Raw genomic sequence first — 288,358 nt, forward strand, 5'->3', positions numbered from 1 at the left:
TCTTCCACTTGTATTTATTGTAAAATCTTCCTTAATAAAGACATTAAAAAAATTAGTATCAATAAATGTTCATTTCCTTCTTCCCCTTCTTATAAACTAAAAGTTTAATATGACAGCCTGGGCTAAAAGAGAAAAGCCATTAACTGCGTAACTTTTTAAAAAGAGCAATTGATATCTTTGGTAGCCTACAGCGTATAGAACAATGAATGAAATCACTTGCTGCTTTTTCTTAAATTTAAATCTTGATTCTCTTTGTCTAAAAGATATGAAACAAAGAGAATGAAACAGATTAAAGAAAGGAGAAAGAATATAAGGAAGGAAAGAGGGAAGAGAGTGCACAGGTCAGCATAAGAAGAGAATAATATAGACTAGTATCTGAATTTAAATAGGCCACTTGAAAATAATCAAGTAAGGCCATAGGATTGTGTTGATAATGAAATTATGGTATTGATGATTGAATAAGCAACTGATTTTCAGTCAGTTCATAAGCACTACAAATTTCAGGCCTAATGACTTAATTTCTCTGAGCCTCAGTTTCCTCAACTGCAAAAGGAAGAAGAATCATGCCTACCTTACAGAGTTCATGTAGAGATGAGACAAGGTATATGAAAAGCCTGGCCCACAGTGGGCCCTGACTAAATAATAGGGCCCTGCCTCTTAGTCTAGTGAGGCCAAAGGCCAAAAAGACCAAAGATGTCCAGTGAGGGATTACTTGGCCTACGGACAGTAGGGAGTCCTACTGTCCACTCACGGTTCTGTGGCTTGTCTAAAACGATGCCACTCATCCATGAGACCCACAGCCCAAATGTCCATTCATCTACTGTAAGACTATAGGGTGAAGAGTAGGCCAAGTTCATGAGCAAACACAGAAGGATTCTACAGGCTAAACTAACAAGCATGTGGGCTGGGAATAAGTGCCCTATATAACCTCAAACATTTGGGCTAGAATTTTGGCATCCTGAGAACATTCATCAGCAACAAATATTTGGCTAAAACGTTTCCTTTCCGTGATGAAGTCAGTTTCACTTTGGCTGATGAAACCTCACACCCACACGCGTATGCCAGTACCTTGCCAGTGTATTCATTTGACTCAATGTGGGCAGGGGACTGGAATGAACATGGACACCAAGTTCCAACGTACTTAGGCCCAAAGGCTATGGCTTTCTAAGGGAATTTCTGGGTACTTCTATCATTTGTCTTTTCACAACCACATCACAAGTTTTGTTCATTTTGTTAAATTGGTGCCAAATGCCAAGCACAAAAGTGGGAGGCTCCAACAGCACCACATAATCTGTTTCCTTTCTTAAATTATATTGTTATCATTATTATTACCAAAGTAATGCATTCTCTGTATCTTAAAATTCAGATAAACAAAATGAAGAAAATTCAATTCCCTGCTTTCCTACCCCCTACAGCTAACTAATGCTAACATTTTAAGAAGCTATGCATTATTCCATGATATGGATATATTACAATTTATCTAACAAACCCCTATATTGGCTACTAGGATGCTTCCATTTTTTCACTAATGTAATCTGATTTCTTAAAATAATAAAAAATATTAGTGAGAGTTTTAGAAATTTCTGCTTTAGTAGTTCCAGACCTAAACTTGTTAACCAAGTAGGCTAAATGTAACCAAGAAAGCCTCGATCTAAAGTTCAAAACCTCTTTGAACTCTGGCGATTCCATTCATGTACCTCAGAAAACCTGCACCTGTGCCACCACCTCCCCACCTCAGCCAGAATTCCCAAGGTGAATGATGTCACGCAACGGAGCAGGCAGCTTTGTTTCTCTGGAATCCTGTGGGAGCGTTCATCTTGGGGTTCAAGCAATGTCATGTTTGCAAAGCCTGAGTCAGAACCTCCACCACCCACTAAATGAAAAGCACTTTTACTCTAGCTTTGTTTCAAGTTTTGCCACAAAAATAAAATGAATGTAGGGGAGGGTAAGAGAAACTACCAAACTTCAGGCATCTTTTCATTTCCAGTTGGGTGGCTAATGCTACATCTTCTGCTTCTGGGGTTGTCAGCCATTGGAACTGCTTTGACTCTCACGCAATCCTTGACATTCAATGTTATACTCTAGGTGGTTTCGTCCAAAAGGAAATGTCTCTTGAACAAAAGCAGCAAACCAGGAAGCAACTGTAAAAGTAAGTCAGATCTTGTGGGGGTAGAAAGTCGTTCCCAGAATGCTGGCTTGTCCCAGTGTTGATTTTTCTGTACAAACAATGTAAAGTACAAAAGCTGGCAGCAAGGATTCATTGTAAGGAAGGAATAAAAATACATCTGTGTGCATAAATATATACCCATTTCTTTATAAATATTTTGGAAACATGAAGCCCAAAGGAATAGCTAGTGTTTTGTGGAGGAGAAAGAGAATGAGAGAGACCTAGGGGTAGAGAGGTAAAGCGAGCAAGGCACACAGGACAATTATTAAGGCAAGGGAGAAAAAGACTTAGAGAATTCTCTGCTAAACCTGGATTATCACGCTGCTTTTGAGTGTTTGCAATAAATACTATTTTTTCCTCCAAGCAAATTAGTTACCGGAAAAATATCCTGCCTCCCAGCCCCTTGCTCTGCCTGACAGTACCTGTCAAAAAGATAAGATCATTCAATGAATTAAAGAAGGTGAAAGGCCAGTCCCTTCTAGGCATCTCATTGTGATTTACATCAGTATAATTATATCTTCTATTGCTGTGGGAAATTGACTACGGGGAAATGCTACTAATATATAGGAAGTTCCTTTGTTAATTACTACAGAATAATACAGACCCAGAACTTTATTTCTAGACCAGTCTCATATTGTGCTTCGGTGGGGGGAGTATGGTCTGTAAACAGGGAGATATTTTTTTCTTTAAATAAAAACCTCAAGGTAGGATTGGGTTAGTATTAAAGAGAAAAGGAAACCAAAGGATTAATATTAATTCTGGTAATTCTTTCACTGTAAATGTGCATGTGCACGAGTGTGCACTTGCACACTCTGGGAGGAGGGTGTGTCTTTAATCCCACAAATCTTTCTATATGTTTTATTTCCTTACACAAGATTGCTTACCAAACAAATTATACCCTTGCAGTTGTTCTTTAAATCACATTTAATTTGAGCTTTCAATGAGTATCATCATCCATTTGAGGTTTTGCTTCTTTGTATCATGTTCACTTTTCTATTTTATGTACCTTAGAATGTTATTATTATGTTTGCATCACATACACGTACATAAACAAATATGTGGATGTGTACACACACAAATACATATATGTATGTAAAATATCTTTACTTAGCCAAAATCATGTCTCTCTTCTTCACCTTTTATTGAAGGAGTGGGGCCGATTTTAATTAACTGTTTCTTCCCAATTTAAACATTAGTCTTGCGTGATGTGTTAATCTGGAAACATAGGTTCATGCTGCTTACTATCTGGGATAAAGTGAGTATTAAAAATAATAACAATAAAGACTGTAAATACAGTTAATACTAATTCAGCTGCCTCTCTTTTCTCACAAATGATTTGATTTTATCACACAGGAATGATCCTTAGAATCTAATTTTAGAGCATAGCTAACTGAGTTAGTTTAAGAAGTAAACTGATATGATTTGTAACTATCTAAGCTAATTTAAATTAGCAATTTAAACATTGATATATATATATATGTATATATATGTGTATATATATATATATATATATATACACACACACACATATATATATGTGTGTATATAAACACACACACACACATACACCATGTTTCCCCGAAAATACTAAGACCTAGCCAGACAATCAGCTGTAATGCGTCTTTTGGAGCAAAAATTAATATAAGACCCAGTCTTATTTTACTATAATATAAGACCGGGTATAATATAACGTAATATAATATAATATAATACCAGGTCTTATATTACTTTTTGCTCCAAAAGACACATTAGAGCTGGTTGTCCAGCTAGGTCTTATTTTCAGGGAAACACCGTATATATGTATATTCCAGATTATCGCCATGACATCACTTGATGGACGTTTCATGGATTTCTCAAAAAATCCAGTAAATCTGAGTCTTAGACTTGGGAATTTTCTGAAAGTGAATTCCAAATCTATCTCAATTACTAATATATCATTGTGACACTGGATTCGCCCCAATGCCTTGCCGTCAAACATCATTCAATCAATATGGTATTTAGACAAGATCACAAACTGTCTCAGGTTAATACAAAAAGATAGTAATCTGGAATACATGGGCTAAATGTGATTGGGTGTTATATGTGTTTAGAACTAGAGGTCACCTTGTTCAACCTCCTTATTTACAGGTGAGAAAACTGAGGCTTAAAGATGTCACATAATATGCTCAATTTCAAAGGGTAACACAGTTAACTGGGACCATAACTCAAACCTTCCAAATCTCCAACCAATTTCCACACATCTTCTCTGATGAAATGCTTTATACATCAAGCTTCCTATAGGTTGTCTAGAGTGTCACTCTACTTTTAGCAACAGGTTTCTCATAGATAGGGTTTCCAGGTGGGAATTCCCGCCTGTTCTCAGGACTTATTTTCACTTTTTCATTCCCGAAGGCCGAGAAATATTGGTCAGGAAATCGAAGAAATCAGCTCCTTGAACCCAGGTGGTTGGTAGTATCGGCTGTCACTTTGTGGAAATGATTCATTGTGGAGAACAGAAAAGAGTTTGTATCTCGGGATTCGGGAATGGGAAAGCGAAAAAAAATTCCTGAGAACAGGGCAGGAATTCCCACCTGGAAACCCTACTCATAGAGATTTCAGCGTCTCTTTATGGGAGATATATTCTGGCAGACTGTATTTTCCAAAGATGGCTGTAACACTATCTCCCATCGCACATGCTCTCGTTACAATGTATTGACATTCCTCCCATCAAGAAATGGGGTTTATGTTCCATTCCCTTAAATCTAGGCTTTTGTTTATTGCAGAAGTGATGCTATGTGACTTCTGACACTAAAAAGGTGATACAGCTTCCCCCTGGGTCTTTTAGAATAGTCACCCTGGGACCTCGCTACCATGCTGTAAGGAAGTCCGAGCAGCCAGCCAAAGAGGTCCCATGGCGGATGTTCTGGCCCATAGACATAGCTGAGTTCTCAGCCAACAGATATGTGAGTGAATGAGCTTCCACAATTGATTCCTGCAGCCTGCCATCATCACCTCCATCTCTGGATTCATTGACAGATGTTGCTGCTCACAGGGTGTTAGGCAAGGGATTGGGAACAGTCCAGAGCCTAGGATAAGGACAGTCCAACCTTTTTCCTACTCCTTCCTCAACCAGTCCTGTGCTACGGAGGGAAGGCTCAAGCTCAACAGAAGCTCACTTCGGTCCCCCTCCTTTTCCTCTCTCCAACCATTTGCTTAAGATTTTTCTTCCACTGCTACCTCTTCTCTCGTTAAAGACACAGTTCAGGGCTGCCCTGGTGGCTCAGGTGGTTGGAGCTCCATGCTCCTAACACCAAAGGCTGCCAGTTTGATTCCCACATGGGCCAGCGGGCTCCCAACCAGAAGGTTTCCAGTTTGATTCCTCGACTCCTGCAAGGGATGGTGGGCTGTGCCCCCTGCGACTAACAACGGCAACTGGACATAGAGCTGAGCTGTGCCCTCCACAACTAAGATTGAAAAGACAACAACTTGACTTGAAAAAAGTCCTGGAAGTACACACTGTTCCCCAATAAAGTTCTGTTCTCCTTCCCCAATACAATTTTTAAAAATAAAATAAAATAAAGACACAGTTCAGATGACCTCTCCTTTCAAAGAGCCTCCCCTGAGCCCTCCACCTGGAATATCACTCAGATGAACCAGTTAATGTTATACCAGCTATAAGTCACAGACAATGCCCAAGGATAGACCATATTTTATACACTGCAAAGTCAGTGGGATTACTACTCTGGAAAATGTGCATGTTAGTTCTATAAATGCTATTTTAGCCAGAGTAGCTTTATTTGCTTCTATCATTGGCACATATTGAGTCAACTTAAACCCCAACATCTTTTTTCTATGAATTGTTATCCATCTAGACAGTCCCTAACGTGGACTTCTGCCTAAGACTTGTATCTAAATTCAGAAATTTCCCTATGAGCTTCTTGACAGCAGGGATGTATCCATTGATCTGTTTTGAGTATATACTGAAGGGATGGGGTAGGTACTTGATATTGTAGGTGCTCCAGAAATCTTTGTCTTGGGAGATTATTTTCCCCCTGTCCAATATTGCAACTGATAAAATTATTTTGAATGTTGAATCAATCATGCTTATACTAGCTGTTTACATTTTATATTCTGCAAATTTCCCAAGCATGCTTGCTATGATTTCACACAAATCATTTCTTTTTTAAGTGCTTACTAGCATAAGGTCAGAGGCAGAAACTTTGGTACAATAATCTTTGATTTCAGTATATGTTAATATACCTAGCAATGTCATCATTTGGCTTATGTGGCTCAATTTCACTACTATCAATCAAAATCGTATTCTAGTAGACATGTTCATAAATCTGAAATTTTTTCTTGAATTAGTTTATTTACTTATTCATTCACTTAATTGTTCATAAACACTCGTTGGACACGTATACATGTCAGGCACTGTACTAAGCACTAGAAACAGAGAAATAAGTAGAACTGAGTATTTGAGAAATGCTGGACAAAAGGATGTCGCCAAAGATTACAGCTTTTTTACATTAACAAACAGATTGGAAACAACCTAAATGCCAGCAATATAGAAATAATTAAATAAGTTGTGATACAGCCACAGTGTACTGTGCGGCAGTAAAGAAAAAAATGAAATACATTTATAATTCTATGATATAAGATTCTCCAAGACATTATACAGTTGTTGTTTAAAAAAAAACAACAACAAGTTGCCAATTAACAGATATGGTATAAAGCTATTTACATAAACAAATTTTTCTTAAAAATTACATGTTGATATATTTGTAAGCGCATAGAAAGAAAAAGGTCTAAAGGGACACACACCAAAGCAAAGACAAAAGGTCTATCTTAGCTGAAAGTTGTGTTTCAGGAGCCTTTATCATTATCTGTAGTGTTTGAACATTTTAAAGAGAATTCTTTCATATATTACTGGTGTTATTTCAATAAATGTTTACAATTAATAAGTTTTAAAAAGTAATTTCAATATAGAATAACTGCTAAAATAGAGATAGGAATAAGGTACTATGTGGGCCAAAGAAGGCAAAAATAATCTGTAAAGTTTCCCATGCACTAAATATACATTTATTCTTTTTTTCCCCCAGAAATAAAGTATATAGCTCAAGTGTTCAGAACATAGACATCCAGAGACTTACAGTAAAAAAAACACTAATTTGGTCATTTAGGACACCTTCAGAATCCTGGTTAATTAGTTAGAACCAAGATTATAATTAGTTAGAACCAAGATTATAAAGCACTCAGTCTGATTAGTTATTCCTGCTGGCAGCTCTCTGTGGTGTCAACACTGTGAGCTTCATCCAACAGGTGAGGAAACAAAATGGTGGAGAGAGAAAATGAGTGCCTTGTTCAGAAGAGCTCAATAGTCAGTGACGGGAAGAATTTCACATTCAAAGGACCCACTGGGACTGATCCTGTGTTCAAATGAAAAGTCAGATGACAGTAAGTGATGGTTTAGAGGCGTCTCCTATTTTCAAGAAACATAAGAAAATATGGCTGATCCCACCCATTAGATTTCTTTACAAGGCAGGACTGCTTGGTCTTTCATCCACACTACACCACAGAAAAAGGCCCATCTCCAGGAATATCCTGAGCCCAAGTCTCCAAGCTCCCTCTTCTGCTTCACATCAAACGTAAACACAGATACCATGCCACGTGAACCACTCTACCTGAGAGGAATCCCTTTATGTAACAATTCGGCTGTCCTTATCTCAAGCTAGAAGATCCAGTGATTTGAATAAATCTCTTGGCATTTCTTCCATGATAAAGACAAACGTTCATTTTATTCCCCACTTAGCTTCACAAGTAAAAAGCACCCAGAAATGTTTGTGTGTGTGATATGTAAATTCATGAATAAAGCTGAAGCTCCTGTCACTCTCATTTATTCCCAACAGGTGAGTCAAGAGTGCATGCTGGCAAGACGTGCTGCTGAGTAACTTGGCTCTTTTTTTTTTTCGCTCCCTGATTTAACTGAGACCTGTAATGTTATTTGATGCAGTTTTCTGTATTTAATTAATTTAACATTCCAGATTTTTAATTTGCATTTAATTTAACATTTCAGGTTTTTAATTTACCAGATATTGTTTATCAAATATTCATTTCAGACACTTTCACCGTATATACAGTGCATACCCCTCTTTAATTAGTGTGTGGTAAATTAATTTTTCTATCCCTGCTCCTTCATCAGATATTGGATTAAGGAAGTTGCACTGTTTCAACACAGCACATAAACTCATTTATTAAACCAAGATGGTAAAATTCCCCATGTATGTGCATTGCTAGTCTGCTTTCATGCTTAACCTGATAAAAATTGTTGTGGTTTAAACCAGGAATCTGTTATTATTTAAAATCTGCTGCTTGGTTTGACAATGGGAGTGTTAAATGTTATATTCTATCCAGTTTTGTTCTTTTCTTGCTCCTGGATCTGTAACTCTGCCACCTCCCTCCCTTCGCTTCTTCTTCTGTCTCCCCTCATCCGTGTTATCATCCTTTCCCTCCCTTGTTAAAATGAGATTACACTCGGCAAAGCTCTCTGTTAACTTTTCTCTAGGACCCAGACTATCCCAAGTTACAAACTTAACTTTCTCATCCCTAAGTTTTACACCTTACTCCCCTCTTACCTTCTCCCAATCTCCCAGCAAATAATAACTAGTTCCAAATGTGATACTATATTTAAATTCTGTTGGTAGGGACCATTGTGAAGGGATGGGTGTTATCTCTCCTATTATATTGTAAGCTATGTGAGCACACATTTTCTTCAACTCTGCATCTCAAACAGGGCCTAGCATACTGCATTGCACAAATAGGCAAACAGTAAATGGTTTGTTGGATATCTGGATAGATGGTTGGCTAGGTGGGTGGATGGATGGATGGATGGATGGATGGATGGATGCACAGATAGCAAAATATCTATTGTGTGCCTGGCACCACACTAGTTTTTTAAACTGTGTTTTCTCATTTTAGTATTTCTCATAATGGGGGACGTATCCCCATTTAACTGACGAGGACACTTGAAGCTTAGAGATTTAAGTCAAGATTCACTCATGATCTCACTGCTAGCAAAGAGCTGAGTTCAAATTTGAACCCCAACCTGTCTGATTTTTCTGAACTTATTGCACATGAATGAGACTAGCTACACAATTAGTGGGGCTCTTATGCTCTGGATGTGTGTCCCCTCTCAAATTCATAGGTTGAAATCCTAATATGACAGTATTAGGAAGTAGAAATTTTGGTGGGTGATTAGGTCATGAGGGCAGCACCCTCATGAATGGGATTAGTGCCCTTAGAAAAGAGGCCCTAGGGAGCTCCCTCGCCCTTTCCACCACATGTGGTGGCAGGTAGGGACTCGGGAAATAGAAGCATTTGCTCTGCAATGCTTCACTGACCAATCAAGTAAAACAAAATCACATAGAATAGGTACACTGCCCTTGCTACTCTAAGGAAACAGATTAAACACATAGGCTGGTAAGGAAGAGTCAGGTGTTAGACAAGAACCATAGGAATGAAGTGGTAACAGTCCAACGTTTGAACCTGAGAGTCAAAGCTCAGAGTGGTGACCCATAAAAAATTCTCCTCTTTGAACTTCCATGAGCCAATATCAGGGTCAGTTTGGTGTGAGCCAAATCTAAGGAGTCCTAGTGTGAAACTCAACACTTTATATGGCCACCAGCTAAATGCCTGCCCCTCCCCGATCCTACGGCCTTCTCACCCTGGCTACTATTCTTTTCAAAGGAACGATAATGACATGTTGATGGGTTTTTAAAGAAGTCCTTAAGACATCAATTTCAGAGGTGGTGGCTATCAATAAAATATCACAAAACACAGACAAGGAAGACGTTGAAATCTTGTGGTATGACACAAGGTGTCTGGTACTGGCAGCTCTTCCTATGACCCAGAAGAGTGTGTTAAAAACCAACAAATAATAAAACCAGCACTGAGGTCATTCAAGATGAGACTCATGCACCAAGTTAGGGGCAAACACTTCCCCTTTAAGTATTGAAAGACAGGTTTTGATGTCCTTAAGGGCAGAGCTCACGTCTGTCTGGTTCCTGGAAACATCCTCAGGATCTAACTTAGTCACTCAATAAATGTGGAAGGACAGAGGAAAGGAAGACGTTCCAAGGGGAAAGGGGAGACTTAAGTTTAGAAGCGACAACTAACTACAAGTGCCATTCCTTTGCCATTTCTATTTATTTCCAAAAATAGATGATGGCATTTGTATAAATTCTTTGTTGAGTTTGTGCTGTATACCACGTTTAACTTCACCTCTTAGGAAGTTTGGTGCCATGGCTGTCACTAAAGCCCAGAATTGAAGTGTGAGCATTTGATGTCCCTTTATCATCTACTTCTGACCACCTGAACTGCCACAGTGTTCCTGGCAGTGCCCTCTGCTTGATGACAGCACCAGTGCTGGGGGGTTGTAGGCACGAGGTCCTGACTGTCATTTGCTATGGCGCGTTCTTTTATAAACTTCATTTCAGATTGATTTTAGATTTACTGAAAAATGACTAAGATGATACATATACTCTTCACCTCTTTTCCCATAATATTAACATCTATGTATAACCATGGTACAGTTGTCAAAACTAAGAAATTAACATTGGTATATTACTATTAACTAGAATCCAGACTTAATGTATATCGGTTTTTCCACTTACGTACTTTAAAAAAAAAAAGAAATTAATAGACTATTTTGGGGGTAAGGCTTTAAATTTACAGAAAAATTCAGCAGGTAGTACACGTCTTACATACTCATCCCATCCCTGCCCTTCCACCCCTAACATACAGCTTCCTCTGTTATTAACATCTTGCAGTAGTGAGGTACATTTGTTAAAATAATGAGCCTATAATGATACATTATTATTAACTAAAGCTCATAGTTTACATTAAAGTTCACTCTTTATGTTGTATAGTTCTATGGGTTTTAACAGACGCCTAGTGACATCATTTATCCATCATTACAGTATCAGAGTATGTTCACTGCCCTAAAGATACCCTGTGCTTCACATATTCATCCCCCACGCCCCCAGTCTCCCCCGGAATCCCTGACAACTACTGATCTTTTTACTGTCTCTTTAGCTTTGCCTTTTCCGAAATCTCATTTAGTTGGAATCATACATTCCATAGTTTTTTCAGATTGGCTTCTTTCACTTAGATATGCACTTAAGATTCTCCCATGTCTTCATGGCTTGACTAATAAATGTTCTTTTTCTGTTCCAGGATCCAATCCAGGGAACCATGTTTAATACGGAGGATTTTTAACACTCCTTTTTCTATGGTCAGGATTATTTTCAAAGCAAGAGATTCAGTTTAGTGTCCTTCGGTGATGTTTTTCCCCACACTAAATATTATATTTATTTCTTAAACGTATATTAATTGAGCTCTTATTATGTACCAGCCATGGTCTTAAGCAAAAAAATTACACAGATTTTGAACAAGCTATAAAGGATCCTTGCTCCCATAGAGTTTAAAAACCATTCTTAAAATTACTATTAATGGCTACATACTATTCCATTTTGTTAATTTATTGTGGAACAGATCATCTCCAAATTTTCCCAATTTTTAATAACACTGATGAATACAAATCTTTGGCCATAATTCATTATGACTTAAGAAAGAGTGTTTAAAAATAAAAAAGATAGTCATTTTTTTGAGGTATTTGCTATATGATGCCATATTCCTGATCAGAAAGAACATAGCCATCGACACTCCGGCCTGCCGTACAAGTTTTTATCTTAACCACGACTGCTGTCTTCCCTCTTACATCCTCCCCTTTTCTCTGTGGTTGTTCTGTTTCTTTGCCCTCTTCTAATGCAAGCAATCTAAGCACTCAGCCTCCCAGTCCCAAGCTGGACTCCTGGCTCTAGGTTGACTCATGCAATCTACATCCCATCAAAATTCGTTTCTCTGTGTGTGTGCCTGACATGCATGTCTCATTTCAGCATATTTCATTCCATCAGGGACTGCACTTAACTTCTTTAAGCCCAGGTTAACTCCTTTAAGCACTGTAAAACTGGCACACTCTGATGATGACAATTAAACTCTATGTAGGGTTTGCATGTTAATAACCATTAATTGCTCCCAGGTGACCAAGCTGTAGTTCCATGACCCCAGGAGGTGACGCTATACTATGAAAAGTATGTAAACTGACGGCAATTTCTTATGATTTATTTCAAAACCCATTCTAACTTCTTAATATTTCACCTTGTTCTTGTAAGCGCATGCCTAAGATATAGCCCCTCATTCTGAAAAGCTCATTGTTTTTATCCTAATGAACACGGTTATATGTCCTGGAAATAATACGGTCTTTGGAAGTGGACAGACCTAAATATAAAAATCAACCATTTGCTAATTGTGTGACTTTGAACAAGTGGCATGACCTCTTCAAGCCCAGATTCATATATAACCTCTAAAATTGGGGCACTAAAATAGCTAATTTTTGGATAGAATTCCCCATGAGCCAGACACTGTTGATTTGATTCTCATTATAACCTAACGAGGCAAGTTCAATAACTTACCATTCCCATTTTACAGAGAAGCAGTCTAAGGCAGAGACAGGTAAGTGACCTGCCCAAGATTATGCAGCTAGTAAGGAGCAAAGCTGGGATTCAAACCTGAGGAAAGAGGTTCCAGAATCTACATTCTTGACCTTCACATACACGTCCTCTCATTGATGTTGCACGAGATAATGAAGATTAAATAAGACGACCGATATGAAGGATCTATTACATAGTGTACATGGTACATAATAAATGTATACTTCCTTTTATCCATTGTAACATTGTTATCTTCCTGCTCCTGGCTATTCAAATCTCAGCCAAATAGGTATAGAACAACCAGACCATTCTGTGAATAGAGCAGACACAGTACATAGGGTTTTAGAGCAGTTTGGCCGTCCTAGAGGGAGGCATGAGTGGAGAGAGGTGAGACTGTTTTGATGGTTGGGAGTGAGGTCCTGGAGGGGCTTGAGTGTCCATGGGGAGGCAGTATAATGTAGGGTAAAGAATATGGGCTTTGGGGGCGGCCCGGTGGCTCAGGCAGTTGGAGCACTGTGTTCCTGACACCGAAGGCCGCCAGTTCAATTCCCACATGGGCCAGTGAGCTGCACCCTTTACAACTAAGACTGTGAACAATGGCTTTCCCTGGAACTAGGTCGCTGTGAACAGTAGGAGCTCGGTGTGAGCTGCTATGTGCTGCCACGGACTGCCATGGGCTGCTATGCTACCGTGAGCAGCCGGTGGCCACACTGACCAGCAGCCAGCATTAGTGGCCAGCAGCTGTGAGTGGCTGGCAACCATTGTGAGTGGCCGGAAGCCAACGAGAGAGCTGCTGTGAGCTGCTGTAAGTGGCCAACAAATGACCGGACACCAACTGCCTCAGTTGGGTGGAACGCAAGGCTCATAATACCAGCCTGGTCCAGGGAGCTGTGCCCTACAACTAGACTGAGAAACAATGGCTTCAATGAGGGGAGAGGGGCAAAAAAAAAAAGAATATGGGCTTTGGAATCAGCAGGGTTCGAATCTCAGCTTGTCTACCTCATAAGGTAGGTAGTCAGAAGGATTAAATGAGATATGGTGAAAACGACACTCACCACACCTTCTCTTCTTAAATTTATTCATACTCACACCATTGGTCACTATTCAGCAGTCCAGATGGAAATAAAACTAAACTCAGAGTGAACAATTTTAAAAATCAATAGTTACTTGTTAGATTTAGTCAGCAAATAGATTGCATCTGACTCAGTTGAAGTTAAGCTTCCAGGAAGGTCTGCTGGGGTCTGAGAACAAGGTAGGCTTTGGGGGGTGGGGGAGAAGGATGGTGGTAAGTGTGGTAAGTGATGGTATGTTAACCCTAAAGCAGTGTGTTTGTTTAGGCTTCACCAAAACCTGGATGAAATAATCCTCATGATTCTCAACCATTTACTGCTCAGATTCTACATTCACGTTCTGATTAACACCTAGATCCCCAAAAGAGTTTCCATGTAGAGTGCACAGAAATATTCCTGGCCCCAGAACAAAAGACCTCCCTTATAAATATAGAGAAATCCATCTTATATGAACTAGGAGCTATTGCTGTCCATAAGGTAAAATAATCCTTATTCACTTAACCTCCCTTTGATTCTATCATCAAGAAAATTTTGGAAACCCCACCTGGAATCTCTGACTGCCTGAGCACCTACTAAGTGCCAGGCATGAGCTTGGCACAGTGAGGAATTCAACGCTGAAATGACGCAGTGCCTGCTGAAACAACCTGAAATCTAGTAGAGATAATACAGCAAATACACCAAAAACTAAAATAAGGTACAAGTCAGACAAAATGCTATCTCATTATCACCTTGAAAACCCCCCAAGGCTAAGTCTAGGCCTCCTAGTTCTACTCAACCTAAGGAGGTGATAATTAGGAGAAAACGTTCTTGCCCATTAAATGAGTTCTTAAGTGTAGAGTGAGACTAGCTGCTAAATGGTGGAATTTTACCTTTCAAGTTACATAAGTAATACATGTTATCTTTTATGATATATATGCTTTACAAAGACTATTTCCATGAAAGGAGAAAAAAGCGAAATGCATACATAGGGGAATAGAAGCATAATGAACTGATAGATAAAGAAAGGGCAAGAGGAGCCGATGACAAAGGCCATTCGTCCTCACAGTGATAAATGAGTGAAATCAACATGCACAACTCAGGCTGGCTGCCAAACCAAGCCAGTGCTGCTGCGGCTGATGACAAAGAGGCCTGCACTCGCCCCTAGCCCAGCCTCACACATGGGCCATACTCCTCTGATGCACACACTCCACATCTTTTTCTATAACATCCCACCCTGCCTTCTCAGCCCAGACTCCAATGGTGTTTCTGCATTAAGCTTTTCCCACCCTCAGCTAATAGAAGGTATCCCTTCCTCCTCTAAATTCTCACATGTGTTGACTCGAAGGCTTGAACGGCATTCCTCACAGTTTGTCCTGCAGGTAACTGGGAGGCAGCAAAGAGAATATCAGAAATGGATTCCAAAAACCTGGGTTCAAATCCAAATCTTGCTGCCAATGAACTAGAGAACTGTGGGGATCGCTTCTCGGCCTTTCGGCTAAGATCAAGTGTAGTATTTGTTCTTATCAGTTTAATATCTGATATGTCCTCTATTTTTCGCAAGCAGCTAGGTGATTCTTACCACCATCATCACAAAGCCAAGGCTCAGAGAGACCCCCCGAATCAACACATTCTTGGAATAAATAAAGCAGTCACCGGAAAATGTACTTTAACCTGTACGCAGCTAGGAAGACACTGCGATTCATGGCTTACAATTTCATCTTCAAGCCGAGATGTTAAACATACCAATGAATGTGCATTCCTCAGCTCAGTATCACCCATAATGGTTTTCTTCTTCAAGTCTTAAGGGAATGCCATATGCCCAGAGTTCCTGGCAGCAGAAACCAAAATATTAACAGAACAAATTACTGCAAATTAGACGTGTGCTGCTGAACTCTCCTAAGGTATTTGGAATATTAACAAACTGGGGTCTGGCAAAGGATCATTAATAGCGTTGTCCTCTGAGCATATTTTCTGAATAAAAACCTTCCGAGTTTGCTTTCAACTGCCCTAGTCTTAGCATCTTCATCATCCTGCAAAGAAAGCAAGGGGTTGGTTTTGCCAGTTCTTCAAAGCTGTCTCTATGATGCCTGCAGTCAGAAACAGCTCACCTTGGGGACGGTGCCAGAACCCGTGGCTGCTTCCTCCCCTTGCCTGCCAGAGTAGGTAGTGCCAGTTCCAGCATGAACCAGACAGTTAAAGAATGCAAGGAAGACATAGGAGGGTCCTGTCTCTGCCTGGAGTGAGGAAAAGACTCACTTCCTCCTCTCCAGGGATGCCCTCCAAATAAGAAGAGCTGCCAAGACCCAAGGTCAAGCCTGTCACACACATTAATGGTGGAAAGAATCCTAGAATTATGAATAAAATATAAACCTGTGAGAAAGTGCCTCCTTACTCTCAGGTACTGGTCTCTCTCCCATGCTATTAATATGTCCTGGCTCTGTTTCCTGAATGCAAGTATAATTCTTTATTGCTGTTTTATTTTTTTTTAAGAAGATAATACATTGACATGTTCAAAGCAAACAATATACAAGGTGAAAAGTCTTGTTTCTACCCTTGTTTTCCATCTGCCTATTTCCCTTCTTTCTGCCCAAACATTGCCACTGTATTTAGTTTTTTGTGTTTTCTTCCAGAATTTATGCAAAAACAAGCAAATGTAAATACATAGTCACACTTTCTCATCTTTTACACACAAAAATAACACTGGAGGCTTATTATTTTGTACTTTGACTTTTGTCATCCAACAAATGTACCTTAAAACTCTTTCTATATTGGTACAAAGAGAACTTCTTCGTTCTTTGTTTATAGCTGCATAATATTCCATTATAGGATGAATCAATTTGTAGTGAAACTATTAAGTTTCAGTCTGTTTTCCTGACAGTGAAATAAATGGTTTTGTCTCAGATACCTGAACGTTAAGCCAGCCCAGAAAGACCAAGAAGGTCAGTGAAGTTGTACATGTAGGATTTCTGGAGATTCTCAGAAAGATGTGATTTAAGAAATATATTCTGTCCCACATAATTACAAAACATTATTTAATGTATCATGTTATACAATAAGAGCAACTAGAACGCAACTGAGAGAAATTAGAAAAGAATTTGAACCCAAATCTCTGTTAATTAAGGTAAGGAAAGGAAAAACAAGAGAGAGAGAAGACCAGCTTTGTTTTTGTAACTCCCTTTCAGCGTCATCAAACTCCTCCCAGTTCTTGGAGAGAACAAGACCTGTTTGAAAAACCTCCTTGAGAATAAGGACTCAAGTGGTCTCATTAGGAGGGGAAGAGAATAGGTTGGGTAAAGGGAAGGCCAAAAGGAAGACAAGGAGAGCCAGGAGAGCAAATTTTTATTCTACAACGCTAACCTGTTTCCTAAGTAGGGTTTTTCATGATAGTATTTTCTCCAAGTTGTGATTTTACAAAAGGAAAGCTTTTAACTTATAACTCAATGTCTTTGGCCACAATAGTATTTAAAGGTATGTCCCTTCGTTATGTACTAAGCTCTGAACTGTTAAGTCATACAGATATTTGTGATATTCCCTTTCTAGTATTTTCCCCTCAGGATAAGGTAAAACAAAAGTGTTTCATCTTTGGCTAAAAATTGACAAATACATTAATAAGTACATTTCAAAGTCATTTTAAACTTCAAAGCAAAGAAGATTCAAATATTTCTAAAAAGTTGAAATATCTTTAATGTGATTCTCACTTTTGCACTCTAGCTGGTATTCAGTGACCTGGGATATTAGCAACATTTAACCAAAATTAAATGACCATACTCATACACAAATGATAAGAATATAAACTGGTACCACATTTCTGGAGGGCAATTTGGCACTATATAGATAAACCTTTAAAAAGTATTCACATTCTTAGTCTCAGAAGTTGCATTTCTAAGAATCTACACTAGGGAAATGCTCTACTTTCACTACAGGATTGAAAAATTATAGGAAACTGGATTTAGCAGGTATTCTCAAATATTGTGGTCTAGTACCTCTTTACACTCTTAGACATTATTGAGTACTCCACAGAACTTTTGTTTACATAAGTTATATCTATTAATATTTGCTATATTAGAAATTTGAACTGAGAAATTTAACTAGAAACTCAAACAATCGCTCAAGGGCTTTTCCTCCAGATGTTCAGCGTTCAGTATGCCCTCAACTAGTTCAGTATGCCCCAGAAGTGCTTTATGAGTACTTCTCATTTCATCACACAGAATATTAACAGAACATGCACTCAAGGGTTGAAACAAAATAAAATTAATATCTATTAATTAAACAGTTAGTTGAATGATTATGTAAATAAATTACTGTTCAACTATTCTTTTCATCTCTAGTTATTGTTTAGTTATTAATTATTATTCAATTGCTAAGTATTATTTCTCACAGCAATATGCAAAGTCAGGCAATAAAATGTACAAGACTTACGGGAAAATGGGTTTGGGGCACAACACTCAAAAACTTTTTGTCAGAGACACCTTAAAAAAAAAATAGAAACTTAATAAAAAACAACAGCACAGTTTTACACAAGTTAAATGAGCATTTTACATATATGACACTTTACCTTGAAAGACACCTGCAGTTTGTTATGGAAGCCAGGTTCCCACGTCCATCACCTTGTGTGGGAGAGGCAAGAAACAACAAAGAGAAAAAAATGAGAGAAAGGTGAGATAAAAAGAGGAAAATGACAGAAGAGAGGAATAATACAAAAAACACTGAGAGGGAAGAGGGAAAAAATTAAAGATAGAGAGGACACTAGGTGGGCCAGGGTGCCAGTGAGGGAAGAGTTGCAGGTTACCAGTTATGGTGAAATAGTGGAAGGAAGGTTATCTGAAATGGGTCAAAAAGTTTAACACCTGATGTCAGTGGCTGTGGTCCATTGTCTTTGTGAAGGAGTGTGTGTAGTGTATGTGTGTGTGTGTATGTGTATGTGAGCACACATATGTGTTCCTATGAGGCACACTTCAGCTGCGTTCAGTGTTCTGTGTTCACCTAGCATTTCTCCCAGAAGAAAGTGTGCATATATACACAAACCCACTCAAATTGCTCCATAATATGAATTGTGTTAGAACAAATTTACATTTTCAAAACAAATGTTATTCCAGAACTGACTATAATTAGATGATCTTTATAAATCTGGAAACATGTACACGGTGTTGACATTTGTTTTACCTCAGTGTAGGATTATAAGTGTCTTATAGTTTCTTCTTTCTGTTAATTTGTGTTTGCTAAATTTCCTTCAAGCAACATTGATTTATAATGAGAAATTGGAAAAATATGTTTTTTAAGTTTAAAAATCCAGCCAAAAATTGTGATCTGGTTCTAAAACTCAACTAGAAAACTGATTCTCTCCCTAAGCTATCCAAAAATGTCAGTCACCAGTGATCTGTGAGGATCATATTGGAGCTCTGTTTTACATACTCCAGGTCAAAAAATTAAGAGGTGAAACTACCAAGCATCTGAGGACTTGTCTTATCCAGCCTCCTCATTTTCCAAATAAGGAAATAAAGGCCCTATGACGTGAAAAGACCTGCCCAAGGTCATTTCAATATAACTTGTTGGTGACGAGGCTGTAACAAAATCACAAAGTCTCCTGGCTTTCCGGTTAACTATCCGTTTCACTATTTTTTTTTCCCTAACAGTCACAGAGGTATTGGGATTGATTTACACAATACCAAATCAACAAATCATTTCAATCCAAAGAAATCTAACAAAACAAAAGAAAACAAAACTGTCAACTAGGTGAAAAATAAAAATCATGCCAACTTCTTGTTTCACACTATAGAGACAAAACTGCCAGTCATTATGTGGATATTTCCTTTTTCAACTGGTTACTTTGGCCTTAGGTTCTCATTGCCTCTCGGTTAGAAAAACCAAACATGAGGGTGGTGGGAGGGAGTGGAAAGGAAATGTTATTTTCTAAAGGCCAATTCAGCTTCTTAAAACCCTACTACTCATATTCATAACTGAACGTGGACATTAAATTTAACTGTGCTTGCAAATAACATGCAATACTCTAGACTACATAAGAAAACAGACCCATTGAGCAGTTACATCTGCTTACTATAGACACTAGGTACTCACGACTTCCATGGACTTAAGGATCTTCAATCCATGATCTAATGAAAATGAAATAGGAAACATGGAACACTTTTATGCAACTTTTCAGCCAAGAATAAACTGAATTGTATCTCAGTGAAACCAAGATGGTTTCATTTACCTGCCTTCAATCATTATCTATTATCAACTATAGAAAATTTCTATTTGTTTTTAATATCCAGCTGATTCTATATACAACTCAGCAAGATAAATAAAACCTCAGTAATATATCTATCACAAAAGAAATATATACCTTTGAACTAGAAAGGATGGAAAACCTGGCTAGGCAGAATCCTGGCGGCTCTCAAGATCCTGATGGGAACTAATGAAAGAGGCTGGTTTCCGGCCTTCATCAATGAAGTAATCAGCTGCCTTTGGTTACCCTAACAACTCACACAGACAAGGAGATTACCAGGCAAACAGGCTGCAACAATTCAGGATCCAGAGCCAACTGGAGTGCTGAAATGACACATACTCCCGGGCAGTCACTACCTTCTTGTTTAAAAAAGAAGGCAGTGGAATTACTTTTGAAAGTCCAGTACTTGGCAGATATTTGCTGAGGTACACTCCTACCATAATACATGTTTGGAAAAAACAGCCCAACCAGGCAGTTGTGGTTAGAAGGTTCAGGCTTCCCAACTTTACCGGAAATCAGTCTGTCTAATGACTAAGGGCCCTGCTTTTCCCTTAAATTATATTTACTGACAGTTTTATTTTTGTTTTGTTTTATTTGCTGATTAGAATGGTCATGCTCAGAAAAGTTAATTCTGGAAAATACAAAATAATAATAAAAATAATAATGAAGAAAATTGAGTTCACAACAGAATCACACCACTTGTCAAAACATCATTTTGTATACCTTAAATACATATGTATTTTTATTTGTTGAGTATACCGCAATAAAGCTAGAAAAAAATGAACAAATGGATAAATAAATAAAATATCACCACCCAGAGATAACATTTATATATATATATATATATATATATATATATATATATATATATATACCCCAAATCTGTTTGCTATGAATATGTGTATATCTTTACATAATAGGGATCAAACTACAATTGTATAGCCTGCTTTTTTTTTCACTTTGCATCATATGCTTATAATTTATGCACAACTTTTTAAACTTCTTTGGAAACTGTTTTAAATGGTTACATAACATTTCATTATATACATAGCATAACCCCAGTTTATTTTCTCATTTTTCCAGGATTAGACATTGAATTTGGCTTCAAATTTTCACTTAGAAAGATATCTGGGGGGAAAAATCACTTTAAGTGCATAGACACAGATAGGTTAAAAGTAAAACTATGGAAAAAGATACAAAGCATAAGGATGAGGAAATGTGAGAAAAAGTGAAGAAACAATATGGAGTCACCATAGCCAAGCTAACAAAAACCACGTAAATCAGAATGGGCTGAAACATGAGAAATAGATTTTACTTTAACTATCCTGAGACTTAAACTGTTGAACTTTTTAGTTGTACATCAATGCCTGGAGATATATATAAATCCTATAGATTGCCCCCTGAAGAATTTAGGAAAGAATGTTCATGTTTCCAGACCACTGGACATATTTGGAACCAACCCAGAAGCTGAGAATGCAAGACCGATTCTTCTCAAGGGAAGTACTTTTTACTATAAGGACTCTCAATTTTTCTCTTTTCTTCTGAATACTCTGGGTGTTACCTTGTAGTGTTTTCCAATTTGCAAATCTTCAGACCCTTGAATAAAATTTTGTCATTTAATTCTAGCCAAGCCTCCTCATTTATTTTCACTTGGTCAACAAATGTCTATATTAACATCAGACAGATTAATTTCAGAATAAGGAGTATTATCAGAGATAAAGAGGGACATAACATAATAGTCTAAGATCAATTCATCAAGAAAGCAAAACAATATTGAATATACAATGCATGCAATAGTAAAGTTTCAAAGTTAATCAGGCAAAAACTTACAGAAGTGAAAGGAAAAACTAATGCACATATTTGGCAATTTCAACATTCTTCACATAGTAGTTCATACAACAAGTAGACAGAAATCAGACAGGCTGTAGAAGACTTGAATAACACTACCAACCAACTAGATCTTATTAACATTTATAGAACATTCTATCCAGCAATAGCAAATGACTTTTTAGGCATTTTTAATGTTTTCATGGAGGATGAAAACAATTGCATATTAAAATATCTCAGCAGGAAAGACTACAGACCTGAAATATAAAGCAAACAAACAAACAAAAACACATAAGTATCTGGGATGAAGACAGTGGTTCTCAAACTTGGCTGTACAGTAAAGTCATTATCAATTGGGCAAAATGACTCAACCTCTGTCAGCCTCAGTTTCCTCATCTGTAAAATGGGGATAATAACACTATCACATTTATAAGGTTGTTAAAACAAACTTAAATGAGTTAATATAAATAAAACTTGTGGAATAATGCCTGGTACAATGTTGGCTAGTTTCATTGTGATTGCTTGTCTGTGGCTTCTCAGAAAAATATGATGAAAAAGACTAAGGCAGTTTCCAAGTGGCCATAAGTTACTTACAGGGGTTTGTCATGGCATAGGAGAGCACAGGTACACATGACTACCAAACATTTGTGTTCTATACAACGACTGCAACTGTAAAAGGATTTGTGCAAATTGACAAATACCAGAAGAGAACAGCTGAGATATTAAAGGTAATCTAATTATGGTTGATTTTTTTTCCCTTTTTAAAAAATTTTTCAATGCTGTTACAACGTTGTAACTAAAGATTACAATAGAGTAAAACAAAGCCAACTCTTCTTTTGGATTATAATTTCCATCCATAATATCCATGAGGTCCTCTTGTGCCATATAAAAATCAACCTAATATCCTCTCTGCTATGGTCTGAATATTTGAGTTCCCCCAGAATTCATATGTTGACATCCTAACCCCCAAAGATGCTGATATTGTAGGTGTGATCTTTGGGAGGTGCTGAAATCATGAGGATGAAGCCCTTGTCAAAGGAATTAGTGCCCCTTCTAAAAGAAGCTCCAGAGAGATTCCTAGCCCCTCCTACCCTGTGAGGATACAAGGAGAAATCTGTGACTCAAAAGAGGGCCCTTACCCAACCATGCTGGCACCATGACCCTGGACTTCCCAGCCCCCAGAACTCTGGGAAAGAAATTTCTGTTGTTTCTAAGCCAACTGGTCTGTGGTATTTGGTAATAGCTGCCTGAACGGACTAAGACACTCTTCCTTGCTCAGAACACTTTGCATCTGTTAATTCTCCTTTGTTCCTGCCATTTGGAGGAGAGTTTTCCAGGCAAAAGCCTCCTGCTTTTATCTTTCTAACGTAATTTATTAATATAAAAAATACCATATGACTAATTATTTTTCAAATAAAATTTCACAGCTTCATACTGCATACTACATCACGATTTACTTCTGAACCCCTATTATTGAACATTTAATTTACTTTCACTTTTCACTCATAAATAAAATGCCAAAGAACATCTTTGTTGATAGATTTGTGGGTTCATTTCTGATTATTTCTTCAACATACTAGGCCACATGTCTGTTATGCCATGTTGTTAATACCCGGGAGGACATCAGCATTTGGGCGGCAGCCCAAACACACTGCTTATTCATACTGAGATCTGGGTCACCCAAAAGAGCACTCGTTTTCACACTTGTTGCTGTTTAACCACATCTCCTCTACGCAGAGCCCAAAACAGTTTGTTTGTAACCCATCATTCCAAGCCTATCAACATTATTTTTTTTTTTAAGTTTTTATACCTTGGTTTCCAAAGTAGTACAAGTTCCATATAGGAAATGAAAGACAGGCTCACAGAGGCAAATAAAAAGTATTTGCTAACCCACAAGTCAAAGAATGATTTTTGTTTTGTAGAATTAAGACCACACAGCTTTTAAACTTGCCTGGAACCCCCATCTTATAGAAAGAGCTTTCTGGATTGAGCTCCCCTCCCCCATATGCACGTGGTCTCCTGTCTCACAGAGTTAGACTCACTTCAGAAGTCTGGGCTGGATCAGCTTGCTTACTCTAAAACTTCCTGGCTTTCTCCCAGCTCAAAAGGTTCACAGCCTTTTGGAGATGTCTTAAATGTCACCACCCTAAGTCCATCCCCAATGCATCTTTCAAGGAGCTCAGAGTTCAGTGGGTCTGTATCAAATGGGAAGATGGAGTAGAAACATCCCTCAGGGAGTAATTCGCAAATTGTCTACAAAGCAAAGTATTAAGCTTTTCAAGCTAATGAACATAAGAGAACAGCTTCATCTCATCCTTCTTGGCTGAGCTGATCACACCCTCATTGGTAATGGAGTATACTCTGTCAGTACCTCTGGCAGAGCACTTCTTTTACCTTTGGACTTGTTTTGGAACCGTGGAACTCAGTACCCCACTCCTTGCTGCACGCCCAGGACCAGTGCAGTTCCTGAACAAAGCAGGCACTCAGCAAGTACTCACCACTCCACAAATGCTTAAATCTGCATGTAATCGCCACAGGGAAAACAACTTGTGAAATAACAAATACCTACCACCTTAAAACCTGCCACTTACTCTTTTGAAATAGCTAGTTAAGGACAGCAGGGAGGAGGGAAAAAATTATTTTAAAATGTCATCTTCACTGTTGTACCACTTTGCCACCACCTTATGGATTTCCTGGCAAAGCATTTATATCTGGGCAGTGAAACCCATGGAAGTAGAATGTAAATGCCAAGGAATCTGGGTGGCAAATTCACATCAGATTTCAGAAGAGAGAAAATAAAAGCCCACAAATGCTTATCTAACTTCAACTGACAAAATAAAGACAAACTAATATAAGCTCTCTGGGAAGTCTAGAGCTGAGTAAGCTATAGTGCTTGAAAAAAATAGGTAAACAGTCCCTACTTCTGGTCATTATCTTCTGAAGTGCACGAGACATTAAATAAACAGTCATATTATGTTCAAAATACTTCTAAGATGAAAAAGACTGTCAGCCAAGCATTTGCAAAAGATAATGGCAAAGAAAAGACAACATCATAGAAGTAAGACATCCGGAAAATAAAATCATTTAGCAGGCTTTCAGAACTGACAGGTTCTGAAGGAGGCAGATTTCTTCCTACCTAAATTTTAAAAAAAAAAAGAAGAAAAAAAAAAAAAAAGGAGAAAAGCTTTTGAAAATAATTTTTTGTTATTTATTTATTTTGGTGCTTTAAGGGCTAGAGAGGATTTTGGACATGTTTAAGCCCTATTCTCCTTTTTTCCCTACTGATACATGAAGAAACGGAGGCCCCAAGGACTTTTAAAAGTTAAGAGCAGGGGTCGCAGTGTAGAACCCCTGGTCTAGTGCCACAGATCACAAGCCCATGCTCATTTTCTGAACTTGATTCAAGGGGCCATGCTCAAAGGGTTCAGGGAAAACTCCAGGGGCTTTTAAAAAACACGACAGGTAAATGCATTAAACTAGATCCTGTGTTGGGAACAAATTCTATATAGGACATAATTGGAGTATTTTTTGAAATTTGAATATCAGTAATAGTGTTTAATAAATGTTAAATTTCCTGAATTTGATAACTACTGTGATTATGTAAGAAACTGTTTCTGTTCTTAGAAGATACACACTGAAGTATTTAGGGGTGAAGAGGCTGGAACCTGTGCTGGAATAGTTCAGAAGAAACACATCATTTTTTAAGAGAAAGAAATAAAACAAATTTGGCAAAATATTAACAATTGGTAAATCTGGGTGAAGGGTACACAGGGATTGTATGATTCTTGCAACTCTTCTGTCAATTGACATTATTTGAAAATAAAAAATTTAAAAATATTTTTTAAACTGCATATTTTAGATATTTTTATTCTGGCCCACAGAACAAAAATACTTCCATGACCCCATCTTAACTAGGCCTACTCTGAAGGAAAAGGTGACAAGTACCTACTTTGCGGTTTGTAGGACATAGAAATCTCCACCAGACAGAATGTGAGCCATCGTACATAGTCCGCTGAGCCCTCCATTCCAGTCAGGACCAACTGAAAACAGCAGAGGCAGAGTCCAGAGATAGTTGAGTTAGCTTAGGGCATAAGCTTTGGGACCCAACAAATTTACAGTCCTAGCTTTGCCCCTCACTGGCTTTCTGACTGAGAGCAAGTAGTTTAACTTCTCTGCATCTCAGCATCCCCATTAAATGGTGCTAACAACACCTACTTCACAAAGAGATGGTATGGATTAAATTACATAATACATACAAACCTCTAAACCTGGTCTAAAATATGTTTTCAAGATGGACGTTGTTGTTATGATTAATAGGTCTGAGTTTAAATGTCTAGGCTGCTAGAAAATACTTTATTCACTCACTCCTTCATGTGTCCCTTCACTCAAATCCACAAACTTGTATTGAGACAAGAATCATCCAGGCACAGGGTGTTCAGCAATGAGCATGTGGATTTCCACCCTCAAAGGGCTGACGTTCTGCGTGTAATGGGGGAGTTGACAGTGAGTGGTCATTTGCACTAAGAGTGTGACCAGGGATGTGAGGGGCCAGCATGAAGATGTTCGGCACGAGGTAGGAACACTAGGACAAGGCACCCAAGCCAACCCGAGGAGGCCACGGAGGATGTGGCCCTTTGGCAGAGACCTAGAGGATCGGTGGGAGTTAGGGAGGCAAAGCCGGGTCAGAGAGAAGGACAGTCCAGTCAGTGGGAAGAGAAAATACAGAGAGGAGTTGTGGTGCCTTTTAGGGAACAACAGCACAGATATATCTCACACCCGTAGAGGCGCCAATGGAGCTGCAGATAGGGGTAGAGTGAGAAATGTTTCCTGTGGATGAGGCTTCACGGTAGGTTAGAGCCAAAGAGAGTAGGTCCTGAGAACTTTAAGGAGCTTGGGTGTGTCCTGAAAAAAACCTCTGAAAGGTTTTATTCATCCAGAAAATGGATAAAACAGATTAGATTTTTAGAAAAACTATTCTGGCTGTAACCAGCTCCTCCAAGACCAAGGCCTTGGATGGATCTCTAACTGGAGATGATGGTGATAGGAGCTAGGCTAGATTCCAGATTAATCTGGAGGAGAATAAAAGGATTTGGTACTAGCCCGAGGGTAGTTTAAAAGAGGGAGGAGTCTAAGAAAACCTAGGTTTCTAGGTCATGAGGGCTATTTCTTTGACTGGGTGGTGGCTCCATTAACTGAAACAGAAAATATCACAAAGAGGGTGGTGATGCTCATCTGCTGCAAGAAATTGCTTGATTTATCAGTCACGTGGTGTGGGTAGGGTGCATCTGGATAGAATGGGAGGGATAGAAAGAAGGCGGGGCAGAAGAGTGTAATTCTAAAGTGGTGGAAAGTGCTGTAAAGACAAATTTGCACCAAGGGCCAGGTTGACAAATTAAACATTTTGAGAACTTGTAATCCTCCCACTAAGAACTATGTGAACAGATAGTTGAGAACTGAAAAACTTTTTAAATGCATACGTTCTATGAGCCAGCAATTCCACTTCTAGGAGCCTGTCCTACAACTATATTGACATTTGTGAGCACAAGATGACCACACAAAGTCTACCAATGGAAAATTAATAAATCAACTATGATACAATCTTACTATGGAAAACATATAGTTATTAAAAGAATAAGGTAGTAGGAGTAAATCTACATGGGGAATGGAAAAATCTCTGAAATATATTGAATGAAAAAGCAGACAAGGAATAGAACACCACCTACAATATTACCCATTTCTGTTCACAAAAGCACTCCTTGTGGGTTTGGGAATGGGGGCTGTATTGCATATGCATGCCTGTGTGTGTGAAGTATAAAGAAATGGCAAGATACACATTAGACTGTTAATATCCCAGGCATGAGAGTAGAATTGGAGAGAGAAGGTTAGGGGTAACATAAACCTATATTTGCATTCAAATATTCTGTTTTGTTTGAATTTCTTTTATAATAAACATGTCTTTTCATTAAATGTGTATATTTTTTAAAAAACATTTAAAAGTTCGGGGAGGACTTTGGAAGATGCAAAGAGAGCTCATTCGTTAAATATTTATTCACGTTCTGCTCAGCATCAAGCATTAATTAGACACTAATATAACATAGTGAACAATAGCCAGGGTGTTTCCCTCATAGAGTTTATAGTCTAGCAATGAACACAAACCATTAAACATGTGATTATAATAAAGAATGACAACACTTTGGCCAAAAGTAAGCATTAGGTCCTAATAGGACACGTAGGAGGCTTAGGAGAAGTCAAGAATAGCTTTCTGGAAGGGGTACCATCTAAATTGAGACCTGGAAGATTAGAAGGAGTTAGGAGAGAGTTTCCAGAGGAGGACACTGCTGGATGGGGGCTGAAGAGATCATTGGTGGGCGGATGGGTACAGTTGGGGCATGGTGGGGGAGGCAGAGAGTGAGATATAAAGCTAGAGGTTTAAGCAGGTCTAGGTTTTGAAAGGGCCTGTGTGTGCCATGCCATAGGATTTGGATTTTATCTTCACTGTGAGAACCATTGACAAGTTTTAAGTAAGGTGATGAAATCTTCAGATTTGCCTTTCAGAAAGATCACTCTGTCAGCAGCTGTTCTCAGTTGTGTACTCAGACACAGAGATGGGATCAACTGGAAAGAAAAGGGTAGAAGGGAAGATTCCGGATCCCTGGTTTGGAAAAAGAGACTGTAGAAGAGCAAGTCTGGCTACACTAGACCACTTTATTTAATACAGGCAAGACATCAAGTATCAGAGGTGGGAATAAGCAGCTGACAATGTGGTAGAGAAGGGAAACAGATAACCAGTATGTACAAATAATCATATCAAATATTCAGGTGGGGTGAGGCAAATGTTCAAAGTGAAGTTCAAACACTAACCCTGCAGCATGGAGGAAGGAGTAGCTGATCCCAACTGGGAGAACCAAAAAGGTTCTGGAGGAGATGGTAATTGAAATGAGGAAAAAGATTCATTTGATGTGAACCCCAAGAAGGAATTCAGCTGCCAAGATGGACTCCCCATAGTGAACCTAGGGCCCAAATTTTATAAATAATAAGAGCCTAGCAGCCATTTGCCTGCAGGGGCTCCTCATGTACTCTGTGTACCGGGAAGATCCTCAGACTGAACTCTCAGCTTCCCGCACTCTGCCTCGCTTGTGCATGCCGTCAGTCAACCACTGCAAGGAAACCCTGGTTTCATCTTTCTACCAACCGACTGAGACCTGCCCTGTCCAATCAGAACTGCACAATTTGGATACCGTATTTACATAAAATGGACCTAATTGAGAACCTGAGTGGGACCTTTCTCTATAAAAGGCAGCCTCTCCTTTGTCTTTACAATTCCTGAATCTGTGTCTCCTGGGCTGGAGCTCCTTTTTGTTCAAATAAATGCTTTATTACAGTCTAAAATTAATTTTGATTTACAATAAGCTGAAGGATGCATAGGACCTTCGAAAGGCAAATAAGCACAGTAGTAAACATTGTTAGAGGGAACTGTGTGGGCATAGGCATAAAGACAGAAAAGTCCAGAAACAAGTTCAGTAGAGCTGGAGGACATGATTCTTGTGACTATGTCATGGAAAACCAAGATGGAAAAATGAGTTAGGATCAGATACTGATTATAACAATGGGTACCAAGAATGACACATGTGCCAAGCTCTGTCTTTCATAACACTTGGCATAATATGATGTGCTTCCTTGTCTATTGTCTGAATCCCCTTACAGTAAAAGTTCCATGATGGCAGGACCTCATTAGTCCCATTGACCACTATCCCCAAAAGTATGCTGTCAGTGCCTGGCTTCTAGTAAGTACTCAGCAAACGTTTGTTGAATGATTAAGTGAATGAGTGATTAATAAATGAAAATGTAAAGCACTTAATATAGTGGATGGCACAAACTACGTATTTAAGAGATGTAACTATTATTCTTAATAATAGTCGTATCATCATCATGTACTGGGAAGAACTGAAAGAAAAATATCTGATGGGTTGGAGAGGTTGGCCAATTATCTAAAGTGTCCTGTTTAAAATATATCATTACTCTTCAAAGTTCATTGACTATACCATAAACTCAAAATCTTTATTTAGCAAGTATTCAAAGTCCTTCATTCTTTAATTCCAACCTAACTTTTAAAAAGTACAAGGTTCATTTGCTGTAGGCTATTCTTCCCCTATCCCTACCCCCATAGCCAACAGTTCCTCCTAGTTCATTGCTGGCAAATTCAAATACCTTGGGGGAGGGAGAGGGCAAATAATTAACATAAAGGCATTAAATAAATAATAATAACAATATCCAGCATTTAGCCCAAGCCCCAGAACTATGCTAAGCAAATTACCCCCTAACAACCTACAGGTATTCTTATTCCCATTTCCCAGAGTGAGTAATTTAAGCAAGGCCAGAGTTCCCAGTTAGGGAGCCAGAGGCCATGTGATTTACCCTTTTCCTGGTTAGCACTGTAGAGCTTCAAGGAAAGACACTGCATCCAGAATCTGAATTTTATTCTGAAGGCAATGATGAGTCAGGCTCTAGCTTAGAGGGAGGATCTGGACTATATTTAGGGATTGGCTCACAGTCACATTTCTCTGGAGGCAAGATAAAACTGGGAAGTTCATTGGAACCTGATATCAGGAAATTGGCCCTATTCCAGGAAAACAGTGTCCCAGGTACTTGGCAATATAATAATTGTATATGTCCTGCCTTCAGTGTGTTTATTGTCTAGTGAAAGAGGTAAAGCACACACGCATTTTAGACATGAAGTGAGGAGAACCTGACAAAAGCCAAATCTTCCCAACAGAAAAGTATCAAGTGCACACTAGTAGGCTTGCAGGTGATGGGCCTGGAAGCCAGGAACTGAAGGGTAAGTATCAAGACTAATTGAAAAAAATGCTTTTGTCACCTCCTCACCGGAAATCTTCCCATTCTTATTAACTTCTTCCTGGAACCAGAAATCTCTGGTTGGAAATATTCCCCTCAAACCAATCTAGCCATTCGCATTAAATTAACCCTGCTAACCTCAGGGTGACTTAATCTGTTTCTGACTTCCCCCAGATTCCTGCTGCTCTAAAGTAACTGTCATCTGCAAAAGGTTGAAAGAAAGATAAAACCTCAGGGGCGTTGCCTGGGTGTAAAGCCTGAGCTGGAGGAATGGTTTTTAAAAGCTATAGATAGTATATATATGTGTGTGTGTGTATATATATATATATATATATATATATATATATATATATACATATATAATATATATATGTATATATATATTATATATATGTAGGTATATATATAATATACATATATAATCACTCTTTGAGAAAACCCTCTACCTAACTAGTTTTTTAAATCTGATTACAAAAGTTATAATGCAATGAATAAATGTAAACAGAATACTCCAGAGAATAAATCCTCCGTAACCCCACCCACATTAGAAATGTGGAATCACTTCTGATTTCTGACTAATTTTAGACTGCTAGATTAGAGATAAAGAGAGATAAATAACATTAATCCACATATACATAAACAAATAAGCACTACATGCTGTTTTGAATCTTTATCACCAAGCAATGTAGCTCTTACTCATTTTTAATGCTATATAGTATTCTAGTATATACAAACCCTACTTTTCTTATCAAATCCCACATTTATAGGTAATTGTTTCCCTCAATTGTTTATCTATTTATGCATTTACTTATTTATTTATTGCTGTTACAAAAATGCTGTGTTCAACATCCTTGTACATATGTTTGCACAACTGTGCTATAATACTATGATTTAGTTTCTTAAAAGAACTGCTCCAAGAATCCATTTTTATTTGAACCAATATTCAAACCACTCAGAGTGGATGAAAATGCCTCCTTCTCCACACGTCAGGTATTATCATTCTGTTTGCTGAGGAATCACCTTTAAGTGAGAACAGCCAACTCAGAGGAGGAGCCCACAGTGGGTATTTCAGGAATATTCTTATTGCTGTGGCCCCAGGAAGCCAAAAATTTTATAAGAGCATCTATGTATTTTCACAAGACAAGAAAGCACGTCAGGACTTACCCCTTTTGTCCCCCAGGCAAAATCGAAACAGAAATAGCGTTAATAAATATCATCTTGCAGCTGTATCGTTTATAGTGCACAGATTCAGACTGTGGGGCTATTAGTCAGAATCCAGGCATCAGACTCAGAATGAACCAGGGAAAACTGAGGAAGGCCTTTAGTTTTAGGCAGGAGACTAAAGAAGCAAACGATCTTGATGGATAGAGAAATGCTTTTCAATAGGAGAGGATAACGTCCTAATTTGGAAATATTCATTTGGAAATTCTCTAGTGTTCAGCTGGAAATTTTACAGTGCTTTAAAAGCTTATCTTGGGGGCTACTACATAGAATACATAGAATACATTGTTATCAGACAAAATAAGTACTTTTGTGGTTAGGTAAGGCAGTGCTAGAAACTCTGAAGGACAGCTTTTCTCTGGGAAATCACACTTGCTTCTAACACAAGAGCTGGTGGCTGTGTGCCACCAACACTCAACAGTCACACGAACACTCCTGCACCTACAGGCCCCAAAAGGGCAAAAAGGATAGTGCAATGCATTGATTAATCAGCCAGAGGCCTATGTTTGGGTGATGGCTCAGACACTGGCTGCCTGTGCAACCCTGGACAAGCCATTTAACGTAACTATACCTCTCTCTCCTTTCTTGTAAAATGAAGACATCCACAAGATGCTTTCCAAAGTATTTCTCAGCTCTGAAAAATGTCAGGTTGTAAGTAAACCAGAAGTTACTAATTCTCAGTGTTGGTGTGTATTAGATTAACCTGGAGAACTAATGAAGAACACGGGGGATAGGACCTGGCCCTGGTAAGTTTATTAAGTTCCGTGGGGATTCTGATGCTAACCAAAGTTTGGGAATCACTAAATTATGAAAAGTATAAGAGAGCAGTGTTTTGAAAACATATAGCTATTGTGAGAATTAGTGGGATGATACAGTAAATCGTTAAGTGCCACTAAAATGTCATCATTTTTATCATAGGGCCTTATTTATTCAACAACTTTATTTCTGGGAAGGATAAATTCTGAATCGTGGTCATGTCTTTACCCAATGGTAAAAAAATGTTTCCAGCATTGGGAAAACCCACCCCAGTAAACAGTCTAACTGCCTGGCCCTTAAGCTCTTAGATACTATTATCTCATTTTCTCAGATGTGTTGCAGGTCTCTCCACTGCTAAGACCACTAATACCGACTCTTCCATCAGGTATCTCACTTACAAGCATTCAAAGCACTTGCAGATTAATTTCATTTGATTTCACACTCATCCAATGGGACAGCAGGACAAGTATCACTATCCATTTGAGGATACTAATTTCCCAGGAATCCCAAATGCCCTCTTAGAGACACTGAACCATAAACCCATTGAGGATAGGGGATGATGTTTTGTTCACTGTTGTGTACTAATCACCTGAAATAGGATTAAGTATGTATACTAATTTTGCTACTCATATTTCCTAAAGATGTTGTATTTTGATCTCAGCAAGGACTGTCTCTTATTCATCTCCACCAGAACTTAAACTCCAAGAAAGCAGAAATTTTTGTCTGGTTTGGTGATCACTGTATCCTAAATGCCTAGAACACTGTCTGGCATTTATCAGATACTCAGTAAATTTTTAAAATAAACAAATATGTTTTTATCCTTAATTCTTAACCTAGTACCTGGACCAAAAATATGCTTACTAAGTGTGTGATGAATGAAATACTATAAGGGAAAAACAGAGTGGGGGGAACCTTAAATATTAAAGATAAAATCAAATTCTCTCTCTATAATGGATTAATTATTAAATAAATATACACCAAACCATCAACAAAATTACTATGTGCTATTTGATTTTTAAGCATATTTCTTATCTTTGATAAGAAAGAAAATTTAAAATATATATATGTATATACTTTTTCACAAGATAAGTGAAAAAGCAGCTTTTCAATATAATTAGAACTAAGTAAAGTAAAATACGTGAAGGTAAAAAAGACTAGGAAGCTTGATTATGTCATGATAAACGTGTTAAGGGCCAATTTTTAGGTTCTTTTTTTCTTATCCATATTTTCTGAATTTTCTACACTACAATACATTGTTTTTGTAATAAGGAAAAAAAGAGAAAACAAAAGAAAAATGGAAGAAAATACATTCAAATTCTGATAATTGTTTTATGTGGTGAGAATATGCGTTGTATTTTTTAAATTATTTTCTCTTTCTTGAAATGTTTTTGAATTATCTGCATTACTTATCCAATGAAAACAAAATTATTATCAGAAACTTGCAAGAATCTAATTTGCTATGCAGTCTGAGATACACTCTGTTAAGTCAAATATTTGCCAGTAACTGGAAGCACACACCAAGTGTCAAAATTTGAAAAAAAGAAACTTTTACAGGTTATCAGTAAAAACTATAGTTGTGACTTCCCAGAAAATCCCAGGAACTTTTAGCCACAGGCACCAAAATATGCCCTAGAGTGCTACTGGGGGGAAGGGGGGCAGGGGCTGAGCGGGGGAGCCGCTGTGGAATCCTTAATATTCCCATAGAACTTCTATGGCAGGAATGATTGATGGATGATATATAATTAATTTCACTTGACAAGCATAAAGGAAAATTTTCCCTGAGCCACTGTAACCTGAGCTAATGAAACCCTATTTAACTAAGGGTGTGTATTTAGACTGGATCTTACCTTAGTGACTTAGCCATTAGTAGGAATTCATTGTTTACCTTTAGGATTCTTATCAGTACTTAGACTCTGTTTGCATGTGATTTTCTCCTGATTGCTCAACATGCTCAGCGTTATATGATTTGGGAATAAATGAAAACACTGCAAGATCACAAAAAGCTAATCTTAACTATCTAATCTACTTAGAACTTTATGATTTTCTCTTCTCTTTCAGGATGCATTATGGCTTGCTCTGGAAAGATCCTGTGAACAAACAAGACACCTATTTCACATCTTGTAAAATATCAAATCCTTCTATTTAAGACTTTCGGAGATTCAAGTCATGTCATCACACTTAAACATCCCCCCCGATTAGTTCTCCAATCTCGCTGGGGCAACACCTTGGAAAATCATCCCCCAGAATCCGCTGCCCATGAGACTCCCTCTATAGAAAGTTCTAGGAAAAGAGATGAGCTCTAAGAATTCCTAAGAAACTTTCTATGGGCCTGCCACTGGTTAACTCGGGACAAGGAGCCAGATCTGGATTCTGGTTGTACTTTGCCCTGTCCAGATGACCTTGGACGAGTCACTCAACTTTTAGGGACCTCCATTTCCTCATTTGTACGAAGACAGAATTGAATAGATGACCTTTAAAGTCTGTTCTAGTTCTAAAATGCTCTGACTCAGAAGAAATGCCTTATGAAGGTCAGTGACAGGAGGGCCCAGCGTGGGCTGATGGGCTCTTCCTTCACAGTAGGAGATACGGGAACTTTTCTCTTAAGTCTCAGGGGAAATGTGAACTATTTCCATTCAGCCTTCCTCTTGGAAAACTTAGAAGTGAAAGTATAGATTCAACAGTACTTAAATACTCTTCGATATAAAAAGCCTGAAAGCATCAGGTGAGTTGGCATTTGTCTTCTCCTGGATGGTTGGAGCTGTGTTTTTATTTCCATGGCAAAGAAACAAGCTTATAGGTGTGCCATGCGGAAGTGTTCATAATTAGTGGGCAGCGACAGCTGAACACCAAAAGGGTTGGTTCTGTGAACCCTCAGATTTTGGCAGCCTTGAGAATCTTCCAAATAGAGACTCTGGGGCTGTGGTGTCACCTGTGATGTCACCCAGGGCCTGGGGCGGGCTACAAGCCCCAGCATTGCCTTCACTTATTCCCACCCAAAAGTCCCTGTCCTCTGCCAGGTGTGCTCATAAGGGGTGGCACAGATCTGTGGTGGGGGAGCCAGCCTGCTTTGGTCTCGATGCTGAAGAGGGTTTTTTGATGTCTACTTAGCCCTCATCTCTGCACATCCTACCTTTAGCAGGAGCCTGCCTCCCTTCCTCCGCCAGGCTTCCTTGGGAGCCCTGGCTTTCTGACTTTCTGCCCTCTGTCACCATCTCAAGTACCTCAGAATTCAGAGGGAAGCACTAGAATCAGGCCCTATTTCACCTTTCCTCCTCCTCCCTGAATCTAGTCCCACCTCCACCTCAATACTGGGTCAGTCTTCCCAAAGCATTACTCCATGTCACTTACCAGTGTCACCCTATTTCCTAGTAAATTAAACCCAAATTTCTTAGCCCAACCTTCAGCATTCTTCATTATCAGCCTTACCTCCAAGTTCAACCCCCTAACATATGCCAGGCCCTTCTACTGAGATGGAAAGCCGCCCCAAAGCAGCGCAGACTCACCCATCTGCACATTTCGCTTACTTTATACACGCGCGCACACACACGCACTCCACCTTTGCAGAGCTACTCATCTTGCAAATTCCAGCGTTAAATGATTCTTCTCTTGGGAAGCCTACCTAGCACCTCTCAGCCTAAAGTCTTCAGAACTCCTTTAACTTTCTGATTCACACCTGTTTGGGGGACATTGAGCACTTTCTAGCTAAAATCAGAGGATTCATTTAAGGAACAAAGAATTACTAACAATTACATCGGTTTTATCTTTGTGTATCTGTGGCTTAATACATGCTACATAGCAAGTTCTCAATGAATGCTCAATGAACCAAGAGTAGAGGTCAACCAGATACTGCAGACTGACTATTACACACCTCTGGGTTGCTAAGGTTAAAAGCGGATGTGAATACCAGAAATTGGAATCCACAAGTTGGCAATACAGGCTTCTTCCTTTCAAAGGACAAACTTCTTGCCAATGAGGAGAAACTGTTCTTCACAAATCAAGATGCTATGTCTGGGCCACTTTTTTCTCTCACAGACTCTGAGGAGAAACTAGGGAAACATAATGGACCTTCTTCCCATAAAAATATGTTCATGTAAACTTTTAAACAAATATTTATGTATAATTTTGTAACTTCTTATCTGGTAATAATTTCAAACTTACAAAAAGTTGAAAAAATAGGATCGGCCCGGTGGCTCAGGCGGTTAGAGCTCCATGCTCCTCCGAAGGCTACCGGTTCGATTCCCACATGGGTCAGTGGGCTCTCAACCACAAGATTGCCAGTTCAATTCCTCGAGTCCCGCAAGGGATGGTGGGCAGCGCCCCTGAAACTAAGATTGAACACGCACGGCACCTTGAGCTGAGCTGCCGCTAAGCTCCCAAATGTCTCAGTTGGTTGGAGCGCATCCTCTCAACCAAAAGGTTGTCGGTTTGACTCCCGCAAGGGATGGTGGGCTGTGCCCCCTGCAACTAGCAACGGCAACTAGACCTGGAGCTGAGCTGTGCCCTCCACAGCTAAGACTGAAAGGACAACAACTTGACTTGGAAGAAAGGCCTGGAAGTACACACTGTTCCCCAATAAAGTCCTGTTCCCCTTCCCCAATAAAATCTTTAAAAAAAAAAAAGTTGAAAAAATAAAAATAGTATAAGAAACATCTATATACCTTTTACCCAAATTCACCTAGTAATACCAGTTGTTTTATCATTTGATGCCCCTAGCTCATTCATTCTCATTCTGTATGTGTATGTGTATTTTTGAAATTTTATATATATAATATTTTCCTGAACAATTTGAGGGTTAGTTGCATAATCAAAACCATTTACTCCTAAATACTTCAGTGTATATTTCCTAAGAATAAGGACATTCTCTTACATAATCACAGAACAGTTATCAACTCCATAAATTTGTATAGTTTTATCTAATCCATCATCCCTATTCCAATTTCATCAACTGATCTAATATTATCTTTTATAGCATTTTTTTTCCCTCCAGTACAGTATCCGGTCTAGTCAGGTGTTGCATTTGTCATGTCTCTTAACGTCCTTTAATCTGAAACATTTCCACAGACTTTCATTGTGTTATTTTGATTTTGACATTTAAAAAAAATAAAGATCCCTCATCTTTTTTTTTTTAATTAAATATGGGGTATACCATTCTTCATTTTGTGTTTGTCTAAGGTTTCTCTGTGATTAGATTAAGGCTTTGCATTTGGAGCTGGCAAACTGCCTAAGGGATGCTGTGTCCTTCACAGGCTATGTCCATCTGTTCCTCAAGGGTGAAGTTCATTTTGATCATCCAGTAAAGGTGTTGACCAGTATCTCCTCGGTATTATCTTCTGTGCTTTGCTCTCTCTTGCAACCATAACTGTCCGAGCGCAGATACGTTAGGACCATGCAAAGATCCTGCTCCCCCTCATATGTACTTTGGCACTATTTGAAGTCATTCACACACCTCCGAAGGCCATCGGCGCACTGTGAGTTAAGAACAGGCGTTGCGTGTTTGCCGGTTTTCTCTAGCAGCAGCGGTGAGTTTGCGTTAGATCAATCGCGCACGTTTTCCCAGCACTAGGCGGACATTGGAATCAGAAAAACACCTCTCGCCGGCTCTGCAACTTTTCACCTAGGTTGCTGTGAGGGTTAAATAAGGTCATGAGTAGAAAGTCTCTGGCATATGGCCTGTATTTCATCAATATTAGTCCCCTTTCCCTCCTTATGAATCATTTAATGCTGCGGGGGGGGGGGGGGGAACCCTCTGTGCCCAAGGACCCAAAGGAAAGTAATGCCTGTGGGGGCACCCATCCCCAGAGAATGGTTCATGTGATCTTGGGCAAACGTCTTAACCTCTCTGTGCATCAGGATCTGCATCTGTAAACAGGGACTATAATACCACCTGACTCGTAGCGTTGTGAGGATTGAATGAATTAATACATGTAAAGCACTTAGAAAAGTGCCCAGCACATAGTAGGCACTACGTAAATGTTAGCACTTACAGATGGAATATAAGCTCCATTAGGGCAAGGTTTTGCTCCTTGAGGTATCCCTGCTACCTAGAAGAGTGTCTGCACAGAGTAAGCACTGATACCCCAAGAAATGAGTTAGAAATGCTAAGAAATCAGAAAGGGCCTCAAATTCTCCAGCTGATGTACAACTTCCTACTTGACCTGACGTTTTCTACAGCTGGCTGAGAAAACGTCTCAGCCTCTGATGAGGACAGAACTCTTTGAGGAATACTTTGCTCCCACCCACTCCCAGCAGGCAGTTCTTCAGTTGAAAGCTTTGTTCTCTTATCACAGGACAGGAACATGAAGGCCAGAAGCAGGTGCAGCCAAACAGGGCAAGCTGAACATTCTGGTTGGGAGACCACCTCCCCCACCAAGTTCTCACCTCCAGCAGAAAGAGGGAAATAATCATACTGTGGCCCTACCCAGCATGCAGCCTCCTTCTAGAACAGTCCGGCCTCTGGTTTAACTAATACTTTAATTACAAAGGATTCCCAGGCAGTAGATTGCTTCAGGAGCCTGTGGGTTAGTAAATGCATATTGAAAACAAGCATGGTCTGCAGGCTGAATAAAAAGCGGGTCTCCTTCAGAAATGAGCCACATCCTCAGCAGGCTTGAGGATGGAGACAAGGAGTTGTGAAAGTACAGTTTCCTGTCCCTGTCAGAATTGCTGAACATGCAGATTCCAGGGCCTCCCTTTAGAATAGCCAAATCAGCATTGGTGGGGGGGGAGGGGTAAGGATAGTGGAATGGGAATGGGGTAGAAAGGTGGAGGGTTGGGATGGTGAAGTGGAACAGAGCAGAAAGCTGCTTTGTTTTTTAATTAATGAATTTTATTTTTTAAACGAGTTTTAAGTTCACAGCAAAATTGAACAGAGTTCCCAAATACCACCTGCCCCCACACACTCGCAACCTCCCCCACTGTCAACATCCTCCACCACAGAGGTCCATTTGTTAACATGGATGAACCTACAACATTATCACCCGAAGTCCATAGTTTGCATATGGTTTCACTCTTGGTGTTATATACATTCTATGGGTTTGGACAAATGTATAATGGCACGTATCCACCCTTGTAGTCTCATACAGAATAGTTTCACTGCCCTAAAAATCCTCTGTGCTCTGCCTATGCATCCTCTCTCTCCTCTAACCTCTGGTAACCACTGATCTTTTTACTGGTTCCATAGTTTTGTCTTTTCCAGAATGCCATATAGTTGGTATCATATATTATATATATATATTTTTAGATAGGCTTCTTTCACTTAATAACACATAGTTAAAATTCCGCCATGTTTTTTCATGGCTTCATAGCTCATTTCTCTTTAGTGCTAAATAATATTCCATTGTATGGATGTACCGCAGTGTGTGTATCCATTTACCTACTGAAGGACGCCTTGGCTGTTTCCAGGTTTTGGCAATTATATATAAAGCTGCTCTAAACAGCCACATGTAGGTTTTTGTGTGAACATTAAGTTTTCAACTCATTTGGGTAAATACCAAAAAGCATAATTGCTGAATTGTATGGTGAGAATATGTTTAGTTTTGTAAGAAACTGCCAAAGTGTTGTACTATTTTGCATTCCTATCAGCAATGAATCAGAGTTCCTGTTGCTACCCATCCTTGCCAGCATTTGGTGTTGTTACTGTTTTGGATTTTTTTTAAGAGGTATATTGTTTTAATTTGTAATTTCCTAATGGCATATGATAATGAACATCTTTTCATAGTTATTTACCATCTGTTTATTTTCTTTGGTGAGGTTTCCATCCCGGTTTTTGGCCCAGTTTTTTAATTGGGTGTTGTTGTCTTTTTAATTGTTGAGTTTTAAGAGTTCTTTGTATATTTTGGATAACAGTCCTCTATAAGATGTGTCTTTTACAAATATTTTCTCCCAGTCTGTGGCTTGTCTTCTCATTCTCTTGAGGAATCTGCCTTTGTAACCAGCTCATTCATGCATGCAATAAAGTTTGAGGGTCACTGGCGTCTGAGGGGTGAGGAAATCTTTTCTCCAGCCATCAAAGCCTAACAGTGCACTTAAATTTTGCTTATAAATGCAATCCTATAAATAACAAAAGTTACAGATTTATAATGAAAATAATTAAAATTTACATTTGTGAATACCACAAAAATATCTTTAATAGTTCTTGTCCAGTTTTATGAAAATGGTTAGAGCATTAGAAAAATTTGGGAGACCGGGATCTAATGGGAATTCTGCTATTATCTAGCTAAGTGACCATGGATAAATGGCTAAGTGACCAAGGATAAATCTCTTTTTATCGCTAGACCCCAGTTTCCTCAGGTATAAGATGAAGAAGATGAATTAAATGAACTCCAAATTTCCCTCTGGTGCTGTGGTCCCATCTTTTCTATCAAAGCCAAGGCAAAGAGCATATTTCCATCAATGAAACTTCTGAGTAAACATGGGTGGGTACATATTAATAAGAAATGTCTTTGATTTGGCATCCCCTAGACCTTAGGTAACAATCATCAGAGTCAGGATTTAATGCAGATTTGCTAATGCATAGATTAAACAAGGTTATTGTTCCCACCAAACTGCTACTGTGGTCGGTAAAACAAACCCAGATTGCTAATGGCTAAATTTAAATGAGAAAGTGTGTGTACATATACACAATTACATATAGGGCAGAACATAGGGAATTTCAGACTCAACAGAGTTTGTGAATGCAAAGAGAAACAAAAATAGAAACCATCAAATAGCCAGATGGCTGAGTTTTCTATTTTTAAATATGAGTTCTGTGGAAGTATGTCAATGAGTAGAACTAAGAAAAATGTGGTAACCTTGAGTGTTTCTGTTTTTTAAACAAAACAATATCACACAGGGTATCAAATAGCAAAGAAATTATATAATGAAATGGAAGAAGTGAATGCTTTTAAGCGCCTCAAGCCCAGCCTTTAATATTACACCATGATCCAAAGCACTAATCAAACTTTCTTCAAGTTTGAAACTGTGAGTTATTTACAATGACTGTAAGATTTCCAAGAAATACCTAAATTAGTGGGTGAAGTTACCTTTTTTCCCCTCTCTCAAATTTCTACACTCAACTTCTTTTCAAATGTCCTAATATAATCATAACGTAGCCACAAAACGTGACAGAATAAACACATCCGTGGGTCATCAATGAGCCGAACTTTGTGAAACATCTAAGAAAATGTGTTTGGAAAAGGACTACACAGTTTAGAAGAATTTTAGAGTAACTCACGAATCAGCTAACCCAGTCAAAAGATTACTCACTTAAGAATGATATAATTACTTTCAGTTTGTTTAAAGCCAGTGAAAAGTTGACACAGTGATTAAACAAAAATGGGTGAAAAAAATAGAGTTACATTATACGGACTAAATTCAGGCTGTTCCAAGGAGTAGGCCCAAGGCTTATTTGAGGAAAGATTATCTTGACAAATTGGATAAACATTTTCTGCATGACAGGACGCTGATGGAGAGTCTGTTCTGCAAGCACACCTGGTGGTGGTTTGCTTAGTGTTTGACCAAGGTGTTCAGCTTGCCCGAGTTCTCCCAGGGGCTTTGTTTACCATTTGGCAGGTAGAGGCAGAGCCTGGGTAGGCCTTGGTAACGGTTGTTGGGCTCTGCAGATGTCTTACCCCACCCCAACCCCACCCCCATCTCCCATTTGGGTTAAAACAACTCTTGGCTAGACCAGTCCACAAAAGCCAACACCAGACTTTAACAAACAGTTCATGCTTAAGAAGGCCTGCAGTCTAATGTCCCTGAGGCAAATAAAAATGGCAAATGCAAATAAATGCACCAACACCCCCTCTGCCTTCCTTGGCTTCCTTCCATAGTCAACTGGGATGGAGAGGTCAGGTCCCACACAGGGCATTGCTATGGATGCAAATTTTCCAGCACACAAATCATCTCAGTACCAGGATGGAGAAAGTGTGAATTCAGTACTTTTCTACTCAAGGCCATGCTTACCCGGGCCCAAATAACTGTAGATATGGGCATATACGGGTTGTGACGTCTCCTAAGGCTTTTGTGGAGACTCTTGTGCTCTCAAGTTATCTAAATATCTGTGGGCGGGCCCCCAAAAGTGTCTTTGCTATGGCTTGGCATCCTTGAGAAGCAATCACTTGCTGGAGGCAGTAATTTGTGGATGGCTTCCTAAGGTCGGCCATTCAGTACTTTCTAGTGCTACTTTATCATTCAGAGAAGCACAAATTTGGGGAGCAGAACACCCAGAGATGTCACTAGACAGTGTGGGGACTCCCACTGCATTCAGTCTCTCCAACAAGAAATGAACAAACAGCCCCATTGTTAGAATGATTTTGGATTTTGCTAGGTCTATTTTATTCAACCAATATTGCTTTGTCAACTAATTTAAGTCAATTTGTGGCTCGTCCAGTGGTTCCGAGCATAAAGACCTTATTTTGCCATGTAGGATACACTGGTTTAAAATGGCATTAGAGGCATAGTCTTCGACCCTCTTCTCTTGGAGCACTGAAAGAAGGCAGTGCTGCCCAGAGCACCCATGGCTGATGGTCCCAAAAAGCATCTGAAGCATGTGGCAGCTCCAAAGCGTTGGATGCTGGATAGATAAACTGACCAGTGTGTTTGCTCCTCATCCATCTACTGGTCCCCACAAGGTGAGAGAATGTCTCCCTCTCATCATCTTCCTAAGGAACAGACTGAAGTAAGCCTTAACAGGAGATGAAGTAAAGAAGATCTGCATGCAGCAGTTTGTTGAGATGGATGGCAAGGTCTGAACTGATGTAACCTACCCTGCTGGTTTGATGGATGTCATCAGCATCAACAAGACCAGAGAGAACTCCTGTCTGAACTGCAACACCAAGATCGCTTTGCTGTTCATCGCATTACACCCGAGGAGGCCAAATACCAGTTGTGCAAAGTGAGAACGATCTTTGTCGACACAAAAAGAATCCCGCATCTCGTGACCCATGATGCTCACACCATCCACCACCCTGACCCCTTCATCAAGGTGAACAACACCATTCAGATTGATTTGGAGACTAGCAAAATGACTGATTTCATCAAGTCTGACATTGATAACCTATGTGTGGTGACCGGAGCTGCTAACCTGGGAAGAATTGGTGTGATCACCAACAGAAAGAGACAGAAGGGTTCTATTGATGTAGTTCACGTGAAAGATGCCGGTGGCAATGAGCTTTGCCACTCAGCTCTCCAACATTTTTGTTATTGGCAAAGACAACAAACCATGGATTGCTCTCCCCCGTGTGAAGGGTATCCACATCACCATTGCTGAAGAGAGAGAAAAGAGACTGGCAACCATACAGAGCAGTGGATGAAGTGATCTCTAGGTAACATGATTGGATGAGTCTTCATCTTTAATTAAAGATAATATAACTTGGAAAAAAAATGCCATTTGACGTAGCAATGGTTTTAATTTGTTAAGTCTATACATTCTTGGGAAGTCATTCCTAGGCACCATGATGTGAAGCACCATGGAGCTCCACCCTCTAGCAGAGTTCACTTTGCAATCCTGGAACTAAAACTTTAGTTTTACAGACTACAAATCCATGCTCCCCTCCCCAGCGTGAATGCTTCTTATGCCTTTTCCCACCCCACTGCTTCATTCCTCTGCCCATCCCCTTAACTGTTTTTCGAGGAAATAAACAAACCAAATAAAGTAAAATCAAACCCTGGGGAATAGCCAAAACAATAAAAGTGCTTGATTCAAAGTCATCCGATATTTAATGTGTATGTACTATGTCCCTAGACATATTTTGTATAATCCTCAGCCAGTGAAGTAAGTGTAATATACCTCTACCTTAAAGATGTGGGATCTCAAGTTTAAAAGACACTACATGACAAGTCCATATTCACATAGCTAGAATATCCAAAAGCTAGGAGTGAATTTCAATGACTTTACACCTGACCCAGTCCTCGTATTCATTTTATTAGGTTCGTGCAAACATAATTGCATTTTAAGGGTTAAAAACAATTGCAAAAACCACAATTACATTCACACCAACCTAATACAAGACTCCAACTCCTGTGTCTTTTAAACGTTGATTGAGTCAAAGCTGATGAGCTTTACTAGAATTTTAGGGCATAACAAAATAAATTTTTTAATGATATATGTTAATTATATTTTATATTCTAAACCTGATATTTGAAATAAAATTTCAATAAAATAAAAATGTGTTTTTTTCTGACAGGGTTTTTTTTTTTTATTCCCTAATGGGAAATGCTTTTAGTATGATTTGAATCTGAGTTGAAATCTTGGTTCTGATTCTGTGACCATGAATTCATAACTTACCCTCTGGTGGCCTCAGTTTCTGAATCTGTAAAATGGGAATAAAAACATTTCCAGGGTTGTTACACTTTATTATAGCATTAGTTTTCTATTATTTCTCCTTAGACATTTTCTGTTTCCCTCAGTAGACGAGGAGCTTCTTTTAAGCATGGACTTCATTGTCATCACGTATGTATCCTCCATTCATTTCACTGAATTATGTGTATACTATTTGTTGAATAAATAAATGATTTATGTGACAGCACTTGTCCTATGGTAAGATCTCAATAAATGTTCATTTATTTTCCTTTTCTTCTTTTTTATTGAGGACTAACAATCTACCATAGAAGACAGAAAATTGCTCAAATAATTAATTTTAGGCACTGAGACAAAAATGGAAGAGATACACAATTGTGCTCCTTTCTCCTGGAGGCAAAGAATTCTCTCCAGCTGACCCATAGCAGTATAGGCAAGTATATGACAGGTTGCATTGCAACATGCTCCCCGGAAGACTAAGTCATATAATGGAAGACTCAACATCCAAATTATCACGGGATTAAGAGAGCACAACAAATTGTTTTGTATATGTTTCAGAACCTATGAAAAAGCAGTTGAATGACTGGTCTTGCCATTCCCTAGGCATCACTTTCCTGTATAATTCATCTGGTTGCAGCTTTTTCACCTCTGTTAAGATATCAAAACTCTGCATAGGCACAAAAGAACCAAGGGAAAATGGTTTAACATGAAGGAAGGCAAAATATCCATTCACATTTCATACATGAGTAATATTGGAGGTGTTCTTTTTTTTTTAAGGGGGGGAGCATCTCACAGTGGCCCATGCAGGAACTGAACCAGCAACGTTGGTGCTACTAACACCATGCTCTAATCGATTCAATTGAGCTAACCGGTAGCCCCTTACATAAGTAGTATTGGGATTCAGCTCTTTCGCTGCGATTAGTCTGGGTTCCAGAGCAGGTCTAATTTCAGAGAACACCAAAGTATTTCCTACAACCTTGAATTGTTCGGCTAGAAGGTGCCAAGATGATATAGACAAATTGGGGAAAGAGTACTAACCCTGAGGGAACAAAATGCCAAAAGACATGGTTATGCCAGGTAGTTGTCATAATATGTTGGGTCAGTAATTTTAGTTGTTAATTTTCATGACTATCTGTTTCATCAACTGGAAAACTAGAGGGGTAAGGGATTTACAGCTTTGGTGTCATAATGTTTTTATGATACAATTTTCCTGCAGCTGAATTCTGCTGGAGAAAAATCACGCAACTGTGTTGACCAGTCATGACTACAAATCAAGAGGAATCTTTTATATCTTGCTATCCCTTTTGAAATTTTCATCTTCTCTCCACACTCTCTTTTCCCAGTTTTACTCTCAGCCAAGGAATTTACTTCATCTTTCATCTGGTGCTATGCTGTCCGATATGGTAGCCATGAGCCAAATGTGGCTATTTAATTTTAAATTAGCTCAATCAAAAATTCAGTTCCTCCGTTGTACTAGCCATGTTATGAGGGCAAAGTAGCGACATGTGCCCAGTGGCTACCATACTGAACAATGCAGATATAGAATATTTCCATCATCTCAGGAATTTCTACTGAATATCTCTGGTCTAACGTAGAGGAATTCTTTCATTTACTCAAGTCTGACTCCTAGACCGGTTGCAAAATACCCATCTATCTTCTTTCTTATGTCAATGGAAGAAGGGTCCTGATTGTATCAGAGAACCAACCCCTCTACTTGTCCTCAGAATAGTATTTTCTCTCACCAACTCAAGGACCTCCCTTTTTGTGTTGTTATTTTTTTCCCTTTATGCTAAATTATTCTCACTGGCAAACATGGACATCTCAAATCTTTAAAAAAAAAAAAAAAATTATAAAGTAATATTTTTCACTTCTAGGAAGATATAGTAGAAGTATGTTTTCCTACTATTCCTACTGAGTACAAAGTACAATTAAAACTCTGGCTGTTGTATGTAAAAGAAACATAAAAAGACTCTGAAAATTGGAGCGAGAAGGCTAGGAGACTTGGGATCCAAAAGAAAACACAGTGATGAATTCCCTAGGTTTTCTTTTTGCATCACATATCTCAGACTTGGAGATGAAGAAGTTGACAACCCAGAAATGTCAATAGGTGCAGACAAAACCCCACCAACAAAAACCTAGCCAAAGAAGGAGGAAAAGGGAAGCTTAGTAAAACAGAAAACTTTTACACAATAATTACTCAACTCCAGCCAAAAATCACAGAACAAAACTATGGCCCCATCTCCACCCAAGTCAGCAAAAGCCAAGTGGGGAGCCTTGAATTCCATCCTTGTGAGACTACATGGGGGTAACCCACTGGGATAATGTCAGAGAAGGCCAAGTAGGGAGCTGGGATTTTCATCCCCACCAGCCAGTAGCAAGGCCCAACTTCCACCCTGGTTTGTCAGTGGAGTCACTTGGGATATATCTGGACTTTCACCCACACCTGCAGTAACAAGGCACTTCTGCCCCTTCCCATCAGCGTAGGGTCAGGAAGGGCCTACGGAAGAGCCTAGTGAGGATTTTCACCACTACCCAGTAATAATAAAGCTACCTCACTGCACTGTCATTGGAGACAATGTGGGATCTGGAATTCGCTGCCCATTAGTAATAAGGAGCGTCCTCATCTCAGGTGTCAACAGAGGCTGCATGAGTAACCTGGATTTCTACCAACCTGGCAGTAATAAGACGGTGCCCCTTTTTCCCCTATAAGAGAGAGGTCAGAGAAAGCCAACTAAAACAGAATAATTTAAATAAGATATAGAGTCTCAAAACATAACATGAAAATATCCTGTTTCAAATAAGAAATTAGGCCAAGAACCAGGAGTATCTTGAAATGAACGAAAAAAGACAGTCAAAGGCTGCCAACAACAACATGACAAAGATGTCAGAATTATCTGATGACAGTTTTAAAGCAGCTATTGTCAAAATGCTTTATAAGCAACTATAAATATGCTTGGAACAAATTTTAAAAATTAAAAAGACTAAGCAAAGAAATAGATTACCCCCAAAAAAAAAATCTAAAGGGAAATTTGAGAACTTAAAAATACAAAATCAAAATTTAAAGACTAAGAGGATGGGATGAACAGTATAATGGAAGGGACAGAAGAAAGAATCAGTGAACTGGGAGAAAGAACAATAGAAATTACCCAATATGAACAACAGAGAAAGAAATCAACTTTAAAAAATAAAAATAAAAAAATAACAGACCCTTGGAGACATTTGGGACCATGCCAAAAGATCTAACACTGGTATCATCAGAATCCCAGAAGGAGAGGAGAAATAAGGCAGTGTCAAAAAAAAGTTCTCAACAAAATAATGACTAAAAACTTCCCATATTTGGGGGGAAACGTACATTTATAGGTTCAAGAAACTGAGCAATCTCCAAACAGAGTAAACCCCAAAAGTGCATGCCAAAATATATCATAATTAAACTTCTGAAAACTGAAAAACAAGAATCTTGAAAGCAGCCAGAGATGAGCAATGCCTTACCTACATACAAAAAAAGTGAGAATGATGACAGATTTTTCATCAAAAACCATAGAGGCCAAAAAGTGACTCAAAATTGTTCAAGAGCTGGAAAAAAAAAAAAAGAATGTTAATGTAGAATCATATACCCAATGAAAATATCCTTCAGGAATGAAGGAGAAATCAAGATATTCTCAGATGATGAACTACTAAGAGAATTTGTTGTTATAAGACTGACTCAGACCTTTTAAAAAAGAATAACTAATGAAAGTGAAAGTTCTCTAAACAGAAAGAAAACAAGCTTTCCTCATTTTTTTTTTTTTTTCACTAAATAGAAAATGTATTTATTTAGCCAAGCGTCTTTGTGAGGTCTGGTTTGTCAGAGAATAAGTTTTATTTTAAAAACAAATATAAAATTTTATATGAGATAATTATATGAAGAGATGAAGCAAGACTATGAAGTATGATATATAACTAAAAATTATTGAGTTATATAACTAAAAATTATTGAGTTAAGATCTGGAACTCTTTTTTCCTCAGTTACATTTGACATTCAATATTATTTTATATTAGTTTCAGTTGTATAGCATAGTGATTAGACATTTATATAATTTATACAGTGATCCCTCCTAATTAGTCTAGTACCCACCTGGCACTATACATAGTTATTGCAACATTATTGACTATATTCTTTATGCTGTACTTTACATTCTTGCAAGCTTTCCTTCTTTTAAAAGGAAATGTGGAATATCAAAAAGAAAGAATGTGATAAGCAAAAATACGGTTAAAATCAACAGGCTTTCCTTTTCTTCTTGAGTTTTCTAAATTATGTTACCAAGAGCCAGCATTTTGAAAAACTATACAATGAAATACACTTGGAAACACTACAGTTAAATAAAAATTAAATTCTAAAAAATATTCAAATAACCTGTAGGAAGGCAGAAAGAAGAATATAGAAAACAAAATACAAGATAGCATAATTAAGCCCTATTACATACATATCAATAATTACATTAAATGTAAATCGTTTAAATACACCAATTAAGAGAGTAAATTAAAAAGTGACCCAAATTTAAGCTGTCTGTAAGAAATTCACTTAACATATTATAACAATATAAGCAGTAAAAGGATGGAAAAGATATATCATGTAAACATGAATCAAAGGAAAGCAGGATTGGCTTATATCAATAACAGATGAAGTAGACTTCAGCACAAAGAAAATTACCAGAGACAGAAAGGTATATTATATAATGATAGATGCTCAACTGACCAAACAGAGCTAGCATTCCTAAATGTATATAAACCAAAAAACCGAGCTGCAAAATATGTGAAGTAAAACTGATAGAACCAAAAGGTAAAATAGAAAAATTAATGATTATAGTTGGTGTTTGAGTTTAAACACTCCCCCTCTCCCCGGTCAACAATTGATAGAACAATAGACATAAAGTCAGTAGGGATATATAAGATCTCAGCAGCATCATCAACCAACAGTATCTTATCATTTATAGAACACTCCACCCAACAACAAGAGACTATACATTCTTTTCACAGGCCCCTGAAACACATGCCAAGATAGACCGTATTCTGGGCCCTAAAAAAAAAAAAAAAATCCTCACGTGTGAATCTACAAACATACTTCTAACTAATCTACGAATCAAAGAGAAAGTCTCAAGAGAAATTTAAAAATTACATTGAACTGAATGAAAATGAACATATGCTTTAAAATTATCATGATACCGAAACTAGACAAAGACTAGAAAAAAACAAATAAAAATCCTACTGACAAATATCCCTCATTAATATAGACATAAAATACCTTAACAAACTATCAGTAAATAGAATTCAGCAATATATAAAAAGAATTCTACACATGACCAAGTGGGGTTTATTCCAGCCATGTAAGACTGGTTCAATATTCAAAAGTCAATTGATGCAATCCACCATATTAAGAGGCTAACAAAGAAAAAAATCACGTGATCACATCAATGGATGTAGAAAAATCATGGGACAAAATTCAACACCCATTTTTAATAAAAACTTTCAGAAAAATAGAATCAGAGGGAGCTTCCTCAAATTGATAAAGAACATCTACAAAGAACTTGCAGGTAACATTATACTTAATGAAGAAAGACTCAAGGCTTTTCTTCTAAAATGGGAAACAAGAGAAGGATGTCCACTCTCACTACTCTTATTCAACATAGTGCTAGAAATTTTAACCAGTACAGAAATTCAAGAAACATAAATAAAAGGCATAGAGATCAGAAAGGAAAAGGTTAAATTGCCCCTATTTAAAGATAACATGATTGTCTACATAGAAAATTCAGTCTGCCCCCCCAATTAGTGAGTCTGCCTCACTAATAAGTTAGCTGAGCAAGATCACAGGATATAAGATCAAGTACAAAAATCAATTGTATTTCTTTATACTAGCAAGGAACACATAGACACCACAATTAAAAATATACCAGTTACAACCGTTCCAAAAAAAGGAAATATTTAGGTGTCAATCTAACAAAATATGAATAAGATTTGTATACTGGGGGCCGGCCCGGTAGCTCAGGCGGTTGGAGCTCCGTGCTCCTAATGCCAAAGACTGCTGGTTCGATTCACACATGGGCTAGTGGGCTCTCAACCACAAGGTTGCCAGTTTGATTCCTCGGATCCCGCAAGGGATGGTGGGCAGTGCTCCCTGCAACTAAAATTGAATACAGCACCTTGAGCTGAGCTGCTGCTGAGCTCCCAGATGGCTCAGTTGGTTGGAGCGCGTCCTCTCAACCACAAGGTTGTCGGTTCAACTCTCGCAAGGGATGGTGGGCTGTGCCCCCTGCAACTAACAATGGCGACTGGACCTGGAGCTGAGCTGCGCTCTCCACAGCTAAGATTTAAAAAGGACAACTTGACATGGAAAAAGACCTGGAAGTACACACTGTTCCCCAATAAAGTCCTGTTCCCCTTTCCCAATAAAATCTTAAAAAAAAAAAAAAGATTTGTATACTGACAACCATAAAACACTGATACAACAAATCAAAGATGTTCTAAATAAATGGAGAGACATGTTCTAAACAAATGGAGAGACATACCATGCTAAAGGATTAAAAAGACTCAACATAGTAAAGATGCTAATTCTCAAATTGATATATGGTCTTTGAATTTCTATCAAAATCCCAGCAAGATTTTTTGTAGATATAAACAAGATTACAGTTGACATTGAACAACTCAGGGATTAGGGGCACCGGCTCCCGTGCAGTTGAAAACTTGTGTATAACTTCTGACTTCCCAAAAACTTAACTACTAATAACCTACTAATAGGCTGCCAGAAGCCTTACCGATAACATAAACAGTCGTTTAACACATATGCTGTTGTGTTATATATGTTATATACTGTGTTCTTACAATACGGTAAGCTAGAAAACGGAAAATGTTAAGAAAATCATAAGGAAGAGAAAATATACAATATTTGTTAAAAAAAAATCCATGTATAAGTGGACCCACGCAGTTCAAACCTGAGTTGTTCAAGGGTGAACTGTATTCTAAAATTTATATGGAGAGGTAATTTGCTAAGTAATATGTACCAAACAAACACTGTGCTGGGTAGTTTATAAATGCATGTTGTTAAGGTCGCCCCCTTGTTAATACCAGTCAAAAAAAAAAAAAAAAGAAGAAGAAGACAAAAATACTCACTCCTTTCAATTCCCTGTGACTTTTCTACATGTCAGCCCCTAGCTGCAAAGAAATTTCAGCATCATGGAGCAGTAAAACCACGAGAACTTGCCTTAGAATACTCAGCCAACTAGCTGAGTGACGTTCTGCAAGGCATTTAATTTGTTTCCTCATCTCTAAAATGAGGAGAGTGACATTACATAGCTATTGTGAGGCTCAAATGAGATAATAAAGTGAAAAGTAATTTTTAAATATTATATGATTGTTACTTGTTATTAATAAAACAAAAATAACAAAACAGAATAATTAAAGGCTCTGGTGATGTCTAAGTTTGTTATAGGCACACACAGACTCCCTGGAAGCACATTCTGCCAGCATTTACACACATGCACACACACACACACACACACACACACATTTTCATTGTAACTGCTTCTCCCCTTCACCATCATTTCTTACAAGCAAATGCTCTTATTATACGAGAACAAGTCTTGGTTTACTTGGCTCATGTTGGGGAATAAACATAAAATAAGGAAAAACAGAGAAATGTGGATTCCACTCAGTTCAGTGCATACTAATTGAGTACCTAGTAGGCATTTAGTACTAAACAATGCTCCAAGGATACAGAGTTGAAGAAAACCAAATCCTTATCCTCAAAGATTTCACAGCCTAGCAGAGGAGACAGGCCATGTACAAACAATTTCTATAAAATAGGATAGAGGAACACAGAGACCCCCTCGCCCAATCTGGGGACGTCAGGGAGGACGCATGAGCCAAGGCAGCCTGGCAGGAAGGGGATGAGCTAGGCAAAGGAGCAGTAGCATGAAGTAGCTGGGTGCACCAGGCAACCCCGAGTACCCGGTGTCATAAAGCATCAGCAAAGGGTCTGGAGAGAAGATCCGACAGAGGTAAGCAGAAAACAGATCAAAGAAAGCTTTGTTTACCATGCTGAAAGGTAGAGCTTTACTCTCTTAAGTATGAAGAACCATCGGAGAGTTTTTAACCGTGAGAGCAACACGGTCAGAATTGTGTTTTAGATGGATTTCCTGGTGACAAAGAGAGGGGAAAAGAATGGAGGTAGTGAGACAGGTGTGGGGGGGGGTAGGAGGAGTCAGGAAATGCAATAATAGTCCAGGCAAGAGGTAACGTAGGAAAGAAATCAAGCAGTAGCAGTCAAAAATATGTAAAGGATAAAATTGATAAGATTTTGTGATTGATTGAACATGGGTATGGAGACAGAAATGAAGAAAAGGAAGTAGTCACGGTGTCCCCCACATCGTTTTTGTCTTGGATAAACCAGGTAGGTAAGGTGGGGGTAGAGGTAGGGGGTTGGTGTGAGAGCCATTGCTTGGGGAAGATCAAAGAAACGGTGGGCACCCGTCCATTCAGGTGTGCCTGGAGTGGTCAAGACAGACAAGGAGTCACTCCCCTTGGTGAGTGACAGCGAGCTTGGGTTGACACAAGAAATACTCAAATACTAGAATCCAAATGGATACTGATGTTAACTACCCAAACAGCCACAGTCTTCATACTTGCCCCCAGAATGCTATCATTCTATCATTAAAACACGTAGGCATTTAAGAGACCAGCAAAAAGAAGACAGTGACAGTTCAGACTTGAACGACCAAAGGCAGAATAAGGATACCAGTATGCTGAGTTGCTGTGCTCACATCTGCTTTTCACAGAGCTGAGAGCAGTTACATGTACGCCACTGGCCTCCTTTCTCATCTGAATAAGGAACAAGGAAATACCACATATAAGATGTGACAGGGTGCCAGTACAGAAGCGTCAGCGTTACTTGTGTAAAATAAGCACAACCCTATTCTGCCAGGGCCACATGGTTTAGTAGCCCTTGTGACATTCTGCCCCTCTTGTCATCCTCTGAATGTCATCTCCCCTAAAGCCCTGGGCTTTACCCCTCTCATCCTAGCTCTGCCACCAATTGGGTTGTTTGTTGTGTGTGGTTTTTTTGTTTTTTCTGTTTTTTGTTTTGTTTTGGGTTTTTTTTGAGGATTATAGAGATTGGAAAAAAAAATGTGTTCCTATTATTGCAAGTGCCCCTTACCTACCAAATAACTTTCATTTGCCCCCAGGTACCAGGCAACTATGTGCTTTCCTTCTGCTGTTTGCGGTCTTAGTCACCGCTCTATGGAAGGATTAGGTGCAAATGTCACTCTGCTGTTTCCTCCAGTAGATTATGCAAGTATACCTGGATTGTGTAAGTACATGTTAGCCTTTCCCTCCAGTGCTCATACAGCAAGGAGTGTTTGAGATTTTTTTTTCGTCCTTGCAGAGGGATGGAATGAGCAAGCAAAGAGTCATACCTTTCTTTCTCTTGGCAGGCAGGAATATTGAACTAGATGCCTGCCAAACTGCCAATCCATGTATGGAACATGTCCAATAACCTAGGGACTGAAATTCAGGATGGCCACTAACTGTTCAGGCGGTGTTTACTGGAAATTTTTTCTTTATGAAGAAAATCCTTTAAGGGGCTCCTTTCAGTTCAGTTGTAACAGTAAGACCTCCCATGCACTAGAGAGAGCCATGCAAAGAACTCTTTTACTAGAGATTAAAATAGTAATTGATAAACTTGACAGGCTGCATCATTCTCTGTGGTAGCCCAGGAGAGCTGATCTCAACTTTGTTTAGTCTCATTATGAACTCAGATCCCACTTCTCCTTCAGATCTGTGTGGACCAGAGACTTCAAAGTTGGTCTGGGGACCAGTGCTGGTTTACCACCTGATTGTTACTTGTTAGCTGTAAGTATAGAAATGTGGAGTAAGCCGTTAGAAACATTTCTAGAAATCCAACAAAGTAATTTTGTCTCTAATAATTAAAAAGTTAAGTGTGTAAACTTTTTTTAACATCATTTTTCTAATAATTCATTTTAATTTTATTTTATAAAAGTATATATCAGCTGAGGGTTAGAAAAAATTTTTTTAAAGCTCTAGAGTCTCCATTGATTGAGAAGCACTGGTAGATAAAGGAACACGAGACAAAATTCAAGTGTCTTGAGCTCCAACCTTTGCTCTTTCATCAACTATCTGTATGGACAATTTACTTCCTCTCAGGGAGTACAAGTTCATATTTACAGTGGGATGGGGGTGGGGGTGGACACTGGACATTAACCATACTTCTATGCTTAATAACATCACCTTTTACCCTTGCTAGGATCTATAGACTGATCTTTAATTCCACTCCATCACCCCACTCCGTTAAACATATCCAATTAGACAAAATCCTCTGGACTCCATCACTGAAATGCACCTCGCATCCCCTTGCCCTACCTTCCGCCTTATTTCAGGTTTCCTTTTAACTTAGCTTCCTGTCTCCAGGCTTGGCTCTCACCAAACTGTTGTTAGAGATCTTGAAGATGTCATCCTGTGCTTACAGAGGAGTGCCTCACTGCCCGTACAATTTCAAGCTCTTTGCTGAACCTTCAAAGTCCTTTGTAATCGGGTCTGCCCAGCACTCCTGGCCTCAGCTCCAGCCACCCTTCCCAAAACATCCTAAGCCCCAGCCACTCTGGGCTCCTTGCGGCTCCTCGGACACACCATGATCCCTTGTTACACCTCCATGCCTTGTTTCAATTCACCCTGTCACCTCAGCCCTGGAATGCCTCGGCCTCCATGTCTTCCTGGCAATTTCATCGTTCAAAACTCAGCTCACTTCACTATCTCTCTATATTTTCTCTGGAATTTCTCTTCTTCTATCAGCTGTAACTACTCCTTTATCTATGTGTTCCTCTCACTTTATATTCACATTTATATACATGTTTTATACAGTTATTAGTTTATCTGTTTTGATTCTGCTTTCAAAGCCAAGATACCTTGTGAATCATAATAATCCCAGCAACTAGTATAGTGCCCCACCTATAGGAGACACTCAGTTGTTCGTCGATATTATGAGTTGAGACACTCATTCATTCATTCATTCATGCATGCATTTATTGGGGATCATCTTGTGTCAAGCTCTCAGGATCTAGTGATGACTAAGACAAATTCACAGCCATCATGGAGCTTACATTACAATGTGGGAGACAGGAAACAAACAAGTAGGGAGATAAACAAAAACAAGTAAACAAACAAACAAGATAATTACATGTTGAGATCATTGCTATGAAGGACCTAAACAGACGGATGAGACAGAGACTGCTTGGGGGAGGCCGCTGTCCCTCCAAAGGAAGATCAGAGGTTCCTGTCTGAGAAGATGACCTGTGAACTGAGATCTGAAAAATGCAAAGAGCAGAAGAAGGAAAGGGACTGGCCTTTTGTTCAAGGAACAAAAATAAGACCAATTTTTGCATAGTGAGCAGGGTTGAGCGGTCTGAAATAAAGTTAGAAAAATAGGTCCCAGGATATAGGACCCCACTAGAGTACAGTAAGGAGTTTAGACTTTACTCTGAGCTAGAAGTCTGACGTGTTTTAAGCCAGGGAGTTGGCTTGGTCAGAATAAAATTTTAAGACATTTACTCTAGTCCCTGTAGAGAACGGCTTAAAGAAGAGCAAGAGATCAGCAAACAGATGAAGGGGTTATTCCACGATTCTAGGGCAGACGTGGGATTGCTTAGACCAGGGGTAAGAGAGCAAAGGAAAAGGGTGGAGAGAAAGGAGCCGTGGCAAAGATGGCATCTGGAAATTAAATGAAAAGGATTTGGTGGTGGATTAACAGCATGTGGAGCTGGGGGGTGGGGGGAATAATGGAAATATAGTAGCAACGAAGGATGACCCTAGTGTTTTGGCTTAATCATCAGGGTAGAAATTGGTGGTATTGATTGAATTGATGAAGGCTTGGTGAGGCAGCAGTTGGAACCGGGTTTTCCGTGGTAGGTTGGGGGAATGACTAGGAATCAAGAGCTCTGTTCGGTTGGAGATGTATATTAGACATCTAAGAGAAGCTGTCAAGGATAAGTAAATAACTAACTGATAGAAAAGGAAGCTGAGGCTAATAAACAGGTATACAGGTACCAAGGGTTAGAACCACGCAAGTCCATCGGACTCATAAGCGCTAAGCTAAGCAGCCTCATCTCCAGTACATGTGAATTAGCAATTGTTTTTTCAGGCATAATTGGCAAATAAGTACAAAAGATTTGGAAAGAGAAAGGTAAAAGAGACAAGAAAAGAAGAACAGTTTTTGTTTTTCTAAATTTTCTCTCCCTCCCGGAGCACAATCTTAAAAGAAAGAAAGGATGCTGAAACAAAATAGCCTCTGCCCTGGGTCTAATTAAGAACATGCACTCTGGGCAGCTTGGGTTCAGATACTAACCCTACCAATTACCTCTGTGTGACTTTGAAAAGTTTCCTTCAAATTTTGCACCTCAGTTTCTGATCTATAAAATATTTTAAAATACGACCTTCCTCCAAGTGTTGTGAGGATTTACTGAGTTAACACGTATAGTGGGTGCTTCCAACACTGTCTGTCACACAGTAAGAGCTCACAGAGGGTTAGCTCTAACCTGAGCTTCTGTAAGGGGTGGCTGCTGAACCCAGCAATGCTGAACCACTTCCAGTTATCTAAATGAGCCAAGCTTCCCTCCACTGGGTCTTTTCCCAGTTCTACTCTAAGGAGATGTATGTGTCCCTAAAAACCACCATGCTATGCAAAATTGTGCAATAAAAACCACAAGGTTTATGGAAAAATGGGGTTTAGTAACACAACACTCAAAAATATCTTCAGTGATACATGAAAAACTATAGGAATCAAAATTTAAAATGTTTGTGCCTCAAAGGACACTATTAAGGATGAAAAGAGGATGAAAAGACAATCCAGAGAATTGGAGAAATTATTTGCAAATCGTATATCTAATATGGGTCCAGTATCCAGAATACATATGTAAAGAACATTTACAACTCAACAACAGAAAGACAAACAATCCAATTTAAAAATGGGCAATGGAGTCGAGCAGACATTTCTCCAAAGGAGAAGATACAAATGCCAAACAAGCAGATTAAAAGATGCTCACCCTCATTAGTCATTACGGAAATGCAAATCCAAACCACAGTGAAATATCACTTCATACCCATTATGAAAGAGACAGAGAGAGAGAGAGAGAGAGAGAGAGAGAGAGAGAGAGAGAGAGAGAGAGAGAAAGAAAGAAAGAAAAAAGAAAAGAGAGATAGAAAGAAATGCAGGAAATGATCAATGTTGAGTATGTCGAGAAATTGAAACCCTCATACATTGCTGGTAGGAATGTAAAATGGTGCAGCCACTATGTAAAACATTTTGGTGGTTCCTTAATAAATTAAACATAGATTTACCATATGACCCAGACATTCCACTCCAAAGTATATATCCAAAAGACTTGAAAACAAAAACTTGTACATAAATGTTTATTTCACAAATGGGGAAATGAGGCTCAGAGAGGTTAAGGGACTTGTTCAAGGTCATTCGGGTGGAAATACAGAGCCAGGATCTGAGCCTTGTCTTTCTAGATGCTGGAGAAGAGCACAGACTTCAGAGCAACGCTGCCTGGATTCAAACCTCATCTTTACCCTTTACTTGAGCTAAATGACCTTATCTGCCTCAGTTTCCTTATCTTGAAATAGGGATGTCAACAGTATCTATATCAATGGCTTGTTCTAATGAGTGAATGAGTTGATATGTTTAAAGTAAATAGCTATATCTCCTGGCTATGACCTGCACTGGTTGTGACATAAGGATAAACTGTTGTTACTATGACTACAAATACTAATTTGGTCCATTATCTTTGTTAGATGCACACCATGTAAGCCTGGAAACACTACTTCATACATGAATTAATCCATGTATTAATGGAAATATCTGAGTATAAAAAAAGGTTGTTTCAAGACTTTAAGGATAAAATTATTTTTAAAAAAGAGTTGAATTAAAATCAAATAAATCTCTGATGCCAGTATTAAGTCCACAAGTATTAAACAAGGAAACAAATTAGTTAGACAATGTTTTTACTGATAAATGCAAAAGATAGGTTATTTTATTATTTTGCTTCTGAAATTATGTATTTCCAAATAAATATAAATGTTAGAAATCAATTAGGCCATTTTATGGTTCTGATTACTCTCCATGGGTCCCCACCCACGTCCCAAGGTTGTATAAAATTTTTCCAGTCTTTCTTTAGAGGGACTGGTCCCTTTGCAAGTGGATAAATTTTTTGCATATTGAGCCTACATTTATAGGTATCTTTGAAATTTAGTCATATTAAATTAAATGCATACATCTTATTTTGCACATGCTATATGTGAAAATATTGTCTCTTTATTAATTCTTTTAACGATAAATTAAGAGCAAAATCTTATTTTATAAGTTGGAGGGAAACTAAGTTGTATTCCTAAGAGAAGATTAAAAATATGGTCACTGATTTTTGTATGGCTCGTTTTTTAAAGTTATATATTTAATTACATGTCTAGTGCCTTCAGTTAACTTAGAAAAAAAGACTTTCACTTAGGTTTGGTAAACGATCCTGAATTACAAATAATTTCATAGAGTACGCTCATTCATTCATTCCACATGCATTGAGAATATACTGTATACTTCACAGATTTCATCATAATAGCAAAAAATGAGAAATGATTTAAGTGCCCATTATAGGAGAACACTGAAATAAATATTATATAGCCATTGAAATAAATGGTAATCAACACGTTACAAGTCTTTGTAAGCATAAAATTAAATCATGTGTGTGAAAGCACTTCCATAAAGAGTAAAGCACTTCCATAAACAGTAATTGACTACACAATTGTTGCTTCTATTGTTTTTATTAACATGTAAAGCTACAAAAAATAAATAAATGAGCTGTTTAAGAGAGGGAAAAATTGGAAATAAAGAACAAGGGCAACCCTGGTAATACCTAGACTCGATATTTGACTACAACACACATTTTGTTTGTTAGATATTTGGTCTGCATCAGACAAGAAACTAGACTGACCATATTTTCCCTCTTTTGTCCTGTATTATAAGAAGGGGCATATTTAAAGTGAATGCTACACTTTCAGAGACCTATTTCAGCTGAAATAATGATTTACTTCAAAGTTTTGGAGAAAAGGCTCTGACTAAATGCAGAAAGGGTGTGGAATCTGCCATTTTTCTATTGCAGTGGGGAGAGGGACACACGGGAGGAGTCAAAGCCCAGGCAACTCAAATCAGAAAAGTCTCAGAAATTTAAGCAAGAGACTCTGAACTGGAAACTTAGGACTCATTATCTCAAATCAAAAACCCCTGGTCATTTCCCATTATTATTGTTCTCCTTAAGGGAGATGCAATACAGTCATTTAAAAATAAATAATAGCTTTGGAATCAGATTTGAATTTAAATCCTAGCAGCTTTGCTTTATTAGCTGGTCAGATTATTTACCTTTCAGAGTCTATTTCCTCTTAAAAAGGAGTAGTAACACAATTTACTTCAAGAGGCGGTTGTTATGTGGGTTAAGCACGAACAATAATAATAGTGAACATGCACTGAGTACTTCTCACATGCCCAGTCTGTGCTAAGTTCCTTCCATATGCTTCTCGTGGTGACTCCTCACACTGTCCTATAAGAAAGGCAGTATGGGCTCTATTTTGTAGTGGAATAAACTGAGGTTTAGTGATACCACACAACTAACAAGTGGTGAAGCCAAGACCAGTAAAATATCAATGGAAAGCCTAGCACATAACTGTTATTTTTAAAATGTAGCTCCTTAAGCAGCCTTAGTGGGGTTTCAGGAAGAGGAGACAGTCTTTCCTTTCTCTTTGGTACAGAACTCAGAGGTCCCACTTCCCATGGGGACCTGTAGTGGCTCCACATAGACCTCTCCCTCTGACCTTGTGCCAAGGTAAACGTAATTTACATCTTGTGATCTCACACAGAGAAAGTGCAGCAAGATGCAAATATTGAAACAAAACTTTGAAATGGGCAGCAGTCCCCCTAAGCGTGTACACCATGTGAAGCAAATTCACGTCTGTTTTTACCTCTGACTCACTGAAGGAACTGAGTAGTGGGGAGCCATGCGATGAGAGCCTGGCAGAGTCCTGACCAATCTAATTTATGTCCTAATCTGCTATTGAATCTATTCTCATTCCTACAAACCACGAGTGGCCAACTAAGGCAGGGAGAAAATGGGCTTCACAATTCTTGACTCCACTCACTTCCCAGCAGGGTGTCCTTGAACAAGTTGCTTAATTTCTCTGAGGCCCATTTCCTTATCAGTAAAATAAAGATAAGAGTAGCTATCTCATCAAATTGTTAAGAGGATTAAATGAGATCTTTCTGAATCACAAATCCAATAGAAGCCTGACTTTTACTGCTTGTAGGCCCCCCCCAGGGCTCTTCTGTGCCTTTCTGGTAAAATACAACCCCCCTGGGAAGCCCACCAGCACCCCTCCCATTTGCTCTCTCCTTCTTCAGGCTCCAGCCACATAATGCTACTTGCACTTTCCCAGATACAGTTGTCCTCACTTGTGTCTCTTTAATTGTTCTTTCACCCAGCAAAGAAAAATAAAAACGTGAGCCCTGTTATGAGTAAGGCCTTGGACTAAATATTGGGACTACAACTATGGTAGCAGACACACACAGCCCCTGCTGTCAAAGACCCTGAGATCTAGTGAAAGTTCAGGGGAGCAAAGTGGCCATTACAGTTCTGGGTGCTGAGTGATGCAAGAGGGAAGGGCAAGGTGCCATAGGAGTGCATAAAAAAGGGCATTTCACCTAGACTTGGAAGGTCTCAGAAAGCTGTCTGCAGAAGTTAGATTGTATCTAGAGAGTAGCTCGAAAGGGAAGTAGGTGTGACCTTGTGGGAATCACAACTCTGTCTGCATTCTTTGTGTACTGCTGAAAAAGATCATATTATTTACCAAAAGGAGAAGTCTACATCTCTTTGGCTATACTCTCCGAAGGTTTAGTAAATCTCAGTCCAGTATATTTTCCATTTCTTTACGACCTTCTCACAAAAGAGCCTTTTAGTGGTCCAGGACCCATGGGTGAAATATCCCAGCAATGGGTCAGTAGAAGAGTGATGTGTCCAGGGAAATTTTCCCTGAGAACCACATAGGAATTTTTTTTAAGAGGAGAGAGGGGGAAGGATAGCATTTCTTCTTGAAGAAATTATGGAACTTTAAAATCACCTTTCAGGAATCCCCATTGAAACAATCGATTGAATTAAGGATTATTAATAGGTGCTAACACCATTAGATGAAAAATTGTTGAACAGGATACTCAAAAATCCCTTAAAATGAAAAGATCTGATGCTCCTCACCTTACCCACATAATCAAACTCAAAACTTCCCTCTGAAGCATTTGACAGGTTTCTTCTCTCATACCTTTGATTTTTTTCATTCCAAACTTTATTCTAAATCTTCTTTTGCTATTTCTTAATATGAGTGTCTTTAAAGTTTAATCTTCTGGGAGGAGCCGGTTAGCTCAGTTGGTTAGAACGTGGGCTCTTAACAACAAGGTTGCCAGTTCGATCCCCACATGGGCCAGTGTGAGCTGTGCCCTCCACAACTAGATTGGAAAAACACACCTAAATAAAAAGTTAAAAGAAAATAAAAGTTTAATCTTCTGCCCTTTATTCTTATACTGTAGTCTTCCTGGGCAAGCTCAGCCACTCCCAAGATCTTAACCAAAAACTATATGCTGATCACCTCTGAATAATCTGTGCTTCCATCTCAGATCTTTTTCAAAGCTATGCACCGTAGTCCAACCGCTTGCAGGCCTCGCTCACTGGGACTTTCTCAGCTGCAGCTTTCCTATGCTTAATGTCTCCCTTTTCCTGGCCCCAGTCAGTAATGTTCCCCATCTTGCATTTAACTTAGTTAATGCCCTCATGATTCATCAGTGAGTTATCCAAGCCAGAAATCTGGTGGTCTTTCTTTACATTGTCAGCAAAGATTTATTTATTATCTACTAATGGCTACTATATTTATTGTTAGGCAAGCAGTAGGAAAAAATCATTTTCAACACTTATTCACATGGAGAAATGGACATTGGTTAAATGATCACACAAATACATGAATAGTTATAAACTGAGATACATGTTTTAAAGGAAAGCAATATGGAGCTAAGAGAGAATAAAACAGAGAACCTAACCCAAGCTAGGGGTGGGATGGGGAAGTGGACAAGGAGATTCATTTCATAAAATACATCTCTGAAAAAATATTTGAATTCAAAGATACGTTGGAATTAACTTACTGGAAGATGGGAGAGATGGGTGAGTAAAGAAGTGGTGATTTCTAGGAAGAGGGAAGAACACATGCAAATTCCTTGAGGCAGCTCTTTTGAAGAAGTGAGAGAATGATGGTGTGGAAGGAGCACAGAGAACAAGAGGTAAAGAGTCTAAGACTGGACTGGAGCGATCATTGGGGCCAAAACTTACTGAGCACTGAAGACCATACATAGTGATTTGAACATTACCTTAAAAACAATGGGAAGGTATTGGAAAGTATTAAACATGGCAGGGTAAGGCTGGGGTGGAGGTTAATATGTGTTGTGCAAATATCACTGGCTGATAAACGAAAAATTCTTGAAGGGAATATATAAGGATGTGGGGATGCCCGCCAGGCGGCAGCCGCAGGAGTCTAGATGAAAGATAACAGTGGCTTGCCCTGAGCCGATGGCAGTGGAGATGGAGAAAAGCAGATAGAGTCAAGTAATATTTTAGGAGTAAAATCTATAATACAAAGCTTGAAATAGGTAGTATATGGGGTAGGTTGGTAAAGAAAGGAGGCTGGGATGGCTCCAAGAGTTCCAGAAATTCTGAATGTGGGTCCCAGCAATCTGTTTCCTAAGAGAAAGAACATGGGGAGTGGACCAAAGGAAAGAAGACCAGGAAGATTATGAGTTCAGGTTGGACACATGAAGACTAAGGTGACCTTGAGATATTCAAGCAGAGTTATCAAGTAAATATTTGGATATATGGGTTTGAACTCAGAAAAGAGATTGGGCCTGAGATTTGGGAATCATTGACATATAGGTGGTAACTCTGGCCATAAGGAGAGATCAGGTTGCCAGTGGGAAGATTACAAAATGAGAAAAGGGTCTATTAAAGGGACTTAAAGAGCCAACATTTAATGGCCAGATTGAAACTTCAAAGGAAGACTGAGAAAGCATTGTCAGGTAGGAGGGAGTAAAATCAGAAGTATATAATATCATGAAAGTCAAAGTAAGCACACGTTTTAAGTGGGAAGGAATGACTAATAGAGTCAAATGCTGCTGCAAGGTGAATTTAGATGGGAACTAGGTATATAACCCAGAGAAAGGAAGGCATAAGTCCATAAAATCATGTACATGAATGCTCATAGCGGTAGTCTTTATAATAGCCCAAAGTGGAAACAATCCAAAACCATCCAAAGATGAATGGGTAAATAAAATGTGGTATATCTATACAATGGAATATTTCCATCAATAAAGAGCAATGAAAAACTGACACATGCTGCAACATGGATGAACTTTGAAAACACTATGGTCAGTGAAAGAAGCCAGTTATAAAAAGAAACACATACAGTATGATTTCATTCACATGAAATGTCCAAAACAGGCAAATCTATAGACAGAAAGTAGATTAGGGTTTAAGGAGGTGAGAGTAGGATGAGCAGTGACTGCTAATAAGCACAGGGTTTCTTTTGAGGATGAAGAAAAAGATCGAAAACTATGATAGATTGTGGTGATAGTTGCACAACTCTGTGAATATATTACAAACCATTGAAATGTACACTCTAAATGAGTGAATTGCCTGGTATGTGAATTTTATCTCAATAAAGCTATTTTGAAAAAAAGAAAGATATTGACTTTTAAACCAGACGACAAAAGACTATTTTTTAATGGGTTATTTCTTTTTGTTGATTCCAGGGTCCTCTTATTCTGGTATCAAAATAGCTAGGAAACTGCTTTTGTCATCACAAGTTTGTTTGGGTGCAGACAGAATGAAAACAAGAGACTTAATGGCTTTGAGGGGTCTTTCAAATCAACTAAAGAGCAACGCAATGAACTAGTGACTGAAGTATTTATATATCTTGGATCCTGAGAATGCCATAGATACTCTGACAAAATTCCGAGTACAGTAGTCTCCCTCCTTATGCATGAGAGATACGTTCAAAGACCCCTAGTGGATGCCTGAAACTGTGGATAGAACTAAACGCTATTTATACTATGTTTTTTCCCCATACATACATACTTTTTCACTTAAAAGAAGCACTTTACAGATTCTCTTTGGCATATCTGAATTGCCAGCATCACTACTCTTGCACTTTGGGGCCATTAGTAAGTAAATAAGGGTCATTTGAACACAAGCACTGCTACACTGGGACAGTTGGTCTGCTAGCCAAGATGGCTGCTAAGTGACTAATGGGCAGGGAGCATACACAGCATGGATATGTTGGGAAAGGGATGATTCACCTCCCGGGTGGGATGCAGCAGGACACTATGAGATTCATTACGCTACTCAGAATGGCATGCAATTTGAAACTTATGAATTGTTTATTTCTGGAATTTTCCATTTAATATTTTTGGACCACTGTTGACCTCAGGTAACTGAAACTGCGGAAAGCAAAGCCACCAATAAGGGGGAACTACTGTATTCAATCCAATTAAATTCATTCATTAACGTCTGTTTATTGAGAATCTGTATGTGGCATTTTATAATACAAGCTTGAAACAGTAGTAATTTTTTTAAATATTAAATTGAGACCCATGGTCTGATAATAGAACCAGTATTAGAAATAAGGGCTACCCCTTAAACCTGGGTATAAGCTCTCTTAGCACACAATTCAATGTCCTCAAGTGTTTTCAAGTGAAGAGACTAGTCAAAGAGGTTATATAAGTTACTGAAAATCACGTAACCTGTGAGCTAGAGAGAAGGTATTAAAACTAGGTCTTCTGATTCTATAAGCAATAATGTTTATGAATCAATTAATTTATCCAATCTTTTCACTTTCACTCTCCTTCTGCTTTTACACATGCCTTCCCTCTGCCTTCACCCACCTCTTAGGAAACAGATTTAGACAAAGTTGGGGACAGTGAAAGAACTTGGTTTTATCCTGGGTTTGCCTCTTCTTTGTACCACAGTGGCAAATTATTTCATCTATCCCAGCTTCAGTGCCCTCATCTGTAAAATGAGAATGATAATAACTACCTCACATGATATTTGTGAAGATTAATATGATTAACAAGCATAGTGTCCTCAAAAAGTCTTTTAAAAATCATTCTTGAATATGGGAATGAAGACAAGAAATGCTATGCATTAATAAAGGAAGAAATCCTTGAGAGTCAGGGATGCCTCATGAAGAAGGTAAGACTTAAATTACTCCTTGAAAGATGAGTAGATTCTGAATAGTCACAATTGCATAAGAGAAGCTGGATAAAGACTTGTTCTTTTTCTGTTTTAAATATTCTTTTACAAGATACACTGTAGAGCAGTACCAGAAGCTGGCTGTAATAAGAAGGTTAAGCCTTCTTTCTTGAGCAGTTAGTCATTGTATTTATACGAACGTGGAGATTCTCTCACCCATTTTACTTTCCTGACCCAAAAATGTCTTAAGAACTCCAACTTACCTCCGATCCACCAACTCAACTTCCAAGCCTGACTATGGATAATTCCTCCACAGGTGTTTTCCCTTTATGATAAGCCCACAACCATTCATTGATTCTTTTCAACAGCTATTTATTGAGACACATCAAAATCCTAAATTCTCGTTTGAACTTTGAATCAGCAATTACATCGTTAGGAATTTATTCCAAGGAAATAGTCAGAGTTTTGTACAATATCAAATTACAAGAATGTTTATCATAAAGGCAAAAAGCTAGAGAAGAGCTAAATGTCCAGTAATAGGTGGTTAGTTATATGAATTCATGAAAGATAATATTATACAGCCATTAAAGATAATATATAAAAAGAATATAGTATACATATAAAAATACTAATGTGACTTCACACTAACCTATTAACAATGATTAGCTCTGGGGTGGCCTTATAATTGTTTAATTTTTCTTTTTTATAAGGAATACCTATTACTGCTATATTAAGAAAAAATAGCTTTTTTAAGTCTACTGAACTTGGTCTATAGAATGTAATATTAAAGGGGAAAGGTAGAAATCTATGGGAAGTGGGCAAAAAGATATGAGTAAAGTGCCATATCCATTTTTCTGTAATTTTTTTTAATACAAGAATATGGTGCAAGTTAGGTCTTTTTTTTTCCTAACAAAGTTAACTTCTCTCACCTTTCTCATTTTTATCCTAATAAATGTTTGATAAATAGTAGTACTAGTATTATTTCAAGAGAGAAAATAACACATTACACAAATATTATGATACAGTGGCAGAGTTATCACAGTTTTCGTTTGAATTGGAAAATTGTTAATGATGAAGAAATTTCAAGGGCCTTTTTATGGCTTTGGAAACCATGTTTCTTCAGGCTAGGCAAGGATAGACTTGAATGAAAGCAATACTTTTTTTTCTCTTTTTATTTTTCCTTTTCTTGAAAAATCTCAGAGCACTTATTATTTTAACAATAAAAAAATTTTAATAAAATCATGTAAAACTTAAAAGAATCAAAATTCATGAAGTAAAAGTTAAAAGATTTTTCTTCTCCTTGCTAGGTTATACTGAGTCACTAACCAAAAATAACTTGATGTTTTGTTTAAAAAAATTTTTTTCAAACACAAATGGGATCACACTATCTATACTACTCTGCAGTTTATTATCTTGGCATATTTCTGCATTACATATAGAGTTTTCTTACTTTTATTAGTTTCATATATACATAATTTTAATGGAGTTTTTCATATTCAAGATTTCAATGTTCCATCTAATTAATTAAACTAGCATCAATGATAACTTTACAACAGAGAGATGACCATTTTAACATCTTGAAATATCATTTTTTAGAATAACATCTTACAATATCATTTCTGATTTCTTCCTATTCCTATACCTATGAGTCTTAGAAAAACAACAACTACAATTTATTAAATACCACATGTGTACTATGTGCTTTACATATGTTACTTAACATATCAATCCTCAAGATGAAATATTATCATCCTTTTTTAGTGATAAGGAAACCAAATTTCAGAGAGGTGAAAGACTTGTCCAAGGTCACACAGATGATATGTCACAGAGCCTGAATTCAAACCCAGATCAGTCTGATGCCAAAGACCATATTCTCAATCAGGTATCTGACACCACTAAACCAAAAGTTACATAAATATGTGCATATATGTTTACGAAAAAGGGACCATACTATGCATATTACTTATTTTCTCACTTGCAAATGTACCATAGACTTAGTTTCATCTCAGTAAATTACAATTTCATCATCATTTCTAATGACTGCTTGCCCTTCATCATATGGAGGATCATAAATATTGCAGCCAATTCCCCACTGTTAGATGTAGGATTTATTCCAATATATCACTATTTTAATAAACACTGATATAAATATTTTTATTTGCTGCACACTTTAAAGCATTCTCTCACATACAAAATACTTTTGGTGTAAGTGTCCTTTTACCTACTTGATTCAATAACTTCTTGGAGAACTTCAAAGAAACCTGCATTAGAATGAATCAAGAATACATATAAGAAAGCAAAATATAATTCCTTTTTGTTCTCATACTTTACTTATTTGACAACACTTAGTTTACTTATATTGGGGGATACTGAAAACAATCTACAGGACTAACAATAGATTTTAACATAAAGTATAAATCTGTACTGTCCACTATGGTAACCACCAGGCATATATTGCTATTTAGATTTAATAAAATAAAAAATTCAGTTCCTCAGTTTCACTAGTCATATTTCAAGTGCTCAATTACCACATGGGACTAGTTATAACCATATTAGACAGAGCCGATAATAGAACGTTTCCATCATCACAGAAATTTCTGTTGAACGGTGCTGATACAGACTACTGATACAATGAAATATTTTAAAGGAATCCAGAAGATTCTATCTATACAGACACGGAAGGATACAAGATTTTTGTTTGTTTGTTTTTAACTTTTTAAGTGACTATGGACTCAAGGCTAAGAGATTTTTATAATAGTTATACAAGATTATAGTCATGTGCTATGTAAATTTAAAAAAATAACTAGATGTTTTAAAACACTTCCCATGGAAGTTGAATTTATACAGTAATAAAGGGACACAGTGAAGAAATGAGGTCACTTCAACTTCATTTATTGGGGAAAGGTTTCATGGAGGAGGTAACCATGAGCTAAATCTGAAAAGGTAAGCAAATAAAGAGACACAAGGCAGAGAGAAGGTGAAAGTTATCCAGGGTCTGGATGGAAGGGTAGATTTAAATGAGGATTTAAAGCCCGAAGTACTTGGACCAGTTTTACATTTGGGGAATGTTACAAGAATTTAGTAACATAATTTATATTTATAAATTTATAAATTATAAAGTACTGTTCTAAACTAAAAAGACTAGGAGCACAATGTGTATGCTTTGTAAACTAGTGTGCTTTGAAAATAAGATGCACGTAAAACAGCATTTTTCATATATATATATATTTGAGCCAAACAGAGGATACACCTGGAAGCAAGATCTCAACAGACTGAGAAAAATGCTTTATATGAAACTAAATAAAATTATTGATAGATACTATTATATAAATAACAAATGCATATATACTATTACATATGCATTAGGACTGAATTAATAGAATATTTACTTGTTTCATACATCTAAAGAGTCACTATTATAACTTATATTCTCACAATTATGGTAAGAAAGAAAACGAAAAGCAAAAATATCTAGCTAGAAATACCATTCTACCTCATGATGATTTCATTTTTCTTTTGCATAAGCCTGTGTCTTTCAAATAATCCACAAGCAAATAGCTCCATTCTGTAGATGAGAAATTATAAAAGACCATGTAATCAGCTGACAAAGAAACTGAAAACAAGCCCAGAGGAAATGCATGGCTGTTCTTACAAAGTCACAATGTACTGTTCTGTTTGCCTCCCACTCTCAAAGTGTATATTCCTGACATTTCTTGTCTTATAATTGGACTTTATGAATGAGAGCTGTAGGATGCTGTCTGGTGAATGATCTGAAAAGGATCTGCTGAAACACAGTGGAGGTGCTGCAAAAACTAAATGCTAGGTTTTGTATGGAAACTTAAATAAGAGGCATAAATTAGAAATTCAGAACCCCAAATTTTATTCTTTATAAAATAAGGGCTATTTTCTTGGTCATGAATGGAGACTTTGAGTAGGTTTAGGTGATATATAATGTGGAAACCAAACATATAAGCTGGGATTTCAGAATAGTTTGGGGGTCCCATGGCTTCCCAGAGCTTACAAGTGTACTGGTAAGAAAAGAGTTCAGTAATTTTTATCTTCTTCAATTTAGCTTCTTTATCCCAACTGCTGAGCAACCATTAATAACCATACTTATTAACATTTTCATAGCATGTTGTCCTAACTGCATTCAGTTTCATTATCTCATGTGGTCTAGCTGATGAATAGCACCAGTTAGTCAAGAATTAATTCACTGGGTGTCTGGAAATAATCAGTCACAGTTAGTAAACAAACTTTTCCTGTGTGCCTACTATGTGCCACATGAGAACCAACAGCCACATGGTTTTCTTGATATTCACATAGGGCCACGACAAGGATTCTCTTTTGTTGGCAAAAATACTGGGGAAAGAAAAAAAAAAAGAAGGAAGAAAGAAAAAAGCATTTCAGAAGCAGGGCAGGCAAGAATCAAAAAGTAGGCTTGAAAAAATTCTCCAAGGAAACAGGCCATTATGTTAATGGTCTCTGTATGTCTCTGGGTGGTAGCATTGTGGGTTTTTGATCTTCATTATGCTTTTTTTATACTTTCTAACTTTTTTTCTATAATAGGCATATATAACATAAGCAGAAAATAATAAAGTAAAAATCTTAAAAGAGAAAAAGGGTCTCCAAAAGACTATACAAAATAATGAAGAGATTCAAATGTAAATAAGTCCATTGATTGGCATAGTTGACTGCCAATCATATTGATGGACAGCCTGACTCCAGCTACTTACTTAATTTTTTTTTTTTTTTTTTAATCAAGCATTGGGCCTCAGCCTTTGGTAAGAAAGAAACATACCATTCACCTTATGAAGGCATTAACTCTTCCTGGACTCTGGAACTTTGCCTCTACTGAAAGAAGAATTCATGCAATGCCCTACCCATAATAACTTAAAAGCCCTAAAATAACCTGAATGTTTAATCTGTCTTTTTCAAAGAGAAGCATGGGATCCTGGGGAGAATATTAACTGTATTTTGGGTTGCTATATGGCATTTTCAGGTTAAAAAATAACTACCATATCAACAACAACAAAATGTGGAAAATTCACCCATTGCCTTTTGTTTTTACATTTCTGTGATACTTTCTGCTATTAGGAATTACTATGCCCAGCTAAATTCTGGGTAGTCAGAAAAACCAGAGGGAGCCCCCAGTGTATGAAAGGGTCATTCATCAAGGGCTGAACACGAAGGCCCTTGGTCCACAGTGAGTTATCCTGTGCACATACCCTCCAAGTACAGATGGCTCCTCAGGGCAGGAATTAGAGATGAAGAGAGAAATGACTCTCAAATGGAATACAGTACATTAATTCACTTAGAAGGCACCAGGGTGTGTCTGCTTTACTGACTTTTCTGAAAGCACAGAATTTGGCCCTATTTCCAGTTATAGTAAATATGTTTACTCCTTTAAATGTGCCTCTGCATTTCCCCAAATGAGGGCCATGGCTTATCACCAAATTCTAAATGAGCTGCTTGCTGGTTTGAAAACACTTGAGGCCATTTGGGTCTCAGAGACACTGGAGGCCCAGATGTCACCTTTGTATTCACCCTCCCTCAGAAGCTCCCAAGAGCAGGCAAGGCCTTTCACTCAGGAGTCTGGCCGTTGGCTGAGGCCTCCCTGAAGAGACAAGAAAGAGGGGGAAACTGCTGGGTGAGGTTAGCCTTTCCTAACTTTTATTAATAGAGAACATGTGGGTTTAGGCGAAGGCAGGGACTGGGATTGCTGAGTAAACAGGATGGGATGAGAAAGAGAATGATGCTTTTATATTCTTGTCTATTATAGGTCCAGGGAGGATCTGAAATGGAGATGAAAGGCAGATATTTAAAGGAAGTAGCTTCCAAAGCTAAATATGCAGACCACTGTTGTCTCCTTTCCCATTTCCCATGGAAGGGAGCTTGTGTGGTCAACTGGCGTTGCTAACCAAACTGCTCACCAGATTTCACTAAGGTTTTCCTGATCTCTGGCTCTGTTACACCTCTCTCATCTGAGAATTCTTGTTTAGACCTTTAATTTAGTTATTCATTCCACGAATATTAATCGAGAGCTATTTGTCAGGCACTGCTTTGGGCACTGTGAATCATGCAACAGTGAACATGGACGGTCTAGAGAGAAAGGTGAGTAATAAAGAATTACAATAGGCAGGTACAGAGTGTGACATCAAGTAGACGCAGCTGCCAGGGGAGTGTGCAGAGGGAGTGGAGTAAAAAAATCCCAATTTTGTCAGGCGAAGGGTGGTCAGGGAGGGCTCCCCTGAAAAGGAGTCCATGACACCTCAACTGAGCTTGGAGTTAACAAGCTGGAGAAGGGAGGGTGGGTTTAAAGCTTGACATGAAAAGAGCTTTGCAAAATGAGGGTAATAGCCTCATAACTTAGAAAATTCATGTTCCTCTCAGGGATCAGAGGGAAGATGGCGGTATCCCCAGGACTTTAGGGAAGGATGCTGTAGAAGGATGCTATACACAAAAAGTCTTCTGGTGTTTCAGAAAATACCCAGATGAGATCCCACACCCAGAGGAGGAATGAAAAAGACTGATGTTTGCATCTGAAACTTTCTTCCACATGCTGACCTATTTTTGTCTTAAGCCCATAAATGCCTTTTTATGAAAAGAGAATTAAAGACTATGAGGCAGGTAGATATGTAAGGGATCAGAAAATGCAGATATTTTTACAAATATACGTATTTAAAGTATCTTAAGTATGTTTGCCAGTTATCAATAGTTTTAGAAGCAGCATTGCTAAGATACATCACATTTTAAATTTTTGTTGACATCTGAATATCAGGAAATTTCATCACACATATGTCATAAATACTGAGTATTTGGAAGATTGCTATACAAAAGTGAATCTTCTGCAAAATAAAACAAATACCTGTGAACATATCTATGATAAAATTTTAACCACAAAAAACATAAGCTAATGTTGGAGAACTGAACCGTTACAGATTTTTTTCATTTATCAATTTTATTTCAGACAATTTAAAAGAAATGAGAACTTTGTCAGTATAAAAAATACTTTATTTCATGCCATTATTTCTTTTCAATCTGCTAGCTAAAAACATGTCCATATCAGGCTTTTGTTTCTTGATCCTTATTATAGTCTCCATAAAAATCATTAAAAATATACTGTCTCAAAAAGAGAAGCTGATTCCTCTCCTGTCCAAATTGTTAGTTTTCTGATTGACTTTGAAAACCAAAACTTTACTCTCTTTGAGGGAAAATAATCTATTTTTCTAGAGAGTTTCAATCTGTCAGTCACTCTGATAGACGCATAGCTCCTACTGTATTATTTTTTGCTTCAGCTAACATATGTTAAAAGAAAATCATTTTTAAAGCTGAAGACAACTATTCAACATTCTGATTAGCTCCAAAAGTTCTTCAGTCAACCAGTGACTGCCAAGTTTCCCCAACGTAAGACCTTCTCTTGACTCATTTTCAAGTATCAAACAAGTATGTGATCTGCCCCAGAAACTAAGAGCTGCATTCTAACATTATTTCGAAGCAGAGAAAAGCTGCTAAGTTTGTAACTCGTACATTTTCAGTTTTAAATCTTACAGAAAGATACTTTGGCTCCAAGACATGAAATGATTAAAAGAGAAAAAAAAAAAGTTCAGGAAGGCTTCACTCTTCATCATTTTTAGTCAATGATCCATTTGTCTGTTGGCCAAAAAGTATTGTTACAATGAATATTATGCAGGCAGAGGCTACAGTTTTCACTCATTTTTCTTCTTGGAGACTAGAGAATTCAGTGCTTTAGTAAAAGGTATAGATTGAATTTAGACAGTTGGGGCTATTTTTCAGCAATTCTTTTTCACAGAAATACTTCTATGAAAAACCGTTTCAGTTTATGCTGAAACAAGTTATTCTGCACCCTAACTGAGTTTTATACAAGTCAGTCATCCAAAAGAACCCGGCTGGACATCTGGAAATACAGCCATCGTCACTAAGTTGCTATCCTGAAGGAAGAAACCTGATTAAAATGTTAAATAAGTCAGTGGAATAAAATGAGGGAGCTAGCTTACTTGCTTCCTTTTTCTTCCTTCCTGCCCTTCTCTACTTCTTTCCCTCTCTCTTGCTCTACCTCTCTCTCCCTTTTTCTTTTTGTATCCAGATATCTTTAACTCAAGGCTTGTTTGTTGTATGTTCTTAAACTACACTTCTGTCAGCCAGAATAGTTACAGCATGACAATTATTTAAATTGTCAGGATCCTCAGGTAAAAATGCTTCAGGTGCCAAAAAGCAGCAAATGTCCTCAGCATGCACAGACAGACATTGTTTCTCCCTAGGGTTTCCAACTGGGCTTTCCTTTGCATCAGAGGGACAAACCCATGGGGACTTCAAACTGGAGCTTCTTTTCTGCAGTCTGGAAACTGACATTTGAACGACGGCATTGCCATCGACTTGCAAGTCACTGGGGATGAGTCAGTGCTGCCAGGAGACTGCGGAAAAGGCAGATGCCAGACCTCTGGTCAAAATTAGCAGCTCCGCAGAGACACCTGAAGTTTGTTTAAACTACTCAGATGCCTAGGTTCAATATAATGGGTCTGGGATGTGACCTAGGCCTTGGTATTTTTAAAAGCACAAAAGCGTGAGGAGCAATGTTTTAAAGTATACGAAGTTCATATTTAGAACTTAGATAGATTAAGGTAGAAGGTAAATTAATTCTCACCTCATGTGAGCTGAAAATTAATCAAAAAGAAACAGGAAATAGCTCTTACTATCTCCATTCTTCATAATTATTCTGTTGTCATTTAACATAATCAACTAGCCATCTATAAATCCATTAAGATTTTTTTGCCTTTTTTTTTTTTTATTAGTTTCAGGCATACAGAACAACAGAGTGATCAGGAATTTACATACCTCACAGAGTGATGACCCCAACAAGTCCACAACTCACCCGACACTGTACATAGTTATTAGAACATTACTGACTATATTCTCCATGCTGCACTACACATCTCTGGGGCTATTTTTTTTTTACATTATAGTTGACATTCAATATTATTTTGGACTAGTTTCAGGTGTACCATGTAGTGCTTAGGTATGTATATAAAATTTGTGAAGTGATCCCCCAATAAGTGTCCTACCCATCTGACACTATACATAGCTTTTACAATATTATTGACTATATTCCCCACACTGTACTTTACATCTCTGTGACTCTCCTGTAACCATCAATTTGTACTTCGTAATCCTTCCCCTTTCTCATCCAACCTCCTAACCCCCTCCCGTCTAGCAACAATCAGCTTGTTCTCTGTATCTACGGGTCGATTTCTGTTCTGTTTGTTCATTTCTTTTTTTCTTTAGATTCATATGGTATTTGTCTTTCTCTGTCTGACTTATTTCACATAGCATAATATTCTCTAGTTCTATCCTTGTTGTTGCAAATGGTAAGATTTCATTCTTTTTTTATGGCCGAGTAATATTCTATTGTATATATGTACTAAAATTTATTTTTCCAGTCGTCTATTGATGGGCATTTTGGTTGTTTCCATATCTTGGCTATTGTAAATAGAGCTGCTGGTGAACATAGGGCTGCATATATCTTTCGAATTCCATTAAGATTTTTTGATCAAGTTACTTTGCCCCTCGTGAGAAGTATGTCAGAAACTTTACATCTGAGCAACTGCAAATAGCTGTCAGTACAAACACCATGTTGTTTCTTTGCTCCTCAAGCCCCTCTGCTAGAGAGGGGTAGAAAACTCAGTAGTCAGGTACGATACTAGTGAGCTGTCCCATTCAGAGGGGGCAGGCCTCACCCAGGGCCAGCAATTGTGGTCAGGAAGGAAGGAAGGCCCCGGGTCTCTAGATCTTCTGATTTTTCAAAAGAAGCCAGAAATCTTCATATTTATGTGAAATCTCCCAGTTTCTAAATGTTGGCAAGTAATTCAATTGTGAATAATCAAAATGCATCTGCTGACCAAAAAAGCAAGCTGCCAGTGTGCAACCTCTGGCCTGGAAGCCTCTTCTTGATCTCAACTTCATGGCGCGAAATGCTACTCAGCTTTCAATGCTCACTGCTAGAAGCCATCCCTTCTCGGCCTCCTAGTGCTCCAACTCTGGACACTGAAGCACATCTCCAAAGCTTATCTCCCTATAGTTGAGATTGTGTGTGTCTGTCCTCCCGCATAACTGCCCACTCCCTGAGGGCTGGGATGATGCCTTAGTCCTTTTACTTTAGGAATGTATGTTAATCCCAAACTGGATTGTGACTCAGCTAACAGATGCTTATTAAGTGCTTGCTATGTGTATATACAAGAATTCAACAAATTCAAATTACAGCCCCTCAGAAATACAATATCATGGTTTATGAAATGACTCAGCTGTGAATAGTCACTGTGATGTAAACCCTCGTGCTGACCAAACAAAAATTATGACATAATTCAATGGGGTGAAGAGGGGGATGAGAAGAGTGGTATGTATAGTAGAGAATAGTGGGGCGGGAGAAAGAGAGCTAAACCTCCTCTTCTATAGTGAAAAGTTATCAGCACCCACAACTGAAAAATCAAGAATTTCTCAATATAGGCATGCTATATAGAAACATGGAGGTAAATATAAAGCTGATACATGAAAGTAATTGCCTCTAGGGAGAGGGAGGTAATGCATGGGGAGGTAGAGAACTATTGCTTTTCCTTGTAAACCTGTTGGAACCATTGTATCCTTTAAACTATGGGTGTATATAACTTTGATACAAGAACAGAAACAAAAAACTTAAAATTAAAAAAAAAAAGGTGGAATTGGCTTTTAAAGCTATACATATTTGGGTTGGAATCTCACTTTAGCACTAACTTAGATCTGACCAGGCTAAAATTAAGTTCCTTAACTTCTCTGAGCCTATTTGCTTCCATTTGTAAAATGAAGACAATGGCAGTTAGGAGGATTAAATAAGGTTTAATATGCAAGACCTTTTGCCCTTATTGGACAATTCATGTCAGTTCCCACGTCAAACGGCCAAGGTTCCCACCCTTTCTCTTGGCCATTGTAGGAGACTAGCAGTCAGAGTTTTCTGACCTTAGAGCAGAGTTCTAACTACACCAATGCCCAGACATCTGACGAGGGAGACTTTAGATCAATGTTTCACAGTCTTGAACAAGGCACAGACCGTTTCAAAATAGAAACAAAATAAAACACGAAATTCTTAGGGATCCATTGTTGACTCAGACTATTTCTATTATCATGTTTTTAAATATTATAATATTATTTCCATATGTATTAACTCCTTATATACGTAGAACTTAAGCAATAATAAAGTAAAAAGAAATTTAAATGAAAACCAAATAAAAAAATCTGTAGAATTCGAACAAATGCCAGTTTAATGTGACAGCTGGTGACATTTTGCTGCAACTGAATCATGGCTCTGGAAGAGCACATGCTGTAGCAGGTTCTCATGGGTGTCTATGCCCAGGCCACTGGGTGCTAGTTGATGACCCAATTTCTCACTTCTTTTCTGTGAGTCCTCCTTCCACAGCTGGCTGCAGAACTCCTCAGCCTTTGCATGGCGCGAGCACATCTCTTATGTATCAGGTCTACTCATGATATTTTCTTGTTAACCAGGTAATTAAAGTGACACAATTTGGCACCAACTCAATCATACACCGAAACTCAGGCTCAAAAACTGAGAAAAACCCTAAATTAAAAATCACTATGGAAAACTAGAAAAATCTCTGAATGGAACTCCTTGGTGGTTAATTAAGGCCTTTTGGGACGCCTTCACCCAAAGTCAAGAGTAAGGCCTTTCTAGTCAGCAGGCACCATCCGCCCTCTTCCCATCTCTCCCTATCCCCTCCACAGTGTCCAGTTAAAACTGCTGGTTTCATTACACTTTTACCCCATTGCATGGGGCATCTATGAAGCTCTAAAAAAGATTTCCTTCTTTCTACACCCAATTGTTCCTCGTTCTATTGTACTGGTTGTGATGGGTGCTTGGTTTACTTTCTTTCTTCTTTTAAATTTGCTTTTTTTTTTTTTCCAAAATACATATTACAATATTGATCTCATACATAGTGCAAAAACCAAAGACATGTTGTCTGACTCATCAAAGGACATAACTTCACCTTACAATGAAAAATATTTGCTGATTTTTTTATGCTAAAATATCTATGTAATTTGATGGAATTCAATAATATGTTTCTAATGCATAAAAGACAAACTCAGATTGAGAAGACCCAAGATGGCAGAGTAGATAAACATGGTGCCTGCTTCCTTCCATGAACAAATTAAAATTACAACTAAATTATAGAAGAATCAACCTGGAGAACCATCTGAAGTCTGGCTGAACAGATGTTTTATAACATGTTTCCCTGAACATAAGACCTAGCTGTACAATCATCTCTAATGCATCTTTTAGGGCAAAAATTAATATAAGACCTGGCCTTATTTTACTATAATATAAGATCGGGTATATAATATAATATAATAGTGGGTCTTACATTAATTTTTGCTCCAAAAGATGCATTAGAGCTGATGGTCCAGCTAGGTCTTATTTTTGGGGTAACCATATAAAGAAGCCACATCAAGACTGGTAGGAGGGGCAGAGACGCAAAACAGGCTGGTCCCAAACCTCCGTGTGGCAGATGAAAATTGGGAGGATGACTTGACCGTGTAGGTTCCCCCCACCCCTGCCGCGTCCCCCACCAGGAGCAAAATCTCCCCGGCCCAGAGTATTGGAGCCATGAAGAGGAGTCCCCACAACAACCAGCTGTGGAAAACAGTAGGGATTCCAACCATGTGGTTGGGACAGAAGGCTGTGGGAAACCCAGAGGTCCTCTTAAAGAGCACATGCACAGACTCATACGCTCGCAGGCACTCACCTTGGACTCCGGTGGAGGGACAGTGACTCGGGGGCTGTCAGAGGTATACGGCAAGCAGACTGAGGTGTGTGGCTTCAAGGCCAGGGCTGGAGGACAGTCCCATTTTCCCTGTGAGGGGTCCTGCTGCAATGCAGCCAGTAGGCAGCAGCCATCTTTAATGTTTTGAGCCCTCCCCCTATGCTTACAGCCAAATCTGAATGTAATTGGTCTGATGAGCTCTGGCACTCTGCCCTGCTGACTCACTGGGATCCTGCTGCACCCAATTCCCCCAACACCAAAGGCACTTTCATAGTGAGCAGCCAGCCCCAAACACATTGCATTCTTTCTTGGAAAACTATCTGAGTCACAGCCCCAGGCAGGAGGTGATTGGCCTCCGTGTGCTCTGAGACTATTGCTGAGTAGCTCCAGACTCAGCACTGGCACCAAACCAGAGTCTACATTAACCTGGTGACCACAGCGCTTCCTACTATAGTGACTCCATTAGACCCTGACTCATCCAATTTGCATAACACATGAGGCTTTATCAGTGACTGAACTTTAAGGATGCTGGCAGATAGCAGCAGGACTCAGGGTGTCCTGGCATTTTGCAGAGGTACCACAAGGCAGATGTCCTGGTACTGAAGGCAGATGTCCTCAGTTCACAGCATGGCCTCTCTCACATGCCTCCACGTGTAGCACAGGCAGTGGAAAACTGTGGATCACTTTGTAGCTCCTACCACGTAGTCCCCAGCTGGTCACAGGTGATGGGTGACCTGGGGCTGCTCCAGAACCTCTCCTAAAAGGCCCCAAAACCAAAATACCTGAAGGTTGGCTTCAGACCACAACAGAGCACCACCTAAGTAGACCCTCAAGTGGCACACACAAAGGGTGGTCTCAGCAGGGATCCAGAGCCTGCTGGGGTGAATCCCACTCAATGGGGTAAGCCCCCCACACAGCAGCCTGTAAACTGTGGACATGGCCAAACCCCACAGCCAGTCAGCTTGGGGGTCAATAGCACCCACTGACATGACAATAATAATCAAGGCTCAACTATGACAGGAGGGTACACACAACATAGACAAGGGACATAACATAGACAAGGGACATGCCTGGAGCACCTGCAGCAGGTGACCAGGGAGACTGTGCCTGGGCCCCACAGGGGACCTTCTACATAGGGCCACCTGGCCAAGACTGGGAGACATATCAGATCTCTTTCACACATAGAAACAAACACAGAGAGGCAGCCAAAATGAGGAAACAAAGAAATAAGTCCCAAATGAAAGAACAGGAGAGCACTCCAGAAAAAGAGCTAAATGAAATGGAGGCAAGCAATCTATCAGAGATAGAGTTCAAAACAATGGTTATAAGGATCCTCAAGGAACTTAGTGAGAACTTCAGCAAAGAGATAGCAAGCATAAAAAAGGACATAGAGGGGCCGGCCGGTGGCTCAGATGGTTAGAGCTCCGTGCTCCTAACTCCGAAGGCTGCTGGTTCGATTCCCACATGGGCCAGTGGGCTCTCAACCAAAAGGTGGCCAGTTCAATTCCTCGGATCCCGCAAGGGATGGTGGGCTCTGCCTCCTGCAACTAAAATTGAACAGGGCACCTTGAGCTGAGCTGCCTCCCGGATGGCTCAGTTGGTTGGAGCGTGGGCTCTCAACCACAAGGTTGCCAGTTCGATTCTTCAACTCCTGCAAGGGATGGTGGGCTGCGGCCCCTGCAACTAGCAACGGCAACTGAACCTGGAGCTGAGCTACGCCCTCCACAACTAAGACTGAAAGGACAACAACTTGAAGCTGAACGGCACCCACCACAACTAAGATTGAAAGGACAACAAATTGACTTGGAAAAAAGTCCTAGAAGTACACACCTGTTCCCCAATAAAGTCCTGTTCCCCCTCCCCCCCCCCAAAAAAAAAAGACATAGAAACCATAAAAAAGAACCAGTCAGAAGTGAAGAACACAATAACTGAAATGATGAGCACACTAGAAGGAATCACCAGCAGACTAGATTAAGCAAAAGATCAAATCAGCAATTTGCCAGACAAGTTACCAAAAACACCCAACTGGAATAGCAAAAAGAAAGATGAATAAACAAAAAAGAAGAGGATAGTTTAAGGGACCTCTGGGACAACATAAAGCATAACAACATTTGCATCATAGGGGTACCAAAAGGAAAAGACAGAACACAAGGGATTGAGAGCCTATTTGAAGAAATAATGACTCAAAACTTTCCTAACCTGGTGAAGAAAATAAACATACAAGCTCAGGAAGCATAGAGTCCCAAACAAGATGAACCCAAAAAGGCCCACACCAAGAAACATAATTAGAATGGGAAAGGTTAAAGACAAAGAGAAAATCCTAAAAACAGCAAGAGAAAGACAACTAGTTACTTACAAGGGAGCTTCCATAAAATTGACAGTTGATTTCTCAACAGAAACTTTGTAGGCCAGAAGGGACTGGCACAAAATATTCAACATGATGAAAAGCAAGATAATCTACCCAGCAAGGCTATCATTTAAAATAGAAGGACAGGGCGGCTGGATGGCTCAGTTGGTTAGAGTGTGAGCTCTTAACAACAAGGCTGCCGGTTCAATTCCTGCATGGGATGTTGGGCTGTGCCCCCAGCAACTAGATTGTAAACAGCGACTGGACTTGGAGTTGAGCTGCACCCTTCACAATTAGATTGAAGGACAATAACTTGGAGCTGATGGGCCCTGGAGAAACACACTGTTTCCCAATATTCCCCAATAAAAACATTTTTTTTTAATAAAAATAAATAGAAGGACAGAAAAAGAGCTTCCCAGACAAGAAAAAGCTAAAGAAGTTCATCAGCACCAAACCAGTATTACAAGGAATGTTAGAGGGACTGCCTTAAGACAGGGGAAAAAAAGATAAAAATTATGAATAATAAAATGGCAATAGCTACATATCTATCAACAATTACCTTCAATGTAAATGGATCAAGTGCTCTAATCAAAAGACATAGGAGGGCTGAATGGATAAGAAAACAAAACCCTTACATATGCTGCCTACAAGAGAATCACTTCAGATTGAAAGACACAGATGAAAAGTAAAGAGATGGAAAAAGATATTTCATTGATAATGGAAACAAACAAACAAGGAAAGCTGAAAAATCCGTACTTATACCAGACAAAATAGACTTTAAAACAAAGGCTATAACAAGAGACAAAGAAGGACCCAGTAATCCCACTACAGGGTATTTATCTGAAGAAATCCAAATGCTACTTTCAGGGGACATGTGCACCCATACGTTCACTGCAGTATTGTTTACAATGGCCAAGATCTGGAGGCAGCCTGGGTGTCCATGGATGGAAGAATGAATAAAGAGGATGTAGTACATGTATACAATGGAATATTGCTCAGCCATGGAAGAGAATGGGTTCTTGCCATCTGCAGTAGCATGCATGGACCTAGAAGGTATTTTGCTGAGTGGACTATGTCAAACAGAGAAAGACAGATGCAATATGATTTTGCTTATACGTGGAATCTAAAGAACAAAATAAACAAACAAATCAGAAACAAACTCATAGAGAACATTTTGATGGTTGCTGCATTGCGGGGGCAGTGGGAGTGTGGGTGAAAAAAGGAGAGGGATTAAGAAGCACAAATTAGTTGTTCCAAAGTAGTCATGGTGATGTAGGGTATAGCATAAGGGATATAATCAATCATATTGTAATAACCATGTATGGTATCAATGGATACTAGATTTGTTGGGGTGTTAGATGGGAGGGGGCAGGGTGAAGAAGATGAATGGATTAAGAAGTACAAATTAGTAGTTACAAATAGTCATGGGGATGTAAAGTAAAGCATAAGGAATATAGTCAATAATATGGTAATAAGTATGTATAGTGCCAGGTGGGTACCAGGCTAGTCAGGCGGATCACTTCTTAAATTATGTAAATGTCTAATCATTATGCTGTAGACCTGAAATTAATATAAAATAATGTTGAATGTCAATTGTAATTGAAAAATTAAAAAAGGGGACAGTGAAGGGCAATGAGTGGTCCAAATTTCCAGGTATAAACAAATAAGTCATGGGGATGTAATGTACTCATACGACATAGGGAATATAGTCCATAATATTGTGATAGCATAGTGCAGTGTCAGATGGTTGCTGGGCTTATCATGGTGATCACTTCTTTAGGTATATAAGTGCTGAACAACTATGGTGTACAACTGAAACTCATATAATATTGTGTGGTAGCTATATTTTAATAAGAATTTTAAAAGATATAAAGAAAGGAAAAGAAAAGAAAAGAAAAAAAGAAAAGAAAAGAAAAGAAAAAACTTAGCAAGCTGTCCTTTTGTGAAATGACTTGGTATCCAGAGCTGTTGAGCTTTCCTTAGGAAGAGGTGATGCTGTCAAAAGAAAAAAAAGATAGAATTATTCAAACTTCCCCAGTCCTGCTTCTGCTCTTACCCCCCAACCCGGGCTGTTAGGCAGGATATTCTCAGACATGGCAGGCTGTGTCCTCTGGCCTCACACACCCAGACACATGTGTTCCGTGCCAAAGGCCAGAGGGTGAAATGTTTCCAATGACAGCTGTCCACAGAAGTTATGACAGTTTGACCAGTCATAGTCATTTCAGGAGCTCCAGGTTACGACAGTGAATGGGAGGAAGGTTAAAAGAAGTTGCCGCTGCTCGCACCAAAAAGACCTAGGACTGTATATTCATTTGTTCAGTACTTATTAAACAACTACTGTGTGAGCTTCCATGTTTCTATTTGGCAATATGAGGGATATAAAGATGAAGACATAGAACCTGCTTTACAAAAACACACAATCTAGGGGAGGAGACAGACTCATAAAAACAAATAACTGCAAAGGTGTATGAGAAGTGCTAAGATTGGTATATAATGGGCTATGGGAGCACAGGCGAAGGAGCAACTCAGCTTACCTCCAAGGAGTGCCTTTGAGTTGGTCTTCTGGCGGAGTTGGAGTTCCTCAGCTTAACAGGAGATGGGTGGGGGAAGAAATCCAGGCAGAGGATACAGCACAGAGGCAGAACAAAGCTTGGCTCATGCAGGGAACAGTAAGTAGGTCTGGGGTTACATAATGTATAGTAGGTAAAAATAACCAGAAAAGACATCCTGGGAGAGATGATTAAGTTTGGATTTTTCTTATTGGTTTCAGGTTAGTGCGTGTGTGTGTGTGTGTGTGTGGATATATATGACAATATTTAAATAAGGCATTGTTCTAGATTTGGGGGATACAGTGATGGTTGTTTTCTTGTTTGTTTGCTGTTTTTTGTTTGTTTGTTTGTTTGCAGTGCTTCTTAAAAGGAAGATACACAAAGCAAATAGTAACTCATCGAAGGCAATTTTACAGGGAACCACAACAGTATTGACCAAATACTGCTTATGGTTTTTTCAATGAATAAAATCTAGAATGGATAGGCTGCATGTCCTTCAAACAATTCTTCATAGATAACATTTCTATCCAGCAGGACTTTGATAAGGGTTGGGCAAAAAGTGGCTGATTTCATACTCTTTCCAAATGCTTAAGTCTAAAGTTGGTTTGGGTGGCAATTGGTAAGCATTGAAGATTTGTAGTCAGTAAGCTGACGTAATATGTATGAATTGGGGTGGGGGTGGTGGAAGGAAGAGCTGAGAGATTCTTGAAGAGTTTGTTACATTGTGTAAAATAAGAAAAAACACAAAAAACGAAGACAGAATGGGATTAGGTAGTGGTAGTAGACATGTAGGAGTCTACAGATACTAAAGTAGTAAAACTGCTAAGGCTTTGTGACCAATTAGTGCTGGAGAATGAGAAGTGGGAGGGATCTAAGAAGCCTCTCAGCTTTCTGGCTTGAATATCTGCGTGAGCTTTAGTTCCCTTTACTAGAGTCCTAAAGAACAGATTGGAAATGGCGGGACATGATAATGCATTCTGGTAAAACCTGATGTTAAGACATGGTGAAAGATTGGATGTAATTCATCTTTTTAACATAAGAAGAATATTGTTGGGACAGTGACGGGACCATACATTGCTACAGCCACATTAAAAGGCCATTCAGCAGTTTCTAATATAATATTAAAATACACACATGACCCATCAATTCCATTGCTCATTATCCTCAGAAAAATAAATGTGCACAGGGAAGATTGTACAAGAATGTGCACAGCAGCATTGTTTGTAATGTGGAAAATCCAAACTACTTAAATGTCCTTTGATAGGGAAATGGTTAAATAAACCATGAGAGTGTTTCCAAACTTCCTAAATAATAAAATCACCTGGGATATTGGTTGAAAATAATTTCTTCAACCCCCTTCTGAACCAAGAGATGGAAACAGATCTCTTGGTAAGGACCCTGAATATTTCTGGGTGATTTTTATTAATACCATCAGGAAAGTTTCTTAAAGAGTTATGACAAGTGTTTCCAAAACTATCTCTGGAAACAAACAAATGCTAGGCAGGATTAAAAAGAATGAGGGTAGATTGCTGTGAAACAACTCAGAATGAGCTCTGAGATACATTGAGTGATAAATGCAGACTGTAAAAGGAACACACAGTATGACACCATTATGTAAACATAGACCCACACACAGAACAATGTATTTCTAGAAGTAAATATGGGTTTGGTGGTGGTGCTTTCAAAGGGAACTTCTGGTGTGCCTATACTGCTTGAATTACTTGTGTTAAAAAAATGTATTTGTGTTAATTCTGTAATTGGAAGCAAATATGGATTTACTGTTGGTGTGGTTGAGGTGCTGAAGGTAGCCTCTGCAAAATATAATTTGTCCTAGACCACGTACACCCAAGCATATCCTGGGTAAATTTTACCTGTGGACTACTTATTCACCAAATATTTGAAATTTTTCTCTACACACAATGAAGCAGGTTCATTGCTTTGAGGGGGAGGCAGGGCGAAGGAGGTGGCAAGGATGGGGTTGAGGGGCCCAGAAATCCCCTGCTACTTCCATGTCTACCATCTTTCAAGATCCAGTTCAAATACTGTCTCTACCGTCCAGTTCCCAAACCCGATACTGCCTTCTAAACCCCTCTTTGTCTTCTAAATCCCCATCCCAGTTCCTTCATCTACTCGCATATGTGTGTACAGGTCTCATCCTTCTTCCCACACCATCTCCCCTTGACTCCACTTTGCATTTCCCCGAAGCCCAGTAGTGCCCTGCATACACAGCTCTCAATACTAAATGATTATTGAATGAAATGCTTCCAGCTATGCCTCAGAGGTCTGAGAACGGTCTTCTACTATCCACTGTAATTACTGCTCAGTGGAAGTCACTTAGTCCTCTCTACCCTCATCTCCTCACCCTATCTCTCCGTCCTCCTCACTGCTGTCTCAAATACTTGCAATAGGAAGCATATGTTTTCATTACATAATTAAAGCGGAGGCTCAAAGTTCAAACCCCCTGGGGAAAGCCATAAAAAGTAAATGGTATTCTTCCCAGAGCACAGGATGGACAGGAGTGGAAAGCGAAGAGAGTAGCTGGTTCCTACATACCTGGGGTAAGGTGAAGGGTAGAGGTGGAGAATAGAAAGTCTGTTGGCTCCTTGCAAAAGAAAAACCGGCTTAGAAAAGGGGGCTTTTCTTTCGAAGTCTGCCACATCAGTCACCCACAACCACTTCCACCTTTTGTCTATGCTCTGTAGCTATCCTAATAAGAACAATCCTGACATGAGACAGTGTCTTTCAAGGCCCTCCTCTTGAAATCAGTCCACGCATTGAAATGGGAACAGCATTTTACGGTGATCCCCTTCAATCATGTCATGAGTGGCTCACGAGGCTGAGGACACTCTCCAAGAGCCATGCCATGTCTCCATGTGGCTCCAGACTAGCAGCCACAAAGGAACGAACAGACCATTGTACTTAATATAAATTATATGCCCTGGAACTTCATGTCTTTTGGCATTTCTCTGCCCTGGCCTTCCCCCACAAACACATTGATTTTATTACTTAAGTTATGTACCAGTCAAGGCCTGGCAGAGAACATTTAGTAGCTCAAATTGGGTAATTTAGGGAGAGGTAATAAAAGGACTATTTGTAAGCAATAAGAGATGGTTTCATACCTTGGTGCCAGTATCTGTGAGGTGCTTCCCCGCCTCTCTGTGGGAGGCCGCAGGAGAGGGAGTGATTGGATCTCAGGGAGGGCAAGCTGTGTGTGAAGGTCAACTGACTGGTGCTGTGATCTTTTGTCAAGGAAATAAATACCCCAGTCTCAGTTTCCTTCCTGTTCATTTCTTCCCTATGCCCCATTGGCCAAACCCTACTGGATGCTGAGGGTGAGGAGCTCACTGATGTGGTCTACCGTAGGGCAGCCCCCTAGGTCATGAGTAAAGGGGGGCAAGTGAAGGGTGACCCTGGAGGGGCAAATGGACGATGCTCAGCACAACTGCATCGTCTGTCTCTTGCTCAAGGAACCAAGACCCGTGGCATTTGGGTGGACAAAGCCATTTCCCTTCTGGAGCAGCACTGCCTTTCCACCTCATTTCCCACCATTCTTAACCATGTGACAGTGCAACACTCAGGACACAGGGCCACATCCCTGCCCAAGCCTCGTGCTTTGTGCCGTGCCTTTATGACCTCCCTCTCTGCCTTTCCTCCTGGAGAAATTTTACTCGTCTATCAAGGTGACGTGCAAACATTCCTCTTTGAAGCCTCCCCTGATCTTAGCCTCCTCACACAGGCGCCATGCTTCTGCCTTCATACAGTACTACTGAAACACTGAGCACATACTTTCATTCAGGACTTCATACAGTTTCCCCTGCTGCTATGCTGCACATTCCTCAAAGAGGAAGACTTCATATCCTGACTGATAACAACCATTATTATCATTTCCTGAGTACCTACTGTGTGCCAGACCCAGGCCCTTTAAATCATTATCTCAATTCATTCTTCTGTATCTGAAGCACACACTTTGTTTTTTATCCAACGTACCAGTGTAAGAACTGATTTTCAGAGAGATTAATAGGCTTACACGTCACTCAGTGGAGTAGTAGGCCCTTGAGCTGCTAAACTGGGGATTCAAACCCATGTCCCTCTAACTCCCACCCCGAACGTTGAAACTGAAAGTAACCACAGTGAACACTGCCTCTCAGCTTTGAATTCCCAGAGCTGGCCCAGTTCTGGATAATTCATAATTAGTGGCTAAGACATGTTTATGAATGAACAGCCAGGAGCATAATATCCTGACAGAAATCTTTTGACTATGTGTGTGTTTCTCATAATATGGGTTGGCACATGGCCTTATTTTTCTTTAGTCTTATCTCCAGGCTGATAGTTTATAACAAAGTCCCACTTTGCTGGTAAAACTAAATGTTGTCTTGACTGTGTTTGTTAAGTGCCTTTTCAGAACAGAATCATCAGCAAACATAATCCCTTAGAAGACTAACGTATTGGCCTTGCTCCTAGAGTACTGAGTTAGAAAATTTTCTCAAGGACTGGAAAAACAGTGTATCAGAAGCTTCTAAGCAACATGTCTTTGTATTTTTATATATGAACTATGGGAGTAGGGAGCTTAAGGAAAACATTTTTTAATTGATCTTGTTATAATAATAACAGCCACCATAGATTGGGTACTTATATGTGGCCAACTCAATGCTTGGTACTTTACACACATTATTCTTAATTTTTTAGCAGCTTTGCAAGGTATGTTTTACTATCCCCATTTTACAGAACAGGAAACTGAGGCGCAGTGAGCCTAAATTACTTGTCCAAAGCCTCCCAAACACACATAATATCTGATTCCAAAACCCATGTCTAAATGTACATGGCTTTACCCCGATTTCCTGAAAGAAAGAAATGAAACACCACCAGCTATAACAGAACCAACAGTATCATGAGGGAAATCTAGAACCTTTGGAAATTCTATGGCCAATCAAAGGAATTCTAATTGTCAAATATAATTGTAAAACGCAATTGTCTTAGAATCCTAAGATAATATTTTCTTCACTTAATTACCTCACTTGAACTTTCCTTTTATGCTTGTGCAAAATAAATGAGGTAGAGCAGTGTTATGAGCTCATTTATGGATAAGATTGAATCTCAGGGAAACTAAACAGCAGGTAACAATGGGATTGGAACCCAGGTCTTCCACTTTCTAATCTAGTAAATTTAAATGCAAAAGCACTTTTGTGTGTGTGTGAGTTTTTTTGAACCTAACAAGCTGAAAGTCTGCCATGTATAGAACAGCTTGTTTCTAAAGAGTTACCTCAAGCCCATTCCGTCTTCCTCATCCTCCCCTTTCCACTGTCACTTTTTTCCTATCTCGTTTGTTGCACAAATATTGTAAGACGAACAAAGGAAATAATTAGAAGAAAGTTCATTTATAATTCCATTACCCCAATATATCAATTATTTTAGGTTTCTATTATTGCTATCTAGTCCTTATCCAAATATTACCAAAAAAGTATATGCATACACACACACAAATAAATAATTATAAACTCCTCTAGGAAAGCGTTCAAAACTTGGTAGTGATCAAAAGTTGGTGGTCAGAAGCACGTGAGTGACAGAGTCCAGCAGAACTGTGTATGTAGTTCCTTCTGTGACAGCACAGATCTTCCTATCATGAATTAAGCAACTAGAAACCAGAGAGCAATGAGGGAAAAGACTTACTCAAAGCTAGTGATCGTTCATCTAAAGATTATTAAAAGAGTCGCCACTACCACATCCAAATTCTGAATGTGTCAATTATCCCTCAACAGGAAGCAGTGCCTAGTTATTTGTATAATAATAACCTTCCTGGTCCTTTGAATGTTATCTTAATCAGAGTGAAATTGACCAAAATGTTAACAGTGGTTATCTCTAGATAATGAGATTACAAGTGATGTTTATTTTCTTCTTGATTCTTTTTTGCATTGGCTGACTTTTCTGCAATGACTATGTAATATGTTTGCAATAAGATTAAAATTAATAATAGTGATGCCGAATATGGTATGAAGTTGATTTAAAGAGAAGAGCCTATAAAAATGAGTCACACAGACAGATCACATAGTCCCTACCAGCTGCTCTCTCAGGTCAAAGAGCCTAGAACCCAGAAAGTATAATCTCCAGCCCAGTCCAGTTCTTTCTCTAAAATAATGTCTGCTAAATAGCTTCTGTTTCCTTTTGTTTTTAATTTCTTTTTTAAAAAAATTTTAGCTTAGAAAGTTGCTCCTAAACCATTTGTCAACAGAGAAGATTTGATTCTGAGAACATTTTATGGATTTTCTGTAGCAATGGTCCAATATAATTTAGTAGACAATAACATCCATAGAAATGTGTGGGTGCTTTGCTGTCAAGTCCTACAGTGATTTAATAAAGGAACATGTCATTTTTCTTCAGCTAAATTTCAGCTAGAAATAATATTAGATGAGTTCTCATTGCCATTCATTCTGTAGCCTTTCAGTAATTTGGATACCTTAATGATTTCATGCAAAAATTCACTGTCTAAAGAGTCTTGGTGGCTTCTGTCTGATCCTGGTTTTTCCTTTTGATGCGGATTACTTATGTGCATCCATCATGGTAAAAACAGCAGAGTTTGGGCAAACACTGCTCTCTGAGACCCCCGCTCCCTTTCAGGCCTGGAGATCCTTCATCTAACCCAGTTCCATTCTTGTGCCTCTTCCCGCTGGCTTCCCCAGTGCCATTTTTATTAAAGCCCCAGCTCATCCCACATTCAGCCGCATGACTTCTTACAGACTTCAGAATAAATCACCACATTGCTCCGATCTTGGCTTCTCTGCCCTCGGCTTTCAATTAAATTTAGAATTGACTTTAAAGGTACAACCTCAATGTACATGGTTGAAAATGACCTTGTTTCCCCTTTCCCACCACCTGCGACTTCCTGCGCGGGGCTCTTATACTCCAGCTCCTGGTTCAAAAAGTAGAAACAGGAATTTGCTACATGCTCCTGTGGCAAACTATAAGTCTCAAGCTGTTTAAAGTCTTTAAAGTCCCATCCAAAAGGTAAAGTACACTCTGCAGAGAGAAATCTGGGGACCTGAATCTCTGGCTGCCTGTGTTCAGGAAGAGACACAGAAGGAGAGGAGGAAGAAGAAGAAGAAGAAGAAAAGAAGAAATTAAAAAAGAAACCTTTGAGCTAAACATTTATTTTGTTTAATTTCTACAGTTTGCATTCAGAATGATTAGTCTATAATACGCACCACTATTAAAGTAATTATATTAAATTAATATAAATGATCTCTGACAAGATTACAAGGACACCAAAGGGCACCAAAGCAGACTTAAACATCAAAACTGACTTTCATCTTTTGTCTTGTCATTTGGCTTTCCACTCTTAGCAAGGAATAGAGCACAGTAAGCAGCAGGTTTGGGCTGTTTAGAATTGGGGATGCTCCTGCCAATTTCTCCCTCCTCCCTTTGGAAAGCTTTACCGGTCAGAATGACCAAACTGGAAAACATTTCTTCCTCTGTTCAAATCTATTAATATTTTAAGGCACTTAGTTGTACCTAAAAGCGATAAGGTCCCTCCTAATTCGGAAGAGAAGAAGGAAAGAATGATTTGATTGCCTGATAAAAAAAGATAAATCAAGATCTGGTATGTGAAAAGGATGTGCAAATTGACAGTGCTCTGCAAGTGTAACAGGCCGGTCTATTCATTCAATCATCAATTACTTGTTGAGTATCTGCCATGCATGAGGTTCCGAGGAGGCTGTACAGGTTTAAGATCTTGAGCCTTAGTTTTCTAGCCTCTAAAATGGGAATAGAGACACCTTATTTTAAAGTGTGTGAGAATTAAGTGAAAGAATAAATGTAAATCACTTAAAAACCAGATCTTGGCTCATAACAAATACTGAGGGAATAGCTTTATATAAAAATACAAAAGAAGTATTCCCAAAAGCTAAGGAGGTTCCAGCCTATGATTTATTATTCTACAATGTGTATGAGTATGTATTATCCTTTGATGCTAAAATTTGGACGGCTACACAAATTTAGCTATGCAAATCTCAGATCAAAATACTCTTCTATTGATTGGCTTTTAGAAAGATGTACTAAGAACGTGTGGGTACTTTGCCAAATAAGGAAGAAAGGGAAAAGGAATTAACACTTATTAACTCACTAAATGTGAGATCTCAATGATTTCTCATCTTTGTTCCCATTGAAATCTCATTAAATTCTAATTAATAGACAGGCATTAATAGTCTCAAGTCCTAGATGGAGATACTGGCTCAAAGTCCTAGATGAGGCTCAAAGAGAATCAATAACCTCCCCATAGCCAAAGAGGTAGAAAGTGAAGAGGATGGAATTGAAACCAGGTAATGTGGCTCTTGTCCAACATCACCAGCTGCCCCATCCACCCTTTTAGGTCCCAGGGGGAGAACTCTTGAATTCTTATAGGAAACACAGCGATGTTTGGAATCTTCTGAAAGTAGAAGGGGAAATTTTTAAGAAGAGAAATATGGCAGTAATTAATTTCTTGCTCAATCTTCTGAATGGTAGTATTATAGTGTGATTCCTTCCTTTCCATTTCAACTCTTCTAGGTAGAAACTTTATTTTTCAGTTCTAAAAGATTATTGTTGACAGGGACAGTTTTGATATCTTTGATTCTCCTTCCTTTCTTTCAATAGCACTTATGCTTTTCTGGGGAAGGAAACCATACAAAAGTTTAAAACTAAACTGTGAATCAAAAAATTAGGAAGGTTACACCAGACTGACTCTGTTTTGAAAGGCTACAGCCACCCCCTGGGTTAACTGATCTTTCCACACCAGTTCTACATTTCACAGCCTTCCTGAAACGTCACTCTTCTAAGTGAACCGTCCTTGCTGTCAGATGAGCCTCCCTCCCTGCAGGAACAATGGTGATGGCACATGGAAGTTCAACCTAGAAGTTCAAGTGCCTACTAAAGTTTCCTTTGCTGGGCAGTCCTAAATAGACAGCTCCTTAGGATTTTAAAGGTGTTAAGGAGTTGTGTTCTTCTATTCTATGCTTACTCCCTGACGATAGCATAGCTAGACCTCAACTGGTCAAAACGAGCTGATTGAAACTGAGTCACTCCACAGAAGGCCACATGGCTATCCATAAGGAGAAATTTTTCTTCCCTGCCCTCCATTCTTCCTTCCTTTCCTTCTCTATCTCCTTTGTACTTTCTAGAAATAATTGTTCTTTTTCTAGCTCCTAAAGAGAAGGCACAACAGTTCATTTCAACTTGGCAGTAGCCTAAACAGCTCCTTATAACAGCTCCTTGAAGTATAGTCTTTAAACTTAAAGGATGAAAAAGACTGAAGGGTGAAAAAAATACCCTGTGTAGCTAATAGAGAGAAGTTTATAGTTATTTATCACTCCAATAGTTGTGTGTGTTTATGTGTGTGTTTTAATATTCAAAACCTCAGAAATTGAACCCATCACTCATAGGGTATTGTTATTGGTCAAAGAAAGTTCTGGGAATTGAATAATTTCTTTATGTGTATATCATTTCCTTCTGAAAACACTTTTACATGTACATGAGCTAGACCTAAATTATAACACCCATTTTGCAGATCAGGAAACTTGACTCAGACAGACCCAGAGGCGTACCAAGGTCACAGGGCTAATCAGCTGCAGGATCAGAATTCGAATGCTGGCATTTTTATTTCTAGTGGTTTTTTTGGTTGTTGTTGTTTTTCTTTTTTTTCTTTTTTTACTGCACAAGGTTTATATCCTAGTTTTTGATATTTCCTCATGAAAATAAAAGTACCATTCTACAAATTGTGCCTTGCAGTTGCTGTCAGGAGCTGACTTTCAGGTAGAATGGACTATTGGCACACCCTATTTAATACAACTTGTGGCTCCAAGCCATTGAAAGACAGGTAGTGAAAGACTTGAAATCACCTTTTAATAGAATACAACCATGGAAAAGTTATTTAACCTCTCTGATTCCGTTTCCTCACCTGCAAAACGGTAACAATATTGCCAATCTCCCAGGATTTGTATAAGGCTTAAATAAATGACATTGGTAAAGCATTATGCCAGCAGATTGTACATGTTCAATAAGTGCTAGACTTCCTTTCTCCTGAAAAAAAAAAAAAACTGTTGGAGTAACAGCTAGAGTTAGGAGAATAAGGTTAAGAAAAGTAGGGGTACTAGGATTCCCTCACCCTCCTCAAGGACACCCCACTTGCAGACCACAGCTCCCTCCCAACTATGGGACTCAGTTAGGAGGTAGGAGAGAGCAGTAAAGGCCAGATCATGGGAAGCCTTGTAGGCTGTGGAGTTAGGAGTGGCCTAATCAGAAAGGGATTTGAAGTTCTTTTTGTTCCTCCAACTCACCAAGCCTGTTCCTACCTCTGGGCCTTTGAACTTCCTGTTTCCTCTGCTTGAAACTGTTGAACCGCAGATGGTCACTTGGCTCACTCCCTCGCTGCATTCAATGCCACTCCTTCAAGAAGGCTATCTTTATCTGAATTAATTAAAATACTATTAATATCTCCCAAATTACTAGTCACTCTTCAACCTCCTACCCCTTTATCTTAATTGGATTTTTCAACATTTACCAACACCTGAAACTGTATTACATATTAATTTAATTATTGTCTATATCTTCTGCTGGAATGTAAGCTCCATAAGACAGGGACATTCTCTGCCTTGCTCACTGCTTCCCCAGCACCGAGAGGAGCACATGGTGAATATCAGGGGCTTACTAAGTAATGAGTGAATAAATGTAGATATTGTCATATGAATGAAATGATGTTATTCTCGGACCAGTTATTAGCATTGTGGATTCCTCAGACTGCCACTTTTACATCTGGTTTTAACTGCTAAGTGCAATTTTAGCATTACATTAGGATCCTTATAAAGATTAAAGCTAAATGACATAATCAAAGAAATTGTGGAAACAGTCTCTAAAAGAGGCACATTTCACTTAGAATAATGTTCCAAAATCAAGACAGCAGGGAGAACTTTAAAACAGAGATGTGAACTTGTCACCAGCCTGCCCTTTGGCAGCCCTTGCCCTGGACAATGCTCTAACGCTCCACTCGGAAGGACCTCAGGGTCTGTCAGAGCTCTTGCGTGCCTCCAGCATTATCTACTATGAGGGGTACCTGTTCCCCTCATATTACACATGATTGTGTGTAATTACCACCTCTCGCTCTCACAAGTGTCCTGATTTGAGTAAATATATATATATAGTCATCTTACCTATATGAGGTAATAACCCTTTGCGCTAGGCCTTCACTCTAACCAGACCCATCTGCCAGCACCTCTCCTAACAGGAGAGGCTCTTTTATACCTCCTTTGAGCACTTTTCCCTTAGCCTAGAATACCTTTTATTCTTCCTGATTCCAACTCTAATATCAACTCCCTAGAAACGTTTTCCCAGAATTTTTTTTTCCAGCCTAATTTAGATTAGGCAAACATCCCAGGGCTTCTTTGTAATTGCCTGAAGAGCTTTTTGAAAATACAGATTTCTAGGTTTCATCACCTAATGTTGGGATTTAACACATCTAGAGTGGGGCCCAGGAAATCTGTTTGCCCCTCCTAAATGTTCCCGCCACATCTTCTACATACTTCTACAGGTAACTCTCTTATGACCAATGGATTTATCTGTTTCCTGCAGGTGACTGAATTCTTTGAGGGAAGGAACCATGAACCTCACCTTTAGTGCGTCTCCAATAGCTAGAATCAGCACTCAATAAACTATACATAAACAAATGAGTAATAATGGCAAATATTTAGAGAGCACTTACTACGTACCAGGCACTGTTCTGTGTGTTTTTTGTGCATTAACTCACTATTTCAAAAAAGAAGGTTAGCCCTTAGGGGCATAATAGCCTGAATAATAAAGGACATTAGAGACATTAAGTTACTAAGAAATAGACTCACAGACACAGAGAACAAACTGATGGTTCCTAGATGGGAGAGGGGGTTGAGGGATGGGTGAGAAAGGTGAAGGGATTCGGAAGTACAAATTTGTAGTCGCAAAATATTCACAGGGATGTGAAATACAGTATGGGGAATATAATCAATAATGTTGTAAAAATTATGTTTGGTGTCAGATGGGTACTGGACTTATCAGAAGGATCACTTCATAAATTATATAACTAATCACTGTACTGTACACCTGAAACTAATATAAAATAATATTGAATGTCAACTATAATTCATATATGTATATATATATGTATATACACACATACAGAGGGTGCCAAAAAAATGTAAAATGTATACACATTTTAAGAAAGGAAAAAGCTGTATTAAAATTGTAATACTCAATATATATCGATAACGAAAGATGAGTACAAGTCATGTTTGACTTCTGCAGTTACAAGAGACCTTCAAAGTGGTTACCGTCAGTGTAATTTTAATACAGTTTTTTCCTTTTTCAAAATGTGCGTACCTCTTTTTGGCACCCTCTGTCTATATAGTCACAGGATATAAAATACAGCATGGGGAACATAGTCGGTGGTATTGTAATAGCTGTGTACGGTGTCAAATGGGTAGCAGACTTGTTGGGGTTATCACTTTGTGAGGGGTGTAAATGTATAATCATTACATTGTTTTGTATACCTGAAACTAATAATAAAATTAAAGTTACTAAGAATTAACTCTGAAAAGTGCAAAGTGTGACATCCAAATTTTTTTTTAAGTAAACATTTATCTTAGGACAGACTATGCCTTGAAAGTCTTTCATAGTCCTACACACACAGAGTAGTGTTGACCATTTCCTGAATGTGCCCCAGTGTGCCTTGTAGGGGAACTTTGTAAGGATGACCCGAAATACCTATGATTTCATTCCTACTTCCAATACTTCTTGATTGTTTTGTTCTCAGTTATCACATTGCACCTTCCAGGGTTTTATTTTCTATCTCAGACCCGCTTTAACAAAACAGTTTCTATAATGCCTGGGGAAGACAACAAGAGTGGAACTGCTTCACTCTTTTAACGTGAACCCTTCAACTCCAAAATTAAGTGCTCTCTGTGGACAGCCTATAAAATTAACGAGAGCTTATGAAGGGCTTGTGACCTACAAAGAGCTTAATGCATTTTAAATGTACAATTCTGGTAACGGTGTCAGATTATGCATTTCCAAATGGCAGCCGCAATCATGATTTAGAACAGATGGCCAAACCACAGGCAACAGAATCAACAGAATTTTCTGCCATCCCAAGAGGCTAACAGAATCCAACAGAAGTATCTGACATCACCTAAATTGGTAAACAGCTCAAAACAATCTTAATTAACAGTTTGCTGGAGCACTTAATGACAGAGAGCATGTCTCAGTAGAAATTGGTATTCTTAGGCAGCTCTCATATATTATTAACCGCATAAGAAGACGGTCTAATGCACTGGAAAAAACAGTCAAAATTAGGAATTAGGAAATCTTGGTTTTGGTCCAAGCTCTGACACTGGTGAACTTGGGCAATAATTTGAACTTTCTGAACCTATTTACTAGTCTATAAAATGATGTCTAAGTTACCTTCTTTTAGCTTTAATTGCCTACCCAAGGCAATGGGGTGGGGGGGGTGTACGGTGGAGCGTATTTTAACCATAAATGAGCACAATAAGAATCATGTAAACATTTTAGATTACGATAATGTAAAATTCATCTTTCAATATACAACAAGAGGCTCAATAGATAAAAGTTAACTACTGGTATTCATTTTGTCACCAGTTAGTATGGCAGAGGATATTTGCTAGATGTGCTATGCTTGCAGCATAGCAAACTATAGTGCCTACGGGTAAGGAACCTTTCTTAAATCAACAAAATCATGTAACATTGTCACAGTTAAGAAATGTTGAACTATATTTTTTTATGTGGTGCTCCTTGGTTCCTCGTGTTGTCAGTCTTCTGGAATAGCCTTTGAAAAGAATGGGTAATCTTTCCAGCATTGTTTATTATCCAGTGCAAGAAACTCCAATAAGGACAGACTCCACAATTGAACCTCAGCAAGTAAGCTACAACACTCACAAAAGTTTCAGCCTGAAATAATACAGAACTAGTTAGGTCTAGATGCCAACAGGAAATTTTACTCTTATTTTTTGCACCCTCCTTGTTTCTTTAACAGAATGTTTTTGAAAAGTTATAGTATGTATGTATTTTGTGGAAACGATGGAAGAAGAGAGGAGAGGACGAAAAGAAGGGACAGGGTAGGAGAAGGGGACAAAATTAAGCTCCCGGGAAGGAAGCCCACTGCTTCTCAAGTTACCGTTTGTAAACCCTTTACCCGGTTCTGTTTGGGCTATTGTCCTGGGTAAATCATCCATTGAAAATCAAGCTCTTCAGCTCATTATATATTCTTCATTTGAGGTGACCAGAACTATTTCCTGAAACCTGGTTTGGGTACTAATTACCTGCTCAAACACCTTGTAAATACCTCCGTGGATTTGTCATAGGAAAATTTCACTTTTTTTATTTTTCTTAAATTGAGCACGCTTATTGCAAGTTCCCCTTTCAACTTCCTACGTAGTCGTGACAAGAAAGCTGCCTGAGCAGAACAGCCTTCTGCCGCTCTGGTTACCGTGAAGTGACTGACGCTCACTCCTCAGCTACCCAAAGCAGAGCTTGCAGCTCTGGCTCAATTGTGGAGAAATGTTTACCAAAGTCAGCCACGTATTTCTATTCAGAGAAGTGAGCTGCTTTTTCTTCTGCAGGCCTCCCTCCCTCTGCAATGAGGCAAAAGCCCCTTTTTACAAATACCCGAAAAACTTGTACAAAAGAGACTGGCACTGGCAGACAGTTCTTTCCCTTTATATTTTAAAATAGCTGTTACGGGTAGCCTCCCTCTTCTCTTAACTAAGCTTCCAACAATAAAGAACCTTAAACTCATAGCATATATCTTAACCATAGCGATAGGATTGTGTTTCCATCAATTTTGAAACTAAAAAGAGAATATATTTTCCTAGGGGAAAATGTGTATTTATGTATTTCTAATTGATCCTATCCAAAATCGTGTTGCCTTTTCTTTCCTTCCTGCATCTGAATAAATTTAGGTCCAAAAGCTCGCATACAGGTGTCATCTTTAAGAAAAATAATCAAATAAAGCCAGAAAAGCATGGAATAAAACCGTACCGAAAGAACCAATATAAGTCAATATTTTAAATACACAGTACTTAAATCTTTTTATCTCTGGGGGGTGGGGTGGGGAACGGAGACTGGAAATTCATCGATTTCATTCTCAGTCAATTGCATCCCGACTAGGCAAGTTGGGTTTTTTCCCCGGTTCCTTGAGAAAGCGGAAGGTGAGGACTGTCTCTACGTGGCACTGTGGTATAAGTGACCGCTGTTGTGGAGGAGAAAAGCCCATGAAGCTTAAAAATTTTGCAAAGAGAAAACAATCCTCCTGCAGACCACAGTAAATAAAATAACAGCAGTGGGGTGATTTGCAACCATGTAACAGGGCTTTTGTCTGGGTCTATTTCTCTGTGCCTTGAGGGTTTCTGTGTTCCTTCTCTGCAGGATCTCAGTGTTTCGCCCCTCCATTACAAAGGCCCAGGGCTTGAGCCCCTCCTCCAGCTGTTCACCCCCAATCTTGCCCATGCTGAGGCTTACTTACAGCAGACTGAAGAGTTCCAGTGGGGTGCAGGGCACTGCAATTTAGGATTTCTGCAGTACGGGGTGAATTTTCAAGAGTGCATCAGAGAGGGGAGCCAGACTTAAAAATAGCCTTTACTCATCCTATTAACCATTTCATTGCTGAACTGGTTTTTAAGGCAGGGCCAGCAAGCTTTTTTTCCTCCAACAAACACCAAAATTGCTAACAGCTGCCTCTGACAGTTTGTATAAAGGCAACACTTCTCCACGTCGATGATAACAGCTGAATAAATGTTATGAGCCATTGCAGAAAGAACGATCAAAAAATTGTTGTATTCTTCTCTATGCTGTGTTTGAGGATGGAAAAGAAGGGAAGGGATTAGAGAAGTAGAGGGCGAGTTGGAGTGAAAGAGAAGGAAAAGACAAATCCTGGTGAATAGAGGAGGGAAGAAGGTCTTGTTCTGGTTTGTATTGATCTTATTTAAGCATGAGGAGAACTGATGAGTCTGTGATTATTTTAATGACCATGAAACCTGTGCATTCAAAGAGATAAATGAAGCTATGTAATCACCTCCTAAGTAATATCAAAGCACCCATAAAAGGACCAGGGGAGGAGCATCAGGGTATCGTAGTATTTGCATCAGACAGGGCTCAGCAGGCAAAGGTAAGCCCGGGTTGAAGTCTTTCCTGGGTGAGGAGAGCCTCAAACTCGATACTTTATGGCCAGGACTTTAGGCAAGAAAAGGTGAGGCATTGAAGGAATAGTTGTTTCTATTTTGGGGTTTTGGCAAGGAAAACACTGATGTTGAAGTAGTTTATAAAGCAAGTAAAACTTTGGAAGTCCAACAACACTGAATGCACAGAAGAGACAAATAGAATCAGAGGCTGTGTACCAAGTGAGGGTTTTTGTGAGAATATGCTTTCCATTTTGAAAAATAATGAAAATACACTTGGTTCAATCAAAAGACAAATTTCTGATAATCTTCAATAATATGACATGAGCGTAATATGACATTATAACATAATGTCATGGTTTACCTAAGGGGTGATACTAAGAAATAGGAGACACTGACACTGCCCTCAAGGCTAACGAGAGAGGACCTCCCTTCCCACAAAGATGACTAGCAATCTGATGTTGTATAATATGAGCGGTAATTAGTTGATTACCAACATTTGTGATTTTAATGAACTTTCACATTTCACAAACTAGTACAGCTAAGAGGAAGAGCCTCAACTCTGGGATCTGCAGACCTGGTTTCCCATCCTAGTTCTTCCACTTGTTAGTTGTCTAACTCAGGAAAAATTGTTTGATGTTTCTAGGAGGCCTCAGTTTTCTCATCTGGAAAATGGAGATAACATCATTTGTCTCCTCAGGTTGCTCTAAGGATTAAAAAAGGTAATAAATGGAAAGCACCTGGCTCATATGTAGGCAGGTGCTCAATCATAAGAGTTATTATCATTAATTGCATTACTCTAAATACATAACTGAAATTCTTCAGGAAATTATTTGTGAACCTCTTGATGAATCCTTTGTAAAACCTAATTTTTTAAAAATAAACTTTTTTTAAGCCCTTCAAGCCATGAGGCTTCTGATCACAAATTTGTCATTAATCAAGCTCTACTACTGGTAGGGTTGCCAGATGAAAAAACAGAACACCCAGTTTGATGAACAACAAATATTTTTTAGTATAAGTATATCCCATGCAATATTATACTAAAAAATGGTTCGACTGAAATTCAAATTTAACGGATCATCCTGTTTTTTTTTTCTAAATCTGGCAAATTAACTAAAACAGTAAAGACCTGAGTATATTTAAGTCCTAATTCGTTTAGCCCAAGTCCCTACTGAGGGAACAGGAAAGGAATCCTTCTTTCAGAAAGTTTTTAAAAATTAATGTGATATTGTTATTAACATTTGTTAAATATTCAGAACATAACTTGTCAATACAAGAGGGGAAAATAACTGCTATTTTTCCATTTTACAGTTCAGCAAGCGGCTTTTGGTTTTTAACAGTCCCTCCCCCAAATCATGGCAATGAGCTGCTCCTTGGTCCCCTTGGCCAGTTCTGAGCTGACTGCTTAGTGGGCCTGAAGGGAGTTCTGTTTTGCCTTCCCTTTCTTCAGGGCAGGGCTCCACAGAAACTTGGTTATGCCAACAGACCTGTGGAGCTGATAGGATTCTGACACCCAAATTGAGATGCTTTGTCAAAAGGAATGGCCCTTTCCAGTGCAGTGGGATTAGGTAGGTAAGGGAAGATGGACGTCCAGGAAATGTTTAGGTCAATGGAATAAATGTAACGTGAATGGTCGTAGGAACACATCTATGACGTTTTGCATCTGCTTAATTAACACGTGGTATTCCTTTGTTATTTTATGCCTTCCAAATAGGGTGACAAGGTGAAGGCCTATCACAGTACAAGAAAATTCAGAAACTTATATCAAACAGTAAAGTTAATGTTAGAAGCATGAGCTTTGAACTCTTAATTCCATGAGACACTACCGACGTGTAGAGAATGTTAATAAGGATTTCTGATTTCACTTTGTCAACAAAAGACGCCATACTAAAGTTTGCTTTCACACGTATTTACTTGGCTTTGTGGTAACATGGTTGATAAGACACACGCTTACATATAAATTCAGGTATATCATTCACTGAGATGAAAAAGAAAAAAGGATTTCAAAAATAACTTTAAATGGGAATTTTGTTTTAGTGTTTAAAAATGTTATAAAAGTTTTAAAGTTGCAGTTTTTGCTCTACTCTATTAATAAAGTTCCCTTATCCATCGCTGATGCAGAGGTGTTCTTAAGTTTTAAAATGTTATGATATCCCAATATTTGCAAATGCCATAAATCTCTTTAACCATTTCTAAGTAAATTTTGAGGACTGGTTGGTTTTGAAAACTCTTTGTAGATACTGTTAACCTACTCAAGTCCCTATTTCATTTTAATTTAGCGTTTGAAACAATATAACAAAAAAAAAATTGTGAAAGCAAACAGAAAGCCAAAAGAATGTTAGAACAGCGCATTTTCTTTGATGGGCAGAGAAAACTCATGGGTAATTCAGGCCAGTTGATTTCCAGAGAACTCCAGCTATCAGAATGACTTTGTTGGGAGCAGCCGCTCAATGGTCCTGGCCATTACATGTCAATCTGTCAAACCAACAAACAAAAACACCACAGGCTTTAGCACAAACGGCATATGACAAATGCAGATGTGCCTCTGAAAAGAATCCTTTGCTTTTTAAACACCTGCAAGAATTCCAAAACAACCGGCATGCCTTCCAGTCTGCCATAGCCACTCTCCTGACCCTAAGCGCGGAGTGGTAAAGGAAAAATGCCTAGAATGTACAGTATTCCATTCCCATTTGGAAGAGCAGCAGGGGGCTCATGAGGAACAAGTACAGTGTTGATATCACAATGCCATGCACCTGCTTTGGATGTAAAAAGAAAGAGTTTATTACAGAAACTGCAGCATTTTTTTTTCCATCTCATTAAGTAGTCGTGAGCAAATTCAAGTGTGTTTCCCTTTTATTAGGTTAACCCATGCTGAATTAAAAGGACCTACTGAGAGGTTTTCCTTTTTCTTCCCCCCCAACAGGTATATTGTCTTCCTTTCACAATTTAATTGCTTTCCACATTTTGGTTTAGGCAGATGAGTAATTTGCAGTACTGTTGTAAAGTAGTAGCATTTCTCAGCTACTTCATAGCCAAAAAATAAAATTTAGTTTATACTTGTATAGGCTTTTTTTTTCTTCTAATTTTCAAAAGACAAGCATCCTTAAAATACCTTTCTATTTGATGAACACTTTTATGTCTAGAAAATATATTACAAAAGAGACACAATTGATTCCTAGGGAATATTCTCACTGCGTGAATTTTAGCTGGTATCTTTTGAAGTGTCATCCTTATAACACCAGTACTATGAAACAATGGCCAACATAAATTTTTTTAAGGATAACAGTGGGTGGAGGAAAATGTCACTTTAACCCAGCAATTTGTTTGCCAGAGTCAGTCCTTTGATAGTATTTTTGATCTCTTCCTTAATAACAATCTGTTATAAGATATATACAAGTTACCGACTAGACTCTCTCGGGTTAGTCCTCAAACTATAAATATAGACAGGCCACTACTATGTTATCAGAAAGAATGTCAGCGAGAGCAGGCTGCCCAGTAGCCAATTACAAAGTTTGGGCCCCAAGAATGAGATGCGTTGTTTGCTCTTGCACACTGCAGCTGCCTCCCCACCCCGCCCCCCCCTTTTTTTGGTGGTTTATTACACACAAGCTACCAATGAATGGGAACCGCTGTTTTACAGTACACCACACTCACAGGACTTATCGCTAGGCCTACCACAGATTTGACTGATCAACAGCAGGGCACCGCCATCATAATTCTTCCTAGAAACAGGAGCATAAAAAGGGGTTTGTTGGAGGTTGGCTGGGTCTGCAGAGAATCCTGCCCGCAGGGCTTGCCGATGCCATCACTAGCTGTTATGGTCTTTGGCCTAATAAGGTACAGAAACAAAGATTGTTCACTTATTCAAGAAGACTAAAGCACCAGAATGATGGAAAGTAGAGGCAGCAGGGCACGCATCCAAGTGGGATTAAGGCCACAAGTGCAACTTTATAGGGCTGTCTGGGTGGCAGAATAAGGATCTGCAGCTGAAAATCCAGTTCAAACAGAATTTATTATATGTCATTCATAGTTAGAGGTGGCTGTCATTAGGAGTTAAATTGTTGCATTGTGTCCAACTGATTTTGATAAGCATTTTTGTAAGCTTCTTATATGTTACCGTAACTCAAAAACAGAAGCAAAAGGTAAATGACAGTTGATAAATAAACTGAGTTAGTGCTATCTAAGCAATATATATGTATGGAAAACACCATGGTGCTTCGTTTTTTTTTTTTCTGTTCTCTGCTTTAAAGTTATACTGCTCGTGTGCCTGTCCCGTTTTTTAATTGTAAATTTTAGTATTTCTCTGATTGTAGTAAAATTTTACAATTTGCATCTCCTAGACTTTTTCAGACTTTCAGATAAACATCAACAAAATGAATCCACCTATTTCGCAACAAAGAAAATACACTAACCCTGTTTTATATAAGAGAAAATTTTAACTTGGAAAAGTCGTTTGCCTCTATCCTAAAGTCATTGAATGAGCTAGCTGAGAATAAAATTCTGGAGTTAAAACTTTTAGTCTTTTCATCACACTTTCCCAGTGTTGGGAATATAGCAAGATTAGCAACAACATCAATATACTAAGATAGTAATTTTTTTCTCTGTTCTTGGATCCCAAGTAATGCTGGAATTAGAAACATGGGTATTAAAAAGGTATTCCACAATAAGCCCTGCATGTTTAGAAGTCATTGTCTCTTGTCTGAAAGACAGAGGACTACTCAGCTGAGGCTTCATTGTACATAAAAGAACTCGATGTCCTAAGATCACAAGAACTTAGTCAATTTAATTGGCTTTATTTTGTATTTGCATTTAGTGAAGTTTTGATTATCCTCACTATTTAATAGGCCATGACAGGGTTGGAGAGTGTGGGTATAGAGGAGAGTAGGTATCAGTCTTACTAGAGCCAGATCAGAGTTAATCGACAGTGTGCCATCTGGGAAGAATAAAAGTTAGATGTGGCAGTTTTTCAAATAATATTCTCCTACATAGTCAAATAGCAAGTAATCCTCTCTGTGCCCTCTCCCACACCATGTTTTATTTGTCCCAATTTCAAACCACTTAAGCAACTAAGATTAGTGTCATAATTTTAATATTATCTTTAGTACCTAGGACGTTGCCAGGCTTACTATTTTAGTTCATCTTTTAGTATATTCCTTTGTATCTCTTGACTCACACCCCCTTTGGCAGCACATAAACATGTAGCTGCCTGATGCCTATTTCAGAAATCAGAAATGTCTTATTGTGACATAAAGACCACTGTATTTGAAAAGCTATTCTACATCAGATGGGAGCACTTGAGGTAGGACAGTGTGAAACTGGGTTAACTCATTCTCCTCTGAACTCTGTTACTTACTAGCTATCTGACCTTATACAATTTACTAAACTTCTCTGAGCTTCATTTTGATCATTTATAAAATGGGAATATATTTTATGCCTGCCCCTTCTGCGAGCCTTGTTTTATATTCAAGGATATTAGCAGTTGCTTTGAAACAGAAACACCTGAAAAGAGCTGAAATAATCATCAACAGGAAAATGGTTAAAGAAATTGTGACCCTACTCTACTGTGGCATAGTATGCAGCCATTACAAAGAGTGAGATAGATCTATCTGTGTCATAAGTATGTTCTCCCTGACATATTACGAAGTGAAAAAAGACACAGTAAAATCTGATTTGTTTAAAAAAACAAAAGAAACAAAAAAAACTTGGTGTATAATATATCCATAAGAGTAGATAACCCTTATAAAATGCTTACTCCGTGCCAAGCAGCACTCTAAGCAATTCACATATAAATTCACTTAATCCTTACAATAACCCAATGAGAGAGTACTGTTTTCACCCCCACTTTTACAGATGAGAAAACTGAGCTCATGCACGTAGCAGGTAGCAGAGGCTGGGATTCAAAGCTTGACTGTCTAGATCCAGAGTCTATGCTATGTTATCTATCTATGTATCTATCTATCTATCTATCATCTATCATCTACTATCTCTCTATCATTTATCTATCTATCCTCTATCTATCTTTCCATCTACATAGACATCTTTTTATCTGGGATCCAGAAGGATGTACACTTCTGGGGAAATGATAAAGAGAACTTTCACTTTTTATTCTATACATCACTTTCCCTTCTACTTCTATAAATTTCTGTCTTGTTTGCACTGCCATAGGCAAGTTTAGAACTATGGTACTGGGATATCTGACATACAGCAGCAGGAGTTATAAAGGAAAAGTTGTCTTTAAGTGGGTACTGAAAGCAATGTCAATAATTTACTCTGGGTGGAGCCTTAAATATGAATATTGTTTGTATCTGAGGGCAGGAGGTATGACACTTTTCCTTTTCATTTTAACATCTTTCTCTTTTGATAGCACCTGCATCTCCTCTATGAGCACTCAAAAGTTTTGTTTACAACTGAAAGGAGCCTATGTAACAAAGTTGAACTGAAATTAAATATATGGTTCTAGAGAATTAACCAGTCCTTTATCCAACATGCTTAACCAGCCACTGATGAGAATGAGTGCTTCTATTATCCTTGCAAACACTTGCATCCATCCACATTATTTGCTTATATTTCATTCTAGTTTGGTGTTTAATATATTTCAACCCTTTTCCCCTGTAAAATACTCCTTTGGACTGGATTTCTAAGCTTTAGTTCTAGGATTTCGTTTCCACTTGACATGAAGTTTCATAGTAGGATGATGGACGCTTATAACAAACACTCTATTCCTGGACTCTTGTGCTTTCACATCACAAACATTTGTATTAGTTTACTATTTTGATTATTACAGATGACTCTGATGTTGCTAGAATGTATTTGGTGTGCGTTTATTCCCTGCTTCTTTGCCTTTTAGTATCTTTTTCAAAAATTCTGAGGTTGTTCACGCAATGGGCTGATACTTCCTGATTTCAATATGTCTCTGTGGGCATTTCAATATACAGAGGGTGCTAAAAAAATGTATACACATTTTAAGAAAAAACTATTAAAATTGTAATACTCAAGGGGGTGGCTGGTTAGTTCAGTTGGTTAGAGAGTGATGCTCGCAACACCAGAGTTGCCGGTTTGATCCCCGTGTGGGCCACTGTGAGCTGCGCCCTCCACAACTAGACTGAAACAACTACTTGACTTGGAGCTGATGGGAGCTGGAAAAACACACTTAAAACAAATACAAGTTTAAAAAATAAGTTGTAATACTCAATAAATACCAATACCAAAAGATGAATACAAGTCACGGTTGACTTCTGCAATTACAAGAGATGTTCAAAGTGGTTACCATCAGCGTCCAGACACATCTGATGTCGGTGAACTACTGCTTGAGCAACGTTGACCAAAATGTCCACTTGTATACATTATTTTTGGTACTTCTGGTATTTAAATATATTCCTAAACTTTCATTCACTTGCATAAGCATGAATGTAGGGCTTCTGAATGGCAGAATTCAAAATAAAAAATGATAATTTTTTTTCTCTTAAGCTGAAGAGTCATTCACTTAAAAGTACATTTTTAAGATGCAGTCTTTATGTGTAACTCTATAATGGAACTCTGGTAACAAGTGACACATAAGAAGTGACCCATGAAATATCTTTGAAAAGAATGACTGATTTGTACACCTGAAACTGATATAATGTTGTATGCTAGCTATATTTTTTTAAATAAACCTTTAAAAAAGATGTAAAGAAAGAATGACTGACTTTCCATAAGAGTCTTAATTTTAATATTTGAAATATTATTTCATAAATTTGAGAACTAGATATCCAGATGAGAATAACTGAGGAATGCAGAAGCACCTAGATCCAGGAATAATGTAGTGTGAGAAACAGTAGATTTCTCACACTTACTCCTCTTCACTGAATTTTAACTTTAGAAAAAAACATTTTTATTACTAGTAAAATGTTTTCATGCACTTATGATGACAGTGTTTCCTGAATGAAGAAAGCTATAGAATGGCCTATTAAAACAGATAACAGGAGTGGCAGGTTAACTCAGTTGGTTAGAGCGTGGTGCTGATAACACCAAGGTTGCCAGTTCGATCCCTGCATGGGCTACTCTGAGCTGTGGCCTCCTTAAAAAACAAACAAACAGACAAACAAACAAAAACAATGACAAAACAATATTAGGACTCATTTGGTGTTATTCTAGAAGCTTTCTTTTAAATTCATTAAATAATTTTTTGTGGTGCACTGTACAATCTCACCTCTCTACCTTTCTTCTCCACCTGAAATGTGGTCCCAATCTAACACAGTCCTATCCGTTTTTCAAACCCCATTTTCTTCAATAAGCTTTTCCAAGTTACTCTATATTTTCATAGCTGTTTGTTCATACCTTTAACATAGATTATTTTGAAGAGACACTTGTGTACATGTTAATTTCTCTTTCCTGCAGAGCAGGGGCCAAATCTTGAGTCTTTTTTGTATTTTTTAATTCCAATCCCTACTTCCTCCCAAGACCTAGCACAGGGATTTAGTGATTTCATCTTTGTATAATTTGGAGGAACGCCTCATACCTATTACAGAGATAGTCAATTATCCTCATTCAATGGAGGGTAGGCACCCAACAGTACTCAACAGGACAACTCTAGGTTTCTTTAGTAAATTAAGTCCCATAATCATGAATTGTATCTATCAGCACTCAAATGCACTAGATCCATTCACAATATTGAGAGACAGAGAAAAATCTGGTATTGTAGAAACGACTACCCAAATAGTTTACTGAATTTTTCACTACTCATTGTGATTTTCTACATAGATGTGGATATATAGTTTTCCTTTCAGAAGAACACAAAATATTTTTTATCCTTGGTTGACTTGCTTAAAACCTTCACTAAATAAAATTCTTATAACATTTAAAATAAAATCATATTTTGCCAAATTAATCTGTCCAGGTTGATAACAGCTTCAGGAGAAGGAGAGAGAGAGAGAGAGAGAGAGAGAGAGAGAGAGAGAGAGAGAGAGAGAGAGAGAGAGAGAACCTATCTTTGATACCATAGTATATTGGACAGGGGTGACTTAAAAGGAAACTGAGGAGCTGCTGATGTTTATTTCTGCTTTCCAATGCTAGCATGATGCTTCCATATACTCACATACAAATTATATGTAGTAATTTGACAATATTTCTTTTCAAATTTCTGAAATAATTTTCCTTCTTCTTCTTCTTCTTCTTCTTCTTCTTCTTCTTCTTCTTCTTCTTCTTCTTCTTCTTCTTCTTCTTCTTCTTCTTCTGCTTCTGCATCTGCTTCTTCTTCTTCTTCTCCTTTTGCAACATGAGAAGTTTACATGAAAATTAACCAATAGTTTAGATGAATTATAAAGACTACAAAGATAGCAAGAGGAAACTTGCTAGGATCTATAACACTCAAAGTTCATCCCTCAGGATTGGATTTTGGTTGTCAGAGAAGTCTTGATATTATACTTGAGGATTCTCTGACTTGTTACAAGTTTAAAGGAAGTGAGTGTTTTGTTGTGCATCATATCAGTTTAGCATAATATACTGCATTAGATAAGCTCCTTAATTCCAGCTGCTCTACGTTTTAAAACAAAACACCAGAAGGAGGGAGGGAGAAAAAATGGAGGGAAGAAAAAGAGGGACAAAGGGAGGGAGGGAGAGAGGGAAGAGAAGAGAAGTAAAAAGAAAAGGAAAGAAGAAGGAAGGAAGGAAGAAACTTAGGAAGGAAAGAAAAAGAAAGGAAGGGAGGAAGGGAGAAAACCCATTTGGATAGTAAAGATACATGTGCACAAAATGAATGAGGTTGGTAATATAAAAGGATACTTAAAAAATTCAAAGAGCATCTAAACAGACAAACTAATGTTAATATAAGTCCTTATTTTTGCATTTCTTAATTTGCAAATTAGTAGAGACGACTAAAAGTTTGAGTTTTAGGGCTTGAGCATTTACCTCCAAATCAAAACGAACACTCCTCAGTCTAAAGTTAGGTTGTAATCGAAAAACCTTAGCACAAGAAAGGTTATATGTCATTGTTGATACAACCTACAACTTCACAAAGACAACATCCAACCAGAACAGTTGATTTTCCTTTCTGGACCCTCTCATTTTTTTCCAATCCTAAAAAGCTTGACTGGATTTGTCTGGCTGCCAGCATAATTCAGGAGCAAAGGCCTTAATTTAAGTATATATAAAATGACTAATTTAAGTGTATACAATTTAAGAAATAACAAAATTAGAATTCCCATGTTGACATCCACATTGCCTATATTACCTAATTAAAACAATAAAATGAAAAACCGAAGAAGAATAATATAGTGTTACTCTTTTCTGTATGTTTACATAGGTGACATCAATATCAGGTTGACTAAACCTTTCACTTATTATTTCTAGACTGTTTTGCAAATATTTTTTAACATGGGTTAACTAAAAACCCAAGAGAAACAAAAGTAGTCCTATACAATTTTGGTTAGCCAGACTTGTTCAATGTTAAAAGAGACCAATCTATAAAAATTAGAAAGGTAGGGGCTGGGGACTGAGGAAACAGGGAAGAGATTGATAAAAGGGTACAAACTTTCAGCTATAAGGTGAGTAAGTTCTGAGGATCCAAGGTGAAACATGGTGACTACAGTTGATAACACTGTACCAAATAATTGAAATTTGTTAAGAGAGTAGAACGTAAATGTTCCCTCCCTTCACACAAAAGATAAATATGTGAGGTGATGGATGTGTTAATTTACTAGATGGGAGGAATTCTTTCACAATGTATACGTGTGTCATATCATCACGATGTATACTTTAAATATCTTACCATTTTATTTGTCAATTATACCGCAATGAAGCTGAAAAAAAAAAGCACTAGAAGGGAAACTCCATCTATAGCACTCTAGAACTTGATCAATTTCATGCTCTCAAATAATTACTTTATATGCAGAACCTGCTTCTTCCCCCCCTTCTACCACCCCCCCCCCCATTCAAGCCATTGTTTCTTAGTCTAGTTGTGGCGGGCACAGCTCACTGGCCCATGTGGGAATCAAACCTGCGATCTCCGTGTCAGGAACACGGCGCTCCAACCACCTGAGCCACAGGGACCAGCCCCAGAACCTGCTTCTAAAGCTTTATTTAGTATTATATTTTATTTTGAGGCAGATAATCTGTAGTTTTCATGTACATTAAAAAAATTCCAGGGGTGGCCATTTAGCTCAGTTGGTTAGAGCGCGATGCTCATAACACTGGGGTTGCCGGTTCAATCCCGGAATGGGCCACTGTGAGCTGCACCCTCCACAACTATCTTGAAACAACTACTTGACTTGGAGCTGATGGGTCCTGATAAAATACACTTAAAATAAATAAAAGGTAAAAAAAAAATTCCAGGTAGTTATTATAATTTATATAGGACTGCTCATGTTTGACTTTTAAAAATTAAGAACTTCAACTCTGCAAGACCATTGAAATATGTGTGCACAAAGGAAAATAACTGGCAAAATTCACGTTAAGTGAATAGAATTCTTTTCAATCAAGTCTTTTAACTTTTTAATCTGTGAAATATAAAGGCTTTGCTCTTTAATACCAAATCAGGGATATAGAACACAAAAATAATTAAAAAGCCTATTGCTATAGGTTACTCACTTGAAATAGAAGCTATAAAGTCTGAGTTGGTATCCCAGTTCTTCCATTTATCAGCCAGATCAGAGTGTGCAAATAACACAGCGCTCTCATTGGTAAAATCGGATTAATGACATTTGTTTATTTCATAACATTATTCTAAGGATCAAACAAAATCATGAATCAAGAAGTGTTTTGTAAGCTATAGGGCATTAAACAAATTTATGATTTTTAAATAATTTTATCTAATTGAGAAATTATAATTTATGTAAGATATCATTTCTAACAGAGAGTTTGATGTCTAAGCACAGGTGCCACTTTGGAACCACATATTTAACCAAATGGGAAGTAGAGTGCTGTGCTGGTCACCTCTTGGACAGATTAACAACCTGAAAGAAAATGATCTACAGTTAGAGCCATGCCGTATTAGGTGGACAGTGTAATCACTAGGACAATTCTTAATACAAAGAAAGTGGAAACATGAGTCTGAAGAGGGGAAATATCAAAGGTACTCTTTATCAAGAGTGAAACTTTGAAATCCATCTATTTAAGATTAATCACTATTCTTTCTGTTAAGCTGTTGTCATGTCTAACTTTCCCTGAGTAGAAAATAATCTACACTTCCAACTAAGTTATTCATGGTCCAATTTGTTCTCAGAATACTATAATAGGCTTTGTGAAGATAAGTTTTATAATAGGGATTTAACGTAGTGAGAAGCCAAGACACAGAAGCCTTCAAACACAAGGAGTGTATATACATATATAAACTGCTCTGTCCCCTCCCCCCTTCTTCCATTCTCCCTTGCCCCTTTTCCCCAAAGGACACTCACCCCTACTTAAAATCTAATTTTTACAAAGGATTCAGATGAAACGCCATCTCAACAACTTCATAGTACAATTGGTTTAGCTGCTGCAGTGTTGCTTTGGAGCCATTTTCAACAGTGCTAGGAAAAGGGGAAAACTTTGAGTAAAGTACCACTGGAAGAAGGAATGCTGTGAAGGGTTTTAAGAAAGTGAAACATTCAAAATCTTCCCTGTTGGCAGTTCAGTCTTGCTTGATGACCGCATTTACATACTGAGTTCACAGGCTAGAACTCTCAAAGAGAACTCTACTTTTCTGGAGAAAATAAAACTTTCAGGGTGGCATCCTGAAAAAAAGAAAGACGGAAAAAGAAAGAGTCACTGATGATTTAAATACACTATTTTTATTTTCCAAATTAATTCAGACACTATTAATTTACTGTTTTCTCCTCTTTAACTCTATACAAGACCTAACTTTATATATATATAGATCTATATATATATATATATATATATATATATATATATAGATCTATATATATATATATATATATATATATATATATATAGATCTATATATATATTTATTTTTAAATCTCATTTTTATCCAAATGAGTGTACTGGCTATGTGTTTTACAAAGGCGCAAGGTACTTGAAGTGCCGCACAAGTTGATCTTCATTCCAGACTGTTTTTTTTTTAAGGTTCCTTATTTTCCCATTTGAAACATTTCAAGACACACACACAAATAATTAACAATACTAGAAAAATCTACAGATGCATTTTAATAACCAGCTTCCCTTTCTGTACATGTTGCATCCCTGCTGTACCTATTTTGTTGCAAGTCAGGCTATCTTATATGCATATTTGTAACAAAGTATATAAAAGGATAAAGATGTGTGATTTACTGAGTATTTATATTAAAAAACGATTCTTTGATGAAGAAATCCTACAAATCACAGAAGACTTCTGTAACAAATAAGCATTGCAAACTTTTTTTCACAAAGAAAATTTCCTTCAATTGTTTTTTAATGTGATTTTAATGATTTCTAGCACTCACACCTCCTTACTTGCTTTCCAAACTGTTTATACTGTCCCCAATAACACTCAGTGGAAAGCTGTCATTCTTGGCTAAATCCTTACTTAGGGTGGATGCTATGCCTCCGTGAGACAGGGTCAGGGGGTCAAAATCGATTTTGGAGGCCACCTGGAGAGTCCAGGCCATGAACTGACTCGAAAAATTTATATCTGAGCCGGAATAGTCCACCTCCCAGGGTCAGCTCTGGCCTGACACTCCAAGCGCAGGCTGGGGCATGCTAGACCGAGCTCAGAGAGAGGCCAGAGCTGTTGACCCTGCCAGCTGACCTCTTCAAACTTCAGGAGAATTTTTTTGGCAGTTACCACGGTGACTGGGTACTCTAAAAGCTTATCCTTCTTATTGAAAGGAAGGAAAAAAAATTAGGAAAAAAATATGTTAAAACCTACCTTGCAGAGATGACTCTCACAGTAAAAGTAAAAAAAAAAAAATTGAGGGAGCTCTAACGTGTCTGTCTTTGATATTAATTTACACTGCTGTCCTAAAGAAAAGGAATTTATAAGACACTTCAAACAGCAAAATTTCACATTTGCAACTGATACTGCTTTTTTTAAATAAATAGAGGACAATTTACATAATCTATTAAAATACTTTTTAAACATATAATTTACTTGTAAATTCTAATACTTCTCTGCTTTTCTTTGAGAATAATCAGGTTTGAAATAAGATCCATCATAAATGCTAACCTATTAGGGAAAAATACCGTAACTAGATAATAATTTTTGCATCAAAAATACTTTTTTTTCTGAGAGAAAAATGTCCATTTTTGCTTGATTTGAAATAATAAAATTAGGAGAAAAGCAAGAGGTCATTATTATTATTATTATTATATTCCATATTTAAATATTCCATATTTAATTTATAAAAAACACTGGGGGGAAAAATACAATGTGCATTTTATTTTAGTGTAATGCACACTAAAGCTAAAATAGCCATAGAATATTCTTCCATGTTAATACCAAATGCTGCCTTGTCCTAAAGTTCCACAACAATGGACTTATGAATTAAAATTTAATTCCTCATGGGGTACACCTATCTATACACATTATCAACTTCTACTAGTTGATTTTTGGTGACAAATTGTAATACAAAATACTTTAAAATGGCTCCTATGTGTGCCTTTAGATTAGATGAGAATTGTAATAATTTAGAAGTATAATATTTTTTAATCATAATAATACTTGCTTTTAAAAATACCTGTGTACTGCACAATGACTTTTCGCAAAGTGAAATCATTGACTTTTAGTGTTGCTATTGCTCTGGCCCTCTTATTTTCTCCTGTAAGTCTTGACAGGACTTTCTCTAGCATTGTGGTGGTGGTGGTGGTGGTGTGTGTGTGTGTGTGAGAGAAAGAGAGAGGGGACGGAGAAGGCAGAAGTGCATGAGTACCTACAAAGATCAAGCATTGGTGAGGGGAGGGTGGGTTTGCATTTTAAAAAGCAGAGGCTATGTAACAAAACAATGTCTTTTGGTCGAAATATCATTTCTCATCTTGACTCTAGGCCAAGAAAAAAAATGATGAATTACAGAGGTGTAGTAACTGACACTCCAAAAATGAATACTGAAATTTCAGAGGAATGTTTTAACCTAATCTTGAATGTTCATTTTGCTGTGACCTATTTTTACTGTTTTATGATTACCACTAAATTCCTAGAACAGAATAGATATAAAACCAAGTATCTGTTAATTAATCTTAATTTTTAAAAAGCAAAGTATAATTCAGGATATAAATTCCTTTCTTGTCTTGTGTTCAAAACAGCCAATGAAAGGGAAGATTGGAGATAGCGTTTGAGGTGACTTTGCCCTGTAATCCAATTGCACTTTGCTAAAACACAGGTCTTTCAATTAGACAGTGTGGTTCTTGCCATTGCAAAGTGGGCAACCAGGCTGGTGAGTCACTACAACTGTGCCAGCTCATTCTCAATGATGAACTCAGACTGTCCTTCCCAGCCGGGAACTCTTGGCAAGCTTCCTTAACGACCCAGTGGCTGGCAAAGCATGAGGAACTCTCAAACAGGAAATGAGGTCCTCCTCAGGTTTTGAAAAGAGATGATAGAAGTCTTAAAATGAGGCAGGCCAGACCAGAATCTCCTAAACCACAAACCTTATCTTGAGTGAAACATTATGTCTTAGTTGGATCTGAAAAGGAAAAGAACTTAAAGGATAAGACAATGGTCCATTTGTACGCAAGAAAACAAGGCCAATTCTCTTAGCTTGGTTTCCTCTCGTCAAATTTAGGATCCCTCCCAGGAAAAGACCAAAAAACATTTGTTAGTCTTCTGCGTAAATGTTTACTAAAAGAACTGTAAAATAAATAAATATTTTATTTAGTAACTCTTAGATCTGGATCTTCTCTTATGTTGAAAATTCACAAATATGTAATTGAACTACAGGATTTAGGAACTGAGAGGGCCCTAAGAGACTATGCAGTCCTATCTCTTTACATGTGAGAAATCTGAAGCCCAGAAACATGAACTGCCTTAATAACATGCCTCAACTGGAACCTACATCCTGCTTGGCGTTTCTAGCCTAGTGTGTACAATACGAAGCCTCTTCTTCACTGGGAGAAAGAAATTAAAAGCCCACACCAGTAGACATATTCAAAACCTTGGAGACAGGGGCCGGCCCCGTGGCTCAGGCGGTTAGAGCTCCGTGCTCCTAACTCCGAAGGCTGTCGGTTCCATTCCTACATGGGCCAGTGGGCTCTCAACCACAAGGTTGCTGGTTCGACTCCCGCAAGGGATGGTGGGCTGCACCCCCTGCAACTAGCAACGGTAAATGGACCTGGAGCTGAGCTGCGCCCTCCACAACTAAGACTGAAAGAACAACTTGAAGCTGAACGGCACCCTCCACAACTAAGATTGAAAGGACAACAACTTGACTTGGAAAAAGTCCTGGAAGTACACACTGTTCCTCAATAAAGTCCTGTTCCCCTTCCCCAATTAAAAACAAACAAAAAAAAATCTTAAAAAAAACACACAAAAGCAAACAAACCTTGGGAGTTATTCTGGGACCATGGAATAAAATGATTGTAAAACTCATTCAAGTTACACTTCTAGGAAACAACTATAAGTACCACCCAAGCAGAAATTCCACAAAATCAGGTAGTGAAACAATAACATATGTTCTGTGGGAAGCTCCAAAATTCTCAGGAACTTATGTCTGATGGTAACAAGGGCATGTGGCTAATATTACTTCTCCAGCTAATTGTTTTTATTGATTTGTTATGGCTAATAAGTACTGATTGATTTTCCTTTAATCGGCAGAGTCTCCACCCTGCCAGGTTTGTAATTAAATACTGAGAAGCACAGCTTTGGGTGTTAGTCTATGGAGGTTTCCAGCACTATAAAAGATTCTGTCCAAATAACTATGAGCTCTATAAGATACGATGGCTGCCAGTCCAGAAAGGGCTTAATCTGGTCTTTCTGTAGCAGTTCTTTATTTTATTTCAGTTTTAACTGGTATCTATTAGGATCAGTAAGTAGATCCTGAAAATTAAGTAAAAAGAAGCCTTTTTACTTAAAATGTGGAATTCATTGCTGCCACTTGTCAATTGCATTCAGCTGTAACATCTACATTCTATATCATATATTTTCAGGGCAGTCCCCAAATTCCCCCTCTAAGTTGTCATGGCATTTGGGAGACGATCATAATTTAATTCTGAGAATTTGGCTCAGGGTGGCAAAGGATAAAAGAGAAAGGGATAAGAATTTAAAGGGAGGAGAAAAAGTACTGAGGGGCCAATGGTTTTGCAGGAAAAGGAGGCTGGAGGCTGGTGCTTAGGAAGATAGTTACCTGTGATTAAGAAGTGAAGGCAATCATAGTCAGGTGGTCCTTAACGCCCATCTAGAATTTCAAAGAAATGCTATATCCTTTCCACAGATTCCAATGGGTGTTAGTTAAGGGAGGTATTTTTTGGTACTAATCACATGTTAACTTTTGGGAGCAGGGAATGAAAAACTACTGTGAGGCTGGGTCTGAAGAATGTTTGCTTGGCAGCTCTCAGTCCAAAGCTCCTGAGGAAACTCAGCTACCTACTGCATACTGCCCAGGTGCATATCTTGTTCTATTTCTCAAAACATGTTAGTAGTGATTCTTAACCCAGAAGCAGACTTCTCCACCCAAAGGAGAAAGAGCTGGGAAGGGAAGCTTCTTGGCAGAAGGGAACTTTTTGATACATAAATATTTTTCTTTTGGGAATCCAGGAAGAGAGACCAGTGAACTGAGCAGGGAGATAGATGCAAGTGAGGAACAATGAGTGAACTTTCCACCTGGTTCTGAGCTCTACCCCCAGGACAGGACAGGCTATGCTACAAGGGCAATGCTGATGAGGGAAAGACTAGTTGCCGCCCTTAGCTTCTTGGCCTGCCTTACGCCTTTCCCCGAGCTGTTCCCTCAGTCCAGGTGGACACAGCACTCCAAACTAGACACTGTGCATGGAACTGCTCCTACAAGGGCACAGCCAGGGGCAACTTGACTAGTGCCTGTCTGCTGCCAAGACATGACCACTTGAGAAAAGGCTCACTCTTTTGGCGTGCTTCATAGGCTCCTTAGGAAATTGTTCAAGACAGAAATTTTGAAATTGAATTTTAATGACTGTCAGAAAAGAGGGGTGAGGCACAGCAGCTGCCCCAGCTGCTCCACCCGAGGGACAGGCCAGCCTTTTGGCCACCACACCCACCAGTCCAATAAGAAAAAAGGAACTACAGTAAAAGGTGTAGATTTCAATTTTAGAGTGAAAGCTCTGGCCCTGAGCATTTAAAAGTCATTCACAACCACAAATACAAAAAAAGAAAAAAAAAAAAGAGGCAAAACAAAACACTTAAAACTTCAGGGTCTCAGTCCCAGGTTGCTTAAATGAAGTGTGGTCCCAAAAACATAAATTTTTGTGGGATAGGTGGGGAGGATATGGAAGGCTTCTCTCCCCATCGTATCTCACGCTCAGGGGCAGCACAGCCATCCTCTGGACAATGATGCCCCGAAGGACATTGGGTGAAGAGAGAGTTTTGTAGGAGAAGGAACCAGTTTCTCCCCTGGGTCCCCATGGTGTGGTGGAGTGACTGTAGTTCGGTAAATGTTCCTTTTCCTTTTTCTGCCGACCTGGGCCATGTCTAAATGAGAAATCACAAGATAATGCCAGTTTCCTAAACTCAAGTGCCTGAGAGTGAATGAAAAGTTATTGCCAGTGACAAATCCAGGCTGACAAATTGTCCATAATCGCACTTTCAACATGCTGGATGGCTTTCAGGCAGAAGCAAGAAGGGGAGGGCAGGATGCAGGCCACAGCGGGTCTGTAGCTTTCCGGTTGCGTCCCCCCACCCCAAGCCCACTCTGTCCCCCAACAAGGGGATGTGCTTCGAGGGGGACTGCAAGGCGCCTGGCAGCCGGTCCAGCTTTTGCTCTTTCTTCCTGTCACTCACACAGACTGCACTGAGGAGTCTCTCTCTTCCTTCTTCTCCAATTAACCCTTCTGGGTGTGCCTGTCTATGGTCTCAAGAGCCATTGATTTACAGTTACCCTAGTTTTCTTTTGTTTGAAATCCTGGGCCCACAAGACCTTGGCATGTGTCAGACTTATAGTTACTTCTGCATGCCAGTCTGTATCCTACGACACCGAAAATTATTAGGACTTGATGCTCAACATAAATAATCACAATATTTTTACCTGTGGATGCATTGGAAGAATGGGTGCAAATTAAATCATTTCAGAACTCGATAAATCTGAAAAAAATCTTTCGAAGTGTTTGTAGGTTAGCCCCTCTACAAACAGGCCCCCCTTCCGCACCACGTTCCACACACATTCACAAAAGTGCCCTTTGATTTGTTTTTTTACATTTTGGGCTCACTCTATCTTTTAAATTTAGGAGTAACTTTAAATTTATACATTGATCTAAATATAAATTTTCCATGTAAGACGTAAGTTCTTGCATGGTTTACAAATCCAGTTACCCAAATCATAAGGTTTCATATTACGTTATCAGTCACAGAACCTCCTAGGAGGTTGATTTATCTACAAATGTTTGGGTTCACAATTTAATTCACTCTTCCCCTTTCTCCAACTTGAATTTTGATTTCTGCATTTATATACAACACAGCACTTGAATTAAGGGCCGTCTTGTTAAACTAGAGGCTTTTCTCATTTCTCTGAACTCTATAAATGAACTGCATTGTCACATAATCAATAGGAAAAACTCAGCTGTCACAGATCCTAAGCAACTCTTTGCCACAGAAATAACACGATCTGGCATTTCGGAGTTTGAAAAATGTGCTGTTCGGATGACATGAGACCAGAACTACCCCATCGGCTTAAATGCCTGTGGTCTCTATGAAGTGCTGAGGACCAAGCTGCTAAAATCTAGAGATGTTGCAAATAGGCGTCTCTCCTGGTTAGAGACCAGGCGCTCCCTCTTTTCTTCCATAAACAAGTCGTATAACAAGTGTTGAAATCTGGGATTCAAAGTTGTTTCTAAACTCATCTAAGTTTGCTTGATCTTATGGAGTTTCGAATTAGGCGTTTTCCTCCCCAAACCAATGAGCAATTCAGATTGGGACTTTGGAATTGAAATCTGAAACTAAATGTCCAACAACTTCAAAACTGATCCTTTGAAGTCCTAGGTCATTCCCATCGATGTGATCAGGATTTCTGCAGTATGTAAATCCTTTAGCTCACAAGTAAGTGAATGGCATCTGATCATAAGTAACATGAGCCCATAAATCTCCAGCAAGCTGTTTCACTGCCTCCATGTCACTGTCTCTTGTTGCACTCGCTGCCTTCGCTCTACAATCTGCCACTTACTTACAAATGCTGCCATATCATACCAGAGCGTGAAGAAGATGTAATCCTTCCTTATCTGTATTCTCTCGCCTTTTATCTATGATGTACTACTCTGTACTTTTACCTCAATGACTTGTTTCACTAAGGGCATTTTTCAAAAAAGTGGTACTGGGCAGACCTACCATGGAATCCACCCCACTTGGTAGATTAGATTATGTGATAAACGTGTTAATTTATCTCAGAAGAACCTCGCTACAAAAAGCCTCATGACCTTGGCGTGCTACGAATCATTTACACACCAAAGGTCAAAGGTAATCTGATTCATGAATTTGCTCTGTCAGTGAATCGATGTATTAAGTATTACCCTTAGTCTACCTGGTACCATCTATACAAAGAACAGTGACGGAGGGGATCAGATAGGTGAGACAAAACTCAGTTTATAACTTCAAAGCATGGATGCATAAAACTTGTCTTTCTTAAAACTAAAGCGTTGAGCCTGCATTTCCCACGTCTACCATCGCTAAGATCTTGGGGATGAACTAAGAAACACCACCTCTAATTAGTTCATTTGTCATTAGAGAGCCCCGGCATCAAGTCAGGTATTTTGTTCCTATTCAACTCTTGTAGAAAATGAAACAACGTGGGCTATTATAAATAGCTCAGCATTCGGTGCCAACATTTAAAATTGGCCTCATTTTACAGGATCTCAGAAGCCCCAACTCATTCAGACTATGTCTTGGCAACCTTGCTTTAGCCCCAAATAAGACTGTTAACACAGACTTTATCCATTATCATAGTTCACAGGCTTCATAGATGCAAGTTGATATTTGGTACCTGTGTCATGCAGAAGGGGTGAAAATCCATCCAGCAACCAACCGCCATGGGTAGGTGGCTGTAGTGGCCAGGAGGAGGAGGGGGAGAGGAAGAACTGGGCATACAGTAACTCGGCTGGGAGTGACTTTGCTCTGATGTCCACCAAAGGCAGGTAGCTGATAAAAAGAGTTCTCTTCTTGGATACTTGATCGGTGTGTGAATTTCTTATTTACCACTATGAGAAGCAACTAATCCCATCCCAGCCCTATATACTGAAGATTCTTATTTTTTGAGAAATATGGTGCATTAAACTATCTTGTCCTTGATTCCCAAAACATAAATCACATGATGTCAATACCACAGATTTGAGGATTTGCCTAAATTCTTAACCACACAGTGCTGAGATACAATATACTGGATACAGGAGATGTACTGGACAACTCCACCATATATGCCTCTAAAATTCTAAGTTTTTTGTTTCTCTCTACACTTGTAAACACCTCTCCAGAGCCCTCTCTTCCCTCCCCCTCCCCGCCCCAACCCAGAAATATTTATTTCCTTTATTCTCTGCAATCTAACCTTAAGAGTGCATAAACCATGAGCTGGAGGTAACTGCTTGTTTGCAGTGCTATGTATGAAACAATTCTCTCTCTTTTTTCCCCCTAAGCATCCACCCCAAGGGACTGAGCAATGCACTATGCTACCACTCAACTATGTCTGAGAGAAAAGGCGGGGTTTGCAAGAGCATCTCCACCACTGCAATGGCCTGGCTGCCAGCACCTGCTTTCTCACCCAGTTTCCCCCTGCTTTCTCTCAGCTTAATTTTACAAACATATCTGGATCTCCATTTATCTGCTAAAATAGCCCAGGGTGTTTGCTAGGAGTATTGTGCCACCATTGCTGGCGCATTTGTCTCTTCTGTCTAATGTTTGTCATTACACAAAGCATTCTAAAAAGCTAATTTCCAACCCTGAAAATATACTCTTACTCCAGAAGTCATCACATTAGCATAACAAGCACAAAGTCCCAAGATGGTGATTTGATTATAGATCCGAAGTCCTTCCTGTTCTATGTTGAGGTGTGATGTTGCCTCACTACTAATAGAATCTGGGTCAGTGGAACCCCTGCTTGAGGGAAGTTCTACGGGGGCTAACACAGACCCTGGGAACTCAAAGTGCGGTAAAAGCTTCAAGTTTCACCTGCCCAAGTTGGGACATTTCTTAAAGAACCAAGATGCTGCCATCTCTTTCTTTCTCTTTCTGTATTCTTCTTTCCTTGACCACCAAGAAAATATGTCTTAAATTATATTCTTCCGTGGGCATTTCACTGGACAAGGGCAAATATCAGGACTTCTCTCATAAGCAATGCAAGCACTTTTGGACCCTTTTGTTGGAGGTAGGGCTTGGGAAATCCGACCTCAGTCTGCCCTGCCAGTTGTGGAGGTGCAGATTAGCTGCAACTCTGCAGAAGCCCGGATGGTGGTGGCGGTAGGGGTCAGTAAGGTTGAGATGTATTCAGATGTTAATTTACACCTGAAAAGAATGAATGCATGCACCCACATGGGGTGGGGTGGGGTGTGTGTGTGACTGGAGTTTCTCATGAATACTGGCCCTGAGTGCTTCCTTGGGAAAGATGAAAGTTGAAATGGATGGGGAAGTAGTCTAAAAGTTATAGGGGCAGGAAGAAGGGCGGGAACAGGGACGGCCTTGATGAGTTAAAGGAAATTTATTTGGCCACCATTTGTAAATCTGTTTCCAACTTTATCTTTTCAGTGTAGTTTTCAGGTACAATGGAGAGGTGGTAATCTTTACTAAATATTTGGAGATTATGTATCCAACCCAAAAATATTGATTTGGAAGTAAGGATGAGGAATGAGCCTCATTTTTCTGCCATTTGGGATAGGCTTTCTTGTTCTGCACAGTCTTTCCATTAAACAACTGCTACCTACCTTGCCGAGGGGAAGGAATCCCAAAGTACCTCCTAAGTATCGAAGAAAGGAAAACCTACATTCCAACACTGCCTTTAACCTCAAACGTAGTAAAGGGTTCATTCAGACCCCAGGACCACACGGAGGCATTAATTAGGCTGATGAAATCCATCGAAATGTATGAATTCAGCATAATCAAGTTTCTGCCACAGACTATCGTTAAGGAATACGTGAGCAGCTGGGAGAATAGAAAGAACTGTTAGAGTTAACTCATGCATGTAATTGAGTATATTTAACATAACCATTTTAATGATCAGTGATTAAAAGTGCATCTTACTAAAAAGGTATATCCTCTGCATTTGTTCATAGCAACTCGATAATATTCTCAAAAGGAGAAAGTAAGGGATACAAGTTTCTAAACAAGATCGTTTTTGAATTTGAGGGGAAACAGCAGGAAAGTGAACTGGAAAGAAAAAAAATGCCTTTGCCTGCAAATAACTACACCGGTGTGATATAAATTGATCACTGTTTTAGTCACTTTCTGTGCTCAGTTCAAAGTATTAGGAATATATAACAAATGATATATATTTTTTTACCTCTTAATAAGACTGTATTTCATTAAAGATGCTTTCTCTGACAAGATTATTTTTTCAGAGAGAGAGAGAGGTCTGCTCAAATCTTGCTGATTTTAAAAGCTTCTCTTAGGAACCTGTGAAGTTCAGCTTTCCAATTCTTTTTCCAACCTGTTGGGCTGGCTTATCAGTGGAACTCACCTCTGTGAAGATAGCCCTGGGAAGAAGAGGGAGAGCATCCCAAGGAGATGCGCCCGGATATGGCAGTCTAGGGCCACAAGCAGCAGAAGCCCTCAGAGAGAGATTAGCTGTTCAAATGAGCTAGGGGCCTGAACAAGAAGCCCAGGCAGTTAGAGGCACATTTTGCTCTGTTCGATTCACTCAGACCTGGCCAGATAAATGAAGTCACTGTGGAGCCATGCACAAGCCAGCCCAACTCTTTTTGTTGTACTTTCTCAGCTGTTGCGTTCAAAACACGGATTACCCAGGAAAGAATCGAAAGAGAGAAGTGGCTGTAGACCTGCAGCTAGGAGTGTGGAAATCCCACATCTACACATCTGTGCAGGCACTACACAAGTGAGGGTGTAAGAGAAGGGATGCCGTTGGCCCAGCTCCCAAAGGTTGCTTCACCGGCCTTTTTTTTTTTTTTTTTTAAATCTCCCTTCACTCCTGCCCCCCACCCCAACCCATCCCCCTACGGAGAGACCAATCTATCCTCCCCCTCAAAATAGTTTGAAAAGTGGTACATTTTGAATGTCTGGGAGTTACAGTGCAACTTTTACAAACCTAAGAGGGAGAAAGGAAGGCACAAACACATAACAGTATGTTGGGGCTACTATCTGCTAGCTGCAAACAAAACAAAAACATTTTAAGGAGACATTCATTTGAAGCCTTCCTTTCAGCCAGAATCATGTCTTCCTTGGCTTAGAGGGACAGCTCTTGGTAAATCATTTCTCTCAAGGAGCTGTCCCGCACCCAATGTATAGTCTATAAATATAGTGGAAAAGTCATGCCAGGGGTAGTCAGTGCAAGAGAATCTGGAGCCTTGAAAGCATCTTTTTCTTCTGGCTATGGTGGCACTTAAATGATAATGCGGGCAATGGAGCTAGGAGATTTATATCTTTTGGAAAGTAGGGCGAGCCAGATGGTAATAGCGTCATTAACACACAAACTTGGGATGTGCAAGTGAAGCTTGAAATTGGGAAAGAGATCGGAAGAACAAAGGGGGCTGCTGTTGAAAGGCTGCCCCTCTTCTGCGGCCAAAGCTAAGAGCCTCTTGGTACTGGGGTCTGCTCCTGCCCAGAACTGGATAATAAACGACAGCTTCTCTCCCCCACCCTCCCCTGTTGTGACTTAGAAAGCACCGAGAAAACTTTTGCAATAGGCAAATGTGGCACTTATTTATGTGTAACCCTTTGTAGTCTGAAGTGGCAGGAATGGGCCTTTAATTCAACTGCACTCCCACCCTCCACCCCCTACCCTAGTGTGATAAGCTCTTGCAATTGTTGACATTTATTTTATGAAATCAAAGTGCCGCTTGTTGCACGTTTCAGACAAAAGTTCATTTTCCTCCCCTTATGTAAACACTCTAAGTCAATATTAAAGGTTGAACAGCACCTTCTTTTTCATTTTGGTGGTGGGGGTTGGCGCGAAGGTGTTGACGGGGTTAAACTCCAAAGTTGTACTTTGGAAAAAGCCTTAATGTTTCAGTTAAACTCCCACTTGATGGAACAGATATAATTCAGAAAGAACAGAGAAAGCATTACAACAAGATTAACAATGACATTAATAATAATAACGCATGCTTACAACAAACACCCACACAAACATCTATAAACAGGCAGAGCAGTTTGGAACTAAAGAAAACGAAATTAATGACTTTGTTCTTCTTATTAATGCGTTGTGTATGTACACATATATATATGGCTTCTGGGAAGACAGCTAAGGTAACGGTCATTAAGTATTGAATGGCTTGAGTGATGCTTGTTAGCGACTAAAAATTGACGCTGCCTAAACTAAAATCGAACGTGTTTCTTTCTCAAACAACAACAACAACAACAACAAACTGGAGCTCTTTAAAGGCCTGGAGGACTTACCCTCAAGGCATTATTCGGGGAAAAACTGGGACTGGCCGTTCGTCACAGGCAATTGTAAAAGGTTTCAAAGGGCCGATCAAACGATCGCCAGAGTAATCTACATTCAAGTCCGGATGGTGGTGTTACGGCACACACCTGCGGGGTGTTTGCTGTCCGTGCCCCTCGCCGAGCTACAAATCATCATTAAAGCAAGCTGCTTAAGCTTCTTCCCAGCTTCTAGACAAGTTACTTGGGACAGTTCACTTTGATATACCTGCAGCTCGCAATTGACAAGCAAGCTGTGCTGGGGCTCAAGCCGAAAAGCCCGCTCTCTAGTGCGCACCGCGAAGTTGGGAGGGTGTTGTGGTGGGAGCACCGGGGTGGCGAGCAATTGTAAAAGTCTGTTTCACCAATTTTCCGAACAGAATCACCACAAACATGTATAGGAAACCAGGTTAGAAGCAGCTGAAACCCGCCTCAAGTTTTCTGCTGAGGACTCTTCTAAAACTTCATGGTCTTTGCCACAACTTTTAAACGACTCAGATTACAGACACCATCTCCCAACCTCAGTTTCTCGCTTTCCCTCTCTTAAATGCACATACAAGGGCCAGCCCTCTCCTCGAGTGCAGGATTACATTTTTCCTGAACAGGACTGGGGTCTGGTTTGAAACTTTCACTTTTGATTCATTCGTTTGGGATTATACTCCCTTTCTAAGAGGACCCTGCCCTCTCTGCCCTCACCTTGAGGGCAAAACAAACAAACAAAATCTGGAGTTGGGTAAAAAGGAGGGGACGTGAGGGTGCGACAACTGGAGGCGGGGAAAGGGGAGGAAGGAATGTCTGTTTCTGCCTACTGCCAGCCTGGGTTTCGGCAAGCCCTCGGCAGTCCGTGTGCTCCCCATTTGGGGGCGGGGAAGAAAGAACCGGCTGCGGGTGATGCCAAGATCAACACTCGGAGCGAATGTATCAATAGACCAATTTTCTGCTCCCACCGCGAGCTTTTTCATTTCAGTCCAGAGTGGAGGCGTCCGCGCGCTGCGCAAGACGCACCAGCACGCTGGCGTCCGGAAAAAGAGGGCGCTAGATGCGGGAGGCTCACATATGGAAATGAACTCATTAGGAAGGGGTGTGGTTATCGAGAAGCCCCCTCCTCCATCCCTTCCTTTCTCTCTTGCTACCACCGTCCCAGCTTGCTAAATATGAGATTACAAACAAACAAATAAAGCAGAGGCTGACTACGCAGCCCCAGATCAAACACGCTCCAGATAATTCCTGTCACTCGGCGCTGCGGCCAGACCTGCGGCGCAGCGCGGGCCCCTGACGCCCGCCCGTGGCTTCAGCACCCGCTCCATGCCAGCCCCGGCGCCCGCGGCTCTGCAAGCCAGGGCCCACGGAGGCGTTTCGAAGGCCCAGCACGTGGCCCTGACGCCCCGTTTCGCATACGTTTTAAAACATCAGACGAACGCTTCCACCTAGATGGTAACCCTCTGAGGGCTTCTGCTGATCTCAGAGGTCCTCTCCTAGAGGCTGCCTGGAGGGGAATGTGGCGGTGTTCTCTTTGGGAGAAAAAATCCCAAACTAGAATGTAGTGTCCTAGAGTGCCTGGCCAGGGGGCTTTCCCTGCTGCTCTGCACCCTAAGTGCGAGGGTGAGGTGGGGGCTTGAGAAGACCTGCTGAGGCCAGGCGTGAGCGCCGGGGTCTATTTGAGCATTAAAGACCGGGATTCAGATATTAAAAACCATGAACCAGGTGACCAAAAGTAAGGGCCAGGAGGTTGGAAAACCTAGAATGCGTAATCTTGTGTCAAAATAAAATGTTTGGGTGGGGTACAAAATTCGCAACCTCTCATATCCCGCTGTTCAGCAGCCCTGCCCCAGGTCCTCACACCCTGCCTCCGTGGAAGGCCGGGGGCGGGGGGGGGGAGGAAAATTGTACCTTTATGGCTTTTCATCCTGCGTGGCCCGCCTCCCCAGACCTGCTCCCTGCCCGTCGCTCCCCCAGCTGCGGGCCCCTGGAGGAAGGCCGCCCAGTCCCCTCGTCTCCCGCTGCCTGCAGGCCACCGGGCCTCAAAGCGAGCATTGTCCAGAGGGGGCGGGGAGGCCAGGGGGCCCCTGGAGAAGAATAACACTGCTCCCAACTCCGCTTAGGGAAAGTTTCCCAGTGCAGTCTTTGTGGTATAAAATACACTTTTCACGGGACGGGGAGAGGTGGAAAATCCACTGCCTTCTCTTAATTCCTCAACTCTTCCCCTTGTCACTCTATAGGTTCTCAGAAAGTGGGGGAGTGAACCGGAAAGAAATTAGAAGGTGACCGAAAATGTGAGCATAACTCTAGAACCGTCGATGTGACGGTTTTAAAATGCGGGTGGAAAGAGAGAGGGGAATGTCTCCACTCAGGCCTGGGCCGAGGACAGCTGCACTGTCGGTACGAGGGGGGTGAGGGGCCCCGAGGGCGCGTGTGCAGGCGACGCATTTCGCACCTCCTGTTTGTCTTAGAAGCGAGGGGTGGGGGGCAGCGAATTGTTTTGCCTCCCAACATACAGTAGAAGTTGAATCAAATGGAGAGGCGGGCACACGCAGAAACAAAACCTGCTATAGATTCAGAGTCTCTCTCTTTGACCCGAATTCCAAATGGTGGGGATTCATTTGCGAAGGGCTCCTAAGTCTCAGGACGCCATAGATAGCGATCCTCCAGTGACCGCAAAAGCCGCGATAGGGAACCGTTAGAAAGGAGGCTTTGGGGACAAATGTGATTAATCTTTCATCCGAGCAGCGGGAACCCATTCCCTCCAAGCGTTGCAGTCTGCATTGGAGGGGTCTCTAGGTTTGTCTGCTCTTCCAGGCATTGGAAATTGATGGCTCATGTCCCTTGCAAAACTCTTCCTGAAACAAGTATATTCCAAGGCACTGCGTTGGTGACTCCGTTATAAAATACAAATCAAAACAAAATAAGACTTTTAAAAAGCCCCAGGCCGGAGTTCTCCGTGTCCAACAACCAAAGTGACCGAAGGGGCGCATTTGTGGTTGTAGCTCTTTGCGCGTTGCGTTAATTTGTTGTGTGGATTCAATGCCTTAATGCTAAACCGGCAATATAAAAGGCTGAAGAGCAAGCCAGATAAACGCTCTAATTGCTACTGGAAGATTTAGGTGGTTGCAGGGATCTGAGGACTACCACCACCACCAGCACCACCAAAAACCTCCAATAGAGTGTGTATGAGGGTGGGGGTAGAGTTTCTACGGCGAATAGTGCCCACATCTGCTGGAACTTCCATATCTAAGCTGTTCGTTTACGGGAGCCAACTTATGAAATCTCCACAATTAGATCGTCATTGTTCTTCCCCCACAACACTGTCTAGAAAGAAAAGGTCTTCTCGGTCGGGGCCAATCCAACGAAGCGTTTGACGTTATTAAATAATAAAGCGATTGTGATTTACATTGTTGTTCAGAAAAAAAGGCCAATTATCCACTGTTATGTTGCCATAAAGATCATATTAACTCGAATTAGTAATCAAACAATATGCGAGCGTTTAAAAAAGTACAGCCGAACTGGGTGACAGCTACCGCGACGTCTTCACTTTCACCAGCGAACCCACCCATGCCGGCAGCCGGAGCGAGACAGGCAGTCGCCGCAGACCCGAAAGGAGGAATGAGGCGGCAAAGTGGTGATTAACGGTCTCCAGTGTTAATTATTCTCAATTAATACCACACAATGCAAACCTCCTCTGGTTCCCTGGAAATTTCCTGTTTGGGGATGCTCTGAGAATTCCACCTTTCTGGGAGGGGCTATAAGAAATCCGGAGGAGGCCAAGGCACTGCAAGTGTACCTGTGAGCAGAAGGGTAGAGGTGTAGGGGTGTGGACGGAGGCTGCGTGCGGTGTGCGCGCGCGGGAGGCTCGCTGCCTTTCCCAGAACCAGGCGTGCACTGCTAGGCGGGTGCCTGGGGCGGGCAAGGCCTGCAGCACCCTTACACCCCTCGTGAATCCTTCCGTTTTCTCGACGCAAATCACTCTCTCTCGCCCTCTGTTATTAGGTTTATAATTCATTGCCCACTTAAATTTGTGCAGCCAACCAAGGAAATCTAAATAGGTTTGAGTCGCCCCTTGGGTACAGAATGGAGGCTTTAATAAGAAAGATTAATTGTGGGTGTGTACCTGCCGAAAGACGCGGCAGCTATCAAGTAGCGGTGGGCAGTGGGTCTAGGGGAGGGAGATGCCTATGTCCTAGGCCCAGACTTTAGTAGGCGCCGTAGGCATACTTAAGGCAGGTCATCCGGCAGCCCGCAGTCACAAGCAAAGGCTCCACAGATATAGTAAGGACCCATCTCTTCCTGAGTTATCTGAGGTTTTACAGAACTTGGCCTTTATGTGCCCCGCACACCAAATCCTCTTGCCCTGCGCCCCGCCCCGCCAGACCCCCAACTCCTCGCCTCCACGGCGGAGGCGGGAGTGGGAAGAATGCTGTAGCCGCTGCCCTGGGAGGTCTGCCTATTCATTCCCCGCCCACTGCACAATATTTAGGCAAATGATAAAAAAAGGTTTTGCTCCGAGGGCTAGAAAGTTGATATTTTTGTTTCCGCGATGAAAAATGTATACCGTTACGGTTTTAAATACGCAAACAAGGTGCAATTTTCCTCCGCGCGATGCTCCAGCAAGTGCCGGCAGAGGGAAATGTGCCAGTGGCAGGGCCGTGGGGATCTCGCCCTGCGCGGGGGCACGGCTGGGGGAACAGCCCTTGCCCGCACGGCCCTTTCCTCGCTCCTCCCTCTTTCTACTTAAATGTTCAGACCCCAGACTAAGAAGTGGAGAAGGGGATGGGTGCGGAGAAGAGTAGGAATCGGGTGGGGGTGGCGGGGGAAAAAGGAATTGACTAGAATAGTAGCTCTGGTAGCGTTCCCTCCTTGAATAGTTCCATTTAAAACTGAGACACCAAGGCAGGAGTTTAAACAAATGTAAAATGAAATCTTTGGAAGGTCCAGCCCTTGCAGATGTGGGGCAGCCAAAGCGTGGTCGCATCTTTGTAGAGAGTTTTAAAACAGTTGTTGCCTTTGCTGCCTTTCCTAACCCCCTTCTCTATCTCCCACCTCTCTCCCCAGTAAAACCAATTCAAAGGGGGACAGACGCCACTCCACAAGATTATTGTCCGTTCATTTACAGGATTAACCCTCTCACGCAGCATAATAAAATACTAGAGGTCCTTTTAAGTTTAAATAAATTCACGAAATTCGTACCTTCTCTCTTTTCCTGTTTGGTCTCTCTCGGGACATGAGAAAATAGTGCCTTGGAACCTAAGTAACTTCTAACTGAGAGTTTTCAGATCATCCGGGGTCTGTTGTGGGCATTAGTATTGGGAGAGAGTGGAGAGACCAGCGTAACTTTAAATATCTATAGCTATACATTTTGATTTGGAACTCACTATTAAAAATCTAGTTGTTCCTCCCAGGGCTCAGCAGATTTCAATGTTGGTCATAAGAGCCACAAAAAAATGTTCATTAAAGGAACCTAACCAAGGCTACTGTATGGCCACTTTGTGAACTCAGAACTATGGATGGTGGGGGGGGGTTGGTATGAAAGTGTGAGTTGATGTCACGCTGGCTGTCAGTGTGTGGTCTATTGTGGAGAATGGTGCTTTTTGACTGAACAGAGGGAGCCCTCCTCCCCCCTTCCCCAGCTCTACTGCACCTGCACTGGATGAGGGAGTCCCTGCCATTCAGCCCATCGCAGATTGTTCAAACAGAAGACATCTCTGACAGCACTCAATTCATTACATTTCTTCCTGCTTTTCAAACCAACACACACACACACAAAATGAGTATTGCCAGCCAGTGACAGCCAAAAAAAAAAAAAAATCTTAAAATACTTTATATGCAGCTAATTTGGAAGCTCACACGACTAACCATGAAATATTTTGTATCCTTAACTTGTAAGGAGTCTTGAAAAAAGATTACCTGATTTTTCCTATTGAAAACATACCTCTATGGCTTACACAAGGATAGTTAAGTTTGTAGAGAGGCACTGCAGCATGGCTCAGGGAGAGTTTCAATGGGAATGAAAGCAGAAATGAGCAAAAGAGAAAAGCCCCTGATTTATCTTATCAGAAGGACCGGCTTGAAATGCATTCATAATTTATGCCGGTGAAACAGCTTGCTAATAGAGGTGGGGTATCTGAGAGCCAGGGGCAGGCAGTGAGCAAAGCAAGAGAGGGTGGTAAGGGAGGCATGGAGGCTGAAGTGTGATCTAAACATTTAAATCAATTTCCTAACAACGAAGTCTTCCACCCATATGCTTAGGTTTATTTTGCCATCTTAGTCTCCAAGACGTTTTTTGCACCATTTCACAAAGCTGATGAGAGAGTGTTTAGAAAGCTGATGAGAGAGTGTTAGTATAGTTTAACAGAAGTTGGGGTAAACAAACTCTCACAAGGGAACTTGGTTTTAAGAAATTTTTCTTGGAGGAAGGAGGAAGGGGAAACAAAGAAAAGGAGGAAGACTTTGAGTAGAAGACGACAGGTTTGCTTAGTATTTCAGACTAATTAAACTGTAACATTATGCAATAACCTAGATTTGAGATGGTAAGTGTGATAGTCAAATCGACCTGGATGTGAGTTGGTAGTAAAGTTGATACTAAACTGACTGCATGTGAAATATTGGCTAATTCTCAGAAAATAATTAGTCCCTTAGATCTTGGACCAATATGGAACATAAAGCCTAGCTCCCAGGACCCCTCCCATTGGAAGGGTATTCAATGAATTAATTTGTAAAGAAAACTTGGTAAGTGCATCTTCTAGAAGAGCCAAGGTTCTTTCAACCAACAAATAATTCTATCCATTTTACCGAGTCCACAGACCAAATGTCTTTCCTCTTACTTAAAATTTAAATCATGGTTGCGAGTAGTTCTCAACAATATTTTCTCAATTCTAAAAAGATTATAAAAAGCTATACAAATTATTAGGAGTGGAGGGGAAACGAGAAAATGCATATGACAGAGCAATGGCAAGCCAGAAGCAACTCTCCTAATCGTGGCTCCACATCAGAACTAGAAAACTCTTGTAAATCCATTTCTTAATCCACCGCTGAAACTCGTGCAGGGCCAAATAAAATCAAGCTATGGTGTACTTTGTGAAGGCTTTTGGTGTAATTGGTCCAGCCTCTCAAAACAAATCAAACAAAAACCAAAATTAACTCATTCAAACCTGACAACAAACTCTAGCTAGCAAATCAAGTAACTTTAACTATGATATATATATATATATATATATATATATATATATACACACATATATATACATATATACACACACATATATATATATACACACACACATATATATATATACACATACATACATACTGCGGTATACATAACTACGGTATATATATGTGTGTGTATACACACACACACACACACACACACATACATATATATGGAGGAAGGGCCTGCCTATGAGCTCCGGTGCCATGGTGATGCGTGTTGTGTGGTGACTGTATGGTATACATGCTGAAGACTGGCTATTGTTTGGTTATGCTCTGGGGTGGGGGGGTGGGGGGCAATGAGAACCTCTGCAGCCTCACAAGCAGGGGATGGAGACTGGCTCCGCAAGCCTTGCCCTGCAAGTGTTTGGATTGCCCTTTCTGAAACACTCAGACGAATCACTTTATCCCCAGGCCCTGCAGACCCTGACGTCACGAGGTGGGGGTGGGGGCGCAGTCCCGCTTCTGGCCTGGCCGCCAGCGATAAGAACCCTCGGGAAGAATTCACTGCTCTTTTTAATACAGTAATTATTTTTTCTGCCTTCGACGGGTGGGGACTGCTCCTGCCCGGAATGCCGGTATCCCTTCAGGAAGGTACCCGGGGATGGCAAGTTTGCAGGGTAACTTCCTAGGCAAACCCTAGGCCAGGAAGAGCACTGGCAAAGTAAGAAGAGTGGTCTGAATAAAGCTAAGACCAGAAAGGAGAGGAAGGACCCGAATTTCTGCATTGATCTCTGGGGTCTAAAAATGGAAATTTCTCGCCTTCCCTATCACCTAATTACTCTGCAAAGTAAGAAAACTACTAGCTCTAAGTGAATCCTAGTTTGTGCCTGTGGCTTTGCACTCATCTTCTGCGAGGAAAATATATATTATACCTATTTTACCAATGGGAAAGTGAAGGGTCTGCATCGCCCCGTCCCTACCTGCTCTGGTCCTAGAGGGGCCCAATATTTCGGGGAGCCCAGACCGCTCCTGTGGCTTCCCACAGCCATGCCAATCCACAGCCTCTAGCATCAGGAAGGCCTAACAGCGAGATTACTAATGCTGAGCCTAGGCACAAAACAGGGACAAACAACCCCTTAAAAGTAAAGGCCTGGGGTGAGAAGCAAGAGGAAGACAGAACTTGGGTCGGACAACCTCTGCTTTGGCAAGTTTGGGGCCTAGAATCACTTCTGGGTCATGAGGTCCACGTGGTGAGGGCTGGGGCTGGGGTGCAGGAGGGAGAGACCTCTGGAGGGGCGAAGGCCGCAACACCTCAGGTGACTTTCCAGACTTGCCCGACGCGGGACCCATCAGGGCTGAGAGAGGAAATCAGGCGGTTTTGACAGGGTCCAGGCGTAGAGAACTCGAGTCCCATGAAGCAGCTTCCCAGGGAACCGCATGGGGGCCAGGACCAGGACCTCGGTGACGTCAGGTCCCCGCCGGGTTCTCGCGGGCCTCAGCTTCCATCAGTCCGCTGGCGCATCCGCTCCCGGCGCTGGGCGCGGCGCGCTCCTTAACGCGGAGGGTGGGAGGCCGGCGCGCTCACAGCCCTGCGCAGCATCCAGCACCCAGCACCGCACCCAACACCGAAGCCCAGAGAGGGAGTCATATGAAGATTCAGAGCGCGAAATCCTAACTGACAGTGCACACTTCATTCTGTCCATGCAGGCAGACCAGAGTAATGAAACAAGTGACTCCTTGGAGCTTTTAAATCACCTGACACTTCTTTGCAAAGTAAGCGTCTCAAGTCCCCAAGCCCCAAAGCACCAAACATCTTTCCGTCTTGAAAGGAAAGGACATTCTATTTGCTTTTGAAGAGACACTGAGTACACCACTCCAGGAATAAAAAATAACACCACAACACCAAAAATATAAAATAAAAGCCTGCATAGAGAGAGCTCTTTGCCATGGGAAATCTTGGCCTTGTCTTAGTAACCCACCCTCCCAAAGAAAAGTCTGTTAGTCAAAATAAGCCAAGTTCATTATTTCCTAAAGGCCACAGAAGAAAAACAAAAACTGAAAACAAGAATTGTAAAACTGGACAGCATCGTGAGAAGTGAGAGAGATTACAAGTCTCCCTGGGTGATGATATCAGAGGTCAGGTTTCCAGGAAAGTTTTAATAGAAAATAACTATGAAACACGCCAAACCAATTCTCTGATTTGGGCTATTTATCTTTGGAAAGCTCCTTGGACTGCTGCTTACTCTAGGACTCCAGAGGCTGTGTCCCTTTGAACTTTATCCATATTTTCCACAGTAAAGGTCAAGAGTTTCTACCCCTTCTCCTGTCTTTAAGGGATCCACCTCGTAGACAGGTCCCAAACGAAATCTACCCAGCAATCTTCTAACTTAAGTCAAAAAAAAAATTAAAAAAAATAGCTATGCAAAGAAAGCAAGCAAGAAAAAAAAAAAAAGAAAATAAATAAATCAACCGCCATCCCCAACCTCACTGCGGCTATCCTGAAAAGCAGCCTTTGCTCTAAAAGCAAGGAAAGACAGCATCATAAACAATGAAATGCAAATTATTTTAAGGCAATAATGAGGAGGGGGAGTGTTGGAGATTGTTAACCAAAGTCTTTACTAAAGCTCGTGGCAAAGGAAACTCTTTCCACAAAGCCAAATATGAAGGCCTGCTTTGTAAAATTCCCCAAGAGTAAGCAATGAAGGGGATTGGGGGTATAAAAAGCTTTTTAAATTATAATAAATAAATAAATAAGCAGTGCCAACTAGCAGGTGACAAACCAGTCAAACTTCAATCTCAGAGCAGTTAGCTATAAACTGTTAGCAGTTGAAAAGTAAACCTTGTGCACACAAAGGCACTGTTTAATTTTCTCCTTGTAATGGTTCTAAATGAAGACCCCATCACTACACAGTTAAACGGTATTTCTTGTCCCCCTGAGGCGCTGATCAGTTCTTTTTAATGTGAGAAAACTGGCAGCTCAAAATTCGTCAATGGAGCTCCCACAAAAGTTCTGAAAAGCTGAATGAATTGGGTTCGTAATTACTGCACCCTGTCCCCCCACCCCTTGCAGCTTATCTCTTATTCATTCATCTTATATTATTGTTAAGGAATCTTACTCTGAAAATTATTCCCTTACCATTTTACCTAGGGCAATGGAGGAACTTATGACAAGGCAGAAATGGAACACTCAGTCCCCCCCCCCACCCCCTACACCTGGAAGTGTTCAGACCAATAGGTAGGGAGGAGGGACGATCTTGTACCCCAATTTACTCTGAGACTACTAGAACTCAGAGTACTCAGCCTACGGAGCCTTTTATTTTAAAGCCCAAATTTTATTGGCAAACAGGAATATGTACCTTTTCTACATTCAGACCCTGCCTGAGTCTCTAAAATCGTGTGACATCTCCGCTTAGATAAGTCAAAGGTTTTAAATAAATCCCCTGCCCTCTCCCCAAATTGCAAGGCTCTAAAAGACCTTGCCAGACATACAGAAATTAAGATAACATATATTCTTGTTTTTTTTTTTCCTTTTAAATCAAAAACAGTAAAGGAAATAGCAAAAGAGACTATACCCCCACCCCCCAGCCCAAGAAAGGGTTTTATGAAAAAGTCAGCTTTAGAACATCAGGGCTCTCTGTGTGCTGAATTTCAATCCCAGGCATTACTGATGGAGAAGATTCTCCTGAGATTTCCTACTGTAAGAATGTGTCGGTTCTAGAAATAAGTACAGCTATTACAACCAAATCTACTAGCAGACTAAATAATTAATTGAAGCGTTGCTCTTTGACCCTTGAGAAGTCCAGTAGGGACACGTTTATAGTAATAATACCTCCGAATGAGCCCTTGTCAAATATTCATTTAGTGGTTAATGTGAGCCATTTTCCCCTGGGACCGGCAGTAATACCAGCTTCCCAGCATTGGCAAGAAACCTTGCTAATCTACTACAGCTCAGCAAAATATTTTAACGCTCTTTATTTAAAGTATGGAGGGGGGGTGTGGGGAGAGAAAAAAATTGCAGAGGGAACTATAATCTCATCCTGCTGCACATTTCCATTCAGTGTATAAGGTTAACAAAACATTAAATTCACCCCGTTGGACTGGGAATTGAATGGTTTTAGTGAGCAGAATAATATCCCAAGGAAGGAACTGAACGCAACAACTAACTTCAGCACTGGGAGACAATCCTCTCTAGGCAAGTTTAAGGGTTTACCCCCTTCTTGGAAATCACATTATAATGAAAATATAACATGTTCACTATTAATCTAGCCATGAAACTATACACATCTTGGGGAACCATTTAATCCAATCAAATGAATCATGAAACGTACCGTTTTTTCTCAAATTCAGTTTATCAAAATAATTTATATTTGCAAATAAAAATATTTTGACTTTCATTTGTTTAAGAGATAAGGAGGGATAGGAGGGGGAGTGGGAGTTCTCTTGTCTAATGGAGACGGTGACAATCATACAAAACTAGTTTAACTTCCCCAACTATTTCTCTCCTCCCTTTTGCAAAATATTTGCACCTGAGCCTTTGGCCAAAAAGTTGTTGCTTTTTTTTAGGCCGACCCTGCGTGCTCTTTTTTTAGGGGTGATTAGTGCAGTGCAATTACTCTAAACCCCAATACATATTTCTAACATATCTCTATTTTTCAAATATATACACTGCATATAGTTGATTAGCTTAAATTCGGGGAATATCCTCCCCACCCCTCAGCAAGATCATTTGGATCTTTATTCAAAGTTTCTTTTATTCCTATGTGTGAGCAAGAACTGTCGAAAGTGCTCATTACCACGTGAATAATCCGTATATGCATTACAATGGCTGGCCAGGCCGGGGGAAATTCTTTTAGAGTCTCTGCATTAATTAGGGGGGGGGGTCGGGCGGACGGACATGCCTCGCTTAGAACTGGGAACTGGCATAATAATTTTCCTTTTCCAGTACAATATTACCCTTAAAATGATTTTTTAAAAAGGAATAAATAAAAACCAATACACTTAAAATAAAGCAATCCTCATGAAATCAAAATATAGAAAATGATGATATTCCCGGCTGAGCCCAGACTCACATTAGCAACACCACGAGAAAGAAACACTTTCTTGGAAAACTGGAAGATGCAAACCAACGGGATGAACTAATTTACAACTTAGTGGCTGCAGCCGGTACTTGACTCAAGGCTGGAAGGCGCTGCCGGATTCCAACTTCTCCAAAAGTTGTAGAAGTTGACATAACAAGCCCTTCAAATTGTGGGAAGCGAATCCACGCTCTTAAGAAAGCCTGACTCTTGGTTTCTGGTCCCCTTTGGTGGGGGAAGATGAGCAGGTAAGTAGTAAATAAGGAAGAAAAATCCTAGAGTCGTTCTTATGGATTCTCCGGCTGCGACAAAGCGCGATTCGGTTGCGATGCAGAAACATCATTAACGCAAAGACCATGGCGATTCCCCAACTTTTCCGCTCCCACTGAGGACAACTATAGTCTTTCTTTACCTTTCCTAGGGCAAAAGAAAACAAACCCAATTTTGTTTCCCCACACCTTCCCCTTCCCCTCCTTCTCTACTACTGTAGTAAAACATGGTTAACAGATCAAAAGCATAATCATCTCCAAATGTGATTAGACCAGACAAAGTAAAATATCTACCTCAGAGTTGATTGTTTTCTTCGTTAATATGGCTGTTGCCTGGCTTCTCTTTTGCTTGTTATCAGCTGCAGAGATTATCCGATTTGGGTCTACAGGCTTGGACCCGCGCTGCCAATTTAAGAAATGGAATTCGTGGAGGGAGAGAGAGGAAAAAAGAAAATAAATAATAATAATAGCCGTGATAAGTCGGGGAGTTTTGCAAGACGCTCTTCGCTTTCCCTCGCCCCTAAACAGGAAAATGTAGAGGAGAAAGTTTATGAAGTCAAGGAACAAAGAAAGCAAACCACTTGTTTCCTCTCAGACAATAGCAGGGCTGGAGTAATCCAAACACCCACCCAGCAGATGAGCACTTTGCATGTCTAGTTTGCAATTATCCCGATACAAGAAGCATCATTTTCCCCTATAACCAGGTTTCCAAAGCCATTGTGCTGTGAAGAAAACGAAAACAAAAAACCAGCCAACCTGGTTCTGATTTGGCTCAATACGCCATCTGCTAAGCTACACGAAAAATTTCAGAACCGACTCCTTCTTTCTGGCAACAAGTGGCATAAATCAGTTTAAGTCCCCATCATGCTTATTCATGCTGCTTAGAAAAGGAGGGGGTGGATTTACAATATATGTCTCTAGTTTCTACTTTAGAAATGACATAAGCATTTCAATTTTTCGAGTACTTATTCAATTAATCATCCAGCCATTTAATTGTTGCAGTTACATTAGCACATGCTACTGGACTAGAATACCAAGGTTTTAGGTATTTTGCTTTCTTGGCTGAGCACAGTATATTCCCCAAGGAGTTATGTATAATCACAGTGTTATCCAAATAAATGAAAGACTCAAGAATAATTTCAGTGTCCATATTTCAAAAATTTATTTATCTCAAACTGTGCATAATGGAGTAAAAACTTAAGTTGAAAATGTACCTGTTATAAGGATGGTATTAGTTCAAATATATATACATGGATTCTCGGCAGACTGATTCAAATAATTCAGAGCCGAATCTTTAAAATACAACTACGGAAAATAAAGGGGTGGGGGGAGAACCTTAAAATATCACAATAAATTTACAGAAATATTACAAACCATAAGAAAATATTTCAAACACAGTAATTTCATGTTGTATTTTTATCTGAACACAATGGAAAGTTGGGAAACAAAAGCTATTATAAATTACCAATGATGTCAACCTGCATGGCCATTTTTGCTTTTAAACAGTAAGTTAAAAAAAAAAATTTAGTACAATCTAAAACTTTTGCTCCTTTAAAGAAGACCACGGAGATGGTTTTGCCAGTACTTGTTCTAGTTTGTTTCCTTTTGTACAATTTTTAAACAATTAAAATGTCCAAAATCTTAATAATTTTCTTCTTTCCACGTTTGCAACTGTCCTAAATTTCAGCTGCAGAATCAAAATTCAGCAAGAAGCCTCTCCTTGAAAAATATTGGCAAATTCTCAGCTTATAAACAATGGACATTTTGATTGCCATGTTTATCTCGATAAATACTGTACAAAAGTTGCTTGCAAATATTAAAACATTTTTTCGTCGCTTGGAGACTAGCTCTAAATATTATTGGTAAAGACTTTTGCAAACTTTCTGCAAAGCTCCTACCGTATCACTAGAACTTTTAAAAAGTTTTGTGTAGTTTTCTTTCCTCCAGATCTATACAAGGTCCATTCCCTCGCCCTCCCTACCCCCACCCCCACCCCGTTTTCTCTGTACAAAAATAGTCCCCCCAAAAGAAGTCCAGGATCTCTCATAAAAGTTTTCTTGTCGGCATCGCAGCTTTGCGTGAGTGTAGATGGGATTGGTGTTCTTTTTTGCAGATGTCATTTGCTGTGGGTGACGACTTTTTTGTTTTGAGCGTACCGGGTTTTTCTCCTTGCTGTTTCTTACTCTCCTCCCATTTCCCTCGTTTTTCTTTGAAAATCCCCCCACCCCCCACCCCCAGTTCACTGTCCGGCCCTCACATGTGCGAGAGGGGCAGTGTGCCGTTAATGGCCGTGCCGGGCACCGGGCCGCTCTGGTAATGCTGGGACATGTGAAGTCTGCTGGGGGCGGCCGGCTCTGGCACCTCGGCGCCGGGGAGATACATGCTGATCATGTCCCGGAGGTCCCCGGCCTGGCAGGGCGCCCTGGAGTGGGAGGAAGAGGTAACCACAGGGGGGCTGGAGCTGGCCTCGGACTTGACCACCGAGCCCATGGAGCCTAGCGCCATGCCAGGGGTGCCCTGCTGCGAATAGGACATGCTGTAGGTGGGCGAGCCGTTCATGTAGGTCTGCGAGCTTGTCATGGAGTTATACTGCAGGGCGCTCACGTCGTAGCGGTGCATGGGCTGCATCTGCGCGGCGCCGTGCGCGTTGAGGCCCGGGTGCTGCGGGTAGCCCAGCTGGTCCTGCATCATGCTGTAGCTGCCGTTGCTCCAGCCGTTCATGTGCGCGTAGCTGTCCATGCGCTGGTTCACGCCCGCGCCGAGGCCGGCGCCCACCCCGACCCCGCTAGCCATGCTGTTGCCGCCCGGGGCCAGCAGCCCGCCAGGCAGCGTGTACTTATCCTTCTTCATGAGCGTCTTGGTTTTCCGCCGGGGCCGGTATTTATAATCCGGGTGCTCCTTCATGTGCAGCGCTCGCAGCCGCTTGGCCTCGTCAATGAACGGCCGCTTCTCCGTCTCCGACAAAAGTTTCCACTCCGCGCCCAGACGCTTGCTGATCTCCGAGTTGTGCATCTTGGGGTTCTCTTGGGCCATCTTACGCCGCTGCCCGCGGGACCACACCATGAAGGCGTTCATGGGCCGCTTGACGCGGTCCGGGCTGTTCTTCTGGTTACCGCCCGCCGCTGCCGCTGTGGAGTTGCCGCCGCCGCCGCCGCCGCCCCCCGAAGTTTGCTGCGGGCCCGGCGGCTTCAGCTCCGTCTCCATCATGTTGTACATGCGGGCGCTGTACGCGGGCCCGGCCCGCCGGCGACCGCCGACCCTCGGCCCGGCCGCGACTTTGGGGGCCCGCGGGCGGGGGGAGAGGAGGAGGGGAGGCGGGCGGGGGTGTCGCGAGCGCAGGGCTCCGCGAGGAAAATCAGACGAAGAATAATTTGGGGGAAGAAAAGAGAGAGAGAGAGAGGGAAACTGGAATCAGGATCAAAAAAAGCGCTTCCCTCCTCTTCTGGCCGATCCTGCCGCCGCCGATGATTGTTATTATTATTTTTTGGAAAGGCTTAAGCCTGGGGCTCAAACTTCTCTCGCTTTCTTTCTCTCTCCTCTTCTTTCTCTCAGTCCTAGTCTTAAAGAGGCAGCAAACTACTTTCCCCCTTTGCAAACACTCTCTTCTCTGCCTTGACAACTCCTGATACTTTTTTGAACAAGTTAATAGACAACCATCCATGTGACGGGGGCTGTCAGGGAATAAATGGGTTTCCAGCGACCAATCAGCGCGCGTCGGCTCCTCCACTCGAGCCCAGCCTCGCAGCCGGGTTTTGCATGAAAGGGGGCGGGGCCTGCTGGTCCGCGGGCCGCGCGGGGGAGGCAGGGGGAGGAGGGGGATGGAGGGAGGGGGAGGCGGCTCCCACTGCCAGCCACTGAGAAACCTTTGTATCCCCTCTCGCAGCAACAGGTCACACCACACGCCTTTTCGAAGGAAGTGGGTAAACAGCACTAAGACTGCGATTTTCTTCTTTCTTAAAACTTAATATTGATTTACTTTTTGGTGCGGGCTCTTGAAATGAGGAAGGGGCGCGAAAAGCCGCTAAGGTGTGGGGGTGGGGCAGGAGAGAGTGGGTGGTTCAGGGCGACTGTCCTACTGGTATTTCAGGAAACAGGCAGTGTTGGATGGAGTCGGTGTGTCATTGTTCTCCCGCTCCTCTGCACACTTCCCCCACCAACTCCAGCCTCTCTCGTGCTTTTCCCTCGCCTCTCTCTTCCCCTTGCTCCTCTTTCTCCACAGGTGCCGACACTCGCTCACGCACTTCTCGCACTGTCCCGACAAGAAGTTAGGAGACGGAACGCTCAATCCCCCAAACCTTTCTTGCTTTCACGCAATTTGTTCTGTTTTAAAAGTAAATCCTGCGCGGACTATGCGGCCGACTCTAGAGCGAGGCTAGGCAGGCCCTGGGTGAGCTGCCGCAACCTCGCTCTTCCCTCCAACTCAGCTCTGGCGCAGGAAACCACAGCTTGTTCCCTCACCCTCTCCCACCAGTCTTTCCCCATTCAGTCGGTGCAAAGGGGATGCACGTCCTCCCTCTCCATTCTCCTGCTGAGCCTCCCCCAAAGGATTTTAGTTGTGCCGGTTTCAGAAGGAGGCTGGGGGCAAGAAAAGAGCTCAACAGAAGGACGCTCAGAGTGCAGGCGGTGGGGGAGCGTTAAGCTCAACTTCTTGGCATCCCAGGGCACTGTGTGGAGGTGGCATTTGGGCCGCACTCACAAACTCCCTCCCACGCAGAGTTCACAGGACTCGAGCAGAACCAGCCCTGGCATTTCCCCCTAGTGACTTCTACCGTGATGGCCGCATTTCCCGGGCCGCCCGGGTCTGGAGTGTGCGCTCGGAGGGGGCTGTAGGCCTGGGAGGAGGGAAGGGTAGTGCTCGCCAGGCACAGGTGCAGGCATTGCCGGCAGGAAGATGGAGGCCAGGACTGGGGAAGAGGGGATCCCAGTAGGGCCAGGGCTGAAGGAGGATGGGATGGGGGCGGGGTAGGGACTCAGAAATCCTGCCTGCCCTGGACCCAAGAGGGTAATTTTAGCCGCTCTCCCATTGTCCGGACGTAAAGATTTCAATAGGTAGGCGCTCAATGCGGAGAGCAATGGCAGCACGTCCGTTACAAATAGGTAGTTTTGTTTCTCTTGTTGTCGCTACACGGAGTCAAACAAAGCCCCGTCTAAGTTTCCTTCCACTCTCTTGTTGGGATCTTTGTGGCTAAAATGCACTTGACTACAAAGGGGGGGAACCCTGATGCCATTTCTTTTTTTATAAAGGGCTTAAACCATCAGGGTTACTTATTTTCTTTCTTCTGTAACACTCTCCGCCCCCTTCTCCTCTGATCCACCCTTAGTCACCCTAAGAAAATGTACTGAATAGTATCTGTCGGCCATGTTCCATTTATTATCTTTACAAAACTTTGCATTGTTTTGTTCTTTACTAACCTTCTTCCCATAACCGTCATCACCCCCACTCCAACTTCTTCAATCCCTGCCCTCCCAAGTTTTTCTGTTCTTGTCAAACTCAAGATTAAGTATGCTCACTGGAAACCCAGAAAAGTTGTGAAAAAGAATCCTGTAGACTTTTCTTAATAATTTATTATTTCTAATCACGGCCCACCCCCCTTACACACACACACCCGCAGGTTCTCCTTTTTCTCTTAAGTTATGGTTTGTTTCAGTTCTTGGGAACCCAGGAAGGACGAGACTGGCCTTCTCAAAACGCATAAATGTAGTCACTCTTCAAAATAAAGCAATGTCTTTTTTTTAATTGAAAGTGTAATATTAAGCTAATCACGCACATGAAGATTAGGAAAGAGAAAAGGTTGAGTTGATCTGGAGAAAAGGCGGCCACGGCCTTTTCTGAGCGTCTTGGTTTCAGGGATGTGGCTGGTGCGCCCCCTACTGGTGAATTCGCTTTCCCAAGACTATGGATTTTACCTTTAAAAGAAGGTGTTTGGAAATAAAAAAATGGGGGGTGGGGTGGGAGGAAGATCAAACTAAATACACGTAATCTAAACAAAAGAGAAGTTAACATATCATATAAGCTATGGAACCGAATCATAAGACTCAGATTTAATTTGCTTAACTTAGAAATGTACATATATAACCTCGAGAGAAGTGGGAGGTTAAATCATGGGGAAAAAATAGGTACAAATTGTGAGATTCAACATATGAATGAATTATGATTGTCCAGATTCCACGAAGGGCAGACCAAGCATTCACTTTATGATTGTGTATGCATTGATCTGCGCTTAGTATAATAGCATTATTCCAAAAAAAAAAAAAGAAAAGAAAAAGCTTATGGATAATTAAGTTTGAAGAAAAAAACCCAAGGGGTTGGTATGGGTAATGGCGGTGTATATGTATTAAAATAAATGTTAATAGTGGATGGTTATACAGCAAATGTTTTTAACCTTTCTCTCTCCCTCTCTCTCAAGGGGTAGTAGTAAGAGGCACAAAATTTTCCTTAAGATGATATATAAAAGCTTTTATACATCGTCAGATGTCTGTGTTTGTGCCTGACTCTATAATAATTCATTTAAGAGGTTAAAGGGGCTGGCTAGGTCTTTTGTTAATTGCTTTTATCATATAAATAAGCTATGGAAATACATTACAATTGTGTTATCATTGGTTGCATTTATTTACAGCTTTATTTTAATTAAGCCTGCTGTACTTATCAAGGCAATAAACTAACTGGATGGCATTTATGCATAATAATGTGCTATGAAAATAAGATTAAAGAAGATGGTGATAGCAGAAACAATTTTCTCATTAGACTTTTTTTAGAACATATGCATTTAAAAAAATCAGATCACTGGCCACTCTATTTCAGTTCAGCACCATCACTGGCCCCTAAATATAATAATAACTATAACAATCACGATGTATGATAGAAGCAGTACTGTTTTAGATTTATAACAGACGGCTACAGTACTAATAACAATACACCATTGACTACTAAGGAATCAAAATAAGACTTGAAAGAGGGTGCTTCATCCTTCAAAAATTTTAAATGTTGCCATTGGTACAATTTATGAAAATTGAAGTGCTTAATATAAAGAGAGTGTAACATTTCCCTTCCATGGGCAGCAAAAAGCTGCATACTTTTAGAGCAAGATTAGAAATTAAGAACAAAAATGCATAATTCCTGAGATATTCGGATTTGATTTTGTTCTACTATAGGCCTCTGCCAAGAATCCTTAACTGATTAAGTGTAGTTCAATTTTACTTAAAAATCTTTTGCACTGATATGTCTCTCCTAAACTCCCCTCATCCCTCCTCAAGTATTATATCTGAAGCCAACTAACAATTTTGTGGATAGGGGACTGTAGACTTATTTTTTCTTCTTAGTGGCAAATAGAGGTTTAACTTGCAGTAATTAGGTGAGAACTAGCCAAGCATCGTACTATTATGATGCTTGTTAAAAAACGCTTCTTTTCTGCATCTGCATTTGAGTGTGTTCCCCTCCTCTCTTAATCTTCTTATGGAAATGAAGGCAAACGGCAGGGAACCTGCAGAGTCTTGGAGAATGTCCTTGTTAACTGGAATTTCTCAGCATTGCTAATTAGCAGAGTTTGACGACGACCACCAGTATTGGGGGGGAAAGCTCTGTTTAACCACTCACAAACCATTCTGAGGAAGAGCAGACTAATTTTATTTTGTAATTAAAATCTGAAAAGGGCCCTATTTGACAGTTAGGGCTATGAGAGTTTTATCTCCCCGTGAAATAATTACTGCCTTGATAACTCAATTTTCTGAAAAAATGTCAACTGTGGGCTCCAAAAGTTTTAATTTCATTATGTAAGGAAAAAAAGAGAGAAAAATAGAAGAAAATGTACAGAAAGGTTTTCTAATTCTGGAACTAGTTAAATGTATTAGGAGCCAGATTTGGCCAAATGAAGGTGTTTTTTTTTTTTTTCCTCCCTTTTTTTGGTCACGTTTCCTCCGGATCTTAACCTTCCAAACATCTTCACTGAAAGTGACCATAGTAGTGATTTTACTGCAGTAAAAGAGATCATACCAGTGTGGCAAGTCAGAGGCAAATAAAACTAAAAACAGAGGTATGGCAACCCAAGAAAATTTCCTGATTTTAAAAGCCAAAAATAAAGGAAAATTCCAGTGTTTACGACAATGCTGATGCAATCTGGTAAGATGAGATTTTATTGATATTTATTCCCTAACACAAGAAAACTGAGAATTACGGAGTAAGGAGACTGATATAAGCCAATTTTTAAAATGTTTCCTTTTCCCCATTAAGTCACTAAACACTTCAATCATTCCAAATCAGAGCATGCCACAAGACTTCCTGCATGATCAACACTTGATTCTCTAAGACTTATGAAATACACAGATACATGGAGTTAAAGGTATTAGAGGATTTCTTTTCCTTAAGAAAGCATCACATATTTTCCAAAAATAATCAATAAGCCATAAGCTGGAAAAAACAAGGATATTGAAAGTAAGAGCAAAAATTATAATAGAATTGTACTGTGATCAAACTACATTTCTTTTAGACTGTAAAGGATCCCTCACAGGAAATCCTAGAGGGGATACTTCAAATTTTATAAAGTAATTTTCAAAATGATAGAAACTCTTTCATCTACATTTCCTCCATTTCCTTCCCTTTTCCAAACTTGACAGATTTTGGAAGTGTGAAGAATTACTGACGGGAACTATAATAAATGTTTCTGGATGGTACCAAAACAAGCACATACCTCTATCCCTCTTTATTTACTAAGGCATAGATATGCATATGGATGCATGCAAGATTGGCAATTTAAAATTGCTTAATCATATTTTTTAGTTCTTGTCTGTCCCTTCAGTACCTTGCCTTTAATTTCTAGAAGGGGCATTACACATAGCAAATGAACAAGGGGATAGCAAATGCTATTTCAGTCCAGACCCAATTTCACCAAATAATTTCACTCAAGAGCTGTAAGGACCCTTGAAACCTAAGGAATGCAGAGCTGCTCTGCATTCAGCTCCTTTTTATATCCACTCTCTTTCATCTAATTCCCACTGATGAAATAAATACATTTTTTAAAGAATTCAATAGTTAGAAAACTAAATATATTTTCCCCTTCAAATTATAGCAACAAAAGTAATATATAATTACTTGTGAATGTCTTCAGGGCTATATATAATAATCATATTGCTTATAGCATTACATATATATTTACATCCTTTATATATTCCAGTTCAAATATTTTCTGGAAAAGGGGACTTACACTTGACAATTTCATTTCCATTTTTGAATTATCAAGTAATTTTAACATAAAATTCTGTCTCTATTCTGCAGCTGTTGTCCAGGGAAAAATACACTGTGCCCATTAAATGATCTGATTTTAAATAGAAATTCCCTTTAAAAAAAAGACAAACTGAAAATTTAAAGAGCTGTCACCAGTGGTTTTTAGTTGCATTGAAAGAAAAAAAAGACCCTCTGATTTTGATTTTAAAAATTAGGATAAGGGAATGAAAAACCAAAACCAAAACCTGGCAAACTGATCACCAGAAACTGCAACTGTCCCAACAAACCCATGGGCCCTTTCGTGCCTCTAAATCATTACTTAGGAGTCTAAATATCTATCTCCCCGACTGACCACACTATCTTTGCAATTAATCATGCCAAAGGAACGGGGCTCCCTGAGAATCCTAATTCTCTAGGATTAGAGAATTCACTAATTCTCTAGTGACTAGGATTGCTATCCTCGTTTTAGGAAAAAGACAATTGTTTTAAATTCTCCAATTGTGATTATTTAATTTAGTTGTGACCACAACTTTTGTGGGAAAAACAAACCTAAATGGTGCAAGAGTGACACCCCAGTGCATGCCGGGTTACACCTTCACTGCTCCGGCAATCTACCAAGCAGGGAGACTGTCTTAACCTTAGCCTGGCAATGGAATTTAGTCTTCGTTCTTCTGCAGATCTCATGGTGCATACTGCCCCCGTGTTACCTGTAAGTCCTCTTTCTAGAAGTATAATCGGACATAATACAAAATCACAAAAAGTGACAAAACCCAACTATCTCAGAGGGCAGAGATGTTTGTCACCCCAAAAAGCAAGCTGGGGAAAGAAATTAGATCTGCTTAAGGGACAGGAATACTATCAAAGGGAAAGGGAGAAAGTCTTTTACCTGTTTGCATGAAAAGAAGCTGAAAGCAAACCATTGGGGGGAAAATCACTCTATAAGCACCATCAGCCCTAAACAAAACAATTATCCATTTTGTCCCCAAAGATTTGCAGCTGTGGCTTGCCCTGGAAAGTGCTCTAAATCAAAGTGTACACCCATCCTGGGCGGGCTGGCATCCTTAGGGCCTCCCATTGACATCTGGAGCCCTCTCCCAAAAGCTCTTCTGGCCTCAAAAGAAATGTATGAGAAGTCTGCCTTCCCAGGGGCCCACTTCTGCTCACCTCCTAGCACCCCTTCCAGCTCTGGCTCAAATGGAGTTGGGCTTCCAAACCCATCCCAATGGAATTTTCAGATCGCTAGCCTGATAATCTTTAAAGGCTCTTTCGGAGCTGGGGCTTTGACTTTTATCTCCCCTCCTACCCTTCCCTTTTTGTAGGCTCTCCCCACTCCTTTTCCCTCCTGCATGCCCCCCCCCACCTTAATTTGAAGATCATTGACAAGATAGGCTGTAATGAGTCCTTCAGAAACTGTTATGATCTACAGTGACAATCTCTGCACCTAATTCACAGATTATTGACAAGCACCGTGGGCTCAATGGTGTCAAGTTGTACTTGTGGTTTCAACACCCTTCAGCAACCTATGTAGCAGCTGGGCCCTGGATTAGGACCCACAGTCTGGCAGCGTTTATCTGCTGAGTGGTGGAGAGATGAGTATCTGTCTATACTTCAGCTCCTTCAGGCCTGGCTGGGCTTTCTCCCTGACACCTTCGTTTGTCTCAGAGTTGGATCAAAGGAACTAAAGTATCTTCAAAGTTTAAAAACAAAGTAAAAGAGCAAGCTTAGTAAATGAGGGCTCATTCTTGAATCGCGGTCTTAATAATCAGTCATTTTCTCCACCCCCAAACAGCTACCAAACTCTCAGCCACATATACTGTTTGTTGTTTATTTTTTCATTTTTTCAGAGTGAGGCTTGGGTTCGTCAGGAAAGGTGTGATGGAGAGGAGAGGGGGTTGAGGGGTTGGCACTGACTTCTTGGGCCCAGGCTAGACTGGCTCATCCTCCTGGATCGCCTTCAGAATTGGGCAAGATTGACTACTTACAAAACAGGGCGCTCAGCCAGCAGGCACGGGCTCAGGCCTGGACGCTGGGACAAGAGACAAAAAATACCCGCCCCGCCCCGCCCCTATAAGGCCCTTTGCTGCTGCGGAGAAGCGCGGCCAGTTACCAGCCACGGCTTTGCCTGCTTCTAAGGAGTCAGTCACTCTCTTCCCGCTCCCCAATTCCCAAAGACAGAAAGGGCTGCTTTGCTATTTGCCGCTGTGAGGTGTGGGATTCCGGCAGGGGCTGAGGCTGCTTGAAACCACAGAAATGACACTGCACTGGGAGAGCTGGGTGGCATTCCCAGGCCTAGGCCACCCACTTGTTTAGTTCTCATCCTAAACTAGGGTTGAGATTTCTCCTTGGGCTCCAGGAAGTTGGGGACTCAGCCAGGTGCGGCTCCTCCTCCTGCCTTCTTCCTACCAGTTGGGACCCCCGGGGGCGGAATGGGTTGAAATCTCCTGGCCTCTGCTGTTGCAAATTCTACATCACTTCGAACAGCAGGCATATGTCCCCTTTCGTGGGTCGCTTCCAAGATTCTGCTGGCTTTGGCCTCCCCACGCCGCGGGCAGCCTGGGATCGCGGCTGTCAGCACACCGTTTGTTTGTTACCTTACGGGGTTGGCGCTGGTTCCAAAGCTGGCCGGGACTTAGTATTTCTGTAATGGGACTAGTCTTTTGGTAAAGCAAAGGGCGAGGGTGTCTGTAGCAGGGAATTCCGCTTGCCCGTCATTTCGATAGAATTTCGGGTAAAAATTGATCGAAAGCCTTGATTCTTTTCCTGCCACTGTATCTGAACTAATTTATTGAGAAACATCAGCCGAGATTTGATTCTGGAATCAGATGGAGAAGTCATCTCTCATCACACCAAATTGTTTTCAGTAATTGCCCCTGAAAACACAATCTTGGATCCCCTGATTTGGAGAGGTGGGAGGAATAAACGTAAGATACACATAAACAATTTGCGTAGCCACAGTATTAAATATCTTAAAAAGTAATTCTGTTATGTACTTTTAGCTGGTTTCCTTGAATCGGCAAACAAACAAACAAAAAAAGCAAGCCCTAGACTTCTTAAGGGTTTTATCTAAAAGTTAAAATTCTAAGTACATCCCTGAAGGTCGAAATCATAAAACACCTTGTTGAGATCATATATGTTAATGTAGCAAACGAATTGTTTCAATTTGATTTTAAAAACCTAAGTAAACCTATATTTTCCCATTTTTTTAAATTCAGAGGGTATCATTTTTATAGTTTATCTTTCTTAAAAAATTCAGATTGTACTTTTGCCCTTACTTGATGACCAAAGAAAAAGTCAAAACCCTTTCTTACGTAGCCAGCTAGTTTTTGATAGTGTAAAAAATACTCCTCTTTCCCCCAGGATAATTTGGATCCCTGAAATTTGGAGTCCATGAAAATGCTAAATTTAAAAAGGAAATACGCTTTATCATTGGCATACTTTCCTTGAAATCCTAAGACTGAGATAAAAGAAGAAAGGTGTCAGGAACCTGTTTCCTAAATAATATCTGGAATTTAACTGCTAGCGGGGAGGTTGGGGGGTGGTGGTAAGAAAAGTTTGATAAAATTGGTTTGGGCGATGGGAATCATTCAAAGAACAGACTAGCTTTTTAATTACATTCTGAAAATTAACAAATAAAAAGGAGCCAGTATTTCGTTTACTCAGAGACTCGAAGGACCTCTGAGGGCATTCACGGTGCTGCTGAGAACGCCAAAACAGCAAGCAGCAGCAGCAGCAGCAGCACCTTCCGTGTTATTTTTTGAGATTTGGACAGAACGGGAGAAATAACTTTTGCTTGGTTATCCATAGCTACGGAAGAAAAAAAACTCTTTGATTTTTAAATCATGCTTCTCTACCTGTTTTACTGTCGCAGAATCCTTAATAAGAGTCCCAAATCCAAACGGGGACAAGGGGGTGGCTGGGATGTGAGGAGAAGGAGGAGGAATAATTTAGTCTTTATTTTTTATTGAATTAAAATTGTATTATCTCCTTTTTATTTTTTATTGAATTAAAATTATATTATCTTTCAAGGATATAAAATCTTGTTTCCTTGCCTCACCTCCTTTTTGGAGAGTAATAAAGTGTTTTACTTAACCCCAGAGCAAAGTTCTAGCGATTTCCAGGACTGGCGCTGCGCAGCTCCTACTGTGTCCAACAGGGGGCGCTGGGCATGAACCTGCGCGGCGGCTCAGTGCCGCTTCACATCTGAGCCGAGTTCCAGCCCCGGAAGGCGAGAGCCGCTCGCGGGGTCGAGTACAGAGCTTTAGTCTTCGTGGATAAAAAGAGATTAAAGGCTGAATTCTTTTTTTGGGGTGTGTGTGCGTGCGTGTGTGTGTGTGTGTGCGTGCGTGCGTGCGTGCGTGTGTGTGTGTGTGTGTAGGAGGGTTATCAATTTTAACCAACTACGAAAATGTAGAGCTTTTTATCCTTTGATGTTCTCATAAAGAAACTCCTATCGGTTGAGGAATTACACGGTTTCTGAGCCAACTCTGCAGCTACAGTGTGGGGGAAATTATTTAATTAAAAATATATTTTTCCATCTGTTCACATGATCTTTTTAGAAGTCTTAAAAGCTGACACTGATCCGTTTGGCCTGTTAACCCTGCCCCAAGTTTCAAATACTTTAGCTATTTCGAAGCCCTTCTATTAATTTGAAGGGGGAAAAATAGAGACCCAAATATTTAAATCCCCCCCCCCCCAAACAGTTACTCCTCTGTATCCTTTTTTTTTCTTTCTTTAAACAGGGCTTTTATGTGATTGACACATTTCTCACTGACGATTCTGCAAAGCCAGGTATAAACGACAAGAAGCGGCTCTTTAAAAAAATCTGATGTTGGACTACATTACACCCATGTATAAGATTAAATCTAAATAAAATTGTAATCCACCCACCCCCACCCCAACTTAAAAAAAAACACCCCAAAAACCTTCACCTGTATTTAAATAGCGTGTCTTTAATTACAGCAGTTGGAGATGCATGAGGCTGAAATGAAATTAGCAGTCATTACCAGTCCTTTAACTCTGTGGTGCTTTTGATCAGTACTAAATTAGCTTTCCAGTCCTAACAAAGACTCTACAGCAAGCAGTGGGCTGTAAATAAGACAGCGCGACCTGCCCTCAACACCTTTTCTCTTGTCAATCATAGCTCTATCATTCAGCCCAAGATTAACCTTTATCTACCAAATTAAAAAAAAGAAAAAAGAAAAAAGAAAAAAAAAAAAAAAAAGAAAAAAGAAAAAGGAGGCGGGAAGGAAAGCCCCCTGACCACCACATGTCGCAATAACAGAGGTTCCAAAAAGCCCCCTTTAAATTGTATTATAATGAGCTCGTGTCAGAATCTGCAATTTCCAAATCATCCTTCCCCACCCCATCCCCCTACACCTCTCCGAGTATATTAGAAGAGTCAGAGTGATATTCAGGTAGCAATGGAATCCCTTTCCCTGAATTACAAAACGGGTCACCCTCCATTAATCAATTTGCCATTAGCCTCTCCTCCTCTATTAGTCTAACAAAATTTGGGAGAGGAGAGGATGTTTGAGGAGAAAACATTGACAATTTTAAAGCATATATATATATATATATATATATATATTTATATATATATATGTAAAGTGTATATATATATATACATATATATGTATATATATATATACACATATATATATAAAGTTTCTGGGATGAAAACAATCCATTTACTCCACTAATCGTCTCCAGTTTCTGAAGGAAAAAAACCAACAGCAACAACAAAATCCCAGCTGCTTTTCCCAGTACTGAATTAAGAAAAGTAAAACATTGGTTCAAATTACCATTAGAGGGCGCCAGAGAGCAAGCCCCTATCACCCCTCGCACAACTTCCCACAGAAGCCTTCCTAGCTTCCAGCTTCTCCATGCTCTGTAATTCCTTCTCTCAGGTAATATTTCCTGCTTATCAGCTGCCCTCTTGCATCTCTAGATGTCAATGTCAATCTCTCTAAAGAACGAGGTGTTGCCATGTCCTTTTCCTTCTCTTTTTTTTTCACCCCTTCAACCACCACCAAAACAGGAAGACCCAGATGAAATAGTAGCAACCCCTAATGACATGTACCTTTTGGCTTAAATCACTCTTTCCATTCTACGTAATCTTAGTCTGGAGAGGTTCTTTGTAAGGATGAAATGCTAGAATTTAACATTCTTAAAATGGAAGCCTGAATTTTTCATTTCTGCATTTCTCTCTGGGGGCTTACAGATTTCTTCATTTTCACAGGAAAAAGAAAAAAAGAAAAAACACACACACCCTTGCAAGGCAACTGATTATGTCCAGCACTAAAACTATTCAGAACAGAATAAAATAATGTCACTTCATTTCTGCATTTGTTAAAAAAAAATCAAAATTAGCATTTAATCCCAAAAGTTAACGGTTTCAGGCTTAAATCTGTCTGTGTTAAAGAACTGCCACACAGGGTGTATTTCCAGATCTCTTAAAGGTCAAAAGAAAAAAAAAATAGAATGAGAGGGGAAGAAAGTGAGTTGGGGGTGGGCAGAGAGGAGTGAGCTAGCAGTGAATGTCAAAGTTGGGTTGCAAGCTACTTACATGTCCATGCCAGATCAGGGTGTTGTCTTGTAGCAGTTTGATTGGCAGGTAAAAAAGCGAAAGAACGTGAGGGCTCCCTGAGCCTCTTGTCAGCCCAAGCTTGATCACTTCTCACCGGACAGAACAGTTGAAGGAGCTTGCAATTCCCCTCTCGTCCTCCATCCAAGGCACCGTGAATCCATTTCGGCTTTTCTTCCCCCCAGTCTCTCCATCAGCCTCCTGCCTTCAACCGCTTCGCCATACACCAGCCTCCAAGACCTAGCCTAGCGTTGCCACTGCAATCCCCTGCAACAAGAAAAATCGTTTATGGCTTAAAACCCCAAATGGCTGATTTTTTAAAAGAGAGAGAGGGAGAGGGAGAGAGAGAGAGAGAGAGAGAGAGAGAGAGAGAGAGGAGTGAGAGGGTGAGGGGGAGAGAGAGGGGGAGCGAGAAGAATGCACCCAGAGAACAACAAAAAAGTCAGTTATCCTAACACTGCTCTATCCCCCCACCGTACAGAAGAAGAATAAAAAAAAAAGCTTTATGTTTTTTCAGTGGGTATTCAAAGATAATTTGATGCCATTGTTTCTGCTACAGATGGTTCTTTTAAATACAATAACACGGCTCTTTGTGTAGGCTACCCACAATAAAAATCGAAAGCGTTCCCCTGAATAACCATTTTGTTCTCTCTTGTATGGGGCCAACAAAAGATGCCGTGAGGTAATGGGTTCTGTTTATTGAAGCCATAGAATAGGGGTTTGATAAAGATTTTTTTTTTTTTAAAGCAGAAGACCTTGCAAGGTCGGGCTGATCTCTTCATATTTTTTATTAAAATATTTTAATTTTTGTCCAATAGATTATTCCTTGTTGCAGCTGCAGGTTTCCTCCTCAATTCTTAATCAGCCCAAACATCTGTCTCTTTGAGGAGGCTTTTAAAAATCTGCAATTGTATCAACAGTGCAGTAATCTTATCAAATCTTGAATTTTTAGGCTCAGTGCAGGCAAAGGCAAAGGCGTTTCAATTCAATTTGGTCCTGATGGGGTGAGGCGGAGGGTTGGGGGAGCGGAGACACAACCCCAGAGAGTGCAAGTGAAGAAAACGAGTGAGGCTTTCCTCCCCCCTCCCTTGTTGACCATGCATAACTGCGTGAGTCAGACACACAGATCACTGAGGACTTGAGGTGTCTCCTGGTCTCTGCAAGCTCCCACCCAGGCATGTATGTTGGACAGGGGCTACGCATGTTTCCTTATCATCCTTATCTTTTCCTCTGGATAGGTTTTCAATCCCAGGAAACCCAGGATGGGAGCCCAGGGGGAGTAATGGAACAAGCTAACGTTTAGCCTCTAGCACCCAATGGGTCCTACTCTTGGCTCTCTTTCATTCACTGTTAGTGAGCTTTGACTCATTGATGGCTATCCTGCCAGGGGACTGGTGGCCACAGCCCTCCAGTCATAGCGCCGCACTCCCTCAGGCTTGTTCTGCAGTCACTTGGCTTCCTCCTCAGTTCCACAGAGAGCATTTACTTCCCTTCACCAGGCAAACCCTGCCACCTAGATCCCGCTGAGGCTGGTATCAATGTTGAGAAAGTCCTAAACCCTTGGGCAATGAGGGAGTTGCAAGGGAAGGGCAGAGCAAGATGGCTAGGTTTAATAGGAATTAATGCCAGGTCTCTCCAGGCTTCCAATAACCCAGAGAGACAATAATCCACGTTCATGACTTCTTCTCTATGTGTTTTCATTTGTGGCAGGACAAGAGTCTGGGAAAATCGCTTCAATTTTTCATTGGTTCTCAGTCTCTGTCCCCCGCTCCATTTAGTTCCCCCTTTCTTCCCACAAAGCATCCAAAATAAAAGAAGGATAAATGCTTAAATGAATCCCTTGACAAAAGTGACCTTAGCTTCTATTTCCCTTTCAGCAACAATAATGTTACTGGTTTACAACTGGTCTGGAAGTCATCTAAGAAGGGAATCTTGGGGACTATTACTTAGAAACCAATTAAAGCCTTGCCTATGAAACCTGAACATCAAACACAAACAGAACAGGGTGAGCTCCTTAATATCAGTTCGAAAAGAATGACAGGGAAATACTAAAAAAGTTATGCACATCCCAACACTCTCTGGATCAAGAAAAATGTGCTTGTATAAGCGTTAGTGTGTTGGGGAAGGGGGGAGTGAAAAGTGTAAATCAAGAATGACCTTCAACAGAACAGGCTAAGGAGTGTGTGTTTGTTTTTTTTGGCATTGTAGCAAAGGTGGGGGGCATGATGCAAAACTGAATCTCAATGGTAGAAACACTTCTCCCAACTAAAGATAGAGGGGGAGAGGGCAAATGTAAAATGTTTATTCCAGTGTTTCTTAACTTGGCACTAAAAAGTAATCCACTGAAATAATGGAATGATCTCTTTCTGCTTCCCTTATCATATTCTTTTTTTTTTCTGAATAGCAAAACTTACAAAGGATGCCCCAACCTGATTAAATGCTATTTCCCTTTTTATGAAGCACTGAAAGAATCTGAATTGCTGTCCTCTCTCCATGGAGGGAAGGGTTTGGGGCCGAATCTAAGTCTGTAAGATCGGAAGGCATCAGCGAGTAGCCTAAGGTGACACTAAAGGTGAGTAAACCTAACACATCTTATCAACTGAATCCCAGCCATAAGGAAGTTTAAAATCTCTCAGTTGGCCTTACTCTCTTGTGGAGGATCAGGAAGAGTTTTGTCCCCAAAAGGTGTTTCAAAATCCGAAATGCAGTGACATTCTGACATGGGGGAAGACTTGAGCCTTTTAAAAATGTGTCATGTGTGATGGTGAAGGGCCACAGTGACTAATTGCCTTGGTAGGTAAGGGAATTAAGAACTAGTTGTCTGCAACTGGAAAACTGCTTATAAAATAAACTTTCTGTATCCAGAAACTAAGTTGACTGGTCAGCTCCTTTCTCGTTGGAGCAAAAACACACCACCAATAAGATTCTAGGATAAAGAAATGACTTTCTGAGGGGTTGGGGAATCCATGTAAACCGACTTATGAGCTCTGAATTGGAAACTTCACTAAAGTGCTTTGGGGCCAAACCTGAGCTCTCCAATTCTACAAATGCAAGCTGTCCTCGGAGATGGGGGGGGGGGGGCGGTTTACCCCACCACTCCTAGACTGGCGACGTCCTGAGTGAGTGGCATTCAGCACGAAGATTCAGGTGGAAGGATGAAGAGAGGGAGGGAGGAAGAAAAAGGAGGGAGGAGGGGAGAGAGGGAGGGAGGAAATTTGGAGGAAGGGGATAAAAAAAGAGGATTTAAGTGGACTAATGGCCGAAGGGATTAGCAAGAGGGGCGCGCTCGAAACCTGGTTTTCAAGTGGCGAGTGCTGCGTCTAAAGAAACACTATACGCGCGAACAGGGTCTGGATGTTCCAGTGAACTCATAACAAATCACGAGTTCCACCGAGATGGCATAGTGTCATGCTTTATCCATCAGCTATGGTGAAAGCTGTAGCTTCTCTCTCATTAAGCAATCAATCATTCACCAACTGGCCGCTCTACCCCTACCACATGGAAATAAGTCGGCCGCGGACAGCTCGGTCCCCGACCCTGGGCCTGGCTCACGGTTCTCCCGCCGCGGCCTCGGGCTCGGGCTTCGGGGTCCTAGGGAAGCCTCGGGGGGCACGGGCGCCGCGTCGGGCGGCCGACCCTCACGTTCTGTCCTCCGCTGCTGCCCGACGTCCTGGAGTGGGTCTCGGAGAGGAGCTGCCTGCGCCAGGTCGGAGGGGGTGGCGGCTCCCCAGCCCGCGGGGGATGGTGGCCTCCAGGACTAGTAACTACACCGCAGACTACGAATGTGGTGCTCCCTCAACTCGCCCAACACCATTCCGTTATTCACTTCGACAAAACTACACAACACAACACTGCCAAGTGACAAGTGACGGGGGAGCGCGACCAGGCCGACCCTCCGCGGGACGCGACTCGGGAAAGGTCGTGCTTGAAAGCCAAACCCTAAGTTAAGATTCTGAATTCTCACCCGAGAGCGCGTGAAGGGACGGGGACCTTTGCTTTTTCAAAGCCTCTGGACGAACCTTCTAGACAGAGACTCGGCCTTCTAGCCTCCCCACCCATCCTTGCCTTGGGCAGTGCAAACCGAGGGACAACTGGGGCTGAGGATGGACGTGTCTTCCCAGAGCCGCTGGCCGGCCGGCCTTCTAGGTTTGCCGGGCCCTGCGGAAAGGGCTGCCCCATTCACTTGCGCTCTTTAGGAAGCAGAGGCTCGGCGGCCTGGCTGGGGTTCCCCCGGGGCCCGCGAGTAGCTGCGCCCCCAGCTGCCCGCCGGCCCTCGCGCGCCGCCCAGTTTCCCGCGCTCTCGGCCCGCACCTCCCGGCGAGGCCTGCACAGCCCGGCTCCGAAAAGGCAGCCTGGCTCCTCGGGTTGCCCTCTGGCCGGGCTTTCCAGACCGCCCTTGCCTCCGTTCTTTCGCGGGACTCTGGGCTGCTGCGAGGCGCGGGCGGGCGGGCAGGAGCTCCCTGATTAGACTCAAATGTCAAAGTGACGTTGGGAACCGCTCGTTCCTCTGAGCGCACAGTGCGGCCCGTTTGGTTTGTTCTCCAGGGCGCCGCGTGGAAAAGCGAGCCGGGGAGAGCGTCCGGAGGCGTGCGTCCTCCTGAGGGCTGGACCAGAGTCACCTAGAGAGGTTCAGGGATGGAGAGCCCTCCCCTCCGCAGGGCGGCTCACCAGGCAGTGAGCCACGACTTGGAGAGCCGAGGTTTTGAAGGTGGGAGTGCAAGCTCGAAAGGGGGCCTGGTGTCTTAGTGGCCAAATACCAGCATGGTGTTCTTTCCCAATCGTGTTCAAACTTCTGGAACTGAGGTTCCCCCAGTCTTTGTTTTATTGTAAGACTGACAACAGGGAAGAGAGAAGGCTGTGTTTTTATAACTAAGAGGATAGTTAGAGTGGTAGTAAGACCTCTGGGGAGCATTCATCCATGGCTTTTTACAATTTCTTGATATATATATATATATATATATATATATATATATATATGTATAATGAAGTTATACATGCAATCATACATTTTGTGTTTGTATGTTAACAGTATTAATTTTTAAAATATTAAACATTTAAATATGTCACACATTTTGTGACCCTTTTTTTCAATTGCTTACTTTATCAATATTTCAAAGTTTCAATAAATGGAAATATCTCTAGTCTCTCAGCCTGAGTCACAGGGTAGTGGATTGAGGGGAAGAGGCCATGAGATTTTTGTCTTATGTTCCTCTGACATATCCTTACCGGTACCATTTTTTCAAAATGACTTCTTGCATCAATCTAAGATAAATTAACTTACATTTTGGATAAAATATCATCTGCTGGACTGCAAGAATAACTTAAACTGAGGATATTTTCCAAATGTACACCTTATGCAATATTGTAACTACCTGTACACAGTTGGATTTGATAGGCATGTATTTGAACCACAATTCACAGTACAGCCCCATGAACACACTTACAGACCCAGTGCAAAAACTGTATGTACATAAAAGTTTGAAAAAGTATCCCAAAGTGTGATTATTCTTTGTTTCTTTATTTCTCAGAGGTCCAAGGACATGCAGTTTTTCTGGGTAGCTTACTGATACATTCTTTAAAGAGAATAAGTATAGTGGTGAATTTGGGGAGAAAAGGAGTTATTTTGGGAAAGGAGTTAATGATCCAAAAAAACTGATTCTAGGGAAAATTTATACTTGCATTTCCCTTTCCAATCCCTTGTCCTAACATTCTCCCTTCACTCTTGAAGAAACAGAAACATTCTATTTGCTTGAGGGTAAAAAGAAGAAAGGAACTAACCTTTAATGAACATCTATTATGTACCAGATACCTTTTCTTATCTAATTCTCATGAAATTCTATAAAATGGGAATTATCACACCTCCCCTTTAAAAAACAGAGTGAAGGAAACATCCAGCTGGGTTAAATATCTATGGTTACCCAGCTGGGAAATAGTAGATCTGGGTTTCAAATCTAGCTCTATAATTCTCAAACCCAGCCTGGTCTTTACCGTGTTTCGCTGAAAATAAGACCTAGCCAGACAATCAGCTCTACTGCATCTTTTGGAGCAAAAATTAATATAAGACCCGGTCTTATTTTACTATAAGATAGGGTCTATAATATAGTATTATATGATATAACCGGGTCTTACATTAATTTTTGCTCCAAAAGACGCTTTACAGCTGATGGTCCGGCTAGGTCTTATTTTCAGGGAAACACGGTAGAATCTGGTGGACTGAGTCCAAATGGACTCAAGCAAGCTTCATTGGTTACTTACTGTTGTGGGTACAGAAGGAAATTGGTTGTGAACAGTGTGTGGTCTTATTTTTTTCTTCTCTCCTTCCTCTGGAAAGCAGCCTTTTTAATTCTGGCTCTCTTTAGGATCTTTAGCTACGAAGAGATTGACTTGAGGGAGGAATATAAAAGTCTATGCCTTATTTCTGTGCCATGCCAAAGTTGGACCTAGAGTTTAAACTCAATTTTCTGAATATAGGTTTCAATTGGCATCAGGTTTAAGGCTACCCATAGGCTGGCTTGATCAGGGTAATGATTTCACGAGGATGGTTTTGACACATAGGTCAAACTAAGTATCACTCTTAAAACCCAGCCTTAGAAACCAAAAGGATGGGAGGGAAATACAGTAATAACAGAACACATGACTGCTAATTAACCTTATTAACAACTGCAAGCCAGTGAACATTTCTATTTTTATTTTCTCAGAAAGGCAATTAAATTTTTTTGCCTTCTGTTAACTACCTTTCCTCCCCAGATAATCACCTATATCAAAACCACCCTTTAAAAGGTCAGTAGAAATTATTTTAAGACATCCAAATATAAAAAAGTATTGTTATTTTAATAGGCACTGTGGGTTGTTTAATTTGTATCTTGTATTAAATTAAACATATGGTGAACAGGGTATAATAGATTTTCTATAATTTAGCTGCCAATGTGGCAACAGCAGCCAGTTACTCTCACCAGCAGACTTGTCAGTGGTTTGTTTACTAGCTTATTTGAATTAAAATAAAGCTTCGCTTCTGCTGACTGCACATCATTATCTATGAGACCATAATCCTGCTAGCAAATCCTATATCTTCCAGAACTGGCTCTTTTGTTTGGGATTACTGAGAGCTTAGCCTATAACAAAGAGGAATAAGGCATCCCTCTCATCCTCATAATTAAGTGTGGGGACTAATTTAGAAACAAACCCAGAAAGATGTACTATTTGGAGTTATATTTCTATACAGAATGGAGGAAAAACAGGATAGGCCAAACACCTGATTGTTAACAGAATGTTTAAACTATTAAGCAAGTGTACTACAGGAATCCAGCTTGTTAAAATTAAGAGCAACAGCAAATATGGCCTTGATGGCCTTTGCATGGGGCAGTAATTCCGTATGAAGGATCTGAAGGTATGTTTGGGAGGAGGAAGTACAAGGGTATGAAGCAGGAGAAGATGTGCTGTATACTTTGTGGATGCCATTTATGTTGTTCTTCCATTATACTATCAGGCTGCACAATTAGTAATAATCATTATTATGAGCAGAGTTATTAAAATGCTGAATAAAAATAACAAAACACTTTTTTATTGACTAGGAAAAATATAGTTCATTGGAAATAGTTAACCTTACGCCCAAGGTACGAAAAGAAAAGGACGGATGATTCCCTGGCCCTCCCATGCACCCAGCTCAAAATAAATCTCCATGAATTCTGGTAGCCCAGTTCTATGTGTGTTTAAGGAAAGATATCACAACTAGGATGTGTATAAAAAACGGCTTTCGCAATCCACAACTCATCTATGAACTGATGGCTGTTTGTTAAAGAAGAGGGAAAACATGGGTTGATTTATCAATGTCTTTAACATTAATTGTCACAGATGGGAATTCTGAGGACCTCTGTGAAACCAAACCAGACCCTGGTGAATTATAAAGCAGGTCCTTAGACTTTAAAAAACATTTAGGCAAAGTGACAGTTCAGAACATCTGTTAGCCTTCTGTCTGAGTATAAACTAGATGTCATGGAGTGCACAGCTGTAGGCATTTTAGGCTTTTTTGCCAACATCTGTCACAGCAGTACAATAATATAGGTAATTATCAACACCTTATATAAACTGTTTGCTATTTTAATTTTTAGAAAGAGTAAAATTAGTGTTATAGTCCTTGGCAAAAATAATTAAGATGAATATAATCATTTTTCTCTAAAAGATGAATAAATGATCTGCATTCTTTGAAAAACAGATTTTAAATATTTTCTGCAGTCAATATGGGCATTATACCATTTGAAAAGCAAAAATTCTAAGTGATTTTTTTTTTAAAGTAAAGATACAAGTACATGTACAATAAGGGGAAAGGTAGAAATAGGCCAACAATTTGCTATTTGTTTCAAGCAACTTGAGATGATATGTTTTGTGATTAAAAAAATAGAATTTGTGAGTACCATACAATTGTGGCATTAATTGATTCCATAGTCATAAAGATTAAAAATTCACTTTGTAATGTCAGTACACCAACATCTGTAGCGGTGACTTATAAAAAAATGTCTTCCTCCCCTCTCCTTGCTCCTCTCAATCCTAGAATTTTGCAGAGAAATGACATATAAAACTATAATTCACATCCTGCCATCTTAGTAACTAAAGTTAATTTGAAAAGGGTTAGCATGTCATGTCAACCCAAGGACCCTTCATTCTTTAGTGTCACCTAGATATGGATCATCAACAGAGCTCATCCTAAGATACTGGGCATTATTGTGTCATATCTGAGTCCCTGGTCCTGTACTATGGCTGTTTTTCAGTCTAAGGAACACGAAGCAGCAAGACTATATTCCAAAGCACCTGTTCTGGGGAAGATGCCAGTCAATAATGTCTTATTGAAAGACCAGGCCCAGCTAGAGAAAATAAAGGAATTGAGCTGCAGTTGGATTTCATCATCTAAACATGCAATGTAATCTTAACCAATTCATTACACACTCCTTTTGTTTCCACTACAAAAGGGATGTTACCTTTGTCAGAGGTTGTAATTCCAGTATGTTCAAGCAAAGACAAGGGAGAAATTGAAAAAGTGCTATCAATTCTACCCACAGCCAGGAAGAACTGTAGGGTCAGCAGGTCATTATCACTGTCCCATGTACAGTTCAGAGTAGACCACAGATAGCTAAAATTTCCACACTGCAATTGAAAGGTATAATAAAGGAGACTCACAGAATATACTAAGTAAGAATAGGAGTAGGAAATCATATTTTTGAATTAACACATTGTGAAGAATCAGATGAAGTGAAATCTCTATTTGGACAATAGTTGCTTGAAATTATGCTTTCTTAGAACACTCTTGGAGAAGAAGGAAAATTTTATTAATGGGAGGCCACCATAGTAAAAAAAAAAAGAAGAAAGAAAAAAGAGTCACAAATTTCAAAGTTCATAAAAAAGGTCTAGAAAGGGTTAAATGAGAAAGAGAAGGAAGAATATAGATATAAAAGGCAGAAAACTTGGCCCAAAAGGAAGGATTTAAAGTGAAAGAAAGAGACTAAAGAAAAATGTGATAGATACTGACAGAGAATAAGGCTGTTGGGGGTAGGGTAGATGGGGAGCAAAAGAAGACAGCCGATTACCAAACCGAGTATTAGGGACCAAATGAAAATTTAGGGCCTGTGAGTGTTAGCGCTTCCTTAAGAGAGTGATCAGGTTAAGAAATGAGTCTCACAAAGAGAAACATTTAAAAATGATAGCTGAGTAGTATCATTTCGAAGTCTGTCAAAGTAGGTTCATTTGATACTTCTCAATGCCACATTTCTTTACCAGGGAGGGAAAATCAATATATTTTGATGTCTAGAAAAGGTGAAAAAAAAGAGAAAGTAACCCATTTCCCTAACTACTTGGAAATGCTTTACTTTTAATGATGAATTTGACTCCTTAAGGGCATTACATTTTCCATCTGGTTTTAAATGTTTGGAACAGAATAATAGAACAAGGTACCTCCAACATCAGATATTAGAATGAGCTTCAAAAATTACTGGGCTAAAACTGCGGTGCTGGCTTATAAGGAAATACATACTATTTCAGAGTTTATACTGTGAAGGCATATTTGTCTATAAATATTCCTCCTTGATTACTTGGCACTCCTTGATTGATAGGCAAAATACTTTGCTAGGGGTCCATTTTATATGTTGAAAATTATGTCCTAGGAGTCAAAGCTAGCTCTGATCAACCCTCTGAAAGCGACAGTTTGCAGTCAGCATGCTCTCATCCTCTTCCCTCTTTTGTGCTATCGCCTCTCCCCGCTTATGCCCACTGCCCTCGTTTTCCTTCATTAAGGATCTTAATCCAGGCTGATCTTCCCTAGGTAGTGTCTCAGGCTTGCCCCATGCTTCCGCTTGTCAAAATCTGAAACAAATGGCTAATAAATGGATTCACCGTAAGGTACTAATGACTGATAATAACAGTATTCTTTCTTCAAAGTTACTAGCTGTAATGCCAGAAGGTATTTAAATGGGGTGGGGCACAGATTTGGTCATTTTTACATTTTTTGTACGACCCAACAAAGTGCTGTCCCCATAATAAATGCACATTAGCTTGTAAATGAATATTTGTTGAGTTTTATGTGTTTCTCCTTAAATCAATCAATCTCTATATTATTGAGGAGTACTCTTTTATTTTTTATTTTAAAATTTTATGTATTTATTTTTAAGGTTCCAATAGCTAGAGGGATACAGTAGTCAAGCAGAATTAGAATCTTTAAAAGTGATATTAATTTTTTTCTTACTGATGTTTATTACAAGCACAAGGAAATTTTAAAAGGAAAATGTAATCTATAATATTACCAAAATAACGCCATAAGTAACTTAAATTTTCTATATTCCTTTCTGATCTTTGGACCACAAATACTTAAGAATTATGTAGTATACATATCTTTGGATTTTTATGTTCATTTAATTTTACTGTCTTTTGAAATTGAATTTGTCATGAAGGGACAAAGACTTACTCTAAATATTAAGACTTCTAAAGGTGGAATTTTTTAGACCCCCATAAAAAGTCTGAGAAGATATTTTTGGATTGGGGAGATTTTTTTCAGAGCTCTCTAAGGCTAGTCTTTCCGAAAGCAGCTAATCTTTTATGATCTAAGTCCTAGGATCTTCTGTTTTAGAAGCAGAAAGTGGAAGCATAGGATTTTAGAGACACAAAGTAGACCTTAGAGAAAAAGAAGATCCAAAATGAGATTTAATGTAGATACTAGCTTCCATTTTGACTATCGATAACTAAAGGCATTTATCTGTCCTTTCTGGAGTCCTACCTAGAAAAAAGTCTCAGATCTCTGAGTTTTTCTATCCTTTTCCCAAATACATATTTCATAAAAGAGTTTGGTCAAAAGGGTTTGGATACATAGGCCATATTCACCAGCATAAGAAAAGAAATTATGAAATTAATTTTCTTATGAATCTAATCAGTCACTATCACTCTTGCAGGCAACCAAAAGCCCTTTCCAGAAGAAACACTAGAATGTCTTGTTAACCAAGGGATCATACTGAACACTTTCAAGTTGTATTTTTATCACTATAAGTCAAAAAGATTTGGAAGAACTGGAACAATGTGGAGTTAGCCTTGAATGTCCATTCCCAGCAAAAGGAATGGCTAGAAGAATATGATATAAAGTAGTCTATAAGAAATACACATTTTAATGCAGTCCATTCCTCTCCTTTCCCCTACTCTGTTTTGACCTCACTATTTGCTGTGGGACTTATATATTAAAGGCAAGTAGTGATCCCTGTTCTCTCTCTCTCTCTCTCTCTTTCTATCTCTCTCTCTCTCTCTCTCTCTCTCTCTCTCTCTCTCTCTCTCACACACACACACACACACACACACACACACACACACACGCACGCACAGGCTCGCCCCTTGACACCTGATTGCAGGAGTCTGATTCATTGTGTTGTGCCATTTAAGCTACCATTTCTTATTTCAGCAGGATGGCCTCTAGAGTATTTTTCCTTTCCTAACATGATACTGAAATCCTACAAGGCCACCACCAATATGTAATAGTATCAGTCTAAACATAGAAGGAGATTGCTTCCTTCTTAAAGTAGGTTAGAGTTCATAGGATCAATAGAGCAAGATCCCCTGCAATTCTCTCCCTTAGAACTCAGCTTGTCCTGAAGGGGCCAGAAAAATCAGGCCGCAGCCCAGAGAAAATTGTGCTATGGAGAAAATGCCGAGCTGATTCCTATCTCACACCTGCAGAATCTGCTGTCAGCTGTTCAATTCTAAGTTCTACGGCTTTTCTCTATTCCTGCCTCTTGGCTGGCTAATTTATTAACTCCTTAATATCTGCAGCAAAGACTGCATAGGCAAATATTTATGGGATCAAGAGAAACAAGAATGAAAGGGTGATTGAGCAGGCTGACTGAATTTTGTGTTTACTGCACTAAATCATTCTTGAGAGTTGTCTCACCAGCTGCATACGGTCCAGAGTAACGTCTCAAAATTCAGCCTTGACTTCCTAGCCTAGCTTCCATTCACTCCACCTTCAGCAGCCAGCTAGCCATTCAGTACACCATCCTCATTTTATGTCGCAGGCAAAAAGCCAACAAAAATATGGTCACATTTAAAAGCCTTTTAAGCAGTGAGCACCTCCCTCCTTTCCCAATTGTTCCCTGCTTTTTCACATTTCTAGTTAATAGGTTTTTAAAGCAGCTTCCCCAACTCTTTTCCTGCCACATACTGTCTTGCCTGGCATATATGCAGCAAAAGGCTGTTCTTCAAGAGGTTTTTAAATCCATTGTTCCTCTTTGTGCCTTTCAACTGCTAACTCTTCAGGTAAGGGCTGTTTCTTGCTTAACATATTTTGCATGTTCCAAGTCATTCACAGCAACTATAACAAAAGTGCGGAGAAAAATAAAAATAATAAATACAATCATTTAAGTGAAGTTTAGGGCCATGTCTGCAGTTTTTTATTTGTTCAAGGTATCTCACAGATACCCAACAAGAGGAACATTTTCAGGAAGTGTACAATTTTGAGTTGAAATATTAATAAGGTTTCCTCCCTCCTTCCCTCCTTTTCCCTCCCTCCCTCCCTCCTTCCCTCCCTCCCTCCCTCCCTCCCTCCCTCCCTTCCTTCCTTCCTTCCAAATTAAAGTTCCCTGGTAATTCTTAAGGCTTTAGTTTGTTGAAACACCGATATACTATATATTAGACTATTTGGAAATCCTCCCCTCTCCTTGTTCATATTAGTTGAACGAGGATAAGAAAAAGATATAAATGATGAGCATTAGAAAACTGAAATCTTGAGAGCTGGTAAGGATCTAAAGGTCTACATTCACATTTTTCATTTAACAAGTATTTATTGTTTGCTATGTGCCATAAATTGAATTGTGCTTAGGTATTAAATGCAAAGATAAATAGGAAATAGTCTTCAGCCTAGAAGAAGCTCACAGTCCAATGAGGACACCACCAAGTAAATAACCAATTAATTAAATATGTATTTTGAGAAATAGTGCTTTGTGGTTTTGCTTAGAATTAAAATGTTTCATCTAGCTCAGAGATAAGAAATCTGACGTAGGTAAATATGATGTGAAGTAAACAAACATTTTCCCTCCTAAGGAAAATAATAATGACTAGCACTTGCTTTTAAATACTTATAATCACATGTTCTTTTCAGGCCCTGCAATGCTGCATGCTTTTTCTTCAACTATGAGACCAATGATCTCATCACGTTGCTAAAATGAATTGAAGTTTCCAGGGCAATGTAGCTATTACAAATTATTCAAATGCTTAAGTCTTATAATATGTTCTCTTATTTCTGATTTTGTCCAATGGTGACATTTTATAATAAGTTATAGAAAACTAGATCAGCAAAGGTTCTCAAGGAGAAAACCATATGTAACAATCATTGTTTTTTTCTTTTTCTGTCCTACTGTTATGTTTGGCACAAACTTTCCATTTAAAATTTTTCTAATCTTTGCTTATAAATCTGTCTCCCTTTTAAAGAAGGTTACAGGTCTTTATTCTACTTGATATCTCCAGTGCCTACCATGATGACAGGCACAAGGGATAGGTGAAGGAAAGAAGGAAGGAAGGAAGGAAGGAAGGAAGGAAGGAAGGAAGGAAGGGAGGAAGGAAGGAAGGAAGGAAGGAAGGAAGGAAGGAAGAAAGAAAGGAGTTTAATCTTTTCTTCACACTGAAATAGTAAACAGATCTATTGTTCCCTGTGTCACTTCACCTTTGAAACCACGAGTTGTTCTCTTATTTTATACATTATATAACACCTCACAGTCTAGCTTTTAAGATGAGTTGGTCACGTAACACATTCAACTTCTGACAGACAGACTTACCATGTTTATTTTTTGTTTGCACTGATTATCTACAAAAATACAGTAAGGCAACTCCATTCAAATAGATTTGGATAGTAGTGTCGCTAAAGAGGAAGTGACCACAAGGAATATTTCAGTGAAAGTCCCAGAAGAATGAAAGGCCCAATTAATTCTATTCTTTCTCTATAGAAAGATTGGCTTGTGCCACAGTCACATTTACTTTTGATTAGAGACCATACAACAATTATGGGTCATGTTGTGATCAATCGTTCCTTGGGTTGAACTGCATTCTAGGCTTTATAATCTTTTAAAAGTCTAAAATAAACAACAGTTACAGAATATAGGTGGGCATGCATTTTAAAAGCCTATTTAAAAAAAAAAACAAAAAGCTTTCTAAATCTTCAGCAAAAAAGAAAAAACTTGGTTCATTCTTTCTGATTTGTTTTCATTGACTAATTTATTCAATGCATTTTTATTGACTACCAATTTTATGAAGGGGTTATGTAGGTGCTGTGAGGGAAACAAAAATAAATAAGAAATAGTCCCTGCCCTCAGGGAACTTTTAATCTGGTGAACAAAATGACAGTATACATGTAACATAATGCAAAGTAGAACATGATTAATGTCTCAAGGAAGGCACATTAGGGAAGTAGGGTCTGAGCAGTACCTTGAAGGATTTAAAGCAGCAGAGATGTGAGGAAGACTTTCTAAGCAGAGAAAATAGCACATACTAAGGCTCTGTGACTGGAGCATGGAATGAAGACTCATGTAGGTTAAGGAGATATAAAAGGGACATTTGGATACAAACCATGAAGTTTAGACTTACATTCAGGGAATACTGGGAAGCTATTTTTTAATTCAGAAAATGGAAAGGTTATGTTTTTAAGGAAGATTGGGCTCTCAATCTGTTGGATTGCTAGGTACGAGGGGAGAAAAAAACTAGTGGTGGGAGCTGAGTTGGGAGATTCCAGGATAGGACCATTAGATTGGATTTTGGCTGTGGTGACTTGAAGAAGGAGATGAATACTGGATGAATGCTATAGCTATATGATCTGCTAAAATCTGTCCTAGAGAGGACTGATGAAAAGCAATAAAAAGGAATCAAGTATGGTACCAACATTTTGAGCTGGGAAGACAAGGAGCTTGAGGGGATTAGGGATAGAAAGAGGGAGCTCAGATGGAGGAACTGGATTAGGGGGAAAGAGATGAATTTGGTTTTGATCCTGTTATATTTGAATTGCTGTTAGTACATTCAGGTTGGGGATAGCCATCAGAGACTAATGAAAATGGAGGAATTTGGGAGAGAGTTTAGGGCTAGACAGAGATTTTGGTATCATATGCATTGTGATGATAATTGAAGCTGGCAAGAAATAGATCTCAGAAAGAGAGAGTGGTGAGAGAACCTTGACCAAACTATGGACAGAACCTGGACACTTAATCTTAAGAAGATAAACCAAAGGGAGACAGAGGTAGTCATCGAAAAGTTTAAAGGAGTACCAGGATTGTGAAGAGTTATAGGGACCAAGAAAAGAAAGGGTTTAAAAAATGAGGTAAGGTCAATAACAACCAGAAATGTTCACGTTTTAAAAATAGTTCTCATTTTCATATTTTTACTGATATATCAGAGAAATATTATATAAGAGAAATATAAACATATGGGATTACGTCAAACTAAAATTTTTTTCACAGCAAAGGAAACCATCAATAAAACAAAAAGGCATCCTACTGAATGGGACAAAATATTTGTCAATGATATATCTGATAAGGGGTTAATATCCAAAATTTATAAAACACTCATTCAGTTCAACACCAATAAAACAAGCAACCTAATTAAAAAATGGGCAGAGGACATGAAGAGACATTTTTCTAAAGAGGACATACAGGCGGCAAACAGACATATGGAAAAATGCTCAACCTCACTAATAATTAGAGAAATACAAATAGAAACTACAATGAGATACCACCTCACTCTGGTCAGAATGACTATCATCAATAAAACAACAGACAACACGTACTGGAGAGGTTGTGGAGAAAAGGGAACCCTGGTGCACTGTTGGTAGGATTGCAGACTGGTGCAGCCACTATGGAAATCAGTATGGAGGTTTCTCAAAAAACTGGAAATGGAACTACCTTATGACCTAGCAATTCCACTTCTATGTATCTTATCCAGAGAAATCCAAAACACTAATTCAAAAAAATGTATGCATCCCTATGTTTACTGCAGCACTATACACAATAGCCAAAACATGGAAACAACTGAAATGCCCATCGGTAGATGACTGGATTAAGAAACTGTGGTACATTTATACAATGGAGTATTACTTGGCCATAAAGGAGAATGAAATCTTACCATTTGCAACAATATGGACGGATCTTTAGAACATTATGCTAAGTGAAATAAGTCAGACAGAGAAAGACAAATACCATATGATCTCACTTATATGTAGAGTCTAAATAATAGAATAAATGAACAAACTAATCAGAAACAGTCTCAGAGACATAGAGGAAAAACTGAGGGTTGCTAGATGGGAGGGGGGTGGGGATGAGGGAGAAGGTGAAGGGATTAGAAAGCACAATCTGTAACCACAAGATTGCCACGGGGATACGAAAGACAGTTTGGGGAATGAAATCAATAATGTTGTAAAGATTTTGTAGGGTGTCCAATGAACACTTGTCTTATTAGGGAGACCACTTCATGGACAGTGTCGGTGCCTGACCACTGCAGTGTACACCTGAAGCTGAACAATGATGAATGTCAACTATAATTATATATATATATATATAAAATTATATATAATTTAATATAATATGTATATATAAGGGATATAATTTTATATTATGTTAAATTATATATTATGTATAATATATAATTTAATTATATATTATGTATAATTTAATATAATATAAAATTATACATAATACATATATATACATAATGTCACAGGATGTGGAGTACAGCAGAAGGAATAGAGACAGTGGAAATGTAACAGCTATATATGATGTCAGAGGGGTAGTAGATTGGGGGCCAGGGGGTTTTTACTTTGTGAGGGGTGTACATTGTTTTGTACACCAGAAACTAATAATAAAAAAAATAGTTTAAAAAATATTGTCTCTGTTTTATCCACATGTGTTTGTGTTATATATCTCACAAATATGTTCTGTGTTTGGAAGGATACACACCAAACTATTAGTAATTGTTAATCTGGAGGAGTGGCGGGGGGAATAGATTTTCTCTATACAGGTATAAAAAGGCATATCGATCAGGACCCCAAGAGGAAACAGATGGCACATTTAAATTAGGATAATCAAGAAGGGTTTAATAAAGAGACTGTTTACAAACATGCAGACAAGGTGTTGGGAAACCCCAAACATTAGTGTAGTACGCCAGTAGCAACAGCAGGGTGTCGTTAACATCCCTAGGCCCAAAAGGATGAAGAGAGGGAGCAATTTCTGGAACTCAGAGAGAAAGAGGACCTACCTTTTAAGGCAGGATGAAGGCATAAGGCATGTTAGGATTGGAAAAGAAAAAAATCATTATTAGAAGATGACTATCTACACAGAAAATGCGACTGAATCAACAGACTATGAGGGCTAACAAAAGTTTAGCAAGATTAATATAAATACACAAGTAAACTCAAAAAAGCACCCCTTTTTGACAAATGATTCTTACAATAAAAATAAGATTATTTTAAGAAATATAAATCCTCATTTTTTTGTTTCTTTTAGTAGAAAAATAGAAAATGACATAAATAAGATTTGAATAACAAGAGAGATATACTGTGTTCACAGTTGATATGATTTAACCTAGTAAAGTTATCGTTCTCTCCACGTATGCATGCAAGTAAATAAAATTCCAATAAAAATTTTTAACTGGATTTGTGAGGAACATACAAATTTAAAAATTTAAATGGATGGCTAAAGGCCCCAAAATTTTTAATTAAAGTACAGAAAAAAGATGAGCCAAATAGATAGTAGTCACTCTCATTCATCAGATATTAAGACATAATATAGATGATGATAATGCTGTTGTCCCACAATATAAAATAGACCAATGGAACAGAATCAAGAACTCAGAAATAGATCTATGTATATGTAAGGACTTGTTATATGATAGAGGTTTGTATCACAAAGCAATTCAAAAAGACAAATTGTTGAGTAGATGATGGTAAGATAACTATCTCATTATGTGAAGGAAAACATAAACCTTTAACTTACACAAAGGTTGGCTCCAGATAGATTAAAGACCTAAATGTAAATGATATCTCTATAAAAAGAATAGAAGAAAGTGTAAAATAAAATCTGTCTGACCAGGTGGTAGGGAAAGTCTTTTTAAACAAAATCTTAAAAGCACCAAATATAAGTCAAAAGGAGTGGTTGGATTTGGCTACACCAAGATTAAGAATTTTGTTAATTGTAGTGCACAATATATGAAATTAACAAACAGATATTGGATGGGAAAGGGTACTTGCAATGTTTAAAACCAGCAAGGGATAATATTCAAAATATGCAAGAACTCCTTAAGTCAGCAAGAAAAAGATGTTTCAAGAGAAAAATTAATAAGTTTCTTAAGAGGGTAGACAGGTAGTTCACAGAAAAGGTTTGAATAAATAACTAATATATAAAGAGTTGCTAAAGTTCATCATAAAGAGGTGAATGCAAATGAAAGCAAAAATAAAGTACTATTTTTAAAATATTTGAATGGCAGCAATTAGAAAGGTGGATAATACTAAGTACTGGAGAGGATATGGGCTGTGGAGATCTTTACACTGCTGGTGGGGGTATAAATTGTACAATCACTCTGGAAAGCAATCATATACACAGCAGACTCACTCATGGATACATACTTCCAGAGAACTAGCAAAAGTATGAGTGGGGACATGTTCATGAATATTTTAGTATCACTAATGGAAGTAGAGAGTTAGATGCATCTGAGATATCCAATAAGTAAACTTAATCAATAAATAAAATATAGTGATGTGTACTATGAAATGCTGTGCAGCAGTAAAAAGAAATGAACTACTTGATTGTGCAGAAATTTACAAAATATAATCATGAAAGAAAAAAATAGAGTTACAGCACAGATACTATTTACTTAAATACACATAATTCTTTACAAAAACCTATTTTATAATGCTACACGTGTTTAAAGATATATACCAATCTCTTTAAGGTGGATGAGTACTTAGAGGAGGGAAATGACAGTGAACATTGAAGAAAGAGCAAAATAAAATGAAGGAGAGGAATCTTGCATGGACCTAAGATGACAACATACTGAGAAATTAAGACCACAATGAAATCAACCTGCTGCCTGTGCATCTGAGGTTTAAAAACTAACAACAACAACAAACCAAACATTTGGTTTGGTTTTCAATCTCTTGCTACAATTGCTGTGTTTGTTATATACAATTTTGTAATAAAAAACCAATGAAACATTTATTTTGTACTATGCATTTCCGGGGTATGTCCTCTATTCTTATTCTCTCCCAAGAGAGACTCATGGTATTTCAGTCAGAAGTAGAATTAGAGTTATGTGCCCAGCAAACATACAGGGTATGTGCACGTGCTCCTTGATTGATCTGAAGTTTCAGTTATCCAAGAGACAAACTCTATTTCATTAGCTTGCAAACATTTTAGTCTCCGGATCTCTATACTCTTAAAATTATTGACGATCCCAAAGAAGTTTTGTTATTTACCATATTAAAGATAAAAAATTGAAATATTTAATAACTTAAAACTAACTATTATAAAACCATTAAATGTTAACATTTAAAAATGAAAAATAATTATAAAATAAAATGAAATATAATTATAAAATAATTGTATTTTGCAACACAAACATTGAGTGAGAAGATGCCACTCTTTGATGTCTGACTTAATAGAAGACAGCTGAATTCTCATATTTGCTTCTGCATTCATCTCTTGTGAAATGTTGTTTTGATTGAAGTATATCTAGAAAATCTAGCTTCACACAGACATCCAGTTGGAAAAGTGAGGAGTATTTTAACAGCCTTGACAGATAATTGTGGCTATTTTTCTTTGATACTGCACCAAAGCTTGACAAGTGGTAGTGTCTTGAAGGTGATTTCTAATGTGAAATCTGAAACTATTACCAATGAACTTTCTGTAGTTTGTTATATTAAAATCCATTGGTATGTTTTGTACTTTGATGAATCTTTTACCCATGCATGATTTTGTATTTCATGCATTGGTCATTTGGAAAATATTGATTCACTGAGCTATGCATACTATTATACAATACTAAAAAAATCACGTTAATTATAACATGGATCTCATCAGAAAAGTGCTTAAATATTGAGAAGCTGTAAAGCTCACAGCAGAGCATACAAGTTTTGCAAAATTCGAATTTTCACTTTAAAAGTTATCATTGGAAACAACACTGTCATTTTTTCCCTTTGAGGTCACAGAATCACTTTATTTTTTAGAAAACATTAAATACCCAAGTCTGAATAAACCATTGTTTATTTGTCAATTGTTCTTTCAAATAAAAATGGCATATCATGATACAAGGGGCTAGTAGTTCAGCTTGCAACTCAATTGCAACTCAAAATATAATGAGATACCCATGGTCCTTTGTTCAGTATGCAGAAATGCTTTATGCATACTTCCAATTTGGTAACATAGAATATAAAGAAGATTTGTATTCAAGGGTTGAAATTTAATAAAATTAATAATTTCTACTGATTTATTGAGAACACTCTTAAATGAAACTGGCATTCCTCTCTGCATGCAGGTGAACAACCGTTAGTGCCACTACCTTGATATGTGCTAGGGTGGCAGCTGTTTTGAGAACTGTCACTTGATTTCATAGACCCTTCCTCAGCCTCCATCTCTTCCCAGTTTCTAAATTCATGAATTAGAAGAGCTCAGTTTCCCTCCATGGACTCAAAACTACACTTAGGAGGAGGACCAAGAAGTAGGGAAGGAGGAATAGGAAAGAAAGTATGTGTGTGTGTGCGTGTGTGTGAGAGAAAGAGAGAGAGAGAGAGGTATTTGAATTATATTCTCTAGTCTGACTGTATTGCAGTTTTAGAAATCTCCATGTCAGAACTTATTTTTAACCTTCAAGTGTTTGAGTAGGGAAAGTATTCTTAACAATGACTTCAGAAATTATATAAAAAATTGCATTTTTAAAAAAGCACTTCTGCATGACAAAAAATATAAGGTCAAGAGACACATATTTGTAACTTATATCAAACAAAGGACTAACCTCCTTAATATATAAAGAACTCCTAGATACGAGAGAGTAATGGATGGAACATATAAACAGATATTTCATAGAAAAGGAAATATGAATGGCTCCTTAACATGAAAAAGGCTCAACCTTACTCTTCATAAGTGCAAATTATAGCTACAACAAAATACCATTTCCCACTTATCCAACTGACAAAAATCCTTAAATTTGATAAAAAAATGGCAAGACTATAGAAAAAAGAATATTCTCATACACTGCTTCCAGGAGTCTATATTGGTATATCCTCTCTGGAGGGCAATTTAAAAATATCTGTCAAAACTACAAGTTACACTTTGCCCCAGCAGTTCCACTTCTGAGAGTTTTCCCTATACGCTTGTAGATGGACTTCCATATCCATATATGAAAAATGACATTTAAACAGTTTTTTTTTTCAGTATTTGTTATGTTTGCAAAAATGTAGCAACAACTAACTGTCCATTAGTAGGGAACTAATAACAGGGGTTCAACAGTGGTTGAAGGAGTTATGGTAATGGGGCACATTGGGGGTGGGGATAGGAGGAATATTCCCCCTTTTCACTGCATATGCATCTCCATAAACTTTATTTTGAAAAGTTTTGAATATGTTAGCCATTAAATTTTTTAAAAGAATTAAATAAATTTCCCTATACTACCTGGTAAATACTAAATTAGTCCTTTACAGTTACTAAGATAGAAAATGGGAAGAAAAAGAATTAATCTGTTTTGCGAAGTGAAATTGAAATTATATACCTAACGGTATCTTATTTTCAGTAATCACCTAACAAATATTTGGTTGGATGAATGAAACAAATAGACAATGACATTGCATTGTTATTAGATAGATTCTATGATAATGGTACACACAGACATAAATTTCACTTTTAGTTCCACTATCTTTCCTCCTTGGGACACTATCTTCTTTCCTACCCTTCCTTCCTTCTTCTTTTCATTTTTGTCAACATTAGCTTCAACTCATGTTCCAAAACTCAGGCCTGAAAAAAAATATGTTTGATGGAAGAGCTACTCCATGTGAATGGACAGATGTCTTAGGAGATCCTGGTGGTTCAGAATTATGCCCATTTTCTTTTCCAAATAATAAAACGGTTTAAATTACACCAAATAAACTGACTGAAAATTGAAAATTTTATTTAAAACTCTGAACATGTATACAGAAGCTGGATTGCTGAGTTCTGAGACAAGTCCCAGAGTTTGAGATTTTTATAATTGATCTATTGGTTCCTGAATGTACATACTTTTCCCATACAGGTCAATTGCCTGGTCAGATAGAAAATATCTCATAAGAACTTAGAATCGAGTACAGCAAAGTATATATTTACTGCAATATCATGTAATATAATACACACTTACTATATGTGACTAATAACAGAATAAGAATCCTCTTATTGTTTTCTCAATTAACTCTCATGAATTATCTTACATAATACAAATTGTTGTAATAAACTCCTTTTATCATACACTGTAATTGCCATAAATTTTTCTTTTTTTACTATCAGCAACTGAGGTTCAGAATACATTTACATGGTGTCAAATTTCTGACATATAATTGGAAAACAGAGCAAAATGCAATTCAGTTTGATGAAGCATTTTACAGTTTTACATACATCTTTATGGGCATATACATATGTTGATACACAATAATCCATTTACCACTTTTTAAAAAGCTTTCATTGATGAAAAATGGGATGTTCATAAAAATACATATTTATAAATGATATAATTGTAGGCATTCATTTTGGATATAGTACCTCCATCACTAAATTGCTCCTTATTTTTCTAAGAATTATTATCCTTTATAACTTTAATAACTAACAGAATTAAGATCAACATTCTCCTGAATTTATTCCACATGATGAGATCAAATTACTTCATTTTTATTTCAAGTTAATTTTGTTTTAGGAAAAGTAGGAGGTAAACCTTTATACCTTGTTTCGCTGAAAATAAGACCTAGCGGGACCATCAGCTCTAATGCGTCTTCTGGAGCAAAAATTAATATAAGACCCAATCTTTATATTATATTATATTATATTACATTATATTATATTATATTATACTATATTATATTATATTTCATTACATTATATTACATTACATTACATTATATTAAACCAGGTCTTATATTAATTTTTGCCCCAGAAGACGCATTAGAGCTGATGGTCCCACTAAGTCTTATTTTCGGGGAAACACGGTACTTAGAAGAAAAATCAGAAAAAATTCAAAGAGGGGCAGAATCCATTTTTATCTTTACTGTGTTGTACAGAAGTACCTGAATGGCATCATTTCAAACTTGGAGGTGTCACTGCTCTATTTTCACATATGGTTGGAATGAGAATTCCGTTGCAGTGACTGCCTCCCATTCACACATGGGAGGAGCTGGAACACAGCTACAGAGTAGTCCATCAAAAGTTTTTTCATTTTTAACAGAAAAGTTCTACTGTCTGTCTCCTTGAGAATGTTTATGGATACTTGCGGTTTCTACATCTTGAATTCATTTTTGAGAGTGCATGAGACTCAAACTATTTAATAGGTAACTGATATTTTACTCCCCTACAGACCCAACTTGAGGTTGTAGCTACAACTGCAACAGATCTCTAAAGTTCTCCAACACAGTTGAAAAACCCCAAAATGGTTTATCCTAAGAAGTGTTGGAAGCTCTTAGAAGTTGCTTTTTAAGAATAGGATAGATTTCCCCATTTCTAAAATGGTTTATTAAAACCTCTCCCAGAGCCTTCCACAATGTAAGGATACAGCCAGAAGTTAGCTGCCTGGAAGACGTATCCTCCCCGGACCATGCTGGCTCCCTGACCTCAGTCTTCCAGCCTCCAGAACTGTGAGAAATAAATTTCTGTTGTTTATAAACAAACCTCACCTAGAAACAGAGGTAAGATTGTTTTATGTCTTAAGAACTTACAGTTATTTTGGTCAGCAAAGCATAACAATAATCTATTTAATCCTAAATAAAGGCAGCCACATTTCCACAAATATCTTTCAAATGCAATGCCTAAAATAATTGGCATGTCTAGACTTGGCATTATGTATACCAGTGGTTCCTAAGTAGTGATTCTTGATTAAATTTTCATCCCATTTAGAGTGAAATAGGAATAGCAAAACAACATAGTGAATTTTTCATAATTAAATTGATCCAGTTTAAGTTAAAACTATCCTTTACACTGAGATTGTCTTTGCTTACTTTTAAACGTTAAAATGTTCGTTTTGTTTTTATTGCATAATGGTGGTGACAGATAATCTTTTGGTGGCAGTTTTCTGTAGATCTCTGTAGTTTTTGGGAAGTTTTATTGGCTTTGAAATCCAGAAATGTAGGAGCTGTATTTCATACAATATTAAAGCATCTACCTAAAGAGTGAAAATTCAGAAATTAGTGCAAAAAAACATTTACTTTACCAAATATTTCACTATTCATGAGGGCATTGAGACATTTGCTTTAAATTAAAAGTTAAATATAGTCTGCTATAATACAAAAATTAAATAATGAATGAATATAGTCCAATGGCCAACAGGTAAGATGGAGTGAATTAAAAAGGGAGTTAAAAAATGTACAAAGTGACCCTGGCCTGAGATGGATAGGCTAAGGAAGAAGCTAACAGACTGAAAGATCGGTCACACTTGCCATGCCTCTGAAATTATTTTACAGGCTTGGCTTTAAAAAATGAGATTTTATGATTAGTCAACCAATTCTAGGATTTAAAGGAGGAGAATTATCACTTTTGCAATTTTGATGAATTAGGAATGTTACAAGTAGATGGTGATTAATGAAAGCCCAAAGGTAATTAAACCTGGACAACAAAATCTTTGCCTGTCTTACGTGCCACTCTTGTCCTAGTACCCAGTAGGTGCTCCATAAATATTTGTGAATAAAGAACATGAAAGAAGAAAGAGAAAGTAGCTGCTGGGAAAGCAGAACTGTGCAGAAAACCCAGAAGATTAATTTTAGGAATAGCTAATAAATTCCGAGTGTTTGAAGGATTATTTTAATCAGGCAACATAATTTTATTTGCTATCAATTGTTCTTTCAACTACAATATAGGTACTGATACTGAAAATTATTCATTTGAAAAGATTTTGTATTGGCCATCAACTGCTACTACTAGAATTTACATAACTAGAAGACTACAGAATTTGTGGTTTAAGATGGTCCTATCTCTTAGAAATTCTAAAACGTTAGTGAACTTGGAATAGCCGGATGGCTCAGTTGGTTAGAGCAGGAGCTCTCAACAATGGGGTTGCTGGTTCGATTCCCACATGGGCCAGTGAGCTGTGCCCTCCACAACTAGATTGAAGACAATGAGCTGCCACTGAGCTTCCAGAGGGGCAGCCAGATGGCTCAGTTGGTTAGAGCTTGAGCTCTCAACAATAAGGTTGCCGGTTCAATTCCTGCATGGGATGGTGGGCTGTGCCCCCTGCAACTAAAGATTGAAAAACGGTAACTGGACTTGGAGCTGAGCTGTGTCCTCCACAACTAGATTGAAGGACAATGACTTGGAATTCATGGGCCCTGGAGAAACACACTGTTCCCCAATATTCCCCAATAAAATTTATATAAAAAAATAAAATAAAAAATAAAACGTTAGTGAACCTTTTCTTTATGCAAAGAATTTCATTTGCAGTTACATATTTATGGCCTTGAAATCATTACCAACTCCTTAAAAGCACCGAGGAATAGAGTCAGAAGGTGATTCCAAAGACAATCTATATTATTTTTCTTCTTTATAAAACCAATTTTCAAGGATCTTATTGACTTTCTGCATTGTACTGTACTAGGCCTCCTTTTAGATTGCTTATACTTATCAAAACCCAATTTCTTATTATTGTGTTTTAGAAGTTACTTGACCAAACAGTCAAAATTTGGTAAGGAATAAGTATGAATGAAATTCATGAAAATTCACCATTTTGTCAGATTAGCTTATTGAAGTACAATTAAATATAAGATCTAGGTTTAATTTCTCTTCACTTTACAGGACTTACTTTCCCCATAAACCAAAACAGATACCATTTTGTGGGTTATTTCCATAAGAGAATTGCATTGGCATCTCAACATATTAATATTCAAATATACAAAAGCCCATATGGGTCTAATAAAAAAAATTCTGTGTCCCATATATATGTGATAACACAGGACTATTTCTGTGGGATATTAGAATTTTCAAAAGTAAATTTGTTCTCACTAGTTCATCTCATGTTAGCATATTTATATTCCTTCCTGCCTTGTCTCAACGCATGAGGTACGGCACTCACTAATTATTTCTATTGTGTGTGCTAGACATTTGAAAGTGGGTGGTCTTGCAAACCATGAGGCAGATTGGAATTCTTTATAGGATAAAGTTAGTGACATACAGTTGCTTCAAATCATACGCACTATTCTGGTAGCCAAAAGAAATGCAGTGATATAATAGAAGCTGTTTCCTTTTCAGTGTATAATTAAAGATTCCCCCAAAACACTTAAAAAATGATCTCTCTTATTCAGCAGAAGAACTTGGGTTTGTAAAGTATATATTGCTTTCCTGAAGGCTTACTGCTTGTGAAACTTGTGCATACGTGCAGATGTGCGTATGTCCAATAATTATTAAAAAGAATCATGGAGGCAAAGAGAGAAATTCACTTGATCAAATTATCAGTGATGAGACCAATTTAGCTATCCAACATGTTCTTGATGTTCTCTTTGAGATTATGCTGTTCCTCCATTTTTGCAGTCCAAGTATTCCCCAGGCAGTGGGCCTCACTGATGTCTCCTTCCTGTGATTTACTCAGGCTTGAATGTAATGTACATCAATTAGCCATTCATGCCTTGTGTTAATTCCCTCAGAATTAACAGAAGGGACTACTCTCCTCCCCTGACTCCACTTGTCTCAGGTGGGAGAGCATCTTATTTCTGAAGTATAATGTCTCTCATGTGTGAAGCAGGCCCTTGAGGATGAAGTTACTCTCACCAGCTTTTCCCTGGTCTCCCTTCACTGTTGCTCATTTTTTTTTTTTGAAGACCATTCCATATGTCACCTTTCACCAAAGTATATTTGCTAGTTTGGGGAGATTTATGATTGTATGATCGTATGTTTAAACTCAAATAAAAGTAGCAAGTATACTAAGGATCCTAATAGACACTGCAATCATTTTCTAAGTTTTAAGCAACGTGTTTCTAGACTCAAAAAATAGAGCATATATGACACAAACAGCTTATATCCAGCAAACTATCGTTTAACCCAACCATACATTATGGAACCTTATTAAAAGCTCTCCTGCGTTTTCCTCTTTCTGAGGGGCGGGAGGTATGCACGCAGAGGAAGGAGATGGCCATACGAGGAAGAGGGGGGTCTTTTCCTGCTCTTTGTGCATTGAGTCTCCTTTCAGGAGTTACTTGTGTGTGTGCACAAAAGTAGTCTGTGTCTGAGGATTTTTTTCATGTCAAGTTAAATTGTACCCAGCTGCTCCAGCTGTTTTCATTTCACATTTGAATGTTTACTATTTTACTAAGCTGGGAAAGCAGTTATTGAATGTTGCATGTATCATTCTAAAAAAAGGCACTTTTTCTGTCCTTAATAGCTAAAGTATCAGAACTGTCCAGGAGGTCAGAGACCATGTCTGTCTTTAATCAACACAAAGTTTCCTGAATCCAACCTGGTACTCGGTAGCTTGTAGATGTGTAAAATATATTTAAGAGGGTCAAGATGGATCATTGCTCCACTAATTGATAAAATAAATAATGATGCCTACATAGTATCATTGTAAAAAGTTAAATTGCCTTTCATTGTGTTTGTGTATATAAACTGCATAATTAAAGCATTTTTATTGTTAATTTGCTCATTTATCTTATTTTTTTACCAATTTTTTTTTTTTTTATCTTGGAGTTAGAGTTCTTATAAGAGGAATATGTACAGCAATTTTTCTGTTGCATGACAGTTTGAAAGATACACGAATTGTAATGGTTTGCTTTTTGAGCCCTTGGCCACATTAATTGCTTTGATCTAACTGACCAAAATATTTCCTATAGTTCAAAATTCAAAACGTAGAAAGTTTTCTCTCCGATCCTTGACTCCCAGCCACCTAATTCCCTTCCTCACAGTTGATGTATTAGTTTCCTATGTAGTTTTATAGAGATAATTTATGTTTTTAACATTTAACAGCTAATTTAAATTTAGCTCTTGTGGAGCTTTCCATATCAATTTACATAGAGCTTCTTCAATCTTTTTTATGGCTTAATATTCTGCTGCACGGATCTACCACAATTTATTTAAACAATTCCTTATTAATGAACATTTAAGTTATTCCCAATATTTTACTATTGCAGACAATGATGCCATAAATAACTTTGTATATATGTCATTTTGTAAACATTTTTTCATTAGAATAAATTCCTATACGTAGACTTGTTTTATGTTAAAGGTATATGCATTTATAATTTTGATAGATATTTTCCAAATTGCCTAAAGGATAGGTTTCGATAATTTTTTTCATGAAAATTTGCTTGACTCAGACTATTTTACAAGCTGACTTTTTAATATTCTGTAGTCACACCCTAGAAAATTGAACTGGGAGTCTATAGGTAGAATAGCAACCATGTCGGTGGAGTGATTTAGGGAGTATTGAGTGTCCAAATATCCAGAAATCACCAGTCTGTCATAATGTCATTTGAGGCAATCTTTAGAAGCTTTCTACATTATAATCATACCCAAAGCTTTATTTTCTTTTTTGGTTACAATAATTAGTTACAATAATTATTCATATCTTGATAAAACTACCAAATGCCTCTCCAATACTTTCCTTTTTCTTGTATATACCTTCTCCTTATCTATTGAAAGACTGAGGTGAAATACCATTGCCGTTTTACTATTATAACCTATGACATTGATAACACTTTGGAGTGGGTGGGGGAGGAAGGGAGAGAAGGAAGGAAAGAGAAACTTAACTCTTCACAGGTTTATTGGTTAAAATGCCCTGGAATATTCTAGATTTTAATGGAGATTTCATTGTAAATCTGCACATTGTTTTGTGAACTTGTTCCTGTTGATGGAGTTAATTTTGTCTGGGCAGAAGAATGTCACTCCGAAAAAAAGAGTATTGTGCTCTATGGACACATGCTGATCCTGCCCCCCACGCCCCCCAATCACTGAACCTGATACAAAAGTGGGGAACTGTGGCCCCACTTAAAAATTGAAGGTTAACTTAAAATTGATCATTTCTGTTTGGATGAAATAGTAGGGTTGTCAATTGTGGTCATCTAGGACGGAATTTTTTCCCCCTACGCTTGACAGTATTTGCTAGCTCTTTTTCCTTGAAGGCTAGTAATATTTCAGGAAAACCATATGGTGCCTCAGAGGAGTGTGGGTGGAATGGGAGTGAAGGGTGCAAGGAAAGTAAGGTAAAAGCAGGGGAAGCAGAAAGAGACCTTTATATGACAATGTTAGGAACAGAGAAGTAGGATAGCAGGAATAGACAACCTACTTAATATGTAATATATTCAAAATTTAGTAGCTGCCAATATCAGTGAATTACAGGACATTTCATCAGCCCTGCTGTATTAATGTCACGGGATTAATACAGCAGCCACAACACACGACTCCATTCAGGGCTGGTTGGATGAAGGGACCATGTGCGCAAGGTTCTAACTCAGTAGTAGTATTTCTCTTTACCTGTGCTTCGTGCAGTGCTAGGGTCTCCACACCCGCACTCATGCCTTTCTAACCCTTCTCAAAATGAAGCCCTTTATGAATAGAATTTCATGGTGCTCCAGAGTCACTGGTTTTAAATTATTCTTGTGTTACAAATGAGAAAGTATAGCATTGCAGAAAACTCAAGAACACGAGCAAATAAAAAAAAAGGCTTTGGATAGAAGGAGATTATGAACACAAGAACCTACTTGCCACTGCTAATTTCTATCACTAAATTACAGTGACTCTTCCTATGAAAAACATTTTTTCCTTTACTTTTGAGAGTCTGTGTATATTTGTTGTCAGATATGAAAAAAAAAACTGTGACAAAAGAAGAAAGTTTCTGAGATCTGTGATTTTGGTTTATGTAAAGCAGTGTCTTGTTGGGTCAACAAGTCTATGGATGTTTTGGCATAGAACTGAGAATGCCAACGCCTAATCCATTCAGCATAACCCTTTCAGAGATACTGAGATATGTAGGTGATAAACTGACAGCAATAGAGGAGGATGAAATGTTAGGAGAAATAGTTCAACCACTAAGAAAAGCTATAAAAACTGAATTCCCTGGTTTGTAGACTTACGATTTTGTATCTAGATGGTTCTTGGAATTTCTGTAACTTTCAGAGAATCTCTTCCTCTTAGGATAATATTACATTTATATCAACAAGGCAGTATGGCATAACGAAAAGAGCATGGGACTTGGGAATTAGGTAGACCTGAGTTTGAGTCCTATCTCCACTACTTTTTAGCTGTGTAAGTTTAGACAAATTACTTCACATCTCCAAACCTCAGTTTCCTTATCTGTAATATGGAAGATAATGGTTATAACTTGTAGATTTTGTAATGACTAAATAGGGTAATTTGCATCAACCATCTTCTACAATGCCTGAACTATAATAGGACTCCTTGAGTGTTAGTCCCATCCCCGCTGTCCCGTTCCTGACTACACAGACACAGGCAATTTAAGTTTTAATAAGTATGTATATATTTCAGACAGGATTTAAGGTAGTTATAATTTAGTAATTGGACCTGATGGTTTCCTAATGAAATCTGAAAATGAGGAATTTATTTTTCCTTTTTCATGAGAGGTATTTTAAGACTAATTACGTTTACTTTTTCTTTCTTCTTTTTTTTTAAAGCCAAAGAATTGAACTAGAGTTACTTTAATTCTGTCATTGTAGGATACCACTTGGAGTTTTTATTTATATTAACAAATCTTTGGGCTGGCCCGGTGGCCCAGGTGGTTGGAGCACTGTGCTTCTAATGCTGAGGTCGCTGGTTCGATTCCCACATGGGCCAGTAACCTGAGCCCTCTATAGCTAAGATTGTGAACAACAGCTCTCCCTGGAGCTGGGCTGCCGTGAGCAGCATCGGAGTGAGCTGCCACGGGCTGCTGTGAGCAGCCGACTGTCTCGGCTGGGGAGAGCGTGAGGCTCATAACACCAGCATGGGCCAGGGAGCTGTGTCCTATACAACTAGACTGAGAAACAATGGCTTGAACTGGAGTGGGGGGGCGGGGAGGCGAAGAAGGGGAAAAAAAATTTCTGGAATTTATTATGAAATGGAATTTTATGGATCTTTGCTAAACATCGTTTTTAAAAAGATTTTTTTATTAAAATATAGCTAACATAACATACAATATTATATTAGTTCCAGGTGTACATCACAGTTATTCAACTGTGGTATTTATATACCTAAGGTATTTATATACCTAAAGAAGTGATCACTGTGATAAGTCCAGCAACTATCTGACACCGTACCATGCTATCACAATATTATTGACTATCATACTCATTGACTTCAGCTTATACTATAGAGCAACAATAATCAAAACAGCATGGTATCAGCAGAAAAACAGACACACAGACCAATGGAATAGAATTGAAAACCCAGAAATAAACCCACATAAATATGGACAGATAATTTTCAACAAAGGAGCCAAAAATATACAGTGGAGACTAGAAAACCTATTCAATAAATGGTGCCGGGAGACTCGGAAAGATACATGCAAAAGAATGAAACTATACTGCTATCTGTCACTGTGTACCAAAATTAACTCAAAATGGATCAAAGATCTAAACATAAGACTTGAAACAATAAACTGCATAGAAGAAAACATAAGTACTATATTTATGGATCTTGGTTTCAAAGAGGATTTTGTGAATTTGACCTCAAAGGCAAGGGAAGTAAAAGCTAAAATAAATGAATGGGACTATATCAAACTTAAAAACTTCTGCACAGCAAAAATAAAGAGGCAACCAACAAAATGGGAGAAGATTTTTGCAAACAAAACCTCCAATAAGGGGCTAATATCCAAAATATATAAGGAACTCATAGAACTCAACAACAAAAAAACAAACAATCCAATTAAAAAATGGGCAGAGGACCCATTTCTCCAAAGAGGACATACAGATAGCCACTAGACATATGAAAAGATGCTTAACATCACTAAATATCAGAGAAATGCAAATAAAAACCACAATGAGATATCACCTCGCACCAGTTAAAATGGCTATCATCAACAAGACAAATAATAACAAGTGTTGGAGAGGTTGTGGAGAAAAAGTAACCCTCTTACACTGTTGGTGGGAATGCAGATTGGTACAACTGCTATGGAAAGCAAATTAAGAATAGAATTACCGTATGACCCAGCAATCCCTCTCCTGGGTATATACCCCCAAAATCTGAAAACATTTATCCATAAAGATATATGTGCTCTGATGTTCATTGCAGCTCTATTTATAGTGGCCAAGACATGGAAACAACCAAAGTGTCCTTCGATAGATTAATGGATAAAGAAGTTGTTGTAATATATACACAATGGAATATGATTCTGCCATAAGAAAAGATGAAATAGTGTCATTTGTGACAACATGGATGGATCTTGAGATTATTATGCTAAGTGAAATAAGTCTGACAGAAAAAGTCGAGAACTATATGATTTCACTGATACATGGGATATAAGACTGAAAGCAACAAAGGAACAAGACAAACAAAGAAACAAAAACTAATAGACGCAAACAATAGTTTAGTGGTTACTAGAGGGTAAGGGGGTAGGGGGTAAGTGGGGTCAAATATCTGGTGATGGAAGGAGGACTGACTCTGGGTGGTAAACACACAATGTGATATATAGATGATGTATTACAGAATTGTACACTTGAAACCTATGTAATTTTACTAACCATTGTCACCCCAATAAATTTTAATTAAAAAACAAAACAAAAACCCATAATATTATTGACTATATACATTACATCCCCATGACTTATTTGTTTTATACCTGGAAATTTGGACCTCTTATTCCCTGTCACCTTTTGTCCCCCACCTTTGTAATTTTTCTGTTACAGTTGACATTCAATGTTATTTTATATTACTTTCAGGTTTACAGCATAGTGGTTAGATATTTATGTAATTTAAGAAGTGATCCACCTGACTAGTCTATTACCTACCTGGCACTATACATAGTTATTACCATATTATTAACTATATTCCTTATGCTGTACATCCCCATGACTTTTTTGTAACGACCAACATGTACTTTTTAATCCCTTCACCTTTTTCACCCTGTCCCCCAACCCCCTCCCATCTATCACCCTGATAAATTTAGTACTTATCTGACACCATACATAGTTGTTACAATCTTATTGATTATATTCCTTATGCTATGTCCTACATCCCTATGACTGCTCTATTATTTTTATTTATTAAAATTTTTTTGGGGGGGATATTGGGGAACAGTGTGTTTTTCCAGGACGCATCGACTCCAAGTCAAGTCGCTGTCCTTCAAGTCTAGTTGTCGTTTTCAATCTTTAGTTGACGGGGGCGCAGCCCACCATCCCATGCGGGAATTGAACCAGCAACCTTGTTATTAAGAGCTTGCACTCTAACCAACTGAGCCATCTGGTCCCCCCCTGTATGACTACTTTATAACAATTACTTTGTACTTCTTAATCCCTTGCCCTTTTTCACCCACCTCCAAGCCCCCTCCCATCTGACAACCATCAAAATGTTCTCCGTATCTATGAGTTTGTTTCTCTATTTTGTTCTTTAGATTCCACATATAAGCAAAATCTCATTGCAGCTGTCTTTCTCTGTCTGAAATACTCCACTCAGCACAACACCCTCCAGGTCCATCCATGTTGCCACAGATGACAAGAACCCATTCTCTTCCATGGCCAAGCAATATTCCACTGTATATATGTATCACCTCCTCTTTATCCATTCTTCTATTGATGGACACCGAGCTTGCCTCTACATCTGGGCCATTGTAAACAGTGTTGCAATGAACATATGGATGCACATGTCCCCTTGAAGTAACATTTTGGGTTTCTTCGGAGAAATACCCAGAAGTGGGATTACTGGGTCCTACTTTGTCCCTTTTTATAGCCTTTGTTTAGAAGTCTCTTTTATTTGGTATAATCTTTCTTCCTTTCTGTACATTATATTTGCCTATCTTTGGGAAAAGTGGCCTGAAAACATATCGGCAAATTTACAACATTGTAAATGTACTAAATGTCAGTAATGGCAAATTTTATGTGTATTGTACCACAATAAAAAAAGAGGAAAGAATAAAAAAGAAATAGATATTGTTCTTCATTAAAAAAACATATTGGCAAAGCCAGTGGTTTCAGATCAATAGCATCTATTCATCCATTGCTTTGTACTTAAAGCAAACAGCTAATCCAAACTTAAAAAAAATGGCTGAAGAGTTTGGATTGTGAAGAATACCTTTAAAAACTCATTTACTATAAGGACGTTTGTCACAGAATTATTTATAATAGTGAGAAAACTGAAAGCAATCTGACTCATATTAGGGAAGTGAGTAGCAACAGTAATAATCATTTATTGAACACTTACTATGTACCACACTTTTAACTATTTTACATGTATTAACTTATCTAATCCTACAATAAAATTATGAGGCAGGTAGTGCTATTATTCACATTTTATAGATGAGGAAACAGGCACAGAGATGTTAGTAAATTGCCCAATTCACACAGCTGGTAAATGGCAGAGCAGGATTCCTACCTAGGCAATTTACTTCGGAGCCCAAATTTGATGTATTGAGGTAATGTAAAGATCACCTGGCTGGATTTGAACTCAGGCCTCTCTGTTTTCAAAGAAGATGCTTCTACTATATTCTGCCATGACTTCAAAACCTTCTAAAGTCATTGCTAGAACTATACACTTCTTATTTTTATATTATAATCCAATTTATAAATTGAAAGACTTATTTATCTGCTTCTATCCTAGGAGGAAGTATTCTCTGCCCTCTCTGAATGCCAGTATCTTAGACCACTCAGAAGACTCTTACCAAATGCTGCTTTGTATTGTAGCGATTATTGTACACTGTCTCCTTTATTAGCTATACACTCCTCAAAGAGTCTGAGACCATGTTTTCTTCATCTTTGTCTTTCCTACCACCCATCCTTGCACATAGTAGGTACTCAAGAAATACTTGTTGAATGAATGAGTAAATAAGTGCCACATAGTACTTATTACAAAACTCACCTGAGCAGGATTAAGAGCAACAACTGGCTCCCTAGAAGACTGTTACTCAAACATTAGTGTGTACAGACATCACTGCGGAGCATGTTAAAATACAGGTTCTGATTCCGTAGGTCTAGAGTGGGGCCTGAGCTTCTATATTTCTAAGGAGCTGACAGGTGATTCCCACGCTGCTGGTCTGTGCCACACTTTGAGTAGTAAGGCCCTAGAATGAGGAAAGTTAAGAGGAAAACTCTGTGATACTTAGTTTCTTTAGTAGGGACCAAAGGGAATTCTGGGGAAATAAAGGTTTGCATCAAGGGCAAATGTAGGTGGTATCTGTTTAAAAGGGAAATGGTTAAAAACTTGGGAGAATTTAGGAGACAGTTCTCTCACTCAACAGCACTTACTAAATACGTACTCTGTGCAAGTCTCTGTGTGGGTCACACGAGGGCCCATCAAACATGTCATTCCTAGGTCTTGCTGTGGATTGGTGACTATTACTAGCTAGCTAAGGTCCTCCAGCATTGGTTCTCCAACTTGAACCTCCTGGAGAACTTGTTAAAACTCTTTCATGGGCCCCCTTTTTCAGAGATTCATACGCAGCAGGTGAGAGTGGGGCCCATGATGCTGTGTTTCTAACCAGCTCACAGGGGAAGCCAGAGTGGCTGGTCTGAGGTCCACGCTTTGAGAACCACTGTTCTAAGGCAATGAACTTAATCCCGGAGGTTCCTTTCAGCTCCAAACCTGAAATCTGTGTTAGCCTGAACATAGACACAAAACTGTAGGTTAGCAGACCAGAAACCTGGTCAGAGGGGCACCTAAAGGTACCTACTAATAAATAGCAAACTCAGCTTTAACGATATAATTGGTTAAAATATACACAATTAGAAGAATCTACATTAAATGTTAGCTGTGGTTAACTATGGATGATTTTTCCTCCTCATTTTCATGTACATTATAAATTTAATATAATGAATAGATAATGGATTTTGTTTTGATTTTGTTTTTTTAGTAGAAAACTTTTTGTTTTAAGTCAAGGTCCAGGATGCTTCCTAAGACTTTCACATCTATTTCTATCATCAAAACATCTTTCAGCTAAATGAAACATGATCCAAAGTTATTTTTTTTTTAAGCTTCTCAGTTTATACCAAAAGAGGCTCTCATTTTTGTTGTTTTTTAGCAATAAAGTCTTTGAAAGGCAGGTCTAGCTAAAATATAGATATATTGTAATTAAGTATTCTATGGCAAATCTTTCATCTAAGGGCAATCTATATATACCTCTAAGGTACACTGCAGTCAGTAGGCATTAAATTTGCATGTGCATGGATATGTGCACATGCGTGTGTGTGTACATGCATGTTTAATTGGCTCAGCAACACACTGTGAAACGATCAAGGTTGCCTGCAGGGTTTTTACTGGTCTCTACCCATTTATCTCCCAAAGAACTCATAAGTTGTACACTGAGTCCATTGCTCTGAATCACCTTTTTCTGCCAGTCCCTAGTCCCCTACTCTCTCTCTTTCTCTATCCTTTGCTCTGAATTACCCTTTCAGCAAAGCTGCTATTCCAATTAGACCAGTAGCTCTCTTTTCCCACCAGACAACTAAACTGAAGGCCCTTGAGGACATATCATTTCTATCTATTCATCCTGTACCAATAAAATCACCTAGCACAGGGCTTGGTTAATGTTTCTTGAATGTATGTCACTAGCCTTTGCTATTTTGAGTTCAACCCTCTCCCCCACCACCCCAAGCAGGCATTTGCTCTCACTCTCCCCAGCAAGCCTTTCTCCTCTGCTCCATAAGGGTCTTGGCGGCTGCTTCAGTCTTCTCCAGAGCATGCCTTTCCCTGAACTACCACACTGAAATTTCCACCCTATAAATTAACGCATGTATTTGAACATTTTTGTGTGATAGGATTTTAACTTCCCAACTAGATTACAAATTCTGCCAAAATTTTAAAGCTCTGGTTTCCCACAGTGTTAGAGTAAGAATATAATTCTGAGATTAATTCCCAAATGGTCTCCCCGGCCCCTACTTATTTTCTGGAACAAATTCTTCATATATATTAATGACTATGACTGTATCCTCACTATTATGATATATAAACATCAATATAATACATTACACACCACCTTCTCCCCACCCTCCCCTGCCAGCCTAAGCCATTTTGATGGCTGTCAGGATAAAGAGGGCGTTTCATGTTCAACATGTGTTTATTCTCTGTCGTCATCTCTCACCATTCCTTTCCAGCTCTGGGACCTACCACATCTATGCCTGCTGCTCAGTATGTCTCACCTGCCCTTTCCCCTTTTCCTGCTTTCTCTGCCACTGCCCTTCAAGTCTCCTGAGTGCTTGACAAACACCCTAACCCTGTGCTAACATCGTTTTTTATTTAAATTATCTTGTTTCTTGTCTGATTCTCATCTAGATTTTGAGCACCTTTAAGATAGAGACTGCTTATTATTCATTCATTACTTTTTGTTGGCAGGGGAGCACCAAGAACAGTGTTTGGCACACACGTTCTTAATAAATACTTATTTAATATTGAATATGTAAATAATTCTTTGTCCCAAAGGAATGACTCTTTAATGTGGGTTATATCAGCACTGCAGCAAGTCACTAGAGGACATACTCTTTCAGAGGTGGGAGGACTGTTTCTTTCAGATCATACTGGGAGGTGGTTATCTATGCCTCCATCCAATCTTATGTATCTTTCAATCAAATCTCAGACTAGAGGAAGAGTGAAAACATCTATTGCTCTTTCTCTCCCAGTCCTTGGTTTTCACAAATGGACATGAACCTTCCTTAGGGTATGGCATTTTGGAATCTACACCACTGGAAGTGTTGCTCATCATTCTCAGGAAAATGTGGCTAAGGGAAAAGAAAGTGGCTCTGACTGCTGCTGTTAAAGCTTACCTGTCTACAATCACCCCACATTCCTGTTTCTTCACCCCGCCCTCACCAATATCTGACACCACCTCTAATCTAAAACCTGTGTATCATTATACACTAGCCCCCTCAGATTGAATGTTACATAGTGTTGTCCAGTCCAAGAATTCTGTGCCAGGAATCAGGAGACCTGGGTTGCAGTTCTAGCTTTGAGTCTAGCTATTGGATTAAGGGGATCGAAATTCGATCCTTTGTGCCCTATTTAACACACCTGCCAATTGAGAATGTAGGGACTGTATTATCTTGCTATAGTGCTTCAAGTTTTCCTCCTGATACCCATTCTAACCTGATTTCAGTAAAAAAATAAGGAAAGAAAGAAAAGAATTAGAGAAAAGAGTGGTAGGGCTGTTTGACAGAATCATGGCTTGGTTGGGTGTTATTGCTTGATGGTAATTTTGTCTAAAGAACTATACCGCTGGAAGTGACAGGTACAGATTGATCTGGCAGGTTCAGCTCACTGGATTAGGGATCCCTAGATCAGGACATTGCCTGGAAAAAAGTGTGTCTGATCTTAGAGGATGGTTTTTGAAAAATGGAGACAATAGATTTAAAGTAACTTGCTTTGTTCATCCTTTTTGTCAGGAAACCCACAATTCATATTAGCCTGCTCAAAAGTTTTATTCCAATGTACTTTAAAACAGTACTTGAATTTCTAGGTAATTAGACAATAGAAAGAGATTACTTTTGTCTCTCCACTGATGTATCAATTTTTGATCATTGTAAAAGACCAGTTACCTTTTCGTATTCTAAGTTATATAGCATCTACCAATGGAAATATGTTCTCTAGAAAAAACCATAGGACGTCTCAAAAGGCCACATTTTATTTTATTATTTTAAAAAAGATTTTTTTATAAGAGTATATTCAAGCCAAACTAATGACATTGTCAAGGAGCAAGATCTCAAATGCTTCTCAAAACACTGCCTTTTCAATATTTAACTTTACTAGAATAATAATCTTCAGTGCTGATGGTTACCAGAAGTGAAGGGGGCTGGGGAGCTGGGTGAAAAAGGCAGAAGGATTGGGAAGGACAAATTGGTGGTTACAAAGTAGTTGTGGGGATGTAAAGTAAAGCATAAGGAATATAGTCAATAATATGGTAATAACTATGTATAGTGCCAGGTGGGTACTAGATGATCACTTCTTAAATTATATATATGTCTAACAACTACACTGTATACCTGAAACTAATAAAGATAATATTGAATGTCAACTGTAATTGGAAAAAAAATCTCAAGTGCTTTAAAACACTGTTGGTTGTATTCTAGAAGTATTTACTTAAATTATTTTTAAAAGTACAATATGTGTTCCTTGTTGAACAAAATCTGAAAATATAGTTAAGTAAAAAGAAGGCAGAAAACACCTGTAATGCATCCATTTAGAGACTACCACTTCAACATTTCTCTCTCCCCAGCAGACTTTTACATTTATTTACATAAATGTGATTGCATTATACATAGTATTGTTCAACGTCTTTTCTTCATATCAGTGTTTCACTAACATCTTTCTATGTCACTACATATGGGTCTTCCAGAAGTTCCAGATTTGGAGTAAGACAGTTGATTTGGGTTGCTTAACCTCTGTAAGCTTCAACCCCATTATCTTTAAAATGAGAATTCTAACCATATCTATCTCAAAGCATTGTTAAAAAGGCAAGGACTGGGAGAGAAAGAGCAATATAATGAGATAACACAGAATTTTGCCAGTGGAAATCCATAGAGGTTAATACTAATATTCTCCACCTTAACGGCTGTATAGTATTCCATTATATGGAAGTGCTATAATCTATTGAACCATTTAGTTATTGATGGACATTCAGTGCCCTCCCCCTTTTATGTGCAATTATAAACATAACTTACTGCACTAAACATCCTTTTACACACATAGTTGACAATATGTACAATTATTTCCGTGACATCAACTCTTGTAAATGGAATTGCTGGGGAACAGGGTATATGCATTTTAAATGTACATATCAATGGATTTCTCCCTAAGAGATGCTGCAGTCATTTAAATTCCTTCCAACAATTTTTATTTCAATTTTTAAAGAGTTATTTACTATATAGAAGTTTGTTGCTGTTACTTTGTCATAAAATTAAAGCTGTCAGAAATTTACAGTTTCTGGCCTTTATTTTACCTTAGTAAGGTTAAATAAATATTCTCTTATAATTCCTTTCAGTAATTTTATAGTTTAAAAAGTCACATCTAAGTTGTTAATACATAAGAAACATAATTTTGTGTATGGTTTGAGGCAGATAAATATTAATGAAAATTTATGTAATTTAAAAAATGGTGATTGGTATGGTATACATGTATGCATGAGGTGTGTATACCTCAGCATACAATACCTTGTGTAGTATTATTCTGAACCTTGCTGTATTTTTTATTTTTCATTCAGTGATATGTTGCGGAGATCTTTTTGTACGAGTACAGAGATCTTTCTCAGCCTTTTCTACCTATGCATCAAATTCATAATATGATTCTTGAATAGTTATTTAGCTAGTTCCTTCTTGATGGGCATTTATAGCTTCCAGTATTTCACTGTTTAGCTAGTGTTACACCTTGTACCTGTCTTGTTATGTACGCGTACCGATGTTTTTCAGAGAGAGATGGAGACGTGGAATTGCTGGGTCATGGGCTATGCATGTCTTTCGTTTTAACAGATTCTGCAGACTGGCTTCTAAATTGGCTTACCAATTTTACATTCATACCAGAAATATATGAGAGCAACTTTATCTATTTAAAATCTCACTTTACCAATACCAAATTCCCAGAGTCTGTTTCTAGTGTCTATTCTATTCTACTGCTTTGTCTGTTTTACTAACACTCCACTGCTTTGATAGAATTTGGAAATCCAGGAACCAGGGCCAGGCCTAAAAACCATGTAACTACTTTTTCTACTTTTTTTTTTGAAAAACGTTTTTTTTTAAAAAAGTTTCTACTTTTTCAAATCATGTAAGACAATACTTATTTTTTTATAATCAGCTCCAAAAATTGTTGTGTGAGTTTTGGAATTGTCATCTCTTCTTTTCCAAAAAGGTGTTGGAGTTTTAAAATAACTATTTGGGGGACCATTTTAAGGCATGCTACTATAACTTTGACTAATGCATTGGAGACATGAATAGGGAGAGTGTAAAATATTTCTCTGTATGCCCTTTTGAAATGATTTCTACCCATCTGTAAGATGGAAAAATAGCTAGGGTACCCAGGTTTCCCAGTTTTTTATGTGCTCTTATGATAGATGTCACTCCCTCCTTTAGTCCTCTGCCAGGGATCAAATCTAAGGAATTGTGGTAGGAAGAAAAGGTCTCTCAACATTGCTGCTGCTACTTTGCCTATTTTCTCCCCTTTGAGATTTGGAGAGTGCTTTAGGCTATAGGATGCTACAATTTAAGAATGAACATCATCATTCTTATTTGTATCCCAGGGGATACAAATTCCTAGAACACACACTGTTTAATTACTGAAATTTTATTATGCTTTGCCATCTGGTAGAACAAGTCCTTTCTTAATTTTCATTCTTAACATTTATAGGCTATTCTTTCTTAACATTTATTCTTCCAAATGAACTTTAGAATTAGTCTATAAGGTTAAAATGGTATTCGGGTTTTCATTTTGTTTGTATTACATCTATACATTTACTTGGAAAGAATTAATCTCTTTATCATATTGTGTCTTCTCACTCAGAAAAATGGTATGTCTTTCCATTTTTTCAAATCTTCTTTTGTGTTCTTTAGTAGCTTTAGAGTTGTCTTTATTCATCTTTTTTCTTAATTTTATCCTTTTCTCATTTTAAAAAAGATTTGATTGAAAATATTTATTTACTATAGTAAATGTCCCTAAAGTCAAATGGCTTTTACACACACACACACACACACACACATACACACACACAGTTGTTGTGCAATTTTATCCTTTTCTCATTTTAAAAAAGATTTGATTGAAAATATTTATTTACTATAGTAAATGTCCCTAAAGTCAAATGGTTTTTACACACACACACACACAGTTGCTGTGCTAAGTATAAATAGTGCTATCAGAAGTCCTTTGAACTTTATCTCATAATCATTGGAAAAAAGCTGTTTTTAGACTCTTTCACCATTGGAGAAGTGGAGTTCAAAATTCTCTGTCCCATGGGAAAATAGATATCATTTAATATCTTTGATGTCTTTAACATGTATTTATGAAAAAAATTGGTTCCAAGTCACTTATAAATAATAGACCTCTTAATGATTCTTTCTTTAATCAGAGGAGGTTTAGAACAGAGTTATTAATGTGAAATTAGCCACATTAAAAATATTCCCATGAGAGAGATCCAAGATGGCGGAGTAGATAAACACTGTGCTTGCTTCCTTCTGAGAACACTTAAAATTACAGCTAAATTATAGAAAAATCAACCTGGAGAACCATCTGAAGTCTAGCTGAACAGAAGTCCTATAACTGAAAATATAAAGAAGCCACCTTGAGACTGGTAAGAGGGGCAGAGATGCCAAACGGGCCCCAAACCTCTGGGTGGCAGTTGAGATCAGAAGGGATATCTTGGATGTGGAGGTTCCCCCCAGAGGAGTGAGGGACCCCAGCACCGCACAGCAGGTTCCCCAGCCCAGAATACTGGTGGTCGCAAGAGGAGCCCCCACAACATCTGGCTGTGAAAAACAGTGGGAATTCCAATTGTTTGGGCGGGATGGAAGGCTTTGGGAAACCCAGACGTCCTCTTAAACGATCCGCGCATAGACTCTCATTTGCAGGCACTCACCTTGGGTTCCAGCAGAGGGACAGTGAGTCAGAAGGCTCGGAGACTTATGGGGGGCAGACTAAAGAGTGTGACTTCAGGGGGAAGACTATAGGATAGTTGGCATTTTCCCGGTGAGGAGATCCTTCTCCTGCACAGCCAGCAGGCAGGCGTCATCTTTCCTATGTTGAGCCCGAGCCCCCAGGCCAAATTGAATCTGATTGGCTTGGTGAACTCTGCTGATCCGCCCTGCTGACTCAGCTGGGACTCCACTCCACCCAACTCGTACACGGAGGGAAGTACTTTCTCTGCAAGCAGCCAGCCCCTCCCACATAGCACTCTTTCTTGGAAAACTGATTATCAGAGTCTATGGGCCCCAGGTGGACAGTGACTGATCTTGGTGTGCTCTGAGACTTTTGCTGAGTAGCTCCAGGCTCAGCAGTGGCACCAAACCAGAGTCCACATTAACCTGCTGACCATAACTCTTGCCACTCTAGTGACTCCCTGAGACCCTACCTCACCGAACTTGTGTACTGTACAAGGTTTTATCAATGGCTGAAACTTAAGGGAGCCAGCAGGTGGTAGCGGGCCACCAGGTGTCCTGGCTTTTTGCAGTTACCCCAGGCCTGGTACTGGTGGCAGCTGTCCTTGATTTGCAGTATGGCCTCTCCCATGTGCCTCAGGGTTAGCACAGGCAGCAAAAAACTGCAGATCACTTTGTAGCTCCAACCATGTTGCTCCCAGTGAGTCACAGGCAGTAGGTGACCTGGGCCTGCACTGGAGCCAGTCCCAAGAGGCCCCAGAACCAACATACCTGGAGGTTGGCTTCAGAACACAGCAGAGCACCAGCCAATTAGCCCCTCAAGTGGAATACACAAAGGGTGGTCTCAACAGTCACTAGAACCTGCTGGGGCAAATCCCACTCAGTGGGGTAAGCTTCCCACACAGCAGCCCATAAGCTGTGGATATGGCCAAACCCCACAGCTTGTCAGCCTGAGGGTCAATCCCACCTATTGACATGCCAATAGCAATCAAGGCTCAACTATGACAGGAGGGCACACACAATCCATACAAGGGACCCTCCTGGAGCACCTAGCTCAGATGACAAGAGAGACTGTGCCACTGGGCCCCACAGAACATGTATTACTTAAGGCCACCCAGCCAAAACTGGGAGATATAGTAGATCTACCTCATACATAGAAACAAATGCAGAAAGGCAGCAAAAATGAATAAACAAAGAAAGGTATCCCGAATGAAAGAACAGGAGAAAACTCCAGACAAAAAGCTAAATGAAATGGAGGCAAGCAACCTACCATAGATAGAGTTCAAAACAATGGTTATAGGGATACTCAAGGAACTTAGTGAGAACTTCAACAAAGACACAACAAGCATAAAAAAGGACATAGAAACCACAAAAAAGAACCAGTCAGAAGTGAAGAATACAATAACTAAAATGAAGAATGCACTAGAAGGAGTCACCAGCAGACTAGATGAAGCAAAGGATCGAATCATCAATTTACAAGACAAATTACCAAAAACACCCCATCAGAACAGCAAAAAGAATAAAGAATTTAAAAAACGAGGATAGTTGTGCTCACTTTGGCAGCACATATACCAAAATTGGAACGATACAGAGAAGATTAGTATGGCCCCTGTGCAAGGATGACATGAAAATTCATGAAGCGTTCCATATTTTTCATTATCCTGAGTAATATTTTTACTGATATATCCCTTTGGGCAAGGGAAATAAAAGAAAAAATAAACATATGGGATTACATCAAACTTAAAAGTTTTTTCACACCAAAAGAAGCCATCAATAAAACAAAAAGGCAACCTACTGAATGGGAGAAGATATTTGTCAATGATACATCTGATAAGGGGTTAATATCCAAAATTTATAAAACACTCATTCAGCTCAACACCAATAAAACAAGCAACCTAATTAAAAAATGGGCAGAGGACATGAAGAGACATTTTTCTAAAGAGGACATACAGATGGCAAACAGACATATTAAAAAATGCTCAACCTCACTAATCGTTAGAGAAAAGCAAATAAAAACCACAATGAGATACTACCTCACTCCAGTCAGAATGGCTATCATCAATAAATCAACAAACAAAAAGTGCTGGTGAGGTTGTGGAGAAAAGAGAACCTTGGTGCACTCTTGGTAGGATTGCAGATTGGTGCAGCCACTATGGAAATCAGTATAGAGGTATCTCAAAAAACTGGAAACGGAACTACCTTATGACCCAGCAATTCTACTCTTAGGTATCTATCCAGAGAAATCCAAGATGCTAATTCAAAAAAATATATGCACTCTTATATTTATTGCAGTGCTATTTACAATAGCCAAGACTTGGAAACAACTGAAATACCCATTGGTAGATGACTGGATTAAGAAACTATGGTACATTTATACAATGGAGTATTATTGGCCATAAAGAAGAATGAAATCTTACCATTTGCAATGATATGGATTGACCTAGAGAACATTATGCTAAGTGAAATAAGTCAGACAGAGAAAGACAAATACTATATGATCTCACTTATATGTGTAATCTAAAGAACTGAATAAATTAGCAAAGTAAACAGAAATAGTCTGAGAGTAACAGAGGAAAACCTGATGGTTGCTAGAAGGGAGGGGGTGGGGATGAGGAAGAAGGGGAGGGATTAGACAGCATAAATTGGTAACTACAATATTGCCACAGGGATATGAAAGACAGTTTGGGAAATATAGTCAGTAATGTTGTAAAGATTTTGTAGGGTGTCAGATGGGCACATATCTTATTAGGGAGACTGCTTCATGGATGGTGTAGATGCTTGACCACTGCACTGTACACCTGAAGCTGAAGTTAAGTAATACTGTATGTCAACTATAATTATACATATATATATATATATAGTCACTATATATATATATATATATATATATATATATATATATATATATACATACACATATATATAGTCACAGGATATAGAGTATAGCATAGGGAACAGAGTAAATGGAATTGTAATAGATATATACAATGTCAGAGGGGCAATACATTGGGGGTGGGGGGTTGTCACTTTGTGAGGGGTGAAATGTCTAACTATTGCATTGTTTTGTACACCTGAAATGAATTAAAAAAATGAGAATAGTTTAAAAGACCTCTGGGGCAACATCAAGCATAACAACATTTGCATCATATGGGTATCAGAAGGAGAAGAGAGAAAGCAAGAGATTGAGATCCTATTTGAAGAAATAATGACTGAAAACTTTCTTAAACTGATGAAGGAAATAGAAATACAAGTCCAGGAAGCACAGAGAGTCACAAACAAGATGAACCCAAAAAGGCCCACACCAAGACACATTATAATTACAATGGCAAAGGTTAAAGACAAAGAGAGAATTTAAAAGCAGCAAGAGAAAGGCAACTAGTAATTTATAAGGGAGCTCCCTTGAGACTGTCAGCTGATTTCTCAAAAGAAACTTTTCAGGCCAGAAGGGATTGGCAGGAAATATTCAACGTGATGAAAAGCAAGGAACTACAAACAAGACTGCTCTACCCAGCAAAGCTATCATTTAAAATAGAAGGACAGATAAAGACAAGAAAAAGCTAAAGGAGTTCATCACCACCAAACCAGTATTACAAGGAATGTTAGAGGAACATCTTTAAGAAAGAAAAAAAAAATCGAAATTATGAATATTGAAATGGCAATAGCAATATATCTATCAATTACTTTCAATGTAAACGTATTAAATGTTCCATTCAAAAGACATAGAATGGGGGCAGCCAGTCAGCTCAGTTGGTTAGGGTGGGCTATTCTTAACAACAAGGTTGCCGGTTCGATCCCCACATGGGCCACTGTGAGCGCCCCCCCACAACTAGATTGAAACAACTACTTGACTTGGAGCTGATGGGTCCTGGAAAAACACACTTAAATAAAAGTTAAAAAAAAAAAGACATAGAATGGATAAGAAAAAGCTTACATATGCTGCCTACAAGAGACTCACTTCAGATTGAAAGACTCACACAGACAGAAAGTAAAGGGATGGAAAAAGATATATCATAAAAATGGAAATGAAAAAATAAAACATTTTGGGGTAGCAATACTAATACCAGACAAAATAGACTTTAAAACAAAGGCTATAAGAAGAGACAATGAAGGACGCAGTAATGCTACTTCTGGGTGTTTATCCCAAGAAACCCAGAACATTACTTCATGAGCATGTGCATCCATTTAATTACAGTACTGTTTACAATAGCCAAGATCTGGAGGCAGCCTGGGTGTCTGCTGGTGGATGAATGGATAAAGAGTAGGGACATATGTACAATGGAATATTGTTTGGCCACGGAAGAGAATGGTTCTTGTCATCTGCAATGGCATGGATGGACCTGGAGGGTGTGGTGCTGAGTAGAGTATATGAGACAGAGAAAGCCAGATGCAATGTGATTTCGTCTATATGTGGAATCTAAGAACAAAATTAACAAACAAAATAGAAACAAACAATACAGAAAACATTTTGATGGTTGCCAGATGGGAGGGGGGATTAAGAAGTACAAATTGGGTGTTACACAATAGTCATGGGGACATAGGTTATAGCATAAGGGATATAGTCAATAAAACAGTCAGTAATAACTATGTATGGTGTCAGATGGGTACTAGATGTGTTGGGGTGATAAATAGGAGGGGGTGGGAGAGGGTGAAACATGAAATGATTAAGAAGTACAAATTGGTAGTTATAACATAGTCATGGGGATGCAAACTAAAGCATAGTCAATAATAGGGTAATAACTATGTGTAGTGCCAGGTGGGTACTAGACTAGTCAGGGGGATCACTTCTTAAATTATGTAAATGTCTAACCACTATGCTGTACACCTGAAATTAATAAAAAATAATATTGAATGTCAACTGCAACTGATAAATTATAAAAGGGGCGGGGGAAGGGAATAAGAGGTCCAAGTTTCCAGGTATAAAACAAGTAAGTCATGAGATGTAATGTACAGCATAGGGAATATAGTCAATAATATTGTGATAGCGTGGTACAGTGTCAGATGGTTGCTGGACTTATCATGGTGATCACTTCTTTAGGTATATAAATGTTGAATAACTATGGTGTAGCTCTGAAACTAATATTGTATGTTAGCTATATTTTTAATAAGAATCTTAAAAAAAATTCCCATGAGATCAACTGATTAATCTTACTCTCAATATTTCATTGTATCACATACCACACATTGCAGAAAAACAACAAATGCTACTTGTCGGTGATGCCATTATGAATGATTTGTTTTACCTCTTTATAATATTCTATATTTTCTATAATATTTCAAAAATATTTTGAAATGTCACCAGACCATGACATTTCATTCTCCCCCAAGGCATTTCTGGATGAGATGAGTCCCTAATACTGCCAAATCTCAAGATGGAATCTTGTTGTTTCTCATTATCCTGAGTAAAATTACGAAGTGCATATTCTTCCTGGAGCCTCACTGTGCAACTAAGGCCATGCAAGATTCAAGAAATCCTTATTCTAAGGGAGTGTAGAGGCTGGGTTAAAGTTTTACCCAGAGTCCAAGGCCTGGATATTCAGACTTGATTGAAAAAATCTCATAGTATTTGTCTGCATAGGAGCTGAATTGCTTCTCTCTCAACTAGGATGGTTTGGAACTTCATGGGAAGTGTCTGGCTGGGAAAGGCTGCCCTTGGGATGACCATGGACTCCCTGAATCGTTGCTCAAACCCTTATGGTGGCTTCAGATACTTTATTAAAATGGGACCAGAATTCACAGTGGCCTGAAAATCAATCACTGCAGAGTGAGGCCAAACTAAAGCAAGTTGGGAACTCAAAAGAACAATCAACAGAAAGGTCACTGGAATTTTTAGCAACCCCCAAAGTTTCAATTGGCTCCCGTTTGCTCGTTCATGGGCCCTCATGGGAAATCTTTAAGAATTAACATGTTTTTAAAGAGATGGGGAAGTTAAGATAAAATGTAAATAAGAGAAGCAAAAACAGAAGATGAGGAGAACGAGGAATCAAACTTTATTTATTTATTTATTTGTCTCCCACCATGAATTCAGAATTGGGAGCTACCATTTAATTTTAAAAATAATTTAGGTATTAGGGATTTGAAGGAGATACAGCTTCTTTTCTTGCTTTATTATGGAGTTCAATTCAAGTTCTGTTAAATCTATAAAAATCAATATGAAGTATATGTATTATGTGACAGTTCCATCTAAAGTATCTTGTATAGAATATAGGGCAGATACAATGGAGCAGCCACGCACATGTAATTTACCCCACAAATCTAAAGCACTCCCACATTGATTTTTTTGCAGTTTTCTAGACCTTAGTCACTGAACAGTGAAAAAATGGCTTACTTTCATAGTGCGGTGACACTTAGAGTTACAAAATGTTCATCTTAGTGCCCTGTAATTCAGAACTGTCTTTTTGTTACCTTTCTTGATGGGCTTTTTTTAGGTCATTTAAAAAATACTTGTTTTCGGGGTGGCCGGTAAGCTCAGTTTGTTAGAGCGTGGTGCTAATAACACACACCAAGGGTGCTGGTTTGATCCCTGCATGGGCCAATGTGAGCTGTGCCCTCCTTTAAAAAAACAACCAAAAACCCTTGTCTTCTTTAAAATATTATGACAAGAAAATAAAATGGTTTTTAAAATGTTCTGATTTGTTGATTAATTTTGCCCCTAAAATTATATTAGTGTTGTTTTTAATGTTTTAACTATTTCCAAATGCAATTATCTTGAAATGACTATGAATAGAAAATTGTATATAACTGGAAAAGACAGGCTTTCATAATGTATTAAAGCACCTAATTTAGTAACTAGAATAAAATGGACACAGAGAAACCGTTTTTGAGACTGTAATTATAAGTTAAGTCACCATTAAAATGACATGCATATATATTTCCAGTTTAAAATAATTAAAGCTTTTTTCCCCCTAAATGCTTTCACTCACAAGAGGAGACAGTTGTGAACTTACGAGTTCACACATACACGAAAACATTCCAGGGTTCATCGTCCTAAAACAGCACCCGGGGATCTGTCTGTATTGTTCGGAGCAGTGTAAATGAGTGATATTTGATTCCATGCACCCCACTATATTTACCAATTGCACATTTGCTTGCATTTTAAAATCAGAGTAGCCAACTGTGAAATATGGTCAGATTAATATTTGAAAATTTGAATAATAGTAGAGCAATGACACTTAAACATAACCAAGCTTACGGGATGTTGTATGTCTCTAGTTGTAGCTGCCCCCTCCCATTTTATTTACGTATAAGTATCATTAATACCAAAGATATATAACCTTTGGTGCCACTATGTCACTTTCTCTCTTCAAGTCTTTAGTAGTTGCATGCTTATCTATTTCAGTCAAATGTATTTCTTATCAAAAAAAGAGTGAGAGACCTGACAATACAGTGTTATCGAATTTTTTCAGCTGAGACCCACATGTCATTCAGCATTCAGAAATGCTTGCACTTGATTGATGGATGGGTTTGTGACAAATAAAACTAGGATCAACAGCTTTGCACCTTTTCCCCCATCAGAGACCAGCGTAAAGCATAACTCTGTAACAATAGTGGGATTAGGGATGCATTAGCTCTCCATCGACCAAAACCATCCATTCCCATCAATACTTCGCACGTAATAACCTGAAGCTATGATAAGGAAACAAAAGAAGGAGAAAAGGGACAGGAGAAAACAAATCAATAAAAGAAGGGAATGTCTGAAAGATGCACTGTCCAAATGAAGATTTTTTTTCTCCCTGCATTGCTGGGCTAATGTCCCTGAATGTGAAAACAATACCTCACCCAGAGTTCTGATGGACGAAGCAGATTGACACATTATTTAAACCCAGGCTTGCATCCACAGATTGATATTTAGAGTAGGTTTGTTTTTTGCAGGGCAAAAGAAGTTTTACAGTATTTGCTGTTAACATGCATCCCTAAAATGGCTCTAAAAGAAAAAGGGTTTCTTTCACCTGAATGATTCAGACTCCATGGGGCTGATTCTGGGATAATTAGAACACTCTCCTGTGTAGACATGGTTTTAATGTCCAAATGCTTAGCACAATCACAAACATTATTCTAAGTGTGGGTTAGTATGAAGAATCTTAATTGACCAGTTTACTAAGATTCACACAAAGCATATTTTTATCTCTTATCAGACAGACTAATGCCCCTTTTATGAAAACTAATACCTGTCCTAGAAGAGTCATACTTTTCTAGGTAGATTTTTTTCTTTTGTAAAATCTTTCCATATAAAAATTTGTCTTCAATTCATAGAATATTTTGATGATAATTTCATCATTTTCCCCACAAACAATGGACCGTTAGGCTTATTTATTCAGGTTTTTTGTTCCTTTTCTTTAGAGAGCTTTTGATTTTTGTAATACCTATGATATTTGTCCTAATTTACAATTTATTCTAATTGGCCATTGAATGGGCCAGTGTGGTTTTCTCCTGGTGAAGATGAACATTAGTGATATTTGTTCTCCTCTGAAGAAGAGGTGTGAAGGGAGGAAAAGCCTAAGTCCTTATTGTGGAGACACTGAGCTTGGGAAAGGCTCATCATTTTGCTTCAGTTTTCACACTTAGAATAAGAAGAGAATTATATTGTCTAATTCATCATTATAGTCATCACCACCATCATTATTAATATTATCATTATTCTGCATTGACATGCTATAGTACTTCATTCCTTAAAGTTTACAAAGTATTGAGAAGAAAAAAGCCATTTAGTTCTACTTGCTTTTTCTAGTTCTGCGGGAAGGTGGAAGGTCCTTCCCTGTATTATAGTAGAAGTAGAAGAAAGAGAAACTGCCAGATAGCCACACAAATGTTCACAAGATTCTGAGGATAGGACAGTTGCTTCTAAACTACAAATCAGGGAATCTAAGAGATTAAAAGAATTTCTAGATGTCAAAAAATTTAGGGACGCTCTGTTTTATTTGTAGAGCAAATTCTAGTTCCATTCCTTGAGCTCAAATCTTATTTCAGAAAATACAAAGTCAATTATATGTGGTTATGAGATCCACTGTATGTGTAAAGACAGATTGTAGTTTGTATTATTGGAGGGCATAGGTGTAGTAGTCAGGAAATGTGGTGGTGTTTCTATAATTATAAAGAGAACAATTGCATTTTAGTTATGATTTAGCAGTTTTATTTGGGCCTAACAGGGTTAAAATTATTAAAGGCACATATATCTGACATTTCAGGTCATATAGTGTTTTATATATATATATATATCTTATCATAGCTAACACTTTTTCTGAAAATCTCTCTCTGAACTGAAAACCTTTTAGGCAACAAACCTGATTAAAGGAATATGGTCCACTTTTCTGGCTCCCAAATTTGACCTATTTTATAATTGGTACAATCCAGGGGGTATTTTGTTTCAGATCCTAAATACAAGGCCAATCTTGGGGCATTCCAAGTCCATGATTTCATGGGGCACCTCTGATGAAGATAAATGATCCCCCGACATCCAATACTGGTACCTGTAAGTGGGTTCATTTCATCCTCAACAAGACCACTCACTACTTGCACATCTGTTCCCTTAAAATTTAAAGCAGATGCTGGCCTCTGACTCTGACCACCTTTATAACCACAAGGAGGAAGAGTTCCAGGGTTTTCCAGAGGCCTAGTGTTTAAATATAAAAAGACGTTAATAAGCCCAGTCTATGTTTTAATATAAGTGGGAGCATGGCCTCCGCTACTATTACAAAATATATACTAAGTGCCTGATTGACATCCTTTCTTTACTGCCTAGTCAACTTTCAAGCTTTTTGTGAAAGTTTTTTAAGCACTTACATCTATGACCCCATACAGAACTCTAATTTGGTTCCATTTAAGGTTCCATAAGTGAAGATGCAAGATTCACATACGTATGCATGAATATGGACCCAAGCAGGCAAAGCAGTACCCCAAAGGCAGATATATATGTAAATCTTTGGATGACTTTAGGTATATGTTTCTATATCAGCTACTTTCTTTGTATATATCTTCCAAGACAGTAAATCCCTGGAGGCAAAGTTTGTGTCTTATCTAGGAGTCATTATATACAACCTAATATAGTGCCTGTAGGCACTCTAGAAATATTAATTATATTGAAAAGAATATATACATGTGTATTCCTGAGGATAAATATACATACATTTCCAAAGGGATTAAAAATCATAAATGATTATTAATGTTTTGGACATATTCATACTAAAATCAAAGCATGCAGCATGTTAAATGGAAAAGTCTATTTCTCTGTCATTTTAGAACATAGGAACAGCCCAAAGAGAAAGGGTAGGATGATAATTACCGTGACCATTAAAAACTTTGTGTCAGTTTGCTTAATTTAAACTGTGTATACTAACCCAGATTGTATCTGAATGTAAGCATAAGATACATTAAGGCTAAATGTAAAACATTGTGACTGGAATACAAATTATAAAGTAGGTATTCCCAAAACTTGCAAAGTTTTTTCTTCTCCTTTTTGCCAAGTGCCAAATCTCCTCCTGTTTCCTTTCATATTTGGAAAGGATCAGAGATACTCTTAGACTGGGATCTGTAAACTACTGCCCGCAGGCCTTCCACTTGTTTTTTTTTCCTAAATACAGCTTTATGGTAACAAAGCCACACCCATTTGCATATGTGTTTTCTATCACTGCTTTTGCACTACAAGGACAGAGGTTCAGCACATGGGACAGATATTGTATGTTATAGGTTGAATTGTGTCCTCACCCCCACCTTCCCCCCCATCCATATGTTGAAGTCCTAACCCCCAGTACCTCAGGATGTGACCTTATTTGGAGAATAGGGTCGGTGCACATGTAATTAGGTAAGTCAGGAGGAAGTTATACTAGAGTAGGGTGGGTCCCTGATCCCATATGACTGGTGTCCTTATAAATAGGGGACATTTGGACACCAACATACACACAGGGAGAAAGCTGTGTGAAGAGGAATGCAGAGATTGGGTGATGCAGCCAAGGAATGCCAGAGACTTCCAGCAAACCCCCAGAAGCTAGGAGAGAGGCATGGGGCGGATCCTTGAAGCTCTCAGAAGGAACCAGCCCTGCTGACATCTTGATGTCAGACTTCTCGCCTCTAGAACAGAGACAATAAATTTCTGTTGTTTAAGCCACCCAGTTTGTGGTCCTTTGTTATAGCTGCTCTAGCAAACTAATACACCACATAACCCACAAAGACTAATACTTACCAATAGCTATTTACAGAAAAAAGTTTGCCAACTCTTCCTGCAAGGCTCTGGTTTAATCTTGGTTGATTTTGCTTGTGGGTATGTTTTAAAACACACACACACACACACACACACACACACACACACACACACACACACACACACAGAGTCTCTCTGCATATCCTGAGGAAGTATCTATAGAAGATAGTGAAGAAATTGACTAAAGAACTGAAAATTAATTTAGCCTGAATGTGTGAAATCACAAGGTCAAAAATGGTCATTTGACTGGATTTAGACTTTTCCAGTCTGAATGCAGTTCAACCCAGCTGTTTGCTAAGGCCCAACTTTGGTCTTAGCAAAACTCTGCCTGGTAGTTTGAAGCTTCTTAACAATCAAAAACATTTTCATGAGAAATATCAATGATTTATGTGTCAGTGGAACACAAACATGCAGTATGCATTTCCCTTGAAATGTGCATGAACTTAAAATGAAAGGACTGGGTGCTTGGCACAGGTCATCATTTGGAAAGAGGATGCTTGGTTTTGCTGATCTTGTCCCTATTTAGAAAGTAGATGGAGCCATTTGGCCTACCTCAAAAAACATCTTAATCCTTTAGTTTACAATTAATGAGCAGAAAGGAGAAGCCAGTTTGAGTTCTAAGGAGACAAATCATCAAACACTTAAGGATTAAACTACTTATGTAATTCATAAGATAGAATATCTATGCCTTTTTCCTCCAAAGCCTACTTATTTTCAAGAATTTTCTTGACCATTACACGTGTCAAAAATGACAAGAGAGGCTGGGTAAAAGGAAAGATCCCTAGAGTGTTTTCTATTGCTACAGAAAGAGCCTATTTGGCATTTGGGAACTAGGTGTTTGCAAGAAGCTTGTTCCTCAAAAAGAGGTCTGCAGACCAGCTGCATCAGCATCTCAGGGAAGCCTGCTAGAAATGCAGACTCTCAAGCTGCACCTTGGACCTCATAAATAAGAATCGCATTTTAACAAGATCTCCAGATGATTCACAAGCACATTAAAATTGGAGAAGCACTGGTCTTTGTTTCTCACCTGTTGAGGCATGGACCAGTGAAACAAATTTCAGCTGCTCTGTGGTAGTTCTTCTCCGTCCCACTGCATGGTGACACTGGTTAAAGCTTGTCCTTTCTCTTCCTCAGCCCCTTTCCCTCATTCCTGAGGTGCCTTGCTAGAGAACTGGGCTCTTACCATATGTCAGTCCCTTTTTTAAGTGCTTTACATATATTAAATTATTTAATGCTTGAAACAAATTTATGAGGTAGCACTATTTACCTCTGAATGTGACAGATGAGGAAACTGAGGCACACAGGAGTAACTTGCCCAAAGTTAGACAGCTTGTAAAGGATGAAGCCTGGGTTCAAACAAAAGTACTCTGGCTCCAGAGCTCAGCTCTTTAACCATTAACCACTCCACTGTATTGTCTCTGAGTATCACGTGGATTATGAAATCCCTGTTCTAAGTAGTATCCAGGAAAATGGTAAGGAAGACACCATTTCATAGAAATGACAAGAGTCCCAGACATATTGAAAGGAGGAGAGGCAAGTTGGGTCATGAATTATTTCTTATACTTGTGCAAACTGGTAGGTAGAATCGTCATGTGTGAGAAACAGAAGCAGAGACTGGAACTTAGTTTATGCTGTTCACAATTCCAAGTAAATTTATTTTGACAGATTAGAGAAAAACTAATCTTATATGCATTTCAGTTCTGCTGCTGCAGATGTAGTTCTGTTTTAACAGTTCCTGAAAAATACCAAGCCCTTCATTTTTTCTGGCTGCATTTGGATACCCGGAGGGCACTTTATGGCACGATACTCAGGGTTCATTTCAGGAGGCTTTACTATGGGGCTCGTTCCCACCATATTCCAGTCTTGCATGACTATAGGACTCAAAACTTCTTCGGGACCTTTGTTTTTGGTGTAGAGGCTGTCAGATTATGAAATCAAAGAGCTATGGCTTTGGTTTGATCAGCTTTCTCCAGCTAAATTGTTGGTCTACTCAGTAAAATCATTCTATCTTCCATGTGTCCCCCCGCTAACAAAAGGAAATGATCTCACGTATGTATTAATAGAAACCCATCCATACACTGATTGCCTCTTTCAGTGAAATCAATTTCAAACATTAGCAAACAGACAGGGGTATATTTGTGTGTTTGAGAGGGGTCCACTGAAAATACATTATACCGTAGGTTGAGCCTGAGTTAAGCTGTTGTGGTCATGTGGGAAGTGGGGTTAGGAATGGACTGCTTGAGGACACAAATGGATCTACTTCCAGCTCCTCTGAGGACGATAAACTTCCTGTCTATTCTCTGAGATCTACTGGTCCTCAGCACAATCCAGCATCACTAGCAGATGCAAAGTGCTGGTGTAGTACAAAGAGCACTGCACCAGGACTTTGAAGACCGATCCTAACTGTGCCACTTATTAGCTATGTAAGCCTGGGTGAGTTACTTTAATGATACTGGAAACTAGGGTTAATGATACTTACCTAAAGATTTTTGTGAGAATTAAATGAGGTCAGTCACTTGTGTGAAAGCCCTAGCAAGATGCCTGCTACATTGTAAGTACTCAATATGTGTTCATTTTTCCTCTTTCTTGCAGCTGCTATCTTGGGACTTGGGGTTCAACTTTAAGCACAAGTTCATGCAACTAGTTCTCCCCTCTGTTCTCCACCCCTTTAATTCATCCCCTCAAAATCCTCCCCTCCAGGACTACTGGAGAACCTAGAGCCCATTCTCAATGCCCTGTCCTGGCTTTGGTTTCCCCTTATCTCAGCCCCTGCAGTATGATGCTCTTTCCGATATCAGTCCCATGGCCAAAAATCTTGGCTGCCTTGAGCCCTGCATCCCTGACAGGCTGGGCAGCAGCTAAGGGATCAGCAGAGAGCTAGACTGGTGTGGACTAGAGAACTCAGGTGCCCTAGTCCTAGGTAGGTGTGTGCTTTAGGGAGAAACTACTGATTATTAACAATAAAACATAACAATTTTATAAAGTACTTACTATATGCTAAATGCTTTCCATTCCTTTCCTCACTTCACACGGAAGCTCTGTGAGATAGGCATTATTATTGCCACTTTGCAAATAAGAGAATTGAGGCTCTGAGAAGTTAAGTAACTTGCTTAAAGTTATACTTGCTAGTAAGGAGCTATGGCAGAAAAAATGCTATGCATTCATCACACTGTTTTCTCTACCTGGGCAAGAAGGAAGATGATACTTCTCACTCTCTCTCGTAATTTGGTTATGGCCGTATGATTGTGCTTTAGCTAATGGAACTGAATGGAGTCAGTTCCAGTACAGACTCCCAAAAGAGTCCCTCCAGGTTCTGCTTTCCCTACCAGGATGACCTTGGAAGGCATGCATTAGATGGTAGAACTACAGGATAAAGAAGGGCCACCCAGCCTATAGTAGACTTATGACATGAGCAAGAACAAATATTTCTGGAGATTTGTGTGTTAGTTGAGTAACAGACTGGGTTTTGGAGCCGTGTTGTTGGGACACCAATGTTCCAACACACTTTGCTATATAGTCTCTTGATACTGACACTGATGACAGATAATAAACAGTGAAGAAAATGTGAAAAAGAGAAAAGAAAAAAGCTAAAAATGTGCTTTGGTTATGAAAAAATAATACTGATTACAACTATTCAAGTAAATTGCCACATAATTACCACTCAAAAAATAATGATTAACGATTGGTAAGCTTTATTGCATTTCAGAGTTGATTACTTATATTTAAAAGGTGTGATCAATAAGTTAAAAGCCATACCAATCTCAATGCTTAGAGATACATGCTTGATGGCCAAAGTTGTTCTAGGCACAATAGCTTTGTTCACAACTTAAAAAAAAAAATAGAATAATATGGGTTATAAGTGAACAAATGTTAGAAGGAGGGCAGTTTAAAATGTTTAGTTATAATGACCCATTCTTGGGGATACAGGCTGACCTATATCATACTGAATTTTAAGCCATAACAAGATAATATACAGACACGCTAGAGGCTGTTGGAAGCAACCTCAGACTTATCTGATACTTTGTTTTCTGTCACGTGTTTACGGCTAGATAGGCTAATTTTATCAGCTAGGTCACATGATTACACATATCTCAAAGATACTATTTATAGGTTATATGTTTGTATGGTCCAAGCCTCTAACAGAATTATAACAATCACCTGCTTGAAAAATAAATTGATGGTAATATTCCCCTTCCAGTAAGAAAACTCAGTCCTTTCTTAAGGAACTTAAAGACAAGAAGGATGTATTTTCAATAGTAACAGCAGCCTTATAAAGTGACTATGGATATTGCTCATTTAACTTTCACAACCCCGGGAGGAAATGGAGGCCACAGAGAGGATAAGTAACTCATCTAAGGTTCCACAGCTTATAAGGGGAAGAGCCAAGACTTGGACCCAGCCAGTCCCGCTCCAGAATCTGTGCTCTTTAACCACTCCGTACATACTGCTATCTCTCAGCAACTCTTGTAGTGCTAGTGAGGGCTAGGCACCATTGAAGCGTGCTCCTTTTTGTCCGCAGACAACTTAATCTGACAAATCCGGTGCACTTTCACAAACCTTTACTTTGACCATATTTCATATTTACTGACCTTAGGGTCAGTATCTTGGTTCCAGAGAAATTAGAGGAAATTTGATGAACAATTCAATAGGCTGTTACAACAACAAGGATTTTGCAAAGAAATTAACTTTTAGTTTTGGCAAACATAAATTATGACTAAAAAGAGAGGGAAATGCCAGCGTTTACAAAAGTCATACTGTACAACATTAATGGGTATTATTTACTGAGAGTCTTTTGTCGGCCAGCTTCTAGGGCACAAGGTTTTACATCATTATTTTATGTATATCTCAAAACAACGTTATAAAGTATATATTAATTATTTAACTGAATATCCAAGGTCATAGTTTGTAAATGACACAATTAATTTATGTACCAGTAAGACAGAAAAAGATGTTCCTAATTAAACCAAGACACGCCATCAGTTATAAGATGCATTCTGATATTAGAGATGTTAAAATGTGAAAGAATGAACATCTTAACTCTGATAAAATATGTTATAATCCCCACACTACAGATGAGGAAACAGATTTCATGAGGTTAAGTTGCTGAGCATCACGTGGTTAGCCAAAGGGTAGACCAAGGCTCACGTTCAGGTTAGTCGGACTTGAAGCCTGTGCTAGTAACCATTTATTTGGTAGAGCGTGTCTCAATCTGTGCTTATGCTGCATGAAGTAAAACTAAATACCTTTTTGCTGTTGTTGTTACCTGGATCATCAGTATGCTGCAGACTGGTAGCTTAAATCTCAAGGTGACTTTTCAAGATTTGATCACCCAATAAGATGCTTTACATTGGCCAAACAGGCCATGAAAAGAACCCAATCTCAAGTTCATTTACAGCTATGTAGACAGCTTCAACATTACAGCTTTCAAGCTGACAATGTCCTGGTATCCTTCCATAGTCTAGCTTATAATGAAAAAGAATGTATATTTTTTTCATAAAAAGTAAAATCCTTATTTCTGAAGACATTGCCTGGCACAAACGAAACGCAATTTCTCTACTTTTAATAATTCAAGAGGTTTCATAACTATATCATGGTTTGAGATTTGAGAATAGCAAACAAGACCACATAAAGCTTAAGATGCAGAGAGCAATTTCATAAAAATATTTTTAGCAATAAAGACCCACAAGACAGAAAAACAGAAAATGCATACATACTTGACTCAGAATCCCAGCTGTTTTTTTCCTTTTCTTCAAGTAGGCAAGAGCAGCTTTACACACTGCTTTCCTCCTACGGAGGACCATACATGCCCCGTACACAACTTGAGTTCCTGTTCTAAAAGCACTATGAGCCATTGTTTTAGAACTGTCTCTTGAGGCTATGGGAAAACGTTATTGGTAGTCTGAAAGAATAAGTTGTAACATAGGCATTTAATTTGCTTTCCACATACTCCCTGATTAAAACAAGGTTTGCCCTATTTTCTATTTTTCTTTTGAAATCCCTCTACCCACAACAAAACAACACACTGAATATAGCCGTGACTTTGGCTTTGACAGCCCTAAGTTTAGATGCAACTTAGATTCATCCATCTCTCGTACTGTGTCCAGGCAGAGTCAACTTTGGTTACACTGCCAACATTTAACTTCTAGTTATATATATATATATATATATATATAAAATATTAGTTTGTCCCCACCCCCGCAAGGTTAAATTGAATGATGATACAGTTTATTGATTTATTTAGTTATTTTTAAAATTAGTTGATAATAATTAAAAGAGAAATGGATTGCTCCTTAGCAATTAGCAATTACTGAAATAAGCAAAACATTTAAATCCACAAGGGCACTGAACAGTCAAGTGAAATTTCTGAATTCAATTTACAAAAATGGAGATTTAGGGCGCTGAAAGTTATTGCTGTCACCCCGATAATATTATTATTGTTTCTGGGCTATAGAAATAATATGCTCTTTACTTTAAAATAAATCCAAAAAATACAAACATAAAGAAGAAAGTAAAAAACCCCAAATACTACTTCTGAGATTGTCATAGTTTGGAAAGGTTAGAAAAACTGGGGGAGTGGCAGTTTGCATTCAAACCCGATGTTACCTATAAGCCACATGCTTTTTTTTTTTTTAAACCATATTTTGTTACTTTTCCATTATCACTTTATACTCATTGGAGCTAGATCAACAAGTGTAGTTTGATTCGAAGAGAGGCAAATATGGAATATTCTCAGACTCAACACTGACATAATAAACATAGCCAGAAAAGAAAAGGTTAAAATGGTCACACGAATCGGAAACCTGGGTTTGGGTCCAGATGTTCGCACACTAGAATGAATGTCTGAGTCGAGTTGGGATTGCTTGGTCACTTCTAATCTATTCAGTTTCACTGACATGAACTCTTATTACTCGCTAGATACTTGTGAGGTATTTTATATACAATACTTCTTCCCAGTAATTCTGCAAGTTAGGTATTATTGGAACCTAGTTTTAAAGATGAGAAAGCTGGAGTTCAGGAAGGTTAGGCTTGTCCCGGCAAATGGTGGAGCTGAGGTACATACCCCTTCTGTGCACCCCAAAGCTATATTCTTACCATTGTGATATCCGAGTGACACCTGCTCCCCATCCTCATGGAGATGAGATAGTTACAGAAATAACCAGAACATACAATAAACTAGAAAAGAAAGCACCCAAAGATATAAACAGTGTTATGAGAATTCAGATGCTAGAGAGACATACCTAGTAGAAGATGGGAGTGGCAGGGGAATGGAGATTAGGAGAAATGCTTCCAGGAAGAGCCTGGAAGGAAAAAGGGACTTAAAGGAAGGATAGTGTTCTATATATAGATATGATAAGGGTGGGGTGGGACAAAGGTGAACCAAGAAGAGGAAATAGGAAAACTGATGTGCTAGCTACATGTAAGGTATGAGTAGGCAATAGGGAGAGAACAAGCTAGAAAGCTGACTTTGGCTGTAACACTGAAGGTTTGAGGTTCAAGGGGAGGAGTTTGTATGTCATTCACCAGGCAGTGAGGCTCACTGCAAAGTTTCTGCGTGGAGGGAGACCTTAGGAAGATTAGTCAGGCAGTCGTGGAGAGGAAGCAGGCCAACTCACTAAAAGTCAATTCTTGGCTTTCAGTGAGTAAGATACGTATTATTACCCCCATTTTAAGGATGAAGAAACTGAGGCTCCCGGGGGCTAAGTAGCTTGACCAAGTGTCTCTAACACCAAAGCCTCACTCTGTCCACTGGACCTCACAACTCTAAGTGAGGTCTATGGGCTAGCAGCTTCCCACCCACCCCACCCCACCCAGGTAACCTGAGAGCTCATTAGAAATTCGGACCTATGAATTAGAATCTGCATTTCACAGGATGGTATATGCACATGAAAGTACTAGGCTACATTTTCCTTCTTATAATGACCTATCTAGCTGTTTGGGGAATACATAGGTAGTTTCTTCACACAAAAGGTAAGAATCAATTAAGAAAAGGGAGCCTTTTGTTCCCACAGGCAAACAAGTCAAGAATTTAAAAATTGAAAGTGTAACTAGCTTTGTGGCCTTAGGCAAGTCACTTAAGCTCTCTGAATTTCAGTTTTCTCATCTGCATAATACTTAGTCTGTAAGAATGAAATGAGATGGTATCTGTGAAGAGGTTGTACACTGGGAAATCTTTATAAACCTATGTAGTGCTATTATTAGGTTGGTGCAAGAGCAATTGCGGTTTTTTGCAATTATTAATCTTTTAAACCATAATTACTTTTGCACCAACCTAATATTAGGAGACATAGCTATAAAATACCTTATTTCAAAAAACAAAGAAAAAGGAAAAAGGAAGGAAGGAAGGAAAGGAGGAAGGAACGGGGAGGGGAAAGGAGGGGAGAAGAAGGAGGGAGGGAGAGAGAGAGAGAAAGAAGGAAGGAAGGAAGGACAGAGAGATATAGAGAGGGAGAGGGAGAGAGAGAGAGAGAGAGAGAGAGAGAGAGAGAGAGAGAAAGGGTAAACAGAAAGACAGGGACAATATACAAAAGTCAGCCGAAGGAAAACCAGCTTCATTGAAGCAGAGGCAGGAAGAACTGATGGGTAAAAGCTCTAAGGAGTAAAGCAGTCCAATAAATCTAATTTCTGTTTCACATAGGTGTTTCTGAAAACACAGAGACGGCACTGCACATGGAATTGGGAAGAGTAACAAGAGCTTGTGTGGTCTTGGCCCAAAGTAATAAACTTGAGGTTGGTAAAGCCTTAAAAAAAAATCATATGTAATTAAAGGAATGAAAAACAGCTCATCCTAGGAAAAATCAGTATAGATTTTCAATCTTGGAGGAGAGAAATTTATGTAATGAATTTATAAGGAATATTTGTTAGCAATTTATTGCAGTTACCACAGAAAATTAAGATACATTAACTGATTTCAAGTATGAAATTCTTTAGTTAATCTAGACAGTGAGGGAGGTTAGACACTGAACACATTAAAAAGAGATTATGGACTTCTCATCCTTAATTCTTTTGACATATATTTATGGAGGGCCTACTATTTGCAAGACATTGCACTAAATGCTGGGGCTAGAGTGTATAAAATACAGTTACTTCCTCAATTAGGTAATAATTCAGCAGAGAAAAATATACACGTTATTATAATGCAGGATATAAACTGAAAAGTTCCAAAAATAGTTTTAATTAAGAGGGTATAAAAAAAAAAAGAAGAGGGTATGAAAAGAAGTATTAAAAAAGGCTTCCTGAATAAGGTACACTACATATTATAAACTTTTTTCCTTTGGTCTTCCAAGAATCAAGGACCTGGACTAAAGAACCTGCTGAGATTCTTTCTCATTTTATAATGTTGTGATCGTCATTATTATGCTATAAAATAATTGGTTAAATTTTAATACATTTGGGACTGAGGAAAAACTAAAAAGTTAGGCAGCAGTAAGCCTGATATTATTTTGGCATCACTTAACTATGGAAAATCATGTCCACATGATATTAAAAAAGTTAAAACAAAAAGAAAGAAAAAATATAACTCATATTAGTTTTAATTCAAACAACCAGTCAACTTATTGAGACATTAGTGTCAATTGACTCTGTTCATTTGTTGGTCCCATGCTGACACCACCATATGAAGAGAATATAGATGTACGGAAAACTAATCAATCACTGGCTCCCTTCCCTCCTAACCCCTATTAAATTAACAAAATATTTCTGAGGCGGGGAGGGGAAGTAATGGATATAGTATGTACTGTGCAGGTAGTTTATATGGATGAAGCAGTCAAATTTTTTTAAGTTGGTCACCAGGAAAAATCTGGAAAACACTGCTTTTCCACATGTTGTAAGGTTTTGGCACATTCAAGAAAAATCAAGTAGAACGTAGTTTAAAGAGTGCTAGTATATGAGATCTGTTAATCAATGATCTCAGTTCAAGAATTAAAAACTTAAAAGTTTAGAAAAAAGAGAATAATGAAAATCAGAAAGGAAGTCAAATTTCTTCTACATTTGCAATTGCTCTAAGGCTAAGCAGTACTCCTTGAGATAATTTGAGAAGAATTTAGTAATAGTAGACATATTAAAGATATCTGGACGGGGAAGAACCCTTTAAATTTATTAATAGATAGAATAGAGTGGTAGCCAATAATTTTTAAATGCAGTTTCAAACATCTGATACACAAACTGGAATTTTCTGTGGAAGGGTGTCAGTAAATGCATAAGCTCTGGGCTTGCTGAACTTCTGAAGGACATGTGCCTATAATTGGCCTTTCTCATTTCTGTCTTGTTAACAAGTATATAAATAAGAGAAGGCTTCAGTAATTGGCTCAGAGTTACTAATGAATTAATTAACTTCAGTCTATTTTACCTAACCTTTAATAATAAGAGTCTTTTTTTTTTTTTTTGGTCTAGCAATAGGTCTGACAGACTGAAAAAACAGACATGCAGCAAAGCTCTTGAAAATTAATGAGAAACGAGGAAAGAATCAATGTACATTCTGCTTGCAGAGAACTGACACAAAAAAGACACAATAAACCATGAACAAACACAGTCAGTTTAAAAAATAGGTTAGAAAAAGTGGGCAAATTCAATTATAGAAGTAATTAGAAGATATAGGGCAAGGCTGCCTTTTGGGACTGTGCCAGAAAACATGAATTAATATGAGTGAATAGAAAGAGCCCGTGTAGTAATTAAGAAGCAATCACCTATGGCAATGAGGACCTGAAAACAGGCTGCAAACTATTAATTCAGTGATCAAAAATATTTTTAGATGATTAATATGGCAAATTTATTTTAAAAGACTAATTTCTGGAAAGATATCAAGACAATAGCACACTATTTGTTCCTCTGGCATTTATATAGCTAATTAAATTTTATAATTGGCAACAACAGTCATTATTATCTGAAAACAGTAAAAGCAATATTTTGCCTCATTTTTTTTTTTAAACAGTGGTTCTAAAATCAATAAGTTAAATCCAGCTCCTGCTGTCCTCCTGTAAGTGCCTAAGCCTTGACTGTTACATTCTTTCGATGTGTATTTTTCTTACACGTTTGGGTTTCTGTAATGTTAAGAATTTGAATTAATGTACATATTCTCAAAGGTTTTATATGTTCCTATAGCTGGGCAGGGATTCTACATGCTGTTTAATTTCAATACTATCAAATAAAAGCAGTCTAATGTACTATTTGTGCATCAAAGACTTTCTTACTTGGTCAACAGAGGTCTGTTCCTTCAGTACACACCATTCCGCCCCCTGGAACACAAAGGCACAGACACGTTATAGTGAAGAGTTCTTTACAACACACAGAAGGCTAATGGCTTCTGAAATAGGTGATTATCAGAGCCCCGGAGAGCAAGACGAGGGCCTGGCTGGTAATAAATAACCTCGCAATAGGAATTATTCTATTTCCACAGCTTTAAAAAAACGCACGTTTCATTTGTTGATCAGAAAAGTCTAGAAAATGCTGTCCTTTTGGAAATAACGGGGAGCTACTAAAACTCATCAGTATGTCAGCAGGGAGTTACTGAGCACCTACTAAGGGCCTAAGGCACAAAAGTAAATCCTGAAATGCTAACCTTGTAACAAATTGTGTGTGTGTGTGTGTGTGTGATTCCCCTTTGGAAGACAATGAACAGAAATCCCTGTATGCCGTGCTTCACTGATGCTAGTTTTTAATTACTAATTTGCTCATGGGTTTTTGCTATTTTTGAGTTTAAGGTACAAACTGCTGACTTACAAAACAAGATCGAACAGGAAACTCACTGGGAGTCACTATTGCAGAGTGCATGGAAGTAAGAGACGCATAGGTATTTGAGGAAAAAAAATTAGAGATTTTGACCAGATATTAAATTAAGCAGATATTAGATCTGTCCAGTTCTTTCATTACCTGTATTTCTCTCATTTTCTTAAAACAAACAGGGTGCTTTAGAAAAGAGCACATGCAAGAGAAGATTGCCTTAGCAGACGTCTCTCCTTCTCTGAATTTGCTTCATGTTGTTAATTATCAAAACTTAGGTATGGCAACAGCAAACAGACACTCCTCTGGCTATATGGTGATGATGACAGAGCTCCCCAAGAGGCAGGCAATTGGGAGCTAGTGAAGTGAGGACAGCTTAGAGGTGTGGGGCTGAGAGGGGCCGCCAGCTGAACAGGGACCCACTCACCATGAAATGTTAATGTGTCCATGAAGGGGAAAAGCATGAATGAACCACAAAGAAACTGAAAATGCCTGAGCTGGTTGGAGATGGAATTTGGGCCCTTTGCCAAAGTGAGGTGTTCAAGGGCACACACCCTAATACCTAGGGGAAAAAGGCTGCCCCCTGATTTTAGAAAGATAAAACATTTTTGAAGAAAGAAGACAAATGGTCTTTTCTTCGGAAATAAAACCTCATTCTTTTTTCTTCTTCCCTTCCACCTAGCCAACATTTTCTGAGTTCCAGGTTTTGGGTTCCAGGTTTTTTGCCAGGTTTTGGGTTTGGAATGGAGAAAGTAGAGAGGGAGAATGGAATATAAAGACAAATAAGACACAACCCCTCTTTGAAAGCTTTTCTAGAGGAAGGACAGACGTAGGCAACTGTAATAAAAGTAGTGAAATAGTGCAAAGAGGCAAAGTGGTAAGCTGTAGTGACAGTGCAGAGGATGGGGGCAGCTAGCTGCAGGCTATAGTGGATCAAAAAGGTTTTTATAGAAGAGGTGGCAATCATGCCTATCTTCGAAGAAAAACAGGCAGAGAAGGAAGGAGGAGAGTTTCAGTTGGAAGGAACTTTCTTTTACTTTACTATTGTCTCTAACTTCCTGTTTTTCAAATCAAGGTTATTTCAGGAAAGCAAGTAGACAAGATAAGTGTGATGTATGTATATGAGGATGGTGAGTGTGTGTGTGTGTGTGTGTGTGTGTGTGTGTGTATAAGGGGAGGAGTGTGAGGAGAAAGACTGGGTGGTATGGGGATTTCTCTAGAGTTTACAATGTAGTCTCCTCATACGGCAAACTTTTGCCTCCTTTGGGTTAGTACTTTTTAACAGCACATGCTTCTTTTCCACTATTTGAATGGTAGTTGTACCCTGTTTAGTTGGAAAATAATCTTCCAATAGCTTTTATTTTTTATGTTTGATGGCTTTGTCATTTCTGCCAGTGATAAGTCCCTTATTTTAATTTGTGGCTTGATGATTCCTGCGGACTGTACTATATTTATACATGCATCCAATTATTCCTTTATTAATGTATCCTTTTCTTTTTTCATTAAGTAAATATTTAAATACTTGAAAAATATCCCGTCAGGCATAGATTATTCTTTCCTTGCTTCTATCTTAGAAATTATGCCATTCCTAATATGAAACATGCACATTATTTAAAATGCATTGGCTGAAAGATCAGACATGCATATGGTTGCATCTTATTCAGTGCTGAACATCAAAACTAACCTTATCCTTGACTGATGTATTGGTCAGTTGGGACCATGTATACTGGTCTATTTAGTTCTTAGGATGTTTCCAAAGTAAGACTATAGAGCAATAACCTGGTTAATGTAAATATAACAAGATTATCTATAAGTGGGGAAGCATATCAGACTAGCAGGGGTCAAAAGTTTCCCACATACAAAACCAGCCCTGTTTACTAGATACACAAAATCCAAGTTTCCACGTCTCTCCAGAGGCTAAGAAAGAAAAAGTAACTACCATGCACGGACATTAATTCATTCAGTGTGTTTTTTAAGTACTCAGCTAGGGACCAAGGATATAAAAATGATTAAAACATGAGTCTTGCCCTTAAGGAACTTACTCCTTCAAGAAATAGATGAGTCAGATAAGTAAATCAGTGATTATAACATAGCTGTGATAAGGTATGAAAGTATAGCATGCTATGAGAGCACAAAGGAAGGCTATCTAAATTAGATTGGGCCAGTCGGATAAGAGGATAAGATGTCAGAACTGAGTTTTTAGGAGCAAGAATTTAATTAGCTGAAAAACGGGGCCAAGGGAAGGTAATATAAAATATCATGATGTATAAAATAGCATGATGTGCTTGGGAATACCATTTTGCAAACTTACAAAGTACTGGCTCCATATTAAGAAGGGTGTGTGGGGGTGGTTCAAGTATCCCTTACACAGACCAGGTTCTCTCTGAAGTTTTCAGTTTCTTCACTCATTTTCTTTTTCCTAAGTCTTTTTTCCCCCCTCAAGGTGTCTGGACAGAGCCATACAGAAAGTCTGGTCTGTAGACATTTCAGAATTTGAAAGCTGCTGGCCTAGCGTGTACAGGTGGGGGATGTCAGACGGGTGTGCGTGCTAATGACCTAGGCGAGAGCACAGAGAAGCAGCAGTGGGTGAGACCACAGGCACTTGTATGTGCCTCAGGCAGCTGTCGGCATCTGTGGAAATGATTTATTTCTCTATGGCAATGTTTCCTTTTGTCTGAACTCAGAGCCTTGAATAGGCAGCTTGTCGTAAAGACCTCAACATCTTTTCTATAGGAACAACACCAAGAAAAGGACTCAAGACCATTCTCAGGATTAGCTCTAGTGTATCACATGTTGAAAGTGTTCATTAGAAATGTCCACTCCTTTTATGAATTCTCTTCTTGGCTAACTCCTACTCATCCTACAGGGCCGAGCTGAAATGACTTATTTTTTTTCTGAGAAGCTTTGCCTGAGTTGTATAGGGTCATGTCTCTCTGACATAAGATTTTTCAGTACCCTGCAATTTTCCTTTGCAGCACTTAGTATGACTCCGATTAAATACCAAATTACATAATTAATGATTTCACATCAGACTCTTTAAGCAGAATGTTAGCTTCATGAGGGTAGGACCTGGGTCTTATACCATCTCCACAAGGCCTAGCAGCATTCCTGGTTCATAGTAGGTACTCAATAAATACTTTTAAAATAATTCATTTAGTCTTTATCCCAGCTTCAGTACAACTCAAATGCAGCAAATTAAAGTGTAAGATTGCTGCTGAGAAACCAGACCTGTAGATCCGACAGCTGACTGGAACTCCCAGAAGTCTCTCAAAACGGACACTGGCTTCTTGGGAAGTTCAAACGACGGGACTAGTTTATCTCCTCTTACGGCTTTACCTGGCCTCTCCCCATAGCATTTTGGCTCAAAATTAATGCAGCATCTTACCATTCATCTATGTCAGGGCATCTTTATTGTTACAACTTGTTTTCCTCAGAGCAGAGCTTCCTTCATTATTAAGTGCCACCTATGCTGGTCACTGTGCCAAGCACTGGGATCCAAACATGAAAAGTCATGGACGTGACCTCAGGAGAGCAGTGGGTGCCACAGCAGTGGCCAGATTGGAGCGGCCTTCATCAGGCTCCAGAGAAGCACTTCCTGTAATCACATGACCAGAGCACTGCCCGTTTAGCCGAAAAGATTTGATCCCTGTTAAAAATGCACATCACCCTGGAAATCATAACTCTTTTTAGCTGTTATCAACCACTTTGACCTTCACATGAGTGAAGGATCTGAGAACAGGGTTTGGCCCGGAGGTAGAAGGACAGGGACAGGCTGTTGGAAGTGTGAGAGAGACAGGGACACAGAGGGACTCGTAGGTTGGGAAAGGGCTAAAAATGAACTAGCTAGAGCAACAGCGCCTAATATGCAATCAGCACAAAGCAATGCCTGATGAGTAAGTAAACGATAAACTGCTTTCCTCAAATTGGTTGAGGGCTGGTCCTACCTTGGGCTGTGTCTAGGTAGCTAGCTATTTCTGGTTAAGAAAAAGTTTACAAAATAGGAAACATGGCTCCAGCTGTTTGGGGTCGATGCCAAATCCCAATTTCACTATCACACTCTAGGATTTCATCAGGAGAACATACAAGATGGATTTTTTTCTTTTTCCTTTCTACCACCATGCATTCAGGATTCCACTTTCAGAAATGTTACAAGAAGGAGTCATATCCCATTTTCAAAGGTTCCATGTAAGTTTGCTTAGATGCTTATGCTTTCTCAGTTATTCCAAAAAACATATACAGTTTTTTAGTCAAAGAAACTCCAGTAGACTTCAATTGGTCATGAGAACTAGCGATGATGTTTCAAAAGAGGACAAATACCATACTGGTGTCTGAATACTAAAATTCTTTTCTATGTCTGTGAGTATAATGCTTGCTTACACATACTAGCAAAGAACACAATTAGCATACTAATTTGATTCTCTACTTAAAGAATGGAAGATTCTTTTGACACAGACAGCTGTCCATGAATAGCTGGGTGACCCTTGGTCAGTTTTCCATCTGTCTTAGAGTGAGAAGTCCAGACTTAGGCACACATGAGCTGTGTGGCCCTGGGCAGCCTTCTCATGCTGCTGTTTCAGGGTGTCTTGATCTGTGAAACGGAGGCACATCTAACACCTGTCTCATAGGGTTGTAGTAAGGACTAAGTTAGCACCTTGCCCACAACAGACATTCCGTATGATTTTTTTAAGCTCTGGTCTAGTCTCTGTCTAGTCTCAGGAAATTTGTAGTAGGCCTAGGACTCTACTTCCACCTGCCTCTAAAGAGAGAAAAGTAGAGAAAGACTTTACTGAATCAATTTGACAGCATTCTGCAGCCATAGAGAAGTCATCACTTCCTTTTTGTCCTCCCTTGGCTCACAGGGATATAAGGCTCCACAGACAGATACACAGATGGAAAAGGAAGTGACTGCTGTCTGGGGATGACTTAGGTCCATCTCCAGGGTAATTGCAGCCCTCAGAATATTAGGTTGACAAATCTAACCCCAATTATAATTGCATGACCACAATTTCTTAATATCTCGCTACACTGATCTCCCTTTCCCAGGCTTTTCCTTCCTTAGGCCAGTGGTTCTCAAACTTGCTTACACATTGGAATCACCTGTGGAGCTTTAAAACCCACTGATGCCTGGGTTCTTTTCTCAGAGGTTCTGATTTAACTTGTCTGGGATATAGTCTCACTATTGGCCTTCCTAAATGCTCTCCAGAGAATCAAAATTGTATTTTGAACACTGAAAATTTTAAAAATAATTTTGGTTCCCATGTAAAGTCCAAGTTAATACATGCCAATAATATAATTAATAAAAAGACAGAAATGTAGTCATGGTGAATAACATTAATTTCATGCTGTTACCAATATTTTGGTATCTTAAGCGTTTTGAAATCCTAGTTTAATGTAAACACACTGTGTCCTGCCCTGCCCCATACATTGGAGTCTGTTGAACCAACCTGGAGTGAGGAACACCAGGCTGAAGGGAGGAGAGCAGTATGATGTGGTCTCGTCATTTGCTGAAAGATTCCTATGAGCCATTGTTGGTTCAGAGGGAGAGTGCCCTCCTGGAACTCAGGTTAGCTCCAGAGCACTTATCATTTATTAGCTCGCCGAGTTTGGCTGACAATTTCACCAAATGAATATTTTTCAACCCCAGAGTCATGAGACTGTGATGTGTTGTGATCAGCTGTTACTAAGATACGTTACAAGACGTGAAATAGTAATAAAGTTCTGGGGTTTGTAGAGAACATATTTAAGAATGGATTTCAGCAAACGCAAGGTTTTCCCTGTAATAGCATTGCTTTCACTCCACTTGTACTTGGATACACTGTCTTGAATGGGAGAACATGGTGGAGTTATCGTTACTATGAGGTACTGTCATTTGATATGAGTGTCCCTGTGGAACAAAGGTTGGGTTTTGCAGAAAACCAACCTCCCAAGTCAAAGAAGTTCCTCACTGGGCCTCAAGTTTGCAGCAGTGCATACTAATAGGCGTGGAGGAGAGAACTGGACAAAGGGACCTCTCTGTGTCCTGGTGCCCAGTTTCTTTTTGGGGGACAGAGAGGACCTTGTTTTCCTCCATTGCAGAAGGAAGCTTGTTTACTAGATCACACCTTAAGCCATCTCTGAACTGAAAATGGAAAAAAACATTTCTGAAGTAATTCTGCCAATCTTTTCTCATCACAAAAAATCAGTTTATAAACATGTCAAGTGTAAGCGCAATATTTTTAGGAAAAATAAGGACAAAACTATTACATATTTGGGGGGGGGGTTCTCCTGATATTTGGAGTAATTGATTTGACCAGTAATTTTAATGTCTTCTGCAAAAGTTGAAGGGATGGGGTACTTCATCTAGCTTTTTCATTTGTTAACTGAAATTGCAGTTGCATAAAAAGAGAAATTACCATTTAGGCCAACTTAGACCAATACTTTGTTTTTCCCTTTTCAAGGTTCCCGAGTAGAAGGGAAAATGAGGCTTGAAGATGAGGCTTGGAGAAGGGAGAAGGGCTGGGGAGAAATATGGTAAGCACTCAATAAAAGGCTGTTGGTGGTTATATGGTGCTGATGATATTGTTAACATCTCTCTCCTGAGAAATCTTTTCAAAGAAGTGAAATACAGAAGTGGATGCACTACTTTGGTTTTTATGAGTACTGAGTTATTTGGAATATTATTTATGACTTTTTGTGCTTAGAGTCATTTTTTTATAGTAAGGAATTCTGAATGCAAAATAAAGAGATGTATGAAGAACTTAGCACACTCAAATTGAAATCACTTGGATCCTGTTTTTAATTTTCCTTGTTTATTACAAATTACTTAATTGTTCGATGCTTTAGTTTTTTTATTTCAACATTTCAACTTATTAGGGATTAATATATGTGGAGTTCTTCGAATTAAGTAGATAGTGTCAAATACATTTAAGATCTTATTTTGTTAATTTTTAGTACAAAGGATCAAATCGGGCAAATGCACTTACAATATAGTATTTTGAGGATGATTCCTCCTGGTCATATGGCAAGTGAAGTGGAGGGCCACTTGCAGACTTCAAGTCAAAGTGTGATGGACTCCCACCTTATTACCACTAGTTCTGTTGGTAACAAAGAGTTTCAGAAAATTCATGTATGATTAGTAACTTACCAGAAGAAAGTCATGAATGTTTTGGGGGTACTTCCCTAACCTTTTAAAACAGACAAGTATCCTGACATCCCACAATACATTCCACAAGGCTGCTTCCTGATGAACAATTCTGCAAGGCTAATCTGACACATGGTTTCTGTTGCACTACTCATGTTGAAACATTATATTTTCCTTTCCCTCCATCTCTTGCTCTTCATTTTACACTGCTGTTTATTTCACATGACTTTATTTTACACCGACCCTAGCCTATTGGTGGCAGTATATGAAATCTCAGTTTTTCATCCTACAGATGATTTCTGGCTCTGTGGTCTCAGATCCATCTGTTTTTTTTTTTCTTTTTTTTTAACTGAGCTTTTATGTCACTAGAGACAGCTTTGCATTTTAATAAAGTTTCCAATCCTATAGGGCCCACTCTCCTGAAATAGCTCTAGCTTCCCAGGGCTGCTAAAGAGTTGAGCAGAGAGCAGAGAAGCTTTTGTGGACAGTGATGCTGATGGCAGATAACTCCAGCTGTCATTACAAGATCATCCAGATAAGGGGGGACAATCAAGTAGGGCTTATGGTCCACTTGAGTTTTTCTGATTGTAAAACCAGCCATTTTTCAATTTAAATAATTTAAGGATTCCAGCTTCTCTATACTCTAAGGCTCATTTAGCCTCTTATTAGCTAGCTCTTTTTCCAGTTCAAGAGGTGGAAGGGAAGAGTGCGGATTTTTTGTTATTGTTAATTCACAGCAGTGGGTAGTGGTGTGAAAATAAAAAATAAGCCCAACAAATTTGATGAGAAGAGAGAACAGAAATCCATGCAAGTAATCATAATTGATTTAAAAAGTTAATTGAAAGGAATAGAAAGGGACAAGTGCTGTATGGCCTAGCATATTATCAAAAGGCAAATGACAGAGAGGAGAAGAGTTAGAAAATTGATTCCCAGCTAACTAGAAGAAAACAAACACAGTTCTTAATTTTAACTGAAAATCCCAAATTCTTTTCTAAGTCCTTTCTCATAGTATTTTGACAATGATCTTATCTCACATTATTCCCATGGAAGGAAATGCTGGGAGGATCAGGAGGGAAATTGCAAAACAAATTCGCAGTATCACCGAGGATTGAGCTCAGGACTGATTTACAGAATCACCTATGACACATCAATGACAGCAAATGCAGTTAAGAAACCATAGTTGGCATAAGTTCTTCCTTCTTTTTCCTCTTTTTCTTTTAAATTTTACAACCCTTCCTTCCTTCCATATCTCTGTTACCAAAGGTCAGTAACCCATTTATTTTCAAGTGGTATATACAGGAGTTACCCCTGTCAAGTCACTCACTTCCATATAAGAAAATGGGATATGAGGTATGAGGGAACTGTCCAATAAGAAGGCAAGCTCTTCTTGAAACTTTCAAGGGCATCTTTTGGCAGGAACATGTCTAATGTTTTTGTGTAGGGATTCTAGGGATGGGACAGTTCTGGAGACCCACGCACTGTCTATGCCCCTCGGCCTTTCTTTTCCTTTGCTTAGGAGACACTTTCTGCTCACATGAAGACACAGGATAAAGGTCAGAACCTGGGAGAGAAGGTTGGATAGTTAGAGAAAATATTTCCTGACAGAGGTAGAACCCATGGTTACCACCAAGAGTTGAATCTGACTGATAGGTACTCTTTGAATTCTTAGAAAGACAATAATGGCATGCAGACTATTGACCAAATAAGGTCTTTAGTTGACACTTGAAAGGAATCTTCTTATATAGAAGATGACATCAATAGCTAAGGAGTTACAATAGGAGGAGAGATCAGGAAACATTGTTTTCTTTCCTTCCTTCTTTCCTTCCTTCCTTCCTTCCTTCCTTCCTTCCTTCCTTCCTTCCTTCCTTCCTTCCTTCCTTCCTTCCTTCATCTTCCTCTTTCTAAACCATAGAAGTCCATGTTTCGATTAGTAGAACATTTTATGATAGGTGTAATCGCTGATGCATAAGTAGATCTCAGGAAAATATGGGATATCTCTATTCAAAGAGCAGATTGTAAACTTCTGCATGGTGTTCTGCTTTTTCTTCTTCTTTTTTTTTTTTTTTTTGATTTTTTTCTCCCTTCTCTCATTTTAGAATTAGTGAAAACAAAACAAACATAGCCTGATAAGCTATGAGTGCCAGAAATAGCTAATATTGCATACACTCACTGTATTTTCTTTTTTAAACACTAGGATTGAAAGCTCTGTAAGGTCAGGGGCACTGATTGATTTACTCATGACTGTATTCCCAGCATTTGGCACTGTGCCTAAATATTCGTTCAGTGGTTGAATTAATGGGATGTCCATTTAATATCCGAGCTATAAGATGAGGATAAAGGAGTGGTAAATACAGAGCCAGTTAACATAAATATTACCTCTTTTTTTTTTAAATCTTCAAAAGTTCTGTTAGAGGAGACTTTCCCAAAATGTGTTCAACAAATCATTATCCCTAAAGAATAAAAACAGACTTTTTTTTTCCAAAAAATGTAGAGCAAGTCTATAGAAAAATAGTTTGGGATACTCTATTACACAAAACTCAAAAAGATCTTTGCAGTACAGTTTCTCATAGTTTTTACAAAAACAAATTTTCATTGTGAATTTCCTAGAGGGGGACATAGCATGCTACATTTCAAAAAAATATTTAACCATTTCACTCTTTTACCTGGTCCAGTCTATATAGGAATAGTATTCCATAAGACATGTTTTAAGGAAAAATAGCATCTTAATTCAGCTGTGTTTTCTTTAATTCTCTTTCTTTTGGATTTGAGTCCTAATTAATTTTTTCCACTATGAAAAACACCCCTAAACACAACATGAATATAATTACCACTACTGAACTTTACACTTAACAACATAAAACAGATGATAAGTTTTATGTATGCTTTACCACAATTAAAAATTTTAAAAATTCTCCCAAAATATTACTTTTCTAAATAAGAGGTGAATCAATATTTTCCCTAAGGGCTGTAATGATTTTCCCACACTTAATGGTGTTGCCAAATAAAGGGCCTGATTTTGGTCAACAACATGTTACTGGATTGCATTTGCCACCTACATGCTGTATCCATCCTTAGTAAGTATCTTGATTTTCAACATAGGGCTATGGATCTCTGAGGGTGTGTTTTAATAAAATAGCTCAGGACGATTACACAAAAAGATCCATGACTATGTAGGGAAAGTTTATTGTAGTTTAGTAGAGAGAGTTTCGGACTAGGAGACAAGAGACTGGATTACAAAATTGATATTGTCACTGGCTCCGTCTGCTAACTGAAGTAAACCCTGCTTCCCTTATTGAAAAGATGGCCTCAGTTAGTAATTTTTTTTAAATTTTTTCCCTTTAGCATGGGATTTTCATCTTACATGGAACTCTAATAGACACAGCAGATGAAAGCAGAGATGCTCTGGTCTCAAGGAACTAAGAGGCCACTTGGCCGCCTTTCCCCTACGGCCCTGAGTATCCTCAAAGAACCTAAGAGCTCAAGGGTACAGAATTTGAAAATTATGAGGCTAATCTTTAGGTTTCTTTCCAAGTCTTACTCCTGCCACTAGGAGTAAGACTGAGGTAGAAAAGAATGTTTGTGTCCATATTAAAGCCTGTGAACCCCTGTAATTTTATACATATCCACACAGCATTCAGCTATTACAGAACACAGAACACTGCCGTACTTCCTGTGTCAAGCACCTTTTGAATTTCAACATATATTTTAGATTAAAAAATAAAACAAGAAAAATAATATCAGAATGTACTCTTCCCTGAGTTACTTTATGGATACGTTTCAAGATATAGACTTGATGGTGAATTAAAATTCAGTGCAAATATGGTCACTGAAGCATTGCCTATTTATATGATTTTCTAAGACCTTCTTAGAAAAGTTTTGTTAAAAACAAAAAGTGTTAATTATATAAAAATGTGTATTCTTTTCAAAGCATTACACTATATTATGGTTAAAAAACAATAGAGAAATGAATGCCAAACTATTACAACAGAAACAGTGCTTCTTGGGCAGCCTTTACAATTATGACATGTTTACTGGGAAAATGCATTACTCATGACAGGGTTACAAAAGCAATAATAACCTTCTTGAAATTTAATAGCAAAGTCAGACATGTAAAAATCAGTAGCACACATGGTAACATAACTACTTTTGTTAAGATTGTACGTAGGATAAAACAGATATTTAAAGCTACATTAAGATGTGGGTAAATAAAGAACCCTTTAGAAAATTCACAACATACATGCATCACAACTAAAATCATGATGTAAATTGTTCTAAAAATAGCATTCTTGAAAATGAAAGTCTTTGTATTTTATTTTGCTTCTGTTATTTTGGGCACTGTTGCTTTCGCAGTTTTGTACAGGGTGTCAGAATTAAATGTCCCCTTAACTATACATATATCTATCTTTTGGGGGCAGTGACAAGCTACCAAATGCTTTCATTGTATCTAAAGTGTGACTAATGAGTGATTGTGATCTATAATCAAAGAGGATGTTTGCTTTTGCAAAAAAACGTAATTTATCCAAAATAGCATTGAAAATAAACCAGGAACTCCAAAGTAGCAGTTAAAAATGTGTAATCAAAAATAGGCTATAAAATTGCACTTACCATCAAACACAAGCTTGAATTACAAAATATTCTTTTTTCTGAAATTTATTTTGTTATTATAGTTTATCGTGTAATTCATTATTTACCTAGTCATGTACTGTTGATATTTAAAAGAGATTCACATTTTAAATTATTTCATTGTTTTTGTTTTTTTTTGTTTTTGGTGTGCAACTACATTTTATTAGTCACCAAAAAAACCCTCCTTTGTTTATAGAAAAGAAGTGAAACCTTTATACAGGCATACCTCGTTTTATTACACTTCAATGTATTGTGCTGCAGAGATGCTGTGTTTTTAAATTTAATTTTTTATCATTAGTTTCAGGTGTACAAAACAACATAGTGATTAGACATTTACACACCTCACAAAGTGATAACCCCAACAAGTCTACTACCCATCTGACACTGTACATAGCTATTATAATACCACTGACTAAAACCCCTATACTGTATTTTACATTGTGACTATGTTTTTTTAAATTATAGTTGACATTCAATATTATTTTATATTAGTTTCAGGTGTACAGTACAGTGATTAGACATTTATATAATTAATGAAGTGATCCCCCCATAAGTGTAGTACCTATCTGACACTATACATAGTTTTTACAATATTGTTGACTGTATGTCCCATACTATATTTTACATCCCTGTGACTATTTTGTAACTACCAATTTGTATTTCCTAATCCCTTCACCTCTCTCACCCATTCCCCCAGTCTCCCTCCCTTCTAGCAACCATCAGTTTTTTCTCTGTATCTAATTATTTCATTGTTTTTATAACCTTAAAATATTCCATTGAAATCTCTCATGGAGTTTTTACTTATTTTAGAGAATGCTAGCTTGAGACATATTTAAAAAATAAAGGTCAAAAGTCATAAAGGATAATAGCTGATGGTTTTGATAATGCTAATTATATATTACTGAGAATAAAGGTAGAAAAGGAAATATGAATACTAAAGAAAGATAAACATCCCAATGCTGGATTAAAAAAAATAATGAAAAAACTCTTAAAATGTCTTTGTACTTCACTGTCATAATTCAAAGACATAATGAAGCCTGAATTAAAAATGTCAGTTTCTGTGAGTGTTGATAACTTGGTTCTTTGTTGGGCAAGTCAAAACGTGTCTGTTTGATAGGCAAAAATGACAGACTAAAAATGGGAGAAGTTGGATCTAAAAAAAGAAACACACACACACACACACACACACACACACACGACTTTAAAAAAAGTCCATAATGTACTTGAAGGAGAAGACCTATAGGGTAGGATGCAATATCTTTAGAAAGTCACCAAGCAGCACTAAAAGGCAACGTCCACGGCCAATCAAAACGATTTCTGTGACTGCTGGGGCTCTTGCATCTCCGTCTTTACACTAGACTGGAAACCCTTTGTACTAATTACTAGACTGTACCAGATTTTCTGGTTCAGTTCAATCCCATAATTGACTGACAGTGATGGGCAAGGAAGGGGAAAAATTCAGGCTCACCACTGCAAGCAGAGGGTCAGAAATGGTTTCACAGAGAGCCGGTCACAGCCTAGCACCAAAAGCAGGGTTAAGCAAGCATCATCAGCACCTACTCTGATTCTCAGGTTAAAAAGAAAGTGAGGAAGTAAAAAACAACAGTCCACGCTGCTCTCACCTTACAGACCAATTCTTAGTGTGCAACCATTTTACATAAAATGAATGGAGAATAGCTTCAGGTGTAAATGGTAATTTTAGATGTCACTGATTTTTATTTTGCTTTGGGGAAGTAGATATGGGTTTGTCTCCAAAACTCAAATAGTGCCATTTTGCTAAAGTTAAACAGTCTTTTGTTTGATTTACAGAAACTAGGAAAAACAAAGCTGCCATTTCACTCCTAGGGCTAAAATAATCACTAAAGTGCAAGGCATATTTAGAAAGCCTATGACAGGTTCCATCATCAAAATTAAGAATCTGAAAGCCCTAAGCATCCTAATTCTCACATTCTTTGCTTGTTTGTAATTCATTGATTTGTATTTGCTGTGTATCTCTAGCAATAAAATGGTTGTCCATGAATCCATACCTTTTCAAATAAAAGTTTAAATAATAATTTACATGAACTTAAGAGTTTATGCATTAAAAAATAGAACACATTGAGCACTGGATAAAAGACTTAGTCGGCTGAACATTTGTTATTCACTTAGAACTGTTCTCCACCCACTTTATTTCTAACCAAAAGAACAACTCTAGCTTTATCTACACCAAACATTAAAAAAGCAGGTGCCAGAACCAGAGTCAAAATAAGAACTCAGGCCATTCCGTAGGCAAGGGAGAATTATGTACTATCATGTTGAGGTCAACTGACTTGAAATTTAATCATAGGTTAAGCCCCTTTTCTTTCCAGGCTAAAGAGTAAGCAACACCTGTGTCAGCAGCAGCTCACATTGCAATTGACATAGCAGCCAGTTCAATTTTTAGTTACAAGTCAATTACTTACTGGAATAGAAAGGGAACCTTTCATCCATTCCATGGATGGCCACTTTTCCGGAGAAACCTGTCAGGTTTTCTTTCTCCAAAAGAGGAAGAGAGAAGAAAAAGTGAAAGTTAAAAATAAGTGGTATGCTGTAAAGTTCTAGAGCTAGGCCAGCACACTAGAGCAGAAAAGTTGTGCAAATAGCTTACCTTCCAAACACTGAACAGAGCTGTCTTGTAAATGAGGCCTATCCCAGCTGATAAGTCCTGGGACTTTCCTCATCAGAGAATCAAAACAGGTGAAATGATAATAGGTGATCTACACCTGAGAAGAAGGCCAGCTGACTGCATGAAAGGAGAGAGCAAATGAGTAAACTGTCTTCCCTCAGCTACAGTCAGCTCTTGTGCAAGGGGAGTTTCAAATGCACTAGCTATAGACTTTTGTCCAAAGCTGTGGTTCTTTTTTTCCCCCTTTTTTTCTTCTTTCTTTCTTTTCTTTCTCTCTTTTTTTTTTCTTAGTGAAGCTAGATTAGTTCATACAAAACTCAACAATACAGCACTGAAACCCATTGTTGATATTCAACATTTTTCACATAGCGGAACAGAATAGACAATACGGTATCTAGGAAACCATGGGCTGGATTACAAACTGATGATATCTCATCCTTCTGGGGGCCTGTAATCCTTTTTATTACCTACCACAGTAAAAAAAAAAAAATCACTGTGTGTGGGGGGAGCTCTCAGAATAAATCAATAACACTGCTATTCTTAGGAAAATAGGATAAATTAAAATGAAATCTTGCTTATAACACTAAATCCCAAAGTGCCATTTGCCTTCTATGCAAGTTAATGATTTTTAAATGTATCTTAACCTTAAAAAATTAAATTATTTGTAGGTGTTTGCTTAATAGTGTTCAAAATTAACTGGGACTTCCAATTTCTTGTGATAAATACTTTGAAAGTTATTTATTTCAAAGTGCCCAATACTGAGGCTAAGGCATAAGTACAAAGTAATTTTCATTAATTTGTTTTAAAATGCATGTGCTGAGTTAATAGTAAGTTATATATATATATATTTCCTCCATTAAGAACTCACTGAAATTCGAGGTTTTGGGGCTTACTTACCTGATATCTAGTTTAATAATAATAATAAAAAGTTGTTAACTAATCCCACGTCTTTTTAATTTTTCATTTTTACAAATGCATTTCCTTATGATGTATAACTGCAAAGCCATTCTTTACAAGGAAGTTACGTCTATTAACCTTTTTGAAAATCTGGTCCAATCCCTTTTTAAAACACAATCCAGTTCCCATACTTTTCTTAAGCCTACAAACGGTCTAGGTAGCCACAGAAGGGATTGTTCCTACTAGTTTCTTTTCATCACTTCTGCAATTGACCAATTGACAACTGATTGATGGTTATCTTTTCACTTCAACAATGAAAGAAATTACCATCACTATAGCTATGTACAGTAAATGCCTCCAGAGTAAATTACATGATTCTAAAATTCTCCTTAGCTCACTTAGTAAAACATCAACACAAAAAAGTTTCTTTTTGCGCCTCCTTTCCTGTACCACAGATTTGGCCTTTTCTGTCAGCTGCAAAAAAAGAACTTGACAGCTTCTTTAAAAAGAGGAATATAAAGGAACTTGAATAAAGGATGGCACTGGGCCTGTCTCGAGCAAGTGGCCTTTCTTTGCACTTGGAAAGAAATTAGTCATGTGAGCACAGATAAGCCCTAAAAGAATACTCTGAAGACTATTCCCAGTGACCTTGAGATTCTCTTTCCTTCCTTAGCTGTTCCTGAACACTAGAATGACAACATAGATTCTGAACACGGATTTGCCAACTTATTTTGAGTAGGTGTTGTTTGTCATTGCAAACATCCTTAAAATTTTAAACTTCCTACTGCATTGCAACCACTCCCCTGCTCTTTCTAAAAGTGCTCAAACAAGTGCTATTATGCCAGTGTCACATTCACCCATTATGATATGTTGATGAGCAAGAGCTTTAAATTCTATTCCCAAATCTAAAGTTACTGTAAATATGTATTTTATTCTCACATGAAAGCCCCAAATCTTGTCCAGGAAGGATATTCAAACATATTTTTCTATCTCTGTGCAATTAAAGTCATTTTTTTCCCCAGTGAAGTAAATATGCTGCTATGAATGATTGGGCTAATCTGCTCTCTCATTCCTGCCCTCCACCCCCTCCCTTTTAAGATCACATTTTTAAAGAGGAAAACACACCCAAATAGACAGGAAACATGATTTCTCACTATTTCCTCTGATCAATAAATTTGTTCTGCTGACTACCACAAGATAGAGTGAACCATGGTTTTATTGTCTAGAATGACTTGGCACTGTTTGGAACTTTTCCCATTCTATTGATATTAGGAAGTGACATAGCAATAAAGGAAAGTGATTTCCATTCTTATTCACTGCCAACTCCATCTAAGACTTGGGCTAGTTTCCTGATAATTTTGGCCTCAGTTATTTGACCAGACAATAAGATTTTATTGAATGCTGACATGTTCTTTATGGTGGTAGGCTCTCTAATAATATAAGAAATATGAGATGAGATCCTGCCCAGCAAAAATGGATAATTTATTTGAGGAAATAAGATATACAGGAGGACACAGCTACTGAGTGAAACAATATGCATATTATATAAATACACACGTATGATAGCATTACGTGTTGTCACATGATACTTGGCATAGAGATGGCACTAAATAAATTTTGTTCACTTAAGAAACAATTCATTCTCTTCCATATTACCTTTGCTATATTTGTCAGTGATTTTATTGTTGAAATATCCCAGATGACATTCACATAATGTCATTTTTGAATCTTTATAGTTGCTCTCCAAAGATGTACTAGCGTAGACCTCCAACAGGTCATACCCACATTAATGAAACTGCTTTCAGGATGATCTCATCTTTCATCTTTACCCACAACATCACTCCTCCAGCTCTGCTTTGACCATGTTACATATAGTGACTTGGTTTTAGAACGTATAATCCCTCTCTTTTGCTTATTGCAAAAGTCCTTGGAACTCCCCAGTCCAGGGAACTTCCTTGGTTAGTTCCAAGGCTCTGCAGCATCTAGTTCCAAGGTAGCACCTCTTTAATCTTTTCCTGTCAACCAGCTTACTATTTGTTAATAGTATATCTTACTATTACATACATGCCTAGATGCATAGCAAGCTGTTCCACCTTTTATCTTCATCTTCTGTATTCAAGATCCAAATAAACCTTAGTCCACTTAGGAATATTTGCCTGTAGCCGCAGTTCATGAGTATCTCTCCATTCCTTGAAGTCCTTCACATTTTTTATTAACTTTCATGCACATTTAGCCCACTTTGAATGTTACCTCTTTATTAAGATTTCCTTGTCAATTCAGATAAAATGAATCTCTTCTTTCACTGTGCTCCATAGTTCTTGGTACACATCTTTATTATAATATACACTATCTTGAATTATATTTGCATATCATTTTCCCCAGGTAGAATTTATGCCCCATGAGGAAAGGAACTATATTGTATGTATATTTTCATGTCCAGTTTTTGGCATGTAGATGCTCAATAAATGATTATTCAAAAAAACACGGTTCTTGTTCCTAAGGAACTCTCAGTTCAGGGTGGAGCTTATATTGTTTGTGAGGTTAAGATGGTAGCTGAAGATTTAAGTAAGTAAAAAGGATTGGCAGTGAAACCATCAGCAGTTCCTTTAAAAAGTAAATTTATTTATTTATTTACTTATTTATTTATTTTATTTAAATTTATTGGGGTGACAATTGTTAGTAAAATTACATCGATTTCAGGTGTACAATTCTGTATTGCATCATCTATAAATCCCACTGTGTGTTCACCACCCAGAGTCGGTTCTCCTTCCATCACCATATATTTGATCCCCCTTACCCTCATCTCCCACCCCCCACCCTCTTTACCCTCTGGTAACCACTAAACTATTGTCTGTGTCTATGAGTTTTTGTTTCTCATTTGTTTGTCTTGTTCTTTTGTTGTTTTTAGTTTATATACCACATATCAGTGAAATCATATGGTTCTCTGCTTTTTCTGTCTGACTTATTTCGCTTAGCATCATACTCTCAAGATCCATCCATGTTGTCACAAATGTTCCTATATCATCTTTTCTTACCGCCAAATAGTATTCCATTGTGTATATATACCACAACTTCTTTATCCATTCATCTATCGAAGGACACTTTGGTTGTTTCCATGTCTTGGCCACCGTAAACAAAGCTGCAATGAACATTGGAGCACACGTGTCTTTATAGATAAATGTTTTCAGAGTTTTTGGGTAGATACCCAAGAGAGGGATTGCTGGGTCATGTGGTAATTCTATTCTTAATTTTTTGAGGAACCTCCACACTGCCTTCCATAACGGTTGCACCAGTCTTCATTCCCACCAACAGTGTATGAGGGTTCTTTTTTCTCCACAGCCTCTCCAACACTTGTTACTATTTGTCTTGTTGATGATAGCCATTCTGACTGGGGTGAGGTAATATCTCATTGTGGTTTTCATCTGCATTTCTCTGATGATTAGTGATGTTGAGCATTTTTTCATATGTCTATTTGCCATTTGTATGTCCTCTTTGGAGAAATGTCTCTTCAGGTCCTCTGCCCATTTTTCAATTGGGTTTTTTTGTTGTTGAGTTTCATGAGTTCTTTGTATATTTTGGATATTAGCCCCTTATCAGAGGCACTGTTTGCAAAAATCTTCTCCCATTCAGTTGGTTGCCTCTTTATTTTGTCGATGGTTTCTTTTGCTGTGCAGAAGCTTTTAAGTTTCATATAGTCCCATTCGTTTATTTTAGCTTATACTTCCATTGCCTTTGTAATAAAATTCGTAAAATGCTCTTTGAACCCAAGGTCCATAAGTTTGGTCCCTATGTTTTCTTCTATGCAGTTTATTGTGTCAGGTCTTATGCTTAAGTCTTCGATCATTTTGAATTAGTTTTGGTACATGGTGACAGACAGCAGTCCAGTTTCATTCTTTTGCACGTGGCAAAAGAATTCTCCCAGCACCATTTATTGAAGAGGCTGTCTTTCCTCCATTGTATGTTTTTAGCTTCTTTGTCAAAAATTATCTGTCCATATTTATGTGGTTTTATTTCTGGGTTCTCAATTCTATTCCATTGGTCTATGTGTCTGTTTTTCTGCCAATACCATGCTGTTTTGAATATTGTAGCCCTGTAGTACAAGTTAAAGTCAGGGAGTATGATATCTCCAGTATTGTTCTTTTTCCTTAAGATTGCTTTGGCTATTCGGGGTCTTTTGTGGTTCCAAACAAATCTGATGATTTTTTGTTCTATTTCTTTTAAAAATGCCATTGGGGTTTTGATGGGGATTGCATTAAATCTGTATATTGCTTTGGGTAATATGGCCATTTTAACTATGTTGATTCTTCCAATCCATGAGCATGGAATGTCTTTCCATTTCTTTGTGTCTTCTTCAATTTCTTTCAAAAATGTCTTATAGTTTTCAGCATACAGGTCCTTCACATCCTTGGTTAAGTTTATTTCTAGGTATTTTATTCTTTTTGCTGCAATTGCAAAAGGAATTGTTTTTTTTATTTCTTTTTCTGAGATTTCACTGTTCGTATATAGGAATGCAATGGACTTTTTTTTTTTTTTTTTAAAGATTTTATTGGGGAAGGGGAACAGGATTTTATTGGGGGAACAGTGTGTACTTCCAGGCCTGTTTTTCCAAGTCAAGTTGTTGTCCTTTCAATCTTAGTTGTGGAGGGTGCCGTTCAGCTTCAAGTTGTTGTCCTTTCAGTCTTAGTTGTGTCTGGCGCAGCTCAGCTCCAGGTCCAGTTGCCGTTTTCTAATTGCAGGGGAACCGGCAACCTTGTGGTTGAGAGGACGCACTCCAACCAACTGAGCCATCCGGGAGCTCAGCGGCAGCTCAGCTCTAGGTGCCGTGTTCAATCTTAGTTGCAGGGGGCGGAGCCCACCATCCCTTGCGGGACTTGAGGAATTGAACTGGCAACCTTGTGGTTGAGAGCCCACTGGCCCATGTGGGAATCGAACCGGCAGCCTTCGGAGTTAGGAGCATGGAGCTCCAACCGCCTGAGCCACCGGGCCGGCCCCTGCAATGGACTTTTGTACGTTGATTTTGTAGCCAGCAACTTTACTGTATTCGTTGATTGTTTCTAATAGCTTTTTGGTGGAGTCTTTAGGGTTTTCTATATATAGCATCATGTCATCTGCAAAGAGTGATAATTTAACTTCTTCATTCCCAATTTGGATGCCTTTTATTTCTTTCTCTTGCCTGATTGCTCTGGCAAGGACTTTCAACACTATGTTGAAAAGCAGAGGTGATAGGGGACAGCCCTGTCGTGTTCCTGAACATAGAGCAAAGGGCTTCAGTTTTTCACCATTAATTATGAGATTAGCTGAGGGTTTGTCATATATGGCCTTTATTATGTTAAGGTATTTTCCTTCTATACCTATTTTATTAAGTGTTTTAATCATAAATGGATGTTGTATCTTGTCAAATGCTTTTTTTGCATCAATTGATATAATCATATAATTTTTGTCCTTTATTTTTTTATGTGATGTGTCACATTGATGGATTTGCGGATGTTGAACCATCCTTGTGCCCTGGGGATGAACCTCACTTGGTCGTGGATAATATTTTTAATGCATTGTTGTATTCGATTTGCTAGAATTTTGTTTAGGTTTTTTGCATCTGTATTCATCAGAGATATTGGTCTGTAGTTTTCTTTTTTTGTGTTGTCCTTACCAGGTTTTGGTATCAGGGTAATGTTGGCCTCATAAAATGAGTTAGGGAGTACTGTCTCTTCTTCAATATTTTGGAAGAGTTTGAGCAGGATTGGTATTAGATCCTCTTTGAAGGTTTGGTAGAATTCACTAGTGAAGCCATCTGGTCCCGGACTTTTGCTTTTGGGAAGATTTTGGATGACTGATTCAATTTCGTTACTGGTGATCGATCTGTCTAGATTTTCCAGTTCTTCATGGTTCAGCCTTAGAAGGCTATATGTTTCTAAGAACTTGTCCATTTCTTCTAGGTTATTGAATTTGGTGGCATATAGTCCTTCATAGTATTCTTGGATGATCCTTTGTATTTCTGTGGTGTCCGTGATAACTTCCCCTTTAACATTTCTGATTTTGTTAATTACTGTCTTCTCTCTTTTTATCTTAGTGAGTCTAGCCAAGGGTTTGTCAATTTTGTTAATCTTTTCAAAGAACCAGCTCTTTGTCACATTAATTTCATCTATTGTCTTTTTGTTCTATAGTTCATTTAGTACTGCTCTGATTTTTGTTATTTCCTTTCTTCTGCTGACCTTGGGTTTCGCTTGTTCTTCTTTTTCTAGCTCTTTAAGGTGTAACATGATGTTATTTATTTGGGATTTTTCTTGTTTCTTGAGATAGGCCTGTAATGATATAAATTTCCCTCTTAAAACTGCTTTCGCTGCATTCCAAAAATTTTGGTAGGATGTATTTTCATTGTCATTTGTTTCTATGTATCTTTTGATCTCTCCTCTAATTTCTTCTTTGACCCCCTCGTTCTTTAAAAGTATGTTGTTTAATCTCCATGTATTTGTGTTTTTTCCTGCTTTCTTTTTGCAGTTGATATCCAATTTCAAAGCCTTGTGATCAGAGAATATGCTTGGTATGATTTCAATCTTCTTAAATTTGCTGAGGCTGATTTTATGTCCCGATATATGGTCTATCCTTGAGAATGTTTCCATGTACACTAGAAAAGAATGTATAGTCTGATGTTTTAGGATGAAGTGCTCTATATATGTCAATTATGTCTGTGTCATCTAATGTGCCATTTAGGGCTGCTATTTCGTTATTTACTTTCTGTTTGGATGATCTATCCATAGCTGTCAATGATGTATTTAAATTCCCTAGTATAATTGTGTTTTGGTCAATTTCTCCCTTTAGTTCTGTTAGTAGTTGCTTGGTATATTTCGGTGCTCCCTGATTGGGGGCATAAATATTGATGACTGTTATGTCTTCTTGTTGTATAGTCCCCTTTATCATTATGAAATGTCCATCTTTGTCTCTTGTTATCTTTTTCACCCTGAAGTCTGTTTCATCTGATATCATTATGGCTACACCTGATTTTCTCTGGGTACCATTTGCTTGGAGTGTCAATTTCCACCCTTTCACTTTGAGTCTATGCTTGTCCTTGTAGCTGAGATGTGTCTCTTGGAGACAGCATATGGTTGGGTTTAGTTTTTTGATCCAATCCGCTACTCTGTGCCTTTTTATTGGTGAGTTCAGTCCATTTACATTTAGGGTGATTATTGATATGTGAGAATTTCCTGTCATTCTATCTTTAGTTTTCTGGTAAGGCTGTGTCTCCATTGTTTCTTTGCCTTTTTGTTGTTGTCTATTATTTCTGTGTGGTGGTATTCTATGATGTTTTCCTCTGTTTCTTCTTTTAGTAAATTGAATTTTTAAAGTAAGTGTTTAAATGTTTGTGTAAATGAAGACTAAATCAAAGCCAATTGTTTGGAACATGGAAATTTCCCATAAAAACATACTTGCATTTTTAAATCAGTCTACAAATTGCCTATTTGGTCCAGAACCTAGCTGAGTTGTGGTAACACAGCCATTTTTTGAACATTTGTTAGTTCAAAGCACTGTAATAAGTACTTTACATAAATGTAGTTCTCAAGGTTACCTTATGAAGTAAGAATTATAATTACCATTTTACAAGAGGTTAAATTAATCTCTCAAAGTTCCATGGTCAGTAAACAGCAGAGCTAAGACTGGGGCCCAGTCCTATCTGCCTCTATGGCTTAATGTTGTTCAAACCTGACTCTTATGGTACAAATGGTCTATTCCTCAGTTATCTATCCCAAGGAGTCTGTAGGTGATAAATATGGTGGAGTAAAAGGAAAAAGGAAGAGTTTTCTATTTCTTTATCACATAACTAGTCTGGAAAATCACTGTTTAAAATTGTTTTTTGCATATTCTAATTTCTCTTTCTTCACACACACACCCTACTGTTCCAGATGCCTTCCCTAATCTTTTAGGTTCCCAGCATGCTAATTTTAAAAAATTTCTCTGTGGATCCCTACTTAGATCTTCAGTGTTCTTCACACTTCTCACCCTGCCTATTCAAAATCGCTATTACTTCAGCGCATGTAGGAATTAAAACCAACCTAGTTGATGTGATTATTGCAAACATGTGAATGATGGATAGATGTTGGATTCTTCTTTCATATGAGCACTTTGAAAAAAAATGCTTATTAACCTAAGTGAATATGTAAGGATTAAGATTCTAGGCCTCTAAGCTATGTAAGCAAAGCAGATACTTTCCATAGAAGCCTCAATGTGTGAACAGAAAGGAATTTTGAAACACATATGATGGTGGCATGGGTGAGATCTAAGAGATTACCCAGGCTCTGCCTGAGAATCAGCTACCTTAGTGATTTTTAATTTGGGAAAGAGTCATGAACCCTTTTAAAAATGTGTTGATGGCTATAGGCTACCTCCCCACAACCTTTTTTCATATTACTTCATGGAATTTACGGACCCTTGAAGAAACCATGGGATTGGAGGTTAAAAAACCCTGACCAAAGCTGCTGCTTTTTTTTGGGTGAGGGGAAATCCTTCTCTCTACTTTGAAGTAGGTGGGTCTTAACCATAATTTCATGCTAGAATTAATTGGAGAGCCCCACGGCAGATATTCTGATTTAATAGGTATGTAGTGGGTCCTGAGCAGCAGTAATTAAAAAGAAAATCTATCCTCGTGATTCTGATGTGCAGCTGAGCTTAAGAACCATTGTTTTAAGACAGCGGTTCTCATAGTATTGCCCTGGACCAGCAACATCAGCATCACTTAGAAACTTGTTAAAAATATAAATTTTTGGGCCCACCTCAGATTTACCAAATCAGGAAACGCTGGAGGTGGAGTCCAGAAACGTGTTTTAACAAGCCCTCCAGGTAAATTCTGATGCATGCTACAATTTGAGAACTGCTATTCTAACCTGTTGGAGACCTTCAGCCTTAGAGGAATCACTCCCTGGCAATGGCCTCATACTTGCTTGGCTCTCAAGGCCAATAGTGGCCACTTGTGAAGGAGGGGTTGTTTTAATTTATGGATGGTTTGATAGAGATGGAAGTACAGAGGTAGTCATTCTGTCAGGAAGGAGATATCGACTTGAAAGATATGGTAATAGAAATGGCAACTTAAACTAGCAGAGTAGACGAATTGTCTGAATGTATGTGGCATGTAGAATGAGAAAATAACCCCAAGGGCAGCAACTCAGGGAATACCCACAGTTTGGGTTAGGAGGAGGAAGAAACACTGGCAAAGGAGAGAGACAACTGGCAGAGAGAATGGAAGAGAACCTGAACAAGCACAGTGGCATAGAAACTCAAAGACAGGCTGATGAATCAGCAATTTCAAATGAGGCCTGAAATTGATTGGGTTGATTGCAGAAAAAGATGAAGGAGTTGGCTAGAAGGAAGTCATCGATAACCTCTGCTGAGGAATTTAATATTGGGGTGGAGGAAAAGACAGACTGCAGAGATTCAAAAGAGAATGGGAGGAGAGAAATGAGCTGTAGTGGGTATAAATGATATCTTTTGAGACTTTGGCTGTAAAAGAAGGAAGGAGGGCAGTGATTGGGAGCAGCAGGCTCAAGAAGGCCAGTGTAAGGACAGGAGAAGTATACATATCTTAAGAATTAAAGGAAGGAGACTTCAGGAGACCTTATTTATTGAAGCAGTGGGGAAAAGAAGCTATCATGAGAATAAAGTCAAGAGTAGAAAAGAAGTAAAAGGACTCAGAGTTGACTTAGGAGTGGGAAAAAAAAGGAAAAATGGAAGGATTCATGTGGGAGAATGGTTTGTGAAGATAAAGATGATGGAGCATGAAATAGGTCATGCCTGATGGCATCAATCTCCTTTGTGAAGTAGGAATAAAATCATTTCGTGAGGCTTTGCTTTTTTTTTTTTTCTTTTTCTTTTGAGAGGGCATGACAGAAGGTAAAGGTACACGAGGATTTAGAACAGGAAAAAACTGGAATGAGAGAAAATACATTTCTCTGTGGCCTAGCACTGGCCTCTTCTTACTTTCAAGTCTCTATTTTGCATACTGCTATGATGTTAACTATCTCCTACTTGCCATAGTTTTCCTGTTTTTTTTTTTTTCCCACTGGCTCTTTTTTTACATGCTCTATAACAGGTCATGGTCCCTAGAGTTTGCCCTCAACCCTCTTCTCTTTTCAGTCTTCACCTTCTCCTTGGCCATCACTCCCATGGCTTTATCAATTTGGTTATCAAATTCAAAGCCAGCCCTAAACTTTTTCTTGAGTTCTAGATCTGTATTTAACTATCTACTGGACATTTAGTACCTCAGCTTTTCTATGTTTAGAATCAAATTCTTTATCTGCATCACTGTGAACTACTGTAAGCATGCGCCTCTATCTTCAGCACGCTGTATTCACCAGCTTCACCATTAATTATGGCGGTCTCCAAAGCAAGAAACCATCCATGATTGCTTCTTATTCATCAATTCTAATAACTAATACTTGTCTAATGTTTTAAACTTTACTTTTTAAAATTGCATCTTTTCTAACTCATATTCCAAAGTTTAATCCTCTGTTGTCTCTCACAATAACCTTCTAGCCGATCTCTTGGCTTCTAGTATATTCACTCTTTAACCCATCCTCTATTTCATGACCAGAGTTGGCTTTCTAAAATGCAGATCTGGCTGTCTCCCACCTTTAATGAATATTCATTTCCTATAGCTATGGTTTTCATACTATGTTCTGGAATCCAGGGTTTCTGAGAGGGATTTCAAGGATTCCAAAATTAAATGATAAATATGATGATGAAAATGCATTTGTATCACTGATTAAAGTCTATTACTGCATCATACATGATAGTGATGCCCATGGCAGAGGAGAAAAGTATACTAAGCGTACTGATAGACTGTTAGAGAAGACAGTTGATACCATTGTCTTATAATACACCCAGAGGAAAATCCAAAAATATGAATTTGTGATGCTAGAAGAATAAGCGTGAAGGATGATACTGCAAGAAAACTCCAAACCAAATGGGCCAAAGTATAGATATCGCCAATCCCTGTTTTGCAGGTCTTCGCAAGCAATAGGAGAGATATATTACAAATGAAATACATACCACATACATAACAGGGAAAAGTGCTTAGTGTCAAATCAAATCAGGTGGGAAGAATGTGGAAACATGTATTTGTACTGCTTGTATAAAAGCAATAGTAGGGAAAATAGCAGGACTAGTGATTGTTTTATAAAAGCTGTTACTGAAAATATATTTGCGGAATCATGTAACGTGCATAGACAAGCATTAGCCCTTAAGAAAATGCTGTTTTCTTTCAAAACAGTTTTAGTTTATTCTATGCAGACCACCAGTTTATTAAGGTCTCATCTTTAAATAAAAGATAGTTCAGAATTAAACATTTTAAACAATTATTAACTGTCTACTAGGTGCACTGGGTAACATAGTCTGAGTTTTGTAATTCACTTTTTTGTAACTGAAATTTTGTGGCCCTCACCCAATAAGGTGTTGATATGAATATTGCAAATGAATAGTAATCCACACTTAGCTATTCTCAACTATAAAATAATTGTGCCAGCTTTCATATCTTTTTGATAATTTTTCATCAGCTGAAAAAGTCTAATTTGGTAATGCTTACAAAAGCAGATGAAGTGTTAGTGATGAAATAGAAACAAAGACTTAGTGTATATAAAACAAAATAAGTGGGAATCTTTAAAAAGTTAAATATTTGGCCTTATTATACCTTATTGGTCTTAATATCTATTACATCTCCCTTCCCCTGCCCCATCTTGTAATCTTTCTTGTACTTTAAGAAGCTGAATACTTAACGTCACTCATATTTGACCATGCTCAGGCTGACTGTAACTGAGTGTGTGTGTGTATGTGTGTGTGTGTTTTCCAAGAAATATGATTAAAAGTCTGAGTCCTAGAATTAGACCTAGGTTTGAATGACTACTCTGCCCCTTACTAACTTTATAACTCCAAGATTAAACTCTTGATGACTTAGTTTCCTCATGTATAAAAGAGATAATAATAGTAGCTGCCTCTTTCAGTTGTTAGGGGAAATAAATGAAATAATTTATTGGAAACACTTAGCTTGGCATACAATAAACTCTAAATTTCAATGAGCCATTGTTGTTACCACTGTTTCGTTGTTATTCTTTACCTACACCTATTTAGGCGCCACCTCACATGACTGCCATCCTCCTTGCAGTGGCCATAGCAGGGATGGAATTCAGATTGGACCTTGAAGGGGAGACATGATTCACATTGTATAACATAGCACAAGCGCCACCAAGGGAGAGAGAGCAGATGGAGAAGAAAATGGGTCCTGCCACGTGCATTCTGCACGGATGGCTTTAGACAGCTTACTTAATCCCTTTCATTTGATTTCACTATCTGTAAAATGAGGTTAATAATGACAAATTTTGGCCTGGTTGTTCTCAGAAAAAAAACCAAGATAGCCTCTAAGAGAGCTCCTGACTCAGTGACTGGCACTTAGTAGGAGTTCCAGTTTACTCTCCTACTGCCAGCCAGACCACCTGCTTCTCTTTCTTTCCCCTTCCTTACTCTGCTGGAACCCTAGTTGAGGCCCTTGAGGCCACATTCACGTTTCATCTCCATACAAAGCTGGAGTAACTGATTTGCTTTCCTCTCATGAGAGTGGACACCTGCAATGGAAACAAGCTCTGTATCTTGGTTGAATGGAAAAGAACCTGGCAACATCATTATCATTATTTTTTAAAGCATCCATTAAAAGGTCCTGTAGACTCCCTGAAAAAGGCATCTTCCTTTTTACTCATCTTATTGTTTTCATTATTTCCTCCCTTGAGCAAGCACATTATACAATTAAAACAAGTTGGATTCAAGCTTTTTCAATGTTTTGATTAAGATTTTATGTTCAGTTGTCAGTGGTATGTAATTTTGGAAGTATGATGCCAATTTTTAATTAATTCTCGTAGGTTAGCTAATTAAAACAATTAGCAAGAGGTGGGGCTAACCCACTGCAAAAATAATTGGAGGATCTCTTGAACATTATCCTTGAGGTTTCATAAAACCTCACAAAATGGTGTAAATTTGTTGTAAAAAGTAGCTAGCTAGAAACCAGAGAGAAGTAATTATAACATCAAACAAAAGTTGCATCTGCATTTATCTTTTTTAAACATAGGAGATAAAATTTTCCTTCAGCTTCTGGAAGCTGCTTCTGCCTGCCTCTGTTCATGGCAGTAGTAACAATTAGGAATGACACCAAATTATTTTTTTCAGTAACAGCATGCTATATAAACTTTAAACTTTGGAGATAAATATCAACAAGACAAAGTACTGAGAGATGAGAAAAATGAAGAAACACACACCAGGAAAGCCCGAGAAAATGGTAGGAGAAATATCCAATGTGAATTCATCACTCTACTGCCAACAGGATGTGCCCCTTGAAATGAATGGGTTTCCAACTTTTTGACCTTCAGAGTCAAAACATATTACCTAGAAACTTAACACAGGACATAATACTTGATCGTAGTAGAATATTACAGGAGCGACTATGAAAAGAAGAAGGAACAAGATACAGGAATACTCAAGCAGTTTAGTATATTGGCTAAACGCTAGAACTGTGGGGTCACAGTGTCCAGGTTCTCAGCCTTTCTCCATCTCTAAAATAGGGATAACAGAACCTATCTGAAAGTATTGCTGTACGTACTAAATAAGTTAATATATGTGAATCACTTAGAACAATACTCTATGCAAAATAAAGATTAGTGATTTTTAGAATTATCTTTATTCACATTTAATATATGAAAAATCTAGTAATTTCCCCAAGACACACCAAAGCAACCTCCAGTGTGTTGTAGTTGACTCAAATGATGGTATACAACTTTGCAGAGGCCCAGAGTTTTGGGAAACAATGATTTAAAACCTCAGTATACTTATCGGGAGTCTTAAAAATGTTGATATCCTTTGATTTCATAATTTCACCTTAATGTCTAGCCCAAGGAAATGATGAAAATGTAAACAATGATAAACAAAGATATTCACTACAGCATTATTTATAAACGAAAATTTGGAAAATCTAAATGTCAGAAATAGGGGAATCATTTACAAGCATTAAAAATGTTGGCTTCTGGCTATTTCATAACGAATGTTATTTACATGCGAAAATGCTGATGGTATAGTGATAAATGAACTCAGCAATATATGTAATTGCATTTATAGAATAATCTCGACTCTTTAAAAATATCTAGAATATACCTTTGAAAAGTGTACGAATAAATTAACATTATTTCAGAGGATTAGAACAGGACTCAGCAAACTTTCTCTAAAGGGCCAGGTAGCAACATTTTAGGTTTTGCAGGCCATATAGTTTCTGTCAGAACCACTAAACCCTCCTGTTGTGGTATGGACAGCTGCCATGGATAATAGTAAACAAATGGGTGTAGTTGTGTTCCAATAAAATTGATTTATGAAAAACAGGCAGTTAGTCTGCTGGCCATAATTTGCCAAACTCTGGGTTAGATTTACAGATGTATTTATTTCCTTTTTCATATTTTTCTGTATTTTCTAAATTTTCTACAGTGAGAAAAGCATACATTACTTTCATAATCTAAAAATTAAGACAATAAGTGCTATAAAAAGTAAAATACCCTTTGCTATAAAGAATAAGTGACACCATACATGGTCAGAAAATGGGTATAATACAATTCTCTAAGTTAAAAATGTAGATCAGTTCACATTAAAAAATGACACTCAAAAATAAAATCCTCCGGTGGTTGGAGGATGTTAGAAGAGAGACACTTAGAAGGGAGTCCAGAATATTTTACCTAGCCTACAAGGCCTAAAAGAGCTGGCTTCTGGTTATATTTCAGAATTCATTTCCTATCACTCTCTTTCTTGATCACTTGCTCCAGCCATGCCTGCACTGGCATGCGGCATTGGGATTGAGCCGTTAACGCAGACTTACAGAAATAGTAGTACCATTGGCTTCCTCATCTGCTTGGGAAAAGGCTCTGCCTACCAATCCAACAGCCCTGGAAATCACTTTAAAAAATTACTTGGTCCTCTAAATTCTTTTTAAAAATCTAGGTATTTGTATTGGTTACATAATATACCCCAGTATTTGACTCAGTCTTCTGTATTTTTCATCCAGATATTTGTATTTAAAATATACAGCCCATGGCAACAGGAAACAAATTCAGACTATTACAGATAGAAGATTCTTGATAGAGGAATAGGCAAAACAAGGTCAAGGAGCCAATAAAAACACCAAATAGCCTCAGATTTTATTTTTGAATTGAGAAAAGCTAAAATTTTATTTATGAGCAATAGATTATTTTCCTTTCCTCCTTTCTTTCATATGTCGTATTCCATATTATCTACTCTCGATCTTGACCATATCAATACGCAATGTATTTATTAATATATTTATCAAACTTTTTATAAAAACTTTTTACCAAGCAGGTAAAAAAGGAATGCCTGATTTTAATTTGTGTTTCTTTTATTATGAGAAAGTTTAAGCACATTTCTATATGCTTAAATGCCTTTTACGTTTCCTAGTCTGTGACCGGTACTCATAACTTTTTTTCCCGTTATCTTTTAGTTGTCTTTTATTTTAGCATGATGTACCGTGTTTCCCCGAAAATAAGACCTAACAGGATAATCAGCTCTAATGTGTCTTTTGGAGCAAAAATTAATATAAGAACCAGTATTATATTATATTATATTATATTATATTATATTATATTATATTATTATTATATAAGACCCCGTCTTATATTACAGTAAAATAAGACGGGGTCTTATATTAATTTTTGCTCCAAAAGACACATTAGAGCTGATTGTCCGGCTAGGTCTTATTTTCAGGGAAACACAGTAGGGACTTTTAATGTTATGGAAATTAGCTTTTTTTCTGTCAAAAGTGCTGCAAATAATTTTTCAATTTTGCCTTTTGATTTTATTTATTTATTATTTACTTACATATCTTACTATGCAGAAATTTAAAAAATTTTTAATGGTCAAATTGATAGGTTTTCGTTGGTGTTCTGAAATTTATGTCATGCTTTAAAAGACCTCCCCTACAAAACAAATTTTTTTCCCCTTAGATCTTTGCTCCACCTGGGATTTATTTCAGAGTAAGGAGTGATGGAGGGAAAAGTGCATACTACATTCTTCTGCTAATCCAGTCAGGCAGGATGACACAACCTGGTTTCTTTAAGTCATCAGGTACATACCACTCAAATATTGTGAAAGCATCCAACAAGTAATTCCTGTATCACACAATGTTAACATGTGGTAATACATTTTCAATTAGTAACTTAAATCAGTATTTCCTCAATTTTAGTTATACCGCTATAATTTTTGACATTTCCACATTAACTCCTGTAATATTAATTTCTTAATACTTTTATTTTAATTGCCCCTTTACATAAGTAATTTTATTTACAGAGGAAACTTCACATTATAATTTAATAGTCTAAATAAATACTAAAATAAATTTATACCACTATATATCACTAATATCTCATTTATCACTTTGGAAAACTGATCTAGTTAGAGACAACTATATAGAAGTTTGGGACTCTCTGAAATAAAATATTGGGATGAATGATAGAAATTTTGTTTTCATACTTGAAGTGTTGGAGATCCTCTTTTTTTCTGTGTTACTGCCTCATAGAGTCTACTGAAAATTTAATTTACTTACTTCTGTTACATCATGTGGTGTTTTAATTCATGACAACAAAACTTAAATTTTAACTGGTCTGGTAAACAGTATACACACATACACACAAACCCACACATTTTTTTTTTTACTACTATAACAAAAGTCAATAGAAAAGCTCATTCTGCCTCTAAGGAGGAAACATTCTCTACAACTCGAAAGAAGCACACACATTCCACAGTTCAAGATGAGTTTTGCTCTCTGCAGATTAAAACACCTGCCACTATATCAAAAATAATGACATAGGATGGCTCAAGAGGAATTTGAAAAGAGTATTTATGTTGCCTAGCTTTTGAAAATGGAGAGCTTCAACATTAATTCCAGGTAATACAGTGCTTTGGAGAATAATAATAATCCTACGTGGGTCCAACTGGAGCCCTAGTCATACAGAATAAAATGTCTGGTGAAGACAGAGTCTTTTGATCACATACTTACATTGCATATTGTTCCTCATATCTAAAAGTAGGTGAAGATTTTACAACTTCATACTTAGACAACAGGATTTAAGCAATTAGTGAAGTAATAAGAGGCCATGTACTGTATAGACTCCTGGAGAATAATGCAGCGGAAGAAGAAATACAGAAGAGGATGTTAATTTTCATTCAAACTATATGTGTAGTTTCCACTAAGTGGAAAGGGAGCACTACTGAGTTGGTCTATGACATTTAAAGTTAAAATTAAAAAAAGGTCTTTGGTTAAGTGGCAACTAATGATGTAAACTCTCTCAGACATCAATTCAGGACATGGTGCTATTTCGTGTTGCTGCCTCATCAATAATGAAAACAATGATAGCTTCTATTTAGAAAGCTATGCTTTCTGTGTACCAGTTGTTTTAGAAATACCATCTCATTTAATCCTCAGGACATTATTTCCCCCATATCAGAGATGAGAAAGTGGAGTCTCTGAGAAGAAACATAATCTTGCCCAAGGCATACAATTAGAAAGCAGAAGAGCTGCGACTAAAACTCAGGCCCTTAACAGGTCAAGTTTTTCCATGAAACTGATGCTTCTCCAATCAGTCCAGCTCCTTCCACCTCCTGACACTAACCAACCCTTCTTCTTCTGTCTTGGAAGGTAAACCCAAGCAGAATAAAGAACCTGGTAGCTCACATGCAGCGTCTCTCCTGGAGACAGGGAGAAGAACTGTTCAAAGAGCCAAGTCTGGCTTTCACTTAAGAAGGATGATGATGAAAATTGGAGTAATTGTTCAAAAAACCACAGGAGCCACATAAAACCAATATCTCAAAACAAAAAGTTTTAGATTTTTGCAATAAATAGTCTGTAATTCAGGCTACAAGTATTTATTCCGCATCCATGGGGGTACAGAGCTCTGTATTAGCTTCCTTTACCCCTGCATCCACCCCCCAATTTGGTTCAAATAATTCAAGCAGTTTGGGCAGAAAAGAAACAAACAACATTTGTAGGACTCCATTTCATAAATCCCCCTGCAGAGCATTGACTGGCAGCTCATTGCATTTCTTAAAGCACATTTCACATCCCCGGGGTGTGCAAAACACTTGCACTAATGTAAAATATGGGAATATCAAATGAAATGTTTATGGAGATTTTTCTATAGCTGCTACTTAGGAACCCTTTTTCTGTAGAAATGTTGGCAGGATTCCCTCAAATTAAACAGAAATATTCTTTTAATTAGAAGCAGAAAATAAGAAAATTTGTTAGCATTTCCCATAGGTCATGAAGTCATTCTGAAGATGATTCTCAGATCATTTGGGGAAATGTGTTACCATGTACTATAAAAGAGTAGTCAGTCGAAAGTAGTTGCTCTAAATAAACATAATAGTGTATAGTACATAGAGAATAATACTCTCTGGGTTCTAGACTCTGATCCTCCTCTTCTTAACTGATTAATCATATCAGATAAAGAAGTCTCTGAAAAACAATGTTCTCCTTTGTAAAATAGGGATATTATTTACCCAGGGCACAGTTATGGGAATTAAATCAAATAACGACCACATATAAAGCACATAGTAATGTTTTTGGCACTTAGACAGTATTCAACAAATGTTAGTTCCTTTCCCTTTTTGCATTATATTGATTAATTACTTAGCTACTTAATAGTTCCAATATACTGATTAATTACTTAGCTATTTATTTGATTTCTAATTGACAAACAAAGGCTACAGGGGAAAGTATAATACTAAACAGACCAAGATCAAAGTGGTCAGATAGTCTTTGTAGCAAAGTTCTTTGGATTATAGGTACATTTGATATAGGATTGAAATTTCTTTGCAGAATACATTAGGAAGTCATAATCTAGTCTGCAGAAAAATAAAAGACATTTCAATAGTAGTTCCATTTTATAATTTTTATGACTATTATCACCAACGTGACCTTTGGTTATATACTAATTCTCATTTCATTATGTTCATAATTTATTTATTTTTTTTTTTAGAATTTTTTTATTAGTTTCAGGTGTACAAAACAATGTAATAGTTAGACATTTATATTTTTTATATTCATAGAGGTACTCCAAATGTTTTGTGAATTTACTTTTCACCTTAAAAAGAATAGCTTTATATTTTTAATTTTTAAATTAAATTTATTGGAGTGACATTCATTAATAAAATTGCATAGGTTTCAAATGTACAATTTTATAATACAGCACCTGTATACATGTATTGCATTGTGTGTTCACCACCCAGAGTCAGTTCTCCTTCCATCACCATATATTTGACCCCTTTTTCCCCCTTCTAACTCCCCCCCTTACCCTCTGGTAACCACTAAACTGTTGTCTGTGTCTATGAGTTTTTTGTTTGTTTGTCCTGTTCATTTGTTTTAGTATTCAATTTTTTATCCCACATGTGAGTGAAATCATATGGTTCTCAACTTTCTCTGTCTGAATTATCTCACTTAGCATTATAATCTCAAGATCTATCCATGTTGTGATTTTATTTTTTAAAAAACTACTGTAAAATAAGGTATGATGTATAATAATCATGGAATACTAATGGAATAATTATGAATAATAATGTTAGCTAAAATATAGCACTTATCACATGCCAAGTATCTGATGTGCCTTTAAATTGTTTTATCCACCCAACAACCCAAAGAGAAGGGTATTATTAGTAGTATCCTATTTTATAGATGAAGAAATGGAGGCACAGAGTGGTTAAGTGACATGCCTGAGATCTAGAGTAGACACGTAGAATAGGAGACACAAGGGAATAAAAAGGAAGATAAATCATCTGTTGCTCTTTATAAAATTGCAGCCTTTCTAAAATCAAAAATAAAATCTGACGCTATTAAAACTTATTGTTTCTGTTGTTTCCTTGAACTTGTTTGGGCTGTTGCCTTATCAATAATCTTCTATCTGTCATAGTCTGGATTTGTGTCCTTTGATACAGGCTGTACTTTTTCTAATAATGGGTATCTGGATGAAAACTACAGAAAACAGAATCAAATACTGAGGGTTTATTTTTTTGGTATACAATACAAATGCCTATGTTTTTAAAGAAGTATTCTGAGGATTGAATAATTTTTTAAAAGTGATCTCCAAGGCCCTTGGATTGTAGGCAGAGTCTGCATGAGAAGACAGTAGTGGCACAGTTATGTCATATGAGGTTCTGGGGTTGTGGGCTACAAAGGTGAGCAAGACAGAGGCCTGCCTGGCACAACTTGTACTAGTAATATCAGCTCTTTGATTTCCTGAAATATTCTGCTGAATTATATGTTTACATCTGTACTATTTGGAAAATGACCCATTCATAGTTCCAAGTATTCCTACACAGCAACTGCCTGTCAGTGTCAAATCTGGCTTGAACACACTATAATTTCAATTAAGTGGCACACTATTTAAATATGCACATAAATAAATTGCATAGAAAAATTATGGAAGGAGAGCAGAATGATCTAACAATAATGCATGTCAAACTTATGGTAAACACTTATCATGACAAATTTCCCTGACATTCTTCTCTCTAGTGAAAACATATACAGCAATATTTCTGTTAAGGATTCTTTTAACAATAAACTTGGATGTTAGCAACCTGGTTATGAGTAGGAGAGGAGGAATAGAGATAATTTATGGGGCATTTTGGTCTCCCCACACTTTAAGGGGGCACTGGACCCAAGTGTTAAGTGTATATTGCTGTGGATTTTGGTCTTCTGGCTACATGGGAGATTCTGTACACTCATAAGAGGATCTTAAGAGGCCCAAGGGAAGAGGGTGTTTTTGCCAGTCTCAGGCCACTGAAATCCAGAGAGTAGGGTTTGCCTTTCAATGAGGCTTCTGTCTCGGTCTGCCTTGGATAGGTCTGGTGAGATAGAGTCATTCTCTTCTATCTCAGTGGTTGTCACAAACCCAGGTCTGAGGACATGAGATCTGGTCCAATCTCCCTCCCACTGAAGTCTCCCCGAGTCCAAGTGAAGTGTGTGACTATGGACATGTGACAATCTCTACGTGCCTCAGTTTCCCTATCTGTAAGTTTAGGATGATAATAGAACACACCGCACAAGGTGGTTGTGAGGATTAGTGTTACTTGCCATTAGATGATTGTAAGGTGGGACAGTCCAAGGTTCAAGTACTGTTTCTGCTGTGTACTACGCCTGTGACCTTAAGCAAAATATTGAATCTCTCTGGGCCACAGTTTCTGTACATTGAAAATAGAAAAAGTTCCCCTACCTTTCAGGGTGGATGTGAAGATAAAAAACAATATATGAAAATTAGCTCACTGGTAAGTATGGATTAATGTTAGTCATTTTAAATTAAGCCCTCAGGTGTGTGTCTACTATGTTTAAGGCTTGTGATAGCTGCTATGGGGAACATAGGGATTTACAGTGTGGCTGGTGAATATCTTGAATTATGAAGGAGGAAGTTATTATATCACATTATTCACCATTTTCTCATATTCTTATCTTATGGTACTAACAGCTGTCACAAATAGGTAATACCCCGAAAGTGGTTTGAGGATAAAGTGCTTAATTGCCTCTAAGCATTTCTTAGTTTCACCAGTTATCAAATTGCTTATGCTGACACTGAGCCCATCGATTATATATGGACATGAAAACTATTTTCTTCCAAATCACATAACATCGGATTGATATATAAATTATATTTTGGACTTTTCCACTAGTAGGTATTGTAGCTGTAAACCACATACAGGTTAGCTATTTGTAACAATGTTTTTAAAACATGAAGTCCCTTATTTTATACAAAGAAAACAAAAAATATAAATTGTTTTGTACACATAAATGTAATATATATCCATGTATATGGATATATACCCATATGTGTGTGTGTGAATATATGTATGTGTGTGTGTGTGTGTGTGTGTGTGTGTGTGTGTGTGTATATATATATATATATATATATATATATATATATATATATAATGAATAAAGCAAGAACCTACATACCCTCCTCTCTACTTAAGAAGTGGAGTGTCCTTCCCCAATTCCTCTCTTTCCTCAGAAAAGAGTAACCACTCTTTTAAATTTTGTGTCTCATTCTTTTTATCCCAGTGTTATTACATTTGTATGTATGTCTACGTACACCTCACCAACTTGCAAATAATTTAATGAAAGGGAAAATATTTTGTATGTCTCTGTAGTCCTCTATAGCGCCTAGAATGCATCAAACATAACCAAAAGAACAAGTCCTCTATATATCCTGGCTATATCAGCTTAAGAAAGTCACTTAGCCTCTCTGAGACTCAGTTTCTTTCCCACTTGTGAAATGAGAATAGACAGTCTACTTTGTGAGGAGTATTTTAAACATTCAGTGGATTCACATTGTCAAAATAGTCTTCATAGTGCCTGTTTATTGTAGCTGTTCATCAAATGTTAGGTCCATTCTTTCTCACTGCTTTGAACTATGCCAGAAGACTTCAAAGATCCCATCACACAACTTTACTAAACTGAGGTGTCCAGTTGCTGCTATTGTATTCATGGTACCTAGATACTGCTGGGTGGGTAAAATGAACACTGACATGTCTTTCTAACATGTCAGTTCCATTTTATATTCAGGAAAGGCCTTTACTGAATGGCATTGGTGTTATAAACTATCTTGTATTGTGATAAATTCTGGTTTCTCAACCTCTTGATGGCCAAAGTATTCTCATTATGTTTTTCAGCCTTCTGTGATGCTCTCTACCTATTAAAATCATTATTGGATGAATGTGTTTTGCATGTATTTTACATTTCCCCAATGAAAAAGCACACCACGGAGACTCGTGTCCTGGAGATGTTGAAGCACTGGATATATTGCCCATGTGGATGGCCAAGACTTAGAAATTATTTTTAGACATAGATCCTATATTACTGTGAAAATGGCCATCTCTTTATTCTCATATTGTCTTTCAGCGTCTAATGTCATCCTAAATATCCTTGATCCAAGATTATTTGATGTCCATCTCTGAGAAAGATAAATCATAACCGATATAATGTCAAGGAATGTTTTATTAGCTTGTGTAACCTCATTGGTTCTGGGAATAGTTTAGAATGATCACTAATGCCAACTTTGAAAGACTTTAATGCCAAGTGGCTAAATTTATTCCCAGTTTGCAGAGAGGAAGTAGGAGTAAAATGATGTGTTTAATTTAGTGGGGGCATATATAACAAAGGGCTGTTAATCACTTGTAGTGCTACCTCTTGATTTTAGATTTTTCTTTTAAAAAGACTTAAATGTTTATGAAATTTTTGCACAGAAAAATAAGTCTATTTCTATAAATCATTCCTTGTTCATTCTTTTGATTACACAAGATAAATTACTTTTTAAAATAAAGCAATTTTCATTTTGTTTAACAAACCATCAATATTTGTTTTAAAAGACCTATTTATTCCTTACATAATTTTCAAAATACAATATGGGAAAATGTTCTTTAGCTCATTTCAGAAAAAGAACAAAGAGTTATATTATCTTACTTGATTAGTTCAACACTGCTCTGAGGGGGAAGAAATGTAAGATTCAGCAGTAATACTAATAACCAAAGTTTGGAAGGATCTTCATGGGTGATAATCTAAGTTGACTGAAACTCTGGCATGGTTTCAGAGGATCTCAGCAGGCCATTCATAAAACAACAGTAGTATTGGACAGGCTTCTGTGGAAGCACTCAACTGAACAAATGATGTCTGTGACACAAAGACTTAGGAAGGAAACTAATTTAAGGCTTTGACCTCATCAGGAAGAAACCAAACAATATATATCCATTTCCCTGACCATCCATCCATCCGTCCATCCGTCCATCCATCCATCCATCCATCCATCCATCCATCCATCCATCCTTCCATCCATCCATCCATCCACCTATCCATCAAACTGTCTATATTACTCAGTCTGTCTCTCGATCTATAAAAAAATCACCAGCTTTTAATAGAGCACTACAGGCCCTAAAATGCTCAGCAAAATAGACTACATGACAGCAAGTGCTTGCTACAAGATGATAGTACATATCACCAACTCTTTTTTTCATAAATGTGTCTGGAAATTCAAAGTAACACATGAGCATCTATAAGAAATTATATCAGATTCAACTTTACTAAGGAGTCACAGGTTCACGAAACTGGAAGAGAATTAGGCAATCCTCTAGAAGAAGGAAGAAAAAATGTAATCCTTACTCAAACAGAAAAATATCAGTTATACAGATGTAAGGTTTCTAAAAGGACAGGAGACTGACATGAAGAAATAAACACAATCTCTAAAGCACTGAAGAGTGCATTTTTAGCACAATTGACTAACATGTCCAGAAATGATAGAGCTATCTTTGTCATAAATAATAAAATTTTACTCAGATATTTCTCACTATTTGCAAATGTTGCCTGTGAACTTTCAGGTCAATAATACAAATTACATTAAGATTTCTTTTAGGTACAAAAATTCTATCAAAATACCATGAAATTAGATCATGTTAAAAAAATCAACAACAAATAGCACACTGGGGGAAAGAGCAACATTTAAATAAAATACCTTCAATTTTCCCTGAACTCAAGTAATAGCTTCTATTTTATCATATTTTTACAGTTTCCATAATAGAAAAGTGAGATTAGGAGCAAGACCCTTATTTTAGAACATGTGATCACTGGACAGTATTTTTCTCTTGAGATCAGGTTATCTCTTGACTTCTGAAAGATTATTTTGACCATAATCTTGCTGTTCTCACATAAATCTTACTTTCAACCTGAAATGAGACCGATTCCAGTATGGACACTTTGGTTACAAATTATCCATGACCAAAGTCATCGTGCTGGGAAAATGAAGTTCAAACTAGTGTATTTGAATTACAGCATGAAGAAAGTCATTGAAAGTCTCTACTCTTCAGGTTTCTATTATCAGAAAGCCTGATTTACCCAACTGCTCCATTCATAAAAAACACAGTATAATCCAAAAGCTAAAGGCATGAGGTTGTTTTCAGTTTTTAGTTGTTGTTATTGCTTTTATTTTTGTAGGAAAATACAGTTCAAGTAAAACAGATACAACTTATATGTGTTACATATAAAAAGATGGATCAAAATGTACTATTTTTAGAGGGAAAAAAGTATACCTTAAAAAGTGAATGTGGCAAATATTTTTAATTAATACTATTTGAATGAGTAAGTGAAAGAATAAATTTATCAACTACTTATTAAAAAGTACATTGCACGCTTACAATGTTGAAAGCTTAGCATGTTGTGAGGGAGACAAAAATGCATACACTGCTAAAAGGATTGGGATTTAAAATCTAATGGATACTCTTTGAATAGGTGAATAATATTTAGAATCTTCCCATTACAAAATTTCCGAGTTCCCATAATAGCTTTTTCCTTTTAGCTCTTCTCACAGCATATACGTATTATTTGTGCATGTAGTATTAAGCGGCCATCTTAATTGGCAATTTTTGAAATCCTTAGTTATTTTTCCACTCTTATTTGTTGAATAATCCTTTCCTTCTTCATTAACTAGTTATGTTATACATTATTTTTCACATATTAAATTGTTTTATATATAGTAGAAACTAAATGGAGTAGAAAATTAAATCTATATGCATATGTGTGTATATACATAAATATATCTTATACATATAATATCTGAGTTATTCTATTCTAATGTTTAATTATCATTCCAGCACTACCTTTTATATTATTGTAGCTTAAATAAGTTTTAAAAAATAATAGGGTACCTTACCTTTAACACGTTTCTTTTTCAAAAGTTTCTTTGCATTTTGCTTGTTTAGTCCTCCAGTTCATTTTAGGATCCCACACCCCAATTTGTAATAACATTACATGTATAAATTATTTGGCAAAAGTTAGTCTCTTCATAGTGCTTAGTTTTCTTAATCATGAATACGCTATAGCTGTACATTTATTAGAGTCTTTTAATATATCTTTTAACAATATATTTTATTTTTCTTCATATATGTAGTTTTCCTGTGAAGATTTTCATAAAACTACTTAGAGATTTAAAAGTATATTTTTATTTCTTCTGCAAATATGACTCCTTTAAAACTTCTGTTTTCCAGGTTTCCTATTCATTTTCTATATTAAATTTTTTGGTTTATATATTAAATTTTTTGGTTTTGGCCTTTCTAAGTTTACAATACATCTAAATAATGGAAACTCTGTCTTCCAATATTTTAGTTCCTATTTCTGTTAAAAATCTAATCACACAGTTAAGAAAGTGAGGATATTATGGTAGCCTTATTCAGGTTCATATTTCAACAGAAACAGATCCTTTTAGTTCTTGTTCCAGGTGTGAGTCCCAACTCCTTTGTGAATCTCAAGCCCACAGACCTGGACTGGGCTGAGTTTCAATCTCACTTTCTTCTCCAAACCTGTCAGACTTGCTTTATTCTTTTAAATACACGGTCTTATGAGAAAACAAGGCAGACAACATTGTTTATTTTCCTCTTTACTAGAAATATTGTCCAGGCTTATGCGAACATTTTACTCTTTGTTTTGCAAGAACCCAATGCTCAAAATTATTCAGTGCTTAGAGGATAAATAAATGTGTAAGTTTTTTAGGGAAATTGGTGTCTTGGAATTTTTCATTGTGTCCATTGCCAAATTTGTGGTGATTTTCCAAAATCATAATACGTGTTAAATCATTTGGAAAAAAAAAAATTCTTCTAATGAACGAACTTTCATTCATTTTTTTCTGACAGTTTATATTTGGTCATAACAATTTTCCTTGGGTGCCTATTAAGAAATGAGCACTATGGTAGTAATAAGCTAGAGAAAATGCTGAAGGAATATAAGAAATACCCGTAGACTGTAAATATTCAAGAGGAAGAAGTATGGTATCCCTACAGTCACTAGGCTTTTTAAAAAAGAACCTTGAAGAATGAGTAGTATTTAAAGAGGAAGATAGAAGGGTTTGGGGTGTTGGCATATGGGAAAGAGGAAAATCTGAAAGCCTAGATGTGGGTCCCTGATTAGCACTGCCTAAGTAGAGAAAATGGCGGGTGACACTTGAAAGCTCAAGGAGAACACACCCACTTCACTCTATCCCCACCTCTACCATCCCTATGATAAATATTTTAGTTCTATTTTTACTCAAAAATAGAACTCAAAATAGTTATTTAAAATGTTGTGATACAAAGTAAGAAAATTTGGCAAAAGGTCTCCACTGTGTTTTACTATTAGATTACAACCAGAAAAAGGATGAAAATAATAAACTAGCGACATGTTCAAAACTTAAATGACTCTAATACAAAGCATTTACAGATCACAAGGTATCTTATATATAAGCATCAACCCTTCTTATGTAAGCACCTATATGAACTGATTTGGACAATAGAGTGAAAAAGACATGCAATGTGTTAGACATTATGGATTTATAAGATCACTGGATTAAGTCTTTGACCTTTATTCATAAAAGATTAGTTGGGATACGATTTAAAATCTATTTTCAGAATTAAATAGTTTACAATGGCCCTGACTAAAGGAATTCACCTCAGGTTCAATTTAGGGCCAGCTCCTATCATTTACCCACGACAATTGACTTCTAAACAGCATATATTATTTCACTCTTGAATCATTATGGAAAAGATCTAATATGCACAATCTGTGAATCTTCAATTACATCATAATATATTCACAATTTATTCAAATTAGGAAACACAAATAATACATCTGAATAGAGTTCTCACTTTGGGAGGTACAGAGAAATTAGTAAATTAATGTAGAGGTTGATTAGTAAAAGATACCCTATTGACCTGAATGGCTTTACCTGCTGAGCAGTTTATACACAGTAACTAATTTACAGACTGGGAAAATCTTATTACATGTTTATTCTCTCTTCCTCCTAATAAATTGCTCAAAAAACCTTTCAAAACAGTGTAATAACTTATAGGCATAGACATGAGACCATAATAATCCAGACAAGCAATTAAAAATAAATGAATTTAGAGTTTTATAGCATGTTGAAAGGCCTAATTTTGTTTAACTTATATAGTATAACAAGGAGAACCAAGAATCAAAGGAATTAAAGATTTTTTTGCGTGAAACTTCTCTATCCCATTTTAATTCCTCTTCCAGAATCACCTAGGGAATATTTGATTGGTAGAAGGAGAGTATAACTTTAAATCAATGGTTCTAAAAGTGTGGTCTGCAGACCCCTGGGGTTCCTGAGACCCTTTCAAAGGGTCCATGAAGTCAAAACAATTTTAATGATAATGCAAAGATGATACTTCCTTTTTCACTGTGTTGGCATTTTACACTGATTGTGCATTGTGCATAAACAACGGTGTTTAAACTGATGGTGACGTAAGGCAGTGGCACTAAACTATATTATTATATTCTTCACTTCTACACACTTGCAACTAAAAAAAAAGGCCAGTTTCACTTAAGAATTTTCTGGATTAAACAGTAAAAGTTATAAATTTTATTAAATCTTGTCCCTTGAGTACTTGTCTTTTTTAATATTCTGTGTTACAAAATGGGAACTATGTAGAGCATTTCTGCTGTGTACTGAATGAAGCACGATGGTTGTCTCCAGGAAAGCACTATTATGATTGTTTGAGTTGCAAGCTGACTTTCTGATGAGATCAGTGATGATATTAATCAACATGGTTTGATTTTTAAATATTGAATAATGAAATGTGTCAACATTTAGGTGTGAATGACACCTTGTATATCTTTGGAGGTTTTAAGATATCTATATAAATGTGCTGGACATTTGAAGTGAACTGATATTCTCCAAAAGACTAATGTGATATTTCCAAACCATGCAAGGTAAAAGATCCATTCAAAGTTTCAAATGAACAATAGATTGTAATATAACAATGTACAAAAGAATAATATTCATAATTATCTGAAAGGCTATTGAAACATGCCCTCCTTTTCCAACTACACTTTGCAAGAGGCTAGATTTTCTTGATATACTTTAAAGTCACAATGGATTGAGTGTAGAAACAGCTATGAGCATTCAGCTGTCTTCTATTAAGTCAGATATTACAGAATTTGAAAAAATGTAAAGTAATGCCACTTTTCTTATGAAATAACTGTAGTTATTTTTCAAAAAATATATCAGTTCTATTCATATAATGGGTTCTTTATTTTTATTTTTAAATAAATTGTTAAATATTTATGTTTCTCACTTTTAATTTCTAATATAAATATTGATAGGTATAACTGACATAAATGAAAGCTCTTTGGGGTCTTAAATAATATTTAAGAATGTAAAGTGTTTCTGACATAATTGACAACCAAAGTCTAAATGAATGTTGTGAATATTTAGGATTAGATTTTATTTTAAAAACTAAAGAAATAATTATATCATATTTTTTCTTAAGAATAAAAGGACTGCTTTCTTTCTTTAAAAGCTCATGTGCAAATGAGCATAGTGAGTTTTGTGTAAGTCATTTGGAATTTCAACCCCCAAACTTATGGACTATAAATAACATTGACCAGGCTGTTTACTCTCTCCATGACCAATAATAACAATTATATAATAACGGTAATAATAATAATAACCTACCTCAGTAGTGTTGTGAGGATTAAATGAGATAATCCATGTTAAGGACTTAAGCACAATGATTGTCACTGAATAAGTATTTGTTATATTATTATTGTTTTGAGGATAGCTCCCTCCTTTACTTCATAGTAACAAAATGTGAATAATACTTTGAATATCTTTTAAGGTTTTAAGATAGCTATATAAATGTGCCAGACAACATAATTCAAATATTCTACTATTGCTTCATGAAATTGTAGGGGATAATATTTATGGGGAATTGGCTTTCAGTAAGGTAGGCAAAGGATTTTTTTTCCCCTGTCTTTGGGAAGGACTGTGTTTTCTGAGCATTGTCAGTGTTCAGTCATGATTTAGAATTATTTTTGTGCTGAATCCTTTTTATTGAATCAATCCAGAAGAAAGATTTGTATCTGCTGACACACTGGTTTATACTTCAGTGTAATTGAGGGAAAAAGGTTAATTTAAAACTGAACAACCCCTTTTTTCTTTAGTTTTTGAGAAGAACAATCAGTTGTCAGATTTATTTTGAAATTAGTAGTAAGATAATTCACGTGTTTGGGAATCAAAAAACTATGGTAAATAACACTTGCTATATGGTGGCTAACTTGTCAAGGCTTAAGTTTGCAAACTGCGTGCTCCTTGAAGGGAAGAACTCTGGTTTACCTATGAAGTCTAAACACATAATTGTTGGATAAGTGCATGAATGAATAAATATTTTCTAAAAATTTATCACGTAAATCAAATCATTTTAAACAGAATTTAACACGAACAGAAATTTAAACTATTTTCATAATAGCACCAGTTGCTGTACACCCTTACCAACTCACAATTTGGGAATCGTCAAATGTTTTTGTTTTAGCCATTTAGTGGGTATGAAATGATATCTCATTAATGTTTTAAATTGTACTTCCTGATTACTAATGATGTCGAACCTCTTTTAATATGCTTATTGGTCGTTTTTAAATTTTCTTTTGTGAAGTGCTTGTTCAAGCCTTTTGCAAAATTTTTCTTGAATTGTCTTTGAATAGCCTGTCTTTTGATACGAGTCAATTAATAAGGATTGCAATACTAATCAAAGAGAAGGGAATTAGCTCTTACTGGGAGCAGACTGTGTTATAGGAGGTACTATGCAGTTACTTGTAGTAATCTCCAATTTTCATAACAACTCTAAGAGGTAGGGATAATTATTTCCATTTTACAGGAGAGAAAACTGAGTCTCATAGAACTGTAAGTAACTTTCCTAAGATGCTGACAGAAAGAAATAAAGAATTAAGCCTTTTTTGACTGAGAGAGCAAATTTCCAATATAATAGGTAAGGAACATTACCAGGACGGGAAGTAATGATGTTCATTTGTTCCCTATTAACTATAAAGCTAGAAAGAAAATGGTGGGTTTAAAGTGCCCTATAGAATAAGTAACGGGAAGCATTGTTCCTTGACTGTTAAAACACTGTGGCTGCACCTATAAAATTCCAACACAACTGCCAATTATGCATACGCAGTGAAAGAAGTCAAACTGTTAATTTGATAAAATGTAGACAAAATAATCACTTATTTGAGCAATAATTTCACTTTCCACTTCAGGTTTTCTTCATTCCATATAGTTACAGCCCAGAAAAATAAATGTACTAATGTAGGTACTAACACCACTTGCATTCTAAGAATTAGTTTAAACATAATTTCATGTGTTTTCTTCTTACATCCTTCAAAAAAAGAATTTATGAGAATGAACTAGGTAGAAGTGAACGATGAACCACGTAAGGTGCCATTTTTATAGTCCTTCGGATTATTCAGCATATGCGACAAAGTTCAGAAAGTTTATCATAAATCTCAGAATAATCACAAATCAGAACTCTGAGAAGTAGTTCACAGAAAGCTAGAATCAATTTCCTATCTACATTGAAAGCAGTCTTATAAATGTAAATATACAACTTAAATAATTCAATACTAAATGTTTAAAACAGTATTAGTGAGGTATGCTATCATATCCCCCTCAATTCCTGCATTTTTACATTTTTATTGAAAAAACAAAAAAATCAAACATTTTTAGCTGTAAAGAAGTTGTAAAAGCCAAAACAACAGGGTAGTTTTAGGTACGATTCTTCAGTGGTTACTTTCTAGCATTTAGAAAATTAGACAGCTTTTCTAAATACCTTTTTTAAAAAAAACAAACCATCAACATTCTCATTGACTCACTTCTCTGACAAGCTTCCAGCTTACTGGAAAGGTACAGAAAAAACATGGTGAACTTAAGAGATTTTAAAACCTTAAGCTATTTTGTAAGTGTGCAAGCTAAATGTTTTTTTAATCACTAAAAATAAATAACAACAAAAAAGTCTCTATAAAATAAGGTATCGAAAGGAAAATTCTCTGTGTTTTGAATAACAAGATCTACCAAATCTAGAGAAACATAGTCAGAAAAATAAGGGAAAATGAATCCAGAATTTTCCACACTGGAAGCATCCTTTACGTTGGAAGAAGAAATAGATCACGGAAATAACTTTACTTCTCTAATTTGGGTCGTAGGAATCAAGGTTTTCTTTGGGTTTCACACCAGAGACCCTGTTGTACCTCAGCAGAAGAGTCCAAACAGTGGTCCTTACATGTTTTGAGGTAAAAGATCACCAATTTTATAATCTTAAGTACGCATGGTATTTAAAAAGCCCATGATTCACGTAACTCACATTAGCCAACGATTGAAGACTTTTGTGCTCTTAAAAATGCTGCATAACAGTCAAGTTGATTTTATACGTTGAAATTTACAATGGGAAAGTGCATGTCATACTTTTAAAAAGGTTTTACGACAACTAATATAGTTTTTTTTTTCTTTTTTGTGGAACTTTTTTTGTTTTTTGTGGAACTTTTAGTCTGAAAATTTCTGTCTGTGAAAATTGTAGTTTAACTGAAAACCCAACACTAGTATTAATTCTATTATTCCAGACCACAAATTGAGGCATTACTACGAAATATGTTATAAGACTTTGGTTCTGGCTTTATATGTAGCTTATTTAGTTGGCTTAAAGGACTATATTAGTTGTTAACAATAAAACTTAATTCATATCAGGTGAGTTAGGGGCTACATCTGGGAGCTGTTAGGACCTGATGCTGCATGACTTTATTTCAGCAAGGAAAGTAAAAGCATTTTAACCACAGCTCTGATTCAGAAATGATTCAGAATTCAGTGGCTCTGTAGCATTTGGACCTTATCCATGTATCAGTTATTATAAATCACCTCCCACATCTTCTCCTCCCAATTTGAAATAAGCAAAATGTGTTTTTATCAGTCTCTATTTAAATTTGCATATGGCACTCAAAAGCATTTTGTTTTGCATTTGCAAACTTCAGCTTCATTTTTTTCCCCCCAAATAATGTGTCTTCTTGTGAAGAATTACATGGAGAACATTTTGTTATTCATAGTCATTTAAATTATTTACTGGCTTTTTTCGGTTCCTTGGAAAACACTAAGGACGCTCTCACAATTTGTCTGGCTTGTCTTGCTTTGGCACAACTAGATTTGGAAAATCATGTTGGAATGTGAGTCCAACGCATCAAAATTTGTGAAAGTGGAGTGTTATCCCAAAAGTGTCAAGCAGCCGAATGGTACCAGTTTCAACAACGGTGCCAGAGTATTTTTTCAGGAAGACAGTTTCTGTTTAAATCCTTGCTTTTTGTCCAGCATCTATAGTTAGTCTATTTGTCTCAGAGAAAGACAAAGAGCTAGCAGCACCTGAAGCTTTTATCTTTAACTTCCTTTGGAAAGTCACTTGACATTTCTGCTGCAATTTCTTTATTTTATTGTATTACTTCTTTATTTTACTAAATCAGTTATTGATCAGACATAGTTGGGGGAAGATTCATATTTTGTAAAATATTATGTTTTAGACAAATAATAGTGTACATTTTATATTTATGTATAAACACAAATCTAAAAGATCCAAGAAGGCTTAGGTTGATATTTTACATATATATATATATATATATATAGTTAATATACATATATTTATATATAGTATATACAAGGCATTTACTGGGTTTTGTGAAGGAGTATTGAAATAAATCAGACATAAATCTAAGCTCATTTTGTTCTATTAAAATTATTTAAAAATATAAAAATAGAATATTATATAGAGAGCTAAATAAGAGAGGGAGAAAGGAGAGAGGGAAGATGTAAAAGAGAGAATAGGAGTGATAAAAAACAAAAGTGGTAAAACCTTAACAATTGGTGCATTTTGGATGATGAGTGAAAAGGAGTCCTTTGTACTATTCTTATAACTTTCCTGTATGTGAGATAGTATTTGAAAATAAAAAGTTATTGAGTATCTGCTCTGAAAAAGAAAGCAGGAAAACTATCTAAGGGACTGAAGTTTTGTGATATCTAAAGCCCCCGTCAACTATGGCAATGACATCGCAAGTCTCTTTCACCTCCATACTGTTTCTGGAATTATTCTTTAAATTTGGGAGGCATTCAATAAATGCATAAACATTGAGTGCTTTTTTTTTTTCCTTTGGAATCCCAATTTTCAGGCAGGCAGAATTTCTTCCGATCAGACCATAAAGCTATTTTAAACTGCAGAAACAATATACAAGAGAAAATATGCAAAAGGCACCTTTGTAAACAACCGTGTGTAAGCATCACCAACTGGAAGGCAGTGGATCTGGGCTGATCTCTCGATGTTTGGCTACCTCCTATTATTCTAAAACTCTATCCTCATTCCCCAACTGTAAGTGAGTTACAAGCTGGAGTTTTATCTTTCTCATCTTTATACGACCCTTGTGTGTAGGAAGTGCTCAATTCATGTTTGGTGGCCATACGAGTATGAATGAATGAATACAGATTCAAACATTTTTTGTGCCAAGGGTCTTCAAATTGATTTCTCTTCTTTTGTTTCTCACACCAAGACTACACTGATCTTCATTAGGCTGAATTAGTCCAGAGTGTAAAATGATTCTTTATGACAGCCTTTCTCATTAGAACTATAATGTGCAAACTATATTTAGGAAAAAGTGTAGAGGAGTTTGTCAAAAGGAAAGCAGATTTCAAAGCTGGAGACTATTAATGGTCAGTTAATATATTTAGCATGTGGTTAACTACTTAACATGTTTTATATCGTCTTTTAAAAATCAAAAGCCCTATATTATGTATATATTTTTCAATGACATTTGAATAATAATGTAAAAGGGATCGAAAGAGATGAAGGGCACTTCTAGACTTGGAGAAACCCCTCAGGTTTGATAATAACATTTGGAGTCATCTAAATTCATACCTATTATCACTTAAGTGAACATTGATGCTGCCACTGGATCTTATACAAATATTCAGATTTTTGTTTTCCTCGTCATTCTGAAGGTTATCTCCCTGGTCACTCTGAAAATCAGGTGACAACCATTTCCCATGATGCTTTAAGGGCTGTCAAACTGTCCATCAAGCTGTCACCTGACCAATCGTTCCCATGGTTCTTTTAGACTTCCAGTATGATAAATTGAAAGGCACTATTATCTGTCTGTTGTGAAGAGGAACTGTTTGGGCTTTGATAAGATATCACTACTCCCAGGTGAGAGGCGGCTGACAGCACATCAAGGAAAACCAACACGTAGAAACATTGAACAGGGGATCACAGGTTTACAAACATCTGTTGTCATTATTTATTACTTTTCTTTGGGTTTAAGTTTCTGACTCATCCTTAGATAATCCAGGAACAGATATTTTGCTTTCTAGCTTGCAAATAACAATTGCTGCTCTTTTCATCTTGGGAGAAGAATCTTAAAATTGAAAACACATCTGCCTACCTTGATTCATGGCACACAGCTTATAACCTTGTAACCAACAAGTTCTGTGCTCCTGCTGATGCCAATATTTACTTTAAAAAAAAAAGTATCTGAGAATAAATATACTTTACTGTAATAAATAATTGGATTTTGGGGGCTAAAGAATAAAATGAATTACTTGTATCTTAGAGGTCATTATTAATGTATCAATATACAAAATATACGAACTGGTTTGTTTTAGCATATATTAGTTAATTTTTATTTTAGTATTGGTGATAAGACTCACAAGTTCAGTATTTCATGAGAAAGGTTTGTGACATTATTATCAGCTTCACTTCTTAATTATTTTGAATGATGCTAACATAAATCTAAAAACTTGAATTTCTATGCAAGAAACATGAATGGAGGGAAAGACATTGCTCTCCGTGGATCAACACTGTAGTCAGGACTGGGATAAGAAAACCTGTGTGTAAAGGCAGGGGAGGGTTGTGAGGCAAAGGCTTGCAGAAGAAATCTTTCTGAAGTGGGAATATTTTATTGGAGCTACAGAAACAATTTTACATTTAGGATTTACTCTTTGGACTGAAATATCCAAATAGGTGTCAATAGAAACTAAGGTATTAAAAGCTGAATATTTGAATCCTTACTACATGTATATATAATTTTATTCTTTAGAAATTTCTAACTCTCTTTGTGTGTGTGTGTGTGTGTGTGTGTGTCTGATTTGTCCTTTTTCTCTTCTTTCCCTATTACTTTAATGACATGTGATGACAGATTTTTTATGTTCTCTGTGCCCTTATATATGATCATTATATGAACACCTGAACATACCTTTTGGAGATCACTCAGGGAAAATAATCTGTTGTTATTTATTGTGGTTTTTAGCAGAATAAAAGTACTGTAGTTAGTTGCTAACATCACCACCTTGTGTACAAATATTTTTTTGCATGCAGTTTCCTAATGTCATTAAGCAGCATTGTAATTTCATTACACAGTAATATAGCACTTCGATTACAGATATTTAAATAACTGTGTAATTCAAAATCTGAAAAAGAAACCGTCATACACTGCTGGTCAGAATGTAAATTGGTACAGCCACTATGGAAAACAGTCTGGAGGTTCCTCAAAAAATTAAGAATAGAGGTACCATATGACCCAGCAATCCCTCTTCTAGGTATCTACCTGAAAATTTTGGAAACATTTATTCATAAAGATATATATGTACCCCTATGTTCACTGCAGCATTATTCACGGTGGCCAAGACATGGAAACACCTGAAGTGTCCTTTTATATATGATTGGATAAAGAAGATGTGGTACATATATAGAATGGAATATTACTAAAACTAAGAAAAGATAAAAGAGTGCCATTGCGACAACAAGGATGGATCTTGAGAATATCATGCTAAGCCAAGTAAGTCAGATAGAAAAAGTTGAGAACCATATGGTTTTACACATATGTGGGATGTAAAACTGAAAGCAACAAATGAATAAACAAGACAAACAAACAAAAACTCAGAGACACAGACAACAGTACGGTGGTTACCAGAGAGAAAGGCAGGTAGCGGGCAGGTAGACAAAGGTAAAGGGGGTCAAATATATGGTGACAGATGTAACTTTGGGTGGTGAACACACAATGTAATATACAGATGATGTATTATATAGAATTGTACACTTGAAACCTATATAATTTTATTAACCAATGTCACCTCAATAAATTTAATAAAATTTTTAAAAATCTGAAAAAATAAACTATGGTTTATTTTTAGTCCTTTGTAATTATTTAATCACCTAACACTCTTCTGCACCCATATAAGAAACAAAACTATCCCAGAGCCCTCAAGAACTGAGAATTTGTCAAAATACTCTCTAAAACAATGGCCAAGGGATTCAGAGTAAATAGGAAAAGAATGAATTAAATTTCTTGAATGTTCATAATAATACCAAAAGTATATGCAGCCAGTGCCTACAGTATCTGACTAATGAATCTCTAACATAATTTTTACTAAGCATTTTTAGCTCACCCAATAGGCTAGTATTGTAAATTATTACTTACTTGAAAGTATCATTTTGGTCTCTATCCAAAGATGAGGAGAACCTCTTGATGAGGTTCTGAATATCAAACTTCTTTTTCTAGTGGCTTCTGGCATGTCAGAATTCCATAGCAAGTTTTATAATTTTCAAAAGTCTTTGGAAATCAATGAAGTTAAATTGATTGGATTCCATTACATTTCCAAAAGGACATACCTTGTGGTCTAACGAAGGAGGTAGTGGCTAGAGGGAAAAGACCAGAATATTCAGTAAATTCAGTGTCAGTGCCAAAGGAAACAAACAAACAATCCCTGTTACTTGCTTCCATTTCCTAAATGAAAAAACAATTTCACATTTGCTTTTTGTGACCTTTCATAGTGTCTCATCTCCTCTCTCTCTCTCTCTCTCTCTCTCTCTCTCTCTCTCTCTCTCTCTCAGTGATCTTATAATTTATTACCTCATATAGTAGCTAAATAAGAACTGTTACAATTTGTTGAAAATAGTCTCCAATGCTGCTTTCACCTCCAGACTTTTCAACATAGTTTGATTGTATGGTAAAAACTTAAAGATACACAGCAAAGTATATCAATCTCAATTTGGGGTGTGTGTGTATGTCTGCCTGTCTGTGAGAAACTTGGGTGTTTTCAAATGGAAGTTCATTTGACAAGCCTAATAGATCTTGCTATATAGACTAATGATTAGTTTAGTTTTCTTCTAGTCTTGATTTTAATAGGCTCGCCTAACAAGAGATTAAGAAAATCTTGAAAAGGTAGGTAGCGTTAACCAAATGAATTTGGGGGTATTTTTACAATGATTATTTCTCTAATAAATTCAGCAGCAAAATCACAAAGTAAGGATAGATTTCAGTCCCTCTTAAAGAACTTCTTGTCAAGTCTTTTAACTCTGGTTTCTGACTAATCACACGTGGGAGGGCTATAAAAAGGAGATGTATTTTCTCAAGACTATTTCTCATGATTTTATTCTATACTGTAATAATATTAACTGTATATTCATAGATTATCTCAGAGTTTCCAAAGTACAAAAATGATTTCATTTATGTCAACAGCAACACCATAAGTTTGGTAAGGAAGGTACCCTATTGCATAGATGAGCAAAGTGAGGACCAGAGGCAAGACGGGGAAATGCTCACGATCATGTAGATGTTAGTAGAAGGGCCAGTAAAGGACTCAGGCTTTCTGACTCTTAGCTCAATGTTATGTCCTCCACTCTCTTCCTGCTCTTGTCTTTGGGGACAACATAGCACTTTTACAATGTAGATATTAGGAGTTAAGGCCATTTCCCCATGTTTGGTGGAAGTCTATTCATGTAGGATCCTACGCTGGAAAGTCACCCTGGTGCCATGCTGGCAAACCCAGAAGCAGGGTTTAGCACTTACTGACTCCTTATGTTTTTAATTTGGAATCCAACACAGAATCATTATTGGAGGCTGTTTTATTTATCTCTGACAACAAACAAATGTGTGTACATTTATATTCATGGTATACGTACAGAACTTGTGGGGTACCGGATGATTTTTAAAAGCATAAGAAAATTTTTTGACATGTACCTAAAAGGAATAAAAATCTGTAAACACATTCTTATAGCTATTATTTTGGAAGGCAGCAGGCTTCTATCCTAGTGTTATTTACTGAGATCCATTAGATTGTTCCCCTTTTTATTGGTTACTTGTGTATGTAAAATGCTGCAATGGAAATGAAAACAATGTTGCCACATTTTAATAAAGATGCTTTTCTGAGGCAACAAAAATAGAATAAAATAGCTTGTATTTTTTAAAAAATCTCATTTTAACTTTAATTTTCACAGGAGAATAAACAAATACTACTTGGTGGAAATCATTTAAGAATTTCTTCCTTTCTCCAAAAGATTCAGAGACCTAAACAGATTTCTGTGGAACAAAATGCAGCTAAATGGTCTGTTTGGCAGATGTTAGAACTTCTATGCCTGAGACATTACGAAATTGTCACTTAAATAAAGATGAAATTGAACAACCAATCACTACTTGGAAAATAAGTAAATAGTGGAGTTTGATCTAAGCTAACTTTATTTCCCAAACTAAAAACCATAACAATCAAGTTCTTTACATGAGCAACTTTGTGCGCTGAAAGAAGGGACTGTCTAATTTCTTTCCATGCATCAAGCCAAAGAAATGAAGGGAGAAAATCATTCTTCTCTGTTGGCCTCCTGTGTAAACTTTCTTTTCATATCACCCCATCTCGTCACGTCTGCCCGCAGTTCCAATTGCCCTCTTTTCCTCAGACTGGGGAGGCAGTGGAAGGCTGTTTGTTCTGCTAATTAACTTTATTACCCTGATAACTCCCTGCAGCCTTTGACGAAAACAATTACCGTGACTCCTTTTCTCCCCTACCGGCAAAAAAAAAAAAAAAAAAAAAAAAAAAAAAAAGGAAAAAAAAAAAAGACTATTAATTAGAAACGAGGCCCAGGTCCCCGCCATGTTATCCTGCCACGTTCCCAGGCCCTCGAGCAGGATAGCATTACATTGTCAGTAGTAATTTAGCTCTCATCTGTCTCTGCTAATTATTGTCACATTCATCAAATTCATCAACAAAAGTGCTCTCAGAAGGATTGCATATTTGCAGTTAATACAGCATAAACTGGTATTACCCATCACCACATTTGTGATGATGAGAGGGACACAACTTATTCATCCCTAATTAGAGCAAGCTGGGTAATTAATTATGCATTCCGCCTTATTACTTCTGAGTTCCCAGATATTGTTGGTCTAAAAAGGGGGAGAAAGCAGGAGAGAGAAGCCTGAAAATGCAAAAAAAAAAAAAAAAAAAAAAAAAAAAAAGGGTGATGTGTTTTGTCACATGCGCTATGCCATAATTCCCACCTGACAAACTAGCTGAATCAGTGGAAAATTGCGAGTTGTCAGCAGCAGAATAAACTGCTGTAGTAGCTGATGAATGATCAGCACCTGTGACAGGTGCTGTACGGGACTGTAAACTCGGTGTGATTAACAGTCACTGGACGAATAAATATTAGTGACAGTCAGTGGGGAGCAAGTTTGCTTGTTTTCTTCCCTGTTAACAAATCGCACGCATTAAAGTTATTGATATTTCTGTCTGAGACACTCTATTTTTTTGTAGTTATCTGGCAACATTGGCAGTGAGTTATAATAGACTGTGTTTGTTTCTCTTCTGTTATTTTATTTCAGAACTAAAACTGTATTGTGACAAGATGACCTGTAGGGGTTTAAATCTACCAGTTGTGGAAGAAAAGACTAAAGAAATAACAGGATTCACACTTGGTTTAATTTATACTCACCTGCTAGTAATCTGCGTGTACATATACACACATACATGCATATAATCATTATGTCCATTTACACATACGTACAATAACGATTAACAAATGTTCATTCTCAAGAAACACAGGCACAAACTTAGGGTGGGTGAGGTTCACTTATTTTTTAAAAATATAACTTTTTTTTCAGATTTGGATACTTTCCCTGACAACATTGGCAGTCTGAGTCTTCTCAATCCCGTGTCTCAAGTCCAAACTGAGGAGACCATCTTCCTGAGGCAGCTAGTATTCAAAACTGCTGCCACTTTGACTGCGTCCACTGAATCGACCAGTTACAAACAGATTGGTCAGGAGGTTATTAACCTGTCTGAACTGACTGATTACTAACCAAGAGTCAAGCTTTGTGCACAGGCAGGCAAGCAAAGTGTGAATGATGGAAGGAACCCAGGTCATAGTAAAAGAAGCCGGTTGCCTTCACTGTACTAGTTTGGGACTGTGTATATGTAAAACGGTTAGGATTGTAGGCTTTGAAATTCAAACTCTGGTTCTGCTAACTAGCTGTGTGACTTAGGCTAAATTACTTAATCTGATTTTTCCGTTTCTCCACTGTAAAATGGGAGCATCTCCAACCTATATTATAGTGTTACTTTAAAAATTAAATGAGCTAATGTAGGTAAAGCACCCTAGCACAGTGCCTAGCAGAGAAAGCACTCGATAATTAACAATTTGATTATTATTATTAATGCAACTAACTGTTTGAAATTTGAAGTCAAATTACCTTCAGTTTCCATTTTACATGATGAAGTGCTTTAACAGCAATGAATTATCTTTTTTCCTCCACAGACTCCAAAATAATAACAAAAATTGTTTTTAAAAAACTTTATGCTCATTTATCCCAGAGTGAAAACTGAGAAAAGATGAGTGATATCTCTGGGTAATAGATATCCCAAGGCGCTACTCTGATTTATTCAGATGTGTCTCAGAGGCACAAAAGTTGGAACTGAGGAGGTGGGCAGAGGCTAGAAGAGGGCAGACTGTTTAGTTCTCCCAACTCTCCATAAAAATGTCTTCAAAATCTTCTTGGGTGATGGCAGATACAGATCTGAGTAATGTTTATTTAGCACAATCCCATATTTTAGTGGAATTGAGATAGTAAAAAACAAAGCATGAAAAACAAAAATGAAAATAACATGAAAGCAAGTTTATGTTTTATCACTTATTATATATCTATTTTGATATTAATCATCTAACAAGAATGAAAATGATGAAAGTACAGAGAGGCAACAGTGCAATTATAGTTTTTGAAACTGTTAAGAAGTAATAAAACTACCATGCTTCTAGGACATTAGGGCATATGTGACTGTTGAATCATATTTAATCGATGTTGAAAGCCAATTTATCTAAATAAAAAGGCAAAATAAAGGAGGCTTGGGCTTCAGTAGTATCTACGCTGATCCTAAGAACATCTGGAAGTAGTTTTCATGAAGAATCACAATGATTTAAATTTTTTTTCTTTTAATAGCATTTCTAATTCACTTTTAAATTATAAAAAAGTGTGCCTTATAAAATTTTCAGAAAAAATTAGCAATGCTTAATAATAAAGTACATCACTCTTATTTTAATCACCAAAGCAGTGGTTCTCAACTACAACACATTTGAATAACCCAGGAGAACTTTTTAAAAAATATTTTTTTATTTTCAATTACAGTTGACATACAATACAATATTGTATTAGTTTCAGAGGTACAACACAGTGATTAAACATTTATATACCTCACGAAGTGATTACCCTGACAAATCCAGTACCCATCTGACACCACACACAGTTACTACAATACTACTGCCTATATTCTCTATGTTATACTCTACATCCCTGTAACTGTTTTGTAACTACCAATTTGTACTTCTTAATCTCCTCCCCCGTTCACCCATTTCCCATATCTCCCACCCAGCAACGATTAAAATATTCTCAGTATCTATGAGCTTGTTTGTTTTGTTTGTTCCTTTATCCTGTTCTCTAGATTCCACATATAAAAGAAATCATATGACATTTGTCTTTCTCTGTCTGATTCCACTAAGCACAATATCCTCTAGGTCCATACTTGTTCTTGCAGATGGCAAGATTTTATTCTTTTTTTTTTTTATGGCTGAGTAACATTCCATCGTATATATGTCTCACCTCTTCTTTATTCATTCATCCATTGATGGACACCCAGGCTGCCTCCATATCTTGGCCATTGTAAACAATGCTGCAATGAACATATAGATTCACATGTTCCTTAGCAGTAGTGTTTTGGGTTTCTTCGGATAAATACCCAGAAGTGTGATTACTGGGTACTTATCTCTTGTTATAGCCTTTGTTTTAAAGTCTATTTTATCTGGTGTAAGTATGTAAGGTTTTTGTTTGTTTCCATTTTCATAAAATATCCTTTTCCCATCCCTTTGCTTTCAGTCTGTGTGTCTTTCGATCTGAAGTAAATTTCTTGTAGGCAGCATATGTAAGGGTCTTGTTTTCTTATCCATTGAGCCACCCTAGTCTTTTGATTGGAGCATTTAATCCATTTACATTTCAAGTAATATTGATAAGTATGTAGTTATTGCCATTTTATTATTCATATTTTTGATCTTCTTAAAGAAGTCCCTTTAACATTTCTCATAATTCTGGTTTGATGGTGAACTCCTTTAGCTTTTTCTTGTATGGGAAGCATTTTTATCTGTCCTTTGATTCTAAATGATAGCTTTGCTGGGTAGAGTAATCTTGGTTGCAGGTCCTTATTTTTCATTATTTTGAATAATTCTTGCCAATCCCTTCTTGCCTGCAAAGTTTCTGTTGAGAAATCAGCTGACAGTCTTATGAAAACTACCTTGTAGGTAAGAAACTGCTTTTCTCTTGCTGCTTTTAAGATTCTCTCTTTGTCTTTAACCTTTGGCATTTTAATTATGATGTGTCTTGGTGTGTGCCTCTTTGGATTCTTCCTTGTTTGGGACTCTTTGTGCCTCCTGGGCTTGTAGGTCTATTTGCTTCACCAGGTTAGGGAAGTTTTCCATCATTATTTCTTCAAATAGGTTTTCAATTCCTTACTCTCTTGCTTCTCCTTCTGGTAACACTATGATGAGAATGTTGATATGCTTGATGATTCCCCAGTGGCCCTTTAAACTGTTCTCATTTTTTTGGATTCTTTTTGCTATTCTAATTGAGTGTTTTCTGCTACCTTATCTTTGAAATTGCTGATTTAATTCTCTGATCCACTGAATCTACCGTTGATTCTTTCTACTGTATTCTTCATTTGTTATTGCATTCTTCATTTCTGACTTATTTTTTTTTAATGTTTTCTATCTCCATTTTTATGTTTCCTATTTCTTTGTTGAAGTTCTCACTGAGATCATTGAGCATCCTTACAACCAGTATTTTGAACTCTGTGTCTGGTAGATTGCTTATCTCCATTCTGTTTAGTTATTTTTCTGCAGCTTATTTCTATTCTTTCATTTGGGACATGTTGCTTTGTCTACCCATTTTGGCTGCCTCCTGTGTTTGCTTCTATGTATTATGTAGGGCTTTTATAACTCCAAATCTCAGTAGAGTGGCCTTATGTAGCAGGTGTCCTGTGGGACCCAGTGGTGTACTCTCCCTGGTCACCTGAGCTGGGTGTTCCAGGTTTGTCCTGCATGTGGTTTGTGTGTGTTCTCCTGTTGTAGTTGAGCCTTGGTTGCTGTTTGCACATCAATGAGAGGGACTGGCACACAGGCTGACTGGTGTTTAGGACTGGCTGTGACTATAGTGGAGGAGCTGTTGTGCAGGAGCTGACCTTAGGAGCAGGATTTGCTTTAGCAGGGCTGTGGTGCCTACCCAGTCCATCATTTGGATATGTCTTTTGTGCAGGTGATTGGGTGGTGCTCTGGCATGGTCTGAAGCTGGCCACTGGGTATGTTGATTCTGGAGACTGCTGGGAGGGGTTCTGTTGCAGGCCAAGGTCAGTTGCTGCCCGTGTCCTGCCTAAGCCACTTGCTATGAGCTACAAAGTGATCTTCAGATGGTTGCCACTTGTACTGGGCTTGGAGATGCCTGGGAAAGGCTTAGCTATGATCTGAGGCTGGCTGATATCAGTGTCGGGTTTGGGGCTGCTTAGCAAGAGGTAAGGGGCACACTGAGTCCAGATTCTGCTTGTTTGGTGTTAGTGAATCTTTGAGAGATTTTAGGAAAGTCCACAGCATGAGCCAAGACAGGCCATTTATATGGAAAAGCCATTGGAAGGGGCTTGAGTGGGCCTACAAGTTGGGTGGGGCAGGGTCTTAGGGAATCACCAGGGCAGGATGAACAGTATTAGCCAGGTTGATGGAGACTCAGATATAGCAGTCCCCTGGGTCTGCACCCTGGGTGAGGGGAGAGCTCAACAGAGGAACAACGGTTTCTGCCAGAACTGGGAGAAAGTTGCCCCTCCTGCCCTTGTCCTGAAGTCAGAAAATTCAGTTCCTCCCCATATGTCCCTGGCACCTTTTGAGCTGCTGCCCCAGCACTGGAGCTCAGAGTGAACGAGTCTATTAGCAAGTAAGTACATGCATGGGTTTTTAAGAGGAATACCTGGGAATCCAGCAGCCCTCTGTCTCTCTCAACCATAATCTCTGCTGGGTTTTAAGAGAAGTTATGGAGACTTCTTGGCACTGGAACCCTGGGCTGGGTCCCTCCTGAAGTTTACCTGCCTTATGTGGGTGTGGGACCAGCCATTCTGCATCTCTGCCCCTTTCACCAGTCTCAACATAGCTTCTTCTGTATATCCTTAGTTACAGGACTTCTGTTCAGCTAGACTTCAGGTGATTCTCAATGATGGTTGTTCTGTAGTTTAGTTGTTATTTTGATGTGGTGAGAGAACGCAAGCACAGCATTTACCTACTCTGCCATCTTGACCAGAACTCCAGAACTTTTTTTTAATTGAGATATCAGGACCTACAAACTGATATTCTATTGGTCTGGGGAGCCACTTGGGTGTATACTTTTAAAAAAAATTCCCTAGGTGTTTCTGATATATATCCAAGCTTTAGAATTGGGGATAAATATATAACATTAGAAATTTACCATGTTTCCCCGAAAATAAGACCTAGCTGGACCATCAGCTCTAATGTGTCTTTTGGAGCAAAAATTAATATAAGACCCTGTTTCCATATTATATTATATTATTTCATATTACATTATATACCCAGTATTATAGTACATCATATCATATCATATCATATCATATCATATCATATCATATCATATCATATATCATATCATACCCGGTCTTATATTGCATTAAAATAAGACCAGGTCTTATACTAATTTTTGCTCCAAAAGATGCATTAGAGCTGATGGTCCAGCTAGTTCTTATTCTTGGTAAAATATGGTATATAATAAGATTTAATTTAAAAAAGGAAAAATTCATTCTGATTATGGAACTATTATTGTGGAATGGATGTCTAGAAATTTGACGTCCATCCCATATATGGGAATTTTGGAGTTATCTGAAGTCACTACTTAAAGCATCATGAGTGAAATATCTTATTTCTTAGTTAATCCAATCCGAGAAAAATATATGATAATTCAAACAGTAAGAATAATATTCTGAATTCATCACTCACTTCATATCATTAATTAGAATTGCATGGTCAATTGCCTTATCTCAGTAGGAAAAATGAACCCAGTGGAAGTGGCCAGTTTCTGTGGCCAATGGATTCACTAGATGGTGGCAGGACTGACTGGTGAATGTGGTCTGCTTCCAAGTGGATATCCTGCTGCACAAATCGTGACAGAGAATCAAGAGACCAGAATTTTGCTGCCATTTGGCACATACAAACATAGATTAAAAATTACTTAATGGGTGCTATGTGCCTGCTTCTGTCTGTACTTTGTTACATAAGCTTAGTATCTTTCTTGTTGCATATGAGTACATGGTTGTAGGAGGGGTTATTAGTCTGTCATTTCCTCATTGCTTGTCATGGTCGGACAACCCAGGCAACCACATGAAATAAATTGGAAATTGCTTGTTTGAATAAAATGCTGATATTCCAGATTATGATACAGTTCCATTAGGGAGGTAGCTCTGTTAACTTCTCTGTTAACTTCTACATTCTAGAATTCCTGTGGTCCTATAAAGTCTTAATTTAAACGTTTAATTATTAGAAAAAACCTGAATTGTATTTTATCAAGTTTGCTCAAAACAAAAAACGTAATCCATCCTTGGAAATTTAAAAAGGAAAGGTTTCACTCAGCAAATTGGATTTTAGGGTTGGCAACAGGGAATGCCTTACGTCATAGAAAAACTTGATCCTATTAAATTTTCCATGGTCTAGAGCAGGAGTGTTCGAACTTTTTTCAACGTTTTTCACCAAGGGCCATATGCGGTAAAATACCTAAACAGCCGGGCCACTCACTCGAGGTGAAGTACGTATTGCCTCACCTGGTTTATTTAAGTAAACTAAATATATTTTTGGAATTTGCTGCAGGCCAATAAAAAATGGATTGCAGGTCATTTTTTATTGCGGGCCAATAAAAAATGGCTGCAGTTTGGACACCCCTGGTCTAGAGCAAGGTAGGCAAACTGTGGCCAGTAGGATAATCTAGCTTGCCACCTATTTTTGTAAGGTATTGCAAGCTAGGAATGGTTTCTACACTTTTAAGTGGTTGAAAAAAATCTTTGTGATGTGAAAATTACATAAAATTCAAATTTCTGTGTCTATACATGAAGTTTTATTGGAACATACCCATGCTTCTTTGTTTCCATATTGCCTATGGCTGCTTTTGCACTAAAATGACACAGTTGAGTTGTTGCAATAAAGACCGTGTATCCCACAAAACCTAGAACATTTACTATTTAGTTCTTTCCAAGAAAAGTTTGCTTGTTCCTGTTTTAGAGTAGTGTTGTTCAAATTTTAATGTGCTTACAAATCACCTGGGATCTTGTTAAAATACAGATTCTGATTCAGTAGGTCTAGACTGGGGCCTGAGATTCAATTGTACATTGCTAACAGGCTACCTGGTGATGCTGATGCCGCTGGTCCAAGGAGCACACTTTGAGAAGTAAGGCTCGCGACCCTCACCAGACAGGCTCACAAGACTGATGTCAGCTGGATCAGGACCATCAGGAATGAACTCATATTAACCAAGCTCACAAGATCAATGTAGAAACCTAGAAATCTAATTTATTAATCTTTTAATGAGAAATGTGATACAGACTGATCCAGAATCTTCTGTCCCTATAGACATGCCACCTGAGATACTAAATTAGAACAGAAGAATATTTGATAAAAATGGAAAGGAAACAGTAGGTGATAATCGTGTATTTAGATTGTTCAAAGACTTCAGGCTACTAGAGCTGTGCTATCTTGATGCCACTGGCACCAGAGTGGTGGTATCTGGGATTAGTTTTAATCAGGTATGGTAAAACACATAGACATGGAAATGATGGTCGTGAAAGAAGAAATTTTGTGTTCCCAGATCCCTAGAAACAGGAGGCACAGCACATTATACAAGGGGGCCCCACAGGGAAGCACCAGGTTTGGGCAGGAGGCAGAGGGCGTGAGGAGAAAAGGGGGCAAGAGCCTTAATTGTGGTTTTCAAGGGAAGGAATGGGAGAGGCAGGGTCAGCTGGTTTAACGTGAATAATTTCATCAGGCTCTGGTGTTTAGGGGCTGTCTCTTGTTGTCTGGTACCTGGCCCTGGAGTCATTAGGCCAGGTGGATAGTGGCCCAGAGTATACAAGCTAGATGAGGGACTTGGGGGTATGGGCCCTGAATTGGTTGGCTTGCACGTGAAAGTCATAGTCGCTTTCAGTTGTTTGCTATCTCTAGCAGATAGCTTCTCCTGGGAAGGTTGGTCTCCCCAGTGTCATCAGGCCCCAGATGTCAAAACACCAGGAAATATACAAAATAGAAAGGCATGATTAATATAGGTGGGTCCTTGGGCCAGGGCACTCTTTCCCAGGATGGTTACGGGATGGACACTGCCATGCACACCTCCTTGATTTTTTTTCTGGTTTTGTAGTGGACCAATCTCCCTTCTAATTGACATATTCTTCCTTCAGATCTGCTATTCTTTTAGGTTATGCAGAAGTCCTTCTGGTCTAGGGATCCTTTGGCCTCTTTTAGTTGATTCTGTGATTAGTTGATTATCAAGTTCAATATTGCTCCAACCCATCATGTGTTGATTACCTAGTTTAACTCAGAAAACAATCTCATTTTGCTCACTAGCAAGTTGGTGAGGCGCTTTCCTCTATAGTTCCTAATACAGACAACACTATATTTAATATACACGATAACTTCAACTTACTATGACTATTTAAATACTTGTAATATTCAACTTCAGACTATAGAACCTCAGTTTGTGCCAGAGGGTCACAAATTGGTGATGGTGACATTTAAGTGGTGGATTTGACTGGGCCATTTTTTATGACACTATGGTCACTCAGAGGATGGAGGTGATATTGTGGTCATCAATAAGCTTCCAGACATACCTCCTTTCTCCATAAGTATGTCTATAGGCCATGGAAAGAGAAAAGAGTTGAGGCAGATGCCCTTTGCACAATGAACTGCAACATCTACAGGCTGATTTTGAGTTATTCTGGGAGTCCTGCCCTAGCCACTTCGGTCAGAGAATTGCTTATAGTGGCAGTAACTTTATTCCTCCTCTCATTATCATCACACATTAATTTCCTAGTCTTGGTTTACTCTTTAGTATTATCTTACAAAATTATGCCATGATGTTTAAAACAATGTGCTGCAAATTTCATTTGAAGTATGTCATTGGTCTAAAATTACGAGGAGTAGCACTGAGGGAGAACTGGATCTGTGTCTTCGTACTAATTACCATATGACTGTGACCAGATCACTTTTTCTCTTTGGCCATCAGTTTCCTCATCAAAAATATAGAAAAAGTGTATCAGATTACGTGATCTCCATGGACCCTTCCTGCCTTAATACTAAACTCAACTGAAATGTTTCTTCAAGACACACATAAAAATGGGGTGCATTTCTTCATCCCCATTCCTGGCATATGCCATATGGCACTTCGAACTTCCATTTAGCTTTTTTTTTTCTTGTTCCTGGTGGTCTTGTTACTAGATTAAAGGTGTTCCCAGTTTTCTTCATCAAAATGGAAAAAAAAGTTATAAACATTTTTTGGTAGATATCTCACCTAATTTTGTGTCCCAGAGTATTTTGTATAAATGTGCCATCCAATAGATGTTGTTTGAATTAAGTTAGTATGGGAAGGCCCTCCAAACAAATGACTTTGAGGTAACAGAATCTCAAAAGGTCGAGAGGCTGCAACCCTGCACAATAAAGCAGGACTTTGATTGGACATGTGGCAATTTTTGGTGTCATATTGCAGTGACTACACTTATAAAATTATAAAATAATTTTGTTTCTCTAGAAACATTGAAAGAGTAACTTGACTTTAAATTTTTTAATGGCCCATTATATTTCTTATAATTAAAGAAATCAACTAGCTTCTGATAGTTGTACAATTAAGCTCTACCAAAATCCTGCAAAGATCAAGATTTTTGCATTGAGATTAGAATTTTCACATTTTTTTATGGCTTGTAGAAATGAAGACAGTCTATCTAGAATAATGTCAATGCCATACCTACATATGTTTTGTTAGATTTAAGAGAAACATCAAGAAACATATTTTCTTTTCTTGGTGCATTTCCACTTATGTGCGATGTTTTGGATCAGAAAACTAAAATGTAGCAGTGGATAGGGATGGGGTGGGACCGAATACAGAACTGGTGCCAACAGATGCAAAAATGAAATCTTTGGCCCAGAAATAATAGCTTACCAAAATACACACACACATTTATTGGACTCTTGAACAGATACACAGCCGTCTGTATAGACAAACAGTGCTGTTGGCCAGGAGTCCCGGAGGCAGGCCAACCTCCCATCCAGATGCCACTTCCAGTGCAGAACCATTTGGCAGCTAGTTCTCTGGCTGCCAACCTTTTCTCTCACTCTCTGGCAAAAATTTTTACAGGGGCTGGCTCAAGTAAATTAAGACTCTGAAGAGTTCTGTATTAATATGCCGTAAAAATACAGGAATCCTTTATGTTATTTGAAGGCTTTTATTCCTTTATTTTTGTTAAGTGCCAAAGAAGCCTGACTTCTATGTATTTGTCTACAGATACATGCAGTTGCTTTGGAAGTTAAGAGTGTTATATTTTAATTTCTATGTGGAGCCAACTTTCCTCAACCTAGAAATACCTTGAGACTTTTTAAGGCATGAGCAATCTGAAACATACAAACCAAAAAGAGGGGGTGGGGAAGAAAGAAAATAAATATACAAATCTTTCTGGGAGAATGAAAGAAATTGTTCACATCTCTTAGCCCTAGCAAAGTGCATGCTGAAAAATCTACTGGTCAGAAGAATGCAATATGCATATTTTTTTTTCAGTGAAAATTGAAAAGTTATCAATATACTTCCATGACAGCTTGCATGTAACAACAACTTCCGGGTGTGCGTGTGGGGGTTCAACATAAGCACTATCTTCTTATCTTGTAATCTCATCAAATTCCAGTTTCTGTTTAAGTGAGGTGGTACCTGGCACCAGCGCCTTTTCCTACTTCCCAGCCCCTCCTACCTGCAGAGACTTCTTTAGCCACTCACTGACTGTTTATCCCCCCTCACATCAGAGGGCTGAGCAGCCAGACAGAACCTTCTGAAAGACCTGGACTTTTTTCAGTAGCTACTTTGCAAAAGCAAAGTTTTGAGATATACCAGATCAAAGAACAGAGTTACCAGAGGGCGGCATACTATGTGATGATTTTGATGAATTTGAAACATGGCAAAGTTCAAATGTATTTTAATTTGTAGAACAGATAGTACTGTAAGTTTCTGAATTGTCAAAATGAAACATTAAACTGCCATGGTACACCGCACAAGAAAAAGAAAAGCAAAGAGGTCAGGCTTACATGGCTTATCTTGGCTCTGCCATCTAATTTTGTATAAAGGTAACATTTGAACGGGGGAAATATTTTTTTGTGGCACGCCATATTTATTCTCCAACTTACCCACAAAAATATAATGAACTCTTGAGGTTGACTTGTTAGAGTTTCAAAGTAAGTGATCTTAACCATACAAGAAGCAATATTTTTCCTGGATACCTTCAGTGGGGCTGCCATATCAACTTGAAGCAACATTAATTGCTCTCAGATCTCTGAGTATCATTGACATTGATAAATCATCCTCAGAGAGACATGAACAAATGAATCAAATGCTCATCATCACATTTAGGAAAGATAAACATTTTTACAACAAGGAATAATACATCAGGCAGCCTACTTATGTAATGCTGTGTCTCATAAAGATTTCTTGATGAGCCATAACCCTATAAACTGTGTGACTAATGCATCGAAGAGACAGCTTAATCACAGAAAAGCATGTGGCCAAGGTACACTGTAGGAAACATAATATTTCATTCCTTTTTTGACAAAAAAAAAATCTATTTGGTCATTAGAGTCAAATGTAACTATTTGTTTCCCAACTGTACATTAATATTAAAAAGTCTTCCAGTGTTCCATTGTGTAAATGTGGTAAAATTGTCACTGACTACATGGAAGGGATGTTTCTTATCTAATTAAAATTCTTCAATAGTATGTAAAATACTTTGCTGTATAGAAAAGTAATAGCTATACAATTATATGAACAATGGCAATATTAGTTGTCTAATGTCTCCCTAGTAATTTTCAAATTTACCAACCTAAACGCAGCCTGCTGTATTTACTCTGTATTGTTTCACCTAACCTCCTTACATTTTAGAAGAAAACCGATTGGTATTTTTCCTACATAATTCTCCATTTTCTGTTGCAAATAAAGAGAACACGATTTATCTTTCTTTGGAAACAGCAACCATGAAGAAGAGCATCTTTTGTCTTTGTGAAGTGAAGAAAAGGGTTAAATTAATGCAAAGGTAGATAATCCTTTCCTATTGATTGGGGTAAGAGGAGCAGCACTCGGTAGTGCTCCCTTCTCTCTCTGGGCCCTTTCTTTATCTACCTCCAAGCACCAGCTTTCGCTTTAGCTTTCCATGGACCACCTGTG

At 38.3% G+C, this 288,358-nt stretch overlaps 1 protein-coding gene, 1 long non-coding RNA gene, 1 other non-coding gene and 2 pseudogenes across 9 annotated transcripts; 3 read left to right on the plus strand and 2 right to left on the minus strand.

The window, feature by feature from the left end:
* The first annotated feature begins 15,217 nt into the window (after positions 1-15,217).
* Positions 15,218-15,329, plus strand: LOC117014716 (uncharacterized; annotated as a pseudogene).
* A 27,791-nt stretch (positions 15,330-43,120) lies between these two features.
* On the plus strand, positions 43,121-43,916 carry LOC117038561 (40S ribosomal protein S4, X isoform-like; annotated as a pseudogene).
* A 64,308-nt stretch (positions 43,917-108,224) lies between these two features.
* On the minus strand, positions 108,225-235,004 carry LOC117037596 (uncharacterized). 7 transcript variants are annotated; one of them, XR_004425556.1, is made up of 10 exons: positions 234,751-235,004; positions 234,566-234,638; positions 227,344-227,454; positions 219,853-219,897; positions 154,065-154,349; positions 138,577-138,684; positions 112,525-112,842; positions 111,719-112,083; positions 110,901-110,931; positions 108,225-110,095 (listed from the first exon to the last, which is right to left on the minus strand). It is a non-coding gene; the product is annotated as an uncharacterized LOC117037596 (long non-coding RNA). The 7 variants fall into 7 exon arrangements; XR_004425554.1 differs by lacking the exon at positions 227,344-227,454 and having other exon boundaries at positions 234,751-235,002; XR_004425555.1 differs by lacking the exons at positions 219,853-219,897; positions 227,344-227,454 and having other exon boundaries at positions 109,370-109,399; positions 110,042-110,095; positions 234,751-235,002.
* Positions 140,427-141,948, minus strand: SOX2 (SRY-box transcription factor 2). The gene has a single exon (XM_033133719.1). The coding sequence runs from the start codon at positions 141,496-141,498 to the stop codon at positions 140,536-140,538; it is 963 nt and encodes a 320-aa protein (XP_032989610.1). The 5' UTR covers positions 141,499-141,948; the 3' UTR covers positions 140,427-140,535.
* Positions 199,023-199,129, plus strand: LOC117014793 (U6 spliceosomal RNA). Its single transcript, XR_004421610.1, has one exon. It is a non-coding gene; the product is annotated as a U6 spliceosomal RNA (small nuclear RNA).
* Positions 235,005-288,358: the final 53,354 nt, after the last annotated feature.

Source organism: Rhinolophus ferrumequinum, chromosome 2, assembly GCF_004115265.2.
Source record: "Rhinolophus ferrumequinum isolate MPI-CBG mRhiFer1 chromosome 2, mRhiFer1_v1.p, whole genome shotgun sequence".
Classification (NCBI taxonomy): domain Eukaryota; kingdom Metazoa; phylum Chordata; class Mammalia; order Chiroptera; family Rhinolophidae; genus Rhinolophus; species Rhinolophus ferrumequinum.

Excerpts from the sequence above, each read along its gene's own strand:
- SOX2 (XM_033133719.1), bottom strand. The coding sequence starts at position 141,498 with ATGTACAACATGATGGAGACGGAGCTGAAGCCGCCGGGCCCGCAGCAA.